Genomic DNA, 262950 nt, shown 5'->3' with positions numbered 1-262950 from the left:
GGTTAGCTCTTTGTTCTCCCTGGTTAACTATGGAAGTAAGAGATATTTTGTACCATAATTGTACAGTGTTGATTGGTCCTCCTCGTTAGACCCAGTAACACATTTTAAGGGCGAGTTACCACCATCTTTCGTTTTCTTTACCTTTTCCCTCCCCACCCTTCTCCCCTTTTCTTTCGCCCTCACCTATTTAGGTACACTCTGATCACTTGTGTCCCTGAATGTCCTAGGGGAATTGGGTTACTCCCGGTTGCCAGACTTCTGCATGAAAGATGTTAGTGTTGCTCCATAAATCTGCCACCATGTGGCACCGAGTCTCCCCTTCCTAGAGACAGAGAGTCTCCTGGGTGTAAGAGCCCTTGTGGCAGCCAGTAACTGCACAGGGATATGAGGCAGCATAGAGATTAGGTTTTCAAGGAGAATGTGGATATATTTACTCTCTCAAGTCATCACATTGGTTGGTATAAGTCTATTGCAAAGAGGACATTAACATTTGAATGTCAACTTTTATGTATTCTCTGTGCTTCAGACCAGTGCATGGCATGTTGATTATATAATACACAAGCAGTCAGGTGTGCAGTGATACCAAGTCCTGCTTTAGCCTCATAAGTTAAGTCTGAAATTTTTCCTTCATTAAAGATGATAGTTATAAAGACTGGTAACATAGAAGTACATATAGTTGAGAAAGAGAGAAAAACAAACAGTAGAAAGTTCAATTTGACGGACATGGGTGTGAGACCAGATCATTTGGAACCAAGGTCACAGAAGCAGTTAATGTGTAACATAGTAAAAGGGTCATGCCACTTCTAAGGCAGAAGCCTTTGCTAGGAGAGGTTTTTCAAACAGGAATCTATCATACGCCCTCAGAATTAGAAATGATGACTGCAAAGGTTTGCTTCAGCTTTGTCTATGCAGCTATTTTTTTCTCCTGATATTCTAAATCTCAAGTTACTTTGTTTATTTCCAGAACCACTAGAGGGGGACCTTGACGCATGTCAACCCCTCCATTTTTCCAGTCTAGTTTTCAAACTAGTTTCCTCTTTAGTTCCTCATTAGTAGAGTTCCAGGAGCAATGAGAAGGTCAAGGTGTGATATTCTTGAGATTGCCCTGTTGCTGGAGTTTATGAGCTAAGTGCTCATAAAGCGGATGCTTTCAGCCAAGGTACCTAGTGCTCGCAACAGGTTGTATTGCTATTTAGAAAGATACACGGCAGCTGTTTAATAGGATCTTGTTAACAAAATGGCAACACTTTCTTCCAACAGCCCTACTTGTTTCTCAGAGCAGCATTTTTTTCTGCTGGTGCCTTCTGAATCCTTCTGTAGACCCAGAAGAGATTGTCTTCGTTTTCCCTGCTTCCTATTTCTGACTCACACCTTGCATCCCTTAATGGAAACACCTTCACCTATTACGTTGCTTTTCAGTTTACCATTTCAGCATCATCTCCCCAACACTACTGAGTCAGAATTAGGATCTCTTACATTCTCTCACAGAGTGATGACAATACTTAATGATTTGTTTTCTTGTTAGAAACCTAGTTAGCACCCCTGTAGCCTTGGAGAAAGCACTATTATCCTCTTTAGGATTTTCCCAGAAGTCCAGTTTCTGTACTGCTGGAGAATAAAGTGTTCATCCTCTCGGTGAGCAGGTGTGAAGGAGCATGTGTGCCTGCCTGTGCACATGCACGGCCCTGCCTCTGTGCCTCAGCTGGTGTCACACAGTGGCCTAGATCTTGTCCTCCCTAACACTCCATCCATCCATGCCCCTGATGCAAATACTGGCACCAAGTGTGGCCTTGTGATGCGCTGGAGTTTAAGGTACAAGTAGAGAAATAAGCAACATGGTGTTTCTCTTCTGAGGTGAGCGTGTCTGTCTTTCATCTCAGTTGTGAGATGAAAGCTCTGGAACCTTCAAGAAAGAGAAATTACTGAAGCTGCATGCCAAAGAGGTCTTTCCAGTGACTCTTTGCTTTCTTTTTCTTGTGGACACGCTCCTGGGGTGTCTGTCTGTCTCACCTCTGCCCTTGGCTGGGTATTAAAAAGAAACGTTGGGGACTTTCCTGGCAGTCCAGTGGTTAGGACTCTGCTCTCCCAGTGCCCAGGCACTGGGTTCGATCTCTGGTCAGGGAACTAAGATCCTGCAAAACACGCAGTGCGGCCAAAAAAAAAAAAATTTCAATTTCAGGTGGTCGACTTGTAAGTGGTCCCCGAGAAGGAACTGCAAATCCAAAACCAGGAGCCCCTCCCCCGCCTCGTGTCACACAAGCATCTTTGCAGAGGAGGTTGCTGGCTGAGTGCTTCTGATTCTGGAATTCTCTAGCAGTTAACCGTCAACTCCTCTTAAGTCCCCCAACCCTATTCTCTGCTCCCAGTTTGAAAAAGGCAAAGGTTGCACATTGAGCACTGCCACCACTGCCACTCCTCTTCCCTAGCCTCTTAGAGCTCAGTTTTCCCTGAGGCGAGCCTGGGTTCAGTCCTCATTCATCTTATCTTCCAGTTCTGAAGAGCAGGACTGTGATTCTGTGCCCCTTCCCATACCATCCCTTTTCTCTTTTGGTTCTCAAATCCATCTAATTAGTCTTCACTTTGTAGTTTGCAGGTATAGGAAGGTTTTAAAGCAGTAACTTGAGGCATTTGAGATAGAGGCAGACTTGGAAGTTGATAGAACTAAGAATAGTTCCAGGTGACCAAGACTTTAGACACACTAGTGCAGGGGCAGGGCATGGGGGGGTAATAATTTTATTTGTTCTTCAAGGCTGAAAAGGTTCTCCGGTCTCAGGAAGTCAGGCCCCCTTTCTGGGACCTCCACAATCTATTCTTGCTCCAACAGATTGAATCTGAAAGCAGGAGCGAGGGCAGAACTCTCATTTGAATCAAACCTGTGCTTTTCCCCAAAGTTCTTTTCCTCTGTCACTTTAAAAACAAAAACCTTTTATTTGCCTTACTTTAGAGTAAAATCCCTTTAAAACCCTGTACCCTGTAAGCACTGTGAGGACTGGAGCCATGTCTAAGTTTTTGTTTTGCTGTTTGATTTTGCCGTTTTTACGTAGAGAGTGTTTGTAGAACGAACGATTGCTAATAGCAGCTGGCTGGCACTTACTCAACGCTTAGTATGTGCCAGGCTCTGTGCTCAGTGACTTATGTTCTTTATGGCAGACGAACCTCACAACAGCCCTGAGAGAGGAACTGCTGTCCTCGTTTTCCAAAGAAGAGGCTATTTCCCCACCCCGAACCCCAGTCACGCAGCTCTACGTGGGGGCAGCTGGACCCCAGCCCAGGTCTGTCCTCCTCTGTGGTCCACAGGCACGTGGTGCCTCCCCATCAGTGAGACTTCCTCCTGCCTGCGGGCCGTGTCCTGGGACACCCCAGGCTGCTTCTCCCCTCCGACTTCTCCCTCAGACTATTTCTATCATCGCCCTGGTTCCCTTTGACAGGGTTCTCTCCATGCGGAAGGAGGCGTGGATGCTCTGCAAAGCTATGCTCTGTGGGGTCCACTCTGCCCCACCCTAGGGGTGAACCTGGTGGCTGGGGAAGAAGCTGGAATAATTTAGTAGATGTTTGACGAGAAGTGTATGAATACCCCATATCCTGGTGGAGTGCTAACAGAAACCTATGTTACCCAGGCCTTGCCTCATCATCAAATTCACCTGGAGTGGTTTGATTTTTTTATTCCCGCCCCCCCCTTTCTCTTTTTCTTTTTCTTTTTCTTTTTCTTTTTCTTTTTCTTTTTTGGCTATGCCGCATGGCTTGCAGGATCTCAGTTCCCCAACTGAGGATTGAACCTGGGTCACGGCAGTGAAAGCCCCAAATCCTAACCACTAGACCACCAGGGAACTCCCCACCTGGAGTGGTTTTGGAAGATGCAGTTTCTCCCACCTTCTCCCCTGGAGATTCTAAATCAGCAGGTCTGGGGCAGGGCGCAGGAAGGCCTCAGGTTCTGCCTGTTAACTGGGGAGATCTGCAGGCCTCAAAGAGTGGGCTCCAGCCTGTTGAAATCCTTGACCTCTGGAACAAAGAATGGCCAGTGACCTGGGAGAAATCCTTTTGAAGACGTCTATGCGAAGGAAAGCAGCAGACTTTTTTGGTTATGCTTCATCCAAAGAGGAAAATGAAACTTTCATCTGAACCGAGGTAAAGAATAGGTGGCAGCTGGTTGCAGGGGGGCAGGTGGGAGGGAGGCCCCTGCAACTGGCAGACCAGAGCTGCCGCTGTCCCAACCCGCCTCAGGACTGTTCCACCTCCCCATTGTACTGGGCGCTTTAAACGAATTCCCATCCTGAGGGGAGAGTAGTTTTAAACTTACCAGCTTGACTCACGGGCTCCCTCAATAGAAGGGGCCTGGAGGCTCCCAGCTGAGGGTCCGTTCCTGCTGCCAGCAGTTCTAAGGGTGACACTCGGGGGATAATCACTGCCCTGGTGCTGTAGTGGACACAGCTAGAGGGCCTGACGGCTGCTCCCTGCTGCCCTGATACCTTCCTTGCACACCTGAGGTTTCTGGGGAGCTTTTGTTGAAAGCCAAGAGCCAGGACCCAAGATGAGTGTGACCAACTCAGAGTGTCCTCTTGCCCAGCTAGGGAGGCAAACCCCCTTTTCTTAATCCCGTTTTTTTTTTTTTTTTTTTTTTTTGGACACACCGCATGGCTTGCAGGATCTCAGTTCCCCAGTCAAGGACTGAACCCGGGTCACGGCAGTGAAAGCCCCAAATCCTAACCACTAGACCACCAGGAAAACCTCCAGTGCCTCTTGCCCAGAGTCCCCACTAGGAGCAGTTCTGACCTCTGATGTGCACCAGGCCCTGCTCTGGTAGAAGCCCCAGACCTGCCCAGGCTGTCACAGGCCTCACTAGGGCTCCGGTTCCTTCCAGACGGCTTCCCGCCCTCCTGGCTGCCTTCACCCCTGGGCCTGAGGCGAGGTCCTTGCAGCCAGCCATCCTCCATACCTGCCCCACCTCCTCCGAAACCTCTTATATCGCAAAAGCTTCTGGAACCTTCAGCCTCAATCTCAACACCTGAAACCTTCCTTCTACCCCCTGATGATTTCCTCTGAGGTCTCTCATTGTTGAAGCCCTTTTGATGGAGACCACATTTTCTCACCTGTCTCTTCTCGCAGGCTTAGGGAGAGGGACCCGTGAGCTCCGGGCTCTCTGTTGCCGCTTTGCGTCTTCACTATGTTCAGCAGTCGCCCCTCTGTAGTTCCATCCACCCCCTCTCCTCCGCACCCCCCGCCCCCCCCACACACATCACCACCAGCATCCTAGGCATCACCGCTCTCAGGACACAGGTGCACTTGGCCTTAAGCTCAGCCTTCCTCTCCATCCACAGCTCGTCATCCTCCACAGGGGCTGCATTCTTTCCAATTTCCACCCTGGGGGATCCTCCCACCCCAACCCTGGCCTCTTCCTAGAAACATGAGATCCGTGTTGAAGCATCATTTTGGAAAAGTTGAAAATACGATTCTCATACACAGTATAGTGAGCGTGTGTTAAGCGATTTATCTCATTAATGAGGGAACTAGCAGCATGACAGAAGCTCTATAGGTCAATAAAACTATAATCTTTGGGGTTATTTTTCTAGCCTACAAGGATCATTTCCAACTTCCCAATCCTCTATTTCTTCTAAGTTAACATCTAACTTTGCAGAGTCTACACCCTAATCAGTGGAAGACAGTGTGTCAAACGAAATGGCCTTCCCTTAGAGAGTCAGAAGGCCCCTAGGGGGCCTGTTGGACACTGCTCTAGTGTGACCTTGAAAGAGCATTCAGTAGGCTTGCGCCTTATTTCCAAGAACTGGGTACATTTTCTAAACATCCGAAGCCTCTTGGACCCCCCACTCTAGCCCTCAGAAGTGTGACCACGAGGAAAGTAGCTCACGGACTTGCAAGGTTGGAAGGGGGAGGCTTAGGAAAGAACACCTCGGGTCAAGCCCAGCTGAGTAGGTGTAGGGATGCTAGGAAGGAAAGAAGTGCAGAGGAGAGAGGGGTCCGGGGCCTGTACCACAGGGAATGGATGGGTCGATGTGGCGGGGACTGGTTTTACTCAACAAGCATTTGGTGAGGACCTGGGATGTAAAAACCTACGAGTTAGGTGCTATGATGAACCCAGTTTACACGTGAGGAAGCAAGCTTAGATTAGGAGCAGGCCCAGAGTCGCCAAATTCATAACTGGTGAAGCCCAGCGTTAGTCCAGGCCTGGGCCTCCTGTGCGAGGCCACTGGGTGGGAGGTGGAGGGGGCTTCCTCTGTGTGTGCGCACGTGTCCGCACTCTGGTGCAAGGGAGGAGGCGCCCCTACCACCCGTCTAAACAAAGCCAACTGCGGGATTCCTCACATCCTCACCGCGGGGCCCTTGTTCCTGCCCCTCTTCAGCAGCCGCCGCCTAAGACCCCAGAGAATGAGCTCGGAGGGCGGGGCCCCCAGCGATGACGGCAGCTGGCAGGGCCTCTGATAGCTTCGTCCTCCGCTTGCTTCTCCGTTGTTCACAGGCAGGATGGGCCTCTGCTTTCCTGTTCACTAGCAGCAGCGGCAGCGGCAGGAAGAGACCAGCGGCTCTGGGGTCTGTAATCGGATCACAGGCTGGGATGGCGACAGCTGTGCCAGGGGCCTGAGGAAGGGGCTTGGGCAGGTGGAGGAAGGCTGGGCCTGGGGTTTGTGCTCGTTCATTATCCTAGAGGCAGCTCTCCTGGGGCCCCGGGACCCTCACTCCAGCGTCTGCCCAGAGCTCCTAGTGCCACCAACACAGCCTGTCCAGGTGTGTTGTCTCATACGTGGAAGCACCCGCCATCGAGGGAGGTTCTGGAAAAAAGCAGGGGTTTGAATCCCAGCCCTGGCATTTGCTAGTTGTATGGTCTTAGGCCAGCTTGTTAACCTCTGTTTCCATTTCCTCTCTAGGAAAATGGAGATACCACATGAAACTATCTTAAAAGGTGGTTCCAGAATTAAATGAGAAGAGTGCTTTGCACGCCTTGGTTGCTCATAAGAATTAGGTTTAATTCTTTTTTATGCCAGTTGGCATCCAAGTTACATTTGTAATATTTGGGGCCAAAATGAGCTTCCCCGGGGAGGGGGCTATCTGTTTAGAAATAAAGTTACAGCAGGAGTCCTTTAGATGGCCAGCTCTCCCAAAGCTCCAGAACAGGAAGGGGATCCCTGAGCCCTCAGAAACGCTGAGGCTAAAGAGCTCCACCTGCTCTGCCAGCTCCTGTGTGGGAGGGACTAAGGATCCACACCCCTGGCTGAGCCACATGTAAGGTGAGAGGCCCAGGCTGTGCATCCCTCCACTCGCTGGTTCCAGATGGATCTCCTTAACCTGGAGAGGTCCCCGGAGCAGGCCAGCAGTGCAGAGTCTCCAAAAAGCCCTGCAGACAACCGGGGTCCTAGCCTCTGCCCCGGACCCCCTCCCTGGACCCTTCAGGACCACTCTGGGGCCCCTGATGCTCTGTGGCTTCCCAGGGCCCTGGGTAGGCATGGACCAGGCCATCTGGGGAGAGAGGAGGGCAGCAGGGCTCTGGCCACCAGCAGAGGAGGTGGGGTAGGGTTGGCAAGTGTTCTGGCCTGGACCCAGGGCTGTGGGATTTACAATCATCCTGGGGCCTATACATGCTTGGAGCAGCTTTTTTATTTTGAGGCCATGAGTAATTGGGCCAACTGTGTGCTGTATCCCACAGCCGGCCCTGCCTTTTCTCACTCACGAACACACACGTGTATTTACACCTTTACACACACACACACCGGCACGCACATCATTTGGAGAGAGAGAAGTACCTTGTATAGAGGGTTTGTCCTCTGCGCTAGGCGGGTGCCAGGCGCCTTTCCTACGCTCTCTTACTTACCTCTGAAAACGCTTTAAGCCAGGCCTCATTTATCCCCATTTTGCAGAGAAGTGAACTGGCTGAGCCAAGGTGAGCTAAGGTAGCTTGCCCAAGAATCCACAGCTAAGTGGCAGAGAAAGGATTTGAGCCCCTGTCGCCTCCCCACCAGCTCAGGCCCTTCCCAGGCTCAGTCCAAGGCTGCTATATCCATTCATCTATTGATGGGCACCTAGGTTGCTTCCATATCTTGGCCATTGTAAATAATGCTGCAATGAACACAAGGGTGCATATATCTTTTCTAATTAGTGTTTTTGTTTTCTTTGGAAAAAGACTCAAGAGTGGAAGTGCTAGATCATATGGTAGCTCTATTTTCAATTTTTTTGAGGAATCCTCATATTGTCTTCTATAATGGCTGCACCGATTTACATTCCCACCAACCCTACACAAGAGTTCCCTTTTCTTCACATCCTTACCAACACTTGATATTTGTTCTTTTTGATAGCAGCCATTCTGACACGTGTGGGATGATATCTCATTGTAATTTTGATTTGCATTTCCTTTTTTTTTTTTTGCGGTACGCGGGCCTCTCAATGTTGTGGCCTCTCCCGTTGCGGAGCACAGGCTCCGGACGTGCAGGCCCAGCAGCCATGGCTCACGAGCCCAGCCGCTCCACAGCATGTGGGATCTTCCCGGACCGGGGCACGAACCCTTGTCCCCTGCATCGGCAGGCGGACTCTCAACCACTGCGCCACCAGCGAAGCCCTGCATTTCCTTTGATTAGTGATTTTGAGCATCTTTTTTTGTGTCTGTTGGTCATCTGTAGGTCTTCTATAGAAAAATGTCTCTTAAGGTCCCCTACCTATTTTTAATCAGGTTGTTTGTTTTTTTGATGTTGAGTTGTATGAGTTCTTTGTATATTTTGGATATTAACCCCTTATCAGATATATCATTAGCAAATATCTTCTCCCATTCAGTAGGTGGCCCTTTTGTTTTGTTGATAGTTTCCTTCGTTGTGCAAAAAACTTTTTAGTTTGATACAGTCCCGTTTGTTTATTTTTCCTTTTTATTCTTTTTGATGTGATTGTAAATGGGATTGTTTTCTTATTTTCTCTTTCTGATAGTTCATTGTTAGTGTATAGAAATGTAACAGATTTCTGTACGCTAATTTTGTATCCTGCAACTTTACCAAATTCATTGATGAGTTCTAGTAGTTTTTTTGGTGACATCTTTAGGATTTTCTTTGTATGGTATCGTGTCATCTGCAAACAGTGATAGTTTTACTTCTTCCTTTCCAACTTGGATTCCTTTTATTTCTTTTTCTTGCCTGACTTCTGTGTCTAGGACTTCCAAAACTATGTTGAATAGAAGTGGCAAGACTGGGCATCCTTATTCCTGCTATTAGAGGAAATGCTTTCAGGTTTTCACCATTGAGTATTACATTAGCTGTAGGCTTCTCATATGTGGCCTTTATTATGTTGAGGTATGTTCCCTCTACACCCACTTTGTGGTGAGTTTTTACCATAAATGAATGTTGAATTTAGCCAGAAGCTTTTTCTGCATCTATTGAGATGGCTGTATAATTTTTATTCTTGTTAAAGATGACTTATCAGATTGTTTGACTTATGGATACTGAACCATCCTTGCATCCCTGGGATAAATTTTATTGATTCTTTCAAAGTAGTAGCTTTTGGTTTAATTGATTTTTATCCATTTGTCCATTTCTTATTTCTTTGGTTTCTGCCCTTGTCTTTATTATTTTCTTCCTTCTATTTATTTACCCTGAATTTAATTTGATCTTCTTTTGGTAGGTTCTTAAGATGGAAGCTTAGATAATTTATTTTAGAGCTTTCCTTTTTTTTTTTCTCTAATATGAGCATTTAAAGCTATAAATATCCCTCTATGCACCACTTTAACTGCACCCCACAAAATTTGATATGTGGTACTTTTTTGTCTTCTCTTTTTTAAAAAATTTATTTATTTATTTATTTTTGGTTGCGTTGAGTCTTTGTTGCTGCGCGTGGGCTTTCTCTAGTTGTGGCGAGCGGGGGCTACTCTTCGTTGTGGTGCGTGGGCTTCTCGTTGCAGTGGCTTCTCTTGTTGCAGAGCACGGGCTCTAGGCATGTGGGCTTCAGTAGTTGTGGCACGCGGGCTTCAGTAGTTGCGGCTCGCAGGCTCTAGAGCACAGGCTCAGTAGTGTGGCGCACAGGCTTAGTTGCTCCACGGCATGTGGGATCTTCCCTGACCAGGGCTCGAACTCATGTGCCTTGTGTTGGCAGGCAGAATCTTAACCACTGTGCCACCAGGGAAGCCCTGATATGTGGTACTTTTATTTTCATTCATTTCCAAATATATTCTAATTTCCCTTTTGATTTCTACTTTGGCCCATGGATTATTTAGTAGTTTGCTGTTTAATTTCCAAATATTCTGTATTCTTTAATATTTTCATATGATATGAATATATTATTCAAAAATTAAATTTGAAATAATTTTAAAATAAGAATAGTGACTCACAAGTTAGGAGAATCTACCCACGCACTGAACTTTCCATCTTCCCCTGACTACTCTCTCTCTTGTGTGCCATAGTTCATCTCCATCCACCCACCTGCCTAGGCCAGAATACTTTTACACTGTCCTTAGCTTCTCCCTCTCTCATTCCTCATATCCAAATAACTACCACGGCTTGTGGCTTTTATTTCCTGAGGTTTATGAAATATGCCTACCTCCTTTGCTGTTATCTCAGTAGAAGACATCGCTGACTCTAGTTTGCACACATGCAGCAGCATCCTCATGGCTTCCCCACAAAATTCTTATTAGTTACAAAGGGGAAAAGAGTGACTGTACAGTATAGAAGCCTGGAAGATGTCATCTTAATCAGGTGGTCAAAATGAACATCACTGTTAATGGGACAAATTGAAACCATGCACCTTGTTAAGATGCAATGAGAAAAACGCATCCTGAATATACCATTTGAAATGTTATTCAGAAAATCCTATTATTTTAATTTAATCTGTATTAAAAATTTCCTTTCTATTATTTGATTTTATTAGCTTGCTTTCTTAGGCTTAGATTTCTTGATGTGCTCAAGGTTTTTGGTTTTCAGGTTCATCTTCAGTGGTCCACAGAGGCGTTTATTGTGCTCTGGAGCAAGGATTAATTTTTTTGATATTATCTATTATTCTTTTGTACTTGAAGCAGCAGTAGTGCCTTAAAATATGAACTTATAGAGCGAATCTTTAAAGTCCAACATTCTGTCTATACTCTGGTGTAGTAGAAAGAGCCAGGCCCTCAGCAGGCCAGAGCCCTACTTTTGAATCCTAGCTCTGCTGTATGATGTTGTTCATGCTTCTGAATTTGGAGACCCAGTTCTCTCATCCAACAAATGGGCATAATAACACCTGCCTTGCAGAGTTTTTTGTGAGGATTAAGTGAAAACTGCCTGGCCCGGCTTCCCAAATGTTGACTTTGTAGCTGAAACTGTGATTGACTCTCCCATACAGCATGAATGAAACAGAGCAATCTGATATTCTGCCAACAGAATATTGGCATTGGCCGCGGCATGCAGGATCTTCCTGGACCGGGTCATGAACCCGTGTCCCCTGCGTCGGCAGGCGGACTCTCAACCACTGCGCCACCAGGGAAGCCCTCACCTTTGGCATTTTTAAAATTAAATTCTTGAGTCTTGATAGCATTTTTCTGGAGCACTTCCAAACCCAGGACCCAGCATGGGGGATTTGTCTCCACTTCCCAGATATTCCAAGATTCTTTTTGTGGGCTCCCTGTCCCTTGGAGGTGCCCACCAGATCCCTTCCAGCCTGGCACCTGACTCCTAAAGTCATGGCCAACCCCACACGGATTTTCACTTGAATTACTGACTCTCACTTCTTTTTCAGGGTCTGCCTCATGGCCAGTACATCCTTCACAAGGACACCAGAGGGGGAAATTAAGGCAAGAGAGAAAGAACTGAAAAAGGTATGTGACTACATTTAAGGCACTTTCACATTTGGAAATTCACTTAATTCACTGAAACCTTATAAGGCAAGGAGGACATAATACTTATTTTTACTTTTTGAATGAGTTTCAGGGAGCTGGTAATAAACCCTGGTCACTTTTACTTTAATCACAACATTTTTGAAATTATAGAAAAAATAACCTTATTTTTTATATATATAAATATATATATATTATATATAAAATATATATATAATTTATATATATATAATATATATATATTTTATATATATATAAATTATATATATAAATATATGTATATATATTATATATATATATTTTATATATATATATTTTTTATATATAACATTTAATGTTATTTAATAAATAACATTAAAAGAAATGGTTAAAATTTGTTGTTTTATTAGTCAAAATCAGCCTAAAAGAATTATTTTTGTTCTGTTTCTTCTTTCATTTACTACTGAATATCACTGTAAATGACAACAACAAAATAAATATCATTTATCAAACACATGGTCATAGTAAGTAGACGCTATGATAAACCTTTTTGGCTCATTTAATCATCACAGCAAACCAGTACAGTAGGTGTTAACAGCCCCATTTTCCAGGTGAGGCCAGAAGAAATTTAACTTGCGTATTGCTTAACATTCTCACGTAATTATTTTCCTAAGTTCCCGTTTAGTGCTCATGATTGGGGCTGTTAATTGCTACATGCTAGTAATGTTTCCTAACTCACCCACTTCCTTTTCCCATGTTAGGTATGACGATTAAAAGAGATGGGGGGGGAGCATTATTCATTTATTTGTTGCACAAATATTTAGTTAGCTCCTCTGATGCTGTCAGGTGCTGTGTTAGATCCAGGGGATACAATAGCAAGACAAAAACATTCACTTTCACAGAGCAGCCCACAGCTTCCAGGGGATGTAGCCTGCAAGAGGCAAATACAAGGGGGGGTGGGACGGGGAAGCCCTGGATGCTGTGGGAGCACAGACCAGGGAGCCTCACCCATGCCAGCAAGGGCAGAAGAACAGCTGCCAATTAAGGTTAAGTCACTCCAGGAAGACCGGAATGGGTTGAATGGTCAAAAGTTACCATATGCAAAACCATTACGGCCACCAGACATGAGCCATCCATGACCCTTTGATAGAACTTGGAAATTTAGGGGTCTCAGGGGTTCAGGTACTTTAGGATTTGGAGCCCCAAACTATTTTCATTCCATGGTAATTTCATCAGAGTCTTGTTTGCCATTCCCTAGGCCAAAGGGGCCTAAAACAGCAATGGGCATGCCTCTATTGTCCTTGTGGTGATGACATTGGTGATGACAATGATGGTGGTGCTGGTGCTGGTTTTGACAGCTTTCAATAACTGAGCAGCTACATGCTCACTTTGTGAATGTTATTTCATTGATCTTCACAGCAGTCCTATAGATAGTATTGTTACCCTCATTTCTTTAGGTCAGAAACTAAACCAGAGAGGTTAGGTAACTTGCTCGAGCTCAACTTACTAATAAACAGAAGGAACCAATTCTCGAACCACAAGAGTTATACCATTCAGACGGTTAAGAGTAGTGAGAGTGTGCTGGTTTTCCCCTAAGGGTGCTAGTGGTTGGTTATTGTGTTTAAATTATATATACCCTGCTGCTCTTAATAAAGTACTTGAGGTAGCTTACAATAAAAGCATTAAAATATGGCTTAAAAATAAGTACTACTGGGCTTCCCTGGTGGCGCAGTGGTTGGGAGTCCGCCTGCCGATGCAGGGGACACGGGTTCGTGCCCCGGTCCAGGAAGATCCCGCGTGCCGCGGAGCGGCTGGGCCCGTGGGCCATGGCCACTGAGCCTGCGCGTCCGGAGCCAACGGGAGAGGCCACAACAGTGGGAGGCCCGCATACTGCAAAAAAAAAAAAAAAAAAAAAAAAATAGGTACTACTGAGTGGGAATTAAAGCCAATGTGCTAACTGTTGCTGTGATTGCTCAGATAGGCTCTGAGCTTCGTGGCAGCCATGGTAAAAATGGAGGTATTGTAAGTTGCAAAGCTGTCATTATGGAGAATACAATGCATGTATTTCCTGGCACTAACTTAGAAAAGCAATTTTTTATGATGGCACTAAATTATGTAAAGCATAATATCCTCAACAATTTTTTTGGAAAAGCAGAAGGTGATTCCCCATGGCTATATTCTTCTATGTAGCGTCTATAGAAACCAAAGGCAGATATTTTCAGTTGGGTTTCCCCAAAAAAAGACTCTAAGACTGATATCTGTGTACAAGAGAAGTGCTCTCAGTAACAAAATCTGTGAGGGATGTGAGAAGCAGGACCGTGCAGAGCGGAAGTTAAACTGCTGTGCAATTGCCACAGGGGTGTCATCCTTCTGAGCCTATAGGAAGCAACTATTTCAGTCCACCCCTCGTATCTCTCAGTTGCACCTGCTTTGTATAACAACCTTATCGCAGCATGCAACAGCTCCTCCAAGACTCTAGTGGTTTCTTTGAGGGGAAAACTTACAAGGGAAATGTTAGTGAGACAAAGTACAGACCCCACTGCTAGAAATGGTCTTAAAGCTGCAACTGACACACTTCATCCATGGTACGCAGAATAACGACCCCACAAAAGATGACTTGCCTGCAAGTTTTTGTTCTCTTTTCAGGGATGGTGCTATAGCTGGGACTCAGCTTTGGTCTCAGTTTTGGGCAGGTTGGATATTCAGCAATGCATTAGCTAGATCATCCTTAATGAATGGGAGCCCGTGCAGTTGAGTTGATAAATGACCTCCATTCCTGGTACTCTAGATATTTCGTTGATGTACTCATTGTGACAGTACCAGGGTGGCTGATGACAGAGGCTGACTGATATTAACTGGCCAAGTCTTTCTGGATACTTGGATGTTCCCTGCCTTTTCTATGGTGAATGCTTTCTGGTGAGCACTTAACATGTGATACAATGATCTCCACACTTTATGCCCACTTCCACAGCTCCACCCATCTGCCTCTACCCTAGACTTCCATGTGCCTAATATTCCAGTCCTTCTCTTTCCAGGACCCTGTCAAATGAGCCAGGTCACTCACCACTGCCCATGAGTCTATGCATATTTTTGTCTTGGGCTACTTCTGTGTGCACAGAAAGTGAATGACCAGGTGTACCATTTGAAGCTCTTCCCACTGGGATGACTTCCTCTCAGTGCTCTTACAGTGCCACACCAGAGCGGAGCTACATGGGCAGCAGTTCATTTTTGGCTCCATGTACCAAACAACCCATTTATGAGGACTTTTCCTTCTCTGTCAGCTGGTCATAAAGGACTTTCCCTTGCGAACATAGATATGAGCTGAGGGAGAGGTACTGGTGCAACAGTGATGGATGACAAGGGGTCTCAGCCACCTGCTGGCGCAGCTTACTTGTGTGCTCAGGTGTTGGTCATGCCCAGACCTGCCATACTGCTTCCATCTTTCAATGGATTGCTGGTGGACCTACCTGAGCTTTTGACTTAGTTGGTTTAAGATAATCCAGTTCATGACAGGCAGCTGTGGTAAGGACCATTTTTAAAATGGCCCCCAAATGTCCTATCTTAATCCTCAGAATCCTTAATCCTGTGAATATGAAGAGCTATGCCTCCTGTAATTCTGTTTTGCTATCCAGCACTTTTAACCTTAAGATAAGATTATCCAGGTGGGCCTGATCTAATCACATGAGCCTTTCAAAGTGGAGAGCTTTCTTTGGCTGGTAGCAAAAGAGGAAGTCAGAGAGATTTGAAGTGGGAGGAGAATTAGATGTACTCTTGCTGGCTTTAGGATGATGGGGCCACATTAGAAGGAATGCAGGGGCCTTAAGGAGCTGAGAAAAGCCCTCAGTTGGCAACCAACAAGAACAGTCCTACAGCCGCAAGGAACTGAATTTGGCCAACAACCTGGTTGAAAGCAGATTCCTACCTAGAGCCTCCAGATAAGTACTTAGCCTGGTCAACACCTTGATTTTGGCCTTGTGATATGCTAAGCAGAGAACCCATCTGAGCCGTTCTGGACTTCTGACGTATACAACTGTAAGCAAATAAATGTGTGTTCCTTTAAGTCATTACATCTGTGGTGATTTGTCACACATCAATAAAAATAGATTACAGCATCTCTGGCCACATAGGCGCTTGTTACTCCATGGTCAGCAAGGTCAGAGATTCTGTCTCTACCAGGGCCCAGCTACTTTTCTTACATATATAATTCTCTGCACATGTCATGGCTTATTCCAGAACTCAGATGTATACATTATGATTCTCCTATTGGGGTTTGTAATGAATTCTACACAGCATCTCCTCCTTATAGAAACCCCTCCAGCACCATAGGGTCTTCTGTGTCATGTGACCCAAGCAGCAGCCTGGACATAACTGCAGAATCCATTCTTAGTCGGTGCCTTGGTCAAAGCTGGCAGCCTTCTGTATCACTTGACAGATGATGGGTCAGAGCAGTATCCCGAGTGTGAAATAAATATGCTGCCTCTAGAACAGAAAGAGGTCAAGCAAGTGTTGTGTTTCCTTTTTGGTGGTGGGTGATGCAAGATGCAGTAATTTGTCTGTTACTTTGGAGGGGATGTCTGGCAGGCCTCAGACCACTGGATCCTTAACAGTTCACTAACGTGGCAGGCCCCTGAATCTTTATAAGGTTCACTATCTCACCATTTGGACTCCAACATATTTCTTGCTCATCTGCTATTATTAATATGATATTATCAAAATAGAGAACTCTTGTGAAATCCTGCAGAATTTCCAGCTTGTCCAAGATCCTTTGGGCTATTTTATGACAGATGACAGGAGAGTTAAAGTTCTGGAGCGAGACCATTGATGTATACTGCTGACTGCCCCATGTGAATGAAAACTACTTTTAATAGTCTACGTAGGCTACAGTGGGCTTAGCCCACCAGGCCAAAAGCGGAACTATTAAAGCAAAAATTAATGAGTTTAAAAAGTAGAAAGACAGCAGAAATAGTAAACATTCCCAAATGCTTGTTCTTTGAAAAATCAACAAAATACTTAAACCTCTAGTTAACCTAATATGAAAAAGGAGCAAGGCAAAATACACAAAAGCAATGACAGGAACACAAATCCCTGTTCCTGGAAACAGGGAACAGGCTATATTTTTCTATGTAGCGTCTATAGAAACCAAAGGCAGATGTTTTCCTTGTAGTCACCTATGTAAGTAATTTTGAATCCCTTGTTTATCACAAGCGCAGGTATCAAGAGGGCGGCGTCTAGTCTCAGGAGAGGTGCTATAGCTGTACTTTCTGCCTTGGCTGGTTATATCCATCTGGCTCCAGGTCTCTTGCGCCTCTGCGCTATGAGACTGGCAGCTGGTGTCAATGTGGTGATTTTCTTGGCTCTGGCCTCTCTTCTGGTATCACTTTTTCTGTAATAAAACTTTTGCTTTGATCTGCTGGAGTGTCAAGTGTTTTATTTGCTACCACTAAAATAATCAAAACCTCTCTGAGGAAAATGTTAAAATGCTCCCAAAAGGCATAATAGGAGACTTGAACAAAGCAAGAGACATCCCTTGTTCTCTGACAGGACCATTCAACATCATAAAGCTCTAATTCTCCTGAAGTTAATATATAATTTTAACATGATCCTAATAAAAATACCATATTCTTTTCTAGAAGAGTCAACTCCAGAAATCATGTAGAAAAATAAACATGTAAGAATAGCTATAAAACCCCTCAAAAGGGACTTCCCTGGTGGCACAGTGGTTAAGAATCTGCCTGCCAATGCAGGGGACACGGGTTCGAGCCCTGGTCAGGGAAGATCCCACATGCCGCAGAGCAACTAAGCCTGTGCGCCACAACTACTGAGCCCGTGTGCCACAACTACTGAAGCCCGTGTGCCCTAGAGCCCATGCGCCACAAGAAGAGAAGCCCCTGCTTGCTGCAACTAGAGAAAGCCCACGTGCAGCAACAAAGACCCAATGCAGCCAAAAACAAAACAAAACAACAACAAAAAAACACCGTCAAAAGAAGAGTTGTGAGAAGAGACTAGGCTTCTCAAATAGTAAATGATATTATAAAAGATCTATGATTAAAACTGGTAAATAAATAGACAGACTATTAGAATAAAATAGCAAGTCCGGGAATAGACCTTAGTGCACATGGGAATTTAGCATATGATAAAGATATTATCTCTAATCACTGAGGAAAAGCTGGTTCTTTCAATAAGTGGTGTTGGAGCAACTGGATGGCTATTTGGAGACAGATAAAGTTGGATCCACGCCTTACACTGTACACCAGAGTAAACTGCAAATGAATCAGAGGTCTAAGCATAAAAAATAAAATCATACAGGTACTAGAAGAAAACAGAATCAACTAACAAGCATAGAAGGATTGATTCAATTAGAAAAGGCTCCATTTATAACAGCTTCTGGCAAGGGTCATTAGTGGATGCTAAAACCATTGGGTGAATGACTACTGGTGACCAAGACACTTACATAGTCTCAAAGTGTCAGCGCACAGATGATTTCTTTTTCTTTTTTTTTTTTTTACGGTACACGGGCCTCTCACTGTTGTGGCCTCTCCCGTTGCAGAGCACAGGCTCCGGACGCGCAGGCTCAGCGGCCATGGCTCACGGGCCCAGCTGCTCTGCGGCATGTGGGATCCTCCCGGACCTGGGGCACGAACCCATGTCCCCTGCGTCGGCAGGCGGGGTCTCAACCACTGCACCACCAGGGAAGCCCAGATGATTTCTAATTACAAAGGGAAAGAGATGAGACCTGCTTTAACCAAGCAAAACCACTTAGTATCACTAATAATGGTACAATCTGAAAAAATTGGGCCTCTCATGTGAGGAATGGAAAACATACAACATCACATATGTAGTCTTGCTAAAAAATCTTAACCTGAATCTAGTAATGAGAAAATGATAAGACAAATTCAGAATATAGAATATGAACTCTACAAATCAATTCACCTGGACTCTTTAAAAATGTCAATGTCATGAATGATGGGAAAAAAATGGGGTGGAAACTGTTCTAGGATAAAGCAGACTAAAGAGAATAACAAATACAATGCAAAAATCTGGTTGAATCATAGACTGAAACAAAAAGCAAATATAGAGGACATTATTTAGACGACTGGGAAAATTTGCATATGAAATGAAAATTATATATTATTGTATCAACGTTATATTTCTTGGGTGTCTTAATGATATTGTGGTTGTAGAGGAGAACATCCTTGTTCTTTGGGAATACTTGGTATTTAGGAATGAACTGTCATCGTGTCTACCACTTATTTTTAACTAGTTCAGGAACAACAAAAATATTAGATAATTATCTGAATCCTTGAAGCTTAATATGAAACACACATTTAAAAAAATGTTGCTTGGTGTTCCCTGGTGGCCTAGGGGTTAGGATTCCGGGCTTTCCCTGCCATGGCCCAGGTTCAATCCCTGGTCAGGGAACTGAGATCCTGTAGGCCGCGCAGTGCAGCCAAGAAAAGAAAAAATCCAAAAAACCTGTTGCTTTAGTAATGATCTTCATCTTCATGACACACCCTTAGAAATCTGAATTCTAGCTGTTGGAGGTCTGGGGTGAAGGTTGTAGAGACACTCAATTATCATAAAATCATTCTGGATGAAATAGTTCTTCAGGCAGTGAACACCTAGGAATGGAGTGGTTGTAACTGTCAAAGATTATGGACAGAAAGAAAAGACTAGAATATGAAGAAAGAATGCAGTCTTATCATGTAGCCTTAGACTATGTGAGATTTCTTTTTTTTTCTTTTACTTTTTAAGGAACATTTTCACTAAAGTATAACGTATGTGTAGAAAGAGACACAAACCATAAATGTATAGCTTGTTGAATTTCTACAAAGTGAATACATCTATGAAACCATCCAGATCCAGACACAGAACATCCAACAGCTCAGAAGCCTCTCTAGGGCTCAGATTGAAAACTCAGCTTGAGGATCCCTCAGGGGATGCTTTTTTTCCCCATTTACTTGGAATATTTATTTAATTTTTTTCAGCAAACATTTTTTAATACCTTGCTCTGAGTCAGACACCCTGCCATGCATGTTGCACCACACATCATCATGTCCTTCATTCTCAGTACACACCTGCCCTACCAGAGGCTGTTCCTATGCTAATATCCTTTTCAGTTAAAGAATAGATGTTAGGCTTTCACAGTCCAGCATCCACCTATTCCTGGCACCCTCAGATTTTCCACTAGGGGAATCACAGGCTCTCCAATATGCCTGCTTCAGGTGGAGTGGATGTGGCATCTGGCACCAGGGGTGAGCCTGAGTCTCTGGCTCAGCCAGTGAGATTATCACATGTTTTGGCTGTAGATTGGTTCACAAATAGGCACAGGACTCAATCAGAGCCAAAGAAGTGCAACAGGGATTTTGTTAGATGATAGGGAGAGGCACACCCACTTGAACCAAGGGGGAGTATAGATGTGGAAACGCTGAGAGCCATTTGCCTCTTCTGATGGGTCACCCCAGTCTCAGAATTTCCATGGGGTTGGCTGAGGTCTCCCATGAGACTTTCTTATAGCCTGACTTCTCTTTCTGCCCAATCCTGCTTCCTTCTCTTCTCTTCCACATATTCCATGAGCAGGCCCTAACAAACCTGCCGTAGCCCATTTCCGTCTCAGAGTCTGCTTCCCAGGGAATTTTGGCAGGTGTGGTGCCAAGCACTTACATATATTATTCATCTGCAGATGAACTCTGAAGGCATACTACGTGCCAGACACACGGCGCTATGACACTCACAACCTATGAACCTCATTTTAGAGGTGAGGAAACTGAAGCACGCAAAGGTTAGGTAACTTACCGAAGGTCACACAGCTATAAAGTGACAGAGTCAGGATTCAAGCCCAGGTCTGTCTGATTCTAAAGGCCATGCCCTTAATGATACTGCTACAAACAAACCAATGGCAGAACTAAAAACCACTCCAGATTTCCAAGTCTTCATAGCCAACGTTCTTGTGCTGAATCAAAGAAACAAATATACATTCTATTGTGGGCAAATCTCCACGTTTGAGGATGAAAGGGCTACTCGGAGAGGCATGCCCAGTCCCTGCAGCCCAGGCATTGCTGATAAAGTCAGGAGAACAAGGCATGACACATGAAAACTTAAACCACAGAACAGTAAAGAAGGATCACATTACCAAATAAAAAGTATACACACTTACTGGGAGTACATGATTGATTGCCAAGTGAGATGTGCAGACCAGCAGTGCGATATGCTCTCCAAGAAGGGAGACATTCCTGGGCTAGAAGGCACTCCTGGGATGGAAATGGGCTCAGGCAGGCAGGGCACAGAGGGAGAAGGGCACAGAAGAAGAGGTGCAGGGGGGCAAAACGCATAAGGTGTTTTCCAGGGAAAGGATTAGACCAGCCTGGCCAGACTCAAGTGTGAAAGGAGCTGAGCCTGGAGGCTGGACCAGGGGGGAGGCTGTGAAGGTTTCTGGATGTCAGAGTCCTTCCTTTTTGGACCACGGATCCTTGTTTCCTGGCTCCTCCCCACTTCCTATTCTCACGGGGTGCAAACAGCTTGCCTTCCCTGGTGGCCCTGGGATTGGAGTTGAGCTCAAGCCCTCAGGGACTGGGGGATAAGGTGGGGAGCCCCTGAGTCCCCTCTGGTTGTGCGTCCCTTCACCTGGCTTACTGGGCTGTCAGACCAAGGGAACAAAATCCCTCAGCCCCTCCCTCTCCACCAGTCCCTTTCCTCCCTGTGTTACTTTCCTCAGTCTGTTGTAACAAAGCACCACAAACTAGGTGGTTTACCACAAAAGAAATGCATCCTCTCACAGTTCTGGAGGCCAGAAGTCAGAAATCCAGGTGTCAGGAGGGCCATCTGAGCCTCTGGGGGAATCCTTCCTTGCCTCTCCCTAGCTTCTGGTGGTGGCTGCCAGTCTTTGGTGTTCCCAGCCTTGCAGCTGTGTCATGCCAGCCTCTGCCTCTGTCATCACACAGCATTCACCCTGTGTAATCTATTTCTCAATTGCCCTCTTTTTGTAAGACACCAGTCATATTGGATCAGGGCCCACTTATGATGGGGGCACTATTATTCCCATTTTTCAGATGGGAGCACTGAGGCTCAGAGAGGTAAGGTAGCCTAAAGTCATGCAGCTAACAGGTCATGGGGTTGGGTTTCTAATCCAGCTATTCTGACTCCAGGATCTATGCTGAGAGGTGGCTGGGCAGGGCATCCTGCTTCGGGTGACCCTGGGATGACCATAGGTGCCACCTCAGGGAGTAGCACCAGTCTCCCCACTCCAGGCCAGCTGCATGGGTGCCCACTCAGTGAGGTCAGCATATCACAGGTTCTCACTGTTCCTGGCATCACACTGGCATGCAAAGGCCTCCGGTGTTGCCTTCCATAATGGTCACCTGATCCCCAAGCCAGTGGGCAAACAGCCTGAGATGTTTATTCCCTGCTGACCAACTGGCCAGATAGACAGACAGCCCTGGTGATAAGGGAAGACGGAGGAGGCACCTGGAGGGAGGGGCTGGATAAAGGAATCCCCTGCCTCTGAGAAGTGCTGTTTTGCTTGGCTGGGGCCCCAGTCACACTACCAGCTTCTGAATGACAGTGACATTCCCCAGGGATTAAGCTTGCAGTGTAGAAGCTGGGTCTCCACAGGGGGTGCAGGGCCCCATGGAAGTTAAATCATGCAACTAGCCACCAGCTAACATTTCTGCCACATTCATTTCATACCTCCATCACTTCCCATCCCCCCTCCAAGAAAATTCAGCTGCAACTTGTTTTATAACACCCCTTATTGTACCCTGCTGCTTTGCTTTCTCTTGGTAATAGCAAAAGAGATAAAGCCATTCTCTGGATCCTTCAAAGCACAGCTCGAAATTCTTCTTTTCCTGGAAGCCAGATGCAGGTAACCCTGCCCTGCCTAGGATTCTAACTCAATCCACTGTTGGTTCATGGCCAGGTACTGAGCAAGCTGTGGAAAGACAGAGGTCAAGCTACCTAGGCTTGGGGCAGTGATGCTTTTAGGGAAGGCAAAGATGTTGATGTCACTCCTGGTTTGGGATGACTGCTTTTCTGTTCAGGAACACTGGATACACCTAGAGGTCCAGAACCCAGATTTTCTGACTCCCAGCCAACTGTTACTTTGATTATAGTACAACACCTGTGCGGCTCATCAGAGGGCAAGGGGCCTGGCTGATAAATCCACCACCAGAGAGATGGAGGCTAAGCCTGTCCCTACAGCCAATGAGGGATGCTCTCCATGAGTTGTTAGGCAGAAAAGAACCTCTTGGGTCATGTCCTCACTTTTGCTCAGCTAAAGTTCCCTGACTGTCTCCTTCAAATTCAAACGTGCATCCAGATCCATGAGTAACCATATTATTTTTAAACAGCATCCTTCAGCCACTGCCTCTCCTGCGTTTTCAGAGAGGCAATCCTTTGTGAAGCTAGCACAGGATTTTATTTTATGATTGTTTTGAGACATCTGCGGGGATTCCATGGAGTTTAAGTAAAAGATTAGGGTGTAGCTCTGAGAGAGAAGCCAGCAAACAGGTAAAGCTCACCTCAGGGGGATAGAAAAGAGAAGCCAGGTCTTGTGGAGAGATAGGAAAATAAAGGATGAGGTACTGGAGACAGCAGAGCGTGTCAAACCAGCCAGCATTTAGCAGAGGAAATGTCTGGTCTCAGAAGCCCCATTATACCAAGAAACATGCCACTATGTGGAGCAGTTAAAAGCTCTATCCTAGGGGGAATAGAGACTGGGGTTAGATTTGCACTTCCTCCACTTAGTAGCTGTTGAGTGGCTTAACTTCTTTGAGCCTTAGTTTTCCTATCCTTAAAATGGGCATAAACACAGCCACCTAATAAGGTAATTGTGAGGATTAAATGAGAAATATTATGTGATCAAGACAGTCTGGCGTAGAGTAATACCCAAGAAATGATAACTGTTGTTATTAATACCCAGATAACAGTTAATATGTTATGGCTAATGTTGATAGGTTGCTTAATATTTATCCACAATTATCAAACTAGTAGGTTGTAACTGTATCAAGATGACTGATGGCAACTTAATGAGTTAATTATTCAATTGTCTCTACTTGGGTTGTTAGAATAACAAAAGGCTACTCTGGAAAATACATTGTCCAGTGTGTTTCTCCTTCATTCTTCCAGACAAAGTTTTACCTTAAAAATAAAATCCTATTCATGTCCTAAGTGCTATTAAGAATTACTAGTTGAAGAAAGAAAGGTTTTGTTGTTAGTTAATTAAAAAAACCACGTTTATAGTAAAAAAATTTCCAACAGTATATATATTGTACTTCGATTAAATTTTATTTCAAATAAAAATGATATAAAAGGTCATAAAAGAAAAAGGTTCCTGCCCCATCCCAATTTCCAGAGGTAATTACTGTTAATAATTAATTACTTGTATAATTTTCCTGGAATGTTTTATACTCTTTGGTTTTATACAAATTTAATCATACTGCAATACTGCTGAGGAACTTGTATTTTCTCCTTAGTAACAGGTCTTGGCAACTTCTTCTTAGCAGTGCATACAGACCTGCCCCCTTCTTTTTGAGGGCTACATTGTAATCCCTTCCATGTAGGGACCATCCTTTATGTAACCAGTCCCTTTGCTTAGCATTCTGGTTGTTTCTGGTTTTTGCTATTATGAACAATGCCACAATAAACTTCCTTGAACATGGAACTTTGGTTGTTGCTACAAATAAACCTATAGGATAAATTCCTAAAAAGGTAACTACGGAATCAGTTTCCTTTGTTGTAACTGTAATAGACAGTGCCAACTCACTTCCAGAGAGGTTGCAGCAACTGATAATTTCACCCACAGTATATGAGAATGTTTGTGTCCTGCATTTTCACCAGTTCTGAGTATTATCAAACTTTATAATCTACTAAGTAAATTGTCATTAAAAAATAGTAATATACATATATGGAATAGCAGTACATATTAAATGATTCCATCTGCAGAGATGAATGCTCACATCACCTTGAACAGAGGGCAGGGAGTTGCAGGGAGTCAGACCAGGGTCTGAACTTCAGCTCCACTATTTATTATCCCTGTGACCTCGGACAGGTTCATCAAGCTTCTATGTCTGCAAACTGGTGATATTAAATGAAATAAGGCATAAGAAAGCTCCTAGAACCACTGTCTGGAACCCAGTAAACAGGTATTAATATTACAAAACAAACCAGAGTCCCTGGCAAGTTTGAGAGTGACAGAGACCTGTTTCGATTTCCTGCTCCTTTCTACTACCCACTGCTAGGCTGCTTTATTTCTTTAAATTTTCTTGTTTATAAGGCGTCAATTTGGATCCTGCCTATTAATTTACTGATTCGGATAAATATGAGTGGCAGAGTTGAATCACAATGCAGGGGGCATTTTACATTCACTGGAAGATGCAGGCAACATCACAGCAAAAGAGGACAGGTGGCATGTTAGGTCTAGGTGTGCCACTGAGGCAGTGGGAGAGGTTTGGGGTCAGACTGACCTAACTGCAGTCCTGCTTCTGCCTCTTAAAAGCCAGGTGACCTGGGGCAAGTTCTTATAGCCCTCTAGCCTCAGTTTCCTCAATTCTAAAACAAGGTAACAGTAGCTACGTCATGGGATTATTGTGAGTATGAAGTAAATAATAATCTATGAAAGCACTTAGCAGCTGACTCCTGTGAAATGTTCAATATATTCATAGACAGCAAAAGCCTCACTTCCTGATCACAGTTTACTGGTATGTCAGCAGGGACAGAATGCTTCTGCAGAGTGGAACAGAGATGTTACCAGCCCTCCCCTCCCCATTTGTCAAGTCGGCTGACCACACAACCCCTCCCCCCAGCCTTTCCCTCACTTCAGTAACTGTAAAGCACATCCTAGTGTGATGGGGGTGGTGATGACACAGGACAGACCCACAAAAGCAAGACTGCTAAAGATTCTTACATGGCTGCAACCCCAGCCAGGGGTCTTTCTCATTTTTCCTGGAAAGGAGTGAAATGACATTAAGTTAATAAATAGTTTTCATTGGAATTGCTTAATACACTTAATGTTTGACTTGCAAAATGGAAAGTCTTGTTCATTATTATCCTGGACAACATTTTGGGGGATCTGAGATAAGACAGGAACTAGCTTTAGGTTTTTGCTGCAGTGTTTCCCTCACCCTTCACATCTGCTTCAATTCAAATTTCAGTTCTTACATAATACATAAACTGCAAACATTAAGCTATACTCATGGAAATGGGGCTTCTTAAAAATACCTTGTGAATTATTATTTTTTTCCTTTTTTGTTTTGAAAATTTCAACTTACAGAAAGGATGAAAGAAAAGTCTAATGAATACCCAAGATTTACCCACTGTTATTATTTTGTCACAAAACTAATACATCATTTTTGAGATGTAGAGAGGTGCATTTGTATAATACGAATTTCCTTTCCTCTCTCCCTCCCTTCCATCTTTTTTTTTCTCCCTCCCTCCCTTCTTTCCTTCCTTTTTTCCTTTGTTTTTTTGTGCCAGTAAAAATGTTATGAGAATGGATTAAGTTATATTAATATTGTGACTTCCAGGCATTCAGCTTCCTGGAGTTTGAGGTCTGTTGTTCTATTTGGCTACAAGTTTGGAATATAAGGAATCATGTTTGTGATACCTGCCAGATTGAATATCTCTTGCACCAAATGTGCAAGATACATTATCTCTAATCCTAACAGTGACTGTGCAAGTCCGGGTCTCATCCCTGCCAGTTTACATATTTGGTAACTGACACTCAGAGACTGAGTCACTCAACCTCTCTGGTAAAAACTGCTGATCTGTCTTTTCTTGACTACAAAGCTTTTTTCACAAAGGTTTTGGGGGATTCTCAGAGTGATATTTTAATGTAAGCATATGGAAAGTTTTAGTTTCTGGGACAGTTGCAATGTTAATTTCAGATAATTTCCCTCAACCAAGGAGGTAGGGGAGCAGTGGAAGGTGGAGTTTTATGGAAACCATAGTCAGGACTTCAGTGATAGAAACTAAAGATGATGAACTAACCACTCCCAGAGCCTGAGAAGACTCTTTTTGGGATGGCCTCTTACTAGCCATATATAGTTGGAAAAATCACCCTGACTTGCCTCATTTGTGAAATGAATAAACAATCAGTACCTCTTTACCTGGGTTTTCTGGTGAGATTCAATTTTGCGAATTGTGATTACTTTTATGAATACAAGGAACTGATGTACCATTTTATCTGTAGGTGAAGGAGGGAGAGAGAGAGAGAGACAGAAGAAGGGTGAGAGTGGACAGGGCATTTTATGTATAGGAGAGAGAGAGGGAGGGAGCGGGAAAGATCTAAGTAGGATGACAGCAATCAAGGGAGGCTTACCTTCCTGAAACTGGCAGGGAAGTTGACAGAAACTCACAGTCTAGGGAGAGAAGAAAGCATCTTTCAGGGAATTCAATTAGTTGCCGGTCCCAGAGAACCCATCTCCAGAATTTTCCTTCACGTGGCTGCGGGAGGAGGATGGGTTGGCTTGGGACCTTCAGCAAACTTCTTTCCAGGCCGTGGGGCACCCTGACGCGCGCTCTGGCTTCCAACGCACCCAAGGGACGCTTTTCGGTGCTGCCCGTGTCAGGATTTAAAAAGCCGTGTGCCCGACAGAGGGTAAGGATCTCCAGAGTAACCACTCTCCGAGGTCTTTGCCCAGCTTCTAGACGTTTCTGCGGCATCAGGTGCCTCCCCAGACCTCTCCCCGTGCTCCAGGACATCACATTGCACTTTGCGGGGTGACTCCTCCGCGCAGGATGCCTGTGTCCACAACTGTGAACTGGTGTGTGCAGGTGAAGTGGCGCACACTGGCTCCCCAGCAACCAACAGAGCTTCAGAAGCGGTGATCTTGGGGGTGCGATGTCACCGAACTCCTTTTCATCCTTTACATTCCTACTGAGATCTGGGCAATAAATAACAAGAATAAAACATATATGTGGTTTTGTCTTTGTGCTCGCGGGATCGTGGCAGGTCCTTTAGAGAAGTGAGGAAATAAATGAGAAATCACGGCGGCCTCGCCGGCTGCTTCTGGGGACCCCTGAAATCAGCAGCTGGAATGGCCAGTTTGGAGAGCCCTCGGGTCCGGTCATCTAAGACCTGGGGTTACCAGTCCCACCGACCTGCGGGAATTCCGGGCTTTTCCCCCGCGGGGTCGGGCCCCTCAGCCACCAGTGGCGCTGGCCCGGCTCCAGTCGCGGGAAGGTGCCAAGCCCCGCGCACTTTGCGCTGGCGAAGAGCGCAGACGCCCGGGGCGCGCTCGGTCCGCCCCGCTTGGCAGGAGCGCGCAAAGCCGCGCGCGCAGTCCCGGGGGATAGCCCAGAGGCCGCCCCGCTAGCGGGAAAGGCGAGAACTCGGCGTCCGGCGGCGGACTGGCGTGCGTCTCGCCGCCTCACGCGGTTGCACTGAGCTGCGGGGTGCCGGACCGGGGACCCAGAGGGCGCGCGGCGGCGGGCGGCTGGCGGCGGGCAGAGCTCCCCCGACCACCCGGGCGCCCAGGGGCTCCTGCTGGCTGGGAGACGCCCCCTGGCCCCTACCTCTGTTTGGCCCTGCCGGGCGAGCGGGACCGGCGGGAGGAGGAAGAGGAGGAGGTGGGGCCGCCGGGACTGCCTCCTCCCCGCCCCTCGCGTCTCCTCCCCGCGCCACCGGGAAGGACAAGGGGACGGGGCACGGGGACCCCGGCCAGTGAGCGCCCGTGCCCTGGGGCCGCCCCTCGCGCGCGCTCTCCCGCCGCGAGCTCGGGCCGGTCTCGTTTCGCAAGGTGCTGGCCGCAGCCATGAGCCAGGACGCCGAGCCCAGCGGCCCCGAGCAACCGGACAGAGATGCCCGCAGCGTGCCCGGTGCCCCGGCGCCCCCGGCGCCCCCAGGCCCGAGAGGGATGCAGCCGCCGCCACCGCCTCCGCCCCAGGCCGGCCTAACCCAGATCATCCAAAAGTAAGAGGAGGAAAGGGGGAGTGGGGACCCGGGTGCGCTTGGAGGACAAGCCCCGGGCGCCCCCTTTTGTGGCTTCCTCTCTCCCGTTCCCGCTAAACTTCTCTCGGCCGCCTTGCGTTTGAAGTTTTCTTGCCCGCCCTCTCGGCAGAGTCGATGTCATTCTGGCTGTTTGTGAGTTTGGGGAGAGGGAAGCCAAGCTATTTGGGGAAAATAATTTTGTTCTTCCTCATCCCCTGTCTCTTCTCTTCCGGGACGTTACCGGCTATTTTGAACTAAATTAACTCAAACTGGGGGGAAATGGCCCAGGGACTATATTTCATCTTTCTAGTCCCAAGAGGCCGCTGGAACGTATGGAGAGCTGTGCGTGTGTGTGCGCGCGTGCTGGAGGGCGTGTAAGTAAAACGCCGCGCGAAGAAACCACCCTTAATGGTGCCCATGAAGTCAAACAGTGATGTTGGGTGAAAAGGGTGGTGAGGGTTTGTAGACAACGTATTTTTGCTTTGTCCTGCAAGAAGTGTTTACACTTTTCAAGAAGGCCCTTGCGAAGAGTTTCTAGCCGCGGAACCGTTTTCCATTAACGTTACCATCTTGTGAATCGGAGGAAACTGTGCGACTTGGGTCGCGAGTTTTCCGGGCCGGCCGTCCCAATGTGTCGAGTAGATTGGGGGTGGTCAGTAGGCTCTGAGAAGCTCTTTCAGCCCATTTGGGAGACATAAAAAGTGAAATGGTGAGGCTTCGTTCATTCTTTCGAGTTTGACAGTTTAAGGCCTAGAATGTTGGTTTGTTTGAAGGATCTTTATTCTCCGAAAAGTTTCCCTCAGCTTGTAATGAAGTCCTCAAAACTAGTGTGGTTAGTGTTGGAAAGTCTGAATGATGAGTGTTTGGGTGAAACTGGGGAAAATTAAAGAAATACACACAAGCACAGCAAAATCAATCCTATGGAACCGAGCAGGGGTTTTTCGGCACTGCTTTGAGTTACGTAAACTTATTAAAATGTAATAAGAGAAATAACCAGTGAGGGGGCATAAATGGAAGTACATATTGTTTTTTAAGACTGACTTATGTAATAGAAGAGTGAAAATTTAAGTTTGACATCAAAGAACGCTGGTATCGTATTTCAGAACAAAATGGTTCCCCTTTTTTTGACTGGTAGAATATTAAAAGCTCATTTATGACATCTTTTTGCTTTAATTTGATTTTATATAACTTTCAACTACTAACAAGTAGCTATTTGAAACAAAATATTTTATATTGTTATTCTGTTCCCTTTGTTTTGCAAATTTCAGCTAAGATTTACTAAATATGATGGACAGTTTAAGTACATCATTGCTTAAAATTTCTCTTTAGTCCTTAACATAAACTAACAGAGAAAAAAATGTTTAAAACCTGAGGTTTATTTAGTAAAAGAGAAAAAAAAAATCGAATTGACTGATTATTAACTGGGAAACATCTCATGTACTTCTTACTGGCCAGTGTCTTGTGGCTTGAAGCTAGGGTGCACATTGAGTTTGCTTTGGTATTGTAGTCACCCTGCATTTTCCTATCATTTACTTTTAATTAGGAAAAAAACTAAGAATTTTATGTTCATAGAAAAATCTCTGTAGAGCGGTGACTGATTTTGAAATGTTGCCAGGTTGAAAATAAAGGCCGTTTTTGTGGGAGATGGATCATTTCAAGTGTATTTCAGTTACCTCATGTAATAAATAATTTACCCTGTAAATTCACCCCCATTTTGAAAATTCCACCCCTGGAATATTTTACTTTAGTAGATAAGCCTGAGCTCTTCAAAGATGGCCCCTTCGGCTAGCAGTCCAGGATAGAGACCTCAAAGAGGTGCCTGATGGCTCTGGCTTGTTTTGCGTTGGTGACAGATCAGTGTTCAGGCACGAGGTCCAAGGCTGGTGAATGTGCTCATGGGATTTGATGTTTGTGCACTTATGTTTATTTCTTTTTTTTTTAACATCTTTATTGCAGTATAATTGCTTTACATTGTTGTGTTAGTTTCTGCTGTATAACAAAGTGAATCAGCTATACATATACTTGTATCCCCATATCCCCCCCTCTTGTGTCTCCCTCCCACCCTCCCTATCCCACCCTTTTAGGTGGTCACAAAGCACTGTGCTGATCTCTCTGTGCTATGCAGCTGTTTCTTACTAGCTATCTATTTTACATTTGGTAGTGTATATATGTCAGTGCCACTCTCTCACTTTGTACCAGTTTACCCTTCCCCCTCCCTGTGTCCTTGCGCTTATGTATCAAAGTCTTTATTTATAAGGATGATTTGGGGTTTGCACTCCCCTCAGTATCCACTGAAATTCCATGGGAAGCAGACATAACATGGCAAACGCCTTGCAAGTCCATCTTTAATGGGCTGAAACTTGAGCAGGTTATTTTGAAACTGCATAATTTAATCTGAGCAACCATTTTTATGTAGTTATGAAGTGCTGTTTGTATCAGCCATCTTTGAGAAAATGTAGCCGGGAGATTGCCCTCAGTTGCAAAATGAGTTGTCCTCCTCTTGATTTCAGAATTGTGTGAGCTAGAGCTTTGGGTGAAATTCTCCTCTAGTGGATGGCATGTTAAATACATTGTATTGGGGAACCTGCACTTTTTCTAGTTATTTGAGTAAGGTTATAATGTAATTCATAAGAGGAGAAGTTTTGTGTTTCTTAAATTAATTAATTATTTTTGACTGCGTTGGGTCTTTGTTGCTGCGCGTGGCTTTCTCTAGTTGTGGCGACTGGGGGCTACCCTTCGTTACTGGGGGCTTCTCTCGTTGTGGAGCACGGGCTCTAGGCCCACAGGCTTCAGTAGTTGTGGCTCGTGGGCTCTAGAGAGCAGGCTCAGTAGTTGTGGTGCACAGACTTAGTTGCTCTGTGACATGTGGGATCTTCCTGGACCAGTGCTCACACCTGTGTCCCCTGAATTGGCAGGCAATTCTTTTTTTTTTTTTTTAAATTAATTAATTTATTTTTGGCTGCATTAGGTTTTCATTGCTGCAGGCGGGCTTTCTTTAGTTGCGTCCAGCAGGGGCTACTCTTCGTTGCACTGCGTGGGCTTCTTATTGCGGTGGCTTCTCTTATTGCGGAGCAGGGCTCTAGGCACATGGACTCAGTAGTTGTGGCCTGCAGGCTCTAGAGAACAGACTCAGTAGTTGTGGCACACGGGCTTAGTTGCTCCACGGCATGTGGGATCTTCCCGGACCAAGGCTCAAGCCCGTGTCCCCTGCATTGGCAGGCGGATTCTTAAACCACTGCGCCACCAGGGAAGCCCTGGCAGGCAATTTTTAACCACTGTGCCACCAGGGAAGCCCAAGCGGAGAAGTTTTGAACGCTTTCAAAATGATGAAGATATCAATATTCTTCATGTTACATAGCGTTTAAGGATTACAAGAATTTTTTCACTTTTTTAAAAAATAAATTTATTTATTTATGGCTGCGTTGGGTCTTCATTGCTGCACGTGGGCTTTCTCTATTTGTGGCGAGCAGGGGCTACCCTTTCTTGTGGTGCGCGGGCTTCTTATTGCAGTGGCTTCTCCTGTTGCAGAGCACAGTCTCTAGGCGGGTGGGCTTCAGTAGTTGTGGCATGTGGGCTTCAGTAGTTGTGGCTTGCGGGCTCTAGAGCGCAGGCTCAGCGGCCATGGCTCACGGGCTCAGTTGCTCCGCGGCATGTGGGATCTTCCCAGACCAGGGCTCGAACCCGTGTCCCCTGCATCGGCAGGCGGATTCTTAACCACTGTGCCACCAGGGAAGTCCCTTTTTCACTTCTTAATGTCTCTATTTACTGATCTTCATTAATCACAGTTTTCATTTTGGGTAAAGTCATGATCATAATAAAAACAGAATCCTATTCACCTATGTTATATTTGGTCTTAAGAGAATGAGGTGTGACAGTGAACAATGTGACTGACTTTGGTGTTTGTCTTATGGAACCCAGTCTCAGTATTTACGAAGCTCGTGCCAAAAGTTAACTACTGTGGAGTTCCTTTGGCCTGTTCAGGTATATTTAGTTTTCTCATTGTTGCTAGCTTCAGTCAAGCATGGTCCATGACCTCTCTGCTCTTGTTAACCTCTGACTCCGGGCCAATATTCGCATTACCTGTGAAGATTATCAGCCATGTTAGACACATATAACTAATATCTTGTAACATCTTTGTTTTAAACGTGCATTCTCTAAGACGGCCAATGTGGAGACATTATTGGATAAAATGTGAAGCATTATGTAAGCCATTTGGGCAACAACTAATATAAATAACACCTTACGAAGAGATCTGGGATGAGTTTAGGAAATCAGAATAACTTGAAAGCTTAAAGAAATCTTCATATAAGCAGAAGTAAGACATTGATGTTGGTGAACATTTTACAAGGATTTATCTCCTCAAATATTCACAATATTTTATTTCCAAAAGTATTTTAATTTTAATCAAACCTAATTCTTGATTTATAACAAGTTATTTATTAACCATGATGAACATCAGAAATTACAGTTTTAGGTTGTAAGTTCTAAAACTCTCTTCAGAATGAAAACAGAGCCATTAGTTCTGTGTGCTGTGTTGAATTCATTTGTCGGATGCAGTTAGAAAGTGTGGTACTAATCATGGTGAAAATTAACCAAACAAGCACACACATCTGTGAGGTGAGCACACAGGTGATTTTCCTAAATTATTTGATTTGCCGTGAAATACTCCTGGCTAATGCTTGATATCAGGTTGCATATTTAATTTGCATATAGATGACTTAATTTTTCCTTTACAGATTATTTTGGTATGAAATGAATAAAAATCAATTATGAAAATAGAAAAAGTTTTGGTTTAGCATTTGATAGTTAGTGTCACCTGCATGTGTTTGTGACTTATGAAGATATAAATCCACCTTTGATTGCTGAAGTTTATAGCCTTCTGCATCGCGTTAGGACACTGGCCAGCTGTGTTTTCAGAGCAAAGTGCTCCATAATTCAGTCTCGAAAATGTTACAAGTAGTCACTCTGATCGCAGATAATTCTACAGACATTTAGCATTTGGAAGGATCTCCATGTAACTCTTAGAGAGTGATACACAGGCAAGTTGTGTGTGATGTACACCCACTGTGATGGGCATGCTGACAATTACATCCAGAATCGGAGAGGAAATAAGAATTTGCCAAAAAGGGACATTATCTCAACTCATAGTTGGTCCTTTTCTGGAAGAAGGATGGAATTTCTAACATCAGTGCCACTTTCTAACATTAGTTTGAGCCCGTTTTTAGGGGAAACAGGGATACACTTTTAGAAGGAATTTTGAACATTTTAAACACCATCTTAAACTGCACTAAGACAAGCATTCAGCAGGAGAAAACATCTGAGAAGATTAAGCGTTTACCCAAAACAGGGAAGGAGAGAGGGTGGGTTCTTTTCTTAGCATTCTGAAAAGTTTCTTTGCTTCATTAGAAAGCCTATTAAGGGTTTTTGGTTTTTTTTAAAGAAATTTTGCTTGAGGGTTTGTTGTGATAAGTATTTTTAGATAGTAAGTGTAGCCATCCAGTTATGAGTTTTTCTCAAATTGCCAAAGAGATCAGTATTATGAAATGTAGTACATTATTCCCGTTAGTCACAGTAAATGACTGTACCTGTGGTATATGAAGAGCAGTTCTAATGCCACTGCTGCAGGAGAAAAAAAAGAAGTCAAATTTTGTTACCCATTTTATTCTTCTATCCACTTATTCTTTTGTTACCGGTTTAGCAGTTTATCAAATTAATAATTTAAAAAGCCCATATCTGTCAGTTGGAATGTGGACTCTGATCTGTTAAGATCTCTTTGCCTATGCATGTAAGTCACCTGGGGGGAAAAATAACCCCACCAGGATTGACTCACAGTGAAATGATCCCCCATCATCCAGTTTCTCTCTCTCTCTCTCTGATTTATCTTTCTTGCGGCGGTGGGTTCTTTCTTTTTTTTTTTTGGCTGCGTTGGGCTTTCGTTGCTGTACACAGGCTTTCTCTAGTTGCGGCGAGCGGGAGCTACCCTTCAATGCATTGCGCCGGCTTCTCATTGTGTTGGCTTCTCTTTGTTGCAGAGCACGGGCTCTAGGCATGCGGGCTTCAGTAGTTCTGGCATGCAGGCTCAGTAGTTGTAGCTCACAGGCTCTAGAGCGCAGGCTCAGTAGTTGTGGCGCACGAGCTTAGTTGCTCCGCGGCATGTGGGATCTTCGCGGACCAGGGCTTGAACCCGTGTCCCCTGCATTGGCAGGTGGATTTTTTTTTTTTTTTTTTTTTTTTTAGAATTAAGAATTTGAAGATGTGTGGATTTTTTTTTAGAAGATGTTGGGGGTAGGAGTTTATTAATTTATTTTTGCTGTGTTGCGTCTTCGTTTCTGTGCGAGGGCTTTCTCTAGTTGTGGCAAGTGGGGGCCACTCTTCATCGCGGTGTGCGGGCCTCTCACTATCGTGGCCTCTCGTTGCGGAGCACAGGCTCCAGACGCGCAGGCTCAGTAGTTGTGGCTCACGGGCCTAGTTGCTCCGCGGCATGTGGGATCCTCCCAGACCAGGGCTCGAACCCATGTCCCCTGCATTAGCAGGCAGATTCTCAACCACTGCGCCACCAGGGAAGCCCACCAGGTAGATTCTTAACCACTGTGCCACCAGGGAAGTCCCGGCTGTAGGTTCTTGACTCCAACTAAACTAATATTTCTTCCCTGCCCACAACAGCTAGTCCTCAAGTAAACAAACCAGTATAGCTCAATTCAAAGCTTTGATAAACAAGAGTCTACAAAATGTTAGGAACTGAGATCTAACCAAGGGATAGAATTAAAACAGACTGAACTAAACTTGGAAAGCAAGAATGGAAGAAGCTTGAGATAGTGGAGTTAAAACCCCAAAGACAAATTCAGAGGTAGGGCTCCACCTCCCTTCATCCTCCTTGGTCCCCCTGTTAGGCAAAAGCTTGAAGGGGTCTCCTGTGCCACAAAAATCCCACTTAATCTGATTTTTTATTTCCTGCCACAGTAATTATTTTGCTTGGGATGGTCTAGCTGATACAATTTCGTGTATTTTAACAGGGGAGGTTGCTGTATATCCACAGCTGCTGTGAGTGACATGGTAGCTGTGTTTAGAATAGTGCGTTGAAAAGTTTTGCAGAAAGTAAAGTGGTCCTTATTCCAGAATCGGGGCAAAAGACCGTACTTAGTGGCTTGTAGAAAGGAGCACATGGCAATTCCCTTTCTGGTTAATGAACCTGGCTGGGTCTTGGTGATGTGTGTGTTGTTATGGAAGCTCTTATTTCTTGTTCCCACCGGTGAGAAGATTGGGAAATCCTGACTTTAATTTAGAAGGCACATTTTTCCATCAGGAATGTGAATTTGGTTTCCAGCCGCCACCAAGGGGGTGTTGGCGGTGGGCTGGTATTTTGCCTGGCTCAACGGTGGTCACTGTTTAAATTCCACCCAACTAAGGTTTCAGTCTTCGACATTTACAAGACAGCAAGTTTGGGGTATTTTGGATTTAATGTGTATGTCTATCTAATAGGATAAAGTCTTTACAGTGGCAGAAGTTACAGCCAAGTTAATTCATCCTCCCCTTTCCTACAATTCCTACTGGATTTTATAAGATAAATAAGTCCCCTGATGGTTTACAAGGCAACTTTTCCAACTCGCTGACAGCAGCTCTGTCAGGGGGATGGTACATATTGATGTGAATGTACTTTATGAGCAAAAAGGGAGCTGTTAAGCAAGTTGTATGAGGATGTGGTAATAACGTGTAGCTCAGTTTGCCAAATAAATCTTTCCATGTGTTCAGAAACAAAAGGCCTGGGGTCGTGCCTGTGTTTGGGGGTGGTTTTCACCTCATGAAGGTAGTTTTCACACCACTTTTCCCTTCTTTTGTGTGGGTATTTGCTGCAGGGATGCACCAGGGCCATTTGCTACTGCCCTTTCTTTGCACCTGCTTTCTCTCCATCACAGTAATGACCCACCAGTTCTCAGTTGCCGCTTCCACTCTGGTCCGAACCTAGAAACCTCCATTCACAGCTGTCTGAACATCTTAAATGCTTTTCAGTTGTGCAGCTTGTCTATAGACGGTCTTCCAGATATGTTTTTGGTTCTTATTGGACCCGCCCTTAAACCTGACCTCCAGTGTCATGATGCTGAAAGAGCAGACAAGGTAATATATATTTTAAAGATGTATTCGTTTCACGAAGTTACTTCTTTTGCTTTATTTTGACTTCATTATTGAATAGAATGATAGGTAGGATCTTCCCAGTGTTGTCAAGTGTGAAATGAGCGTCTTTGTAAATTAATTATTGGGTTTCTGACAAAGAGGGTCAGAGAGGAAAAGGAAACCCTGGGTGGGGAGTAGGTGATCTGGACAAGCCAATTAACCTTCCTAATCCTGCTTCTCCAGGGATTGGAAATGATCGGTGTCAGTACCTTCCAAGAATAAAATTATGGGAATCCCCAGGAATATTGCTGAGTGATTATCACTGTAGAATGCCTCCCGTCGCCTCCTAGACATCTGATGGAGAATGAATTACATTTTAATCAAGGGTAGAGGCACATGTCTGCGAGACTGATCACTCACAGAAACAACAAAAACCACAAAAAGAGAATTAAAAGCTTCCTCCAACACTTGCAAAGTATATTTGGAAAGCTTCCTCCAACACTTGCAAAGTATATTTGGATCAGTGACATAATTTTAAGACGGAAAAGTAGCCACTAATGTCAGTGAAAAGGAGGGCGTTTCATACTGTTTTCTAATTATTACAAACTTTAAAAAATAAAAACAATTATTTTAGAATGTTAATTATTCTGGAATCTTAAAGTGAATAGTTGAGTTTGCAAAAAGAGTACTGTTCTCAATTCGGAGACAGATCCAGTAATTTTCACGTGTCTAAATTTGATTGTATTAAACACAGGCAGGTAGGAGTCTGTTTGGTGACGTTATTATTTTTAGAGACAGAAAACATAAGCATAGGCTGACAGATGTTTCTAAGAGCCTACCAGCTGCCCCAAGTAGGACTCGGTAAACGATGCTGTGTGTTCAGTTACCACAGCATGGGCTGCACCCAGAGCTCACGGCCAAAAAACACTTTGCAAAGAGATCACGGTTATCCAAAAGCTGGACCTCAGGTTTCCGTGTGGCCTCCTTGAATCGAAGAGACCAAATATTGTTTCCAGAGCCTTCTAAAGACCGGGTCTCCTCGGGCCCCTACGTCCTCCTGGGCTGGCAGGGGTGTTGATAGTCTGGAGTTATGGAGAACCTTTATTTGATACTTGAAAAGAGATTTTTTTTACTTTCTGTATGAAAAGGGAGAGGGGTTGTGTGATTAAATCTTGATTTAGAGACTTTACATAATGAGGATGAACGTAAGATATTTATTGCAGCATTGTCTAGAAGAGCAGAAAATTAGAAACTACCCAGATGTTTCTCACTGAGAAAATAAATCATGTGCATGTATATTATCATGTACCATTCAGCCATTAGAATGGTGCCATTATTCTATATTTATTAATATGGAACATAAACCATAGAATATTGTTAACTGAAAAAAATTACAAGCAGCATGTATACAGGGATCTCATGTTTTTAAAAAGCGTGTATGAGCATGTGCCAGTGCCTGCAAGCCTGGAAAAGCATCTAAAGAATAAATGTAACGACAGTAACAGCGGTGCTAACTCTAGGTGGCGTAATTATAGTGGTTTGTCTTTTTTTTCCGTTTTTAAAAATAATTAATTAATTAACTTAATTTTTTGGCTGTGTTGGGTCTTCGTTGCTGCACGTGGGCTATTTCTAGTTGGGGTGAGCGGGGGCTACTCTTCGTCGAGGTACGCAGGCTTCTCATTGTGGTAGCTTCTCTTGTTGCAGAGCACGGGCTCCAGGCACGCAGGCTTCAGTAGTTGTGGCTTGCGGGCTCAATAGTTGTGGCTCGTGGGCTCTAGAGCGCAGGCTTAGTAGTCGTGGCTCACAGGCCCAGTTGCTCTGCGGCATGTGGGATCTTCCCAGACCCGGGCTCGAACCCATGTCCCGCGCATTGGCAGGCGGATTCTTAACCACTGCGCCAACAGGGAAGCCCACTGCCTGCATTATTAAAAACAAAAATAGGAATAGACTTTTCACGTTGGCATTGCACATTGTCTTTAAGACTGAATGAGCCATTAGCATCTTAGATTTTAGGCCTGGGAGGCATCTGAAAGCTGCTTTAGCCCAGCCCTCCTGTTTTTCTAGGTAAGGCGAGTGAGCATGGGAGAAGTCAAGAGAATTGTTTGAGGTCACACAGCAAGGTAATGGGCAGGCTGGGATAAGCATCCTCATATTTCCGTCTATTGCGTTTTCTGCTATTTGCCCTTTTTTCTGCCTGGAAATGGGAGAGAGAGAAATGGAGAACATTCATAAACTGACCTTTTATCTGCCGGCTCTAGTCTGCTCAGCCTCCAAAAGAGAATTTTGAAAAGCATCTTTGGGTATGTTATCTCCTCCCATATCTCCCCCCAAAGGTCTTTCTGCACGTGGGGGTAGACTGGGTCTCTCTGGGGCATCTCATGCTCTGTTCCATCCTTCCAAACAGAAGCAGAGCATCACATATTTTTCTCCTGAGCATTTGAAAGTAAATTGCATCACCATAAGTCTGTTAACATATCTAAGAAAATTAGTCTTACTTAAATGAGTTTTCTAATAAACACTTGATTTTTAACTTTGTCTCATATAGCGATTTTTAAACCCCCCTGGTTCAAGTTCAAGTGCATTTGTTTGTTTATGATGTCTCTTTTAATGTAGCAAGTGTACCTGCTCTTTTCTACTCTTCGTGACCAAAGATTCCATGCTAGTTGTCTTGTAGAATGAACCATGATCTGGATGTGTCTGTTGTTTCCTCATGACCAGATTCAGGTGAAGCACTTTGGCAAGGATCCACATACAACGGGTAACGTGTGTTCCGCTAAGTTTGATCCCTTGGTTAACATGATCATCGCCAGATCTCTCTATCACTACGGGACATTTTTCTCTTTGTGATTAGTAAGTTATCTTTGGGAGTGATACCGTGAGACCCTCTGAATATCCTGTTTCCGAACTAACTTTCAGCTAGTGGTGTTATCTTTTATTTTTTTTTAATAATTAATTAATTAATTTATTTTTGGCTGTGTTGGGTCTTCGTTTCTGTGCAAGGGCTTTCTCTAGTTGCGGCAAGCGGGGGCCACTCTTCATCGCGGTGCATGGGCTTCTCACTATCGCGGCCTCTCTTGTTGCGGAGCACGGGCTCCAGACGCGCAGGCTCAGTAGTTGTGGCTCACGGGCCTAGTTGCTCCGTGGCATGTGGGATCTTCCCAGACCAGGGCTCGAACCTGTGTCCCCTGCATCGGCAGGCGGATTCTCAACCACTGCGCCGCCAGGGAAGCCCGGTGTTATCTTTTAATTTGACCACATTTAAAAAAAAACTCCTCAATGAAATATGTGGAACTGGAGCAATAACTACATATCACTTTAGAATGGATTAGTTTGTATATGTAGGTTAAATCAGACAGCCTTGCAAATATGTTTGCATTGTACCAGCCCGTAGATATGATTTGCATCCTCTGGTTTTTTTTCTCGTCTTGACTTGATAGGAACTTAATTGATGGGCCTGCCACTTTCCATTTAACCCTTCCAGCAGACATTCTATCCCGGGCTGCAGTACTTTTTAATGTCCATACAAAGTGAATATATAAATCTGTTTTAATGCTGAAGGCAGTGAATGGGCAGTATGTAATTTTTGCTAGCTTGCACAATTTTGGGGGCATCCTCAAAGCTCTGTTGACTCAGGTAGATAGCTAGGGGGAAGCAGCCGCAAGGCACAGGGATATTAGCTCGGTGCTTTGTGACAGCCTGGAGGGGTGGGCTGGGGAGAGTGGGAGGGAGGGAGACGCAAGAGGGAAGACATATGGGAACATATGTATATGTATAGCTGATTCACTTTGTTATAAAGCAGAAACTAACACACCATTGTAAAGCAATTATACCCCAATAAAGATGTTTAAAAAAAAAAAAAAAAGCTCTGTTGACTCTTTGCAGAAACCTTTTATCCCTTTTCGAAATCACTGCGTGAAGGTGATTTTAAAAATGACTGATGACTTGCCCTGGAACCTAAACTGGATGAGTCCTTGAGCTGCTCTGTGACTACCAGTTTATTCATGTTTTTCAGATTTAAATTACAGAGCTATTTTTGCCTTTTCCAGATTGGTACTCTTATTTTCATGCACAAAATATGTATGGGTGGGGAAAGTGGTGTGGAGTAATGAAAAGAATCAGGAGCAGGCATGCTGTATGTTCTACATTCAGCTTTGCCACCACTAACCCTGGTAATAATAACATGAATAACAACTAACATTCACTGAGTGATTCCTGTGTGTCAGCTACTAGTCTAAACACTTTATATATGTATAATCCATTTAATCATTTAATCCAACAATAATCCTGTGAGGCTAGTGCTGTTATTCTCCCCATTTTACAGATGAAGAAATCAAGTCACAAGCTTAAAAGGACTCAACAAAGCTAAGAAAAATAGTATTTATGAAAGAACTGGTGGGGTGGGGCTTGGATGGGAGGATGTTATATAATACAGGTGATCATGTCATCTCTGTGTAAATATCTACATCCTCAAAATAATTTATAGAAAACATTATTTGCAAAGAAAATATTATGGAAAAAACTGCTGAAATAAATGTGAAACTAGGCCAAATTTGAGACAAACTAAGCAGTCCAATTAAAAAACCCCTTTTTCCATTTTTTGTAGCTTTAAGTATTCCTTTTTGGTTTTGAAATCCACATCCCAGTTTAAATTCCATGAGCAAATCTGACTCTGGCGTTTGATTCACTGTCTTATTCTGCTTGTTATACATGTCAGGCAAGATCTGAATTTGATGCTTACGGAGAAACACTAATCACTCAGCGTGTGCTAAAATGATAACATATGATCGTTTGATTTGCAAAGTGAGCCTCTGCCAGACCATTTTTGAACCAATTCAAAAAACCAGGATTCAGCAATGATTAAAGGGTCCTAGGCTCCTATTAATAGCAAAAAGAATTTCTGACTTGAAACATGGCCACATTAAGCTCGCTTAGTCTCCACCAGACATACTCTTGAATAGTTTTAGCAGACATTGTTACAGGTGTTCTTTTGCTTTAAGAAACTGTTGAATGTAAAAAGCAGACTTAATAGAATCAATAAATCAGGGAAAGACTGTTTGCTTTTGACCTTCAAAAGGGGTTATAGCAAAGATCCTTTAAACAGTGAGTTCCGCAGTATATTTAGAAATTTAATAAGTCTAAGAATTTAGATGTCCAGTGATAATTTTTAAAACATTTTTTGGTCTTTTTTTTTCAGTTTTACAGAGGTATAATGGAAGTACACTAAGCTGTACATGTTTAAAGCATCAATCAAACAATAGAGATAGTAAGAGTTTCTTCATGCCTTTTATAATTTATCCTTCTCTCTTTCCCTTAAGCCCCTTCCTCTCAAGCTACTAGTGACCTGCTTTCTAGCGCTATAGATGAGTTTGCATTTTCTAGAATTTCATACAAATGGAATCACAGTATGTACTCCTTTTGTTGCCTGGCTCTTTCACTCAGCATAATGATTTCTGGGGAAATAGTATTTTTAAAAACTGTGATAAAATACGTGTAACATTAACCATTTTAACTATTTTAAAGTGTAATTTAGTGGTTTTAAGTACATTCACAATGTTGTTTAACAGCTACTACTATTTAGTTCCAGAACATTTGCATCACCCCGAAGGGAAGCCCTGTCTCCATTAAGCAATTATTCCCCATTCCCTCCTCTCCCAGGCCTTTGGTAACCACTAATCTGCTTTTTACTGTCTCTATGGACTTGCCTATTCTAGACAGTTCATATAAATGGAATCATACAATATGTGGCCTTTTGTATCAGGCTTTCTTTCACTTAGCATAATGTTTTCAAGGTTCATCCGTGTTGTAACATGTATCAGTACTTCATTCCTTTTTATTGTTGAGTAAAATTCCATTTTATGGATAGACAGTGTTTTGTTTTTCCATCCATCAGTTGATGGATTTCAGCTGTTTCCACCTTTTGACTATTGTGAGTAATGCTGCTATGAATTTTGTGTGCAAGTGTTTGCTTGAACATCTGTTTCCAATTCTTTTGGGTATGTATCTTGAAGTGGAGTTGCTGAGTCATATGGTAATTCTGTGTTTAATTTATTGAGGAACTTCCAAACTGTTTTCCAAGTGGCTGCACAATTTTACATTCCCACCAGCAGTGAATGAGGGTTCCAGTTTCTCCACAACCTTGCCAACACTTGTTATTTTCCGTTTTTTTTTTTTTTTAAATCATGGCCATCCTAGTGGGTATGAAGTAGTATCTCATGATGGTTTTGATTTGCATTTCCCTAATGACTAATGATGTTGAGCATCTTTTCATGTGCTTGTTGTGTTTATATCTTCTTTAGAGAAATGTCGATTCAAGTCCTTTGTCTCTTTTTAAATTGAGATGTTTATCTTTTTGATGTGAAATTGTGTGTCCTTTATAAATTCTGGATACAAGACCCTTATCAGATAGATGATTTGCAAGTACTTTCTCCCATTCTTTGGGTTTTCTTTCTGCATACGATTTTAAGGTTCATCTGTTCTTTTGCGCATATCAGAAGTTTGGTCCTTTTTATTGCTGAGTGGTATTCTATTTTACGGATATGTCATAAATTATTTATCCACTCACCTGTTGATGGACATTTAGGATGTTTCTAATTTTTTGGCTATTACAAATAAAGCGATATGAATATTCTTTTGCAAGTTTTAAAGTGGACATGTCTTTTAGTTTTCTTGGGTAAATATCTAGGCCAATGATAATTTAACCTTTTGGGAGCACAGATGTTATACATAAGAATCATTTTTTTTTTTTGGTTGAAAACACCTTTGAATTTTTATGACTGTGTCTTTGAATGGAACTTATTAATATGAGCCTTCAAGGCTTTTAAAGAACACACACTTTATCATCTAAGTTTTCAGTGTCAGTTACTCATTAGCTTATTTTCCTTCTATTCGTGACTCTTCCTTCAATAATTTTTCATTTGACAAATAATTATTACCCTGGAAATTGGGATACAAGATGAATAAGAAAACAAAACTTCAAGCTGAAAGGCACCCTAGAGATCCTCTAATTCAGTGATCTTATTTTGTAGAAAAGGAAGCCAGGTTCAGAAGGAGGACCAGATTTACCAAAGACCACTCAGCTGCCAGAGAAGTTAAGTGAGCAGAGAAAACATACATGCCTGTGAGGGTAACTTAAAGTCTCCTAGCGACGAGGGGTCTACAGATGCAACAGTGCAGGGGGTGAGTGGACAGCACTGCTTTCCTGCCATGCTGTACGGTTCACAAGGCACTGTTAATCCTCCAACAACCCTGTGAAGTAGGTAGGGATTAAATAAGTACTAGTAGCTCAGGGTCCTCAAGCCAGCGACTGGAGAGCCCAGGCTCAGAGCCAGGCCCTCTGACCCATTCCAGCTTGCGCTGTCCCCTTCCTTCAGAACACCCTACCCACATTTCGTGCCCACTGCCGCCGCCTCGGGCCTCTCAGCTTCTCCCCTGCCTCCAATGGAGCCTGTCCTCAGACTGTTCTTTTCTCCATACCGGCACAGCCTCCGCCTTGTCATCTGCTTACTTAAAGCCCTGCGGTGCCTTCTCATTGCCTAGCTCGAGAGTCAGATGCTGAGGAGACCCTTCTGGTCCTGCCCCCACTAGCTCTCCAGTCTGGACTTGCTGTTCTGTCTTGGCTGCCCTCCTGCTTCGTCCACCTGAACCACCTTCCCTGTCCTCAACTGGAACATGCCTTTTGTCTTCATGGATTCTGCTGACTCCCCTCTTCTAGGGAGATTTCCCTGGCCCCAGGCGGGAAGGGGGCGTTGGGTGCCGTTTCCTATCATGCTCCATGGCCTCCCCATGCTCACCTCTTGTGGATCTCCTCTAAAGGCCCTGTCACGTCCTTGCAGGCAGAGCCACTGTTGTTCATCTTGGTGTCCTCAGCATCTGGCAGGGTCCCTGGCACATAGTTTGTTGAACACCTGAGAGAAGGAGCAAGTTACCTGCAACCTAACTTTTGATCTCAGTGACTTTGTGATGAGAAAATCCACTCATCACAGGAGGGTCTCATGGCTGAGAATTGATGTGAGACCAAAGCTTGGTTTTCTCCAACTTACACTTTCTTTGGGTTGCCAGTCTGAAAGGGCTAGAGAGACACAAGTAGTCTGCCTTTGTGTTTGGAGAGGTGGGATAAGTGGTGGTGGTGGTGTGTGTGGGAGCCACAAACTCAGGCAGCAAGAAGCCCAAGCTCTGGTCTGGGCTCCACCTTCAAGGCACACGTGAGCCGAGGTGCAGGGTTTCTGAGAGAGTGTGGGCTTCTTACAGGACGTGGGGTTGAGTGTAACAGTCAGTGACATGACACAGGGACAGGAATATAGGAAGGACACGCTGAATACATGTTTGTCATTAGCGTAACCTGGCTTTCTGTCTCACTTGGCCATCTCCAGCCAGGGGCGTAATTGTGCCTTTAAAGGTACAGGCAGTTTCCAGGCTGAATTTCTTCTGTGAGATTCAGTTCAAATAGGGGAGATGGTGAACATGACCACCTGGAACACCCCTTAAGCCCCATGGCATCAAAGTTTTCAACAACAGAAATTCTTATGACAAAAAAGGTTTTTAAGCCCTAAGTGAACACTCTACTTATTTCAAGCAATTTCTAGAACAACACAACTCAAGACAACGGCAACACAACTCAAGACAACTTGACATTGTGATAACAACAGTTTAATTGTGGCAATGGTAATGACAGTTGACCTGTGGCAGCTGCAAAAAGGAGTTGCGCAGAAAATAAGTTATGTGCCACGATTTGCCACTGAGATCCACTCTGACCAACCTATTTAAATTGCATCCTGCATCTTCCAGTCCAAACTCCCTTACTTTGTTCTGTTTTTTCCATAGCACTTGCTATCTTCAAACAAACTATCATTTACTTATTTTACTTATTTATTATGTTTTTATTGTCTATTACATTTCCTCCCATCCTGCCTATGCTGGGGAGTTTTATCCAGTGATTTACACCCCCAGCCCCCAAGAACAACACCTGGTTGCTAGAAGCAGTTCACCAAGTACTTGTTGAATGACTAGATGAAATGCCAAGCTTAGTCGTTGACACATGGTGGCATCTGTTTCCTGTCTGAGCCCACCTAAGATGTGAACTCTGTGGGCTGCAGGATCTGAGTTCTGTGATTCAGGAAACTGAAATGAAGGTGCAAGAAGTGAGAAGATCCTAACCTCTGCTCCTGTGTGGTTCTTGGAAGTAAAAGAAGGTGCAGAACGTGGGCTGCTCCCCCTGCACCTGCATCATGACTTGGTGCTCTTATCATGGCTTGGCTCCAGCAGTGGCCAGTCCCATTGGACTCCCTTTGGCAGAGATCAGAGCTGTGCGCTTGGTGGAATCTTGATGTTGGACGAAACGCAGCAGGACTGGGTCTCACTCAGTCCCTTGAAACAGGGGATGTACTTGTTGTCTGGATGTACTGGATGTACTTGTTGTCTCCCATACTGGGAGGATCATCTCTGTGTGCTGTAACGGAGAAATTCCGAAGATATATCAAGAGAAAAAAGCAGGGTGCAGGAAGTGTGCATAGTTGGCTAGCTTTTGTGTAAGAAAAGGGGAGAATAGGAACATATATAATATTATTATGTAAAACATATGTATATATTATGTATAACATTTATATATTCTTAAATATATAAATATATATTCACATCTTCCATTGTTGCATAAAAATTACTGGAAGAATAAACAAAAAGAAGACCTGATAAAATGATTACCTCTGAGTGCAGGTGGAGAAGAGGGTTGAGTGGGTAGAGGGTGTGAGAGTGAGACTCTGTCGTAGCAGGTGCTGTAGGGAGGTGGAGGAGGAGGGTCCAGGAAGGACCCGCCCAGATGTCTGAGGAGGTCATCCTGAGCTGATTCTGAATCTGTGCCTAAGGGCTTGTCAAGTGGATGGGGGAGGGTGGGGTCTAGATGGAGGTGGGAGAAGAGATGCATTTTCAGAGATGAGAAAAAACGTGGTGAACTGGGAGCTTCAGAGTAATTCCACTTGACTGGAGGTCAGAGTATGTTTTTAACTAATGCGCACGGATATGGGATGGAGTGGCTGGGAATGGTGAGAGCTGAGGATGTAAAAGAAAGGCAGGATGCTGGTGATACAGAACTGTGTTTCTCAAGGTAAGGAGTTTGGATGTTATCTTTTGAGTAGTCATTTGTAAGCAGGGGTCTGATGTAATGCGATTGGTGTTCTGGAAAGATTACATGGGTATTGGAGAAGGGAGGGTAATTGGCAGAGTTGTGTGCATGTGTGCACGTGTGTGTGTGTGTGTGTGTGTGTGTGTAGGCGTGCCCCTAGAGATGGGGAATGTCAGTTGGGAGGCCCCTGCCCTAGTTGGGCGACAGGTGATGAGGGTCTGAAACATAGAAGCACTGCAGCACAACCGTTAAAGGTAGGTATTGGAGTTGGAATGCCTGGTGTGCATCCTGGCTCCCTACTTGCTTGCTAGCTGTGTGACCTTGAACAAATTACTTGACCTCTCTGCTCTTTCATTTCTTCAGGTGTGAAATGGGGCTGATAGGGCATCCACCTCATAGTGTTATTGTGAGGAGTGAATGAGATAAGCGCCTAATCTCAGACGCTGGGAGGGTACTGTAGGGAAAGGGGCACTCAGGGGAGATGCTCTTCAGTGGTGTGGGTGTGGATAGGAGCCAGCACCCGCCTGTGGTACCATCGCATTCCTCATCAAATCTGATTTGTTAAAAGGAGGAAAGGGGACTAGGAAAGGAGAGAGCACTGAGAAGCCCCCTGCTCGCCACCCACGAACTTCGAGTTTTCATTTCAGGGAACTACTTGTAGTTCACAAAGACCTAAACTAACCTATGATATTTTCAGTCCAAATATTTAATACTGTGCCTAACTTCTCTGACATAGAAAGAATTATGTGTAAACTGCGTATTTAAGTCAGAAAGGCAAGGGGTGAAGGCAGTTCCTTGAGCATGTCATTGCCCTTTCTCAAAAGAAATTTCCTTTGTCCAGAAGGTGGAGAATTGAATTAGATGGGCTTCATTAAAACCCCTTTCAGTGATTTTTAATTAAGGCCCCTGAGATTTCAGAGATTTTTAAATATTAACATCAGCATGTAAAAGTTATCAACTCATGGTGGGTATATAAAAATGGTACCACTTCTAAGGAGGGGAATTTGGCAATATTTAGCAAAATTACACGTGCATTTTCTTTTGACCAGACAATCCTGTTTATAAGATCTATCCCCAAAATACACAGGCAAAAATAGGAAAAGACGTATGCAGAAGGCTTTCTGTGGTGGCATTATTTGTAATAGCAGAAGACTGGAAACAACCCAAATGTCCATCAATAGGGAATGGGTTAAGTCAGCTATGGGACATCCATACAGTGGGTTTCTATAGAGCTATAGAAAGGAAGGAGAATGATCTCTGTATCCAGCTACAGCTGTGGGATGATCTCCTGGGTATATTGTTAAGTGTAAAAAGCAGTGTGCAGAAATAATAGATAGCCTGTTACCTTTCATGTGAGAAATACATATATATTTGCTTGTAATTAAAAGAAATGAAAAAGTAAACCAATAAAATAGAGGGAGGGAGGAAATGGATGGATGGGTCAGGGATAGAATCTAGACCTTTTAAAATGTATTTTGTTTTATAGATTTGACTTTGCAACCCTATAGATGTTTTCCTTAACTACAAACAAAATTTAATTAAAATAGAAAAAATAACCCCCCCCAAATCAAGATTAAAATGAAATAAATTTATGTGTCAAGTTGGTAGCTTAATCACACAAAGAATTATTCCACACAACTTTAAAACGCAGTAATTTGATTATACATCTCAAGTGGAATATATCTTAGGGGCAAAACAAATTCAAAAGAATCTTAAGCTGTTGTCAGTAATACTGTTAGTAATAATATTGGTATAATTACTATTCGGAATCGATCACTTATATGTGCGTGTGTGTATGTATATAAATATATAGTAATTATGTTAAAATCATCAGAAAGCAATATTTTTAGCATAATAGAAAAGAGATAGCAATTTTATAATCAAAGATGTTGGGCTTCCCTGGTGGCGCAGTGGTTGAGAGTCCACCTGCCGATGCAGGGGACACGGGTTTGGGCCCCGGTCTGGGAAGATCCCACATGCTGTGGAGCGGCTGGGCCCGTGAGCCATGGCCACTGAGCCTGTGCGTCCGGAGCCTGTGCTCCGCAACGGGAGAGGCCACAACAGTGAGAGGCCCGTGTACTGCAAAAAAAAAAAAGTTAAGTAAAAACCCTGTAATCTTAAATTTGAATTGAAAATTTTGGTATGAACTCGTGATGTATTTTTCTCTTTAACAAATGAAAAAGTGTTTCCTAACTTTGTCCAATGAAAAGCCTAGAAATAAGAGCCAATTCAGTAACAATGAGCACTTGTAACATCTGGATTGTGGCCTCTAAATACAATTCCCCACTAAAAGGGACTAAGAATCCTGAGAAAAATGGCTGATTCCAGGTCTGGAACAGGAAATGTACAAAATGAGTTGGCATATCTTGCATCAGAAAGCAAAGAAGCCATCAAAGACCACTTGTGTCATGTCAAAAGGACTTTGGAGACGAGTTGAAGGGCCTCCTGGTGCCCAAATATGGAATAATTTGAGCATTAAAAAGAATAACTATAGTGGATTCACATATATCAAACATGTTCCAAAGTGTAAAATTCATGAGTTAAAAATTCAATGATTTTTCACTGGAGAAGGTTGGGAAACCAACTCATTCTGAACACTGGCCAAGAAAGGGAAAGAATCAAACATTCATTCTGTCCTTTCTTATTAGTTACCTTAGGGTATCCAAACTGTAAATGAGGAAAAGTTCTTTTTTGTAGAAGAATTCTATCTAATAAATGCAGAAGGAATTATAGAATTGGAACATCACTATTTTGTAACCCCTAGTGAAATAATGAATTTAGAGAACATGGTTATTAAATGGCTGCTAAAACATTAGGTGAAGCTGATGGGAAACTTTGTAACGGATGGATCAGGCTGATGACATTTAAACCTACTGATTGATCTTAATGTCACAAAAAAGAAAGACTTCCAGGCATCATGTGCCTACTGATGCAGCAGGAAGTACACAGCACCGTCAAAATAGAACCTGAATCTACGCCAGGCTTGAGATCTAACTATCTGTTTATAGGAAATACGGGGGACAGAGGAACATATTAAAACAACACCATGAAAAAAAAAAAAAAAAAAAAAAAAAAACAACACCATGGGGCTTCCCTGGTGGCGCGGTGGTTGAGAGTCCGCCTGCCAGTGCAGGGGACACAGGTTCATGCCCCAGTCCGGGAAGATCCCACATGCCGCGGAGCGGCTGGGCCCGTGAGCCATGGCCGCTGAGCCTGCTCCGCAACGGGAGAGGCCACAACAGTGAGAGGCCCGTGTACAGCAAGAAAAAAAAAAACACCATGGAGGTAAAAATCCACCAATTGGAATTTGGACATTCTTTAGGCCAGGAGACCCGTTTTCTTCAACAAATAAATTACAAGAGTGAGAACTGCAGGTGGTTTTATCTATGGGGCCTATAATCTTTGGATCTTAGCTGTAACAAACCAACTATTAAAAAACAAACTATGCCCCAGGTCTAGAATACCTAACAATTAGTAGGTGTTAATAAATATTTTAAAAATTGCTATACCAGAGAAATACAAGATCTAAAGGTAAAAATTCTAAAGTATCAAAAGCTCTCATGAAAGCTACTGGTTAGGTTTGATTAAATAAAGGCCTTTATTTCTACAGTTTTTCATTCTGGCTGGTGCTTGCTATGGGGTGGAAATTAAGTGTAGTATGCACATATGAATAAAGTAGTCTCCAAAACAAAAATCACTTTGGACGTTTGAACAGACTGGATATTGATGCTAAAGAATTATTTATTTATTTATAGTTGTGATAAATATACTGAAATTATGTTAAAATTGAAATGATATTATATTTTAGAGCTAGATACCAAAGTATTTATAGATGAAATGATGTATCTGGAATTGGCTTCAAAATAATAGTGTGGAGGGTGGGAATGGGTAGGGGTACAGAGTAATAAACAAGGCAGACCTAAAGTTAGTAATTGTTGAAGCTGGGTGATGGGTACATGGGACTTCATTATACTGTTTTCTCTACCTTTGTATAGTTAGAAAATTTCCATAGTAAAAGTTAAAAAAAAAAAAAAAGCTACCAGCTCAGTCATTTGGCCAATTCTGATTTCAGCTGCTCCTGGATTTAATTTGGGGCTGTGGAGTATACCCTTGTTGAAGTCACTTGGCTAGCAAGGAGAAGGGCTGCGATGCAAACTCACATCTGTCTGGCCACAAAGCTCAAATCAAGGTCTCTCCATTTTTCCCTGTATGTTATGACCGTCTATGGCTCAGGCTCTTGTGGCATTGTTTAGATTGAGGGTTTATAGGATTTTACAAGTGGCCAAAATATATACGTGGAAAACAGGGGGCGAAAGAAAAATAAGAACAAAAATCAGAACCAAAACATTAGAGCTGTCTTCCTTTGAGGGAGGGAAATTTACCCAAGTGAAAGGCAAGAAGTTGGAAAAAGACTGCATACCTTCCACCTTGACTTTGTTGGGCCTTTCCTGTTGCACTCCCCTGGGTTTTGGATTGAGAGAGACCTGGTTAAAGCATGGCCCATCCCTTACTAACTGTGTGACCTTACTGTTCTGTGCCTCGGTTTCTTCAACCAATCTCATCTGGTTGTTGGGAGGATTATGTGAGTTTATAAGCCCTCAAATGTTTACTCAGACAAGAAAGCAGAAGAGCAATTCACTGAGATCCTAAGAATCCCTAAGCTGGGCTGGGGATTGTGTGTTTGGAAGTGCCTTGTGACCTGAACGCACACACACACCCTAGCCCTAGCACTTTCTCCAGGACCTGGGGCAGCCTTGCCCAAGTTTGGAATTACCAGTTAGCCTGGGTGAGGAGGCTCAGTGTTCTAGGGGTGGTAATTTTCCCACGTGGCCACATTTTATTTTGTCACGCGGCTTGATAGCCAATGCAGCTGGAGAGGATCCTTCTTCTGTGGGTCTATGGAAAGGTCCAGCTGGATAGCCAGAGGCCAGTTTTAACTTCGCCATCTTTGAGATTGGAAGGAAAAGGTGAAATTGCTTGTCCTTTCTGAAGGAAGCATCACATTTTCTCTGCCTTCTACCCTGTGCATTTCCTACCATCACAACCTGTCCCCCTTGCCTCACTAAATCTCATAACACACTGGGCTCCATCCTGGCAATGAGGATCTTTTCAGGAGCCCTTTAAAAGAGTTCCTGGCGAATACTCTTGGTTGAGGCACTTGGTCCCCTGTGAAGTGTCCAGAAACCATACCTTGTGGTCTTTGATGGAGTGTGGCTCTGATCCCTGGGTGTCAGGCTCACTTTCCCCGGCTGCATGTGACCTGCCCCCTTGCTGGGGGCTTGGGTGTGAGGGAGCTGCTGGCCTGGGGAAGCTCAGCCAGAGGGAGCCCTGATTTACGAACTGTCCAGATTTAACTGAGGCTACAGCACTTTTATTAATAGAACATGCTGCATTTCCTTTTTATAAAAACATGAAGATCGCTGCCCTCAGGAAAATGCCTGGTGACTTTCTGTCTTTAGGGCATGTTCATCACCAGGCTAAAATTAAAAGTGAAGTCAGGTCCTCCTTGAGCCTATTTTTAACCAAGTTTAGCATATGAATGTGAACGTGAAGTCTTTCTTTAGATCTCCCTTAACTCAATTACTTACTTATGCCAAGCATCCCGCCTGGAATTTCTGAGCTGTGGCTGGGTCTACCTACAGGAGGGAGGCCCAAAGGGAAATTAGGGGCACCTTGCTGATCCCCAGCTATCTGAGTTTGCCTGTCTTTGCCCATCCCAACTCCACAGAAAGTTATTAGGGAAGGTCAAGGTGGAGCTAGTCATTATACTGAAAAAAATAAAACAAAGGGAAAACCCCACCAGCCAACCTATGGCTATTCTGTGATGTTTAGCTATCACGCAGCCCCTGATTGGTACCTATTTTTCTAGGGGCCCCAATTTAGAAGCAGCCACTTGGGTGGAAGGGGAGACATGGGATTTCAGGGGAGACTTTGTCATTCAAGCAGAAAGTGTGATGGGCCCCAGCATACCAACAGAGACTTGGGACGACAGGTGGAGGGAGGGAGAGGGAAAAAAACTTAACAAGTGTCATTCCTGTCCAGAGAATTCATGATGAGTGATGAGAGTGCTAGGGAAAACTTTCAGAAACCCTCTTAAATTCTCTCTTTGAAATCTTTTTAATGTCTGCTCTTTGAGGACTGTGAAGGGAGGGGAGGGCAGAGGGCAGAGTTGATCTTAACTCTTTTCTTTGGCCTAAAGTTTCACTGGAAGGCAGGGACTGACAAAGGCTCTTTTTTGAACTTCCTGCTAGGGCAGTTCTCTGTGGACATGTTTTGGAAGAGAAGCCTGTTTATCATTATAAATCCTGGCCCTTGTTTGTTTGGGTTTTTTTTTTTTTGAAAAGTGATTTTTTTTTTTCTTTTTTTTGGCCGTGCCGCGAGGTTTGCGGGATCTTAGATCTGGACCAGGGATTGAACCCGTGCCCTCGACAGTGAAAGTGCAGAGTCCTAACCACTGGACCGCCAGGGAATTCACAAAAAGCAATTTTTTAAATGGTGATTTTATGTGAAAAAACACTGACAGTTTGTACAGGTTGTGTCATTTCTCTTTGCACTTTTACACGAATTCAGCTCCTGTTGTCCTGAACCCCTTTTAAGGTGTTGTCATTTTTAAGCAGAGGGAAAACTTTCTTCTCTTTTTTTGGTATGGCAGCAAAGCCATCGTTGAGGATAAGCAGAAGATTAATTTAAAATACCAGTTACTTTTGCTAATCCGCTGATGGTGAGGTTGTTTATGGCTAGAGAACTTTGAAAATGTTTCCAGGTAGAGTCTGAGAGGGGAGCATGGGGAAGAGGTGTGTGGCGGGTGTGTGTGTGTGTGTGTGTGGTCATTTTACTTTGGGGAATAGGAAAGATATTTGACCAATGAGCTCCTTCCGTATATTATTTGCATTTTCTGTTAAAAGCAACCAAAATGAAGTATGATGTGTTTATAGACCACTACCATCTGTCAGAGAAAATCTCTTATGGGTTTTTGCCTGCAGTTCAACAAGCCATTTGCATGCTTCACTGATCTTTGCAATAAAATTTTGGATTAAATTATAACACTTTTAGGCTCAGAAGGTTGCTTTCAATTCTGAAAACTTTGTACCTTCACTTGGTTGCAGTAAATTTTAAGGGACAGGCTCTCCCAGCCAGACTGATACTTTTGGGTCTCTCCATTTAGTGAAAGAAGGTAGGGGCAGGGGTGGGAAGAGGTACATTGCCTCAGTCTTTAAGTACAGTGACTGAAAGATGCTCTTCTGGTCTGAATAAGGCAGTTGCTTGGGATTTGGTGAACGGACAAACCCCTCATAAACAGACTTCCTGAATTCAGAATAACATGCCATTTCTTTTCTTTCTTTCTTTTCTTTTTTTGGCCACACTGTGCAGCTTGTTGGATCTTAGTTCCCAGACCAGGGATTGAACCCGGGTCCTGGAAGAGAAAGCTTGGAGTCCTAACCACTGGACTTCCAGGGAACTCCCTGCCATTTCTTTGAAGCCATTCAGTTTTACCCTATTCGATTGTTCCAGATATTTCTGTCTCACTTCTGTCCTTGACCCAACATTATTCTTCAGTGAATTTAATGATTCATCCTATGAAACCTTTCAGTGTCACTTTGGTTGTTTTTGTTAAGAAGAGCATTTTTGTCTTGTTTTTAATTTGCCTCAGCCTGACCCCGTAGAGAAGCTAAGGATTTCACATCTTGGAGTTTCAGGGTGGATCCAGAAATGGTCAGGATCACTCTTATCTCTTTCCCAGGGACTGTTGGGTGGTGCCTGGCAGATAGATCACAGATAGATCAGGAAGTGAAGAATGTGGCACATTCTGAAATTGTCCGAAATTTCTCACTTTAGATCCTGTGCTTGTATGTGAAAAGCCTCTGGCATTAGCCTTTGCTTATTTCACTGTTATCATGTTTTGTGGGATTGAGGCTAGGCCTGGAATCCCCACAGTGTTGTCTCAGCTGGAGTTCCCTAGCACAGCTGCTGAGAGGGGTGCTAATTCCAGCTGCCAGCAGGATCCTCCTCCTTCCCTAGCTAGGGGGAGCCAGGCTCAGGGACCATTTACATACAATAGAACCATCCCTTTGAAGCTTCTGAGGATTCAGTAGTTTCCTTCTGAATGCTGGAGGCTTGTGCAAATCTGGCTTATTCTCATAAATACTTTAAGACATACTTCCCTTTCTCCAGATTTTATTTATAACAGCTCTACTGTAACAATATAAAGGGAAATTTTTGAAAGAAGACAATTACCAGTGATCTCTTTGTCAGTCTCATTTATTTGCCTGTTTTGTCTTCATTCCTTTAATGTTCGGTCATGTGCGTATATTTTGAAATAGTACATGCAACTTTAGTTTTTTCCACTTAACAATATATTGTAAAAGTTTTTTTTTTTTTGCAGCTGCGTCATCTTCATAATTTAATTTTCCGTGACTGCTTGATATCCCACTGAGCTGATCTACCAAAATTGCATCTAATTATTCACCAACTGATAGAAAATTATGGTTTCACTTTTTCACTCTTAATACTATAGTAATGGATATCTTCATACATGGAGCCTTGGAATATTTCCCAGGAATGGGATTACTAGGTCAGAGGGTATGAGTATTTTCCTTGCTCTTGATATATTTGCCATGTTGCTTTACAATAAAGTTTTACCAGTTTACAAAGTCAGCAGTAACTTATGAGGGTATGAATTGCATATGAAACTCAAGATTTTCATGAGGGGGTAGGAGAACCACTTTGCCTGGGGTTGAATCCCAGCTTTTCCACTTGCCACTTACCAGCTGTGTGTCCTTGGGCAAGTTATTTAACCTCTCTGTGCCTCAGTTACATCTTCTGTATAACCATGTGTGGGGATAACCATAGTACCTACCTCATGGGGCTATTATTAGGAATGAGTTAATATTTGTATAGTGCCTAGAAGAGAGTATTCAAAGTATTATGCACTGCTTGTTTGTAAAACACATCTCTCTAGTTCAAGATTTTAAAAATTAATAGAAATAATGTTAACACTTTGTTTTTATATTTAAACGTGTTTATTGACAGTATTTCTAAGTAACATCGCCTTTAAAATCTCTTTTTTGGAAAAGGTAGATTTTATAATGTTAATTTACAGAACAGACCCATTCTGGTGGGATTATTCACATTATTTAGGAGTTCTTAAATTTTTTTAAAAATAAATTTATTTATTTTTGGCTGTGTTGGGTCTTCATTGCTGCTGGCGGGCTTTCTCTAGTTGTGGCGAGCAGGGGCTACTCTTTGCTGTGGTGTGCAGGCTTTCTCATTGCGGTGGCTTCTCTTTGTTGCAGAGCACGGGCTCTAGGCGCATGGTCTTCAGTAGTTTTGGCTGGTGGGCTCTAGAGCACAGGCTCAGTAGTTGTGGCACGTGGGCTCAGTAGTTGTGGCACGCGGCCCCTAGAGCGCAGGCTCAGTAGTTGCTGAGCATGGACTTAGTTGCTCCAGGGCATGTGGGATCTTCCTGGACCAGAGCTCAAACCCATATCCCCTGAATTGGCAGGCAGATTCTTAACCTCTGCGTCACCAGGGGAGTCCCAGGAGTCCTTAAACTTTTAAAACAGAGATCCTGTATCCCTTTAGGTTCCGGTCTGAAGGTCAGATGTCAGCTGGGTGGGAAAGGTGCCGAGGCTGAAGGTCAGCCACCCATCTCTGAGGAATTGGAATGCTTAAATGGGACTTCCCCCTCTCCTTCCACCACGCTGGGAGTGGAGTGGAGTGGGCAAACACATGGGTATTTTAGGGCCTGTATTAGGGAATCTTCCTCTCTTGTTGGACGGATGGCTGTTAATGTAGAATCCGGGTTTGGGTGTCCAAGATTGCTTTTACCTGGGAAAATGCAGGGGACCCTCCTTGCTGCTCCCGCGTTTCTTGGCGCACGTGGAGCGGGTTCTTCCGCGCCAGGTGGCGACGCCCTGGACCCTGCAGGTGCCGGCGGTGGTGGGGTTTCAGCTCGAACTGGGCGGCCAGGGTTGGAGGGTGGGAGAAGTGGCAGCACTTGTCACTTTATGGCTCCATCAGCTTTCCTCTCCTTAATCCTGATTGTTTCTGCTGAGCTCTCCGAATAATTCAATCCTTGTGTGTGTTTAAAAGCTCTAGAAGCCTGAGAAATGTCCGCGAGCCGGTGGAAGGCGAGACTTCCCATGCGCCGTGTGTCATTTGTGCCGGGACTCTGCTTCCTCTCTCCGCCGAGACTGCCTCTACCGGCTGGCGGCCGCCCTCTCTCGGACCCGCGGAGCTTTCGGCGGTCGTCGGTCGAAAGCCCCGGATGGTGGTCTGGGCCCCTGACATTTTCCTGGGAGGGCGCCGGGAGGTGTGCGCGCACGCCCGCACTGTTCGCCATCGCCCCGAAGCTGCTGCATCCGCAGCTTCTGCCCCCTGCTTGGAGACCTTTCCAGGCCTGGACGGGCATAGTGGCCCCAGAGAGATGGTCTTTCCTCCTGGATTGGGAAAACAGCTTCTTGCTTTTGGGGCGCCAATGCCCCCAGCCTGCTGGGACATACCATGGACCTGTACCTTACCAGTTTTGCAAATAGGGCTTAACAGGTGCTTAATATAGGACAGTAGAAAAGAAGGCAAAAAAACTCTTACCGGTCCACTCTCCAAAATCAGCTGCTGTTTGGGATGGTCCCTTTGCCTGCCTTTTCCATCCGTAGATTAGTTTTTCCTTTTTTCCTGGTTTTAATTGTACTATAATGTTGAATTTTGAAGTCTGCTTTTTTTCACTTAACATTCTCTTACAAACATGCGTATTGGCTGTGTAACTGTCATTCCTGTGTTGGATATTTAGATGGTTGGGGTTTTCTTGTTATTTAAAAAAGAATAATTCTGTGGTAAACATCTTTTTGCCTAAAGCCTTCTCTGTATTAGGTTGTAGTCTCATTACTGTAATTTTTTGGAGCAAAGTGTGGGGATATTTTTAAGCCTTTCTGTGTGTGTGTGTGTGTGTGTGTGTGTATTTCAAGTGGCTTTCCAAAAAGTTGGTACCAACTTTCACTTCTGCTAGCTATGCCTGAATGTATGTTCTGTGCCAGCCTCACCAGCCCTGAGTATTATGAGAATCCTCATCAGGCCACAGGCAAAGAGTATTAGGAAGTGCCGACAGTGGAAGCCTGCATTCTGTAATCCACTTATTTCCAACCCCCTGCCTTTTGAGGACATCAGCCTATTCTGAACCTGAGTAAATGAGGTTTGGTTGTGTGTCAGGGATTGAAGTGGTTCTAGAGGTTTTCTTGGATTGATGTGTCTAAAATAGGGCACCATCTGAAATTGTCATGGCTCGGTAAGGCAGGAGCTTGAGTCACATATAAAGGGAATACCGTTTTCTGTGTGTGACACGCCTCTGGGGGCTTGGCGTTCCCTCGGCAGTTTGAGGATGTGTCTTCTTGGGGCAGGGGCTGGATCTGACACCGTTATGTGCGCTCTCCCAACCCTGACCAGCCCCAGAGGTTTATGACTGTTGCCTGGAGAGAGAGGGTCTCTCTTCAAGGGTGCACGTCAGTCCTTTTGTGTGTCAGGTCGATGGGAAGAAATGCAGAAATCACTTAGAGCCATCAGTCTGCAAATATCTTGTAAGTGTTACCAACCAGGGTGTTTAGCCTTCCTTCACCAGTAGAAGTTGATAAGAGGCCAGATGAGAAATTCAGGCAAGGCTTTACTGGGGCTCCTGCTGCAGCAGTGTGGAGCAAAAACAAGTAACAGGTTCCCTTGCTTGTTCTCTGAGTGGGGGGCAAGTTGGTTCTTTATGTGGGGTGAGGGTAGGGGCGGGTCCAGGGGTCCTGCTGGAAGGGTGGCTTAGGTAGTTTGCCCACCCCTCTGGTGGTGGTGTGTGCAGGGGGCATGCGCAGTACCCTGCTTTTGCTCCCAGTACCTCAGAAGTGGCAGTCGGGTTTTTGGGGTTTTTTGTATCTTGTTCATAATTTTCCCCAACTGCCCATGCACACAGTACTTTTTGGTCCCTTATAGTTTCTTTGTATTTTATTGCTGGAGGAGATGTTTGTCCAGGTGCAAGCCCTGCAGCAAAGGGTCCCAGGTCCCAGGTCCCAGCCTGTCTCAGAAGGGCTGAGTTTAGTAACAAGAGAACTGTGTAGGATGGTATTCTTGTTTGAATTGTTCGTGGTCAATTCTTATTTTCTGTAAAATCCACTAGAAAACCTATAACTCTATCAGCAGTTCACATATTCTGTGCCTGGCTCTCATGTTCCTGGGACTTTGCTTGCAACTGTGAGCTCTTAACTCCAAGGCTGCTGTATTTGCCCTACCGCTTTTGAGTTAGAGCTGGGGTTCAATGTTCTGCATTTTAAACAAGTTGCGAGTATCTTCTTAGAGTTATTCTCAATTCCCAGCCCATGTCCAGATGATGGGCAGACTTGAATTATGTAACCTGTAGCTGAATGTTTGTGTCATGACTACACAAGCTCAACAGTGTCTCCCAAGTCTTTGTGGAACACTTAGAAACTCACTGGATTAATGAAGCTTTTTAATCCACATAATTTCAATTGCATAAAGGAAGCCAGCATATTAACAAGATGATAGTAAGAGCAGGCATTAAGATTGATACTGCTGAAGGCTTCAAGATCAAACATAGGGTCTGGTATTTTTGAGGCTGTCAATGAACGATATTCTTTAGACTCTTTCTTGAGTTCATTCTCCACTCTTGGAGATAATTTAATTATCTCAAATAAGTATGTTAAGTATCTGAAAATAATTTAAGCCAGTAGTTTTAGGATTCCCCCACCAGGGGATATGCCCATTTTATATTGCTGTGTGTGTGTGTGTGTGTGTGTGTGTGTGTGTGTGTGTACACTAGCTCTCTGTGTCATTGCTTGTAGAAGATACAGAAGTATCTCACGTACTGTCCTCAAGGAGCTTGCAACCAGGTTGTGGGAATAAGGCAAATAAAGCTAAAATATTAAATGAATGCTTCAAGACAGGATATAATTTTGTATTCATGGGGCATTGCTGATTGATGATGATATCTAAGTGCCAGTGTTAACGGGGTGCAAATGGTCTGGAAGGAGAAGACCAGTGGGGCCTCAGTGTTTGGGGAAGACTTCCTGGAGGGGGAGGGATTTTGAGGGGCCTTGAAGGAATGGGCAGATTTTGGATAGTGGAAGTGAAGTTACTGAAGTTACACTCAGAGGAGACTGTTGTGGAATAAAGGAGATGAGAGCCTGGTTAGGAGAGTAAGATTTTTGTTAATTTTTGTGGGTGAGAGGTTCGATAGGATGGTGGGTCTAGGTTTGGGAGGAGCCCAAGGTCAGGAAGAGAGGCTGATCCTTGAAGCTCCCGTCGCCATCAACAGCGTAGTGTTAGCAGCTAGCCTTTATTGTGTGCTTACTACATAGTTCTAAGGACTTCACATATGTTATCTTATTTAACTCTCAGACAACCTTATGAAACAATTACTAATATGTCCACTTTACAACAGAGGAACGGAGATGTAAAGAAGTTAAGTAACTTCCAGCTGGTATGTGATAGAGTTGGGATTCCAATGGACTGAATCAGGCAGCCTGATTTTAGAGTCTGTGTTTTCACCACAGTGTGTTACTACCTCTTAGTAATAGTTAAGAGCTCTTGATGAGATTAACATTGTCCCTGCTCCCCCTCGGGTTCTGGAGGACCCCAGCCTTTCAAGTTAGACAGACCTGGGCTCATCACATTCTAGCTCTACTGCTTAGTAGCTATAACCTTGCAAGTCATTTCTCTGAACCTGGATTTCATCATTTATGAAGGAGGGATAATAATATTTACTTCAGGGTTGTTGGGAAGATTAAATGAGATAATAAATATATATATTACCTAGCAGAATACCCAGCAGGGAGTAAGCAGGCGGGAAATGATAGATACTATGGGCTTATATTTCTCAGATACCTTGGGCTATAAAGAGGCCTCCGAGAAGAAGGAATGAGGGTAAGACATGATTCAGGTAGAATTTATTTGGTGTCACTTGCAATCATAATTAGCCAACGCAGATACCAGATGCTGGATTCCTTCTGGAGCATTCCAGGAATGCACTATAAATTCCAAAGGTGGTTCTGCATTGCTCCGTGAACAGACTACATTTCTCTTTGTCCTCCAAAACTTGGAGGGTAAAACCAGGACATTGCCATTGTACTGAAATTTGGCACAGGGAAGGTGCCAGTTGTACATTCCAGGGGCTGACATTGGGATCTGCTGAAATTATGGGAGACCTTGCTCTGCTGCTTCCTGCTTCTTGATGGTGCTGACCGCAGATAACTGGGTTGCATCTTAGAAAGAACCATAAATATGTGAAAGTTGCATATTTGTCTATAAAGTTAAATGATGCATGGAATAATTATAACTAAGACACATTTGAGCAAAATGTTTAAAAGGAACAGTAGAAGAAAAACCGTGCACTAAGATGACATGCTGTTTAGAAATATGACTCTCAGAACTGATGAAAAACAGCACTTCGTGCTTCTCATGCTTGAATCCCTGCACATTTCAGACTGTTCACATGGTAGTTTTTCACTGTGATATTCTGTGGCTGTAGTTTTTCTTAACATTACTTCTTCGAAGAATTGCAAAAGCCTCAATGCAAGGGGCTACAAAAAAAGAAGACTTTCTAGTTTTTTTCTGATTTTCAGTCTCCTTGGTTGTGATAAGTCTATTTGTTCTTGCCTGTATCCTTGGTATAATCCAATTTGGTTTCTTTGGAACTATCAAATGTTCTTCGTTGCTCTTAATCCACTATTGGTTTTGAAATTTGGGAATGCAAGAAGGTATAAAGGGAAATAAGTGTTAAAAAATATGTAGTGTTTCTGAAAATGTGAAAAGTTATTAAAATTCCAGGGTCGCTGTAGAATTTTTAAGTTTTCGAATACAGCTAGAGTCAGATTGCTACTTGCTAAATCTATTTGGTGCTAAGGGCTATTTTGGAAAAACCGGAGTGTTGCCCACTGTTTCATTTTCCAAATTTCCTGATAGGTACATTTTAAAACAGGGGGTCTTAAATAGTTGGTTATTTTGATGGGCATGTATCTCACATTGCTTGTCTTCATGTAGTGGATGACTGTCCAAAGGTAATAATGTCAACCTGGTTGGTAAAATAATGGCTTTCTGAATTGCTTTGCTTTAAGAAAAGGGGGTTCACATCCTCCAGAGCCTGCTGCTTCCCCATCTAACACATGGCACACTTCATTCAACTAAGAGAAATATTTATTGAACACTTACTAGTGCTAGGTGCTGAGTGATGAACAGAACAGGTGTGGTCTTTGTGGGTGGAAACTACAGTCTAATGGAGAAAACAAATATAAACCAAACAAAATAAATACAGATAACTATAAAAGCATTAATTGAGATAAGTAATAGGAAGGAAAAGAAAGCTCTTTCTTCCCAACGTGGGAAAATAGAGCTATGCGAACTAAAACTAAAAAGTTTATTTGTATAAAAGAAATTTCCTATGAAAGTCTAAACAAAGAACAAAGATTAAGAATGATTATGCAAAAAATGTGAGCTTCAAGGTGTTTAAATACATCAAGTTGTCATTAATTGGCCATGAAGGTGTCACTAAATGAATTCAAGACGCATTTGAGTCCATGGTCATGCTGAGACCGTTTAGCAGTGAATCTTCATAGTTTGGTTCATTTTAGTTAAAGCAGCATTGTACCTACCGCAGTGTCATTGGAGAATGTCCCCCACTGGAGTCAGGGCCATCATGGAAAACATCTGATTGAGTGACTCCCCCTCATGGTTTATTTCTGGTAAAGTGCAGTTTGGTTCTGGAAAGCACCCTTGAGCATGCAAGGCCGGCGGGGTGTGGGGGTCTCCTCTCCATTCTGCTGCATCTCCTTTATTCAAGGAGCTTGGTTTCCCTGAGACTAGGGGAGTTGGAATATGAAGGGGTTGAACTTGATGTCCTTAAAGGATCTTTCTAGGTCCAAATTTTATTTTAGAAGAAATGGGCGGTAGGAGAATGTTTGGGTAGAATCACTTCATACTTAAGACGTTTTCATGGTGCGATGCAGTAGAGGGAGCCCTGGACCAGAAGTGTGAAAGTTCCAGGCTCAACAATACCACGGACTCCTGGAATGACTTCGTTTGTGCTCATTCATGCCCAGAGCACAGATGAGCTTGTGGTCAGCTGCAGCCCACGTTCCTGCTTGCAGGCTCTGGGTTCAAATCCAGAACACTGCACTAAGTAGCCGTGTGGACTTGGGTGGGAAACTTGGCCTTCTTGAGCCTTGGCTTTTGCATCAGTGAAATGGAGCCTCCATTTTTCATCTATAAATCCACTTCTCTTCCTCATAATGTTCCTCCTGATAAATGTCCATTACTGCTGTCATTTTTCTTATTAATAATTATTATGGCTTCACTTATTGTAGTTCTCCAGTTGGGCACGTCACATAACCCCCTTTGTCTTGGTGTCCTGCCTGTGATGCCTGTCTCTCGGGATTGTTTGGAAAGTCAGAATGTGATCATGTGAACGTGCTTTGTGAATGCTGAGATCCTCTCTGAGGGCCAGTTGGTAGGACTGGGCAGGTAAAAGCAGGAGGCTGGAGGTCTGTGTATCTGCAGGGTGGCTGTTTTCTGAGGGAGGGTTTGGCCGAGACTGGAAAGCAGGTCTGTCTTCCCCCTGCCCTGATGGACTGGGGCACATGCAGACACACTTCCCATCCAGACAGACAGGCCCAGCCCACAGATGGCCACCGAGTCATTCACTTGGTGATTGTCATTCACAGCTCCTGCCGTCTCAGGCCAGAGGCAGTCGGAGGACACCTCCATCTCAATTTCATCTCCAGACTGACCCTGCCCCCTCTAGCCTCTTTGTCTGAAGCTTCCAGAGAAGGACATAGTAGGACAGTGCTGTTTTTAAATGACTTTCAAAACAATTATATAGGCTAGTTAACAACAATAAAATCCAGAAACTGTGAGTGGTGGCCCTAGAGCTGGGCACCTGTTGTCACGCAGCCTGGCCCGGGGCAGACAGCAATTAGTTTGTTTGGCAGAACCACTGGAATGTTCCTGGTGGGGGCGGAAGCTGGGGAGTGGGTGGTGGGTTTGCTCCCTGGGTGTGTTGCCTCCTTCGGAGCAGATGGGACTCAAAGAATTTCCAGAGGGAGGAGGGATGGCCCCACCCGGGGAGGGCCCGAAGGGCTGTTTTCCTGTCCAGATGGCCCATTCATAAAACGCCTCCTCTTCCTTTCCACATGGCCCTGGCCACGGCCCGGTTTTCCCCACCTCAAGGCTTCATTTCTCTCCGGGGGGGAGGAGGAATACTGTCAGCTGAAAAGGCGCTTAGAGCCTGGTTCTCCAGGCTCTACCGGGTCGCTCCCAGCAGACTCGTGGTGATAGATGGCCTGGCCTTGCGGGCTGCGGGGTCAGCTGGGAGCCAGCATCTGCCCTGGGTGCCTGGCCAGCTCCAGGACTGACACACACGGTGCCCCAGCCCAGGCTCCGGGACTCTGTCCCGTGGTGCTTGTCACAGAGGCAGCTCACATGGGGGCCCGGGGCAGTGGGCCCCTGGGGGAGGCCAGACCCGCCTGGCCCGGTTTGTCTGGACCTTCCCCTCCGCCCAGTTTTGTCCACTTGCTCAGGGGCTGATCCTAAGGCTGGGGGCAGACAGGTGGTCCTTGAGGGTCCATTTGTCCATCTGCTTCTTGCAGGGAAGAGCTGCACCCACACTTCTCCTTCCTGCTCCACACGTGTGCTCCCCCTGACCTCACACCTGCTCCCCTTTGCTTCTTTTTGCTTCTCTTTCTTGTAATCTCTGTCTCTGATTCTCTCTCTCTGTCGTGGCATAATTTGTGGCAAATCATAAGATGTGATTTGTTAAAATTCATGGGAAATCCTGACTCTTTGGCTTGTTTCTGTCGGGGGCAGTTGCTTGATGGGCGAGAAGCAGGGGTCCCTACCCTCAACGCTCCTCGCTGACCCTGCAGGGATAAGCCCTTGAGTAAATGAAGAGGGACATCTCTGCTGGAGGCATTTCCCTCCCTCATCAGGGCTGCATGAGGAGCTGGTGACAGAACTGGCCCTGCATCCTTGGAACATACCATCTCCCCCTGCTGTCAGACCCGTGTCCTCTGCGGTGGGGTCCGCTCCGAACCTTTCCCTGTGACTCTTCCAAGACGATCTTCCTGCCTACCTACCTCTTAGAGTTGCTTTTTAGCCTTTGACAGACCTCATGGGAGAGATGTAGATGTCTAAGTTCATCCTTTTATTAAGTACTTTGTATTTAAGTACAGGAATATCCAAGCTATAATATACTTTTAAGGCAGTATTGATAATACTCTGCTAATCCCGTCTGCCTTCAGGTCGCTGGCATGAAGTGTCAGTGACAGTGGAATTATTTTCACAGTTGCCTTTAAGCCCCAAAAGGACAAACTTTGGAATGTGCTGCTGGCCTCGAGACGGCCGCTGCTGCTCCCTCAGCCTCAGACCAAGGCTGAGGAGTTCATCACAATTCTTTAACTTTTTATTTTGAAATGATTTTAGACTTACAGAAAATTTGCAAAAATAGCAAGTAGCTATACAGAGAATTCCTGTATACTTTTCACCCAGCTTCCCCTAGTGTTAATATCTTACATAAGCACAATCCATTTATTAAAACTGAGAAAGGAATATTGGTACAATATTTGAAATCAAGTTATAGAGTTTCTTTCAGATTTTAGCAGCTTTCTCACGCATGTTATTTCTATTCCAGGAGACCATCCAGGGTCTCACATGGCATTTAGTTGTGATGTCTCTGTAGTCTACTGCAGTGTGTGACAAATCCTCACTCTTGCCTTGCCTTTCATGGCCTCGACACTTTTGAAGTGTCAGTTATTTTTTAAAAACAAGGATCAGGGGTTTCTCTGGTGGCACAGTGGTTGAGAGTCCACCTGCCAATGCAGGGGACACGGGTTTGTGCCCCGGTCCGGGAAGATCCCACATGCCGCGGAGCGGCTGGGCCCGTGAGCCATGGCCGCTGAGCCTGCGCGTCCGGAGCCTGTGCTCCGCAACGGGAGAGGCCACAACAGTGAGAGGCCCGTGTACCGCAAAAAAAAAACCAACAAAAAACAAAAAAAACAAGGATCAGCCAAGGTTTTCTGTCAAGGGTCAGATAGTAACTATTTTTGGCTTTGCAGGCTGTATGGTCTCTGTTGCAAATCTTCAGCTTTACGGTTGTAACCCCAAAGCAGCTTTAGACACTATTAAATGAATGAGCTTGGCTGTGGTCCAATATAACTTTATTTATGAAAACAGGCAGAGTGTTTTCCCCCCACTATGTAATTAAGACTGTCTCAAGCCAGATACTCTACGATTATGCAGATGTCCTGTTTCTTCTCAAAGTTTCACCTGTTCATTTTAGCTTCTGTTAGTGGATCTTGCCTGTGACAATTATCACTGGTATTCTAATGATGAGTTTCTATTTCACTCATTTCTTTTACCTCTATTAATTGGAATTCTTCTGTAAGGAAGAGCCGTTCCTTTACATCAGTATGGACTCATAGATATTTCTTTTATATTTTGGATTACAGTGATCATGATTTTTGAGGTGGCTGCAAAATCTCCTCTTTTGGACTTCTTTGGTCTCATCTAACTCTTGACCACCCTCTTGATTTCATAGCTGGCTTTATTCTATCTAATTTCCACTTTGTGGGCATCTGGTGTACTCAGACCTAATAGGTTTGCATTTCAGTAACTTTTTTTTTTTTTTTTTTTTTTTGCGGTACGTGGGCCTCTCACTGTTGTGGCCTCTCCCGTTGCGGAGCACAGGCTCCGGGCGCGCAGGCCCAGTGGCCATGGCTCACGGGCCCAGCCGCTACGTGGCATGTGGGATCTTCCCGGACCGGGGCACGAACCCGTGTCCCCTGCATCGGCAGGCGGACTGTCAACCACTGCGCCACCAGGGAAGCCCTCATTAACTTTTTAATGTCAGAGGCAATTTTACTTTTCAGCCCAAAGCACGGGCCAAGTTTACACTCTGAGTCTACCCCACAGCTGGCTGAGCTGCAGTGGGAGTGTCAGTCTTAGGGCGATTGGAGCTGGTTGGGAGTTGGCAGTTGGTTTTCATTCATCTTGTTGGCTGGAGGAGGAGTTTGTAGTATTTTCTGGTACATTCTAGATCAGGTTTGAATTGTGGGTGTGGTCCAAGTTACTAGCTCCTCCTCCCTTCTTGTTCGCTAAGAGCTTTCTTTTTATTCTACTTGTTGGGAAACTTTAAGGGTGAAAAAGCTGGCTTAGGAACAGAGTTGAAAGTAAACAGAGTTTCATTGCTTTCGCATGCACGTTACTAGATTAAAGTAAAATGTCATTTTAAATGATTTTGCCTCAGTTAGAAAGTTAAACAGGCTCCCAAAATGTAAGCAGTCTGATCTGCTTTTAAACGCGAAATGAGCATGTCGAGTCAGCTTTCTAAACTAGGAGAAACTTCGTTTTTCCCTGTAAAACTTATTTCTTTAGCACCGCACGAAAGATTAAATGAACAATGGTGAGTGTGGCTCTTCCATTTTTGTTAGTCCTTTAGCTGATTTCAGAAAATGTTCTTTACTTAGGGCTCTTCAGTCAATGATGATGGAAAGAAGAGAGAAAAATCAAGGTACGTCCTGTAACAAGGAACGGAGTTGTATTCCTCACTTTGAAAGATTTTTTAACTAACTAATTTTGGGGGAAAGAATTAAGTTAACTCAGATTTTAAAGAAATTCATAGAAAGAATTCTTCTACAGTATTACTTAAAAAAAAAACAAAACAGAAAGAAAAGAATTTTCATTTGCCCAAGACATTGTTAGAGTCAAGAAATATGGGAGCTTCTGATCTTGTCCTGGACAGAATTCACTAAGAGACAGAGCCTCAAAAACTGCAGCTTAATTCCTACCTTCTTTAGGGTAGAAACATGTGTGCTCCAAGTCTTGGGGAAGCTTAGGCAGGTTCCCACCAGTACTGAGAAAATGCATCCAAAACGCTGGCATGCCATTTCTCCATAAGTTGTTCATCTTGCCTGATTGTAGGATTGAATGAAAAGCCAGATATTAATACTTTAAAAAATTTACAAAAGGGAATCATAACTTTGTCACCAGGTATCCTTATCAACGTCTGTGAAGCAGCCTAATAAAGTCACACACGTGAGTCAGATGTAGATCTTTTGAAACTTAGAGCCCCCCAAACAATTACTCCCAAAAAATACTGTGAAGGAGACAAGTAAAGAGAACTGCTGGTGACATCTGTGGATGATCGTGGTAGCTCCTACCATCTTGGGACGTGAGTTGATTCACAAAAGCTCTAGCACGGGTTCCTGGATCTGCTTCTTTGTCTGAAATGAGGTGCAGACTGGGGATGCTGTTTGTAAAATGAGGTGATTGGACCAGCTGTGGATTTGGGGAAGATGTTGTGTGGGCCACTCCTGGCCTTTCTGGGGTTTGTGATCACAGTGGAAGCTCAGTGCTTTTACTTGCAACATTATGGATTCATTGTCCTCTTGTCCTTGGCAGGTCTGTCAAAGAGAAGTTATTTTGAAAGCATATCGCTGATTGTACATTTCATTCCATCAGGCGCTCAGCGCATTTCACCTAACTGCTGGAGGCCACTGAGATAAGAGTGGAAAAGTGCCTTGTGCCCTTCTGAGCGGTGGGTGATCTATTTTTGACTTAGAGACTGGTGACAAACCTGTCTTCTGTCAGGTCAAACTCACACGGACTTTCTTGTTTTCTGTTCTTCTGTTGACAGCTGTGTCCGTGTGCAGGATGGTCATAGGGTAGTTGGAAGATAGCTCTGGCATTTAAACACCTAGATAGGAAGGAGCGATGGAATGTATTTTTCTTTTCTATTTTGGTTAACAAGTCCCTAGTCATCCATAATGAGAGGTAAAAAGGTGAGGGGGAGACCTCCAGGAGGGTGGGCAGAAAAAGACATCCTATTTCTGGTTTGGAAAGCACAGAGAGAGAGAGACATTTCTACCATTGGTGGATTTAGCGCCTGGAAAGGGGGTGACTGGAAGGAAAATGGAAAATAAAGGTTGGATTTGAGGTAGCCTTGGGTAGTGGAAGGGGATGGAGAGGGGATAGAGGGGATGAGAAAGCAGGGCTTTTTTTTTTTTTTGCATGCTGTATAAGACAAAATTAAAACTCATGCACTGAAAATTGCATTTCTGTAATTCTTTTACATAATGTAAGATTTTGTTTCAAGACTGGTGTTGTGGGTTGATGTGATGGGAACACTTTTAACTCCTCAGCTGTACTTTAACATAAATGTGCATATAGCTCTGATGGGGATCGGTTTAAATGCTGTATGAATTCCCATCATCTTGCATCCACAATTACTAGCCATGGAGCCAATCAAAGTTCTTTGCTTTCCTCATCTGTGAAACAGAGCCAGGTCTTCCTGACTGCCTCACAGAGCTGCTAGAGGGTCCACAGTACAGCGCTATACTACGTTGTCAGGGCTCTTTAGATATTTCGTAAAACCTGCAATAGAACCTAGGGGTCTCATGCCCAGAACCTCATTTTCTGCTATTTATAGTAACTAGTGAGTCTTCCCTCACCCCTCCTTTATTTAAGGTCATGGCTCCCTTTGAGATTCTGACGTATGGGCCTCCTTTCCAGAAACACACACACACACACACACACACACACACACACACACACACACACACACACACAATTTAGCATTGATGTCAAGGGTTCATAGTTTGAAGCCCAGTTGAGAACCTCTGATGTGACTGTGCTTTTTCTTTTATGGAAATTATAATTCCATCTGAGAGAACTAGGTTTTTACAGATGCCTGGCATTTGGAATTTTCTGTATCTTTCTAGATCGTTTATTTCTCTCGGGGAAGAAATCATTAAATTGTGTCCTTACAAGCTCAGTGCTTTTTCCAGGACTGCCCCGGTTCAGCTGCATACTATTATAAACTATCAAGAGCAAGATTGTAAATGCAACGAAAGGAAAAGCTGAGTCATATGGTGCTGACCAGGAAAGTAGTATGAAATTAAAAGTACATAAATCAAAGGCCTCCAAATCATGTTTCCCTCTCCATCCTTAAAATGTCATAGTTGGGCTTCCCTGGTGGTGCAGTGGTTGAGAGTACGCCTGCCAATGCGGGGGACACGGGTTCATGCCCCCGTCCGGAAGGATCCCACATGCCGTGGAGCGGCTGGGCCTGTGAGCCATGGCCGCTGAGCCTGCACATCCGGAGCCTGTGCTCCGCGGCGGGAGAGGCCACAACGGTGAGAGGCCCACGTACAAAAAAAAAATATATATATATCATAGTTAACCAGAGTGTTTTTTATTTTTTTTTAGTGACGAGCCCAATCAATGTGATTTAAGTCATCCATGATATATTTATAGCCGAATGATTAAGTTGGATGACATGACAAAACACTTAAATTGTATTTATGGTAATTGAGGGTTTTACACATTATTAGAGAGAAGCATAGTTACACCGAATTAGACAGGGACATCTGATCCAGACATCAGTTCAGTAATTCCAAGGGAAAAAATAAATCTAAATGAGCAAAAAGTGTTTTGGTATTAACTCCAATGTGATGATATTACCAGTTTTCCCAGTTAATTAGTAACAAATATTGTAGAACAAATGTTTGAAACAGAAATCTCATGTTTTTGCAAAATGGAAAGAACTCTGCACTAGGAGTCAAGCTGGGAGTCTTAGCTCTCTCACTGCAGTGCTTTGTGACCTTGGGCAGCTCACTTCACCACTCCAGAGCTGTGGAATGCAGGAAATGGGACTACATATTTTAAATGAGAGAAGATTTCTTGCGGTGTTAACATTTTGTGACTTTGAATTTAATTCTGTGATTGCTGCTTTTGAAAAAAAAATGTTGTCAACATTTAACGTACACACAGAAAAGTGGCCAAATCATACGTGCATAGCTCGTTGAATTTTCACACTTCTCACCAGCCATGGATTATGAGATAAAATGTTGATATTATCAGCATTCTAGAAGCCACCCTGGGGCTTGAGTGCGACTCCTAAATGTAGGATAAAAGAGAGAGAGAGAGAGGGAGAAAAAAGAATTGAGGTGGTAATAATTTTTAGAAATTTGGAAGTCTAACATTAAAAGTCAAAACTTTTTTCATTTGGAATCCTAGTAATGCAATCCATAATCCCCTATCTGCTATTTTGAAATCCAAATAGCTCTGAAAACTGAAAGTTTTTCGCAAAATTTTTTGGCAACAAAATCTTACCTGAAGAACGGTGGCTGTTTGTGGTGTTCATTGACCCTGCATGGTGTGACTGTTCGTGCATCTTGCTGAAGAACTCTTCATGTGTTTGATAATAAACTGCTGTCTGGACTCTGCTGGGGGTTTCATGTACAGCACATGTGTCATGTTCTTTGAAATCAGATAGATTCTAAATTCCAAAACAAATCTGGCCCCAAGGATTTGGGGTGAAGGATTGTGGATTCAAACCACAGCATAATTGTTTATAAGAGCGGACACCTCGACTTTTTTATTGCTTAAATTTACATGATTTTATCTGAAAAGTAAGCAGGTGCATTTCTAGTTAACGACCTGGTGCATTATCAGATGTTTCTCCTCCAACACTACATTTTTTTTTTATCACACTACATTTAAAAAAAATAAACTTTTCTTTTGGAATGGTTTTAGATTTAATAAAAAGTTGCAAAGATACTACAGAGAGTTGTCATATGGCCTTCACCCAGCTTCCCTAATGTTACCAGCTTACATTTGTCAAAACTAAGAAGATAACGTTGGGTACGATCCTATTGACTAGATTATAGACATTATTCAAATTTCCCCAGTTTTTGCACTAATGTCCTTTTTCTGTTCCAGGATCCAGTCCAGGATCCCACATGACATTTAGTCATCATGTCTCTGGTCTCCTCCAGTGACGGTTTCTCAGTCTTTCCTTATTTTTCATACCCTTGATATCTTTGAAGAATACTGGCCAGGTATTTCGTAGGATGTCATTTAGGCATTTGTGTTATTTGCTTAAATTTTGGTAAGCTTCTTAAAATTAAACTTTTTATTTTGAAATCGTTGTAGATTCACATGCAGTTGTATGACATAATACAGAGAGACCCTTTACCCAGTTTTCCTCAATGGCAACACCTTGAAAACCACAGTCTGATAACACAACCAGGATGTGGATACAGTCAAGTTATAGAACATTCCCACCCGCACAAGTATCTGTCATCCAGCCCAACTCTTGGACCCTCTTGGTTCAGTGCATGTTGACTGAGGTCTCCTGTGGGTCAGGCCCTGCTGGAGTCCTGGGGCGACAGGGCTGAAAAGAGAGACAAACCCACCCTCTTGGGGCTTAGCTTCCAGGACACAGACATGAACAAGGAAACACATGCAGAGATAATAGGATGGCAGCTAATCAGTGCCATGAAGGAAAATCAAGAGACTGTGGACTGAGAAAGAGGAGGAAATCCAGAATTCCAGCTTCCTGTGAGAATCCAGAGCCCTGGTCACATGGGGCGGGAGCCTCAGAGCAGCTGCTTGCTTTTGACAGGGTAACTGTTTAATCTGTGTTTCTCATTAAAATCATATATAACTATTTTACACCCCATTTGTTGGAAATCCTTGTGTTCTGTGGGGATAGTGGGTCTTTAAAAATCTTTAAGTGAAACTCCAGGGAGAGCCTTGCTTCCATTGCTTCTCGTCCCACAGTGTAGGGTCTGGCCTCACAGTGATGGCGTTTTGTGTATTTAGTGACAACAGACAAAGTGTAAAAAGCCTGTTACTGTGTTTTTACTTCTTAGTATTCTTGGTACCTAAGGAGGTTGTGGCACGATCAGAGGGAGGCGGAAGGTTTTGGATTGCAAATATTTAGAATGGGCTTTTCATCTGACTGTCAAATTGTGTCACTCTCTAAAAGTGATTTCATCATTTTAAGCGCTTCCACATCATGGGTATTAAAAAATACTGAAAAGGGGTTTTCAGCTCAGTAAACTGGATGGTGTCAGTCATTTTACAGCCCTGGAAATGAGTGATTTCAAATGCACTCAAGCCATTTTTTTAATTGTAGTAAGATATGCATAACATAAGCATTTTTTTACATAACCATTTTTAAGTGTACAATTCAGTGGCATTATATACGTTTGTAATGTTGTATAACTATCCACACTATCTATTTCCTGGACTTTTTCATCATCCCTAATAGAAACTTTGAATCCATTAGACAATAACTCTCTATTCCTTCCTTCCCCCAACCCTTGGTAAGCTCTAGTCTACTTTCTGTCTCTATGAATTTGCCAATAAAGTTATTTTGTCCTGGGATTTTCTTTGTTGGGAGGTTTTAGATTAATGATTCAATCTCCTACTTTTTATAGGTCTTCTCAGATTTTCTGTTTCTTCCTGGGTCAGTTTTGGCAAATTGTATGTTGCTAGGTATTTGTCCATCTCAGTTATGACCATTTAAAAATTGAACTTTTGGCAGATTATTTCTGTCTGTTTGATTTTATTACTTTCTTGCCTGAGTGAAACTCTCATTTTAAATGACACGCTGTTTCTTTACAAAGTACAGTACCAAAGGAATATGAGAGTTTTGGTTGTATATATTATTGTTGATGTGTATTCTATTTTTGTCAGATACTTAATAGAATACTTTACTCTGTGTTTTGTGATTCATTAAAGGTGAAAAAGTATACATAAGATTATCGGGGTATATGAAACTATTTCCAACATACTAATTACTTATAGTTTAGATTACAGGGTTTCTGTGGAGTTTTTGGTACAATATCAGAATAGACTAAAAATTATTCTTACTCTTATAAACTGACTGTTTTCGTGTAGTTTGTTTTAGCCCATTTAATTGGTACAACAGAATGAACCAGTTATATATTTGGCTCAAGTTTCAATTTCTTAAGTTTCTCTTCAGTAACTGGGTCTGACAGAGCCAAGAGAAGCAGCCCCCATCTGTGTGGCATGAGAGCTTGTGACTTTCCCCTGTGCTTCCATCTGGTCCTCAGGCTGGGTGTTTTCTGGTAGAAAGTCATTCGTTCAGAGTTAATTACTGAGCACCTGCTGTGTGCCACACACTTTTGTAACCATAGTTCTCCTGATGATGCAAAACACAGAAGCACACAAAAAGAGCAACTTCCTGTGTCTTGGGAGAACCAAGGGATAAAACTAAAACCAAAAGGCAGGGTTGGTCCTCAAAAAGAAGATGATTCTGCCATGCAAACAGTAAAGTCTAGAACCTTTTCGTCCTGTTCCTATTAATGAACTGACTCCATCCCCAGGTGCTGTCATCTTGGCTGTCATCTTGGCTGGTGCTGGGTTGGCCCTTGTGTTGGAAGCTTGAGTGGCCCCTTGAAGGGGAAGAAGACTGTGATGAAGTAGTAGGTAAATTTGTGCAGGGCCTTGGAAGCCTTCCAGAATTATATGTGAAAAATGATATTGTCACCACAGAGCGAACGAAATATGGCAAAATGGGAATCTAACCATTTCACCGAAACAGAAGACTGGATTCAAGCTACAAATTCAGGGACAGACCGATGGAGAAGAGTTGAGGTTTGAATTCTGAGTTGCTCTGCTTGAAATGAAGAGCTGGGGATGGTTTGGGTTAAAAAGTAATTTCCAAGCCATAGACCTTTCAACAACGGTGAATTGGATCTTACCCTAAGAGAACTCGTTCTGTTAGAACAGACCTTAGTTTTGCATTTTAATCACAGTCCATGAGAAGGTGACTGGCGTTTAATTGGAGAATTCCTACAATTTTGAAATACCTTCTACCCAAGGAATCAGAGTACGTCTGGCCAGTGGCCTCCTACCACGAGTCAGGAGAGCGTCAGGAAAGACATTTCAGCAAGAGTACCGCGTCCGTGGTTGAAACATTGTGCTTTACCTCCTGAGTCACATTGTCACTGAGAGAACAGAATGGAATTTTTCAGGGTTGTCACTTCAAAGCACTCTTAAAACTCTTCTACACATGATCGAATTTCGTGAGGACATCCTTAGAGAGTGAGATGATATCCCAGGGTGCTGAAATTGCTAAGTTTCCTGGCCCCTGCCGAGTGGTGACCCAGAGTCCCCCTGCAGTTTAACTGAGGTGCTTTATTCGTCTGCAGACTGGAAGCCCAGGATTGGAAATCTAACACGAGATAAATAATTAAATCTCGGCTTCCACAAGTGCAGAGGGCATAAATAATCCAACCGCGTGCTGCCCGGGCATTCCATACCGTGGGCCATTTCGATTTAATGCCCAGGCACTCACTTGTCACTGAATATGTCAGAATGTGGCTCCTGCCTGAGACAGGGAGAGGGTGCTATTTCAGAGAAGTGTGCTTGCCTGTCTGCTGGAAGACCGCCTCTACCCTCTGACTCTTCCGGAGACCCTTTGCTGGCTTGGTCTCCAGGGAAATTCATCTTCCCTGCGTCTAGCCCTGAGTCCAAAAAACTATAACCATCTCCTCTTCTGATTAAATGAAGGAGGTGATATATTGAAGGGAGACCCAGGAAAATCGCTCATTTAATTGGAGACATTTGGAGAAGCAGATGAGTTCACTGATGGGAGTGGACCTTGAAAACTTTATTCTCAGAGTCAGGAGTTTGAACCTGAGACCATTTGAGCATTGGGGAGTGGCTGAAAAAAAAAAAGTTGGTGTCATTTTCTGCTTCAACAGCAAATCTTGTGAAGGGCACAGAGGAGTAGCAATCCATTTTCTGGTGACCAAAGGTGAGAAGACAGCTACTCGTTCTAATTGTGTCTGCATCTTTTATATGGCTTTGCTCCTGGTAGAGACTTAATGAAAGTTTGTTAAATGTGCAAAGGAAAGAATACCGATTAATGAAAGTTTGTTAAATGTGCAAAGGAAAGAATACCGATGCATCGTGATGTTTCACGCTTCCCAGCTGTGGTCTTGTCTGGTGCCACTCCCAGGGAGGTCCCCGGGCCACAGCACTAGCACATCACCTGGGAGCTAGTTAGGAATCAAAATTCTCAGACCCTGTTCCAGACCTACTGATCTGCATCTCTGGGGTGAGCCCAGTAATCTATTGTTAACAGACCCTCCAGAGATTCTGTTGCCCGCTAAAGTTTGAGCACCCCTGGCCTAGAGGTGCTTCAGCCAGAGAGGTGACTTAATAATCTTACACATACCCACTTCCTCTCTCAATAGGAAGTCACCACAGCTGTTTGCAAGAGAATCACGTTTAAAATCCTTACGTGCATGTGTTTCTTCACCCCCACAGCTTCCCATCCAGGATGCAGCTAGTCTCCTGGCTTTTCTCTGCAGATCTCACGTTTCCAGATTCTATGTTGTCTCTTTAGGAAAATAGAGATGGGGTGAGCTGGGAGGCATCCTTCTATTTGCTGATTGCCAGATGGAGGATGAGCTATAATGTCAGACACTTGCTGAACGCCCACTGTGTGCTAGGCCTGGACCCCAGTGCACAGTACACAGCCTCTGTCGCCACGACCTCGGGAGCTCCCAAGGAGGCAGACAAGGAGGTGACAGGTGCTGGGGGTGGGGTGTGAAGATGACAGTCACTGGGCTGTACCTGGGAGTAGCCCGATGAGCCCAGCTCAGACCTGGGCTAGCCTGGGATAGGAGAGCCTTCCTGGAAGAAGTTCTGCCTGGGCCACCTCTTATTGGATAGGCAGGGTGGCAGCAGGGTGCAAAGAGGGAGGGGCAGAAGGGAATTTTGGATGGAAGGAGCAGCACCGCCGTAATCGCACTCTAGACAGTGCTTTAGTCGGGTTTGGGGACTCTATATTTAAATCGAGTTAAAAAGTACATATAGTAAAGGGTACGGCTCTTTGATTTGCAGCTTGATGAATTTTTAAATGTGTCCTCACTCTTATAACCCACCACCCAGATCAAAATATGGGACATTTCTAGCCTCCCTGTACTCATTCTAGTGCATAGGCCCCTGCTCCCAAAGGAAACCCCATTCTCGCCTCTGTCACCATAGCTTAATTTCTATGGGGGACTTTTTTTGTTTTTTAATTGGGGACCTTTTTAGATTATAAACTTCTTGAACAGAAAATTTATCCTGGATAGTCAGAGGTCACTAACAGGCTGGATATGGCTCCAAATTATGTTTTGTTTGGACTACACAGTTTTTTAAAAAAAAATTTACTGCCCAAAAAATGGGGGATTTCTCATAACAATCAAAAGCTCTGATAACACAGGACTCACGTACCTTGGCAGTGATGCTGGGCTGCAGTTGGGTGGGGACTGTCCCCCCAGAAGATGGGTGTCCCCTCTTTAGTAACTCTCACTGCCCCCGTTGCTCACTCCTAGCTGGCTACGCTTGTTGCCTGCCTGGTCCTGTGGGCATTTGACTTTGCAGTCCCTGCCATTAGTTATTGTTTGGTTTGGGGCCTCTAGCATGGCTGAGGGTACTTAATAATTTTTATTCGTTGATTCATCAGCACTTATTAAGCACAGACTGTGAGTCAGGCACATGCCAGGTGTTGGGAATACAGAGGCGTTCATGGGCAGAAAGATGATGCGTTGTTCATTAGCTTGCGGTGAAGCTCACCAGATGTGTGGCATGTCCCATCTTTGTGAGTTCACTTCTCACTGCCTCCTTGGGTGCCACCCATGCTGGCTGTGTCCTGGTCCCTGAGCCCAGGGACTTATTAACCGTCCCACTTCTGTCATCACCATCCCCCTCTCTCTTTCCTCCCTGTCTGGCCCTCACCCATCCTTCAAGCATTTGCTCAAGTCCTGTCTCTTCCAAGAAGTCTTCGCTGACCATCCCTTTCTCCTGGGACATCTTCCTCCTCTGAATTCCTTATCCATGTGTTTCTTACACCACCAAACAATGGACTGTGTCATTGATTCCCTCACATTAAAAAAGAAAGGCCTTTTTTCTTAAACTATAGGTGGCATGGCCTGTGGGCAAAGGCTTTGCCTCATAATTTCTGACATGGCTGCATAGTGCCCTGCATGGTTCTGAGCATACAGAAGGTGCCCAGTAAATACAGGAGATGGTCTGGGAAAGTAAGTGGAGCCCCAAAAGAAGAGGCTGCAGATGGCGGCACCTGGGGTGAGGGGGCAGAGAGGAAAGCACTAGGAGATGCCCTCACTGGCAGTCGCCTGGTAGGAATCCAGCCTGTGAGGACCGCTTGTCCTTGTGAGAGCATTGACACACACATGGAGAGACACACACTCCAGCTGGCCATCAGGCTGCAGGCATTCCGAGCAGTGTCATGTGAGGTGGCCTTTGAGGTTCTCCCCTTACAGCCTGACAGAGTGTCCCTGGGGGTGGCAGGACAAGGTTCACCGAAGACAGCCAGTGGCTAGAAAGGGAAAGTAGCATTTTGATGGCTGTACCCCCAGCTGTGCTCCATCAAGAGCCTGGGTGCCTCACTCTGTCCCACTTTTAGTTCCTAACTTGGTGATACTGATTGCTAACGGCAACCTAATGGCAAATAGGTTACACCTTGTAACATTGCCTCCTTGAAAAGCACCTTAGATGTTGGCAAAGGATGATGACCTTTCTTTAGTGGACTTCTGTGCCCAGCTCAGCCAGCCAGACCACTGCAGTGGAGGTGGGAGAGGTAAGAGGAGCCTTTAATTTAAGGACGCTTGGCAAATAGCCATCTCATTTGCTAGGGTTCTGTTATATGTCACTTGGTGTGCAAGGTTCCAAGAACTACTTGGTCTCTTGACAGGGAACATGATAGAATGTCAGGACCTAAGCTAATGTAAAATATGCTTTGCCCCGCCAAGTCATGCACAGGCAGTGCAAGAAGCCCATCGGTCATTCACATGTCTGCACCATGTGGCCAAGGGGCTCCACTGATGGGATCTGGCCTTTCCAGAGCTCTGTGATGATGGAGATCAGGCACACGGTGGTTTTTGACTTAGAGTGTGCTGATTTTGAAAGTGTGAGGGCATCCCTCAGAAACAATAATGCACATCCTTAAAGGGCACTTGTTTCCTGTCTCTCTTTCTTCCCTTATACTTGGGCCTTCCTGTTTTTCCCCACTGTCCACTCTCCTTTTCCCCCTCCTTTCCATGTCTTTGTGTTTATTTGTTGCGCCTTTGGCACTAACTCCCGATGTCCAGGTGACAATGCTGACTAGGTTTATAGGTGTGACATTCTGTTACTTGGGAGCTTCAGATTTAGATACAAGGATCAAGAGATCTACAGGTTTCATCCAAGTTTCAGCCATGGGCCAGTTAGGGAATGTGACCTTGGAAGCTATAATACAGTTGTTGAGCAAAGTCATTATGGGAGCTTTATGCCAATTAACAAATGTTTGACTGACAACAGAAAACCCAACAAACGCTGGGTTAAACCAGAGGGACATTTATCATCTTCTTAACAAGAAGCCTGGAGGCAGGTGGCCCAGGGTTGCTTTAGTGGTTCAACAGGGTCTTCAGGGACCCCAGGGTCTCTCCATCCCTCCACTCTCCGTGTGCAATGGTGTGTTTGTTCTCATGTCCGTGGCCTCCTCTTCCCAGGGTGGCTGACACAGATTCCAAGTATCAGGTACAGTACTTTTATGCCAGCAACCAAAGCAGGAAGTGGGGATGGAGGGTGGGCAACAGAATGATCTCTCTGTTTACCTCTCTCTTAATTGGGAGCAGAAAATTTTGGATCCTTATTGCAAAGGAGATGCTGTTTAAATGTGAAAACTGACGTGGATCTGAGTCATTTGGGGCTATCTGTGACAGAGTGAGCTGAGACTCTGTTTTCCTGTGCCCCTTTCCAACTCCATTCCCAATTGTTCTTTCTCAAAATCACAGATTGAGGAGAACTTTATTTTCTCCTAGTTTCTTCCAGCCCAGAATTCATAGTTGGGCTTAATTTTCATCAACTGATGAGCCAAGGCTCACCCGAGAATGTCTATGAGCCCTTGCCTTAGAAACCAATAAAGTCTGGCCCCTAAGGTCTGGTACCCATTCCCCCTTTTCTGAATGGTGCATCGTATCAGCCTGGACCACGGGTAACATACTGTTCACATCATTTACCCAGTGGGAACTCTGAGCCAGAGCTCTCACGATTAGTGTTAAGTTACAGTGTCCTCTGGTTGGGAGTCTGTCTTTTGAAAAGTTTGGGTCTAGCCTTCCCTTTGCCCTTTCTAGCATTGAATCTTGGGAAATGATTCCTCTGCTAAAATAACTGGTTTGTATGCACGCGTGCATGTCCACACCCACATGCACATTCACATACCCCAGCTCTGAGCCGCTCCAGTGGGAAAGGGAGACTGCGGTTTCATGGTAGCTGTCTTTTTGATGGATGTCCCCATGTCCACCCACAGAGGCCGTGACATTCCTGCTTTCCCCACTTGATAATCTGAAAATCTTCCAAGACAGATTGCCTTGCTATAGACCTGCAACTCTGGAATGCTACATAGGTTCTGGGTTTCAATCGCCAGGGTCCTCATTGGCTCGCATTTGTAAGAGCTGGTGGGCTTGAAGCTGATACGGTGGGGAGCTCACGGAGGGCCATTCCCAGAGCGCCAGGAAAGACACGGTGCCAGAGATAGGGCAGCAGGGCTGCGAGAGCTGGGGCCAGGGTGTGTGGAGCTTGACTCAGTCCCATGGTCTTGTTTCAGCTTTCCCCTTTCATCTACTCCCAGGTACATGTTGCTATTTATAGCTCCTCACTGTTTCCCTGAAATGTGCTCCCAAATGTGCCCAACACTTCTCTCCATTTTCCAACCTCTGCTGGCAAAAGTGACAAAGGCAAGAGTAGATTTTACTCTGTGGCAAGTTGTTCTTGTGTTAAAAGTTTTCATCCTCTCACCCGGTGGAAGATTTTTACACTAGAATCTGATAATTGTGTTTACTGCCTTTAAAGTTGACAGCATGTGAAATTTATGATTGGCTTTATGGTCAGAAGGATTTGTCAAACCTTCGGCCTGGATTTGGGAAATCTGCCAGAAGAGCCACTGTCAGCATTCAGGATCTAGTTTGCTTGGTGGTCCCCAGACTTCTAGGGTGAAATGCAGATATCTCTGAGGGGAGAGTTCTGGATCTGGATCTTTTTTTTTTTTTTTTTAACATTTTATTTTTTATTTATTTTTGGCTGCGTTGGGTCTTCGTTGCTGCGCACAGGCTTTCTCCAGTTGCTGCGAGCGGGGACTACTCTTCGTGCGGTGTGCGGGCTTCTCATTGCGGTGTCTTCTCTTGTTGCGGAGCTCGGGCCCTAGGCAGGCAGGCTTCAGTAGTTGTGCGCACGGGCTTAGTCGCTCTGCGGTATGTGAGATCTTCCCGGACCAGGGATCAAACCCGTGTCCCCTGCATTGGCAGGCAGATTCTTAACCACTGCACCACCAGGGAAGTCCCAGAGTTCTGGATCTTAATTGCCTGGCTTGGCATCAATTCAATCGGTTAACCTACTTGCTATGTGTCCTTTGGGCAAGTTATTTAACTCCTCTGTACTTTAGTTTTTCTGTCTGTAAAATGGGAACAGTAATAGTCATGACACCCTATGGTGGTTAGGAGGAGTCAAGGAGTTAACATTTAAGCGCTTATAATGTTACCTGGCAATTAGTAAGCTCCTTATAAGTGTTAAATAAATAAATCTTATTAGTTTGAGATATTTTTGTTGGCTTACAACTTTTCTGAGATGATTGTAAATTCAGATGCAGTTGTAAGAAATAATACAGAGTTCTCATGTTACATGTTCCATTAATCGTGTTTCCCCCAATGGTAACATTTTGCAAAACTGTAATACAGTATCACAACCAGAAAATTAATATTGATGCAATCCACTTCTCTTATTCAGATTTCCCCACTGTTATGTGTACTCATTTGTATGTGTGTATGCATTTAGTTCTGTACAGTTTTATCACATGTGTAGGTTCATGTTTGCACCACCACAGTCAAGATACTGAACAGCTCCATCATCAAAAGGATTCTTCATGTTGCCCTTTTGTAACTACACCCACATCCCTCCTTTTCCAGCAACCCCTGGCAAAGACTAATCTGTTCTCCATTTCTAAAATTTTGTCATTTTAAGAATGTTAGAGACTTCCCTTGTGGTCCAGTGATTAAGACTCCAGGCTTCCACTGAAGGGGGTATGGGTTCGATTCCTGATCGGGGAACTGAGATCCTGTAAGATGTGTGGTGCAGCCTTAAAAAAAAAAAAAAAAAAAGAATGTTATATAAATGGAATCATACAGTTTGCAACCTTTTGGGATTAGCTTTATTCACTCAGCATTAGTTTCCTGGAGACTGACCCAAGTTCTTGCGTATATCAATAGTTCATTCCTTCTTCTTGCTGAATAGAATTCCATGGCATAGATGTTTAACCATTCACCCAATGAAGGACATCTAGGCTCTTCTCAATTTTTGGCTATTACAAGTAGAGCTGCTGTGAACATTTGTGTACAGGTTGTTGTGTGAACGTAAGTTTTCATTTCTCTGGGAGGAATGCCCAAGAGTGCAGTTGTTGGATTGTATGGTATATGTTAGGTTTGCTACTGTAATAGGTATAACACTTTGTTATTTAAATTTGTACCTCCAACGATAGATTTATGTTCAGTTCTCTGACTTATAGTAGGCACTGTATTAGTATGTGTTAAATAAGTAAAAATGGGCCACTGACGTTTACAGTGTATCCAAGACGTGTAAGAGACAGGCAAGGATATGGTGACTGGTTCTTGTCTTTAGGAAATGTTTCATCTTGGGTGTGGGAATTGAGTAGTTGCAAATAAGAGCCCAAATATAAAAATTGTGTGCTGCCTGACTATAGGCAGTTTGGAAAAGCCCAGTGGACAGTGCAGAGGTGGGAGGTGCAGGATGGGGAGAGAGTGGAGGTTTGGGAAAGGGTTGTCAATGTCAGTGCCACCAGTGCTTGAAATCAGGAATTTCATGGTCTTTTGTATTTGAGAAAAATTTGGAAATATTTGAATTTGAGGAAAAGCATCAATTTTGCATGAAGTATTTGTTTTGGTCAAAGATAGGATCATTATAGAATCATAACTTCCTTCATAAGGGCATTCTTTACTTACAAGAGAGAATAGAAGCATGGCATTGCTGGAAAACCAGCTGGATTTCACATTTCACCGTTATGGACAAAGAGGCTGGACTTCTGGCCAGGTCACTCGCTGGTTTTCCCAGGCCCTAGAAGGATGCTGGTTCTTCCTGTGGAGGGGGGTCGGTTCAACGGAGTGCAGGGAAAGCTCACCTAGCATGTCTGACATCTGGAGCAGATAATTTTTCACATTTCTATCCTCTGAATGACAAAATTATTTCCAGTAAAAGCCATGTAATCAGTAGTCATTATTTTCTTGATTGTTTTCTTTAGTTTGTAAACAATGAAAGATTGAAAAAGAATACATTTAAGGCTTAAAGATACTACTCAAATTTAATAAGATATTTCACATCTGAATTAAAGTTTATGCGTCCAAGCAAAATTATCACATTTTGCAGTTTGCTGTTTTACTGTTTTGAATTTTAAACACGAACAAAAGCTCCAAGTGGTCCCGTAGTGTGACTGAATTGAAGTAACTCAAGTTCTGTTTCTTCGTTTTTACAAGCACTGCTATCGCTGTTTATTTTAAATCGGCTTAAACACAGGAATATATAGTACTGCAGGGATTGGAGACATGGACTGTGTCTGAATTGGAATCAAAAGATTCTGACCTATTATGAATTTATTTTTGAAATGAGTAGGAGTCTGGTTTGCATGGATGGGGGCCAACTGCAAAGCTAGGGATGCTCCAAATTACCTTTCATGTAGATACAATGTTTATCAAAGGATAAATAATACAAATAAGCTCATTTGAAGCTTACAAATATATATTACTCAAACTCAGCAGTAACTGCGGGGGTATTTTAGAACTTAAGCCAGCAAAATATGCTTTCCAGGAGGAATAGCTTCTCACTGACATTGTTTAGAATTGCTGATGCTTGGTGATAAGGAAAAGCAGGTGACTTTTCATGGTTTTTGTTTTAAATTCTCTAGAGACAAAAAGTCCTGCCTTATGGCCTGCACTGGGCAAGCCCCACATTGGGTTTCAGCACTGATGAAAAGCGGGGGCTTTTCGAGTTTGGTTGAACAGGTCTTGAAGCCCGGCATTGCCTGTTTGTAGCCCTGTGACTTAGAGCAAGTTACTTTACTAGCCATAGTCAGCTTGCTTATCTGCAAAACGGTAAGGTTTTGTGCAGGTGACTATTGATACTGTAATCTGCATAGAGCACCTGGGGTAGGCTCTGGGGCACAGTACGTTTTTAAGAAATGTGAGTTGTCTTCCCTCCTCCATCTGGAATGGGCAACATCTGTGTGTCTCTGGGACTAGCCCTGGACCCTGAGAAGGGAGCTGAGGCCGGCCAGTCACAGACCTGCCTCCCTTCTCGTCCTGTTTCTGACGTTCCCCCAGGAAAAGCCGCTGTTCTGGTTAAGCAGTGTTCATTGAGCCACTCTATTGAAGCCCAGGAGAAGCCTGAACACACTCCCTGGGATTCCCAGATGAGTCCATCAGAATGCGGGTTTGGGTGTGGACAGCTATTCTGGTCTCTCCTGGGCTGAAAGGTGGGGAATCTCAGGACAGTGTGTCCAGCTTGTCTGTCTGAAGGGTAACCCTCAGGAACACAAGTGATTCTCCTTTGCTGGGGAGAGAAGAGGTTCTGCAGCTGTTTCTCTTAAATGAAGAGGCTTGGGTATAGTTGAGGCCTTTTACAAACTACTTTCCCCCTCCTTCTCTGCCACCTCCTCATGCTGATAATTGCCAAGGAATATGGTCCAGGCCTTTGGGTGGCTTTTGTGAGCCTTTTATAGAAGTTTAGAAAGAATTTTTGGTATTCTTATCATGTATTAAAAGATCAAGCTATTTTTATTCAGGACGCAGCTCATGCTAAACATGGAAATACCTTTAAATGACCCAGGGAGGGGCTAGGATGACTATTTTATGTAGCAATTTTTTTTCGTTGTAAAATGAACCTGTTGCACTTTAAAGGGACTAAAGAGAATTCTTAATTTTATACAGTTTAATCTGCCAAGTGATAAGGTTTTCTTTTCCTTTGCTTTTAGGGGAAGTCTGTTTAGTGATGTCTTATTGGAGTATAGGAAAGGAAGTACATATCTTGTTGTACTGAAAGCATATTACAAAATTTATCCTAGAAAATTATCTCATGTTGTAAATAATCTCAAATGTAGATTTTTGAATGTGAAATGGAGCTTAAGATTTTATTTTTGCTAACTTGATATTCCAGAATGTTTTGTGTTTCTCCAATATTAGCTGCATGGCAGTGCCTTTTGACTGGAAAATACGTCAGAAAACATATAACTTAATCAAGGTCAAGCTAAAACTATACTGTTTTTTTTTTTTTCAACATTCTTCCTGGCCTTATTCTCATCTTATTCTTATTCATTCTTTAAAGAATGGTAAACATTTTTTGAAAACAGAATGAATGGTCTTAAAGGCAAACATGATAGATCTGAAGCCTTAAAAATACAGAGAAAAGTAAACATTTGGTAATCATATGGTTAAATTAACGTGCGTATTCAGGGCCGGCTTCACTGGCATGTGACATGTGCAGTCACACAGGGCCCCACGCCTAGAAGGGTCCTATGCTTCTTTATGCTCCTTTGTCACTGTTTGGAAATTCTTAATCATTTTTGAACAAGGGACCCCACGTTTTTATTTTGCACTGAACTCTGCAAATTAGGTAGCTGGTCCCATGAATCAGCCACCTGGTAACTCACCTTAAACTAGTTTGGGGCTTTCGAATTTCCACCTTAATCCTAACCAGATGTTTACCAGCTCTTTTTCCCTAAATATGAATTTGTGAGGACCAGGACCATAAAGGACTAATGACCTTTCATTTAGATATATTTCTTTTCAACTATTTTCAAAGTTCTAAGTAATGGATAAGGCTGTGTTTTTGAACATTTTAATTTTGTTGCATATGATATAAAACCGAAATCCCATTTCTTGACTAATATCTATTAAAATGTGTAGGTTCCATATATTTTTGCTAGATTAAAAAAAGTGAAGTGACACTCTTGTTTCTCGAATTATTAATAGTGGCTGTTTCTGGAGGCTGAGATTTCAGAGGATTTTCACTTTTTCTGTTTTATGGCTCGAATTCGAGTTTCTACGACCAGCAGGAATTATTTTTGTAATGTGGGAAGGGGGGAGAAACGATAAAGCTAAAAAAAAACCAACCGGATTCATTCGTTGTAGCTTTAAAAAGAAGAACAGCTCCTTTTGATTCTGGCAGGCAGCCTTGCAGAGTTGGGGTGCTGGGGTTCCCATTCCTGCAGGGCAGTCCCAGAAGTCACAGAAATGTTAGCGGGGGTCAAGAGGTGGCTTGGATTGAGTGTGGCTGAGAGTGGGTGGTACTGTTTTGGCAGAAATGTTCAGTGCGTGTTAGTAAACTTGGGGATAATCTGGACCTGGTATCCAATTTTATATGAGGCACTGATGGAATCTTATTTCATTTTAAGTCCTTGGCTATCAACTCTTGTGTTTCTTGGTTTTTCTTGTGTGTGTGTGTGTGTGTGTGTGTGTGTGTGTGTGTATCAACTATAGTCTTGTGTATGTTTTTCTTGTTTTAAATGCTCCTCTCACAGTTTAATAGCTGGTCAGAAATGCATTGCTTTTGGTCAGAGCTGCAGCTGGCCTTTGTACCAGGGCAGGGCTGTCCTTCTTCTGATGTGTGGTCAGATTCAGTGTGAGATAAACAGCTTTGGCTTCAAAATTCTTGTTGACATCTCACCCCACTGCTATGCATAGTGACACCCCTAAAGCCCTCCTGCTGCATGTGAAATGGCCAGGAATTAAATGCCGGGTTGAGAGTAAAAGAACAAGGGGGTAACCGGGGGTCGTTCTTCTGCTGGACGCCTGCCTGCGAGAGGGCAGCCCTGCGGGCGTGCTGGGAACACTGGACCAGACACCAGGCCAGTCTGGGATAACCCCCACTCCAGCAGCCAGCCTCTGTCCAGTCCCTTTGCTAAAGGGAAGTTCTGCCCCGGGGTCATCTTTTTTTTTCGTCTGTGGGCAGAAATGCTTTGGTCTATGCTGTGATTTTTTTTTAATACATTTATTTTATTCATTTATTTATTTTTGGCTGCGTTGGGTCTTCATTGCTGCGCGGGCTTTCTCTAGTTGCAGCGAGTGGGGGCTACTCTTCGTTGTGGTGCGCGGGCTTCTCACTGCTGTGGCTTCTCTTGTTGCAGAGCACGGGCTCTAGGCACGCGGGCTTCAGTAGTTGTGGCACGTGGGCTCAGGAGTTGTGGCTCATGGGCTCTAGAGCGCAGGCTCAGTAGCTGTGGCACACAGGCTTAGTTGCTCCGCAGCCTGTGGAATCTTCCCGGACCAGAGCTCGAACCCATGTCCCCTGAACTGGCAGGCGGGTTGAGAGTAAAAGCACTAGGGGGTAACCGGGGTCGTTCTTCTGCTGGACGCCTGCCTGCGAGAGGGCAACCCTGCGGGCGTGCTGGGAACACTGGACCAGACACCAGGCCAGTCTGGGATAACCCCCACTCCAGCCAGCCTCTGTCCAGTCCCTTTGCTAAAGGGAAGTTCTGCCCTGGGGTCATCTTTTATTTTTTGTCTGTGGGCAGAAATGCTTTGGTCCATGCTGTGCTTTTTTACTGTGTGCTCGGCACTGGCCTAAGCACTTGCCATTTCACTCACTTAATCCTCACAACAACCCCACGAGGTAAATAGTGTTTTTATCCCCATTTCATAGCACCTCTGGTTCTGAGTTTAGAGAATAACTGAATATGGGGGCTCCTGAGAGCTGCTTTCCACTTTCGGTTCTCTGCCTCCCAGCCAAGTCCCCAGCCCCATTGGAGCCTACTTCACCAATAGGGAGAGGGCTGAGGAGGGAGAGAGAAGCTCACATTTGGGGCAGTGCAGGTTTTCTTCAAGAGAGGCTGGCCCCTCCCTCCCTCTCTGGGTTTGGGGGAGAAGGGGCAGGGCTTCCTTTTCCCAAAGTCTCTCATGGAGACCAGGCACCCAAGAGGCTGGCTTCGCAGTTGGATATCTGCTTCCTCAGGAACTGCTACCTGCCCTGGGCTCCTGGCCCAGGGGGAGAAGCAGGGATAGGACAGGTCCCCCACCTCCAGGACAGGTCCCACATGAGCCCCAGACCCTAGAATGTGGAGGCGGGCAGGTGACGTTGGGGCCACAGTCTGTGGGACTGAGATTGCTTGAGAAACAAGGAGGCGCCCACATGCTGTCGTGAGATGTCACCCCTGGAAGGGGGCATCCAGATTTCCCAAGGTTCCTCTAGAGGAGTGGCTTGGGAGGGAGGCTTTTGTCAGTGTCCCTGAGGCCAGAGACCACAGATGAGGTCGGGGTGTGTGTGTGTGTGTGTGTGTGTGTGTGTGTGTAGTAGTAGTAGTCGTAGTAATTGTGAACAGAGCTGAGTCCTTTTAAACTAAAGGCTACTGCACTTGAGAAGCTACTATAATAGTCCAGTCATGGCATGAGAAGACTTTTTAGAATTTTTCAGCCTTTATTGATTGAGGCTAATAAATTGTTCTGGAGGCCCCAATAAATTACTCTTCTGTTATGTCATAGGTGTATACTTTATCACCTGGACTCAAATATATGTTTCTCTTTGGCAGAAACAGTTTTTTGGCTTTTCTGTAATTCCCCAGCACATCTATTAGTACATCTATTATACTCTCTGTAGAGTATCTTAAAATGATTTCCAGTCATTTTGGTCATCTGCACTTCGGCTTCCCTATTTTGAGTGTTTCTTTTGTCCTCTTTGAGTGCCTCAGTTCCTCTGGGCTACCTCCTGTGATCTTCTTTTGTTCTGCCCGCTATCTCAGTTCTTGCTTTTTTCTTCTCTGTTCTTTGGGACTTTCAATATGAGAATCACAAAAGGTAAATAGTGGACATAGAGGCTGGACTAACAGGGCGGAGGCACAGAAGTGGATTTATAGGTACATGGGAGTAGTCCCGGCCAAGCAGTCTGGACACTCGGGCTCCAGGCTGTGTCTCAGTCCTGCTGCGCCATCCTAAGCAAGTCTCCGACACAGAGTAACATGCAGTGTTAGCATTATAGCTGCTGTTGGTTATTAGTTAACCATTCTGGGCCTCAGTTTCCCTCTCTGTTAAGCGAGGGACATGGCTGGGATGATATCCTGAGTCTTCTGCACTCATATTTTAAATTAGATTATAACCCTGATGAGGATAAGTCACTAAAGAACAAGGACCAGGCCTTCAACCTCTCTGGGTCTCTTGTGATACTTTGCATACTTAAGGGCCGGAATAGTTCTTTAATAATTTAGTACCTTAATCTGAGTAATTATGACATTGATAAGGGATTTTAAAAATTAAATATATTTAATATATTGCTAAATATATTAAATTAAATATATTATTATATTTAAAATATAATATATTTAATATATTGTACAATTTGCAAAAGGGTAAGTAAGTAAGAAGAAGTAAGAAGAATGAAGTATACATTGCTAATTGCCCAGTTTGGAAAAGACTAGTAACAAGTAGTATAGGCATCCTCTGTGTTATGGTATCTTTCCTACTAACAGAGAGGAGGGTGGTTAGAGCAGGCCCAGATCCCTTGATCCAAGGCAAGGTTTGACCTCATTTCCTACCATGGAACAAGGGCAGGCACTGCAGCATCACCACATGCCTGGACACCAGAGTGCTGGCTTCTCTTGCTCTCCAGGCCTGGGTGAAACCAATCTTAATTACGTGGCAGCCAACGTAATTAAAAAATGCATTGTTTACCTTTATGCATTCAACCACCACTGAAAGAGTGTGGTTTGGGTTTGGGGTAATCTGGTTGGTTCAGTAATACAAGAAGTAGATTATGTCCTAATGTAGAATGAAGCATAAAAGGGGTCAGGATTTCAGAAGGCAGTGAGTATTTGAGTAAGCAAATATCTGTTAAATAAATGTCTGGAGTATGGGAGTAAAAGGATTAAACAATATGGAAAACTTGAATTTGCAACTGTGCCTGTTATCCTTCCTGTAAGTGTATTTGAAATTGTCTGTTGGCTGGGCTTTCTTCCTTTTGCATTTGGATTCTGTATAAAGAAAAGCTGGTTGGCTATATTGATGTCATGCTTATCTTGTCTGGGTATCCCGTGATGGTCACGTGCATCCGTGTGACCATCTTCAGTGCAAGCTTCTGGAGACAGAGCAGTGATATACCTGCTCCATTCTCTTTACACAGCTACTTTTGCAATGCAAAACGCAGTGTTTAATAAATGATGAAGTTGGTGAGGTGGTCTTGAGGAATGGTCTTTATGTTTAATTCACTACACCCTCATACTTTACTATTCTTTCAAAGAATTTTGGGACCCATCTCATCTTTTTCCCTCATAGCTCATAAATATTCTACTGCCCTCTGTCGCCCTTCACTTCTCTTTTTCCAGCAAATTCTATCTGTGCAAATTTCATTTTGTTCTAAGGGTAATAATCTTGAGGGAACTTTAAGGAATGTGATGGGTTTGCTTGAGTTCTTGGATGACAGGCTCCCAGCATCCCCTTCACACACACAGGGCTTTCCGAGAGTGGCGTCCCTTGGCCATTGACTAGCTGTGCAACATTGGGCAGTAATTTCAGATCTTGTTCATTTCTAGTCTGTCGTGGATCGTGTTGTCTGTTGCTTGGTCTGCCTGTCACACTTTCCCAACCCTCTTCCTCTGGTTGGGGTTCCTTTGAGGACATGCCTCACCCATTCATTCCACATGGTCCTGGGGGCTGTCAATCATGGAATCTGGAAGAGGGGCTTCCTCACTCACTGGAGTGGGCCGGTGACCCAAAGTACTCCATTGTCAAGTTTCCCCTGGGACTTATCGATGGAGAGAAACAGTTCCTTTTGCACTAGGGATGCTCTGCAGAGAGGATGTGTGTCTGGGGCTTAGGCAGCCCACTTGTGTGTCACGTGGTGTTATCCTCTGAGGATGATGAGGAGCTGAGAGGAGGAGATTGAGAGCTGGGGCAGGAGATGGAGGCTTGGCCACGCTGTCTCAGCCCCTGCACGAAGCGGGCCTGGGGTCGGTGCTACCCCAGCTTCCCAAGTTCCATCACCTCCTCTTTTTATTTCAGTGACTTTGTGCTGGGTTTCTGTTATGTGCAGTTAAAAGAGTTTGAGCAAGTGTCCTCTAGTTTTTAAACAAATGTATAAGCAGTATGAATTCCTAATTAGAAACATTCAAACAACTTAGTTCCTTAGAGGCATTGAGTAATAAGTGGGGGGCTCCGTTCTTCCCCACCCCTGCCTGATATGAGCCCCCTCTCCCAAAGTCCAACTGCTGGGAACAGTTTGGGGTATATACTTCTAGCCTTTTCTCTTTGCATTTACATCTGTATACATGTATGCACACGTATATACTTTGTGTTTTATTTTTTAACATGTAGAGTAACACACTATGTATATTGTTCTGTAACTTTTTTCAGCTTTTTTAGGAAGTCTTTAATGCTACTATGCATAGTTCTACTTCATTCTTTTTAAAAGGTTTCATTGTACTTGATAGCATGGATAATTTGCTTAAATAATCCCATGTGGATGGACATTTAATTGTTACTGTCATGCCTTTTTCTTTCTGTTACAGCACTGCTGCAGTGAATAATTTGGTGTGTTTTCTTGCATACACACGGAGATATATCTGTAGGTAGAGCCTTCTAGTAAAATGGCTGAGTCATAGGACATACACGTGAAATGTTTGGACAGATTCTGCCAAATCATGTTCCTAAAAGGGAAGACTGATTACTCAGAGTAGAGTGTTTCCCACCCCCTTCCCAACACTGAAGCTGAGAACCCTTCCGTTTTCCTAATCTCCAAAGTGAAAACATGAGGTCCTTGCTCTCATGAATTCCTCTGAATGCTGGCAAGGTGAGCATCCTTTCACAGAGTTCTGAATTTCTCCTTTGTGTTAGTTGATATTCATAGTTTTTGCTTGTTCAAAATGTGGTTCTTTGTCTTTTTCTTATTGATTTGAATAAATTCTTTGCATATTATAGATAACCAACCCTACGTTATTGACGTTGTAAATATTTTCTCATAGGTATTGCTTTTAGTTTTGTTTACAAATGGGTTTGAGTTTGTGTTTGTTTTTGTCTATTGGGTATGTGTATGTAGCCTTAAGTTTTGTCTTTTTTTTTTTTTTAACCTTTGATCAGGCAGACCTGTTACATTTTTATGAATTCAAATTTGTCAGTCTTTTTCTTTATGGCTTCAGAGTTTTGCATCTTGCTTGGGAAGGCCTTTCCTATCCCGGATCACAAACAGTTTCTCCTATGGGTATTTTTTTAAACTTCAGATATTTCATCCAGCACTGTCATCGTCATCTATAGATGAAGACATATGTACCTCCTGAGGGTTGGATGAGATAATGTGCAAAGGCTCCTGTCTCCCCCTCCAACCTCCTACTTTTCCAAGCACTGCATTGAAGCCTCCTTTCTTCTTAATGGTGTTGTCAGAGTTGTTTCTCTGATGCCACGGAGTTTGGGCACAATGTTTGGGAATCCTGTGTCCATCCTGCCACTAGTGGGTGACTAGCTGCTTCCAGGGAGTACCCAAGACTTCACTTGCTATCCTCAGAAAGCAAAACTCTTCTCATGTCCTCTCTCTTAGTGCACAGATTGCACCCTAACTTTGAGACTCAAACATATTCTCAGACCCCAGACCTTAAAGTCATCTGGGACTTTCATCTTTCTCCCCCACATCCAATCCATCAGCGGATCCCATTAGCTTTACCTTAAAACACACCACCTCCTCTGCCACCTCCTCTGCCACCTCCTCTGCCACCACCGGGGCCAGGCCACCATGGCCTCTTACCCAGACACGGCGGTGTCCTTCCCATCCTCTCCCCCTGCAGTCTGCTCTCCAGTAGCAGCCAGAGGGACCATTTAAAATGCAAGTCCAGTCACTTCCTTCCTCTGCTGAAAACCCTCCAGCCCCTCCCCAGGTGACTCAGAATAGAATCCAGAGGTCTTGCCTGGAGGCCCTCCATGGTTTTTACCTACGGTCCTCTTCTTTCATTCCTGTCTTCTCTCTGACACTCTCCACTGGGTGTCTTGCTCTTCCTCCGGTGCCCCAGGGCCTTTGTGCCTGCTGTCAGGAGCCCTCTCCTTCCGGATGCCTGCTGCGCTCACTCCCTTGTTTCATGCGGGCATCTGCTCAACTGTCACCTTATCCAGAGGCCCTTTTTCCATTTTCGGTTTTCCTCTTATCATTTACCAATGCCTGACACATTATGCATTTATCAGTTTTTCTGTACTGCAATGTAATTTCCATGAGAAGAGAGATTTTGTTTCCTGTCGAATGAATCTCCAGCACACAGAGCAATGCCTGGCATATCCAAGTCCCTCACTTATTTGCTGAATGAACATGTCCAACCTGGGCTCTTCCTGATGAGGGCCAAGGCTGCTGTTAGAAGCTTGGCTGCCTTCTCATCGGTCAGCTGGGGGATGCAGGCTATGGGAACGCTTGCTCTTGGTAACGCCATTTCCCGCGGGCTCTGGGCTCAGGTAGGCTCGGTCGGGACAGGAGGGGTTGGTGTTTGCGTGTGTCTGCCCATGTTTGGGTCTGTGCAGGCAGAGTCCTCCCAGCAGTAAATCATCGCTGCCCAGACCATGCCCGCCCACATGACCAAAGGGCAAATCAGCAAGCTCTTCAGCAGCCTCCCTAATTGGTGTCATCTTCAAAAACACCCTGTGGCATCTGACTCTGGTTTTGCTTGTGAAAGCGTCTCCCTGCTTCTCATGAGACATCTTAATGTAGCCAGGTATTTGGATCTCCCACACCTTCTCAGTTCATGCATCCCAAGACCTCAGATGTCAGAATGAGTCATGTGGCGGGCAGAGTCTCGTCTACCCTCCCATTTGGGGAGGGGAGGGCTTCCCATTGGGCACCTGTTCCTGCCTCTACCTCTGACCACTTCCTCTTCTCTGCCTTTGGTTAGTTTTGGTGGCTGGGGAGGACTGCTGTCAGTAGTTCGGAGCAATGAATTTTGTTGTATTTCTTTCGGTGGCAGTGTTTCCTCCATAGAGCCTTCCTGGCTCTTAGTGCTTAAATGACTGTTAGGACAGACGATTTGAAATGATTAATAGAAAAAGGTATTTTAAGTATAGTAGCGGGCATTTTAAAATTTAATTTTGGGCTTCCCTGGTGGTGCAGTGGTTGAGAGTCCGCCTGCCGATGCAGGGGACGCGGGTTCGTGCCCCGGTCCCGGAGGATCCCACATGCTGCGGAGCGGCTGGGCCCGTGAGCCATGGCCGCTGAGCCTGCGCGTCCGGAGCCTGTGCTCCGCAATGGGAGAGGCCACAACAGTGAGAGGACCGCGTACCGCAAAAAAAAAAAAAAAATTAATTAATTTTAATTACTCAAGTAGTATGTGAATATTTTCTGCTTTAAAATATAAAACATTACATGTAAAGCTAAGGTGTCGTTTTTTCACCACCACCCACAATCTCAGAACCTGTCCCAGTACCAATCCTCTTACCCCTGTGTATCCTTCGCTTTGCTCCGCAGGGAGCCTGGAGCACAGGGTGATAGTACTAATTCCACCTTGAGTACTGTTGACAAAGGAGCCCCTGGACCTGGGTTCCAGGGGTGATGCAGCAACAGGCTCGGTAATTCTCCCAGCAACCCTGGGAGGTAGGAGGTGGGTACCCTACAGTTGGTAACAGCTCTACTGGAATACATGTCACGCGGTATACTATAAAATTCGCCCTTTTAAAGTTTGCCGTTCAGTGTTTTTTGGTGTTTTTTTTTTTTGTATATTCACCAAGTTCTACATCCATCACTGCTGTCTCATTCCCAGACATTTTCATACCCAGAAGGAAACTGTGGCGTGTAAGTTGTTCCCATGGGTTGCAGGCTGCTCCAGCTGGAATAGCTCAAAGCTGGGAGCTGTAGCACGAGGTGGCTTTACAGCCCGTCGCCACTTCTCTGTTGAAGGGGAGGGAGTGTGAAGGTGTTTCCTTGCTGCTCTGCAGGGCTGCTTTGTCAGGATGTCCTCAGTTCTGTTTCTAGGGCAGAAGACAGATCGTTGGGTCATCCGATCACTGACTCACTTTACCCTTTACCGTTGTGAGTGGACAGAGTGGTCAGTATTCAGGCTGTGCAGCATCCTTCCATTGACTCTTGGGCTCTTCCTCCCAAATATTTGCCCTGCAGTGAATGCCTGGTGACTTCCCTGCTGCCACTGGTATGCTGGGTCATATTGTCGCCCTGCGGGCAGCAATATGGAGACTAAGAGAGGGTACATTGTTTTTCTGTAGCCAAAGCAGATATTTTTGCTGTGTGTGAGGAGTCAGAAGAGCAGGCAAGGAAGACAGGATCACCATGATCACAGAGAAGCATTTATCCAGCACCCTGTGTGCGTGCGCCTGGTTTAGTATGGCTGTGCCCGGCTTCTCCCCCCCACCAGGAGCCTGACCTGTCGGCCCTTGATCGCACACTTAGCATGCGCTGGGTGTTTGGTGACTGAGGCCCAGTCTCTGTTTCCAAGAAGTGTTAACTCTTTGGTTTGGAGAAACGTCTGTGGACCACCACTGTGATAAAGAGGTCCTGAGCTGCTGATAAAGTGACAGACATAACCTTGTGAACTTGGACGCTCACTGCCCTTTCCCTCCTGCCCATTCTTTCCCTGTTTAATTCACAGGGATGTCTTGAGAGCAAATGAGACCAAGGATGTGCAAGCCCTGAATGTGCTAGTAGCGCTCACATCCTGGGGTCAGAGATCCCTTTAAAGAGATGGTGAAAACTTTGGACTTTCACCTCAGAAAAATTAGTCTGGGGCACACCCCCATGTGATTTTGCAGACAATTTCAATTGCATGGCTTTTATGCATATCTTGAAACCCATCCACGGACCCCCAAGAGGTTAACACCTGTTTCAGAGCTTATTTCCTGAAGGGTGTTTTTAAGATCCCAGATGGTAATTCATATTACTGTTAATTAGAATACTGATGCCCAGTTATTTCTTTGTCAAAAAGCTTTCTTCTTCAAAATACCATTTTCTAAATGTTCCTTATGACGAGATATTACTTATTGTAGATTCTTGAACCCCAAGGATAAAGCAAAAGCAGGGAAATCTGATTGACCAGATTTTTCTTCTGTCCTTGTATACATGTATAAAATAAAGTAGAAGACAATGGCATAGGAGCAGACTTTTAAAAAGAATATATACAAAGCGCATAAATCTGGATTTTAGGTATGACCTCCTGCTTGGTTGTGTATTTTGGGGGCTGCAGAGCCCACAGAACTGTTTTTGGAGGGGACAGTGTTAAATCTACTGCTCTCGTCAACCTGATTGTATGGCACAGAGCTGGGGTGGCGTGTATGTAGGAGGCCAAGGGCATTGGCCATGCCAGGCTTCCTGAGACGCGGGGGCAGGATTGACAGGCACAGCTTGGTCTCGGTGCTGGGGGGGAATCTGCTGTGTGTGCAGCCTCCTTCCTGCCCCTCCCCATGCTGGCAGGCGTTGGTGCCACCGTTGGCCACCCTATCTGCCCCCCTCCTGCCGGAGTCCTCCCTCCGCACTCCCTCCTCTCTGCTCCCCTGACACAGCCCCTCGACCGGCCTCTTGGTGGAATGTCCTGTCCTGGGAGGCATTGCATCACTCTGTCCAGGCTCCTGCTTCCCAGGGCTGGTGTGACTCTGACCATGAAAGGGCTGAGGTTTGGGTTTCAGGGCTGCTGTTGTGTCTCTATCCTAGGTGGCATGTCTCAAGGTTGCAATGGTAAGGTCACAATACCACCCAGCATCTATAAACAGCATAGTATTTTATTTTTCCTACTAAAACACTTTCTAAGTTCTCCCCTTATCCTCCCACGGTGTGGCCTGCTGTTCAAAGAGAGGCCCTCTATTCACTGGGCTGCAGCTCTCGCGGTAGCCTGAGATGTGGTCTGGCAGGTGGCAGCAGGACCACTCGTGCCCAGGTGAGAGTTTCACTAATGCTGCAGCTTAATTAATCCCAGGTCCCCCACCTGCTGGATATGGGATTGTGGGCAAGTGATGGCCTCTCTCAGCTACTCAGTTTCCTTGTCTGTGAGGTGGGAATGATAACACCTATTTCTTTGGGTTTATGTGCGAATGAAATGACAATGCAGAGGGACTCGAAAGTTCGGAGGTCGCCAAGACCCTACCCTCACCTCTGACACCAGCTGCAAATTCAGCGGAGCCCAAGACTACCCTCAGGTGCAATAATTCATTAGAGAGACTTACAGAGCTTACTGGAAGCTGTGATAATTACAGTTATGTTGAAAGTTTACAGATTAAAATAAGCCAAGGGAAGAGAAACACAGGGCAGAGTCCAGGAAAATTCCATGCGCAGAGCTTCTGATCGTCGTCTCCCGCTGTAGACGCAGTCGTCCGCCCGCGAGGCTGACCTCGAGTCTCCAGCCTCTTGAAGGTCAAGCTGATACCATATGGGCCAGAGCCCCCACCATAAGTCACGTTGTTAGACTGGCTGGTGAGGCTCCGGACGCGCAGGCTCAGCGGCCATGGCTCACAGGTCCAGTCGCTCCGCGGCATGTGGGATCTTCCCGGACCGGGGCACGAACCCGTGTCCCCTGCATCGGCAGGCGGACTCTCAAACACTGTGCCACCAGGGAAGCCCGAAGCTTGATTCTTTACTACACAGAGACAGCGCCTGCTATGGGGTAGACTTCAGCGAATTGCTGTTGGCTCTCATTTTTATGCCTCAGGGTCAAGGTGAGGGGGAGTGGCCTCAATTCTCCTTCTTTCTCCCTTCTCTTTGATTGTGTCTGTGGTCTTGCGAGGGTGTCACTTACCTTGCCTATTTGAAGTTAATATGGGGTATGTTTTTGCCAAATAATCAGGCCTCTTGTTCATGTGGTGCTTTGAACCTGTGAGGTTCACCTGTGCTTGTTTGAGCCTCACAATAACCCGATGAGGTGGGTAGATAGGTGTTATTATCCTAATTTTACAGGTGACGCAGTGAGGTCATAGGAGGCTTGTGGAGTTTCCAGGACTCGGGACAGACCGTAGGGACAAGGGTAGCAGGCCGGGGTATCTGTCAGCTTCTCCTGCCAATCCCCAGAGCAGTGCCTCTCTGGTTCATGTGCACGGCCGCAAACCAGATGGGCCTGGGTTCAGATCTGGTCCCTGCCACACCCAGGCCGCGTGATCTTGGGCAGGTTCCTTCATTGCTCCCCTGCCCAGTCGGATTGTTGTCAGAATCACGCGAGGGCAAGCAGGTAAAGGCTAGACTCGTAATAGTGGTAGCTGAGGTGGAACATGGGTACTCACAGTAACTCTTGGCACTATTATTGCTACTGTCACAATGACAGGAATAACTTAAGTGTTTTGCTAGGTGCGTAAGGAATTCAGTATGAGAAGGTACCTTGAATACAAAGAAGGCAGCTCATGGCACAATCATTCCTCCTTTTTAGATAATTACCAGGTAATTAGCTAAATAGTCTATGAAACCATATTTGTTGCTCCCAAACCTCCGTCCTGCTACCAGGTGTGTCTACCTTCAGCTCCAGGCACCTGGCCTCTCCTCTCTCCTGGGAAACCCCACCGCCTCCTCCTTGCCCAACTCTGACCCCAGTGGAGGCTCACTCCCCGATATTTTACACTTTCCTTTGAAGCATTTATCCAGTCACAGTTTCACATTTCTTTGACAGTTTGATTAATATCTATCTTTTCTGCTAGGCCCTGAGCCCCTCGCGGGAGGAAGCTGGGATGTGATCTCCCAGATCCATCGTGATGTGCTGCAGTCATAACGGCCGGGGTAGGGGGCTTCTCTTCCAGGCTCCAGGGCTTGATTCCCACTTGGGAGACACTGGCCTTGGCGCCCTGGCTGCAGTGCCCACAGCCCTAGGGGGACTGCGCCCCATGTAGGAGGTTGGAATGCTCTGCTGACCTCCTCTCTCTGGGGAATGTTATCATCATTTCCTTTCCTTTTCGAGGAGCCCCAAGTGCCAGGTGCTCGCCTGTGCTGGCTCTTAGCTCTGCATGCTGCCCGGGAGGAGCAGCTTCCTGGATGGGAGACAGCAGCTAGGTGGTTGCTTGTACCGCATTTGACATGGTTTCCTACCACTGGTGTCCTCCCCGTTGTGCATTCACATAGCAGCGCTCAGGCAAAGCCTCTACGCAAAGATTTAAGAACATCCAAATTGAAGGCTCCCAATTTTAACCTCGTGAATCCTGACTTGTCCACCCCACTCCCTACCCTGGGTGTCTTAACTCCGTTAACACCTCCACCCCTTCTGCAAGTCCTCTGGCAGAATGAACACAGCTTGGTCCTGAGCGCTCCCTCTCCAGCCTCGGAAGGGGCGGCAGTGCTGTGCAGACTTTGGATTCAGACAAGCTGGGGTTCCCTTCTGGCTGTGCTGGTATATCTGCGCTTTGAATAAGCTCTAAGCTGCTCAGAGCTTCATCTGTAAAATGGACAGAGCGTCCGGCCTGTGGCTGGCCCTCGGGCCATGTCACCATGTCCTCCCCTCCAAAGCTCGTCACAGTGGGATGGAGATCCCCCCCCTCCAGTCTTTCTCAGTTTCCTGAGCCAGGATAAAGAGCCCTGGGACCCTGTGCTCAGTGCCTGCTTCCCCTTTCTTCTCTCTTCTTCCTATTTAACAACAATGCAAGGGCAAAATCATGTGTCAGAGGCCGGCAGGCAGGGAAAACAGGAGGAAAGAAGGGAGACATCGTTTTTGGTTTCTTCCTCCCTCCCCACACTTGTACTTGAAGTGCCACCTGCCTTCCCCCTGCACCCCCCTCCTGCTTAGGGTGGGCATGTAGGCTTAGTCACCCCGTACTGTCCTAGTAAACCAGCGTGCTAGATCTGTTCTTCAACGTGTAGCGTACGTGCTTTGTGTTGAGTGGTCTCTTAAGTCTCCTAGTATTTCATTCAATGACTAAGGTAAGTTTTAGGCATGCAATTGTTTTGTTTTATCCTTTCTTGGTATGAAAGGTCATCATCCTCTCAGTTACTCTGAGTGCGGCCAGTTCTCAATATTCGGGAGCTGGTTATTAACCCTGTTGGAAAATAGCCAGGCTCCTTCCTGCTTTCCTCTCGCCTTCCCCATGCCTGTCCTCAAACTCAGACACGACACAGGCAAGCAAGCCAAGGAGCTTCTAGTCTCCCTGCTTTATTCCTTTCCTTGAGAGAATGAAAGAAGGAAGAGGAGGCATCTCATTTGATTTCTCAGCTAACAATGAAAGGATGGGATGGATGATGGATGAGGGGAAAAGTTGAAAGCGTGTTTGGAATTTCAGTTAGAGCAGTGATGTCCCCTCCATATTATCTTACACTTGTTCACGAGGCCACAGATTTCCTTTGTTATATCCCATACCTTTCTGAAAAATCCAGGAATCCTGGCTTTTTAGCTGAATTTATTAGTTACAGTTCTTTCATTTTTATATGTGCTACCATCCTGATCCTTAAAATAATGTTTCAGCAGCCCTGTATCTTACACATTTGTAGGTAATATCTTTTTTTTTATAGACCTTTTTTTGATGTGGACCATTTTTTTCAAGTCTTTATTGAATTTGTTACAATATCGCTTCTGTTTTATGTTTTGTTTTTTTGGCCCCAAGGCATGTGGGATCTTAGCTCCCCAACCAGGGATTGAACCCATACCCCCTGCATTGGCAGGCAAAGTCTTAACCACTGGACCGCCAGGGAAGTCCCTGTAGATAGTACCTTTTTCCCCCTTTGTTTTGTTGTCTCGGCTGACTCAACTTAGGCTTTTCAGAGAATGTGCTAAAGAAGATAGAAATCTTTATGGTCGAGTGGCTTCCAAAGGCAAAAGCTACCTTTCCTTGTCCACCTCAAATTGCTTTCCTTAGGGTTTGGGCTTCTGCAGGAATTTTCCTTAGTTTCATACTGAGTATAGTGTTCTCTTCCGCTGAATTTGCAAAATGTAGGATTTGAGGTATAAATCTGGTCTTCTTTCATCCAGTGAATGCTCACTCATTGCACTTGGCATTAGATGCCTTTTAATCTCACAGGAAGATGGATCTCACCCCATGGGTTTACCTTCATCACCTCGAGAGCCATTTCTTGTCTTCTTAAGCTTCCCACCTAGTTTTTTCTAAAAGGACAATGTATTTCAAATAACTGCCACTTTTGATGAGTTCATAATCATGCTTTATTTCTGATTCTGACGGTCTTTTCCTCCCCTTTCTGTCTTTTCTCCAGGGTATTTCTTTTACGCAGCAGCCTCCAGCATTTCTATATTGCAGTTTTGTTTGCTTATCTTTTTAATGGTTGTTATGTCTGCCTTTTCCTATTCTTCCCTGCATTTGCTTTTTGGGAAGTTAGCACCGACTTTCTTTCCCTGACCCACTGTTAGTCTGTACTTGCTTCTGCAAGAAGCATTTCTTGTGTTGACAGGCATCTCTGCCCTTAGGCTCCTCTCTCAGATCTCTGTTAAGAATTTGGGGGAAGCTTTCATTTCTTCACCAGGTATAAGCAATGTCACTTGGCCACCGACTTCTGACAAAGGTAACACTGGGTTTTCAACGGCACATTCAGTTCACTGTTTGTCCCTGAGAGTTGGGGTTCATTCTTTGGTAGGTTCTGAAATCATTCTCTAAATTTCTTTTATTTCCCAAATGCCAGTTTTCCCATCCTGGGGCCCAGGGACCTTCTGGGCTGAATGTGAATCCCTGACACTGAGGTCTGTCCTTGCTGGTTGCTGACACCTCATTGTTGGATCCTGGAGCAGAAATTCTGTGGGAGTGGCTTGCTCTTTTTCTTGCCCCGAGAAGACTGAGCTGGTGGTAAGGGTGGGAACCTGGCCTTCTGAGCCTAGGAGACTTGAGGACCTTGCTGGAAATCTCTCACCCTTGGAACCATCAGCAGTCCTTTCCCCCTCAGTACCTAGTTCCCTATAACAGACCCCAGGAAGTCCTAGTAAACCTTCCCAGGCAGCAGGATCTGGCCTGAAATCAGTGATGACCAATCTCAGTTCCCTGTATTATCAGGTCTATTCACCAGCTCAGAAGACGTCCTTTAAGTCAGTACTTCCTTTATGGAATCAATTTCTGTGTGTACCAGAATCCCTGCTGGATATCCTACCTCAGTCAAGATTCTTTGCTCCCTTCCTGTCTCTGTCTTAGCATCATCACCACTTAAAAATACAGCAATAGGGAAGCTGGTAAGGCTCTAAAGCGATGCAGCCTTGACAAACAATGCCCTTTTGGAAAATGGAGGTTTTTTTTGTTTTTTGAAACAACATAAATAAAGGGCCAATTTATTATAGTAAGATATTATGTTATTGTCTTCACTGTTTTAAGTCTTTAAAATGTCAGTACCCGATAATGTCTCAGTAAAATAATGCAAATTTACTTTTCTCACAAAGCAATTACGAGCATAACGATGATGGTAATGGTTAAGGGATGATGATGTTGATAGAGGAATTGTAGTGTCATCCATACTAGTTTGGGGAATAAACAATGTCACTCTACAATAACAACTCCAGAGTGCATTTCTATCCAAAGTGGCAGGGAAGCCTGAGGGTTCCCTGGGGTTCTCAATCACCTGCAAAATCCAGCAGTATCAGGAGGTACTCACTCACGTGCAGAGATTTGGTTTTTGTGACTTCTAATACTTTATTACTAATAAAGGTTGAATCAGATGTACTTTCTTAAGATCAGAGGATTCCACAACTATTCACCCAAATGTTATTTGCTCCGAAACTTGCCACCGCTGTTACTGCTACTACTGCTACCATCAAAGACCGAAGTTTGATCCCCCTTTGTGCTGACTGCCTGTCCATGAGATGTGCCTTGACCAGGCCATTTGCTCGCAGCAAATGGAGTTCTTTTTGAAGCCATTCTTGGGGCCTCTTTCCAGCCTTTTATCTCCACAGCTGGGTCATGGTGTCTCAATTCTATCCATCCCTGTCCCACCCTGACCTTTCTTCTAGGGCCGAATCGGTGACCCCCTCACATCCTTCACCTCTTGCTGGGGATGCTTCTTGTGTAGGGATGAGCAGAACTATGAAATGAAACCACAAAGCACAGAGCCAGGTGCACGGCCGAGAAGATTGTCCATGTGGCTTCCAAATGTCTACCCAGGTGGGTGTCTTTTGGAGGAAGCGGCCTCTGGGCAAAAGATCTCCAGATACACTGAGGAGGCAAACACTGTGATCTGTGGTTACTATGAGTAGAGGTACCCATGCATGGCAGGCTCTTTGGTGTGTGCACCTTGATTAAGGTCATGGCAAATCAGGGGTGCAGCCCCTTGTATGATCCCTGGGGATCTTGTCTGGGGTTTCTGTTTAGCCCTAGAAATATTGGCTTTGCTCTGGCTACACTTTGCCCACAATTTTGAGACTCAGCACTTTCTGGCCACCTGATGCCCAAGAATGACCAAGAACTGCTCGCTCACCTACCTTCACTCTTACCTTAAAGATTATTGCCTCTAAAGCAAGGTAATGGACATATTTTATTCTCAGTAATTTGGTTTTCCCTTCTGGAGTGCTTTCTCAAAAAAGCGGTCTCACACGTGACTTTAGGTAAGCAGCTTGTGCGGGTGTGATGTTTAGCCATACCTGTCTTCCTTGTCTTTTCAGTGTACCTGGGACTGTCTGTTAAACCACATTCACTAGATTCATTCCTTCCCTTTTTTCATAAAACTGAAACCAACCCCTTCGTTCTGTTGGATGAAGAGATCATTTTCATGGTTTACTGAAAGTCTTCGTTCTGTCTTGAATTATTGGTCTTTGGGCAAGAACTTGAAAGAGGCATGCTAACTCAAAAATCTCTTCTTGATGGATTTAGGTTTTATAATGTCATAGAGTGTGACAAGAAGGTCTCATCTGTGTCCTTGAAGAAATTGATTTGTGTTTCCTTTGATGCTGACCTACTCTTGAGATATTGAGCAAAAAGGATGGTGAGATTGTGGGAGAAGAAAGAGGAAGGGAGAAGAGACTGAAACAGGGAAAATTAGGTCCAGAGATACTGCCTTATCGTTTTAGAAATGAACTCAAGACTTGGCTCAAGGAGCTCATACATATTTGTAAATTTTTTTAACATCTTTATTAGAGTATAATTGCTTTACAATGGTGTGTTAGTTTCTGCTTTACAACAAAATGAATCAGTTATATATATATACCATATTTGTAATTTTTAAGTAATTTACTTTCAGGTATGGTTTTGAGTATTTTTTGAACTTCAGGTGTCATTGGGAATGATTCCCTCTGTTTAATCTTTCCCCCCATTAAAACTGGATTTGCATCTGCACCAAATTTTACATTTTAACTACCCAGCAAACCCACTACTGGGCATATACCCTGAGAAAACCATAATTCAAGAAGAGTCATGTACCACAATGTTCATTGCAGCTCTATTTACAATAGCCAGGACATGGAAGCAACCTAAGTGTCCATCAACAGATGAATGGATAAAGAAGATGTGGCACATATATACAATGGAATATTACTCAGCCATAAAAAGAAAGGAAATTGAGTTATTTGTAATGAGGTGGATGGACCTAGAGACTGTGATACAGTGTGAAGTAAGTCAGAAAAAGAAAAACAAGTACCATATGCTAACACATATATATGGAATCTAAAAGAAAAAAAAAGGTTCTGAAGAACCTAGGGGCAGGACAGGAATAAAGAGGCAGACATAGAGAATGGACTTGAGGACACGGGGAGGGGGAGGGGTAAGCTGGGACGAAGTGAGAAAGTGACATTGACATATATACACTACCAAATGTAAAATAGCTAGTGGGAAGCAGCCGCATAGCACAGGGAGATGAGCTCGGTGCTTTGTGACCACCTAGAGGGGTGGGATAGGGAGGGTGGGAGGGAGACGCAAGAGGGAGGAGATATGGGGGTATATGTATATGTATAGCTGATTCACTTTGTTATAAAGCAGAAACTAACACACCATTGTAAAGCAATTATACTCCAATAAAGATGTTAAAAAAACCCAAAAACATAATTAAATACTTAGGAATAAATTTAACCAAGTAAGCAAAAGATCTGTACACTGAAAACTATGAGGCACTGATGAAAAAAACTGAGGAAGACACAAATAAATGGGAAAAGATTCTGTGCTCATGGATCAGAATAATTAATATTGTTAAAATATCCATACTAACCAAAGTGATCTACACATTCAAGGTAATCCCTATCGAAATTCCAATGGCACTTTTCACAGAAATGGGAAAACAATCCGAAAATGTGTGTGGTACCACAAAAGACCCCAAATAGCCAAAGCTATCTGGAGAAAGAAGAGCAAAGCCGGAGGCATCATACTTTCTGGTTTCCAACTATGTTACAGAACTGTAGCAATCAGAACAATATAATGCCAGCACAAAAGCAGAGACGTAGACCAATGGAACAGAATCTAGAGCCCAGAAATAAATCCGCACACACAGTCAACTAATATTTGGCAAGGAAGCCAAGGATACTCAATGGGGAAAGGATAGGCTCTTCAATAAATAGTGCTGGGAAAACTGGATACTCACATGCAAAAAAATGAAATTGGACACCTATCTTACACCTCTCACAAAAGATAATTTGTAATGGATTAAGGACAAATGTAAGACCTCGAACCATAAAACTCCTAGAAGAAAACATAGGGAAAAATCTCCTTGACATTGGTCTTGGCAATGATTTTTGGATATGACACCAAAAGCACAAGCAGCAAAAGCAAAAATCAACAATTGGAACTACATCAAACTAAAACTTCTGCACAGCAAGAGAAACAATCAACAAAATGAAAAGGCAGCCTGTGAAATGGGAGAAAATATTTGCGAATTATGTATCTGATAAGGGGTTGATATCCAAGATACATAAAGAACTCATACAACTCAATAGCAAAAAAAATAAAAACAAAAACAAACAAACAAAACCCAAATAATACGATCTAAAAATGGGCAGAGGACCTGAATAGACATTTTTCCAAACAAAGCATACAGATGGCCAACAGGTACATGAAAAGATGCTGAACATCACTGGTCAGTGAAATGCAAATCAAAACCACAATGAGATATCACCTCACACCTGTTAGAATGGCTGTCATCAAAAAGACAAGAGAGGGGCTTCCCTGGTGGCGCAGTGGTTGGGAGTCCGCCTGCCGAGGCGGGCGGCGCAGATTCGTGCCCCGGTCCAGGAGGATTCCGCATGCCGCGGGGCGGCTGGGCCTGTGGGCCATGGCTGCTGGGCCTGCGCGTCCGGAGCCTGTGCTCCGCAATGGGAGGGGCTGCGGCGGTGAGAGGCCCGCGTACCACAAAAAAAAAAAAAGGACAAGAGAGTGCTTCCGTGGTGGTGCAGTGGTTGAGAGTCCGCCTGCCGATGCAGGGAACACGGGTTCGTGCCCCGGTCCGGGAAGATCCCACATGCCGTGGAGCGGCTGGGCCCGTGAGCCATGGCCGCTGAGCCTGCGTGTCCTGAGCCTGTGCTCCGCAACGGGAGAGGCCACAACAGTGAGAGGCCCGCATAGCACAAAAAAAAAAAAAAAAAAAAGACAAGAGACAAGTGTTGGCTAGGATGCAGGGAATAGGGAACCCTTGTGCACTGTTGGCGGGAAGACAGTTGTTGGGGCAAAAAGTATGGGAAGAAATTGAAAGCTAAAGGGAGAGAAATAAACCCCAAATTGACAACTCCTCAAATAGGAGGGAATGCACCTCAATAGAGGACATTTTCAGCAGATACTACATTCCGTTAATTCCCTAAACTTTGTATTAATCTCGATTCTTTAAAATATTTACCAGTGTAATCTTCTTCCTTAAAGCTAGTTTACATACATGTAAGAAAACTGTTTTCTAAAATAAACCAAAGTATGGAGATTAAAAATTTTTTTTTTACATTCTAGCTTACTTTATTCAATCCTGTGGGTGAATTCATTTTATCCTATAGGCCAAGATGTTAAAACTTTGGCATGGATCCTATATAAAAATTCCCTCATATTCCTATTTCAAGCAGGTCCTAAATATACCTAGACCCCAACCCACTGAGATGAGTGAGTAGTGCTCTTAATCTTAATGGTGGACATTTTCCCATTTGTAAAAGAGGGTTACTGAGAGGATGGGGTGAGGTTATGTGTGTGCCCACACACCTCTCTGGTAGCTCTGTCATCATCTTTCCCACAGCCGCCCCTGCTCAGCCCAGCTCAGCCATTATAGCGAGGGAAGTCCAGGCAGGCCAGGCTGTCTGCCCTGTGGGCATCGGGCTGGCCTCAGGTGGCCCTTGAGACACATCCATGGCAGGGCACAGTTGTCCCTTCCTGCCTCTCTGAAGCTTGAGTATCCAAACTGGGTGCCCAACTGCCTCCGGGGCTCCTTGGTGGGGTTGGGGCAGTGATGTTCCTTACCTCTTACGAGGCCCCTGGGACAGCGCTCAGACTCCACTTGCCTACCTCACTGGAAAGCCAAATGGAAAAGCGTTGGAAGCCAGGCATGCTTCCATTTTAACCGCCACTGTCCTCACGAGTGGCTGGTTCAGTGAGAGGCAAAATGGGGAAAGTTGACGGTGATCACTCCCTACCATTTACTAAGCGCTCACTTTGCCCCGGTGATCAGGGCACTGGGCTAACCAAGTTTACCTCCGAGACCTCATTTAACCTTTCACAGAGGACCCTACAAAGAAGTGTTACTGTCTGCACTTTACAGATGAGCAAGCAGAAAGGGTCATCTGCCTGATGACACATGGCGAGTAAGGGGCCAAGCCAGGATTTCAACCCGAGCCCATCTGGCTTTAAACGTGTGATCTTAACTAGTCCCTAGAGAAATGTATATTTAATGAATATAATAATAACACCAAGATACCTGAGACCAGGAGGGAAAGTGGGTTGAGCTCTTTCACAGGCAGACCAAAGGTATAAAACATTCCAGAGATGTATTATATATTTTGGGGAGGGAGGGGCATCTCATTTTGTTGTATCCTTCTGGCCTCTGCTCAGAGCTGACTTACTTCTGGAGTCATCCCCAAATACCCCAGATAACTCCACTTACTTTTACGTCTCCTCGCAAGCTGTGTATCTAAGTTATTATCTCGCTCATATTGATTTGGGCAAAAGTCAAGTTTCTGTCTTCTGTTATGTATATTTTTCCAGTGAATAAAACTCAACTAAATGTATTATTTGAAAAACTTGCATACGTATGATAAAAATGCAAATGGTGCAAAGTTATAAATAATAATCAGTAAATCTTCCTTCTTTCTGAGACATTGTTCATTTCTCTGGTTTCTTGGGTCTCTTTCTAGAGATATTCTTCTCTACTTATAAAAACATGTATCTGCATGCATATCTTTTTTATGCAAAAAGTAACATGCACACTGTTTAGCCACCGTATTTCACTTTGCTTTAACAATATGTCTCTGAAGAGTTTGCCTGTGGGCACATTGTGCTTTTGTCTTGATTGAATGTGTTCCACTGTAGGAGTTACCGTAATTTATTTGCAGAGTCCCTGTTGATTTAGGTTTCTAATATTTTGCTGTTACTGACAGGGCTGCAGTGAGCATGCTAGCACATGCAGTTTTGTATGAGTCTACTTGGAGGATACATTTCTATAAGTAGGATTGCTGGGTGGAAGGGATATGCTTCTCTAGTTTGATAAAAATAACTATCCAAGGTATGAGAGTGCCTGTCTGCCCCCCAGTCTGCCGTTGTCTCTAGATTTGATGCCTTCTAAACACCTGCTACCACATATAGAACCCAGGACACTGACCCACATACAAAAGGTATATAAGCAAAGTTGCTAATTAACATGCATCTTAGTAGGAGTTTGGCATGATTGCCTAGGATTGCCAATTTCATGGCTTGAGCATTCAGCCCAGGGAGTGAAAGACTTAGGAATTTAACCACAAGCTTAGGCTGTTAAAGGTTCAGCACAATAGGGGTGTGTGTGTGTGTGTGTGTGTGTGTGTGTGTGTGTGTGTGTATGGTTCTCTGGTACCAGCTGGGTGCCTTACAATTTCAACTCAATTCTGACACTTTGTACTTGGAGATAGTGTCAGATCCCACAGGTGAAGGGCTTAGTCCCACAAGACTGTCCCCTCACAATGTCACCCACCTTTAGATGCCATGTTGTCACCTGTGCTTCTGACCAACTGGCTATAGATTGGAGGTTCCAGCGACCCCCTCCTTGGGTTTGATTAATTAGCTCCAGCAGCTCACAGACCTGATGGAAGAGATGCATAGAGCAAGGTACAGGGAAAGATTGTGGAGCTTCCATGCCCTTTCCAGGCCGCCACTTTTTCACTGAATCTCTGTGTGTTCACCGGCCTGGAAGCTCTCCAAACCCTATCCTTTTTGGATCAAGTCTTCATTACATAGGCTTCTTCATTACAAGGCTTCTTCAGGGAATTCCAAGAGTTTTAGGAGCTCTGTGCCAGAAACTGGGTAAAGACCCAATATATATTTCTTATTATAAATCACAGTATCACAGCTATGAGGAAACACTGTTTCCTCCCCTTTGTCCTAACTGCTGATTAACTGGGCGGTGGGCAGACCTGTCCCTTCCCCGTGCCAGCTGGTCTGCGTTAGAGCACAAATGCATTTGCACAAAACATTCACACTTTCAGACCCAGAGAGGATGAAACTCAATCTTTTGGCAGCAAATACTAAATAACATGCGTTTAGGATCACAAAGTCACAACTTCTTTGTAGCCATAGGATTTGGGAAGAAGTTTACCAAGAAGATCATAATGCAGTTTTTACAAAAATTAAAGAGATTGAAGTCCACTTGCCCAGATTACAGTCTGTCACTTGCTTCTCTACCATGCGGTTTGCACAAAATATACCCAGTTCACACTGAATTCCATTACTTGCTCCTTTCCCAATCACACACAATTTGTGTTTGTCAACGCATTTGTAGCTGTATAGGAGAAAGTGTTGTGTTTTATTTTTTGCATTAAATTTCATACATTTTTGGATTAGGTCATTCAAGAATAATCCTGTTTCTATTTTGTCTTTCTTGGGAAAGCAAGTTTAAACATTTTCCCCCCATCTTAAAAAAAAAAAAAAAAAAAAAGGAAGGGCCAACCTAGATGACAGAAACAGAGAGGAGCATGGTGGCTGCAAGTGCCCACATGTGCTGGGAGCATAGAAACACACCAGCAGCCCTGGAGGCTGTGCTCCGAAACGGCTCAAACACCCTCTTGGCTTGTTGAGATCCAGCCCCAACTAATGAAGGAGTTGTCCTTCCATTTTCTTCGGTAAGCTTTTTACTGCAAGTATAACATACGTACAGAAATAGTAAATTCGATGGATTTCATGCAATGAACACATCCTGAAAAACCCACACCCAGATCAAGAAACAGAACATTGCCAGCACCCCAGAAGCCCCTTTGCCCCTTTCCCTCCAAATGTCATTACAATGTTGACCATTCTGACCATAGTTTAGTTTGCCTGATTTTGAATTTCACATAATTGGAATTATATTGTATGTCCTCTTTCGTGTCTGACTTTCTTTTGCTCAGTGTTACGTTTGTGCCATGTTGTAAGCAGTTATTTTGTGAATTTTCACTGTGGTATAGTATCCCATTGAATGAGCATACCCGCAATCTATTTATATATTTTATTGTTCATGGACATTTAGGCTGTTCTGATTTCTGGCTGTTACAAATCATGTGGTCATGAACATTTTTTGTACATGCCTTTTGGAGAACATAGGTACACATTTCTGCCAGGTTGTAGAATTGCTGGGTCTTTGGGTGTCTTACTAGGTGACCAGGTCTTGCCCATCGCTAGACTCTCTGTGGTCATCCATTCGTTCGTTCGTGTGGCGGGCCCTGTGCAGGACACTGGCATGTGGTAATGAGCAGAAACTGATGTGGCTTCTGCTCTTGCGCAGACATTAATCAAATACACCAAGACGAGGTGGTGTCATCCCAACAGAGATGAGTGTTAAAGGGGAAGGAAGCAGGATTCCAAGAGAACGTACAACATGGGAAATAGATCTGGACTCAGACAAGGAGTGGTATGTAAGGGAAGCCTTCCCTAAAGAATTGACACCAGCTGGGATTTGAAAATTGAAGAGGAGTAAGCTGGGGATGAGAGAAGCTTTCCAAGCATTTGGGAGAGCGTGTGGGCCACATTCCTGAAGCTGAAGGAGTGCCGGGATGGCCGGAGCACAGAGCTGGGATTAGGTGGTAGAGAGAGAGTGAGGCTGAGATTGGGGCGGGCATGGGGGTTGCAGGCCTTTGTGTTTTTCTGAGAGCAACGTGAAGCCATTGAGGTGTTTGAGTAGGCAGTCACGTGATCCTGTAGGAGCCATGAGGACCTCTCCCCTTATTCTTCTGTTTGTTTGTCCTCCTCTGAAACAAGATGAGGCTGGGCTGGCAGCTCTGAGTATAAGAATGGCAGCTCTCAGAAGGGACCATCAGCCAACTGGATGACCTCTCTTGGGCCCGACTTATCTGGACCGGGTGTTGGCTAATGACCCTTTTAGGTCTGTGTGGGTTTTATGTGTCACCGTGTGGACATAATCGAGGCATTTTTCGTCTTTCTTCTGTTTCTTACCTCTCCCACTGGATTTTGTTTGTGTGTTTTGTTCTGGCACGTTCCCCATAAAAAAGGCAACTGACTCCCATCCTAAAACCTAGCTGCACCTGCAACATGAAAATGTCTTTACAGATCTCACATTAATAAACCCCTTCCACTTTACCTGGTCCCACACCCCATCTGCAGCATTCCTGCCGAAGCGAGGCTCCTTCCTGGCCCCAGCATTCCCAGAGTCCACTTTCTGCCTTCCTTCACAATGTTCCCTTGCATAGAATGTGTCCCTGTTTATTCATTTAACCTGTTCTTCAAGTCCCAGGTGAGGTTACTTCCACCGGAAGCCTTCCCTGATTACTCCCACTCATGCTTATTTGCCCCTTTCCTATTGCTAACAACTACTATTGTAACTGGGGACAGAAGCAGCGTTGGAACATTTCTCTGGATGGGTGATTAGCTGAATTTCCTAAGGGAGGTTTTGAAAACAATCTGTTTGTATTTTAACATAAATTCTGATTAATGAAACAACCCCCCACTTTTATAGTAGAGCCTGTAGGGATTAAAACCAGGCAGATATTCTTGTCTAGTGATTCTCAGTGGGGTGGATGGATATTAGCTCCTCTGTGTAGGGCATAAGGGGAGCTGGAAAGTATAGAATATGAAAAGGTGCTTATCAGAAAATGCAAATTACAGTCGTATATAAGATATTACTAAACACCCACCAGAATGACTAAAGTTTAGAAAGACTGACAATACCAACCGTTGGTGAGGATGTGGAGAAATTGGAACCATCATTCATTGGTGGTGAGATGGTAAAAAATGGTGCAGCCACTTTGGAAAACAGTCTGGCAGTTCCTCACAGATTTACCATATGGCCCAGCAAAGTCCACTCCTAGGTATATCCCAAGCAAAATGAAAACATATGTCCACATAAAGACTTGTACATGATTGTTCATAGCAGCATTATTCATGGTAATAGCAGAAACAACTCAAATAAATATCAGTTGATGAATGCATAAACGATGCAATCTGTCCACACAGTGAAATATTATTTGGCCAGAAAAAAGGAATGAAATACTCAAGCATGCAGCTGGAACTCTCATACACTGCTGTGGGAAGGTAAAATGATACAACCACTTAGGGACACAGGCAATGTCTACTGAAGTTAAATATATAGCTACCCTATAACCATGTCAGTCTATTGCTAGTTATATATTGAGAGCACTGAGTACATACATCCACAAAAAGGCTTCTGCAAGAATGTTTATGGCAACTTTATTCATAATGGTTCCATTTGGGAAGCAACTTAGTTGTTTCCATCAACTGGCAAATGGATAAAGAAATTGTAGTATATTTATATGATGGAATATCACTCAGAAATGTAAAAGAACAGACTACTGGCACACACTTAATATGAATGAATCTCACAGATATGTTCAATGAAAGAAGCCAGACTCAATATGTATGACATAAGCCTAGTGATATGAAGTTCACAATCAGGCAAAACTAATACCTGACATTAGAAAAATGGTTACCTTGTTGGGGAGGTTTAAAGCAGGAGGGAGATATGTGAGAGAATCTTTTGAGGTACTGGAACTATTTTATATATCCTGATCTGCATGGTGGTTAGATGTATACACATGTATGTTAACAAAATTAGTGCCTTTTATGTAGTTTATTGTACATTTATTATTTCACAATAAAAAATTAAACATTATTTTATTTTATTAAAAATTTAAAACTATTTTAAAATATATTTTTTAAAGTTTTCATTAAATTTAAAACATTTGTAAACCAATTTAAAAATTGTCTTGGTCTTCACACTAGTTGCAAGCTGCCTGAGACCAGGACCTTGGTTTATTCCTATCTGGGGGCCGTTCCCAAGCTGACGGGTGGCCCAGCCCCTTAGGTGTGGTTTTCCTGCAGGTCAGCAGAAATAATGTGGGGGCCAGGGCAGCTTGCTCAGTTTCAGGGGCTTCAGAGCAATCAGGCTGCTCTTTTGCTAAAGGAAATAAGTGGTATTGCAGGGTCTTCAACCACAGCAGCCCTACAGGGAATCTGGCTCAGGGGCTTTGTGAGATGTGAGGGGCCCATCTATCTGTCATTTCCCCGGGGGACTCAGGAGACCTGTGTTGGGAGCCCAGCACTGACTGGGTGGGCAGAGCCCCTTTGCTGCAGAATTAGTGGGAAGTGTTTGAAGTTTTCCACAACTGCTCAGAATCCTTCAGGAGCTGACACATAACTGAAAGGGGGTGGAGCTTGTCAGTTTCCTCCCAGGATCCCACTGTTGCGGGGGGCATTTCTGGCTGGACAAGGGAAGTCAGATAGGGCAAGTCAGATAGACGTCTTTCTGTTTGTTGAGTGTAGGCTGGCCTCATGAGGACTGGTATCTGCACACATCTGAGTTAGGCTGGCGTGTGGCTGCTTTAGCCCAGCTGAGGGTGCTTGAAACCTTGCCTTGTTTTCAGGAAGGAGATTGACCGGGAACCATGATATCTTTGCAGGAATCTGCAATCTAGGAGGGTGTTTGTTCAGCAAACGTTGACTGGGTGCCTTTTTGCCTTCTCCATGTCGGTATGTGCTGGGCGCTGTCTTGGACACTAGACATTCCGAAGTGGAGAAAACACAAAATTCCCATCCTTGTGATGCTGCATTCATCCACAGTCTTCTCTCAGAATAGGGGTGTTTTGTTGAACTGCCTGATTTCTTAACATCTCAGACAACTTTACATTAGGAAAAAGTGCTTATGTATATGCATAAGGAAGAAAGAAAGTAGGGAAGAAATTAGAAAGCTTTCCAGATAGAACTCAGAGGACCCATCTGTTTGGGAAGGCAGAGTAGAGGAAAGAACACTGGCGTCAGTTTAAACTTCAGGCGGTGACTTCGTGGAGGTATGGTTCAGGGCACCTTTGGTCTGTAAAAGGCAAAGTAATCCCCACTGGCAGGATTGTTATGAAGATGAACCGAGATTGCGGAGGTAGGTCAAGACTCTGGCCTGAGGACTGGTGGGCGGCTGTCTTGGCCATCAGGGTACGGGGCTTTGCAAATGCACCCCTCACAGCAATAAGGAAAGCTCACCCAGTGGCCCCACCTGTTCTTGCTGTTCTCAGCCGAGGCTGGGCTGTCCTCCACTGCTCTCTGCTCCAGTGCCCAGGCCTGCTCCAGCCTCCCCTGATCCTCAGCAATGCAGGCTTGTCTGGGAACTTGGGCGCTAAAGCAGCTTGGCATTTCCGGCCAACTGCTGAGCTGAGACATGGTTTGCAGTCAATGCTGGGGCCAAGGAAGGAAGTCTGGTCGGCGGCCCCAGGGCTGCTCGCCTCAGAGTTCTGGAAAGATTGCTGTTCAGGATTTTGTAAAAATCTGTTGCTTGGGTGTGTGTTTGATGGTCTTGGCGTGGAATAGTGTTGACCTTGGAAGGTGAGGATGCTTTTGTCTCTGATGGAATTGCCCAGTGTACGTCACCAGGCTTGTGTGCTGGAGAGAAAACGAATGTTTTTTCTGAGCTTGGGTGTTTTTGAGCCAGCCAAACCCGAATGGGCCGGGCAGACCCGGGCCCCTGACTTGGTACCAGTCGGTGTGAGTGTTTCATGGGTGAGGGTGGGATCTGGGGAGAGGAGGTCGGCCAAAGTCCAGCTGGAGAGGAAGGCTGCAGGGGGGCTGGTGGGAACCCAGGGTGGAGGCTGCCTTCTGCAGAGCCAGGATAAGCATCTGCCAGAGAGATGGAGCCCACCCTCCCTCCTCTCCCCTCCACAGCTTCCCCTCCCATGGGACTCGGTGGGGAGTGTTGGAGGGCAATTTGTGGCCAACCTGACCTCCACTGGGAATGGACGGGGGAGCTCCTTCCTGGGCTAAGATGACTTGGTTTCTTCACTTTACTCAGGAGAACAGCAGCAGGTATGATATCCTTATTTGTGTGAAAACCTGTAACACAATGAACCCAGCAGATGGTGCTCAGCAGATGCATAGGACATGCACGATAGCTCTTGTGAGTTCAGAGAGAGGACTCAGAAGCCAGCTGGATCCTCTGTGGTCCCCGTGTTGGGAGCTTCTGTCTCGGGTAATGTGGCTCTCATATCTGAAGTCCAGGTCCTTCTCTCCCTTACTATCTGCACCTGTCTTTTCCTTTGATTCTGTGGTACTCTCCTTAACTTCCTCCTCTGGGTAGGCTGTGCTTCCCTCAGCAGCTGCCCGGCCCGTCCCCCGGCTCGTCTTGCTTCTCCAGTGTCTCCCATCCCCCTCAGTGCATTCTTTGTCTTTGCCTTCCACACCATTTTTCATCTGGGGCCTCTTCCACCCCTCCCCATGCCAGAGGCTCCTGTGAATAAGCTGAAAAGCACACACATTAAAATAATTTTTAATTGAAATATATTGGACATATAACATTGTGTAAATCTAAGGTGTACAACTTGTTAATTTGTTGCATTTATATATTGTAATATGATGACCATTGTAGTGATAATTAGCACCTCTATCAAGTTACATAATTATCCTTTCTTTTTAGTGATTAGAATCATCAAGCTCTAGTCTCTTAGCACGTTTGATGCTTACAATACAGTATCGTTGTCCGTATTCACCATACTGCTTATTAGATCTCTAGAGCGTATTTACTACTCATTGTAAGTTTGTACCTTTAAACAGCATCTGTCCTAACCCTCAACCCTGACCACCATTTTACTCTCTGTTTTTATGTTGGGCTTCTTTAGATTCACATATAAGTGATATCACACCGTACTCGCTTTTCTCTGCCTGACTTAACATAATGTGCTCAAGGTCCATCCATGTTGTCACAAAGGGCATATCGTTTTTCTTATTATGGCTGAATAATATTTCATTATATATATATATATACACACACACACACACACACACACATATAATATATGTATATATATATACACACACCACATCTGTAACCATTCATCCGTTGATAGATACTTAGGTTGTTTCCTTATCTTGGCTATTTATGAATAATGGTGCAATCAACATTGGAGTGCAGCTATCTCTTCACTGTCCTGTTTTCATTTCCTTTGGGTATATACCCAGAAGTGGATTTGCTAGATTGTATAGCACAGGTATTTAAGTTACCTTAGAGTGGATACAAATGAGAAGAAACTGTCTACAGAGGTACCACGGAAAGCACAAATATTAAGGAAACATGGGTCTCTGGCTCTGTGATCTTCCTGAGCTTGTGATTTGGGCATCCAGGGGCCTGCAGCCATTTCCATCTTATGTCCCCTGGCACCAAAAACTTCACATGTCTGAACTTGAGCTCATCATGCTCTTGGCCCCTGTCCTCCTATTCTACACGATACCACCACCAACTCAGAAGGCCAGAGCTCTACAAGTCATCCTGGACTCCTTCCTTTATCTCTTTACCTCTTTCCCTCTACCCCACTCCTCCACGTGCAAGTTCTGCCAGCTTTTTGTCCTAAATATTTCATGAATCCATCTCTTCAGCAGGACTGCCCACCCCCCCACCCCCACCCCCTGGTATTCGCGGACTCACAGCTCTGCAGCAGGCTGAAATTGTTTTCAATTCCCTGCAGCTGTGCAGGTGCTGCACCCCGTGCCTGCACTGTCCACCTGCTCCCCGCTTACTTCCCTTCCTTTCCCCAGATGCCCAAACCCTGCTTCTTGCCTGTCTTTGTCCTACTCTTTCACCAAGCCTCAGCTCAGACCTTACCTCCTCTAGGGAGCCCTCCTGGACTAAAAGCCCATGTTCCCTGCTCTCTCCCCAGGAGCATCCAGTGGGGACCCTCTTCCAGGCTCCTCCTCCTCTAGATGCCCACTGCTGTGGGAATGGTCAGTTTACAGACCTGCCTCCCCCCAGATCAGCCACTCCTCCAGGGCAGAGCCCAGAAGTGGCTAAAGTTGTCTTTGCCTGATTCAAGGGAGGCAGGGGAATGTAGAGGAAAAACCAGTGGATGGAAAGTTGGGACACCAGGTGCTGCCTGGACCCTGGAGCCACCCAGAGAACGCCTGTCCATTTTGGTTGACCATATAGACCAAGGAGCAGCTCCAAAGTCCCTTCCTGTCCTCATGTTCTGAGATTCTGCCAGCGGGTGTCCACTGCTGCCAGTTGGACTCTTCCATCTGCTCTTCCTCGTCAGAGAAGCCTTCTGCACCACCCTCGCCCAGATCAGGGGCTGGGGAGAGGGGAGACGTTGGCCTTTCATTAGCTTCCTGAGCCGTTCCTTCCTTAGCTCCCAGCCTGGAGACCCTTCCCCAGGTCCCCCATATACAAGCCTCCAAGACAGAGGACATGGATAGCGTTGCTGCTTGAGCAACTGAAGTCTGGAACCTTAGCAAGGTGAACCCCTGGACCTTTGTCTAGTGGGTGTGGCCTGGGCCAGTTCCTTTGCAGTACGCTCATCTGGACTTTTTCTGGATCTGTTAAGGCAAAAAAAAAGAAAAGAAAAGAAAAAAGCTGAACTAGCGTTTTTCCTTCATCCACAAACTTCCTTGTATAAAAGTTCTAGTTTCTCATAACACTATTTCTTTCTTTCACAAAGGACATATTGAAAGAAAATGAACCCCAACTTTAGACCGAAATCCAAGTACTGTAGTCTTCCACTGCTCAGCTTCCACAGCTGGTCCAGTAACTATATTTTAGTAACTCTTCTTAGCATTTTCTGTTTTAAAAGCACCTGGTGGTAGCTGGGAGGCTCTGTTAATGTGTTACCACCCCCTGCCCCAAGCTGCATGTGCAGAAAGCAGAGACTCCTCTGATTATTGAGCGCAGGGCTGATACCAGAAACACAAAAACATTCATTTCCATCTTCTTCAACCACATTCTTTGCCTCCATCTCCCCCCATGGAAGATCTGCTTTCTGGGGGGCTTGGATCCCCCAGGTCCAAGGAAAGACCTGTTAGCTGGGAACAGGTCTGGGCTGTCACATGAGGTTCTGGACACTTCCTTGCTGACCCAAGCCATCCCTCTCAGAGCAGCTCAGGCCTGCGAGAGGTTCTGAGAACCTCATGATTTAATCACTGCTCTGCTTGGGGAGCTGAGACAAACTGAATTTTAAAACCTATTTTTGAAAGGTTTATGATAACATGGTAAATTTTATGTTATGTGTATTTTACCAGAAAAAGATTTTTAATGGCTTATGAGCTAAATAGAAACTTTCACATACATTATCTCACTTCATTCTCTTAACCTCCAATGGGGAAAAAGAATCCCATTTTATAGATCATTATACCAAGGCACAGAGAGGTTAAGTGGCTTGCCCAAGGGTGTGAGAGTATTCATGAACTAACTGGGTTTCGAACTCTGGTCAGCTTTCTTACAGCCCACTTCCCACTTTCTTACAGCCTGCTGACCCAGAGTTTACACACACACGCACAGACACACACAGACACACACACACACACACTCAGTGCCTGCATTGTCCCTTTGTTATATTTTTCTTATGTGTTCCTTGTTGGAAGAAATCAACTTCTCGTCCCCAGAGAGATTTGTCAGTCATCCAAATCTCTGCCACTGGGGGCTCCAGACCCCCCTTTTTTTATACACACATTTATTTATTTATGCATATATGTAGATATACAAGTTTGGAGGTTGATATCTACATAAGGATGTTACAAGGTTATTGTGGCTCTAATCTGGGATTTCTTTCTTTTTAACATCTTTATTGAAGTATAATTGCTTTACATTGTTGTGTTAGTTTCTGCTGTACAACAAAGTGAATCAGCTACATGGATACGTGTGTCCTCCTATCCCCTGCCTCTTGCATCTCCCTCCCACCCTCCCTATCCCACCCCACTAGGTGGTTACAAAGCACTGAGCTATACATAGCTATCCCACTAGCTATCTATTTTACATTTGGTAGTATATATAATTCCATGCCACTCTCTCACTTCATCCCAGCTTACCCTTCCCCCTCCCCGTGTCCTCAAGTCCATTCTCTATGTCTGCTTCTTTATTCCTGTCCTGCCCCTAGGTTCTTCAGAACCTTTTTTTTTTTAAGATTCTCTATATATCTGTTAGCATACGGTATTTGTTTTTCTCTTTCTGACTTACTTCACTCTGTATGATAGACTCTAGGTCCACCTCACTACAAATAACTCAATTTCATTTCTTTTTTTTTTTTTTTTTCTGCCGTACGCGGGCGTCTCACTGTTGTGGCCTCTCCCATTGTGGAGCACAGGCTCTGGACGCACAGGCTCAGCGGCCACGGCTCACAGGCCTAGCCGCTCTGCGGCATGTGGGATCTTCCCGGACCGGGGCACGAGCCCATTTCCCCTGCATCGGCAGACGGAACCTCAACCACTGCGCCACCAGGGAAGCCCCAATTTCAATTCTTTTTATGGCAGAGTAATATTCCATTGTATATATGAGCCACATCTTCTTTATCCATTCATCTGTCGATGGACACTTAGGTTGCTCCCATGTCCTGGCTATTGTAAATAGAGCTGAAATGAATACTGTGGTACATGACTCTTTTTGAATTATGGTTTTCTCAGGGTATATGCCCAATAGTGGGATTGCTGGGTCATATGGTAGTTCTATTTTTAGTTTTTTAAGGACCCTCCATACTGTTTTCCATAGTGACTGTATCAATTTACATTCCCACCAACAGTGCAAGAGGGTTCCCTTTTCTCCACACCCTCTCCAGCATTTATTGTTTGTAGATTTTTTGGTGATGGCCATTCTGACTGGTGTGAGATGGTATCTCATTGTAGTTTTGATTTGCATTTCTCTAACGATTAATGACGTTGAGCATTCTATCATGTGTTTGTTGGCAATCTGTATATCTTTTTTGGAGAAATGTCTATTTAGGTCTTCTGCCCATTTTTGGATTGGGTTGTTTGTTTTTTTGATATTGAGCTGCATGAGCTGCTTTTAAATTTTGGAGATTAATCCTTTGTCAGTTGCTTCATTTGCAAATATTTTCTCCCATTCTGAGGGTTGTCTTTTGGTCTTGTTTATGGTTTCCTTTGCTATGCAAAATCTTTAAGTTTAATTAGGTCCCATTTGTTTATTTTTGTTTTTATTTCCATTTCTCTAGGAGGTGGGTCAAAAAGGATCTTGCTGTTATTTATGTCATAGAGTGTTCTGCCTATGTTTTCCTCTAAGAGTTTGATAGTGTCTGGCCTTACATTTAGGTCTTTAATCCATTTTGAGTTTATTTTTGTGTATGGTGTTAGGGAGTGTTGTAATTTCATTCTTTTATATGTAGCTGTCCAGTTTTCCCAGCACCACTTATTGAAGAGGCTGTCTTTTCTCCATTGTATATTCTTGCCTGCTTTATCAAAAATAAGGTGACCATAGGTGCGTGGGTTTATCTTTGGGCTTTCTGTCCTGTTCCATTGATCTATATTTCTGTTTTTGTGCCAGTCCCATACTGTCTTGATTACTGTAGCTTTGTAGTATAGTCTGAAGTCAGGCAGCCTGATTCCTCCAGCTCCGTTTTTCTGTCTCAAGATTGCTTTGGCTATTCGGGGTCTTTTGTGTTTCCATACAAATTGTGAAATTTTTTGTTCTAGTTCTGTGAAAAATGCCATTGGTAGTTTGATAGGGATTGCATTGAATTTGTAGATTGCTTTGGTAGTATAGTCATTTTCACAATGTTGATTCTTCCAATCCAAGAACATGGTATATCTCTCCATCTGTTTGTATCGTCTTTAATTTCTTTCATCAGTGTCTTATAGTTTTCTGCATACAGATCTTTTGTCTCCTTAGGTAGGTTTATTCCTAGGTATTTTATTCTTTTTGTTGCAGTGGTAAATGGGAGTGTTTCCTTAATTTGTCTTTCAGAATTTTCATCATTAGTGTATAGGAATGCAAGAGACTTCTGTGCATTGATTTTGTGTTCTGCTACTTTACCAAATTCACTGATTAGCTCTAGAACTTTTCTGGTAGCATCTTTAGGATTCTCTGTGTATAGTATCATGTCATCTGCAAACAGTGACAGTTTTACTTCTTCTTTTCTGATTCGGATTCTTTTTATTTCTTTTTCTTCTCTGATTGCTGTGGCTAAAACTTCCAAAACTATGTTGAATAAGAGTGGTGAGAGTGGGCAACCTTGTCTTGTGCCTGATCTTAGTAGAAATGGTTTCAGTTTTTCACCATTGAGAATGGTGTTGGCTGTGGGTTTGTCATATATGGCCTTTATTATGTTGAGGTAAGTTGCCTCTATGCCTACTTTCTGTAGAGTTTTTATCATAAATGGGTGTTGGATTTTTTCCAAAGCTTTTTCTGCATCTATTGAGATTATCATATGGTTTTTATCCTTCAGTTTGTTAATATGGTGTATCACATTGATTGGTTTGCGTATATTGAAGAATCCTTGCATTCCTGAGATAAACTGCACTTGATCATGGTGGATGATTCTTTTAATGTGCTGTTGGATTCTGTTTGCTAGTATTTTGTTGAGGTTTTGCATCTATGTACATCAGTGATATTGGCCTGTAGTTTTATTTTTTTGTGACTTATTTGTCTGGTTTTGGTATCAGGGTGGTGGTGGCCTCGTAGAATGAGTTTTGGAAAGTTCCTCCCTCTGCTATATTTTGGAAGAGTTTGAGAAGGATAGGTGTTAGCTCTTCTCTAAATGTTTGATAGAATTCGCCTGTGAAGCTACCTGGTCCTGGGCTTTCGTTTGTTGGAAGATTTTTAATCACAGTTTCAATTTCAGTGCTTATTACTGGTCTGTTTATATTTTCTATTTCTTCCTGGTTCAGTTTCGGGAGGTTGTGCTTTTCTAAGAATTTGTCCATTTCTTCCAGGTTGTCCATTTTATTGGCATATAGTTGCTTGTAGTAATCTCTCATGAGCATTTGTATTTCTGCAGCATCAGTTGTTACTTCTTTTTCATTTCTAATTCTGTTGATTTGAGTCTTCTCCCTTTTTTTCTTGCTGAGTCTGGCTAATGGTTTATCAATTTTGTTTATCTTCTCAAAGAACCAGCTTTTAGGGGGCTTCCCTGATAGCACAGTGGTTAAGAATCTGCCTGCCAATGCAGGGGACACAGGTTCGAGCCAGCTCCAGGAAGATCCTACATGCCGTGGAGCAACTAAGCCCGTGGGCCACAACTACTGAGCCTGCAGTCTAGAGCCTGTGAGCCACAACTACTGAGCCCACGTGCCACAGCTACTGAAGCCCGCGCGCCTAGACCCCATGCTCCGCAACAAGAGAAGCCACCGCAATGAGAAGCCTGCGCACTGCAACGAAGAGTAGCCCCCGCTCGCCGCAACTAGAGAAAGCCCGCTCACAGCAACGAAGACCCAACGCAGCCAAAAATAAATAAATAGATATATAAATAAAATTAAAAAAAAAAAGAACCAGCTTTTAGTTTTATGGATCTTTGTGATTTCTTTCCTTCTGCTAACTTTGGGTTTTGTTTGTTCTTGTTTCTCTATTTCCTTTAGGTGTAAGGTTAGATTGCAATAGAAACAAAGATTGTTTATTTGAGATGTTTGTTGTTTCTTGAGGTAGAATTGTATTGCTATAAACTTCCCTCTTAGACCTGCTTTTGCTGCATCCCATAGGTTTTGGATCGTCGTGTTTTCTTTGTCATTTGTCTCTAGGTATTTTTTGATTTCTTCTTTGATTTCTTCACTGATCTCTTGGTTATTTAGTAAAGTATTGTTTAGCCTCCATGTGTTTGTGTTTTTTACGTTTTTTTCCCTGTAATTGATTTCTAATCTCATAGCGTTGTGTTCAGAAAAGATACTTGATATGATTTCAATTTTCTTAAATTTACTGAGGCTTGATTTGTGACCCAAGATGTGATCTATCCTGGAGAATGTTCCACGCACACTTAAGAAGAAAGTGTAATCCGCTGTTTTTGGATGGAATGTCCTATAAATATCAATTAAATCTGTCTGGTCTGTTGTGTCATTTAAAGCTTGTGTTTCCTTATTAATTTTCTGTTTGGATGATCTGTCCATTGGTGTTAGTGAGGTGTTAAAGTCCCCCACTATTACTGTGTTACTGTTGATTTCCTCTTCTTTAGCTGTTACCAGTTGCCTTATGTATTGATGTGCTCCTATGTTGGGTGCATATATATTTATAATTGTTATATCTTCTTTTTGTTTGTTTTTTGTTTTGCGGTACACGGGCCTCTCACTGTTGTGGCCTCTCCCATTGCGGAGCAACAGGCTCTGGATGCGCAGGCTCAGCGGCCATGGCCCACAGGCGCAGCTGCTCCATGACATGTGGGATCCTCCTGGACCGGGGCACGAACCTGTGTCCCCTGCATCAGCAGGCGGACTCTCAACCACTGTGCTACCAGGGAAGCCCTTGTTATATCTTCTTCTTGGATTGATCCCTTGATCATTATATAGTGTCCTTCCTTGTCTCTTGTAACATTCTTTAATTTAATCTATTTTATCTGACATGAGTATTGCTACTCCAGCTTTCTTTTGATTTCCATTTGCATGGAATATCTTTTTCCATCCCCTCACTTTCAGTCTGTATGTGCCCCTAGGTCTGAAGTGGGTCTCTTTTAGACAGCATATATATGGGTCTTGTTTTTGTATCTATTCAGCAAGCCTGTATCTTTTGGTTGGAGCATTTAATCCATTCATGTTTAAGGTAATTATCAATATGTATGTTCCTATTACCATTTTCTTAATTGTTTTGTTTTTGTTTTTGTAGGTCCTTTTCTTCTCTTATGTTTCCCACTTAGAGAAGTTCCTTTAGCATTTGTTGTAGAGCTGGTTTGGTGGTGCTGAATTCTCTTAGCTTTTGCTTGTCTGTAAAGCTTTTGATTTCTCCATCAAATCTGAATGAGATCCTTGCCAGGTAGAGTAATGTTGGTTGTGGGTTCTTCCCTTTCATCACTTTAAATGTGTCATTCCAGTCCCTTCTGGCTTGTAGAGTTTCTGCCAAGAAATCAGCTGTTAACCTCATGGGAGTTCCCTTGTATGTTATATGTCATTTTTCCTTTGCTGCTTTCAATAATTTTTCTTTGTTTTTAATTTTTTCCAGTTTGGTTACTATTTGTCTCAGCATGTTTCTACTTGGGTTTATCCTGTATGGGACTCGCTGTGCTTCCTGGACTTGGGTGGCTATTTCCTTTCCCATGTTAGGGAAGTTTTCGACTATAATCTCTTCAAATATTTTCTTGGGTCCTTTCTCTCTCTCTTCTTCTTCTGGGATCCCTATGATGTGAATGTTGTTGCGTTTAATGTTTTCCCAGAGGTCTCTTAGGCTGTCTTCATTTCTTTTCATTCTTTCTTCTTTCTTCTGTTCTGCAGCAGTGAATTCCACCATTCTGTCTTCCAGGTCACTTATCCATTCTTCTGCCTCAGTTATTCTGCTATTGATTCCTTCTAGTGTAGTTTTCATTTCAGTTATTGTATTGTTCATCTCTGTTTGTTTGTTCTTTAATTCTTCTAGGTCTTTGTTAAACATTTCTTGTATCTTCTCGGTCTTTGCCTCCATTCTTTTTCTGAGGTCCTGGATCATCTTCACTATCATTATTCTGAATTCTTTTTCTGGAAGGTTTCCTATCTCCACTTCATTTCATTGATTTTCTGGGGTTTTATCTTGTTCCTTCATCTGGTCCATAGCCCTCTGCCTTTTCGTCTTGTCTGTCTTCCTGTGAATGTGGTTTTAGTTCCACAGGCTGCAGGATTGTAGTTCTTGCTTCTGCTGTCTGCCCTCTGGTGGATGAGGCTATCTGTCCCTTGTATGTTATTTGTTGCTTTTCCCTTGCTGCTTTTAATATTTTTTCTTTGTATTTATTTATTTATTTGCGGTACATGGGCCTCTTACTGTTGTGGCCTCTCCTGTTGTGGAGCACAGTCTCTGGACACGCAGGCTCAGCGGCCACGGCTCACGGGCCTAGCCGCTATGCGGCATGTGGGATCTTCCCGGACCGGGGCACGAACCTGCATCCCCTGCATCGGCAGGTGGACTCTCAACCACTGCACTACCAGGGAAGCCCTGTATTTAATTTTTGATAGGTTGATTAATATGTGTCTTGGCATGTTTCTCCTTGGATTTATGCTGTATGGAACTCTCTGTGCTTCCTGGACTTGACTATTTCCTTTCCCATATTAGGGAAGTTTTCAACTATAATCTCTTGAAATATTTTCTCAGTCCCTTTCTTTTTCTGTTCGTCTTCTGGGACCCCTATAATTGGAATGTTGGTGTGTTTAATGTTGTCCCAGAGGTCTGAGACTGTCCTCAATTCTTTTCGTTCTTTTTTCTTTAGTCTGCTCTGCAGTAGTTATTTCCACTATTTTATCTTCCAGGTCACTTATCCATTCGTTCTGCCTCAGTTATTCTGCTATTGATTCCTTCTAGAGAATTTTAAATTTCATTTATTGTGCTGTTCATCTTTGTTTGTTTGTTCTTTAGTTCTTCTAGGTCCTTGTTAAATGTTTCTTGTATTTTCTCCATTCTATTCCCAAGATTTTGGATCATCTTTACTATCATTACTGTGAATTCTTTTTCAGGTAGACTGCCTATTTCCTCTTCATTTGTTTGGTCTGGTGGGTTTTTACCTTGCTCCTTTATGTGCTGCATATTTCTCTGTCTTCTCATTTTGCTTAACTTACTGTGTTTGGGGTCTCCTTTTCGCAGGCTGCATGTTCGTAGTTCCCATTGTTTTCGGTGTCTGCCCCAAGTGGGTAAGGTTGGTTCAGTGGGTTGCGTAGGTTGCCTGGTAGAGGGAACTGGTGCCTGTGTTCTGGTGGATGAGGCTGGATCTTTTCTTTCTGGTGGGCAGGAGTGCGTCTGGTGGTGTGTTTTGGCATGTCTGTGAACTTATTATGATTATAGGCAGCCTCTCTGCCAATGGGTGAGGTTCTGTTCCTGTCTTGCTAGTTGTTTGGCATGGGGTGTCCAGCACTGGAGCTTGCTGGTTGTTGAGTGGAGCTGGGTCTTAGTGTTGAGATGGAGATCTCTGGGAGATCTCTTGCTGATTGATATTACGTGGCGCTGGGAGGTCTCTGGTGGTCCAATGTCCTGAACTTGGCTGTCCCACCTCAGAGGCTCAGGCCTGACACCTGGCTAGAGCACCAAGACCCTGTCAGACACACGGCCAGGTACGTGGGGGGTTTCTTGCCTTTTGGGAAGTCTGAGGTCTTCTGCCAGCATTCAGTTGGTGTTCTGTAGGAGTTGTTCCACAGGTAGATGTATTTTTGATGTATTTGTGGGGAGGAAGGTGATCTCCATGTCTTACTCCCCTGCCATCTTGAAGATCCTCCTCTAATCTGGGATTTTCATGAAAAGGAACGAACTGCTGAAGCATGCAACAACATGCATGAACCTAGCAGACACTGTGATGCCTTCTCTCTCGAATTCAAACATGTGAAGTCAGCTGGAAGAAGACAAGGTGGCTCCGTGCAGGAGGAGAACCAGACCCCTTTTAATGTGGAGGAAATAGAACAGAATTATCAAGATCTTGGGACTTTGGTGCCGTGGTGCCAACATATCCTGAGTTTGAACCCCAGCTTCTCTACTTGCCAGCTGTGTGACTTTGGGCAAGTTACTTCACCTCTGTGAGTCTCAGATACCTCATCCATTAAGAGGAAATGCAAGTAGGAGTCCGAGGAGGATTAAATGAAGTAGCGCCTGTCAGTCCCTTAGCAAATGCCTGGCACACAGTAGGCTTGCAGGACGCCCGTGGTCCTGATGCAGCTAACCAGGAGCCCATGAGGAGGGCATTCCAGACTCTCACGTCCTGTTGTGGGGAGAACGTGGCAGGAAAGTGTTGTTTCACAAGCAGCTGGCTGATGCTTATTTATTATCTGGATGATGGGGGTGGCTACCAATGGGATGAGAATATGAAGGCGACTTGATATACAAAGTAAAAGAACTTGGAGGAAAGCTATTACCTTAGAACATTCTTTTTCAAAGTGTGGTCCTGGGGCAGCAGCATCGTCACCTGGGAACTTGATAGAATTCAAATTCTTGGACCTTATTCCAGACTTACTGACTCACAAACTCTTGGGGTGGATGCTAGCAATACTGTGCTTTGACGTACCCTCCAGGTGATTCTGATGCCTGCTGAAATTTGTCAGCCATGCGTTAGAATTGAGCCAATCCTTTATTTCATTTCAAATAAGTTTAGATGTACATGTAGGAGTTGAGGAAGAAATCTAAAGATACGTTCACTTGTACCAAGACGAGAAAAGAAAGGAATCTGTGCGTAGGGGGCTCAGCTCTGTTTCTAGCAAAGGCAGTGAGTCCATCCTTTGCTTGTCTTGTGGTGAAGCACAGTGGCCAGCGTGTGGACCAGAGAAGCCGCAGTTGGGACACTGAACAGTGGCCTCAAACTCGCCTGTTCCCAGCGCCAACGAGAGCCCGGGGTGAGAGGTTCTTTCTGCTTCTTTGGTGTGCCAGCATCTTCCTTCTGCACCTTCTCTCTCACTGTTGTTCTTGGGGTCAGTGTTGTAAGCAGTTGCTCAATTACAGACCTTCTGCCTTGTCATCTTTGTTCTTCCTGGGCAAGTCCAAATGATGACTGCAGAACATCTCAAAATAGTTACATTTATCTCAGTGTCTCCCACCTAGTTCAGCAAAATACCCCCATCTAGTGGCAGTGGAGTCGTCTGAGCACCCATGAGTGTAGATTGCAGAATAATTGGTGGAATCAGGCTGTACCTGTGACAGAACAAATATCACAATGCTCTCCACAGAAGATAAGACCCTCCTAATACAAGATCTGCAAGGAACGGGCAATTAAGGAATGGAACATTATTTTCTTTAACTCCTTGTATGTTGTCTCTGTTGCTTCCTGCTCCTCTGAAGCCATCACATCACCCTCTTATACTTCCTTTGGGTGTCATGAATCTTTTAGGCTACTTGTTCCCTTTTTCTTCTTCCTCTTCTATCAACGTTCTTACCCCCCAAATCTCTGGGTTGAGATCTTTCTCTGCTCAGATTTTCTTCTACTTTATTAAGGCTGAATATTTCTTTTTTTTTTCTTTCATATCTTCTCCCTCCCTCAGAAAGCCTCTCTGTCCCTTTCCCCCTCCCTGATTTGAGATATTCCCAGACTCCTCCGGGATGTGAAAGAACATCTCATCTTGAGCAGGTAGGATCAGTAACAGCCCTGGGCAGGCCTGTTACAGCTGGGACCTGGGAAGGGTGGCTCTGAGGTTATCGGGGCAGTGGGGCCTGTCTGTAGGGGTGGCAGGGGGATTCCCCATCCCACTCACAGTTGGTGTTGGAGCTTAAAGGTTTGGGTGTCCACATGATGTTCCAGCTCCTCCCAGATGACTCCAGCACTTGCTGATACATCCGGATGTTCCTTTTCCAAAATCATTCCTTAAAGCTGTAACAGTACAGCTACCATTTATTGAGGGTCCATTATGTTCTATCTAGATCATTTGTTCTCAAACTTTAGCAGGCATCAGAATCCCTAGAGGGTAGAATCAGACACAGATCGCTGGGCTCACCCCAGAGTTTCTGATTCAGTATGTCTGGGCTGGAGCCCCAGAAGTTTCAGTTCTAACAAGTTCCCAGGTGATGCTGATGCTTTTGGTCCAGGGACCCCACTCTGAAAGCCACAGATCTAGATCATCTGACAGGTGCTCAGGGGATTAACTTCATCCTCACAACACCCTGTAAGTCAGGAATTATTGCCCCATTTTACAGACAAGAAAACAAAGGCTATGGGAGAGAACAACTTGCTGCAGGACATGGATAGTGTGCACCAGAGCTGGGATTTGAACCCACAGCCCCGGTAGCCGCTGTCCACCATCAAGCCACAGTGTCTCCCAGATCTCATGAGTTGCACAGGCTGTGGAGGTGCTCGGGGTCCTCTTCCAGGTTTGTCTAAGAATGTGAGACCCAAAAGAGCCCTTAACCCTTCTTGGCCCAGACTGCCATCGTTCAGGGAGCTGCCCATGTTTCCCCAAGGTTTCTCTTCTGGCTGAGATCTTGACTCAGCCAAGTACTCTGTCCTTTATCCCACATAGTTTAATGCTTCTTATTCAAGTGTTCATTGAGATTCTCCTTTGAAAAGGGCCCGTGTAGACACAGAAGGAATCACGTCATCTCTACTGTGGTGGCCTTTGACCATCTTTCATGGCAGAGCTAGAATTGCACCAGGATGAAAGATCATCAGAGACCCTGGTGCTGCTCTGAGGGTGAGGGAGAGGCAGGTAGAGAAATGGATGGATGGCATGAAATAATCTGATCATCTCCTCAGTTGCAAAGCCCTTCTAGCCCACAGCACCTCATGTGGCAAATCCTAAGCCTGTTTGCTGGCATTCTTTCCTTGTTCTTCCAGTGCTGTGTTCCACATCCCAGGACGCTGATCCCTGCAGGTAGCATCTCCTTGGCTCCTGCTGTGTTTGACCAGTGACAGGCACTGGTGGGAGATTGGAGGGTGGAGAAAGAGAGATACCCAGGCATTTCTGCCTTTCCTTCACTATGGCTGGTGGCATCTTTGGCAGTAACTGACTATCTTCCAGGGCTCTACCCACCTCTTCCTGTCCCACCATCTTTTGTTTGCCTTCTCACCTGTATAACAAATTCCCTGGATTAAATCCTCTTTGTTCTAAATACTTGGAGTGGTTTCTCTTTTCCTAATTGGGTTTTGACTAATATATCCATCCAACCACCCCTCTCCCTACCCTGTCCGGGTAGTTGCTCCTCTGTTCGAACCTAACACATACCACTATGTTATGATGCATTCGTATATGTGTATTCTCCAATAGCCGTGACCTTAAGGGTAGGCATCATATCTAATTCAATGCCAAGTCTTTCATGCCTCCCCTGTAGCTATTACTTGCGACATGCTCAGTTAATATTTGATGAATGAATGAATGATAACACATGGGCAGGGTCCGAAAAATGCATAAGACAATCAAAGTATATACAACATTCACAGTTTGTGTGAGTCAAGATTCATGATGTGAAAATATTGATGTATGCTCCCCCCACCCAGTTTAAAATAGTAATAAGAAACCTTAAGCTTATAGTTCAGAATACATATTTTTAAAACATAAATTTGAGAGTGTGTGTTAGTCATCTACTGCTCTCTTACAAGCCACGCCAGAATTTAGTGGCTTAGAACAATTTACTATTTCTCATGATTGCGTTGGCTTCAGCTGGTCTTGCCTGCACTTATTCATCACTACACTTGGTAGTGGTTCGGCTGGAACTGCCTGGTCTTGGATGGCCTCATTCACACGTCTGGGACCTTAGAAGAAATGACTGAGACAGCCGTTCCTCTCTCTCTCTCCCCCCCGCCGCGTGGAGTCCCATACTTAAGGAAGCTAACCTGGGCTTGTTCAAAAAGTGGCAGTGTTCCAAGAGAAGGAGGTGGCTCTGAAGCCTCTTGAAGCAGCGGCTTGGAAGTCAAGCAGCATCACTTCCTGTGCATCGTCACCAGCCCAGCCCAGAGTCAAGAGACAGATGCCACCTCTTCATGGAAAGGGCTTCAAAGAATTTGTGGCCATATTTAATCTACAGCAGAGTAATTTCTCATTACAAAACATTCCTTATTAGAATATTCAGTGCCTTAAGTAGAGCCTCCTGGAGTAGATTTAAAAAGTGAGTAGGTAGGGCTTCCCTGGTGGTGCAGTGGTTGAGAGTCCGCCTGCCGATGCAGGGGACATGGGTTCATGCCCCGGTCCGGGAAGATCCCACATGCCGCGGAGCGGCTAGGCCCGTGAGCCATGGCCTCTGAGCCTGCGCGTCCGGAGCCTGTGCTCCGCAGCGGGAGAGGCCACAACAGTGAGAGGCCCGCGTACCGCAAAAAAAAAAAAAAAAAAAAAAAAAAAAAAAGTGAGTAGGTAACTCAAGGTCTACAAAGAGCTACCCATTATCACCGATTTTTTTAGCTCTTTGACCACCAGATGGCGGCATTGCTAAATCAACCTGGAGTTTTCAAGGTCGGCACCAAATTCCACCTGGACATGCCCTTAAAGCTGAGGACTCCTGTAATTGGGCTGGGTGGTGCTGATCGCAGAGGGGGCCTGGAATGAGGACTTGGATGGGTGTTGGCTACCCCTTTGGAAAAGGAAACACCACCTCTTCCTTATTCTTACAGAACTGTTGTGGGAACAAAGATCAGTGAAGCCTCTTTACCTCCTAGGATGGGAGATTCTGTAAATATAAGCAAATAAGATGCTTCAAATATCATCCCATCACAATGGGCACAGCACGAAGAAATACTGTTTGTAATATTGTTTGTAATTGTGTACTCATGAGCTACCTATCAAAATTACATTGTATTGATTTCATTACAGTGTTGCAAATTACTCTACAGCAGTGTTTTCTCCATCCTCTACCATTATAGCTGTTTGTAAACTTATTTGTAGTGAGGTGGATGGACCTAGATAGAGTCTGTCATACAGAGTGAAGTAAGTCAGAAAGAGAAAAACAAATACCGTATGCGAGCACATATATATGGAATCTAAAAAAAAAAAAAAATGGTACTGATGAACCTAGTTGCAGGGCAGGAATAAATGAGGTAGACATAAAGAATGGATTTGAGGACTTGGGGTGGGAGGGCAAAGCTGGGGCGAAGTAAGGGTAGCATCAACATATATACACTACCGAATGTAAAGTAGTTGGCTGGTGGGAAGCAGCAGCATAGCACAGGGAGATCAGCTCTGTGCTTTGCGATGACCTAGAGGGGTGGGATAGGGAGGGTGGGAAGGAGGCTCAAGAGGGAGGGGATATGGGGACGTGTGTGTGCGCATGGCTGATTCGCTTTGTTGTGCAACAGAAACTAACACAGTATTGTGAAGCAATTATACTCCAATAAAGATCTATTAAAAAAAAAGCGACAGTGTGAGCAAAAACTGATGACATCTGATTGAGATCTGTAGTCTAGTTCATCGTATTGAGCCAAGGTCACGTCCTGGTTTTGATAATGTAATACAGTTACATAAGATGTTACCACTGGGGGAAGCTGAGTAATGGGGACAGAGACCTCTCTGTGCTATTTTTGCAACTTCTTGTAAGCCTATAATTATTTCAGAATAGAAAGTGAGAAAAAAACCCTCTCTATAAATAACCCCCACCTGCTTGTGTTTTACTCGTATTTGCATTATTGTTTGAGAGAAGAGAGTTGAGCCTCGATTTAAAAAATTATTTTTTGCTTGTTCTGTCAGAGTAGCATCCTCTCCTCCTCCCTCAGATCCACTGGCCATTTCCGCAGAGCACCTGCTAGACCAGCTGACCAGCTGTGCACAGGGGCTAGAGCCAAGGACGTGGAGGTGCTTTCACCTTCCTTATTCCCCTCTGGACTGAGGTCCTGTTCTGGGTGCCTCCTACATTCAGGGCTCTGCCTTTTATTAAGCACTTTCCCATTTGGAGTATTAGTAGTGTCTCACAACACTCCTCTAAGGCTCATAGGAGGGCACTTTTAGTCCCATTTTGTGGTTAGGAAAACTAACTCTGATGGGTGAGGGACTTGCCCTAGGTCATAAGAGACAGATCCAAGGCTAACATGTGAGCCTTAACTTTTAACCTAGGTTTTCCTTGCCAATTCCTAAATAGAGTAAAATGAGAAAAAACTTTTTCAAGTGAAGTAATAAAACTTGTTTTGAAGTTTCCATGTTTAAACTCTAAGCCATTATTTCTCATGTTTTTATTTATTGGCTTGCTCTACAAAAATGCAGCCTATGATGGTCACCTAGTGTTTGAAGTAGAGAAATGAAACTTTCTTTTATGAATAAGTGGAGAAAGTGGTGTTAACTTTTGTTTTTCCCACCAATGAGAAAACAATAGGTAGCAGTTGGCTTAGTAGATCTGTGGCAAAAAGTATTTCCTGAGATTGACTCACTGGCAAAAGGAGACTGTGAGGTTTTGCTGACCAAAGAGCATGGGAACTTTTCCGTTAAAATGCAAGTCAAAACCTTGAAAACATAACAGTGCCCAGCATGCTTGTCAGTATCCGCCACACCAGTGAGGTCAGTAAGCTGAGTGGGAAGGCTGTGCCATGGGTCCTGCCCTCAAAGACCTCAAGGTTTAGCTGTGGAGATCCAGACCAGTGTGCATGAAGCCGCCAGAGAGTAACACGGAGCAGTGATGCCTTTGTGCTGAGCTGTGTACCATGGGCGATTCTGGAAACAGGCTCCTGAGGCCTGGATCACTCAGAGGGGGCGTCAGAGAGAATGCCCTGGACTTGGGCAGGATGTGGAGATGTAGGGGGATAGCTGTCTGTTGACTCTTAAAATTGCAGTGAAAAACTAGACTCTTAAAAATCACCTCTTACAGTCATATTTACTGGCCCTGTGCCCTCAGAATAATTTATATCTTTTCAGTCTCAGTTTTTAAGAATTGAAGTATAGTCGAATTACAGTATTGTGTTAGTTTCAGGTGTATAGCAAAGTGATTCAGTTATGTGTGTATATATATATTTCTTTTTCCAATTCTTTTCCATCGTAGGTTATTACAAGATACTGAATATTGTTCCTTGTGTTATACCGTAAATCCTTGTTGTTTATCTGTTTTATATATTATAGTGTGTATCTGTTAATTCCATACTCCTAATTTACTACCCCTCTCCACTGGCTTTCCCCTTTGGTAACCATATGTTTGTTTTCTTTATCTGTGAGTCTGTTTCTATTTTGTAAATAAATTCATTAGTATTATTTTTTAGATTCCACATATAAGTGATATCATATTTGTCTTTGTCTGACTTACTTCACTTAGTATGATAATCTCTAGGTCCATCCATGTTGCTGCAAATGGCAAAATTTCATTCTTTTTTATGGCTGAGTAATATTCCATTGTGTACATATACCACATCTTCCTTATCCATTCATCTGTTGTTTGGCACTTAGGTTGCTTCCATATCTTGGCTATTGTCAATTGTGTTGCTATGAACATCGGGGTGCATGTATCCTTAGAGTTTTCATCTTTCAGACTCAGTTTTGTGGGTGTGGTAAAATACCCATAGCATACATTTACTATTTTAACCATTTTAAGGCATACATTTCAGTGTTATAATGTTGTGTAACATCACCACTGTCTAGTTCCAGAACCTTTTCATCACCCACAAAGGCGACCCTGCACCCATTTAACAATCACTCCCTCCTGCCTCAGCCCCTAGTATCGACTGATCTGATTTCTGTCCCTATGGATTTGCCTACTGTGGCTGTTTCCTATATGGAATCATACTGTATGTGGCCTTTTGTGTCTGGCTTCTTTCACTCTGCATAGTGTGTTCAAAGGCCATCCATGTTGTTTAACCTTAGTTTTACTTCCTGAAAGATCACCGTGTAAAGGGCACTGTGAGGTATGACTAGAAGAATGAAACATAGTTCCTGCCCTTAAGGGTGCTTGTCTGCTGGAGAAGAGAGGCGTGTGTCTGGTTCATTCTGTCACAAAGTGGTGACACTGGTGATACAGGAAAGAGCACTCAAGTTCAGGGGTGAAAGGTGTGTTTGGGTAACTGCCGACGGCCCGGGTGGCTGACGCATGAGGCCTGTAGGGAAACAAGGTGGGAGATGAGCCCAGCTCAGAGCTGAATGCCTTTCTGGAATGTCTGGATTCATTCAGTGTCAAGTAGGAGCCATTGAAGGTTTTGAGCAGAGGAGTGACGTGCTCCACCCTGCTCTTTAGGAGGACAGCATGGCGGCATTATGGAGCTCCATCTGGGAGTGGGAGTGATGGGAAGGGGTATTAGAATCATTCAGGCAAGAATACCGAGCAGTGAATTGGCAGTGGGAACAGCGAGGAGCAGATGACTTTGCCGTTCGTAGTGGAGGTGGACTCAAAAGGATTTGGCCTCTGCGTGGCTCTGGGGTCTGAGGGAGGTAAGGAAGTGAAGGTGGGCCCAAGGGGATCCTGTAGGAGGCTCTGCCCAGCCATGCTGTTCAGGTTCTCTCATTTCTGCTTTGTTCCACATTGAGCTGGACGTATCCTGAGACAGGTTGCTAAGTAATAAAGGAGTTTTCATGACACTGTGAAGGAAGGCTTTATGGGTCTTTCTGGTGGAGCCCAGCTAATAACCTATCCCCGGTCTTCTCAGCTTGCCCTGGTCCTTCAAGCCAACCATTAAGGGATTTTCAATCTCTAGCCTCAGTGCAAACTTCCTTCAGGGGCTTCGGACGTTTCAGGGACTAAGCAGACTGTCCTTTGACCCTGGCCCATGCTGCAGTTGAACTTGGGACCATAGTGCCTGTCCCCGTTTTACAGATGAGGTACTTAGAGACTGAAAGTTTGCCTATGGTGATATGACAAGGAAGTGGTCAGGTCAAGACCTGAACCCAGGCTCCCTGCCTGCAGAGGGGCACGATCCTCTGTTCACCACCTGTGCCTGCTCCTGCCTTTGCACTCTGCTGCCAAGGAGTGGGTCACTGCCTTCAGTCTTTCTCATTTTACCCCGGATGTGCAGCATCACTCCCGTTTTCCCTTTCCAGCTGTTTGCTTGGACAAGGCTAAGGAGAGTTTGGGGTGGCGGTGAAAGTCATCCCATCTCCCGACATTCACGTTCTTCCATGTATGTCAGGCAAGTGAGCTTATCGCTGGGGAAATGACTCGGGGTTGCAGCCAATGGCTCTGCCAGGGGCAAAGGGAGCAGGAACTTGAGCGTGAGAAGGAAGCACAGACTGCAGTTCTGTTTCTCTCTTCCTCACCATAGGCATTTTCTCATCAGGACTGAATGGAGTTCCTGGTGGTTTTGTGTGCATAGCCTCGGGGGGACTATGCTGGCCACATTCCCAGGAATTGCATTTTTGCTGAGAAGCCAGAGGTGTGTGGCATCACTCCAACTGAACTGTGAGGGCAGCTCCCTCCTGCCTGTGGAGTTGCTGCTCTACACAAAGGAGTAGGTCCTTGTGTATCCGAAAAAGTCAGTGACCCATTTAGGGGACAGTTAGTCTCTTCAATTAATCCTCTCTTATATGGGATGAACAAGGAACGAGCAGATAAACAGTCTCCAGGGGGTAATCAAATCCCAAATCCTTGAAAGAATTCACTTTTTAAAAACCAGAATCCTTTGTTTTCTTCGTGAACCCTCAGAGCCTCACTACTAAAGCTATCATCTTAGTAAAGTTAAGTACACACACACACGAAGAACACTCATCTTAAAACCATCTAGCCAAATGTTGCTGCAGTGTCTACCACATTCACTAGGGTTAGAGAAGCAGGAAGTGTCAAAATAAACACCAGTTAGTAGAGTTTAAGTGCATATAGACAGCAGCAAACATTTACTGTGCACTTACTCTGTGACAAGCACTGTGCTATAATGGGTGGAAAGATGTATGCAATTTAGGCCTTGCTCTGAAGGACTTACTAGTTGAGAAGATGCCATCTGAGAACAAAAAAGGCAACTGCCATCCTGTGGCCAACATCATGCTTACTAGGGTAACCTTAGTTACCTTCCCAACTAAAGTCAAAGATAAGGATACTAGCTATCACCACTGTTCAGCATTGTGCTGGAGGACCTAGCCAATGCAACAAGACAAGAAAAGTAAGTGAAGCATAAGGATGGAAAATAAGAGACAAAGTTTTTGTTATGTGAAGATTATATGATTTCTTACCTTCAAAATTCAAGAATTTTGAAAACATTATATATAACAAAAGAGGTAAACATAGTTTCAAAGTACAGTATCAACACAGAAACAGCAATAGCATTTCAGTATAGCAATAACCTATAGGAAATGCTGTAGGAAAAAAGATATTATTCATAATAACAACTAAACTGTATGGTGCCTAGGAATCAATTAAATAAGACATATATAAGGCTTTAGTGGAGAAATTGTAAAACATTATTAGAGTATAAAATAAATGAACAATGATATGTTCATAGACAGGACAACTTATTAGCATAAAAGCATCTCATTTAAGACAATTCTAATAAAAATCCCAACAGAATTTCTCTTAGAACTACAAAAACCAATTCTAAAATTCTTTTGGAAAAGTAAGGTACATAAATAGGTCTGAGTTTTTTGGGAAAAAAAAGGAACAAGGAGATCAATAAAACAGATTAGAGAGCAAAAAACCAGACCTAAGGATCCCTGTAACTTGGCATGGGGTAGCAGTGCATTATAAATCAGTGGGAAAGTCTGTGTCCTTCAGTGACTCATGCTGAGATAACTGGCTTTCTATAGAAAAATATTAGATCCTTATCACACAACATATACAAAGATAAATTTTGGCCACACCTAAATGTGAAAATCAAAACTTTAAAAGTCATTGTTAGAAGATAACCCCAGGGGAATTTCTTTATGACCTCAGGGGTTAAAAAGAATTTCTTAGAAAAGACCCAAAACACACAACTCAGAAGTAAAAAGGTTGATAAATTTGACTATGTTAAAGTATTATTTACTGATGTGTAGTACAAGGATATGGCTTAGAAGTATACACATAGATGTTGTCTCTGGTCAGTGAGGGAGGGGGGAAGATGAGACAGGGAACTCAACTTTATCCATAATGTTAAAAGCAAGGGGCTTCCCTGGTGGTGCAGTGGTTGAGAATCTACCTGCCAATGCAGGGGACACGGGTTTGAGCCCTGGTCTGGGAGGATCCCACATGCCGCGGAGCAACTGGGCCCATGAGCCCCAACTACTGAGCCTGCGCGTCTGGAGCCTGTGCTCCGCAACAAGACAGGCCGCGACAGTGAGAGGCCCGCGCACCGCGATGAAGAGTGGCCCCCACTCGCCGCAACTAGAGAAAGCCCTCGCACAGAAATGAAGACCCAACACAGCCAAAAATAAATAAATTTATTTTAAAAAAGCGAGGGAATGTTAACACTGGTTGATTTTGGATGGTGGGAACATAAAACTTATTATATTTATAAATATTTTTTATAAAGTTTTAAAATTTTATTTTTTCTTCCAGTTTTATTGAGATAAGTTGACATACTGCACTGTGTAAGTTTAAGGTGTACAGCCTAATGATCTGACTTACGTACATGATGAAATGATTGTCACAGTAAGTTTAGTAAACATCTATCGTCTCAAATAGGTGCAAAATAAAAGAAACAGAAAAAAAGCTTCTGCTTGTGATTTACTCTAACAACTTTCATATATAACATACAACAGAGTTGTACGTTACATCCCTAGTACTTATTTACCGTATAACTGGAAGTTTGTACCTTTTGACTGCCGTCTTCCAGTTCACCCTCCCTATGCACCTATTTATAAGTATTTTTGTATTTAAAATTGTTTTCAAGAAAACACATAGCAACTCCCAACCCAAATCGGCAAGCAACGTGGAAGGTACAGTTGTATTATGGAAGTCGCCTGGACCCAAAAGTCTGACTCTGCTCCTGGCACTGCCATCAGCAAGCTGTGTCCATGGGTAAGACCTTCTGTCTCCAGGGCTTTTCCCTCTGGAAAACAAAAGTCTGCTAATGTCCTCTCCCTTACCAGCTCTTACATTTTTTCTTCTTTTCTTGGGAGAGGTTACAACGGCTGGAGGAGCAGGAAAGGAAGAATGCACAGGGAAGAGCATTTTCACAAGCATAAGTTCTGTATGAGCTCAGGGAGGTGATCATCACTGCATTCAGTTCCTGTTTGCCTGACCTCTTAATTCATGGGCCCTGCCTGATTTCTGATAAACCCTTGACCTTGCTGTTTTCCTCCACAGGGTGGATCTGGGTGCCCTGTAATGATAAGGGTGTTCCCTGTCAAGTGGCAGAGATTCTTAATTAGCTGGGACTGAATAGGAGCGGCATGTTGCTGACATGGATGTCTCAGCTTAATTGGTCTCCATTATTGCTCTGGAGTCAGAGCCTGAAAAAGAGACAAGAAATTCACCCGGGTATGGTGGGGTGGAGCAAGGAAGAATGTCAGGGGTCTCCAAGGAGAGATTGCTTTGATCAAGGTGGTTGTCTATGGGCTGGTCATTTAGAAACAGGAGTCTTGGAATCCTACCTCTCACCTATGGATCTGCTGGCCTGTCAGCCTCAGTTTTCTCACCTGTGAAATGGAGCTGACCAAATGAGACCAGAGTGATGTAGGGGATCCTTTCCTTTTTACCTGCAAAGAGAGAGAGGGATTTGCAAACAAGAAGAAGATAGGGGGCGGGGGACAGGATGGGGAACAGTTTTCCACTGGCTGAGTATTTATAATTACAGTTATCACTGCTCTCAATCCCAGTAGGGAGTGTAACCAAGATCTCAGTCATCTTAAATAATTTCTGTGTGTGGACACATTCTTCAGACTTTACATGATGTCCTTGTAAAACCCGTCTGGGTGCTTAATGACAAGAAAATCAGAATGCAACGGCAGGGCATGCTCTAATGGCCCCTCTTTGCCACAGGAATGAATTTTAAGAGACTCAGTTGATCTAAATGGAGAGCTGGTTGTAGCAGGATCAGATTGGGAGTGTAGGCACACAGTCTCCCTACATTCATCTTGATCTTTCCGCTGCAAGTACTAAACAAATTCATTTTCTACCACAGACTAACTCCTATCTTTTCCTCTCTCCTCTGTTTCTTACACTCTTTACTTCATTTAGCCATCTCCTCTTTGCATCTTCTGGGTTCTTTCCTTGCGAGGTGGTTTGAGAAATCCTTCAGAGGCTTCATTCTGTCGTCACAACAGTGTTTTGTAGGGTAGGCTCTAGAGATGCCCTAAAACAAATCCACTGTGTCTTTCTGTGACCTGAACGATTGGAGTGAAAACGGCCACGCGTTTTGAAACCCGTGGTTCCCAAAGTACTGGCTGTGATTTGACTTTGTAGCTTTTAAGCTTCATCACTAGCTTGTTGACATCAATGAGGAGAGCGTCCTTATTTGAGCGAGTTCAGTGAAGGGATAGCACTTGCATAGCAGAGGCTGAGAGTGAGAGGGACCTGGGGAAAGTGGACATTGCCCAGAGGCAAATGTGAAGTTCCTGTTTTCAGTGACCAGTGTTGAAAATCTTGTGTTTTATGGCAGTTGTTTTGATCTGTTAGGAGATTATAATTAAAAATTAGCAATAAATGAAGTTGCTCCCTAAGTATTAGTATTAAGATGAAATTGATTTCTTTAAAAGAGTACGGATTTCTTTCTTTCTTTTTTTTTTTAAATAAATTTATTATTTAGGCTGTGTTGGGTCTTCTTCGTTGCTGCGTGTGGGCTTTCTCTAGTTGCGGCGAGCGGGGGCTACTCTTTGTTACGGTGCGCAGGCTTCTCATGGCGGTGGCTTCTCTTGTTGCAGAGCACGGGCTCTAGGCGCGCAGGATTCAGTAGTTGTGGCACACGGGCTCAGTAGTTGTGGCTCACAGGTTTAGTTGCTCTGCGGCATGTGGGATCTTCCTGGACCAGGGCTCGAACCCATGTCCCCTGCATTGGCAGGCGGAATCCTAACCACTGCGCTACCAGGGCAAGCCCCGGATTTATTTCTTAAGCCACTGCTACTATTTGTGCTTCTCCTTCTCCACCACCCTCCCTGCCCACCTCTCCCCACCGCCCTCCCAGGGCTGTGTGATACTTCCTCCCTGAGCGAATGCCTTGGTCTGGGACAGTGGCAGCTTCCACCTACTATGGTGCTGTTTTCCTTCGGTTTGATGCATGACTTGCGGTTTTAGCAGTGCTGTTTTTGGCGAGCATCTCACTGGGAATCCACCTCAAGTCCAGGCTTGATTATGTGTCCTGTTTTTTTAATCCCTGGTCTTGCACTGTTGCTTCAATATTAAGGGAGAGTCTTGCAAAAGCACTGTTAATTACAGGTGCTCTCACGTTTTTGGCCACTAGCATGTCTCTCTTAAATATGCAGAATAGTTAGAGGCAAGAGGATGCAGACGCAGTTCTGGGGCTCTCTCAGTGCAACAGATACAACCCTGGGAAATTTTCAGATGTGTTTGTGACAAATGGAGTACGTGTCTGGGGGGAGGCAAGTGAAAAATAGAACCTGCTTGCTTTTTTTTTGTTTGTTTTTTGCAGTACGCGGGCCTCTCACTGTTGTGGCCTCTTCCGTTGTGGAGCACAGGCTCCGGATGCGCAGGCTCAGCGGCCATGGCTCACGGGCCCAGCCGCTCCACGGCATGTGGGATCCTCCTGGACCGGGGCACGAACCCGTGTCCCCTGCATCGACAGGCGGACTCTCAACCACTGCGCCACTAGGAAAGCCCCTAGAATCTGCTTGTTTTTGAAAAGCAGAAGTAAAAGTTATTCTCGGTTAACTGTCTGGGTAAAATCACTATGGCCTTGGACAAATCGTTCAACTTCATTAGACTTCAGTTGCTCACCTGTAACCTAGGTAAAATAAGAATATACTTGTCTGTAGACAGGAGGGTGGATGAGATGGTCCCTGGAGAACTCACCTATGGATTTTTGATTTGCTGAACACTGAGCTGGGATAGAAGAGTCTGGACATAGAGTATACTTGAAAGGGATACATCTGTGATTGTTGTTTGCAGTTATTTTCCATTGTAAAATATTGTGTATATACCCAAAAAATAATTAAAACATATATGCAGAGGTTGACAAATAAACACCTGTGTAACTATCACCAGGTCGATGAATGGGATGCTACTGGCTCCCAGGGTCTCTGAGGGGCCCTGACCCATCCCAGCCTCCTCCCTCACTTACACTTTTATGGTGAATTCCTACTTTTCTCTATAGTTTTACCACCCGTGTTTCCCTCTACTGCTTTGAAAGTTATATGCTCTTTGTATTCTAAAAATTACAATATTTGTACTTGGAGTTTAAAGTTGAGCAAAACTTTCATTTCCCATTGGGTAATACCAGGTCCTTGGAACAATCTAAAACATTTACCCCCTTCTCACTTATTTTCTCTCATTGCTGTGTGTTTTAATTCTGTACATTTTTAAGAACATTGCAAAAAATATTGTTCTACACAGTCAGCGTTCAATTAGATTTATTCATGCATTTGTTACTGTCTTTGCTTTTCATTCTTTTTTGTGTTTCCAGTCTTCCATCTGCCTGATGTACAACCTTTAGAATTTCCTTTGCTGGTAATGAACTCTCTCAGGTCTTACATGCCTGAAAACTCCTGAATTTCACCTTCATTGTGGAAGGGTAGTCTTGGCAGTTATATTAGTTTCCTGTGGCTGCTGTACAAACCTGGTGACTTAAAACAATATGAATTTATTCTTGTATAGTTCTGTAGGCCAGACACCCGAACCCCACGTCACTGGGCTAAAGTCTAGGTGTTAGCAGAGCTGTGCTCCTTCCAGAGGCTCTAGGGGAGAATCTGTTTCCTTGCCTTTTCCAGCTTCTAGAGCTGCATTCCTTGTATACTTTGGTTCATGACTCCTTCCCGAATCTTTAGGGCCAGCATTGTAGCATCTTCAAATCTTCACCTTCTTTCACATCACCTTCTCCTCTGTGTTGAGTCTCCCTCTGCCTCTCTCTTGTAGTGACACCTGTGATTGCATTGAGGGCCTACCCAGATAATCCAGGATAATCCACCCATCTGGAGATGCTTAATTTAATCATATCTGCAGTCTTTTTTGCCATATAAGGCAACAGGTTCCAGGGACTATGTGGGACCTCACCATCTTTGGAGGCCATTATTCATCTTTGCACAGGACTGTATAAAACTATAGGTTGATAATTATTTTCTACATTAAAGATATGATTCAACTGTCTTCTGGCTTCCACTTTTTTTAACCATTAAAAAAAATTTGAAGGATAGTTAGTTTACAATGTTGTGTTAGTTTCAGGTGTACAGCAAAGTGATTCAGTTCTTTCTCAGGTTCTTTTCCATTATAGGTTATTACAAGAGATTGAATATAGTCCCCTGTGCTATACACTAGGCCCTTGTTGTTTACCTGTTTTTTATATAGTAATGTATATATGTTAATCCCAAACTCCTAATTTACTTCCCCCTTTCCCCTTTGGTAACCATAAGTTTGTTTTCTATGTCTGTGAGTCTATTTCTATTTTGCAAATAAGTTCATTTATGTCATTTTTTAAGATTCCACATATAAGCGATATCATATGATTTTTGTCTTTCTCTGGCTGACTTACTTCACTTAATATGATAATTTCTAGGTCCATCCATATCTCTGCAAATGGCATTATTTCATTCTTTTTTATGACTGAGTAGTATTCCTTTGCATATATGTACCACATCTTTATCCATGCATCTGTTGATGGACACTTAGGTTGCTTCCATGTCTTGGCTACTTTAAATAGTGATGATATGAACATTGGGATGCATATATCTTTTTGAATTAGAGTTTTCTCCAGATATATGCACAGGAGTGGGATTGCAGGATCATATGGTAGCTCTATTTTTAGTTTTTTAAGGAACCTCCATACTGTTTTCCATAGTGACTACACCAATTTACATTCCCACCACAGTGTAGGAGGGTTCCTTTTTTTCCATACCCTCTCCAGCATTTATTATTTGTAGACTTTTTGATGATGGCCATTCTGACCAGTGTGAGGTGAGACCTCATTGTACTTTTGATTTGCATTTCTCTAAAAGTTAGTGATGTTGAGCATCTTTTCTAGTGTCCATTGGCCATGTGTTTGTCTTCTTTGGAGAAATGTCTGTCTAGGTCTTTTGCCCGTTTTTTGATTGGGTTTATTTTTTATATTAAGCTGTATGAGCTGTGTGTATATTTTGGAAATTAAGTCCTTGTTGGTAGCATCATTTGAAAATATTTTCTCCCATTCTGTAAGTTGTCTTTTCATTTCATTTATCATTTCCTTTGCTGTGCAAAAGCTTTTAAGTTTAATTAGGTTCCATTTGTTTATTTTTGTTTTTATTTCCATTATTCTAGGAGACAGATCCAAAAAAATATTGCTTCAATTTATGTTAAAGACTCTTCTGCCTACGTTTTCCTCTAGGAGTTTTATAGTATCCATCTTACATTTAGGCCTTTAATCCATCTTGAGTTTATTTTTGTATATGGTGTTAGAGAATGTTCTAATTTCGTTCTTTTACATGTAGCTGTCCTGTTTTCCTAGCACCACTTATTGAAGAGACTGTCTTTTCTCCATTGTATATTCTTGCTGGCTTCCATTTTTGATGTTGAGACATCATCTCAGTCTAACCATCATTTGTTTTAAGGTAATCTATATTTTAATCTTGGTTTTGATAGCTGTGACTACTGATCACCATGTTGCGTCTAGGTGTACATTTCTTTATATTTATTCTGTTTGGGAGTCTGTGGGTCTTTTGAATCTGTGGTGTCCTTCAATAGTTCAGGAAAATCCTTAGCTATTATCTCCTCAGAATTATCTCAGCCCGACCTCACTCTCTTCCTCTTTTGGGACTCCAGTGAAATGTATGTTGGACCTTTTTACTGTATCCTTCACGTTGTAAACTCACTCTTCTCTGTCTTCCATACTTTTACTCTTCTCTGCTATATTCTGGACATTTTCCTCTGATCTAACCTCTGGTTTATAATTCTCTCTTCTGTTGTTTTCAGTTTGCTGCCAAACACTTCTATAGAAATTTTAATTTGTTATTTTATTTTTCCTTTCCAGAAGTTTTGTTTGATCCTCTTCCAGATCTGCTAAGTCATGTTCTACTGCTTTTTTCCCTGCAGATATTTGCGAACTTGTTGTTTCCTTTTCTTCATGTGGTAAGCATGTTTAAACTTAATAAGTCTATATCTGAAGGCTGTCCAGGTGTGTTTCTGTTCTCAGCTGTTTATACTGGTTCTCACTAATGTTGCCTTATTTCCCTATGCATCCAATTATCATTAACTGTTTTGCTAGTCATTGCCCTTAGAACATTATTTGTGGGGATTTTCTGAGGCTTGGAATAAGTGTACTTTCCTCCTTATGGCTGGCTTTTAGGGGAGCTACAAGTTGGGGACCACATCAAACCAAATTCATTGCCCATCTGTGCTGTATATTCCTGGGGTGAAATGTGCGTGAGGACAGGTCTATGGCCACATCTTCTCAAGATTGTTTTATCCCCCTTCCTTTTCCTTCTCCTGCTCTACTTAAGTACAGAGCAACCTTCTCTTGGCCTGTGAGGTTGGGGAGGAATAGGAAGTAGCAGATTAGTTCAGGTTTACCCTAATTCTGAGAGTGTACTCTGGGACCCTGCTTCATGCAGGAAAAAGTATCCTATAAGTCTTTACACTGAATGTACTCCTTGCCTGGCTGCCTGTCACCCTTACCCCTCCAGTGTCTTCAAGGTGAAAGCAACTTGGGCACTCAAATAATTTTCTAGTTTGTTTGAGTTCAAGCTTCCCCTGCAAATTGGCCTGGCAGGGCTGCACTACCTTTTCCACTCCTGAGTGCTTAAAGGTGATTATCCAGAGTTTTTTTCAGCCAGCAGATTTAGCTGAATAATCTCCTACCTAATCTGCCCTGTGGGAAACAGCTGTTCCATGTTTATATGTTTATTGTGTACAATTATGCACTATATTTACCTTTAGGAAATTTATAGTGCCAAAAGATCAAGGGAAGGTGGGCCCACAAGTTTTATGTGTGTGTGTGTTAAGAGATTAGTAGTCATCCTGTGGAAGACTGGTCTGGTGTAGATTTGGGGGGAAAAGAGGTGTGAGACTTTGATGGATTGTTCCAGTGACATTATGAAATTGAAGAGCTCATCTTGCTTGACACCACTTGTTCTTTCCTCAAGGGGTAACTTTAGTTGGTTGGCTAATAAGTTGCATCCTTGCCTTGAAAAAATAACCACCAAAGGAAAACCACTCTTAGCTGGTTTCCCTGACATCTCAGCCTGGTCCTGAGCTGCCCTGTAATGGCCAAGGTCCAGCTTTTTCAAATCCGGGGCAGCTGTGAGGGCAGCTGGCTTTGATTCAGATGGTAGAGACAGCATTAGTCAGCGGCCTCCTCTCTCACGGCCTGATGCCTTAGCACTGCAACGTGTGTCTGTGACAGTGAAGGTGGACTCCTGCCTCTGGCCGTGGATAAGTAGATAGATATGCCTGGGCCAGGTTTGTGAGTCCAGTCTTTGGCCAACCCTCAGCATCACGCTTTGGCCAGTTGGTCTTGGATCAAGCTTTCAAAACTTTAAATCCCAAATGTCAAGAATGAATTTTTGACCCCTTGGTCCTCCAATCCCAGATTTGGATGGAAGCCTCTGAAATGACAGTCAACATGAGGAAAAGCTTGTAAATCATTTGTTGATTCATAAAACATTTAATGGACTTCTACTGTCTGGAAAGCAGCATGCTGGGTATTGTGGTATCCTTGCCCCCAGGATGCTTAAAATCTTGCAAAGAATTAAGTAAGAATGGTCACCTAAGAAAGAAACTGAGATTTATGGGGGGCCCCTGAGGCTGACTGTGAGAGCCATCTGTGATGTTTGTCATCCCATTGCTCATGAGGCTTGATTTGGCTGGCCGGGCTGGCTGGGGTTCTTTTCCTTCCCCACACTTCAGTGAGCACCCCTCCCCAATCTGGGTTCATATCTTTGAGTGTGACCTTTCCACCTGGAGGAGGCCCATCCTTTGGTCAAGTATAAAGGTGGCCGTGCTTCTCTTTTTAAGACTTAGTAAAAGGCAAAGTGGAGAAAGGTGGAAACCAATCTTGCTACCTATCACCAAGCTTCACGCAAAGAAACAAAAATTAATTCATGATTTATGCATCAGAATAGACTCAATTTCCTGGAAATCATCTTAGAATGGATACTGGAATTTGATTAATAAAACATGGCTGGAGTGAAAGATGTGTTCTCTTCACCAGCTCGCTCAAGAGTCACTGCTCTGCATTGTTCCACACAGATGAGCTTGATGCACTTTTTTTTTTTTTTTTGGGCCTCTCACTGTTGTGGCCTCTCCCGTTGCGGAGCACAGGCTCCAGACGTGCAGGCTTAGCGGCCACGGCTCATGGGCCCAGCCGCTCCGCGGCATGTGGGATCTTCCCGGACCGGGGCACGAACCTGTGTCCCCTGCATCAGCAGTCGGACTCTCAACCACTGCGCCACCAGGGAAGCCCATGATGCACTTTTTAATTAATGCCACTAAGAGAGCAGGTAGAACTTCACTAGACAAACGCCACATGTGCCTTTAAGGAGAAACTAGCTTAAAATCAGATTTGTTTCTTCAGCAAGAATTAGAGGATATACTCGAAAGCTTCACCAAGCTGCCCCTCTCTTTCTTGGCAAGCACTCATCAGGCTGTTAGTTTCCAGCCCCCAACTTCCTTGACAATGGGAATTCCTTCCTAGTTTGATTCTGAGCACAGATTCCGCTTGCTTTTATTTTTGTTTTCTGTTTGCTCGTTAACTCTTCTTTCATTGCACATGCTCTTTTTCCATGTCCTGCTCCTCTGATTGTCCTGCTGAGTCTTTTGATCCCAAACAAGGGCGACTTCTGTACTCAGCTTGTTGTGGAAGTTCAGTAACATGTGACACGTGGTATGTTGTCCAACTTTTATATCTTTATACTCCTCTGGCGTTTGGCCATGGGGATCATGTTTTGCTGAATGTAATACTCTTGCCATTTAAATTTTAATTGATGTAAATAGTAAAACACAATTGTAGTAGACTGGACCCTCTACCTCCCCCTCCTCCTCTCCCCCTTCCTCCCTCTACCTCCCCCTCCTCCTCTCCCCCATCCCTCTCCCTCCCCCTCCTCCTCTCCCCCCTCCTCCCTCTACCTCCCCCTCCTCCTCTCCCCACCTCCTCCCTCTCCCTCCCCCTCCTCCTTTCCCCACCTCCTCCTTCTACCTCCCCCTCCTCCTCTCCCCCCTCCTCCCTCTACCTTCCCTCCTCCTCTCCCCCCTCCTCCATCTCCCTCCCCCTCCTCCTCTCCCCCTCTTCCCTCTACCTCTACCTCCTCCTCTCCCCCTCCTCCCTCTACCTTCCCTCCTCCTCTCCCCCCCTCCATCTCCCTCCCCCTCCTCTCCCCCTCCTCCTTCTACCTCCACCTCCTCCTCTCCCCCCCTCCTCCCTCTACCTCCCCCTCCTCCTCCTCCCTTTCCTTCTTCTCTTCTCCCAGAGGAGGCATCAGAAAGCACTCATAGAGTATGCAGAGTCTTAAAATATCAACTCCTTAAACAGGATAAATCTCGTTGTATTACTTGCTTTTGTATGTACACGTGGAAGAAAAGTGATCACGTGTTGGAGAGTATCTAATACTATGTTAGAGGTTATTTTGATCTTTTACAAAAGCAGAGAAAGAAGACAAGTGCAAGTGTGTTGGGCACAGCGCTGTTGATGGGTTGATAGCAGTGACACAAGGTAACCAGTGTTCTTGGAGGAGAATCAGGACAAGGTTGGGTTTGGGCTGCTCTGCTACTACCTGGGCACCCCTGCAACACTCAGTCTCCCCAGGTGCTCTTATGGGCCCATGCTTGGACGTTATCTTGGCCCATTGGAAGATAAGCTGCAGCTCTGTTGGGTGGCTGGTGCTCTCTGATCCCTCAGTGTTGGGGTAAACCCTACTGTGAGTCATTTATACAACAGTATTTACTGAGCTTCTGCTTGTGCCAGGTACGGGCGTTGGGCAGGCAGCGCTAGAAGAGGCAGATAAGCTCCCTGTTCTCATGGAGTTTATATTCCAGGGGAAGGATAGGCAATAAAGCACAAAACAAACAAGATAATTTCAGATACTGACAAAGGTAGGATAAGGGGACAGAGTGACCATATGTCCTTTAGGTTCCCAGGTCTGAGGTGGCCTTTTTGGGAAGGGGACAGTAGCACAGGAGCCTGAGGTTGAGAAAGGACCAGTCACATGAAGATCTGAAGCAGTGCCGTCCTGTAGAACTTTCTGAGTGCTGGCGATGTTACATACCATCCAGTGTGGTAGCTGCTCGTCCCATGTGGCTATTGAATGCTTGAAATGTGGCTAGTACAACTGAGGAACTGAGTTTTAAGTTGTATTTAATATTAATAACTTAAACAGCTTCGTGTGTTAATAGCTATCCTCTTGAACAGTGCAGATCTAGAGGAAGGACTTTCAAGGACAGGGAACAGATTGTGCAAAGGTCCTGAGGACATGGTCCCCCTGAGAACCCAGCATGGGATCTATGTCTGGAAGCTGGGCTCAGTTTTCAAAGAGCAAATCTGGAAAACTTAAAATTGCTTCCTGGGCTTCCCTGGTGGCGCAGTGGTTGAGAGTCCGCCTGCCGATGCAGGGGACACGGGTTCGTGCCCCGGTCCGGGAAGATCCCACGTGCTGCGGAGCAGCTGGGCCTGTGAGCCATGGCCGCTGAGCCTGCGCGTCCGGAGCCTGTGCTCCGCAACGGGAGAGGCCACAACAGTGAGAGGCCCGCGTACTGCAAAAAAAAAAAAATTGCTTCCTGCCTGTATTTTGTGGGTCCCTGGAGAACCCACAGAGGAACAACAGTTAACCAGATGGGAATTAAAAACCCCGGCCCAACAAAGAACCTGTTTCCTTTAAGAAGGGCTCATTCCCACATTGTCTGACTCACAACTCTTAACTGGTTTCCTCGACTCACGGGCTGGGGCTGGCCTTTGTCTGTGCAGGATGTAGCTGTTACATAGGCCTTGCTTGTTCACTCTGGGAATGAATCCTGTCTTTGTTCTTTCCCTGCATCTTTTTGTAACCAGAGGCTGGAACCTCTGCTATTGCTCTTCTAAGGGGTCCCTCTGCATTCTTCTTACAGCCTTCCATTCATCCCAGGGGCCTGAGGCCCCATCTTTTCTGGCTTAGCTCCCCCCTCCCCCAACCCTGTTGCTAAAGATGGCACAGTCAGCCCTGCTTATAAAGAGAAACTGGCCTTTCGAGAGAGTTTCACCGTGATTTTCCACTTCTGTTGAAAGGGTTAAGAAAGAGGAGAGGAGAGGAGAGGAGTGACAAAGAAGGCTCCGGGAATGTTTGCAGTGGTTTTCTCCCGTGCCGCACATGCACTGGGATCTCCTAGGCCATGGACTCTGTACCGATTGGCCAAGCATTGGGCTATTCCAAGCAGCTCTTGGCTTATCCCGGGGCTGGGGCGGGGGAGGGGGGCGGGGAGTGGCAGGGACCAGCTCTGCCCCTCCAGTGCAGGTGGAGATTCGTCTCCAGCAAGATTCTCAGCTGAAAACAGAGATGAGGTGGCCGCTCCAGGGTCAGTGTGCTGAAGATTAGAGGAGGCCCAGCTACAGTCTCTAGTCCAGGTCCAGCCTGGACTAGTCATTGGTTACCACTCTTGCACACCCCAAAGGAGGTACAGTTACTTAGTACCACCCTGACAGGTACACAGAACTGAGGCCATGGGCCCAAGCCAGCTTCCGGGGGTTGAGCTGTGACCCTGCCTTTTCCCCTCGGTTCTGCCTGACCGTCTGCCGTGAACTCAGAGCTCCCCCTCCCCACCCCCAAGCCAGCAGTGGGAAAGGGATGGAGGCTGCGGACTTTGAACTGCGGCATGTGCCATGAAGCTGTCTTGATGCTGGCGACTTTGATCTCTCTAGTGAGGAGTCTGAGGTCATAAAATGCGCTGTTGTTGACCCCTGAGCAACGTGCTGCTTGCTCTGCCTGCTTTGTACAAGTGCCTTCCCGGTACAAGTGTGAAAACGCACCTGGATTGTGCGCTTGGGCCTTCATGAGAGGACAAACGCGGATGCCTTGCTTCTCCAGGTGTCTTGCCCTTACTTTTTGGCATATGGTTCTCCAGGAGAGAGGTGTGTGCTCTGACAAAGAGGCTGTGATAGACAACTTAATATATAGGAACTCATTAGAAGGTCCTTATAAGCTAGATGGGGCAGTATCTGCCCAACTGAATTCATTTGTCTCTAAAAAATTACTTTTTTGCCCTGAAAAATAAACATGTTTATTAGAGAAAAATTGGAACATTTACAAAAGGAGAAAGGAGGAAACAGTTACCTGAGATTCTACCATCTAAACACAGCCACTCCTGTTAACATTTTGGTGTGTTCTTTAATATTTTTTCTTCCTACCTAAGGGTTATTTTGCCTTTTACATGTCTGGAACCATAGCATATATGCAATTTTGTGCACTGGCTTTTAATTTTTTTAATTTAAAAAATTTTTTTATTTATTTATTTTTATTGAAGTACAGTTGATTTATAATGTGTTCGTTTCTGATGTACAACGGAGTGATTCAGTTATACATATACAGACATATTCTTTTTCATATTCTTTTCCATTATAGGTTGTTACAAGATATTTAATATAGTTCCCTGTGCTATACAGTAGGACCTTGCTGTTTATCTATTTTACATATAGTAGTTTGTACTACTAATCCCAAACTGCTAATTTATCTAGATCTCTCCTCTGCCCTTTCCGCTTTGGTAACCATAAGTTTGTTTTCTATGTCTGTGAGTCTGTTTGTTTTGTAAATAAGTTCATTTGTATCACATTTTGATTCCACATATAAGTGATATCATGATTCTTGTCTTTCTCTGGCTGACTTCACTTAATATGATAATTTCTAGGTCCATCCATATCTCTGCATATGGCATTATTTCATTCTTTTTTTATGACTGAGTAGTATTCCATTGCATATATGTACCACATCTTTATCCATGCATCTGTTGATGGACACTTAGGTTGCTTCCATGTCTTGACTTTTGTAAATAGTGCTACTGTGAACATTGGGGTGCATGTATCTTTTCGAATAGAGTTTTCTCCAGATACATGCCCAGGAGTGGGACTGCAGGATCATATGGTAGCTCTATTTTTAGTTTTTTAAGGAACCTCCATACTGTTTTCCATAGTGGTTACACCGATTTACATTCCCACCAACAGTGTAGGAGGGTTCCTTTTTTCCCATACTCTCTCCAGCATTTACTATTTGTAGACTTTCTGATGATGGCCATTCTGATCGGTGTCAGGTGATACCTCATTGTAGTTTTTATTTGTATTTCTCTGATAATTAGTGATGTTGAGCGTCTTTTCATGTGCCTGTTGGCCATTTGTATGTCTTCTTTGGAGAAATGTCTATTTAGGTCTTCTGCCCATTTTTGATTGGGTTGTTTGGGTTTTTTTTGTCATTGAGTTGTATGAGCTGTTTGTATATTATGGAAATTAAGCCCTTGTTAGTGGCATCATTTGCAAATATTTTCTCCCAGTCCATAGGTCGTCATTTCATTGTGTATATGGTTTCCTTTGCTGTGCAAAAGCTTATAAGTTTGTTAGGTCCCATTTGTTTATTTTTGCTTTCATTTCTATATCCTTGGGAGACTGACCTAAAGAAACATTGCTGTGATTTATGTCAGAGAACGTTTTGCCTAGGCTCTCTTCTAGGAGTTTTATGGTGTCCTGTCTTATATTTAAGTCATTCAGCCATTTTGAGTTTATTTTTGTATATGCTGTGAGGGAGTGTTCTAACTTCACTGAGTTACATGCATCTGTCTAGCTTTCCCAACAGCACTGGTTTTTAATTTAACATTAAATAGCAAGTGGACCGCAGACTTCACGTTTCATGGCCACATGGTATGCCCTAAAGTTCCTGTGTGCTTGGCACTTTGGGTGTTTTGAGCCACAAGGACTCTGTAATGGGGTGGAGGTCACACACTGAAGCCAGGTGCAGACCCCACGTTTCCCTCCTCCCAGGTGAGAGTTCCTTACACTCGGTTCTCAACCTTCCACGGCCTTCATCCCTCACCCATGGGTTGTATACCCCTGTCAGGTGTGTCTCTTGTTATGTTACTGTGTGTAACCCCTCGCCCACCTTCCACTGAGGGTCACTACACCACCCCCTTTGGCACGTCGCCCCAGGAGTGGGGGCCAAATCATCCCCTTCCATCATGTCACCTCAAGGAACTCACAGTCTCATAATAAATAACAGCATTCATCTGGGCCAGATTTGCCTTCTGCTTCTCCCAGCCCAAGGTCCACCACTGAACCCTTCCCATCCGCTGTGTTAATGCTGGCTCTGTAGCAGGAGAAAGGATTAGCCGAGAAAACAAGGACAGGCTTGGATGTCCAGCCAGCGGCCTTGGGCTGTGGTGCTCCGGGAATAGCTGCCGTCCAGGTGGGTGGGTGATGAGTCTCCCACCCCTCCTCTTCCCTCTCTGAGCTCTTTCCTCCCTTTCAGGACAGGCTTCGTGGGTATGGGTTCACATAGGGCCCTTTGCTTAGAAGGTTTAATGCTCCTCTGCTGCCATCTTGAAATTCTTAACAATTTTTGAACAGTGATCCTGTATTTTCATTTTTCACTGGGCCCCACAAATTATGAGCCCGTCCTGCTCTTATGACACTTGGAACACACCTTACCTGCAGCATTCATCTTATTTTACTCTATTATTCACACTTACAACTCACCTTGCACACCGGAAGGTGTTTTAGTGGAAGGACAAGGCCTTTGGGATCAAGCAGACCTTTTTCAAAGCACCACGTACTGACTTTGGGACTTCGGGTAAGTTACCCAGTCGTTTGGAGCCTCAGTGTTCTCACCTATAAAGTGGGGATAGTGATCTTAATTTTTTAAGACTTGTGACGATCAAGAGAATGTGTGGGTAGTGTAATGCCTTGCATATCCACCCTCAGTATTACCTCTTGTTCCTCCTTCCCTCCTTGCCTGGCCCAGTGCTGGTATACAGTAGGTGCTCAGCATACGCTTACTACATTTCAGTTTGTGATGGTCAGTTTGTGCCTCTTCATTTCCAAGTGGGGCCAGGGTTTGTGTCCTAATCTCTGGGTAAGAGCTAGGACTGCACAATCACAGGGGCTCATTCTAAGGACTGACTTTTCTTCTGGGAATTGCATTCCAGGCCATGTATCGGGCACTTTTTCCCTTAATAATTAAGTTCACCATCAGTGTATCAGGCCGTGGAGCTCACGATTGCACATCCTCAGCCGGCGCCGCTTGCCCCAGGCCCTGGGCTGTTGGACACACACCTTCCTCCATAACCCTGGAGGTAGGCACAGTCCTCCTCCCATTTCCTGTGGCCGCCTGCGCTGTCTGGCTCCAGGGCCTGCATTCTTAACCACACACCACTGCTTCTCCTTCGGGACAAGCGAGGGCAGAGGCTTAGATATGGGTTTCGGGAGATGTGTGTGGTGGAGTGCCTTTTAGTAAACTCTTATTCTAAGAAAGTCCCAAGTATAATGAAATGAGACAGAGACAGAGGTAGGGCAAAATGTTCAATGGTTGGTTGGAGCCTAGCCTTGTGCCTTGGGGAGACCTAGCAGATCATGGGAGGGGCCCAAGGCCTGAGCAGAAGTACGGCTGTGGCCAGGTTGGCTGGATCCCGTGGGTCAGGATCTGGGACTGGTGCTTTTAGGTGTCTGTGACTGAGTGAGCGGCAGAGAGCCAGGGTGCCTGGGGCAGCCTGTGGGCTGTGACTAAATTAGGAAGAAAGAGCCCTCAGGCTCTCCAGGAGCTCAGTGGGCAAGTGGGCGGTGGACTGGCTTTTGGTGGGCAGTTGGGAGCCGTCTGTTCAGACAGGCTTCTCAGTGGCTGCAGGAACGTCACATGCTGAGTCCTAACAGGAGGGGAGCCTCCCTGACTCTGGTGACCATCCCCCACCCCCGCCAAGGAGTCTCAGTCAAAAGGAGAACGCTGTGAGCTTTAATCTCTAGTCCTTTGTAAGCTCTTTTGGGGAGGTTTTACCCTGAATAGTTTTGAGAGGGTGTTATACTGGATTGTGGCCATCACAGATGAACATCAGATGGTCCAGACAGGGCACAAAGGGGCGATGGCTGCTCTATGTAACCTGGCAATTAGGTACCTGCAAACAGCAGCTTTTGACTTAGAAAATCACGTGAAGGTTTAGTTGGTTTGATTAAGTATGACAGTGTGAGATTTGGAAAGAGAAGAGGAAGAAAAGTGGCAGGAGAATGATGGCTCCGGAAGAGAAAAGTGAGCAAGTTCCTAAGTAATTAAACTGTAAGTCAGGCCAAGCCCATCACGGGACCCATGACCTTCAGTCAGTGCCTCACAGAGAGGGGCTTCTTGGCTTTGATTTCTTCTCTTCCTTTCTTTCCTTCTTCCTTCCTTTTTTTTTTTTTTCTTGGTGTCATATTTTTTGCAAGACTTTTAGAAGTACTTATAGCTGTAGGATATTTTCTCAGCTGCAGCACTATTGACATCTTGGGCTGGTAATCCTTGCTTATGGGTCTGTCCTGAGCGTTTAGGATTTTAGCAGCACCACTGGCCTCTGCCCAGTAGACACCAGTAGCGCCCCCAATTCTGAAACAAAGCGTCTGCAGCATACACTGGGGGAAATTCTCCCCCAGTTAAGGCCCCCTGCTTAGAGCAGAAGGCAGCCGGTTTTTCCTGCGGCAAAGTGTTGCAGTTACTACTTGGGAAGGTGAAACGGTGGGTCACCTCACCCCATCTCTTCCTGCTCCAGAAAAATATAAAAAAGAGGGGCCGGCTGTTCAGGAGTTTTGCAGGTTGGAAGTCAGTGTGACTTTGCTGTCTGAGGTGGCTACATCGCTAAGGGTCCGTATGGGGTCCTTTTGGGGACCTTCAGGACTAAATCGTCACACGTGAAAACCCAGAGTCAAAAACAAGCAAGTAAACAAACAAACAGACAAACCACCGTCACCACCACCACCCACAAAAAATAGGAAAGTAAACCAGGACTGAAGGCTTTGGAGTTTTATTAAAGATGGACTCATGGTTAGCAACAGACTCCCTACTTCCGAAGCGGTCTCAGGAGTCCTGTCTGCATAGAGCTGGCCTGGGTGTTGATATGTGAAGAGGCTGAGAACATGTGGCATAAACATCGACTGATATTGTTTGCCATTTACACTCAGCATGTGTAATGCAGCAGGAATGGCTCCTGGCGGCATGTGACTGCCCTTCCAGCCGGGTGCGCGGTGCCTGGGACCTCTCTTTCTCTTTCGCCAGCTCCCTCGTTCATATTTCCCCTCCTCTGCCCCTTCCCAGACTCGGGAGGGAGAGTCTAAGTGGATGCTTGTCATGACTGGCATGCGGAAAGCTGGTAGAATGTTATTGGAATTTTCTAGGGAGGCACATGCGCGACACCCAAAATGATTCCCGGCTTCAGTGGCCTCAGGTGAGCGCTCCATGCCAGGAGCCCTGCTCTTTTTTCCAAAAGGTAAGGTTGCATGACGTCATCCTACCTTTCCCCAGCCCAAGCAGGAAATCAAGGGTTTGGTGGGGTTTTTTGTTTTTTGTTTTGTTTTGTTTAATTCTTTAGTCCGGGCAGCACTTCTGACCATGTGCTTGGCGCTAAGCATTTGTGCATGAGTATGCTATTTGTCTGTATCCCCACCCCTTCCTGTCTAAAAAAGTTGTAATAAATGATTCACAACAGCAGGGTAAATGTGACCTACAACAGCTCCTCATGACCCCAGTGAAATCAGCGATCCCAGTATGAAGGAAGTGTAGATGCTTTTTTTATGCTGGTTACTAAACTCTTTATAAAGAAAAGTCGTATGGCTACGGGAAAACATTGCATTAACACCAGATCGCATTATCACCAGATCGGAGGGAATGTAAGGGGACATTTTCGAAATCCTGAAATCTTATGGAATAATGGGGGTTTCCTAAGGTTGAGGTGTTTTGTGTTAATTGCTGGAATTTGTCTATGTTGGAAAATGAACCTTAAGGCATTTGAAATGTCTCATATCTGTTGAGTATAGAGTCAGACTCATGAACCGGAGGGGAGTGCTGTGTTAGGATTCACGAGCAGGAATATTTTGCCAGAAAAGAATGCATGAAAGTTGCTTCTGAGCACCTCTGAAGGAGCCGTGATATGCATTTCAGCAACTTTAGGGATCTTTAAGTAAATTACATTTCAAAACACAACTATTTTAATAGTCCCCAAGCAAGCAAACAAACAAGTATATAAGCTTCTGTCATGAGGTTCAGGGGACATATTTGGACATGGATGTGATGATCTGTTAGCAGGCTCAAGCACAACCAAACGTGACTCACCTCGTTTCTTTATCTGATGCAATTAAAAGTCGCTTTGACATATTCGGGAGAGGAATGCTGGTTCTCTGCTTGCAAGCGTGTCAAAGTAAATCCACACTCTCGTAAAATGGTGTGTATGATGTATCTTACATCATGGGAATGTTTTTAACCTTAAAAAAATCCATGTGTAGCTTTGCCATTGGTTTCTGCCTTACATGTGTTGGAATCTTTTTTTTTTTTCCTTTCTTTCTTTTTTGCACGTTTTTGCCAAGATGTCAGAAAACTGAAGGGGAGAGGTTAATACTTTCACACACTCACCCCTCCCCCACATGCGTACACTAACAGCTGCCACGTATGATTTTGTGGAATTTGATATTTTGAACGAAATGACTTCCTTATTTTCCATAGTAATATAATAATTTTACTATAGAGAACTGTGTACATGTCAAGCCTCGGCTGCCCCTAATTAGCAATGCGGGTAGCAGGGGAAAGGGCTGGAGAGCAGTTTTGAGTGAAAAGCCAGCCATCAGGTTTTAACCATTCTTTTTTGCCTCAGCCAAAGCAGTTCTCAATCTGCTTGGATCCGAACCACAGGTTTAATTTGTGGCGATTTGAGAAAATATCTACAAGGGCATGTGCACGTGAAACCGAGATGGGCCTGTCCCTCTGTTGCTGCTTTCTGTTTCCTCTCCACGGTAACTTTCATACGACCACCGCTTTGCAAAACAGAGGCAAAAGTCAGAAGTCACCTACATAGAATATTCTCTGCCTTGGGTGGCACCTGTGTTTAGTTGGCTGTAGTCATAAAGGTATGTTTCTTAAGGCACCAGAAACTTCCATCTGCTTTCTCGAATAAATAGTTATATGGTGTTTTAAAAAGTCCCAACCATAATATTCTCATTTACTCTGAGGAATTTACTCTAAGGAACTAAAAAGGGCACATTCCCAGCACATGCACTGAAACATATACCTCATATTCCACAATGAATCACTTAGCATATTCTGCTAAGGTCTCTGTTCCCATAGGCCTAGAGACAGTCGTAAATTCAAGTGAGTTGAATAAGTATTTGTTCAGTGCCTCTAATTTGCCCGGCCCTGAGCCAGACAGACACTCAGGAATTTGAAAGATTTTAGGATGTGGATGTCTTCAAGGTGCTTATAACTTAGAAGGCAACAGTCATCCCCCAGCAAACCTCACCGGGCTTTCTACAGCAGAAACTCTATATGTACTCTGGGGCAGTCTTGCCACAAAAAATATTTTTTGAACTGTGTGAAAGACACTTCAGTATAGCTAAGAAATATTGACTGATCACCCACCGTGTTTGTGACCTTTTGTGGGCATATAAAAACTTCAGTGTTTATTCTTAAGTATAATTTAAGACAAATGGTCTTGCTGTTTGTAGTGACAAAAATGGCTTGTGGGGATCAGAGTAATGAAGAACAGATTGATTCTATTCCTTTAGAAATTGGTGAATCTCAAACTTTGTTTCACAATGTTTCCCGGGTAGCTATTAAAAATTCCAATGCCTAGGGTGAAAAGGAGTCTCCGGAAATGGGACCCAGTACATTAAATGGGCATCAGTACATTAAAAAACACCTCAAGTAATTGCAGTGCCATTGAAATCTAGTGATCTAGATGATTTTATCAAAGACTTTTTTTTTTTTTTAAGCCTAGGGTGAGTTGGAAGGTGGACTTTCTCATGATGATGTTGCTTTTGACTAAAGAACTTTTGACATTCTGCAGTCTGATTCTTCTGTTCTCTGTGTTAGTGAACTCAGTGTAAATGGAAGTATGTTTTCTTCCTATTCAACAAAGATAACATGACACTGAGCCAATCAATCTACCAACTAAATTACCTGAGGTTTGTGAACCTTGAGTGTTTTGATTCCAGGAGGCCAAATGTTGTTGAGCATGTGGGCTGAGTCTCTTAAAGGAAGGTAGGTATAAGAGTAATCGCATTTTTCCTTTGCATGGAAAAGGAAGCCCCTTCCTGGGGTACTGCACAACTAGTAGATAGAGGCGGCTCCTAAAATATACAGCTGTTACTAAATTCCTTATAACTCACCATAGATTCTTAGAGTTGGAAGACTGGTTCAAGATCGTCTAGTTCAGTGGTTCTCAAAGTGCAGCATCAGAATCACCTGGACTTGTTAGAAATGCAAATTCTCAGGTCCCAACCCAGACCTCCTGAGATAGAGACTGGGGTGAGCTCAGCATCTGTGTTTTGAAACTTTCCTGATGCCCCTGATTTTCCTGATGTTCTGATTTTCAACACTCGAAAATCACTGTTCTGGTTTCACCTTGTTATTTCACAGACAGATCGAAGTGGAGATTAAGTGCCTCTGAAGTCACCCAGGACTAGAGGAGCAACAGAGACTAGAAACTCAGATCTCTCGGGCTGAAACCTGTCTCTACACTGTGGCCAGATCATCCTTGCTTTTCCATGTGTCCATAAATAACAGCTTTAGGAAAACACCCGCCATCCTGAAATCACAAGGCATAAAGGAACCTTAAATGTTATCTCATCTGACCCTCCCATTTCACAGATGAGAAAACTAAGGTCTGCAGGATAAACTGACTGCAATAAGATGTACGATTATTGGTGACAGAGCCTGTCTAAGAAGGGGGTCTACTTAACAGCCAAAGTAGTGTCTCTCCTGGCCTCCTCCCCAAATACCCCACACTGCCTCTTCAGTTTCATGTGGACTCCTAGTATTTGGCTTAAATCACATTGATTAATATGTCCAGGTAATAATCAGGCAACTCTAGGAAAAGACCAGCTTTACTGAGTGAGAACTTAAATTCTTTAAAATTAATCTAAATTTTTATTTTGATTTAAAATTGGCTTGAGTTTTATAATCATCCTTGTACATTTACCAGAAAAATCTCAGTGGTATAAACTACTGAAAATAAAGTTTAGAAAACATAGGGACCATTCCTGGAACATGTGTTTCATTTCAGAATCATGTAGATTAGGCACATATCTCCTCAGATCATACACTGAAATTGCATTTTCTTCAGACTTAGTTAAAAGGAAAAATGTGGCAACAAGTCTGTTTGTTGAATATTTTAGAATTTTATCCTTGATGTGGTGGTGGTATTTACATAATTTTGACAGTGTTCAAAGACGGAGTCTAATCTACATTCTCCACGGAGCTTCATCTTCAAAGCCTTTTAGCAGCGTACACATGGCACATTTAGCTAGGAAAACAAATTGAGAATGTGATACACAGCTATTATCTCCGCACACACACACACACGGAGCAGGTGTGTACATGTATAGATGTGTTTATTGGCTCCACACACGTACTGTGTGCCAGGCACTGTGACGTGAAATGGCCATGTAGTTTCTGCCTTCAAAATGACCGTTGGGTGTGAGGACATCAGATGCGTGATGGAGTAGACAATTAGTAGCAAGGGTGGTAGGGGTTAGAGTGTAACTGAGGCTTAGCAGAACAGCGGGACATTATGGGGGCTCACCGAAGGGGCACGAGCACACACTGGATGGGGGCAGGAGTCAGAGGAGGCTGCCTGGAGGAGGTGCCATCTAAGCTGCATGTTGAAGGATGGTAGTTACCCAGGTGAGGGAGAGTAGTGGGGAGGTTGTCCAGCTGGAGGGAGCAGTATATTGCAAAGGTGTTCATGTGCCCATTGTTCTTCTCTGGGGCTGGAGTGGCCTATAAACCCCGAATTATTTCATTTGCTTGTATAAACATTAACATTTGGCTTCATAGAGAACTTATATAGTAGTTTTAAAATATACATTTCAACTTTTTTTTTTGGCCATGCCCACGGCTTGCAGGGTCTTAGTTCCCAATCAGGGATTGCACTTGAACCACAGCAGTGAAAGTGCTGCAGTGAAAGCACCAAGTCCTATACACTGGACCGCCAGGGAATCCCCTTAAATATACATTTCAAACAGCTTCTTAAAAAAAAACAAAAAAAAAAACAGCTTCTTTTTCCATCCCAAAAGACCCTGATGTTCCCTGGAAAAGTTTGTGGGTTGAGAGGTCACCGTATCTTATGTCACTGAGAAAACAGATCTCTCCTAACCCCTGGAAGTGAAATCACCCGCCTTGATTTCAGCCTGCACAAAATGAGTGAAATTCTGCGTGAATTTCCTGAAGAATTGTGTCTCAGGCAAACCAACTCCAGTCCCGAATGGCTCTGAGCTGCATTTTACTGTGAAAGCTGGTTCTGTCTGTGGCATGCTTCGTAGAGGAGAGCGTCTTATGGCGAGGCACTTTTAGTATTTCATTCACTTAGTCTTCATGGACAGAGTTGAGAGCCTCTCCTTGTGTAGAACTGCCTGCCCAAGAAAGGAGGGTTAGAAGAAATTAAATTATCTCATGCTGGCTGGACTGCAGCACATCTATCTGAACCAAGATATATATAACAATTATAGTATAACAATAGTTTCTTTAAAAGCATTCCCAGGAGCTTAAAAATAGCTCGATTTGTGAGTAATAATAATAATTCAGTATAATTCAGCTGCTATTATTATCATCACTGTGCTTTGCAGAACACCTGTACATCATGTTTGATCTTTGTAACAGCTAGCAGGGTGGACATTATTATCTCCGTTTGACAGACGAGGAAGTTAAACTTTAGAGTCATCAGATTTCAAAGGTGGAAGAGGCCTTGGAGATCCTTTCATCCAGCTTTCTCATGTTACACAAAAAGGGAAGTTGACTGACATGTAATCCCACTGGGAGTGAATGGTGGCTGTGGGACATGGCCTGGGTCTTCTGAGTTCTAGCTCGCCAATTTCTTCACTCCACCACACTGCTTTCAGTCTCCAGTGTGTGAAAAGAAACTTGGAAGAATATGCATTTGTTTCTTTAAGGGAAATGTTGAAACCAGTCTTACATGCTGTTTTATGAGCTCATGCAGGTACAGAAAAAGTTTCTTACTTTTATAATTTTTCTATATATAGATGGGTAAACTGACAGATATATAGATAAATAGATATACACACATATGTAGATGTTATTGGTGAGATGAAGGTGGAATTAGGCAGTGTCTCAAAGGGGATGTCAGCTTTATCTGTATAATTTTATTTTTTTGATAAAAAACATCTGGGCCCAAAATGCCCATAATGGTAACATTTGTTAATTTGGAGTGATGAGCAATTAATTAGTAAATATTGGTTATATTCTTTAGATTTTTGTAGTTTTATAATTCAAAACAAAACAAATATGAATATGAAAAATAAATTACCACCTACAATACCATCGTTTATAAAATAAAGGATATTTTAAAGAAAGAAAATTGGTACAGAGGGAAGGAAAAGAAAAAACAAAGCTAATATCTGGCTCTTGGTGGTTAAGTTGACGTTAATTCTCTCTGCTTTAAGTCTTTTCCTGTTATGACACTAGCAGGATGTGTATTCTTTTCTCTGCAGTTGCTGCATTATCAGGTCCCTTTTGCACATTTTGAGCACTTCTAATAACTCCGGCAGGAAAGGCAGGCCCTCTCTTGTCAGTTATAAAATCACTAGCTGAAGAAAAGGGGACACTCTTGCACTGCTGGTGGGAATGTGAAATGGTTCAGCCACTATGAAGAACAGTATGGAGGTTCCTTAAAAAACTACAAATAGAATTACCATATGACCCAGCAATCCCACTACTGGGCATATACCCTGAGAAAACCAAAATTCAAAAAGAGTCATGTACCAAAATGTTCATTGCAGCTCTATTTACAATAGCCCGGAGATGGAAACAACCTAAGTGTCCATCATCGGATGAATGGATAAAGAAGATGTGGCACATATACACAATGGAATATTACTCAGCCTTAAAAAGAAATGAAATTGAGCTATTTGTAATGAGATGGATAGACCTAGAGTCTGTCATACAGAGTGAAGTAAGTCAGAAAGAAAAGGACAAATACCGTATGCTAACACATATATATGGAATTTAAGGGAAAAAAATGTCATGAAGAACCTAGGGGTAAGACAGGAATAAAGACGCAGACCTACTGGAGAACGGACTTGAGGATATGGGGAGGGGGAAGGGTGAGTTTTGACAGGGCGAGAGAGAGTCATGGACATATACACACTAACAAACGTAGTAAGGTAGATAGCTGGGGGGAAGCAGCCGCAAGGCACAGGGATATTAGCTCGGTGCTTTGTGACAGCCTGGAAGGGTGGGATGGGGAGAGTGGGAGGGAGGGAGACACAAGAGGGAAGACATATGGGAACATATGTATATGTATAGCTGATTCACTTTGTTATAAAGCAGAAACTAACACACCATTGTAAAGCAATTATACCCCAATAAAGATGTTTAAAAAAAAAAAAAATCACTAGCTGAACAACAACAACAAAAAAAATCACTAGCTGCCCCTTTGTGACTGCACGTCCCCCAGGTTCCTAGAATCTTATTCTGACTGATTGAAGTGGTACAGAGTGCAATGCACCAAAAGGCTGGTGATCTGGTATCAAATGTGTTATTAAACATCACATCCTAGATGTGTTAACTAAACTTACTGTGGTGATCATTTTGCAGTATATACATGTATCAAATCATTACATGTGTACCTTAAACTTATACAATGTTATATGTTAATTATATACTCATAAAGCTGGAAAATGATAAATTGGGAGAAAAAACACACAAAATAAAGGAAATAGCTTTATATTTAGTACCTTTAAACAAACAACTCCCCCCCAAACAAAAAAACTACACCCAAGGAAGTAGGTACAGGAATGTGGTTTTAGAAGCTCCCTTTCATGAATGTGGAAACCGAGGATAGAAAACTGGCCTTACAGTAAAGAGACCCTCATTCAAGTCCCAGCCTAGTCCCTGGATGCCCTTTGGTGATTCTTCTGACCTTTCTTGGTCTCACTCAGTCGTCTTAATATAAAGTGGAAATGGTCATATTTGATTTACCTACCCATATGGTTGTCCTAGAGGTCAGATAGCTAATGAGGTGAAAACACTAAGACTCCAACTAAAAGATATGAAACAAAAGAGAGATGATAGGATTATCATTGCTGTTATGAATCATTCCAAGAGGTGTCATGGTGATATGAATCATCATATGATAATGTCAGGCTAAAACCCAAACATGGGATAATGCCAGCATGAACCCAGTCATCTCAAAATTAGTCACAGAGGCCTCTCAAGGGATAATCCAGGAGCTCTCTTGTTACCAGGAAGACAGCACTGTCAAAAAAGTGTGTGATCTCACTCTTCTCCCAGAAAGAAGACTCACCTGTTGCATGCTGATGGGGATGGTACACCCTAGTGCCTGCATGAGCCCCGAGGAACGAGGATGAGTGCTGGCTTCCAGTCCCAGCTCTCCTCTATCTCGCTGTGTGATTGGGTTGATTCACATATTATGGCAAGTCCTTTGGTTGATTCACATGTTATGGCAAGTCCTTTGGGCTTCCCTTTTTTCCTCTGTAGAATGAGTGTGTCAAACTAGTCTCTGAGATCTCTTCTTGCTCTTAACACTTGTGATAATTAGCTACAGGGTAAACTTCAGCCCCAATATTACTGTGGTATCATCATTGTCATCTTTGTAACCTGACACTTAGGGCTGTTCCCTGTGGTTCATATCCTGACCTAGCTTCTAAGAGTGTTACAGTGAGTTGAGAATTTATGATTTGAGGTTCGGCTCCCAGGAGGCAATGGAAGGGCAGGACCCAGCAAAGGCCTGACCCTGACCCTGACCCTGACCCTGACCCTGACCAGTGCACTTGATTTGATTTGGTTGCTCCGTAAAGTGTGAACAAACCTGGAAAACCTTCTCTTGCCTGGTCATGAGCTCTCTCATCCAAATGGTATTTTGTATCTTACCATGTGAGAAGAAATGGCATATTCATTGGGACTGTGTTGAACTGGAAGTGAATTTAAATTCCTGATTGTGTATCTTGGAAGTTATGGTGCTTACTGAAAATGTGACCGGTCCCGTTGGGGTAGGTGCCACCGTGCTCTGAGCTGCGGTTCTTGGCTTCTGCTTCTGGATGGCCAAACGTTGCCAGGGAAGAGCTTGCTGTGAGTCCACACACATTCATACCACTGAACTTCAGCTGCATCCTTCTGTTATTGCATGGCCTTCAGATCTACTGTTGACTCCTTATCCAGTTCACCAAGCAGTTGTGGTAACGCTCTGTGTCCCCCCAAGTGCCAGTCCGCACTCCTGCTCTCTCCTCTCCCAGCACATGTCCACTCTTACTTTTTTTTTACTCCCCTTCTGTGTTTACATCTCTTTGTGTTCTCTGTCATCCATCTCTATCTGTCTCTGAGGAAGGTTCGTTTCTCTGCCTTGGCAGAGCTCACCTGCCCTTTGCCCTGATGATGACTACGATGACGGTGATGGTAGGAATAGTAATGGTAATGATAGTGGTAAGAAGTCTGGTAGTTGTGCCGCTCGCTGCTTCATTGGTTTAGCGACTGCTTACCGTGTGTAGGAGTTGTGTGGAACAGTTTATGCCCACCCTGTCATTTAACTCTTAGAACAAACCTATAGCTTAGGTTACAGCTCAGATATAACCATCTTTGCTTTAATAATGAGGACTGAGGCTGAGAGAGAATAAGTATTTGCCCACAGTCACCAGCTGATACGTGGCAAACTAGAATTCATACCCAGGTTGATACAAACTCTGAAACCTGTGCCCTTAGCCTCTGGGCAATGCCCCTTCCCATCCCCGCCCCCCATGTGTGATGCAGAGCTCAATCACATTGGTATGCTTGGTATTCCATTAATATGGCTGAATCGATTTTACCTCTTTCTACTCTGAATCCTAGTGGCAATGAGATTATCTCCCAGGATGTGAGCGACAAATATCACTTCCTCTGTAGAGGAATGTTTTCTGAAAGGGAAGAGTGTGCTGTGATCACACAGAAGATGTTCTCTTTCCGGTAATCTTCGGCCAATGCCACATCCTTATGTCTGTATGGCACACTTTCCAGAGCGTTCTGACAACTCCTTAGTGAATCCCGCATCAACCCTCATTAATGTAAATGAGGAAAGACTGTGATTTCTCTTTTCATAGTTGAGGACGCCGAGGCTCAGGGAGGTAAGGTCTGTTGTCCACTGTGACTCAGTTGACAAGCGCTGAGTTACGACTGGAACCCAGGATGCCTGATTTCCCACCCTGGTTCGTACAGGGCAGCCCACAGCCCAATATGTACACTTACCTCTCCTCCAAGTGAAAGAAGACCAGAGAACCATCATATCTGTAATAAAGAACTTTTCCTCCTTGGGGATAGATGAATGCCTTGCATAATAAAGCCAGTTCTTAGTACAACAAAAAATGGCTTGTTAGGTGCTGAGGAATGAAAGGCGTGGCTTAGAAGCTGCTCCCAGGTGAGGGCCGAGGCATTATGTCCCCACGCACGGGAGCCCCTGTGTGGCCAGAGCCGGCTCTCCAAACCTGTAGAAAGTCGTGCAGCCCACACCCTCGCGGGGCCTCTCCCCTGGCACCCTGTTCATACATGGCCTCGTGACCACGGTGCGGGGCCCTTAGTCCACTGAGGATGGAGGAGCGTTCTGTTTCCCGAACCTCCAGGAAGCAGGTCTCTCTGGTCAGCAGATACACCAAAGTGCCTGCCCGGGCGTCCCCTGAGTAGCCCCTCGCCTCCAGCCGCTGGGTCCGTATGGTCATTCTCCTCTGCAGAAGGAGCTGGGGCGTGACAGGGGGCTCTTGAGTCAACGTGAGGCCGTGGAGGGAACCCTCTGAATTCCATGCAGGTGGTTCAAGTAGGTTGGCTTTCTTTTTACATTGTTATTTTTATTAAGCACATAAAGGAAATGCATTGGTTCATGGAAAGAGAAGTCCAAGCAGATCCAGGGGAAGCCGGCATGAGGCATCCCTATGCAGACATTCAGGAGTGGCCTGTGCCCCTGTCTCCAGGCCAGTGTCTTTGGGTGGGCTTTATTCTCAGGCATCCTTAAGTGGTGGCTTAAATTCTGCCAGTTTAGCAACCTGGCCGTGGCCTGACAGGAAGACAAGTGTCCCTCTCTTGACAGCTCCAGCAGTATCCGGGAGTGTCCATTCCTGAGCCCGTCACTGTGGCCAGGGGCTCTGACTGTCCAGGACTGGGTCACATTGGGTGGACATTACTGTTCTTCTTGCATAGATGGGAAAATTCTGAGGGTTGGAAAAATTAAGCGACTTTCCCTCATCATACAACCAGTAACAGGCAGACGGAAGCCGGGTCTCTGACCACGGCTCACCCTATAGCTGCCTTTCACCAACAGCTGATGCATCTTTGCATCTGTAGGTTGATGAATAAACCCAGAATGTTTGCAGGTTTTTGTTCAGAGTTCAGGGAAGGCCCTTGAGTTGGCCTTTTCTTTCACTTGTTACATTTCTGTGAAATGTCTGAGGCTTGAACCACTTCCTGGTGTACCTTACTGTTTTGTGCTTACCTCGGAACATTCATCCTCTCTGTGTTGACCTGTCTCCCCTGTGGTTTCAGGAAGATTTCTCTTTTTCCATCTCTAGCACCTTTGCCTGGCACAGAATAGATGCTCAGTCCCTGTGGGCTGAATCAAACTCGTGAAGCCCCGTTGGCCCCTTTGCTGGAGTCTGTTTCAGAGCAGAGGCCCTGCGGCCCCTGTCTGTGTCATGGGTACCCTCCCTTCCTTTCAGAACAGGATGGATTATGTCACAAAAATCTTGCTGAATTTCCAGCACCCCGACTCAAACTGAAGAAGGACAGTGCCTCACTTCTTGTGCCCAAATACTAATCCATCATGACATCCTGCTGGGGACTCAGAATAAAATGTGAAAGAGCTTTGGGACAAAGAGTGAGGGTTAGAGACAGATGTTGGCTGTCCCAGGGGGTGCAATATGTCACACATCCATTTGACACTATGGGATTAAACCATTAGAAACAGTGTTCATCTGGAGCTCCTAAATCTCCCAGTATTATAAAGGCAACTCATTCTCCTTTATGTTGTGTTTCATTTCTAAAACTCTTGAGAGAAATTCTGCTTTAACTGAAAAACAAACCCAAAAAACAAACAAAAAAACCAACTTTCTAAGTGAGCAGGGAACCAAAGTTTTTAATGTAATTACTCGCTGTGAATTCTTTTTTTTTTTTGCACTGTGAATTCTTTGTTACAATTAACGGCTCAGGAAAGGAAAAGAAACCTCAGCCCTGGGGGAAGTGAGCCTCGTGGAGGCCTGGATGAATCAGAGCGGCTGTGCTGTTTCTTCTGCGAATGTGGACCAGCCCTCTGTGGGGTTGTGTGGTAGGTATTCTAGCTCTGTGCCGGATGCCCAGGTCATGTGCCTGACTGGGCTGTACTCCCTCCTGCCCAGAGATGAGGTTTGACCAGATGACTGCAAACAGAGCTGCTGCTCAAGACCTAGAAGAAGAGAGGATGTGGCAGGTGCATAGAACCCTGCCCCGCACCTGTTCCCCAGACAAGGGGGCATCCCTGCTCTCACTTCTGGAGCTGACAGGGGTTCCAGAAAGGGCCTGTATCTCTGCACCTCCCCAGTGCTCAGCAAGTGCCTTGCATATGGAAGGGAGTCAGCATCTCACTGAACAGAGGGGAGGACCACAGGGAAATATGGGTGGAGATGATAATTTGGTGATGAAATAGATAGTTCTGGAACTTAAGGCTTTTGGAGGCAAGGCTATTCTGTCAGGCACTAGAAGCTGGTTTGAAAGCTCTGGGTTTTCATTGAGGTTTTACTGCCACCCAACTGTGTGCCTTTGGGCAAATCACTTTCTTTGTTAGTGAGAGGGGTGGATGACTTGATCGCTAAGGGTCTGTAATTCTCCCAGGGTGCCATTGCTCCAGCTGCTTAGAGAAATGTGACTCGGAAAAGGAAGAGACTTCTGGGTTTTTCTGGCTCTTGGCTAAGTTCCCAGAGGGTGTTCAGATCCTGGGTCAGATGGTCTGTGTTCCCCAGGATCTCTGGGGGCAAGACTTCATACCAGAAAGATCCAGCCAATGTCCCCACACCCACTGCTGCCTCTCTGAGTGGAAGCCTCTTTTGCATCTAATTTTCTTGGTGGGTTTTATAAGTTTCCTATTGCTTCTGTAACATGTTACCACAAATTTAGTAATTTACAGTTAAATTTAAATTTCTTACAGTTCTGGGGATCAGAAGTCCAAAATCAGTCTCACGGGGCCAAAGTCAGGGTGTCAGCAAGGCTGGTTCCTTCTGGAGGCATGAGGGGAAATTTCGTTTCCTTGTCTTTTCCAGTTTCTAGAGACCACTTGCATTTCCGTGGCTCACGGCCCCTCCCCCTGTCTTCCAAGCCAGCAGCATAGCATCTTTTCTCCTCTCTGACTCTGCTTCCATCCTTATATCTTCTCTCTCTGACTCTGATCCCCCTGCCTCTATTTTATAAGGACTCTTGTGATTACATTGGGTCAACTCAGATAATCCAGGATAATCTCTCCATCTCAAGATCCTTAATTTAATCACATCTGTACAGTCCCCTTTACCATTTTAGGTAAGATTCACAGGTTCTGGGGATTAGGATGTAGAGATTTTTTTTGGGGGGGGGTGTTCATTATTTAGCCTACCACAGGGATTATCCATTTGATTTCAAAACCTAGATTTGGACAGGGAGTGAGAGTATTGGAACTCTTGCTTTGGAATGGGGAATTGTAGACAGCTCCCTAGGCCGGTGGCTCTGTACCTGAGTGAAGTGTAAGCTGTATACAACAGCAAAATCCATTTGTTTTCTGCATATATTTAGGTTCTCCTTCCTATAATGCATGCATTATCTTCCTTCTTCATTCTGTTCGTGGCGGTTACCAAGTACCCACCAAGTGCGAGGCAGTGTGCCTGGAAAATGCGAGAATCTCTGAGACGTGCTCCCTGCCCTGGTGGAGCTTACATTTAGTGGAGGGAGAGAGGCACATAAGCAGTTATTTTCAATATAAGGCAGTGATGTGACAGTGGAAAACCGAGGAAGACAGGAGGGTGACCTCTGTTCTATCCTTTAGGGTGTCAGATGACATGCCCCAATTTTTGCCTCAGAAGTGTAATTGTTATATGCACCTGAATTTTAAGTTATTAATGCTGATAAGCTAAGAATTTTAAGGCTTTTTATAAGTAGGATAAAGTGCCTTTTATTTTTTATCGAAGGGTCTTTGGTTCATAAAGTTATCTAGCTCTGATGATTCATGTGAAATCACTTCCATTCAAAGTTGATTCAAGTTAAGGACAATAGGAATTTGCTAGGCAAAGCAGAAGTTGGGAAGAAAATCTAGCCAGTCTTCTTAATTCATGCTGCATGTGAATGAGTAAACTTCTGTAACCTGGACTGTCCTCAGAAAAGCACTCGTTTCCCGTGGCTGACCTACAAATACCCAGCGAGGTTGGCTCTCCTAGTTGGAAAGGCAGCTCTTCCTTGCGTGTCCTTTCAGAGGCAAAGGGGAATCTCCAGCAAGAGCTCCCTCCAGCCCAGAACACAGTCTTAGAAAATACAGTTGACTTCTCTGGGAAAAACAGAACCAACCTTGTCTTACTCTCTCATGGAAACCAAGTTGGCACCTCATCATTGCCTTGTTATCAAGGACAGGCTGCGTTGCAGGACAGCCCTGGTAGGAAGGGTTGGCACTGTGTGGGCAGGGTTTTGAGTTAAGCTTAATTGCTCCTCCAAAGCTCAGCTACTTAATACTACACAAGTAGAAATCTATCACCAGACTCTAGAGCATCCTCCTTTTCCTTTCATATTCTTGCCTACGTGGACAGTTAGCACTTCTGCAACTCTGCTGCTGCCATGATCTGTGCCCGGGCCACACTGGGGCCACCAAGGCTTGGCTGCAACCAGCACAACTACCCAGAGGAGAAAAGGTTTGTCATGACCTTTAACCAGCCCCCCAGTATCTTAAAAGCAGCCAGCCTGTGTTGTCCTTGGAGCACAGCAGGGCTGCTGGCTGGGTGAAGGTCCTGTCTCTTTAATGACTTACAGCAAATTCTTGATCTCACATAGAATGAGAAAGAGTAAGACAAAGTCATTTTTGTCTGGCTTCGAAGTGTGTTTTGTACTTGAACTTGAATGTGGGTGTGCCTAATGTTCTGAGAACTCACTTCAGGCAAAACAGTGAAGCAGCCCATGAAGAAGTCCTCGGAGAGGGCTGAGGAGCTGTGTACTTAACCACTTGCGCCCCTTCTCTTCTTTGCAGAGCCTGGCTGGGGTTTGACTCCCTGGTCTGTACTCACCAACGATGGGTATTCGTTAAGTAGATCGCCTAATCTCTCTGAGCTTTAGGTTCTTGCCCTGCAAAACTGGGGTGAGGTTACCCATAGCCCATAGGACTAATGGCGAGATCCCATGAAATAACATAGGCAAAGCACTGGCCACACAGTGTCGCAGTAAATGTGAGAATCTCTCCCACTCACCTGCCTCCCCCACCTGCCTCCCCTCATTCTCTCGGACCAATGTAATGCGCCAACCCAAAGTGGGAGAGGAGTGACATGCCACACACCTCCCTTCTTTCCCTCGCCTGTCCCTACCTCTGGCCCTTCTCCTTTGTTTCATTGTCATCAGACTTGTACGGGACAGAGCATGTGACAGTGGACACCTTGTCTAAAGTGTCCCAGCTTTGCAGTTTCTATCCCACACTGCCGTAGACATGCTGAACGTGCAGTCTGGGCTGTCCATGGCAATCCCAATCTCAATTGCACGGTCCCATTCTTCCCATTAAAATGTCCTGAGAATTCCAGTTTATCAACATCCCAAACACATTTCCTGATTGCACCCACTCCTCGGAAGGGGACTTTAAGACCAGGAAATATAGGGTCTTACAAAAGAGCCCTGACAATGGTAACCACGTGTCCCAGATTTTCTGGGAAAGTCTGTTCCCTTTCTAGTCCACGGGTCCTGGTTTTTGGTCTAGAAAACACCGTAACCAACCAACAGGGGTCACGTGAAAGGCACGTGTCAGACAGAACACCCCCGAAAGAAGATTCTGTGAGAGCCCACCACTGCCTATGATCTCAAATTCAGATTCTTCACTTGTAATTTTTTGATTGTTTCCTGTGCTAGTTGGGTTTGAGAGTGAACTGAGGGGCACATGATTCTTGTTGCTTTTGGTTGTGAAATGAGGACAAGGATGAAAATGTGTTCGCACAAATATACACACACAATTCACTCTGTGTGCAATTTTGAAGACTACTTTTTTCATTTAACATTAGAGTCTATGGATTTTTCTCGTGTCACTAATTTTTGTTTTCTTTGTAAACGATGAACTTACCAAATTCAAAATGGAGCCTATGACCGGCAAGGATGAGTGTGGGATGAGGATGGAAGAGCAGATACCCAAGGAGGACTTAGTGTGGTGGCATGTTTTCTGTCTTAAGCTTGATGATGGGAACACTTTTTTGTTTGTTTTGGGGTTTTTTGCGTTACGCAGGCCTCTCACTGCCGTGGCCCCTCCCGTTGCGGAGCACAGGCTCTGGACGCGCAGGCCCAGCGGCCATGGCCCACGGGCCCAGCTGCTCCGCGGCATGTGGGATCTTCCCGGACCGGGGCACGAACCCGTGTCCCCCACATCGGCAGGAGGACTCCCAACCACTGCGCCACCAGGGAAGCCCGGGAACACTTTTTTGAATGTCTTAAATATTACATAATACAATAGAAATGTACGCACCAGTAGTGAATGGTTACTGAACATTTCATTCTATAAATATGTTATAATTTGCTCACTTTAAAACTCCCCTCCCTACTATTATCAGTTATTTGTAACTTTCAACGTTGGACTCTTAAATAATGTAGTATCATTAAACATCTTCGGGTATCAAGTTTTGTCTGCATTTTAGCTCATTTTCTTAGGCTAGATTTATAGAATTGAATTATTGGGTCAAAGAGTATGGCTGTAATGAATGCATGTCGCCAGACTACCTTCGGACAAAGTCGCACGAGTTTAGACTATCATTGATATCGTATCCATTCTGCTTTATCTCACCAGCACTGAGTGCTGTGAGATATATATGTGGCTATATAGTTATATATACGTGTGTGTATATATATATATATATATATATATATATATATATATATAATTTGCTACTTTGCTAGGCAAATATTTGTTTCTAATGGTTTAACTTGTATCTCTTTGATTACCAGTGAGATTGAACATTATACCATACAAGAATTTTTCTGTTGGAGTTTTAAAATAATTGTTTAATTGATGTGTATAAGCATAGGTTTTTGCAGACTCGATTACATGTGGGGCCTGTGTGGGAGGGTCTTGTTTGTATGGGAGGGGCCACGGATGAGCAAACAAACAGCCTGTTGCCCCCCTGGGTGGAAAACAGCTGTGCATCTAGACCTTTGTCTCCCTGCAGTGCCGCCAAGCTCCTGGACAAGACCCCGTTCTCGGTCAGTAACCCAAACCCGCTGCTTCCTTCGCCCGCGAGCCTCCAGCTGGCTCAGCTGCAAGCTCAGCTCACCCTCCACCGGCTAAAGCTGGCACAGACGGCCGTCACCAACAACACCGCGGCCGCCACCGTCCTGAACCAAGTCCTCTCCAAAGTGGCCATGTCCCAGCCTCTCTTCAACCAGTTGAGGCATCCGTCCATGATCAGCTCCCCCCATGGCCACACCGGGGTGCCCCAACACGCAGCAACCATGCCCAGTGCCCGGTTTCCCTCTAATGCGATTGCCTTCTCGCCCCAGGGCCAGACACGAGGCCCAGGGCCCTCTGTGAGCCTCCCCAGCCAGCCCCCCAATGCCATTGTGATGCACCCTTTCAGCGGGGTCATGCCTCAGACCCCTGCCCAGCCAGCAGTCATCTTGGACATTGGCAAGACTGGGCCCGCCCCTGCTGCTGCGGGATTCTACGAGTATGGCAAAGCCAACTCGGGCCAGGCATATGGCTCTGAAACTGATGGTCAGCCCAGTTTCCTGCCAGCCTCAGCCTCTACCTCGGGCGGCGTGACCTATGAAGGGCACTACAGCCACTCAGGGCAAGATGGCCAAGCCGCCTTTCCCACGGACTTCTACGGACCCAACGCCCAAGGGTCACAGGTGGCAGGTGGATTTGCGGCTGAGCCGGCCGGGGGCTTGAAAGGCGAGGTAGGTCCGCTGCTGCAGGGTCCGAACAGCCAGTGGGAGAGCCCCCATGGATTCTCTGGCCAAAGCAAGCCCGATCTTAGAACAGTCCCCAACCTGTGGCCTCCAGCCCCCAGCCAGCCCTATGAGCTGTATGACCCCGAGGAGCCCACCCCAGACAGGACCCCTCCTTCCTTTGGGGGTCGGCTCAACAACAGCAAACAGGGTTTCAGCGGAGCCTGGCGGCGGGCCACGGAGGAGCAGGCGATGCTGTCTGTGCAGCCCTTGCAGGCGCATGAGCTGAATGACTTTCACGGTGTGACCCCCCTCCACCTGCCCCACGTCTGTAGCATCTGCGACAAGAAGGTGTTTGATTTGAAGGTGAGTCATCCAGGACCGGCTGGGAGCCACAGCTGGAGCCTCGTGGGCTCGCCACCACAGCCCAACTCCTGCTGCTCACAGGCCAGGAACTATGACATTTGGGAACTGGGTAACAGAATTTTGCCATCAGTACCCTTGACGAAAAGCCTAGGTATTAGAACCAGAAGGAATTTCAGAAATGTATCAGGGCCAGTCCCTTGCTTTAAGGCAAATAAGAGATTCTTACCCATGGTTACAGGTGAGAGATGAGGGTGAGTGGAGGACCAAGTGACCCCACTTGGGTTATGGAAAAGGGACTCAGGAATTAGCCTCTGCCTCCTTGTCTACATGCCTTGAGAAGGTATACTGTACTGAGTACAAAAGGGGGAAAGTGTTAGCAGAATTTTGAGTTGGGCAAGGGAGTAATTCTCAGGTGGGACCTAGACAAATTGTTATAGAGGGGCCTCAGCTTCTGCATCTGCAAAATGGAGGTAGAGCCTTATTACACCTTTTCAGTGGTTGTAAAGTGCTTTGGGCCCCTGCAAACAAAAGTCCGTGGTAGTATAAATTTTCCCCCAAGATGTACTGATGATGCAGTGAAATATTCCAAAGCAATAATAATTGCAGTTAGCATATATTAAACCCTTTCTCTGTGTCAGTGGTAACTCTCCAAGGTAGATACTATTATTATACTCATTTTACAGATGCAAAAACTGAGGCCCAGAGAGATGAAATAACTTGTCCAGGGCCCCATAGCCAGAAAGTGGTAGAGTGGAGATTCAAACGTGGGTCTGACCCTCCCAGAGCCTGTGCCTCTTATCACTGAGCTGTACGGCCTCTTGTCTCTCATCTTGTCTGCAGAGCACAGTAATCCTTGTTTAGCGGGCAACACACCACAGTGTGTCATTCACCCCTGCTTGGGTTATGTCATGCAAACGCATCCCTGTCACTTGGGTGGACCATACCCTCTCACCTCCTGTCTCAGGAGGGGGCCGGCTAACGTGGGAGGTGATGGAGGATTTTGTCTCTCAGAAGTCTTTTCTGAGGCTTTGCAACTCCCTGGGAGTCCACCTGCCAGATTCTCATATGGAAGTACATCAGAGGTGTGGTGGGACCAGGGGCCCCCGGAGAGGGGAAGAGGAAATCGAACTTGTGAATCTGGGCTCCTGTCCAAGATAGGCATGGGATGTGCAGGTGGAGGCCCATGATGACGATGATGATGATGATGACGACGGCTGGTTAGGGAGGCAGGAACGGGGGAGGAGCCTGGATGGGAGGGGAGCAGGGGAGGGAGAGGCATCAGCAGGGCTGGTCCAGCATCTGGGCACTCTGCCCTCCCTTCCCTTAGGAGGAAGCCTGTGCTCGTCCACTGCCTTCCTGGGGGCTCAGTTCTCCTTCGGTCATTTTTCTTTCCTTCTGGCCTAGGACTGGGAGCTGCATGTAAAAGGGAAACTCCATGCTCAGAAATGCCTGCTCTTCTCTGAAAAGTAAGTGCTGTCCAGGAGGACAGGTTCATGCATGCACTCAGCGCACATTCACTGAGCACTTACTGTGTGCCTTGCTTTGTTCTTGCTGGGGAAAGAGCAGAGGACAAAACAAGCAAATCCCTGTTCTCAAGGAGCTTTACACTTAATGGCAGGGGGGTGGGGCAGCGTCAGATGATAAACTGGTGAACTCTATAGCATCTCTGGTGGTAAACGCTAAGCAGAAAACGGCATCAGGGCAGAGGCACGAAGTGTGTGTGTGTGTGTGTGTGTGTGTGTGTGTGTGCACGCACTCAGAGGGGCTGGTGGTGGGAAGGCCTCACTGAGGACATCCCAGGAGGGCATGGAATGAACCGTGGCCGTCTGGGGGACATGCACTCCCAGCAGAAGGAACAGCGAGTTTGAGGGCCCTGGCGTGGTCCAAGGATGCTCAGGCAGCATCAGTGTGAGCAGTGTAGAATACCTGGGGGGAGGAGCCAGGGAAGTAGTGGGGCCCCATCCTGAGGACTCGGGCTTGTGTAGAGGACTTTCACTTTTGATTTGAATGGGACTGGAGCGCTGGAGGGCTGAGAAGAGAAGGGATGTGCTCTGGCTTCACTGACTGGGACCCTGGCTGCCATGCTGAGAATAGGTGGTGGGGGCAAAGGCAGACTCGGGGAGACCAGTGAGGAAGGGGTTCCAGATACCCACACAGAAGAGAGGAGCCTGGGCCCAGGGATGTAGAACAGAGGATGGGGTTAAGTGTTTTGAAATGAGCTCATCCAAAAGGCCTCCCTTCCTTATTTGCAGTAACCAACAGGTAGAAGCAACCCAAATGTCCAGGCCAGGTAAATAGATAAACACATGTGGTCTGTGTTTACAGTGGAATATTATTCAGCCTTCAAAAGGAAGGAATTTCTGACACAGGCAACAACATGGGTGAACCTTGAGGACGTTACTCTAAGTGAGATACGCCAGTCACAAAAGGACAAATGCTGTGTGATTCCACTTCCAGGAAGTACTGAGAGTCGTCAGGTTCATAGAGACAGAAAGTAGAAGGGTGGCTGGCTGCCAGGGGCGGGGAGAAGGGGCTGGGGAGGTAGTACAGAGTTTCCGTTTTACAAGATGGGAAAGAGTTCTTCGGAAGATGGAGGGTAGCAATGGTTGCCAAACAGTGTGAATGTACTCAATGCCACTGATCCGTACACTTAAAAATGGTTAAGATGGTAAGTTTTATGTTATGTGTATTTTGCCATAATTTAAAAAAGTGATTTTAAAAAGGCATTTCTTTTCTGGCTCCCCATTTTTTTATTGTGATAAAACTCACATAAGACTCACCATTTTAACCATTTTAAGGTGTACAATTCAATGGTATTTAGCACATTCACAAGGTTTTGCAAATACTACCAGTCTCTAGTTCCAGAACATTTTCATCACCCCCAGAGGAAACTTATACCCATTAGACAGTCACTCCCATTCCCCCTCCCTACCCCCAGCCCCTGGCAACCACTACTCTGCTTTCTGTCTTCATGGATTTGCTTCTTCTGAACATTGAATATGAATAGAATCATATAACACGTGACCTTTTGTGACTGGCTTTTTCACTTAGCATAATATTTTCAAGGTTCACCCACATTGTAGCGTATGTAGCCTTTTTATGGCTGAATAATATTATATATATATATATATATATATATATATATATATATATATAAACATTTTGTTTATCCATTCATCTTTTGATCTGTATTTGGGGTGTTTCTACCTTTTGGTTATTATGAATAGGGCTGCTGTGAACATCTCTGTTTGAACATTTATTTTCTGCTATTTGGGGTCTAAGCCTTGGAGTGGAATTTCTGGGTCACATGGCAATTCTTTGTTTAACTTATTGAGTCACTGGTTCCCCTTTTTCACCCCTCTCCAGCGCCGCTGTCCGGTGTGTACTCGGTTCTGCAGAGGGAACACTGTGTGCCTCTCCCAACAGCACAGCCGTTTATAACCCTGCTGGGAACGAAGGTGAGAAAGGGCCCCACAGATCAGCAGCTTGAAGCAGAAATCAGTTTTCCAAAGGCTTCTTACTCCCCACCTTTATTTATTTATTTATTTAACATCTTTATTGGAGTGTAATTGCTTTACAATGGTGTGTTAGTTTCTGCTGTATAACAAAGTGAATCAGCTCTACATATACATATATCCCCATATCTCCTGCCTCTTGCGTCTCCCTCCCACCCTCCCTATCCCACCCCTCTAGGTGGACACACAGCACCGAGCTGATCTCCCTGTGCTATGCGGCTGCTTCCCACTAGCTATCTATTTGACATTTACTCCCCATCTTTAATAACCAAATGTCCCCGATGTGCCTTTGTGGACACATCTATAAAGGAAACAGATCCCAAGATGCTAAAATGCATTGGGCCTGCTCTCTGGCCTCCTCAGTGTTTTCTGCATGTTTTGGATGTGAAGCTTTGCTGGTTGTCAACATGCCCAGAAGTATAATCATGCCAATCACTAATCACTGTGTTAAAATGGAATTTTCACTTTTCTCTTCCCACTTCTGTCCTAATAATGACTTTTTTTGGGGGGCTTAAACCAGTTATTTTATCATGTTCGCCTTACGACTTTTAAACATTTATGAAAAAGAATGATTTATTTCAAGAAAGAAAAGCTAAATTTAATATTTTTTTTAAAAGAACATTTGGTAAAAAAGTCATTTTTAGTTTTAAGTAGGAGGAACATTACTCTTGCACATATCCATAAATAATGACTTTTGAAGGTCAAGGAAATGACTAGGTTTTCACCCAGTTTTGTGTAATTTACCGTTTAGATTACTCCTCAAATCTTGGAACATCATATGCGGCCATTCCTGCAAGGTCATTTACTCAGTCAAATCCCGCATTCCCTTCAGCTTCCCCAGGGACAAATGTGAGTACAGAAGCATTTTCTCCGCTGTCATTTGTCATCATCAACGCATTTGTATCACCTGCTCTGCCTGGGTGTAGAGGTACAGAAGGGGCTGGGTTGAAGCTGGCACAGATGCGGCTTAGTGCAGAGTAGGAAAGCAGAGGTCATCAAGAGTTGTTTAATTCAGGGTTTTCCCTGGTGGTCCACAGGCAGGGGGCCTGGGTTCGGTCCCTGGTCAGGGAACTGGATCCTGTGTGCCACAGCTGGGAGTTTGCATGCCGCAACTGGAGATCCCACATGCCACGACTGGGACCCGGCACAGCCAAATAAATAAATAAATGGATGAATATTTTTTTAAAAAAAGAGTTGTTTAATTCAGTCCAGCTGGTGTTGAAACACATAGATTAAAAAGCTGACATAATTTCTTAAAATTGAATGCACTCAAAGGTTTTCTAGCATTCAGCACTGGTTTAGAAAAAAATAAGTATGAGGGTTTTGTGTGTGTGTGTGTATGTGTGTGTGTGTGTGTGTGTGTGTGCTGTGTGTTTTCTAAGACTTGGACATTTTATTGAAGTGGACCATTTCCTGTGAGTGGGTAATTCTGAAACTTGAACAGAAAGAGAAAATGTGTTTGAAAAGTACGGACCGTGCACTAACGGTATTTTTGACCCCTTGGGGAAATGGTGACGTCTGCATAATATCAATACTTCGTTTTTAGTTGTGTTTTGTGTTCCTTCCTCTCTACAACGGGCACTTTCGTCCCCCAAAGCTCTAAAGATTCATTCCTCCTTTTTCCAGCAATTGTGACAACTCGCTCTCCCCGCTCAGTTTTCCCCCTCCGTGTAGCCTGGTCCTCCAGGAGCTGCCCAGCTTCTCTTCCTCCCTGGCAAATGTGGGGAAGGGGGTGGGAGCCGCAGAGCCACCTGTAAAGCAAACTGTGTTCGGCTGAACCCTGCTCGAGGGCGTGTGTCTGTGTGGTTTTGCCTGTGCCCGTATTTTTCCAATTCGTGATGTGAGCAGCTGCGGGCTCTTTCTTCTTGCGCTCAACAGAGCGGGCCTCCACGTGCCGTCCCTTCCACGTGTCTGTCGGGGCATTTGAGCAAAACTTAGGAAGAGCAAGCAGAGAAGTGTAGGTTTTAGACCCTGGGGGCTGAGTGAGTAGGGAGGCGAAGAGGTTCATGATGAGAAGTGAGGCCTGTCTGGGCCGAGATTTCCATTTGTTTGTGTCTGTTTATTTGTGTTTCGGGGAGACGTGCTTCAAGAGGGAGCCCCTGTCTGCAAGCCCGTGTGTGAAGGAATGTTGTGGTTTCCCTCTTCAGTCTTCAGGCTGAGAGCCACGGCCCGTCAGTGACAGCTTGGGGTTAGTCCCAGGAGAGCAGAATGGCTGGGTTCAGTGAACCTGGCATTTGTCTTGGAGTCAGACGCCCGATGACTTGACCTCGTGTCCCATGGGGGCGCTGGCCGCTCCAGCACCACCTACCCCAGGGCCTGTTTCCCACGCTGTGGACCACGGAGCCAGTTCTGAGACCTCAGCACTAAGCGGAAAGGCGCTGTGACCCAGACAGGGGAGGCAGGGCTGGGTGCCAGATGGGCCAGGGGTCTGGGCACAGGAAAGAGAGCCCGTGTCAACTGAGTCCCTTTATGAAGGGGCAGGGGCTGAGGGGGCGAGGAGAGGCAAGGGCAGGGTGACTCTGTGTCTGTCTGTGCCTCAACTGCGTCCTCCGGCGCTGACCAGTGAACCAGAGGCCCTTTGCTGTGGATATGGAGGCAAGAGGTCCTAAGTTCAAGTCCCAGTTCCGGATCCTGAAGCTGAGAGGCCTTGGGCAAATGGCTTTACTTCTCTGAGGCTCTATTTCCTTAAATCGGGAAAATACTCCCCTAATAATGACTTTTGAAGTTAGGTTTTCACTTGGCTTGTGATCCTTCTGATTATGCCTCTAATCTTGGAACATCTTATGTGGCCATTTGAGCACAGTCTCCTGATTCGATGGTCTGAGGGTAGACCAGCATTGTCCTGCCCTTGTGAGGGTCAAATGAGGCCGTGTAGTTGACAATGCTTTGTGAACCGTGCAGTGTGTAAGAAGTAATAATGGCTATTATTGAGTAACGAGTCTGTTTAGCCTGCTGTGGGGAAACCTATGCTAAGGCCAGCTCTGTCTGCTGGTCATGTGATTTGGGGCCGGTCTCAGTGTCAGCGTACCTCCTGTGCGAATCTGTCTGGGAATCTCTGTAGTCATATCTGCCCTCCCCACCCCGAGAGATGCTGAGAGGCTCCCGCGGAAGGGCTTTACTTAGGTGAGGGGCAGGCACGAGCGATCTGCTGACTTGTGACCATTCATGAGTACAGTTTCCTCCAGACGCCTAGAGATGGGCATTCCTCTGGCTTGAGCCTGAGAAGCAACACAAGGAACATTTTGCTTTCAGCACTGGCAGCAGCAGGAAGGTGATGGAGAGCCCAGACGTTGTCGGATATGATCATAATAGCACATTTACATAGTGTCCAACACATTCTTAGCATGTTTATGTATGTATGAGCTCATTTAATCCTCCAGACAACTCTGTGAGGGGAGGAAACTGAGGCACAGAGACACTAAGTAACCTGCCTAAGGTCACACAGCTGGTAAATGGCAGCACTGGGATTTGAACCCAGGGAACCCGGCTCTATCTAGAAGCCTCAGTGCTGCGGACTTCTCGGGCTTTGGCCAGCAGCCGTGGAGCAAAAGGTGAAAAGGCCATCAGACCCAGCATCCGAATTCTCCTGTACCGTGACAGCGTCACCCAAGATGAACCCGACATTTGGAGGCATTTCTATACACCCATTGGAGGTGAAGAGCTCTCACCTGACTGGTTTTATCGTTACAAGTTCTGCGAAGCCTTGCTGGTCACGTGAGCTTCCCAAGGATAATCTGGGGGATGAGGACACAGTTTGCCCCAGCCACTCCCTGCATCATCAGTGCCTAGATGTTCACATCCTTCTGTCGGCTTCTGGCCCTCTTGTTGCCATTTCTGGCAAATGCTATCGAATGTGGGTATGTCACTTTGGAAAAACCTGAAATCCAAAAATATTGACCTCTGGAGAAAAGCCGAGAAATGAAGAGCTGATGAATCTGCTACGATGCTCTGCGAAGCTCCTTTAAGTAGTAGGAGAGTTCCTCAGAAAAATTATTGGGTTTTTTTCTGCCTACAAATGCTGACCTCCCAAGATAAGTAGATACATCAAGGGGTGGTTACTGTGTTACCAGGGCATGCTTTTCTGGGCTCCATGAGTGGCCAGCGAGCTCCTTTTGCATTCTATTGGTTTTTTCTGTTTACATATTTATGCTTTTTGTGAAAATTCAAACAGAAAATAAAATTTTAAGGAGGACAGTGAAATTCCTCCCACTTCCCCGCTTCCAGCTACCATAGAGAACCCGTAAAGGCTTTGATGCCTTTTCCTCCAGAAGTGTGTTCCAGTCCAGTGTCAGGACTTTTTCTGCCTGATTCCAATTACATGAGTCTTTTCAGAAACACATTTTGTTGAGTAAAAGCCGGAACAGCCAGGACTCAGCCATTGTCATACCACTATTGTTTGTGGAGCAAAGAGCAGTTCTTCCTTCTAAAGCCCTCTGTTTTTAAGCAGGGGAACACAGTGACAGGGGGCTCCGTGTCATGACTGAGGCTTCAGAGGGTATCTGAACTGCCACGAAATCTATAATGACCACATGACGCATCTACCGCCTCCCCCAAGCCCAGGCTTGGCTGAATTTACGTTTGTCTCAGCTCGGTGGGAATGCAAGCCCTTCGTTTCCATGTTTATTTCTGACAGAGATGGGGCACTGAAGTGACAGTCGTGTGCTGCGTTTGCCGAGGGTGGGTGCTTTGTGTCTGTCCCCTCCAGCCCCAGGGTCCTCCAGCCCCAGGGTCCTGGGAGAGGAGCATTCACTTTCACTTAAGCTTCTGCCATTTGACAGAGCAGACGCACTTTTTCCTTTGCTGCCTGAGTTGTCATAAACAGAGTAATCAGGTTTCTAGAAGGGGCCATAGGGGCCTTCTCAGGCTGTAAATCGTTTTCTTGCCCTGCCTGAGATACACTTTGCCTGCTGGCTGTCCCCGTAAAACCGCCTTGTAGTTTTCACAGCCACCTTGGAGTTTATTTAGTGCTGGTGCCTCAGACGGGGCCTCCCTGGCCTGGGACGATACACATTGTTTTTATAGTTTCTTTCTCACCAGGACCCTGCACACCAGAGAACGTGTATAAATAAGGAAACTGAGGCACAGGAAAATAGAAATGTTTGTGAAAGACCAGAGGTTTAAATCATAGGTTGTCCCTCAGATTGCTGGCTGTTTCTTGAACATCTGTCTGTCCAGCTTGGCCTTCTGGGTCCGTGGCTCAGAGCACTCTGGTCTCCTGACCGCCAAAGAGCGTGGAGAGTTTTTAACTGACGTGGCACCCTCCCTCACCATTCCAGCTCTGTCCTCGCTCTTGTCCCCTGGGCAGGGGTCACCTTGTACATTTTCGAAGAGAGCAAAGAGTGGGGAAACAGGAGACCTGGGTGGGTTTTGTTTTCTGGGTTTTTTCCTTTTCTTTTTACAAATCTGAATTATTTTTTCTTGTTGCAAAACCAGTAAAATGATGTAAAAAATTTTAAACGGTAACAGAGATATAAAAAATAGAAAATCTAACCCTGCAGAGAAAGCCAAAGGTAAATGTCTTTGCCTATAGCTATCTATCTCTAGCTAGTGTACTAAAAGTATATATTTTGGGGAAAGTCAGATTACCCCATATCATCTGTTGTGCAACTTGGTTTTTTTTCACTTAACATAAACTCTCAAGACATATTTTAATTGATTTATAGACATCTTTTCACAACTGAACATAAAACACTATCAGATGTTGTAATACCGTCTGTTGTATACGTTTACCGTAATTTATCAAGTCTGCGATTGATTGGTTTTTCAGTGAGAGCTGTTATCACACATCTACCCCTACTTCATTGCCCGCAGATTAAGTTCCTTACCTTCTCCCAGGCATCAGTGTCTGCATACACATTGATGAGTGTGGACCAGATGACCTCCTGGTTTTAAGGTTCCATGACTCTAAAGTTTACAGTAATGTTGAAGTTGCTCATCACATGAGCCACCCAAGACCCATAGGCAATCCGGCACCAATAAAAGTAGATTTTCTCTAAGTCAAAGCTAATATGCTTTATAAAATATTTGAAAGTATCAATAAAGACATCTTTCTATCCTCCAAGTTACACCAAGGTCCATAGCTTTGGAACTCATGCCCATCCACTCTCTGCATAGTATGTTCGAAATCAACACCATGAGAAATAAACATTTGCCCCGTGTCTGTCCTCAGGTTTGTTTAGCACAAACCCAGCAGAGGCCCACAGACTGTGTGCCAGAGGAAATTAGGTCACATCTAACGGAGATCAGGCTGGAGCAGAGAAAATTGTTTATTGAAGATCGAATCTACATTTCGTAGCTCTAAGAAGCACTTTGAGAGATTTCTCTCACCCCGCAGGCCTCTTGCCCTGAGCCACATTTTTATTGCAGCTCTGTGAGTTATGTGAACTGGGGCTGTCCTTTGAACTCATCTGCGAAGCCTGTTCCCACCTGCATTGGAGGGCATTGAAAGGTCTCAGAATCTTCCTACACAAGTCTGCTCTTTTCACATTTCCACCCATCTATAAAAGATTTGTGGGTGACTTGAGAGGTCTTGGACTCGGCTGCATGAACCATTAGAAGCAGCATCTGGTTTTAAATGAGTGACCCCAGCCTGTGAAAATGTACAGCCCAGGCGCCTGATTGCACGTAGGGGCATTCGGGTCATGCTGGTCTACGAGCTGACTGAAGTGTCCTCCGGGCTGGTGAAGGATGATTGTCCCCTTAGGTTAGTAATGAGGGCTTCAGTTACAGCCCAGATGCCTTAGCTCTCTTAGAGATTTGACCTTGGACTGGAAAGTTCCAAATGCACTGTCGCATGTGTGCCTCCTGGGAGCTCAGCAGGCAGACCATCAGGTGGGATGTTAGCGGAGCCCATCAACACCAGGTCTCACAATTCTCTCTAAACCCAGCTGCTCTTCTGCCCCAGAGCACATCTTTTAAAATTTATTTTAGTAACTTATAATTTTAATATAATTCAGACTTACAGAAAAGTTGCAAGAAAGGTATAAGGAACACTCCCCCCACATATACCTTTTGCCTAGATTTACTACTTTTTTTACATTTTGGCCCATTTACTTCATCATTCTCTCTCTGTGTCTCTTCTGTCTTTGTCTCTTTATCATCTGTCTATCCAACCATCTCTGTCTTTATCTGTTCATCCATCCATCCATCCATCCATCTAATGATCTATGCATATTTCTCCGGAACCATTGGAGACATGGTACCTCTTCACTCCTAACTACATCAGCATGAATTTCCTAAGAACACAGACTTTCTCTTACATAATCACAGTACAGTTACTTTTTTTTCCCAGTCCAGGAGCATCATAGCACATCCTTTAACCGTTGGAGGAAAGAAGGAGACAAATATTTATTTATAGAAGCCTGCTGATGCCAGGCCTTGCACAAAGGCACTTTACATACATTGTGGCATTTTTGTCTTCTAAACGGTCCTGTGGAATCAATGTTTATTTTCCCTGGTTTATAGACAAACAAACTCAGGCTTGGAGAAATTCAGTAACTTGCCCACGGTAGTCACTGGGGAGCAGGGACACAGACCCAGGTCTGTCTGATATTCCCACTGGCCTGGCACTGGTGCCTGAAGACCGTGAGGCGTCACACACCTGATGTGTGTCTGTCCTCAGAGAGGCAGCGTTCCCACGTGTCTTTAGTTTATCTCAGTATATGATCTCAACTCCTGTCGTTCTTTCAGGGAGCAGAGTCTTTCTCAGGGCAGAGCACATTGGCAAGGTGTTCACTGCTTGGAGCTTATCTTGAACCCTGTAAAGATGAAACCAGCACCAACACATACAGGCCTGTCTGAACAATGGCCGTGCTTGTGCTCATATGCATGCATGCTGAAATGGCTGAGCACACAGAGTGGGAGGACAAACATTACATTCATTGGGACAGGGAGTGGGAAAAACACAGACTTCCTGTTTTTGCCCAACACAGTTGGGGAAACTTATCATTAACCTGGATCTTAGGGTTTAGCTTGGCAAGGCTTCTGAGAGGAGTGGGATTTTAGAACTCTGAGCCACATAAGCATGGATATTTTACATCTGGAGAGGACTTAAGACGTATAGACTAACTTCCTCATTCCAGACACTGGGGAGCTAAGGCCCAGAAAGGAAAACTAGTTTGTCCTTGTCATGTACCTAATTGGTCGCTGAGCTGGGACTGAAACCCAGCCCTCTGTCTTCCAAGATCAGGTTCTTTCGCTACATCAGGAAGTCGTGTGCTTTTTACAGCCCAAACTGTTTTCAGTTATTACTCCTACCTCGAGCAGCACCTGTCCTGCATTTCATGTTTGGCAAAAGTACTGTATCTGCCAAAGTACTTACATTAGTGAGTAATTAACTAGCTCCCCATTTTTATGAATCGAAAAACACAGACACACCAAACAGACTTTCTCATCAGGGTAAGGATCTAACCAAGATGAGCATCTCAGTAAAGAAACTCAAAGTATGATCTCAACTCAGGTTCTTTTGTTTGTTTGTTTTTACATTTTTTAAAGTCTTTATTGAATTTGTTACAATATTGCTTCTGTTTTATGCTTTGGTGTTTTGGCCGCCGGGCATGTGGGATCTTAGCTCCCTGACCAGGGATCAAACCCACACCCCCTGCATTGGAAGGCGAAGTCTGAACCACTGGACCGCCAGGGAAGTCCCTCAACTCCGGTTTTTTAAATGTCAAAAATAACAATCCTTCCTTGATATATTACCTTCAAAGACCCTTCAGGACTTGGACTTCTTAGAGAACCGAGGTTGGGAATTAGCATAAGGCATCAGGCTGTCTGATCCAAGGCACTCAGGATTGTCTGTGACCCCGGTGGACAGATTTTACTCTAGAAGAGTACCACCTAGACCGTATTCTGCCTTCCTCTCACCCCTTCTCCCCCATCGTCCAGAGTTCCCATGGGACGTAAGGCAAATAATAGCCATGTTTATATGAACTGTTCAAGGATAGAGTAGAGTGATTATACAAATAACCCCACACCCTTTATGAATCAAATATGATTTTGAACCTAGTTGAGTTTAACAAAAAGATACTTTAGTTCAGTGACAGAAAGGAAAGTAGACTGAACTACCCTAACTCAAATATTTGCAAAAGAATACCACACATAAAAAATGTTTCTAACTGGTTAAGATTTCTCACATGCCCTGACACCAGACACAGCACAGATTTTTGATGGGCAAGATTTTCATTTCATGGGTCCCTTAGAAATATAATAAATTAACTGCAATAAATGTCCTTGTACATAAGTATTTACATATCGGTGTATTTATTTCTGTAGGCTAGATTTCCAAAAATGGGATGGCAGGATCCTGTGCTATATATATTTTAAGTTTTATTCAATATGCTGAAGTATCTTCTCAGAAGATTGTAGATACACAACCTCCCACCAGCAACATATGTTATGCCCATTTCCTTATCTCTTCGACAGCCCTGGATGTGATTTCTCGTTAAAATTGTTACGAATCTTTTTTGTAAAGAGATGGCATAAAATCAATGTTTTATATATCTCTGCAAATGGATTATTTTTCTGCATTCATTTTGTAAATTATAGTTTTTTGATCATTATTTGGGGGAAGATAGCCAATAGGAGCATCTAGAATAGACAGAGGGCAAGGAGGAAATGTCTTTTGAAGACCACACCACTGCTCTTTGTCCCCGTTTGCGCAGTGGAAAACGGGTGCTGGCCGCGTGGTACACATCTGCAATCTGCCGGAGGGAAGCTGCACCGAGAATGATGTCATTAACCTGGGGCTGCCCTTTGGAAAGGTCACTAATTACATCCTCATGAAGTCTACTAATCAGGTAGGTCTGGGCACTTTCACACTGGTATGTACCAGATAGACCACACATTGGTGGAGGGGAACTACATAATTTTTTTAAAAAGCAGCTGTTCATAACATAAAGGGGTAATACACAGCTGGCCTCCTGCTGGTACAGCACAGAGGTTTTCATTGATGGTGGTGGTTTGTTTCCTCTTGTTTCACCTGACCCTTCTTGTGATGGATCCAGGCCTTTGTGAGTTACCTAGAAGTGAGGATGTGCTTTGGAATGAGGTGCTCATTATCACAGAAAAGCTAGCAGGTCCCTAAAACAGAAATCCATGCACTTGTGTCTTTTCACTGTGTTACCCACCCCCTGAGCTAATGCCACTGTCCTTACCTTCTAAGTTTCTCATCTCTGAGGGTATGGATTTTTGAGCCAGCCAACAACTGACGGGGAACAGGTTATTTTCACTGATCCTTGGTGTTAGCAACTGAGGTTCTTGGTTCTCAGAGCAGAAGAGTAGGTGGGAATTAATGGACGCCTGGTAAATCTACAGAACTAAGAACCCTTAACCTATGAGGAGTGACTGAGCCTTTGGGGGTTAATATGTTTGTCTTCATTTCTAAAGTCGAAGGGGGTAGTTTATACAGTGACTGGTCAGAAGTAACAATATTTAGTCTTTTATTTTTAATAAATATTTTAACTTCAGGAATCAAGAACAGGCATAGGAGAAATTCTTTTCTTAATTAAGGCCTGAACTTTGGAGACTCAAAGCCACCTTGGATCATCAGTGGTCTTCCTCTGTCGACCTGGGCTTAGACTACTCATTTAGTCTCTTCATTCCTCCTTCTCAGAATTCTATTTTGGGCAAATTTCCAAAATTCATCATGCAACATGAATGCAGTGAGATTCACTGAATTTGTTTCATTCCCATGTGACCAGCGAGAGCTTGAGGTGCTAAAATGTTTGCATGAAGAAACAGGCACTTAGGGTCAGACAGAGAAAGATAAATACTGTATGATATCACTTATACTGTGGAATCTAAAATATACAAGAAACTAATGAATATAACATAAAAGAAGCAGACTCACAGATATAGAGAAAAAACTAGTGGTTACAAGTGGGACAGGGGAAGGGGCAATATAGGGGTGGGCAAGTGGGAGGTACAAACTATTGGGTGTACGATAGGCTCAAGGATGTATTGTACAACACGGGAAATACAGCCAATATTTTGTAGTAACTAAATGGAAAGTAACCTTTAAAACTTGTATAAAAATAAAAAATTTAAGAATTTTTAAAAAAGAAAGAGGCACCTAGAAAGCCGAGTGGCGGAATTTGAAAGAACCCTGACTTTTTATTTTTTAAACATCTTTATTGGAGTATAATTGCTTTACAATGTTGTGTTAGTTTCTGCTGTATAACAAAGTGAATCAGCTATACATATACATATATCCCCATATCCCCTCCTTCTTGAGCCTCCCTCCCACCCTCCCTATCCCACCTCTCTAGGTGGTCACAAAGCACCAAGCTGATCTCCCTGTGCTATGTGGCTGCTTCCCACTAGCTATCTTTTTTATATTTGGTATATTTGTCAATGCTACTCTCTCACTTTGTCCCAGCTTACCCTTCCCCCTCCCCATGTCCTCAAGTCCATTCTCTACATCTGCGTCTTTATTCCTGTCTGGCCCCTAGGTTCATCAGAACCATTTTTTTTTTCTAGATTCCATATATATGTGTTAGCATATGGTATTTGTTTTTCTCTTTTTGACTGACTTCTCTCTGTATGACAGACTCTAGGTCCATCCAGCTCACTACAAATAACTCAATTTCGTTTCTTTTTATGGCTGAGTAATATTCCATTGTATATATGTGCCACATCTTTATCCATTCATCTGTCGATGGGCACTTAGGTTGCTTCCATGTCCTGGCTATTGTAAATAGTGCTGCAGTGAACACTGTGGTACATGACTCTTTTTGAATTATGGTTTTCTCAGGGTATATGCCCAGTAGTGGGATTGCTGGGTCCTATGGTAGTTCTATTTTGAGTTTTTTAAGGAACCTCCATACTGTTCTCCATAGTGGCTGTATCAATTTACATTCCCACCAACAGTGCAGGAGGGTTCCCTTTTCTCCACACCCTCTCCAGCATTTATTGTTTGTAGACTTTTTGATGATGGCCATTCTGACAGGTGTGAGGTGAGACCTCATTGTAGTTTTGATTTGCATTTCTCTAATGATTAATGATGTTGAGCATTCTTTAGTGTGTTTGTTGGCAGCCTGTATATCTTCTTCGGAGAAATCTCTATTTAGGTCTTCTGCCCAGTTTTGTATTGGGTTGTTTGTTTTTTTGATATTGAGCTGCATGAGCTGCTTGTACATTTGGGAGATAAATCCTTTGTCAGTTGCTTCACTTGCAAATATTTTCTCCCATTCTGAGGGTTATCTTTTCGTCTTGTTTATGGTCTCCTTTGCTGTGCAAAAGCTTTTAAGTTTAATTAGGTCCCATTTGTTTATTTTTGTTTTTATTTCCATTTCTCTAGGAGGTGAGTCAAAAAGGATCTTGCTGTGATTTATGTCATAGAGTGTTCTGCCTATGTTTGCCTCTAAGAGTTTGATAGTGTCTGGCCTTACATTTTGGTCTTTAATCTATTTTGAGTTTATTTTTGTGGATGGTGTTAGGGAGTGTTCTAATTTCATTCTTTTACATGTAGCTGTCCAGTTTTCCCAGCACCACTTATTGAAGAGGCTGTCTTTTCCCCATTGTATATTCTTGCCTCCTTTATCAAAGATAAGGTGACCATATGCGTGTGGGTTTATCTCTGGGCTTTCTATCCTGTTCCATTGATCTATATTTCTATTTTTGTGCCAGTACCATACTATCTTGATTACTGTAGGTTTGTAGTATAGTTGAAGTCCAGGAGCCTGATTTCTCCCACTCCGTTTTTCTTTCTCTTTCTCTTTTCTTTTTCTTTGGCTATTCAGGGTCTTTTGTGTTTCCATACAAATTGTGAAATTTTTTGTTCTAGTTCTGTGAAAAATGCCATTGGTAGTTTGATGGGGATTGCATTGAGTCTGTAGATTGCTTTGGGTAGTATAGTCATTTTCACAATGTTGATTCTTTCAATCCAAGAACATGGTATATATCTCTCCATCTGTTTGTATGGCCTTTAATTGCTTTATTTTAATTTCATTTAATTGCATTTCATTTAATTGCTTATAATTTTCTGCATACAGGTCTTTTTTCTCCTTAGGTAGGTTTACTCCTAGGTATTTTATTCTTTTTGTTGCAATGGTAAATGGGAGTGTTTCCTTAATTTGTCTTTCAGATTTTTCATCATTAGTGTATAGGAATGCAAGAGACTTCTGTGCATTAATTTTGTATCCTGCTACTTTACCAAATTCATTGATTAGCTCTAGTAGTTTTCTGGTAGCATCTTTAGGATTCTCTATGTATAGTATCATGTTATCTGCAAACAATGACAGTTTTACTTCTTCTTTTCTGATTTGGATTCCTTTTATTTCTTTTTCTTCTCTGATTGCTGTGGCTAAAACTTCCAAAACTATGTTGAATAATAGCAGTGAGGGTGGGCAACCTTGTCTTGTTCCTGATCTTAGAGTAAAAGAACCCTCACTTTTTGGTTTCCCAGGCTTCTGCCATAGACTGTGACAGCATGGAGAAAGGCATGTCTGAAATTCAAAAGCAAATGTGAGGGAAGGAGGGAGGATGAGCTTGTTAAGCCCATGCAGTTCAAGGAAATGGGAGATGAGGGCCCACAGCAAGGGCTCCCTTGCCACAAACCATGTTTCCTTTTCAACACTGAGGGACCAGATCATTGCAGCATCAGTATAGTACAAATCCAACAAATCTAAGACAATAACAGTGATGAATCTGCCACAGCGGCTCCTGGGGTCAACTGACAGGTCAGTCAAAACAGGCTATTTAGAAACTCCCTGTAGGCACCGACTGAGTGGAAAACCCGTTTCTTTGTAAGGGTTTTTATCAGAAAAGTTAAAGAGGAGAGATGCTGTGGAAACGTAACTGAGGGTCTCCTCTCTCTCCATCTTACAAAGACATGGCCTTCCTTCAAGCCTAGGGAGCCCCCGAGTTTTTTAGTGTATTTCTTTCTTTGCAAAGAAATTGAGAGCTCGGATACCCACAGACCCTTGTGTCTGTCTCCTGTCACCACCACTACCGAATAGCAAGTTTTTCAGGGATGAGCCCGAGGCCACTTGTGCAGCAGACTCACTCCCCCACACCCCCTTCCCTCGGGGGAGCTGTGGGTTAATGGACCCTCCCAGCCAGAGGGACTCCTGTGGCATGACGTAGCCCAGGATGGACATATGTAATTAAAAATCATGTTTGGTGACCAGGGGAATCAGGAGAGGGTCTATCTTAAAATGAGCTCTTTTGCTGAAGTTAATAAATAAGTCTCTTTGAACAGATGGGATCAAAGAAAGCTCTTCCTTGTACTGAATTGTTTCCTTTTTATGGAGGTATAAAACACATACTCTAAAATGCACTCGTCTTAAATGTACTCCATTAATTTTTTACATGTGTACACCTATGTATTTGCTCTGCGGGTCAAGATATAGAACATTTCCAGAACCCCAGAAGGTGTCCTCATTTCCCTTCCCAGTCAGTATCCCACCCCCAAGCCTGAGGGAAGCTCAGCTCTAACTTTTACCACCATCAGTTTGTTTTGCCTAATTCTTGAACTTCATATACATGGAGTTATACCTTGAACAGAATTTTCTTTAAGACCATTCAAGTCAAGTCCAATGTCTGTCCTTCCTTTCTTTCCTAGGCCTTTTTAGAGATGGCTTACACAGAGGCTGCCCAGGCCATGGTCCAGTATTACCAAGAAAAATCTGCCATGATCAATGGTGAGAAGTTGCTCATTCGGATGTCCAAGAGATACAAGGAATTGCAGCTGAAGGTAAAGCATTCTCTTCTTCATTCAGTCATTCAACAAGCAACAGCTAAGTGTCTCCTCCTTGTCAGCCACTGGCCTAAGTGCTGGTGGGAAGGAGAGCACAGGAAAAGATCCAAAAATTACCCACTGCCTTTGAGGATATCACATGGAAAAGCAAACCCATTATAACATGGCAAGAAAAGTGCTCATTGAGGTAAGTACAAGATGCAAAGGGGTGCTTGGGGCAAGATGACTACCTACCTAGGATCCAAGGAGGATTTTAAGAGAAGTCTTGAAAGATGAAGAAAGAAGGGAAAGATGGTTGCTTTTCAGAGGTGAGAGTTCCAAGCGTAAACCCCTGAGTGAAACCCAGACACGTCTTCAGTAACTTTTTCTTCATCTGTCACCCCTTTGATCTTTTATTCTCTCCTCCATCCTCTCTATGTTTATTGTCTTAAGCCTCATAGAAAGCCTTCTAAGCAGCACATGACTGAGTTGGCCATTGTGCGAACTAAGGATTGAACTGAGGTAATTCCAAACAGGGCTTTTGTTTTCGTTTTAGCTTGCTCTACCATTCTCTTCTTTTTTGTCTTATCGTGAAGTATAACATACAGACAAGAAAAGTGACTAATTTTGTATTGCACAGTCGAAAAAGTAATAATGGGTGAACTCCCATAAATCGCACAAAACCACCACCAAAGTCAAGAAATAGGACACGGACAGCACCAAGATTTGTAAGCCCCTTCTTGTGCTCAGCCCCTCCCTCTCCACTCTCCTGACCCTGAGATAACCATTTCCTTGCTTTTCCTTATTATTCTACCTCCTCTCTATGCCCTTTTTTTTAACATTATAGTTTAGTTTTACCTATTTTTGAACTTTATGTGAATGGAATCATACTGTGTTCTTTCATTCAACGTTATGCCATCTATGTTGGGTGCATCTTTATTTTCATTGTTAAATAAATTTCCATTGTGTGACTATAAATTTGTTTAGCCATTCCACTGTTGATGGACATTTGGGTTGTTCCAGTTTTAGGGTATTAGAGACACTACTACTATGAACATTTTCAAACATGTTATCCCAGTACCCATGTACATGTGCGTATAACCAGGGAATGTACATAACTAGAAGTAGAATTGCTGGATCACAAGGCATGCTTACCCTCAACTGTACTAGATGATAGCATTCCTACTAGTAGTGTCTGAGAGTTTTCAATAGCTCACCTTCTTGCTAACACTTTGTCTTGTCCAACTTTAAAATTTTTGCCTCTCTGGAGAGAGTGTAATGGTTTATCACGATTTTATTTTTTATTTTCTATATTAATTGAGGTTGAGAAGTTTTTCATGTGTTTGTTGGTTATTCCATCTAGGTCTTCTCCAGTGGGAAATTTCTTTTTAAGCCATTTGCCCATGCTTTTCTTTTGGATTGTATCTTCCTATTGGTTTGCAGGAGTTCTCTTGGCTGGAGCCATTAGTCCGTTTGGATTTATTGTATTTCGTGCCACATTTGTGGTTAAATCTAACTTCTTATTTTGTGCTTTCTACTGTCCTATTTAATGGGATTTTCCAGTTGACTTCAGCTCATTCCATATTTAGTTAGGGTCCATTTTGTTCAAGGCTCACAGCCCTTAATCTGCCTTCAAGGTTCAAGTCAGAAGACAAAGGCTCAGTGGTTGTTTCTAGCTAGGACTAGCATTCTGACAAGTCTACATATGTAGATCAGTAATATGTCAACCAGTTGTCGAAGTCCTGATTCTGCTCTGCTTGCATTATTGCTTCTGAAGTTCATTTGTCAACAGTTCTGCTTCAGACAGAACCTGGCACTTTTTTTTCCAACTCACGAAAGCCTGTTGCTTTTCTCAGACAAGTCAGTGATCCCGCCCCATTCTATACCCAAAGTTCTTGTCCTCCTGGATTCTGCCCTGGGGCTTAGAATTGAATTACTGCACTGAATTCCCAGGGGAGCTTTGGTCTCCAAATGAGATGTTGTCATAAGGTTCTAATTAGGATTAACTGCAGTACTCTCCTTCTTAAAGTACCAAGGTGTTTGTAGTCCCTTATCCAGAGAGAGGTCCTTTGGGGTGGTGCCAAAACTGTGGGCTAAAGAGGTCAGATGGTCCGAGTTTGCATTCAGCAGATGTTCAGTGAGTGCTCACTGTGGGTGGGAACTGGGCCAGGCCCCACGGATTGGGAGGTCGCAAGTCTGGGGAGACAGAACACATAACATGGAACCATCAACAGCTATGCGACCTACACTAGACTGCATGGTAGGGCCAGCCTCGCCTCTGCGCCTTCCCTCTGCGCCTTCCCTCTGCGCCTTCCCTCTGCGCCTTCCCTCTGCGCCTTCCCTCTTTGATGACCTTGGGCAAATTGCTTGACCTCTGTGAACCTCAGTTTCCAGATCAGTAAAGGACTATACCTCGTGTTCTTTGATTCTATGCTTTTTTTTCTCATACATGGTCTCTTTGAGGCTCACAATCACCCTCCCCTATGAGGTGTGTAGGGTGGATAATAACAGTAATTAAAATAGTACCACAACAATAACAAGAATATATACCTTTAATTGAGTCCTGGGTCAAGTAATGTGCCAAGCGCTTTAATACATTATCTACTGCAGTCCTGGCGCCAGTACCGTCAGACAGGTATTATTATCTCAGTTTTACAGATGAGGAAACTGAGCCTCATAGAAGTTCAGTAACTTGCCCAAGATCATAGTTACTGGAAGAGCCATGATTAAAACCTAGGACTGCTTTGGTTTTGCACTGTATTTGCATCTCTGTATTGTGTTTTTATAATCTCTATTGTCCACGTGAAAAACAGAGAAATCAGGTAATTTGCTCACAGTCATCCAGTCGGTGAGCAGCAGAGATGGTATTCTAATAGAGCTTTTATCAAACTTCAGTGTGCATACAGATCACTTATAGATCTCATTAAAATTTCTGATTCAGTAGGTCTGAGGCAGGGTGGTGATTCTACGTTTCTCACAAGCTCCCAGGAGATGCTGTTGTTTTTGGTCCTCAGAGCACACTTTGAGTGGCTAGAAAACATTTTTCCTGACCTTTGGTAAGGATTTTCTGCTTCCCAAGCAGTCACACTGCCTCTATGCGCAGGCATCTCAAGGCATGTTTCCACTGCATAGAAATATGTGTCTTGTGGTCCCTATGTTGACCTGAATCAGCTAGAACTTTAGCATAATGGCTAAAGTAAAAAAAGGAATGTTTTCACTCATGTAACTAAAAAGACCAGGAGTAGCCCTGGCTGCAGGCATGGCTGCATTCAGGGCCCAACTGCTATCATGAGGACTTGGTTTCTCTCCACTCTGCTTTCGGTTCGCTTGGCTTTGTCATTGGGGTCTCCCTGCGGTGGCCCCTGACAGCCCCCGGCTCTCTCCTCTAGGCGGCGCGATGGCTTCAGTGATTCCAGCAGCTCTGGCGCCTCAGCCTCCCATTTCCTTCACCAAGAGAAAGATGGAGTTTTTCCTAGTAGCTCCCACAGAAGTCCCGAAAGTCATTCCAGTCAAGCTAGCTTTGGACACGTGCTGTTCCCTGAGCCAGTCTCTGTGGCCGTGCTGTGACTGGCCAGGCCTGTGTCACTTGCTATGTCCTGGGAGCAGGCTGCAGAAGAGAGGATGGTTCCTGGGGAGGCAGACAGCAAAGCGCTGTATCCACATGTGTCACTGTATCCACATGTGTCTCTGGGCCAAAGGGCTACCACATGGGATCCCGCCAGGGCTTGTAGAGGTGGGGGAAATTCTGATGGGTCTCTGTCCTGGAACTTTACCTTTTGCTCACCAGGCAAAGTGGAGGGAGAAGAAGGAGAGATTTTAAGGCACTTTCTCCTCTCCTCTCTTGAATATTTCCTCATGCCAGTAATCTTGTCTCACTCTTTGTGGCAGAGATTTTATTCCTCAGGGCGTTTGGGGCAGAAACTTCCATGTAATAGGTGTCCAACAAATGTGTGAAATGAATGAGAAAGAGAAAATCTGAAGGAACAGTAAAAAGTGAGTGTTTTCCTGCCTGCAGACCTGCGTGTCAAGATTGGTTATTCTATAGAGACTTCCCCAGAGTCACAGTGTCTTACCGGCAGAAGGGAGCTTGGAATAGTTTAAATCTGTGTGTTCCAGTCACTCCATCAGAGAACTGTCAGGGGAGTTTTCTAGTCCTCTTGCCCAGATGTTCTCATTTAGTGGATTGGGGTGGGACTGAAGCTCCCAGGTGGTTTGGGGACAGCGGGCCTGGTTTCAGTGTCACTGGTAAGTTGCCAGCCTCCTGGCCACAGAGATGGTCCGTGGCCCTGGGAAGCAGTCTTGTGAGTGGTCCATGATGCTCTTGGTTAGGAAGAATAAATCAGCAAATGATGATTGAGGGTCTTTTCCATATAACATGTGGTGCCGAGAGCTACAATGAATACGAGAACGGTCCTCACTTGGGGAAAGTTTGCTGTCTCACTTGTGATTATTTTCCCAATCACAGAACAGCCTCCTGAGGCCACTGTCAGCCCAGCACCCCCTGAAGTTCCTTCTGTTCAGGTTGCACGGCCCCGGTGAGTCAAGGAATGGGGTTATTGATCGCAGCCATTAGTGGCACAGGGCCCCGCATGGAAGGAGCGCTTCACGATGACTGGCTGGAGAGATGGAGGGATGGGCTGACGAGAAAGATCATGACAGCCTACAAATACTATACGCTGGGGTTGGCGGAGATAAACTGGGGAGATAAACAATTCTCGTGATTTCAACCTGAGTGCATACGTATGGAGCTCCTAGAAGTTCAGTGGCAAAAGGCAGTGTGACTTGCTTGTGTAAAGAAGGGAGAGATTCCTGAGTAGGGCCTTGAAGGATGAGACAACTTAACGAAACAGAGAGGGGGTTTCTGGGCAGCAGTTGGGTGAGAAGAGATGTAGAGCCTGGAAAGCACACTCATGTCAGAAACAGTCAGGGCTGCTGGGACAGGATCTGGCTTTGACAAGTTCAGGGCTCATCTGGAAGGTTTCAGCATCTTCCTGGGACTCTGGAGACATGTAAAACAGCCGCGGAGGGGTCCGGAGGCACAAAACTCTCTGGCAGCTTCTTTTATGCTGGCCCAGCATCTGCCTCCCTCTGAGGGCACACTTCCCTGGGACTGTATGGGGCTTGGAAGCTCACCCTTGTCCTAAAGTAGCAAGATGTGTTGACCAAGAGCACTGTGGATGGTCCCCTGGGGGCTTGTTGACAGTGGAAATGGATTCACCGTGGGGGGGCTGGGGTTCAATATACAATTCTGTCTACTTTTGTGTGTGTTTGAAATGTTCTTCAATAAAAAGGTACCCCCAAACATCATCGCAGACCTACTCCGTTCTCTTCCGTTTCCACTCCCCTGCGGCGATTACAGCTTTATTGTACCTGCCTCCTTTATACCTTTAACCACAGGATAACGAGGCCAGGCCTGAAGAGGAAGATGGAGAGGATTTTCTTAGAGTGAAAAATTGATTCTGTTATTTGAAAATCTTTGGCCACTTCTGACTCCTTCTCAGATGGCAGCTGGCAGGGTGTTTGGGCCAGAGAGTGCCAACAATTTGGAATTATCACTTAAAAGAGAGAAACTGACCTCTGGTCCTCAGAGGGGGGTCACAGTGCCTGTGACCGCCAGCCCAGCGTATAGTATTTGCAGATTGTCATGCCTTTCTTGTCAGCCCATCCCTCCATCTCTCCAGCCAGTCATCGTGGAGCGCTCATTCCATGCGGGGCCCTGTGCCACTAACGGCTGCGATCAATAACCCCATTCCCTGCCTCACCGGGGCCGTGCAACCTGAACAGAAGGAACTTCAGGGGGTGCTGGGCTGACAGTGGCCCCAGGAGGCTGTTCTGTGATTGGGAAAATAAGGGGCAAGGAAATAGTTAAGCCCAGAAGAGGCTCTTCTAGCCCCCAAAGAACTCTGGATGCATCTCTTTGACCCCCGGGGGACCACATTGGGCCACTAGAGGGTGTTTCCATCTGTGGTGCTTGATTGGCTGCTCTGCCCTCATCAGGCGGCACCCAGAGGGGAAGGGCCCGAGGGGCTGCTGTCTGTGGTGGTGGAGATGCAAAAGGCACCATGAGCTCCTAGAACACCTCTGGCTCTGACATTGGCCTGACCTGCCCGTCCCTGCAGGTCTCAATCCCACCACCCATGCTACCGCTGGGTAACCGGCAGAACCTCAGCTGCTCCCTGACCAGGCCCCCTCCTCTCACCCCAGGTTCTCCTGGATCTGGACTGGAAGGAACAATCACGAGGATATGAGATTCCAGAGAGCAGAAGAAAAGTGTTGGGGACTTTGGGGACTCTTTTTTGCCACAGAAAGTCCCTGATCCAACCCCCTCAGGGAATTTGTGTGTTCTGAAAATTCGCCATGGTACATTGTACCCAGTTTGGGGGCACATTCTTTAGCCTTCGCCTATTCCAGCTTGGCAGGATGAGGACAGATTTGGAACTTGGGATGTGGCCTCCCCGGTGCCAGGAGATCTTATCACACGTCCCTGCACTGGATCCTGATGGCTCCCTCCGGCTTTCCCAGGCTGGCCCGCATGGAGGCAGTGCTGCAGTGGGTCTCCTGGGGACCAGCCATCCCAGACGGGCCTCTCCCATGATGGTGCAGTAGGCAACTTCCACCTTGCCCAAGGTGGGGAGGCAGAAGGAAGACCCACTCAGTGGAAGCACCTCCACGTGAACCGTCTTGTTCTACCCACAGGTGGTGACCAACAACGCTGGCGGGAGGACAGATGGTCTCGGGTGGGGTGGAAGGAAGCATCCTGGGCAGTAGCCTTCTTCTCCGCCCAGGCCCACAGCCCCAGCTCTGTTGTTGCTTGGCCTTCGGTCTCTGCTTCTGGTCCAGTTTAAGCAGCTCAGGTGCTAGTTGACAGTGCAGGGCTTGGGTGATCTGGTTACTTTTGGTGACACTTCCATATGCTTACAGAGGGTCAACCTTTATAGCTACAGTCAGATGAAAGGGACCATTTCCCAAAAGTGTGAGGCTCCTTTCGGGTGGGTATCCTGACCAGTGCTCAGTTCCTGGGCCTTTTCTTGAACGGGGATTGACTACCTTCTTGACCTCCTCCTTCTTCACGACCACAGGGCTAGCGGTCACTTCCTTCTCTTTTTTTTTTTTTTTACTTCCTTCTCTTTGACGTTCTCTCCTCTTGCATTTCAAGTTGACAAGAGATCCCTCCCTGGCTTGAACATTTTACATCCTTTCCCTAAGTCCGAGCTCTGACTTCTCCCCTGAACCCACAGGCAGCTCCTCCTTTATTCTCTCCTGAACTGTTTTCCCAGCCCAAGCTTCAATCTTAACAATAACACAGATAAGCAGCTGTGCACTCAGAGGACTCAAGAATTCTAGTCCCAGCTAATCACAGAGCTCAATTCATATCTCTGGTCCTGGGTTTCACACCTATAAAATGAGATATTTGATGGTACCTAACATTTGTATAGCTCTAAGATTTCATGATCCTTTGTTAATTACGTAGGAAAAAAAATTGAGGATAAAAAGAGCAGTTGATTAAGTTTCTTAATAAAATTCTTTGTCAAAAGTTGACATCACCAGGCTTCCCTGGTGGCGCAGTGGTCGAGAGTCTGCCTGTCGATGCAGGGGACGCGGGTTCGTGCCCCGGTCCGGGAGGATCCCACATGCCGCGGAGCGGCTGGGCCTGTGAGCCATGGCCGCTGAGCCTGTGCGTCCAGAGCCTGTGCTTCGCAAAGGGAGAGGCCACAAAAGTGAGAGGCCCGCATACCGCAAAAAAAAAAAAAAAAGTTGACATCATAGACTGAGGGTTTTTAGGTCTTTTTTTAACCTCAGTATTACTGAGATATAATTCACATACCATAAATTCAGCCTGTTCCATACATTTTAATTGGATGAATTTTGTGTAGTCTTTTGGAAAATGCTTCCATCCTTCTGTGCTCGTGAATTTCTTTTTTTAATCATTTATTGTTTATTGTTTTGTTAATGTTTGGCCAATCTGGGTTTAGGAAAAGGCTTTGGCTGGGATTTGGGAGCTGGCGTGGTCCTGTCCTGGCGCAGTCATCCCGTAGTAACTTCTGGGAAGGGCAGAGCCTTTGGGTGCCTGGCCTCCTCAGCTGGGAAGCCTGGCTCACAGCCTGCGCTGCCCACCTTGCAGATTTACGTTGAGCACAAAATGACCCCTGTGGATCCCCGCACTGAAGTCAGGAGTTGCAGGAAGCATGGGGCATAGAAAGGACCTTGGAGTTAAAATGCCTGTTGTCAGGTCCTGATTTTCTAATGATCTCTGTGACCTTGAGTGTGTTCCTTAACACAGCACAAGCCCAGGAGTCACCCTAGAACACCGTGTGGCTGGTGGCTGGAGCTGTGCCAGGCAGAACTCTGCCTCAGTGACCTCTCTGGGTCTCAGTTTCCTCAGGTGTAAGATGTGGAGGCTGCATGTTAGTGATCTTCAAGTCTCTTTCCAAGTTATAATGCCTTCCTCCCTCCCGCCCTCTTTCCCTTCCTTCCTTTCACATTTTAGATATTTGCTTTTATCTGGAAGGAGGTGGGAGGTGGGTATTAACAAATGCTGCTTTTTCCCAGCATGTGGATGGTGAGCCTCAGGCTCCTTCCTTCCCAGCTCAAGGGATGCCACGTGCCCTGGACCACGCAGCCGCGCCGCCGTTCAGCATTATGTTCATACTCTTCATCCTCTGGATTAAACTTTTTCTTCCCCTAAAAAGGCACTTTTCCCCCTTTGGTGGACAGGGCAATGAACCCAAGTCCTAGCTGCTTCCTTCTGGTGTTTGCAAGGCCATCTCTGGTCTGATGGTGACCCCTCTGACTTTGCCTAGAAACCTGGGAAAACCGTGGCTGCCATCATCCAGGACATCCATTCCCAGAGGGAGAGGGACATGTTCCGGGAAGCAGACAGGTGAGGCCCGGTCTTAGGTCTCAGGGCAGATTCTGCGTCATTGGAACATTCTCCCCTTTCTCTTTCTTAGGGGTATTTGAGTCACTCTGTGCTCTGCCCTTGCCTCTGCCCTGTCCATCAGCTTCTCTGGGCCCTATATTTCCATGTGCCTGATGGAACGCATCAGTCCAGTCCAGTGCTCAGGTTAAACCTCAGAAAAGTTCAAGATGCTAAGCTTCCCCTCAGCTGTGCCTCCTTTGTTGTCAAGGAGTATAGGAGGGGATCTGCTGATATATGGCTCTCAAGGGCAAATGTACACTCTGCTAAAACAGCCTGAAAGTGTGTCTGTGTGTTGTGTGTGTTGTGCGTGTGTGTTTGGTGTGTGTTGTGGTTGTACTGTGTTTGTGGTGTGTTGTATGTGTGTGTGTTTGGTGTGTGGTTGTACTGTGTGTGTGTTGTGTTTGGTGTGTCTGTTTGTATTGTGTGTTGTGTGGTTGTATTGTGTGTGTGGTGTGTGTTCTGTGTGTGTTTAGTGTGTGTAGTGTGGCTGTATTGTGTGTGTGTTGTGTTTTGTGTGTGTATGTTTGGTGTGTGTTGTGTGGTTGTAGTGTGCGTGTGGTGTGTGTAGTGTGTTGTGTTTGGTGTGTGTGGTTGTATTGTGTGGTGTGTGTGTTTGGTGTGTGTTGTGTTGTAGTGTGTGTGTGGTGTGTGTATGTGGTACATATGTGGGTGTATGTGTGGTGTGTGTGTCTTCTGTTTAGAGCCAGCCCTTGATTTTTCTTGAGCTGAATGTAGGTGTAGAAACATCCATGACCTGACCAGTCATTTACTCTGAACATCGAGTGCAGTCACATTTCCAACTCATTTCTCCCAGCTGAAGTTGTGACCCTGCCAAGCCTGGGCTACAAGTTCACCACTGTCACTGCCCTATGGAGACAGTCCCTGCAGAGGCCACTGTGGAAAAAGCCGGAGCAGCACCTGGCCGGCACATTCTGTGGTTCTTACCCAGGGCTGCCGCAGATGGCACTCTAACCTCGCTGCAGAGGGCCCGGCCCAGGCTGCTTCCCCAGTGGAGGTCAAGGCTGGTCCCAGTGAGCCACGTCTCTTGTCCCCTGGTCAGTGAGGACTGCGTGGTTTTCCTGTATTTGGGAACCAAATGAAAGTTGCCTGTCCTTTTAGAATGTCAGGTGGATGACTCAGTTGACCAGCTTAATAACAGCCTTTGTGTGTGTGTGTGTGTGTGTGTGTGTGTGTGTGTGTGTGTGTGTGTGAATCTTTGTATGTAGCTGTTCAGGTTTGGGATTTTTGTTCGTGTGTTTGTTTTTAATATTATAGTTGTTTGGGTTTTTAAAAGACGTGTGAAGCCACACCGTGACCCTGCAGTTCTGTGGTAGAGTCGGGGTGCAGGTGACCAAGAGGTCTTGCTCTGAACCCTATACGGGCTGGGGTCTTTTTCTGTGTTTCTGTTTCTTCATCTGATACATGAGCAGGTCAGGGCTCTAAGGATTCTTCCAACCCCAAAATGCCTTCCTAGAAAAATGGAGCCCAATATTTGGCCTTTATTTCGGTAGAGGCCAGGTGGAGGGGTGACTTCAGTCTCATAGTCAAGAGATCGGCTGATTGAACCCCGGGGTTAGGCAGTCTTGCCTACCAGGCTGGACCAGGGCAACTCGGCACACCCCGCCCCCGCCCACCAGGAGAGTCTCCTCCTCCCTGAGCGTAGCTCATTTCCAAGAGGAAGAGAGCTGGGGTGAGCCAGAACAGCCCAATTTTTCATCCCAGTTCCCAGGAGCAGAATGAGTAAAGGGGCAGAAAGCCCCCAGGACTGTGCTCAGGGAAAATCCCTCCCAGAAGCCTGGAGGGAGGAAGAGCCTGTTCCTGGACCTCTCTGTGCGCTCTGCGCAGTTGTGGTGAAGCGTGTTATGGCCAGGTGGGGTCACGCGCGCAGTATGTCTGTTGCAGAGATGGGGTGTATCTGGGGATGGAGGCTGAGGAAGGTGCAGATTCTAAAACGGCTCCTTTGCTCCCTCACAGATACGGCCCAGAAAGGCCGAGATCTCGAAGTCCGGTGAGCCGGTCATTGTCCCCGAGGTCCCACACTCCGAGCTTCACCTCCTGCAGCTCTTCTCACAGCCCCCCGGGCCCCTCTCGGGCTGACTGGGGCAGCGGCCGGGACTCGTGGGAGCACTCGCCCTACGCCAGGAGGGAGGAAGAGCGAGGCCCGGTCCCCTGGAGGGAGAACGGGGAGGACAAGAGGGACAGGATGGACACGTGGGCGCATGACCGCAAACAGTACCCCCGGCAACTGGACAAGGCCGAGTTAGACGAGCGGCTGGAAGGAGGGAGGGGCTACCGAGAAAGGCACCCGAGGTCTGGGTCCCCCAACCCGCTCCACTCCGCGTCGGGATACAAAAGCCGAGAAGACGGCTACTACCGCAAAGAGTCCAAGGGCAAATCGGAGAAGTATCTGAAGCAGCAGCAGGATGTCCCTGGGAGGTCCAGGAGGAAAGATGAGGCCAGGCTGCGGGAAGGCAGACACGCCCCCCCTGACGGCTCGGGCAGGGAAGACGGGCTGGAACCGAAGGGCACCAAGTCGAAGCAGAGTGAGAAAACCAGAACCAAGAGACCTGATAGAGACCAAGACGGGGCTGATAGTAAAGAAAGCAAAATGGCAGAGAATGAGGTAATAATGTAATCCCTTCCGCCAGGTAAGGAGAGGCAGGTCCCACGGGAGAATACTATTAATAGAATGGTGATGAACGTTTACTGAGTGAATGAAACATTTACTGAATGTTTACTCTGTACCAGGCACTGTGCTAAACACTTTATCTCAATTTAATCCTCATGTCAAGCCTATGAAATAATACTAGTAATGATACTATCATTGCTATAGATGAGGAAACCGAGGCACAGAGAGTTTAAGTTAGTTGCCCAAGGACACACAGTCAGGAAATGGTGGAGCTGGAATGGTGATCTGGCTCCAAATCCCACAGCACCCTGCTGCCTTTACTAGAAATTAGGCAGGGACGTGATGCAAAGTCCTTCTATTTTGTCTGTTTGTCTAGAGTGGAACGGCCCTGAGGTGTTTGCACCCACAGACCGTGCCAGGGGAGATTAGACCTTTGGTTCGCTCCATCCTCCTGCCAAAAACGTCTACCAGTGTTGGGGCTTTGATGAGAGGTGGTAAAGGAGAAGCAGCCACCACCCATTCAGTGATACTGGGCACCCAGGGCTTGATGTGTTTCTCTAGACCCAGTCCACAGTGTTCTCCTTCCACTGGAATAAAAATGCTCAGTAGCTGGCTGGCACCTTCATCCAAGTGCTTCAGCCAGGGCTCACAACGTGCTGCATGCCTTCAGTTCACACGGTGGGTCACAAGGAGGACTCTGGGTACCAGGTTTATACTCTAGTTTGGCTTGCGCTTCTTTCTTGCCAGAGCCGCCTGCATTTAAGTAGGAGTGGGCTGGTGGAGGTTGGCGAGGAGGTGGGGGTGGTCTGCATAAAGAATCCACTTAAAAAACCCTACGTGCGGGCTTCTCTGGTGGCGCAGTGGTTGAGAGTTTGCCTGCCGATGCAGGGGACACGGGTTCGTGCCCCGGTCCAGGAAGATCCCACATGCCGTGGAGCGGCTGGGCCCGTGAGCTGTGTGTCTGGAACCTGTGCTCCGTAACGGGAGAGGCCACAACAGTGAGAGGCCCGCGTACCGCAAAAAGAAAAAAAAAAAAATCCTACATGCATATCTTCTAGTCTGACCCAGGAGCTGTTGACAATGACTAAGTCTGAATAAGAATCCCAGGCCTCAACTCCATGAACACTGAAGGGCCGAGCTTTGGCCACGACTTTATTCCTACATGCTTTGCCGGGGGGGTGTGCTAGGCACAGGGGTTCAAAGATGAGTAGGAAGTAATCTTGTTATGGCAGAGATTAAGTTCTAGTGGTGGAAGCCAACCTACAAAACTAATTTACATGCAGCGGGGCCCCTGCTGGAGTCGAGTGGATAGTCAGCTCTGCACAGGAGAGAAGGAAAGCTGCACAGAGGAGGTGGCATTTGAGCTGGACATCGAAAGTGGGGAAAAAGGCAGTTTGGGAAGCAGCAAGGGCAAAAGTGAGAAAGGAAGACTTCTTTTATTGCTGATTTATAATATATTAGTTTCAGGTTTACAAAGTAGTGATTTGCTATTTTATAGATTACACTTCATTTAAAGTTATTATAAAATATTGGCTATATTCCCTGTGCTTTACAATATATCCTTGTTGCTTACTGATTTTATACATAGCAGTTTATACCCCTTAATCCCCTACCCCTATCTTGACCCTCCCACCTTCCCAGTCCCCCCTGGTAACTACTCTTTTGTTCTCTGTATCTGTGAGTTCTTTTCTGTTTTGTTATATTCATTCGTTTGTTTTATTTTTTAGATTCCACATATAAGTGATAACATACAGTACTTGTCTTTCTCTGTCTGACTTATTTCACTAAATATAATTCCCCCCATGTCTATCTGTGTTGTTGCAAATGGCGTTATTTCATTCTTTTTTACGGCCGAGTAATACTCCAGGTTCTTCATAACAGGGAAGACTGTTTTGAAGAACCTGGAGCTACTCAACGTGGCTGTATCTTTAGGGCATATTAAAGGGTAATGTTTTTAAGAAGTAAAATCATGGCTCTCATACAAACATAAAATGAATACATGTCAAAGGTATTGTTTAACTCATTAATTAATGAGGGAACCAGTAAGATGTGAAAGGCTGTTCAGAGGAGAATCCAAAGAGCAGGCATACAGAGGCACTCAGTAATGCTGAGGTGGATTTGCTAATAGATGTGAAACTGGCCTCTTCTGTGGGAATCAGTGGCATCTCCAGCAGATAAAGTCCCTTCGCGTCTCTATGAACAAGAATCATTTGTCCTATTATCACATTTCTGCAATTTACCAAGTTGTGAAATAGCTCAGTTCAAGCTAATGAATGGTGCAGACTCCGATAGAATCAGGTACCCTGGAAGGGTACTAGACAAATGCCCAGTCTTCCATTGGAAGGACTCCCAGCAATCTTTTTTGCCCATCTCAAAGTCTTCCACAACTTCCCCTGGCAGAGCAGGGGAAGCACAGGAGATGAGATTAGGGAAGTGGGTGGGGTGGGCCCATGAAGGACCTCTTGTGTGTACTTGAACTGGATCCAGAGAACCTGTGAACTAGTGGATGTTTTTAAGAAGAGTGTCTATGCTCGGAGGTGTCCAAGGGGCTGGTGATGGGTCAGTACCTTGAGAAAAGAAGGAAAGAGAGTGAGAGTTAGCAGGGCCTCAAGGCCTCATACACATACCACCAGTCTGGAACCCTCTGTCCCCCATGGCAAAGGGGCGGAGCTGCCCCTTTGCCCTCCTACCCACACTTCTGAGACTCTTCTTTGGTAACTTCTCCTATTGTACCCACCCTACTTTCACTGGTTTGCACAACATTGCTCATTCATGGTGACGCACGCTGTGGATCATCCTAAGAGCCCCTGATGCAAAAAAAGCTTCCCAGAAAGGCCCCGTGGGTTTCCCCACAATTCTGTCCTTCTAGTAGGTTCTGCCTCTAATAGCCCTAGAGTGGGGTCAGTAGGGACTTGTTGGGGTCCGCAACAGATTGTTTCTGTGGGTTTGGAGCCAGGCAGCCAATACCATTTGATGGAATAACAGCAGAACAAAGAGTTTGCCTCACTGATCTCAAACTTCTCATCACAATCTTGAGAACAACCTAGAACCCACAGGGTTGCTCCAGGAGTCCGAGAACAGGCAGTGACTAAACTTGGGGAATGAAGGCAGCAGGGCTGAGGACAGGGTCCCTGCCTTTCTTATGATATACCAGGCACCTCCCACCACAGGGCCTTTTCACATGTTCCCCTGCCTGGGAGCCCCTCCCCCACCAAAGTCCATGTGGCTCCCTACTCACCGTCACAGTCTCCAAAGTTTATTCCTGGCCACCACATAAAATCACAACATCCCAACCCACTTCTTTTCCTTCCCTGCTTTCTTTTTCTCAGTGGCATCTGTCTCCTTCTGACCTATCCCCTAATGTCTTTATTTTATTTACAGTCTGCTCTCCCTCCCAACCCTCCCCTACCCCCATCCCCCATGTAACCTCCATGAGGGCAGGAATTTTTGTCTGCTGTGCTCACTGCCCTGCCCCCAGCTCCTAGATTAGGGCTTGGCCCAGAGTGGGCATTCAGTAAGTATTTGTTGAAGGGATGAATGACTGAACCCAGACTCTGGAGGTAGAGGCCTGGCATCTGAGAACCAAGTCACACCCTGTTCTTCTTAGCCTCAGTTTTCTTGTTTGTGAAATGGGTGTGATCACAAGGCTGCTGTAGGACTTTAACAAGCTTGTGCTCACGGGAAACCCTGGGAGATTCTGGAGAGAGTGCCCAGTGCTGGGGAAGCCAGTGTGTGCACTGCTCAGTGTTTCTGGGTGGCCACAGCCAGACATGAGGCCCAGCCCTGACCATGAGACCAGAGGTAAAAGAAAGAAGTCAAGTCACTGAATAGGGAGACTTGGAAAAGAAGCGCTCCCCCACTTTCCTGGAAGGGGCATCAGGGTTTACAGAGCCAGGTGCCTAGAGAAGGGAAGCCAGGCAGCTGACACAGACCAGACAGCATGATTGAAGCCAAGGTGGAGAGCTGGGACCGTGGTGGACCAAGCAGGAGGTACCTGTCTGCTGGGGCAGCTACTGCTCAGCTCCATTCTGTGGCTGCCATTCAGGCACAGCTGCCCTGTGTTGTCAGATTTCCCATCTCTTAGAGCAAGACCAAAGTCCAGATGCAGGTATCTGTATGAAATTTCCCATGTTTTAGAAACTGTATAGAACAAAACATGTCTGTGGGCCAGATGGAGCCCCAGGTGTCCCCAGAATGCAGCCCCCAGTATAAACAATCCCTAGGAGACAGAAATAGCAAACCCACTTATGTTCAGTTCAAAGCCCAGACAGAGACCCAAGCATGCTGGGAGGCAGGTGTGTACTTGTTGTTCACTCCACCTTCTCCTACCTGTCTCCATTCTCGTACTGCCCAGTGTTCGTGGAGCACCTAGCACTGGGGCTGCAGTTGTGAGCCAAAGCTAAAATGACTCTTGATCTCATGGAGCTCATGGTCTAATGAAAAACAGCTAATCAAATAATTCCTTAAATGAGTACACGAGTGTGAGTGTGAAGTGCTAAGGAGATGGAGGATACAGTGCTGTTAGTGCCAGTAAGCAGGGGTCCCCTAACCTCCGGTTACGAACCCGGCTGCACAGCAGGAGGTGAGTGGCGGCAGGCGAGCAAAGCTTCACCTGCGGCTCCCGTCACTGGCGTTACCGCCTGAGCCATCCCCCGCCCCCCCCATCCCTCCCCGTCCATGGAAAAACTGTCTTCCACAAAACCAGTCCCTGGTGCCAAAAAGGTTAGGGACCACTGCCTGTAACGAATCAGAGGCTCTCCTTGGTTAGGATGTGTGGCTGCTGGGATTGAAAGGAAAGGTGGGTATTTACTGGGCGAAGCAAAGGAGAAGAGAACGAAATGTTCAAGCAAGAAGGTGCAGTGAGGATATGATAGATTTTGCATTTTGGAGTCATCATTCCTCATCACCTCGGGGAGAATACACTTGGGAGGGGGCTACAGAGCAGAAGTGGAAGACCACCTAGGAGGTGGTTTAGCAGTAACCCCGGCCCTGTGGTGGCAGCCCTGCTTGCAGCAGTTGGGACCTAACACATTGCTCCCTGAGCTGCTTGGTGGCGGGATGGGATGAGTGCCTTGGTTGCATTTGTCTGTTCCCTGTAAGCTGCTGTCACCTGGAAATGCTCCCAGGGCCAGGGGTGCACTGAAAGGCACTGCTCTATCTCCTTTGCCTGCAGGGAGGGAGAGCAGGTCCGCCTGGCGGGGGGCTTTTGGCGGCCAGGCTGTCCCTGCCTCTCCCAGCTTGAACTGGAGGGAGTCTCTTCACTGTGTTGACATGGGCGTGTGCTGCAGGAACTGCCTGGGAAGGGTAAGGGCTATTTATTTTGACAAGGGAGGGCCATGGATAATTTATTCAGGAAGACAAAAATAAAGAAAAGTGGTCCCCTGTTGGTAGAAGCTCTGGATTCTGAGGGCTAAAAAGGCATTCGGAGCTGCTTTGAGCTCAGGTTGGCTCAGAAGGCTGGAGCAGAACTTCCGCTCTGAACACCGGAAGGAGCAAAGACTCGAGGATTTAAACCGTCTTCTCCTGTCCCATAACAACTGGTTAAACCCGTCAGCCCTGAGCTCCTGCCCCGGCTGCCTCCTTGTCGGCAAAGACGGGTGTGTCTTCTCTTAAGAAATCAGAGCGAGAGTGGTTTACTTTGAGCCAACCTCGGCCAAAATTGTCGAGAAAATGCAACTTGCTCCCAAGAATGCCCAGGAACAGTGATTGATTTGGTGGCCAAAGTTTGTCATGGGAGAATGTCCTCCTCAACCTTCTGAAATGGGGATTGGCAAACTTTTTCTACAAAACACCAGAGAGTAACTATTTTAGGCATATGGGCCACAAGGCAAAATTGAGGATATTATGTAGCTAATATAATATAAGCATTTAACATACAGCCATTTAGAGACATGAGAAGCATTGTTAATTCGCAGACTGTACAAAAAAGAGGAACTGAATCAGATTTGGCTTGAGGACTGTAGTTGGCTGACCCCTGTTTTCAAGGCTGGTCAGAGACCCTAATTCTCAAAGCAAACATCTGCTTTCAGTTGTTCAATTTCCCAGACATGAGCACTAGTGTGAGGGACTTAATCTGAGGGAGGGAATAGGAGGAAGGAAGACGGGGCGGGATTGCTAGTTGGGGCTATAGCTCTACGACAGAGATAAGGCAAAAGAGAGGTGAGAGGGGCCCTGATTGGGTGACAACACCCTTCCTACCCATAAGTGGCCTGGAGGTGATTTTTTTTATGGCTAAGACTGATCTGTTGGTGAGATGTCACCATGATGGTTGTGAACCCCAGGGTCAGTTCCCCCTTGGCCCCTTTACTCACCCTCACTGTCTACAGATTATACAGCTGCAAAAAGTACCCAGTTTGCCAGGGACGTCTGTCTCCCTAAAGCCCTCAGGCCAGCCATGAAGACATTTCTGTGCCTCCGTTTGTGTGACCTTGAACAAGTTACTTAACCTCTCTGAGCCTCAGTTTCCCCATCTGTATAATGAAGATGATAATAGCACCTGCCTCTGAGGGGTTCTGTGAGGATAAAGGAAGTGATGTGTGTGAAACACATCCGACAGCATTAGCTGTGCTCAATAGTGTTTTCCTCTTGGCGTGCCCTCTGCCACTTCTCACTGTTGATTTGTTCTGCTCTTCCTTTGGTAAGGCTGAAAAAGAGGAACAGGACAGCATGGAAGAGAGCCCCCTGCATCTGGGCAGGCAGGAGAAAGAAACAGAGTCCTCTGATGCAGAGAACACAAAGTCAAGGAAGGTAAAGTTTGTCCCAGATGCTGGCAGTGTAGCCACTTCAACACAACAGCCACTGGGCTCCAAGTCACAGGCATCCCCATCCTGCCGGGTGATGACCTGCTTGCTGCATGGGATGTGCCTGAGACCCCACCAGCGGGTCTGTGAATGAAGCCAGCACTTCTTGGAGGAATGGCTTTGCCTGGGATCCTTGCACAGTCTTTATTGAGGAAATCTTTACCACATGCCTGGGCTCTGCCTCAGTCTTCAGTAACTTGGCTGCGCTTATAAGAGAAAACATGTGCCCAAAAAAGACTCAGGCTTCAGAGCCAGGCTCCCAAAATAGGCAGCTGCCTTGGGAGGGGCTGGAGGAGGAAGGGGGCTTTGGGTACTCAAGCTGGGGTCCTGAACCTCAGCAGGCCCTGACCCTGGGATTAACAAAACATCTACCGTGCTTGTAAACATTATTTTACTTAATTAAAATGAAAAACCCAGTTACAGGGCTGGGGCTGCCACAGCAAAAAGAAGCGTCCTTGGAACGTGGCCAGCTTCGTGCCTTTCCGGCCAGGAGAGGCAGAGAGATGAGTATCGCTGGCAGGGAAACTGATCTCCTAAAGCTGGCTGCTGGGTCCATGGGCTGCTGGGGAAGCAAGGAGAAAGTTTCGGGAGGGGCCAAGTTTGAGCCATGGCTACGGAGGGTTGCACCCTTGCTGGGAGAGGTTGTTTGGGAGGATTTTGTAGGGACCTTTGCTGCAGTTAACATTTAGTGATGCCCTACTTGCAAGGAAATAGCTCCAGCAAGTTGATGCCTGTAGCGCTTACAACTCAATCATTCATTTGTTCAAAAACTATTTATTTTTCGGAATTAAAAAAAATAAAATTTCCAGAAATTGATCAGAAAAAGATGAGCAGAGATTGATATCTGTTATTAGGAAGCAGGCTAAGTAACTTTCATTGGAATCCTACATGGGCATTAACAGTTAAGGTGTAGATGTAGATCCGATGATATAGAAACACCTCTAAGCCACATTACTGAATAAAAAGTGTGTTGCCCACAACTAAAAAAACAACTAAACAAAACAAAAGAAAAAACTATTTATTGAGCACCTACTATATACCAGGAGTTGAAATTCTTTGTCCACTTGGTGGGTTAAACATTAAGGGCTTATTCCAATTCCTGTGCTGTTTGGAGCCTCATCCTAGGGATAAATCAATGATAAGAGACTTCTCATCACTCGTCACAGTGATTTACAGCTCCTAATTACCCAGTAAATGTTCCCAGGTAGGAGTAAGATTGCTTAGCATCTTTCTGGTTTGAGGGGTCCTGTGGTCAAGGTTTGCACCCTCTTCTGGTTAAATACCAAGACCCATTCCTCAGCCACCCTCTGACCTCCATTCCTCATTTGTATTCAGGAGCAAGATTCGGAAAGTGGAAGTGAGGCAGAGGGGGAGAGCTGGTGCCCCACGAACATGGAGGAGCTGGTTACAGTGGACGAGGTGGGGGAGGAAGAAGATTTTATCATGGAACCGGACATCCCAGAACTGGAGGAAACTGTGCCCATCGAACAGAAGGACACAATCTGTCCAGAGATATGTCCCTGTGTGACAACCACCTTAGACCTGGACTTAACCAAAGAGTTCACCAAGGAGGGAGTCAAGACCGTAGGTAAGGAGGCTGCGGAAATCAGCCTCGAGTCGCCCAAAGAACTGCCGTCTGCTTCCATGAGCTGCCCCAGTGACGTGGACGTGGAAACGCCTGGCCTAAATCTGGATGTTGAGCGGAAGCCAGCTGAATGCGAGACGGGCCTCGCACTGGAGGGCTCAGATTGCTACGAGAAGCAGGCAAAGGGAGCAGAGAGCTCAGATGTTCGTCTGGCCCCTACACTCCAGCAAATGTCTTCCCCCAGGCCAGCAGAGGAGAGGGCCTGGCAGCCTGGCCCCTTTCTTGATGACTGTAAGGCCAGGGGGACCCTGGAAGATGGGGCTGGTGAAGGCAGCCCCTTGGAGGAGAAAGCCAGCCCCCTCACCGAAACAGACCTCCAAAGCCACGCTTGCCACGGAGTGTCGACCCAGGGTAACTACCTCCTTTTTCTCCTGTGCGGTTGGGTTGATCGGACCACTGCTTCCCTAGAGCAGCGTATGGGCATGTGCAGGCTGGAACGAACAGAAGTAAGGTTTCAGCCAGCCTGAAAGCTGGTGCAGAAGGCAAGCTTAACAGCCTGGCTAAATTGTTAGAGCTTTTAGGCAATTGGTGTAAAGGAAGTCGGATGGGTGGCCACACGTTTCTGAGAAGCAAGCTCAGATAGGACGGACTTCTCTGAATTTACGGGATCCCAGATGGACTGTGCCAACTAAATTAGCAAATGTTTGGAGTTATCAAAGGAGCTTTAGTTCCTAAGGATCAGCAAGCAGCCTCTCTTGCCTGCACCACCGAGGACCACCCAGGCCGTTGTTTCTGTGAGGCCTGAGTGAGGGGGCGGGAGCGTGGGAGGCTGAGAAAGGAACAGGCAGAGGGAAGAATGAGGGGCTCATGAAGGGGCATGGGTGGTTCCCATTCTCACCACCTCAGACCCACTTTTCTCCAGCATCTGACAGTGAAGCAAGACTTGTCCCGGGAGCTCCTCCACCTCCAGTGGAGGTGATGTGTGTCTGTGCCTGGCACTGTGACATCATGAAAGACAGAGTTTAAAATAGGCTAAGCCCTGTCTTCTGTGCCAAGTGGAAACTAAAGATCCATCAAGGACTGTGGGGGAGGGGAGAGTAGTCCTCAATTTTCTCTCAGTGAAAATAGCTAGAAATTCATTTTGCAGAAAGCCTGCAGCATTCCAGAGTTTGAAGTCAGGGGGATAAGAGTCGAGGGCAGAAAATATAGAGGAAGGGCTTAAAAATAAACATGTCAACCCAGTGCTCTGTGGTTGGCACGAGCTGGTAAGTGGACTTGGACTTCCCTCCATGTCAAGCTGACCTGAGCTGTTTTTCACCTGTGTGGATCTGAGTCTCCATGGAAACTCTGCTGTGAGCTGCCTTGTTGCTAGAGAAACACTGAGGCCTGGGCTGTGTCTACGGAAGGCAAGAATAAAGGAGCGAAGTGTTGTCACCTTGCTCTGATTGAACCCCTTGTATTTTGCGGTATAGGTCTCGACATGCACTGGTGTTAATGGCTTATTAGCTTAGCCAGTGTTTGGAGTTCATATTTAATAACACTGCTCGACAGGCTTGGGGTGAGAATGGCATTGCCTTTTCTGCCCGCCTCAGTGCTTCTGTGGACATCAGCACAATTTTTGCACTTCAATAATTCTTCTGCCTGCAGAGATGGAGTTGTTACTGAACCGGGAACATGGGGATAGATCATCCCAACCGAAGGCATCAGCAGCCCATCCCCCCACAGACCTGATGCAGCTGCTTGCCAAGTTTTCTTGCGTGTGGCATTCTTTTGGCAGCGGAAAAAGCTCTTTGTTATAGCACTTTGGTTCTAATTAGCAGCCCTGGCCTAGTCTCACGTTATTAAGCGGCACAAGGGACTGTTTCCCATCACACAGTGCAAGGAGTACAGTTGCAGGGATCCTTTGAGGCATGTTGTGTTTCATTACCGCTTTGCCCTGGCTCATGTTTTGCAGATAACTCCAGGTACATGGAAATGAAATCTCTGGACGTGAGGTCACTGGAATACGCTGAAGTGGAGCTGAAACAGCCCCTTTCTTTGCCTTCCTGGGAACCTGAGGATGTGTTCAGTGAACTTAGCATTCCTCTAGGTGGGTGAAATACACAGTCCTTCCTGAGAATTTGGCTCCAGGAAAGGGTAGTCCTGTAATAACATCTAAGAGCTTGAGAGGGCTTTTTGTCATTTTGTTGTCTTTCGTGTCTGCCTTAAAGTTTCTTGAAATTTCAGTCTCCCACAGTAGACTAGATACCTCATGGGGCCAGACTTTGAATGGCACTGCCCTGGGAGCCAGAGCAGAGACTTGTTTTCCCTGTCAGGAAATGCTTTATTCCTGACCATACAGCCCTTATTCAGCCAGGGAAGCAGAGGCCGGCAGCTGCCGTAAAGCCAATAGCTGACTCACTTTGTTATACAGCAGAAACCAACACAACATTGTAAAGCAATTATACTCCAATAAAGATGTTTAAAAAAAGAAACGCACCTCTTCTGCTAAGGTCTTCCCTGCCCTCCTGGCCCCAGCCCTTCTCAAAACAACGCTGCCTTGTTTTCTCTTTGAGAGACCAGCTTCTCTCAGCCATAGATGCTAAATAGACTGTGTCTTGGGCAGACCCTATATAGTTGATAGAAGAGCACTGAACAGAGACGTGGGCCCCTGTCCTTCCCATGCTGGGTAACTGCATGTCCTCAAACAAGTCATACCCAGGAATGTTTTTGGGTTTTTTTTTCCAGTCACTGCAAGTCCTTTATTAGCAAGTCAGTTAGCCCCTGAGGGGCTAGTCAACATGGAGGCTCACCCTTTCCATCAAGTTTCCTTTTTTCCTTTTCATCTGCTTTTAAAAATTTCGTTCTGTTTCCAGTCCTCCAAGTATGCCATTTAGTCAGATTCAAAGAGCAATCTTTCTTTTTTTTTTAAAGGATGCGTTTGCTGCATAGCGTCCAGTATGCTCCAGGACAAAAACTAAAAAAAGCAAATACACACTGACCTTAGAATGAACTAAGATGATTGCCAGAAGGCCCTGGGTTTTTTAATGTTGGAAAATAGTTGCAAAGACTGCCTTTCAGGAAAAAGGTGCTAGACAGTTCATTTATGCATTCACTTAGTCAGCAACCCCTCCTGGATAACGGGGCGCTCCGTGAGACACTCAGGGGGAACTGAAAAATGGAACACAAGTCTCTTGGTATCTAGGAACTTAGAAATCTGTATGACACACACAGGCAAAAATTAAAAATAAATTCTGCTACCGTATAATTCATGTTTTATTTTATTTTTTATTATAAAAAGTGTGAAAGATTACTATAACCAATTTAAAAAACCATATGAAGTAAATATTAAATGTTGTATCTCTTCCCTCCAGTCTCTCCCCCTCGCCAGAGGTAGCCACTGTCATACCCACAGATAGTTCTTCTCCCACAAAAATAGGATCAAACTATACACATGATGTTGTGCAGTTTGCTTTTATAACGTAACAGTGTGTCTTAGAGATCTCTTCACATCAGTACATAGAGAATGCATTCTTCTTAACCACTGCAAATATTCCATCTTAAAAGCTGTACCACACATTCTCGATCCATTCCTCTACTGATGAACGTTATGTTTTCTGTTTTTTTTCCATTATTAAAATGCTATAATAGTTAGGCTTTTATCATTTACCATGTAGGCACGACTTCTAGTATTTTTCTCATTGAACTCTCAAAACACCTGTGAGGTAAGTAATATTTTTATCCCTAGATCACAGATAAAAAATGAGATGCAGGGTTGCAAAGCTAACGAACAGCCCAGACTGGAGTCAGGATTCAAACCCCAGCACTTAGAGTCCCTGTGCCATGCTGCCTCTGAGCTTTGTTGTCTTCCAAACGCACTGTCACCTTTGTGTGTGAACCAGGGTTTCTGGAGGATGACATCCTGGCCCGGGGGAGGGGGGATGTCCATATATATTTGTATTTCATATTCTCATAATTGCCACTAAATTGCTCCCAGAAAAGATGATACCAGTTTTCAGTGCCACCTCAGGTGAGAGTACTCATTCCCCACATCCTCGCCAACTTTGGATCTTATCAGTTTTTAATCTTTACCAACATGTTAGGAGGAAAATGGTAGCTCATTTTAGTTTTTAAAACACAGCTCTATTGAGGTATAATTGATGTTAATGAAGTGCACATAAGGTGCACAATTTGATGAATTTTGACACACGTATACACCTGTGAGACCATCACCACAACCAACGTAGTGAACATATTCCTCACCCCCCATATTTCCTGATACTCCTTTGTAATCCTTCGCTCCCACCCTCAGTCCCCAAGTAACCACTGCCCTCCTTCCTGTCACTAAATATTAGTTTGCATTCTAGAATTTTATGTAAAGGGAATTATACTGTATGTACTCTTGTTGCCTGGCTTTTTTCACTCAATAATTATTCTGAGATTCATCCAAATTGTTGGGTGTATGGATAGTTGGTTTCTATTTCTTGTTGAGTATTGCATTGTGGTTATGGGTAGATCACATTTTGTTTATTCATTCAGCTGTTGATGGGCATTTGGGTTGTTTCTGGCTTGGGGCTATTACATATTGTACTTTTATTCTTGATTATAGTCTCCGATTAGATTTTTTTTAACATATTTATCGGAGTGTAATTGCTTTACAATGTCGTGGTAGTTTCTGCTGTATAACAAAGTGAATCAGCTATATGTATACATATATCCCCATAACCCCTCCCTTTTACATCTCCCTCCAACCCTCCTTATCCCACCTCTCTAGGTGGTCACAAAGCACCAAGCTGATCTCCCAGTGCTATGCAGCTGCTTCCCACTAGCTATCTATTTTACATTTGGGAGTGTATATATCTCAATGCTACTGTTACTTCATCCCAGCTTCCCCTTCCCCTTCCCCAAGTCCTCTAGTCCATTCTCTACATCTGCGTCTTTATTCCTGTCCTACCGCTAGGTTCATCAGAACCATTTTTTTTAGATTCCATATATATGTGTTAGCATACAGTATTTGTTTTTCTCTTTCTGACTTCTCTCTGTATGACAGACTCTAGGTCCATCCAGCTCACTACAAATAACTCAATTTCATTTCTTTTTATGGCTAATATTCCATTGTATATATGTGCCACATCTTCTTTATCCATTCATCTGTCGATGGACACTTAGGTTGCTTCCATGTCCTGGCTATTGTAAATAGTGCTGCAGTGAACACTGTGGTACATGACTCTTTTTGAATTATGGTTTTCTCAGGGTATATGCCCAGTAGTGGGATTGCTGGGTCCTATGGTAGTTCTATTTTGAGTTTTTTAAGGAACCTCCATACTGTTCTCCGTAGTGGCTGTATCAATTTACATTCCCACCAACAGTGCAAGAGGGTTCCCTTTTCTCCACACCCTCTCCAGCATTTATTTTTTATAGATTTTTTGGTGATGGCCATTCTGACTGGTGTGAGGTGATACCTCATTGTAGTTTTGATTTACATTTCTCTAATGATGGGTGATGTTGAGCATCTTTTCATTTGTTTGTTGGCAATCTGTATATCTTCTTTGGAGAAATGTCTATTTAGGTCTTCTGCCCATTTTTGGATTGGGTTGTTTGTTTTTTTGATATTGAGCTTGTATATTTGGGAGATTAATCCTTTGTCAGTTGCTTCGTTTGCAAATATTTTCACCCATTCTGAGGGTTGTCTTTTTGTCTCGTTTATGGTTTCCTTTGCTATGCAAAAGCTTTTACGTTTCATTAGTTCCCATTCATTAATTTTTGCTTTTATTTCCATTTCTCTAGGAGGTGGGTCGAAAGGGTCTTGCTGTGATTTATGTCATAGAGTGTTCTGCCTATGTTATCCTCTAAGAGTTTTATGCTGTCTGGCATTACATTTAGATCTTTAATCCATTTTGAGTTTATTTTTGTGGATGGTGTTAGGGAGTGTTCTAATTTTATTCTTTTACATGTAGCTGTCCAGTTTCCCAGCACCACTTATTGAAGAGGCTGTCTTTTCTCCATTGTATATTCTTGCCTCCTTTATCAAAGATAAGGTGACCATATGTGCATGGGTTTATCTCTGGGCTTTCTATCCTGTTCCATTATCTATATTTCTGTTTTTGTGCCTGTACCATACTGTCTTGATTATTGTAGCTTTGTAGTATAATCTGAAGTCAGGGAGTCTGATTCCTCCAGCTCTTTTTTTCTTTCTCAGGATTGCTTTGGCTATTCAGGGTCTTTTGTGTTTCCATACAAATTATAAAGTGTTTTGTTCTAGTTCTGTGAAAAATGCCATTGGTAGTTTGATAGGGATTGCATTGAGTCTGTAGATTGCTTTGGGTAGTATAGTCATTTTCTCAATGTGGATTCTTCCAATCCAAGAACATGGTATATCTCTCCATCTGTTTGTATCGTCTTTAATTTCTTTCATCAGTGTCTTATAGTTTTCTGCATGCAGGACTTTTGTCTCCTTGGGTAGGTTTATTCCTAGGTATTTTATTCTTTTTGTTGCAGTGGTAAATGGGAGCGTTCCCTTAATTTCTCTTTCAGATATTTCATCCATTAGTGTATACGAATGTAAGAGATTTCTGTGCATTAATTTTGTATCTTGTTACTTTACCAAATTCATTGATTAGCTCTAGTAATTTTCTGGTAGCATCTTTAGAATCCTCTATGTATAGTATCATGTCATCTGCAAACAGTGACAGTTTTACTTCTTCTTTTCCGATTTGTATTCCTTTTATTTCTTTTTCTTCTCTGATTGCCATGGCTAAAGCTTCCAAAACTATGTTGAATAATAGCAATGAGAGTGGGCAACGTTGTCTTGTGCCTGATCTTAGTGGAAATGGTTTCAATTTTTCACCATTGAGAATGCTGTTGGCTGTGGGTTTATCATATATGGCCTTTATTATGTTCAGGTAGGTTCCCTCTATGCCTACTTTCTGTAGATTTTTTTATCATAAATGTGTGTTGAATTTTTTCCAAAGCTTTTTCTGCATCTATTGAGATTATCATATGGTTTTTATCGTTCAATTTGTTAATATGGTGTATCACATTGACTGAATTGTGTATATTGAAGAATCCTTGCATTCCTGGTATAAACCCCACTTGATCATGGTATATGATCCTTTTAATGTGCTGTTGGATTCTGTTTGCTAGTATTTTGTTGAGGATTTTTGCATCTATGTTCATCAGTGATATTGGCCTGTAGTTTTCTTTTTTTGTGACATATTTGTCTGGTTTTGGTATCAGGGTGATGGTGACCTCGTAGAATGAGTTTCAGAATGTTCCTCCCTCTGCTATATTTTGGAAGAGTTTGAGAAGGATAGGTGTTAGCGCTTCTCTAAATGTTTGATAGAATCCGCCTGTGAAGCTACCTGGTTCTGGGCTTTCGTTTGTTGGAAGATTTTTTTTTGTTGTTGGAAGATTTTTAATCACAGTTTCAATTTCAGTGCTTATGATTGGCCTGTTCATATTTTCTATTTCTTCATGGTTCAGCCTTGGAAGGTTGTACTTTTCTAAGAATTTGTCCATTTCTTCCAGGTTGTCCATTTTATTGGCATATAGTTGCTTGTAGTAATCTCTCATGATCCTTTGTATTTTTGCAGTGTCAGTTATTTCTTTTTCATTTCTAATTCTGTTGATTAGAGTCTTCTCCCTTTTTTTCTTAATGAGTCTGGCTAATGGTTTATCAATTTTGTTTTTCTTCTCAAAGAACCAGGTTTTAGTTTTATTGATCTTTGCTATCATTTCCTTCATTTCTTTTTCATTTATTTCTGATCTTATCTTTATGATTTCCTTCCTTCTGCTAACTTTGGCATGGTTTTTGTTCTTTCTCTAATTGCTTTAGGTGTGAGTTTAGGTTGTTTATTTGAGATTTTTCTTGTTTCTTGAGGTCGGGTTTTATTGCTATAAACTTCCCTCTTAGAACTACTTTTGCTGTATCCCACAGATTTTGGGTCGTTGTGTTTTCATTGTCATTTGTTTCTAGGTATTTTTTGATTTCCTCTTTGATTTCTTCAGTGATCTCTTGGTTATTTAGTAGCGTATTGTTCAGCCTCCATATGTTCGTATTTTTTACAGTTTTTTTCCTGTAATTGATATCTAGTTTCATAGTGTAGTGGTCAGAAAAGATACTTGATACAATTTCAGTTTTCTTAAGTTTATGAAGGCTTGATTTGTGACCCAAGATATGATCTATCCTGGAGAATGTTCCATGTGCACTTGAGAAGAAAGTGTATTCTGTTGTTTTTGGATGGAATATCCTATAAATATCAGTTAAGTCCATCAGGTCTAATGTGTCATTTAAAGCTGTGTTTCCTTATTTATTTTCATTCTGTATCATCTGTCCATCGGTGAAAGTGAAGTGTTAAAGTCCCCTACTCTTACTGTGTTACTGTCGATTTCTCCTTTTATGGCTGTTAGCATTTGCCTTATGTATTGAGGTGCTCCTATGTTGGGTGCATAAATATTTACAATTGTTATATCTTCTTCTTGGATTGATCCCTTGATCATTATGTAGTGTCCTTCTTTGTCTCTTCTAATAGTCTTTATTTTAATGTCTGTTTTGTCTGATATATGAGTATTGCTACTCCAGCTTTCTTTTGATTTCTATTTGCATGGAATATCTTTTTCCATCCCCTCACTTTCAGTCTGTACATGTCCCTAGGTCTGAAGTGAGTCTCTTGTAGACAGCATATATATGGGTCTTGTTTTTGTATCCATTCAACCAGTCTGTGTCTTTTGGTTGGAGCATTTAATCCATTTACATTTAAGGTAATTATCAATATGTATGTTCTTATTAACATTTTCTTAATTGTTTTGGGTTTGTTTTTGTAGGTCTTTTCCTTCTCTTGTGTTTCCTGCCTGGAGATGTTCCTTTAGCATTTGTTGTAAATCAGGTTTGGTGGTGCTGAATTCTCTTAACTTTTGCTTGTCTGTAAAGGTTTTAATTTCTCTGTTGAATCTGAATGAGATGCTTGCTGGGTGGAGTAATCTTGGTTGTAGGTTTTTCCCTTTCATCACTTTAAATGTGTCCTGCCACTCCCTTTTGGCTTGCAGAGTTTCTGCTGAAAGATCAGCTGTTAATCTTATGGGGATTCCCTTGTATGTTATTTTTTGCTTTTCCCTTGCTACTTTTAATATTTTTCTTTGTATGTAATTTTTGATAGATTGATTAATATGTGTCTTGGTGTGTTTCTCCTTGGATTTATCCTCCATGGGACTCTGTGCTTCCTGGACTTGACTATTTCCTTTCCCACGTTAGGGAAGCTTTCAGCTATAATCTCTTTCAATATTTTCTCAGACCCTTTCTCTTCTCTTCTTCTTCTGGGACCCCTATTATTCGAACATTGGTACATTTAGTGTTGTCCCAGAGTCTCTGAGACTGTCCTCAATTCTTTTCATTCTTTTTTCTTTATTTTGCTCTGTGGCAGTTATTTCCACTACTTTGTCTTTCAGGTCACTTATCCATCCTTCTGCCTCAGTTATTCTGCTATTAATTCCTTCTCGAGAATTTTTAATTTCATTTATTGTGTTGTTCATCATTGTTTGTTTGCTCTTTAGTTCTTCTAGGTTCTTGTTAAACGTTTCTTGTTTTTTCTCCATTCTATTCCCAAGATTTTGGATCATCTTTACTATCATTACTCTGAATTCTTTTTCAGGTAGACTGCCTATTTCCTCCTCATTTGTTTGGTCTGGTGGGTTTTTACATTGCTCCTTCATGTGCTGCATATTTCTCTGTCTTCTCTTTTTGTTTAACTTACTGTGTTTGGGGTCTTCTTTTTGCAGGCTGCAGGTTCATAGTTCCCATTGTTTTTGGTGTCTGCCCCCAGTGGGTAAGGTTGGTTCAGTGGCTTGTGTAGGCTTCCTGATGGAGGGGACGGGTGCCTGTGTTCTGGTGGGTGGGGCTGGATCTTGTCTTTCTGGTGGGCAGGGCCACGTCCAGTGGTGTGTTTTGGGGTGTCTGTGTACTTAGTATGACTTCAGGCAGCCTCTCTGCTAATGGATGGTGTTGTGTTCCTGTCTTGCTAGTTGTTTGGCATGGGGTGTCCAGCATGGGAGCTTGCTGGCCGTTGGGTGGAGCTGGGTCTTAGTGTTGAGACAGAGATCTCTGGGAGAGCTCTCGCTGATTGATATTACATGGGGCTGGGAGGTCTCTGGTGGTCCAATCTTCTGGGCTCGGCTCTCCCACCTCTGAGGCTCAGGCCTGACACCCAGCTGGAGCACCAAGACCCTGCCAGCCACACAGCTCGGAATAAAAGGAAGAAAACTAGGAGAAAAAAAAATGAACAGATAGAACCCCAAACAAAATGGTAAAAGCAAAACTAAACAGACAAAATCACACAAAGAATCGTATACACACACACTCATAAAAAGAAAACAAACAAACAACAACAAGAAGCCCAAACAGAATCCTAGGACAAATGGTAAGAGCAAATCTAAACAGACAAAATAACACAAAGAAACATATACATACACCCTCACAAAAAGAGAAAAAATGGAAAAAATAATAATTTTTTAAAAAAGAAGAGAGCAACCAAACCGATAAACAAATCCACCAATGATGACAAGCACTAAAAACTAAACTAATATCAACATACAAACCAGGAACAAATCAGACACAGAAAGCAAACCCCAAGTCTACAGTTGCTCCCAAAGTCCACTGCCTCAATTCTGGGAACATTTGTTGTCCATTCAGGTATTCTGCAGATGCGGGTTTCATCAAGTTGATTGTGGGGATTTAAACCGCTGCTCCTGAGGCTGCACCAAAAAATTTCCCTTTGTCTTCTTTGTTCGCACAGAACCTGGGGTTCAGCTTTGGTTTGGCCCTGCCTCTGCATGTAGGCCGCCCTCAGGTGTCTGTTCCCTTTTGGGAAGTCTGAGGTCTTCTGCCAGCGTTCAGTAGGTGTTCTATAGGAGTTGTTCCACATGTAGATGTATTTGTGGGGAGGAAGGTGATCTCCAGGTCTTACTCCTCCCGCATCTTGAAGGTCTCCCCTCTGATTAGCTTTGAGACCTATTGTCTCATCCCTCTCAGGAGCAGGCATACGGTACTATTTTCTGCATTTGACAGGTGAGGAAACTGAAGCCCAGAGACTTTCTTACCTAAGATCACACAGCAAGCTCATGTCAGAACTGAGGATTCCTAATTGGAGACCCTCTTGTTCCTCCAGTTCAGGCAGCACAGTGGAGGAAAGACAATTGGGTGCAGTGGTTAAGAGCACAGACTGTGGAATCTGACTCCCTAGGTTCAAATCCCAGCTGGCTGCGGGACAAAAAGCTGCTTATTTAACCTCTCTCCTTGGCTTTCTTCATCTCTAAGTAAGGGCTGGTAGTAGATGCCTACCATGTAGGGTTATTTTGAGGATTAGCTGAATGAGTACTGGTAAGGTCTCAGTGTCTTCCAGTAGAAGGTACTTAATACACATTGTCTATTGTTACTCATTTATGAAATAGTTATTGAGACCTACTATGCTTCCTCTCACTGGGGCTACATAACTCTTCACCCTCCATGGTCTGTTCCTAGCAGAGAGACTTCTGGGCGTGGGGGAACAACTTAGGCTTGGTCCCTGTGGAGAGCAGAGGGGCAGAATGAGGAGGAGAGAGGGGCAGAGTCCTGCTGCTTAGGGGCTGGCCTGGGCATGGGGGTGGGGAAGGGCACCCTATGTGTTTCAGGCCAGCTCTGGGTGACCCCAGCCAGTGTGAGCCTGCCAAGGCCTGCTCTTCCCAGAACCAAAGGGCATTGCCTGCAAAATGCAAGCTCCCCCGCCACCCATCCCAGGCTTTGCTGGGATGACAGAGTTGTAATTACCAGTGCCAGGAACTATTACTAGAAGGCAGACGTAGCTTTAGTTATTGTACTTAGTAGAGGCTGAAAAATGGGAGGACCAGGTCGCTCCAGAACTCACTGGGACCGTGGCAGTTTTTTCTTGACGCTGCTGCTTCCCCTGGCCCTCACATTCCAGAGGCACCCCGAGGCAGTGTTGGTAACCTAGTGCCCGTGCAACCGCCGGTTACTCAAGGGTGAGTTCCCAGGCGTTTGGGGATCCTGCCCCAGCTTCTCCTTCTTCAGAGCTGTCTCTGACCACCTGCCAAAGAGCCCCAGAGGCCAGTGGAGGCAGGGAGGAGAGTTGCTGGCAGCCGTGGAGTCTGGGTTCTCCAGGCGGCTCTGGTGAAAGGCTGGAGGGCCTTCTGGCCTCTGTGCAGAAAGATTTAACATGTGTCTGGAAACTAATATTCTTTTAATGCCTTTTTTTTAATTTAATTTTATTTATTTATTTTTGGCCACATTGGGTCTTCGTTACTGCACGTGGGTTTTCCCTAGTGGCGACGAGCGGGGGCTACCCTTTGTTGCGGCACATGGGCTTCTCACTACAGTGGCTTCTCTTGTTGCAGAGCATGGGCTCTAGGCACGCAGACTTCAGTAGTTGCAGCACGTGGGTTCAGTAGTTGTGGCTCACAGGCTCTAGAGCGCAGGCTCAGTAGTTGTGGCTCACAGGCCTAGTTGCTCCGTGGCATGTGGGATCTTCCCAGACCAGGGCTCGAACCCGTGTCCCCTGCATTGGCAGGCAGATTCTCTACCACTGCCCCACCAGGGAAGCCCCTGATAAATGGCTCTTTTGAAATGGAAAAAAAAAGTTATAATTACAAGTCTAAGCTGCTCCTCTATGACAGGGTCTCCTGTGCACTTAGCTCTGTCTGTCAGGAGGCAGGAGAAGGAAAGTGAAGCAAGGCCCAGGCTTGTGGTCACACGCAGTGCCTTCGCTTGTCCCCCTCTCTGCAAGAAGCCTCTCTGGCCCTGGTGTGCCACTCCCAGCCCCGCTCTCCCTGCCACCCCTTGGGGCCAGATCTCCAACCTTCCCCCACCCCCAGCAGAACCAACCAGATGGGCAGCAGCAAAGCCCAGCTGAAGTGTGTCAGCACAGGGAGCGGCCCAGTCTGAAGGCGGGATCTGGGTGTCCTGAGTGGCCACAGCCCCTTTCCTTTAGTGCCGCAGTGGGTCCTGCTCATCATGGCCCTCACACTCTGTTCTTTAGCTGGTGCTTCACGATCAGGTGCCTGAGGAAACTGAGACCCAGGAGGGGTTCAGCCAGCTCTCCCCAGGCCACACAGATGCTTAGCCTCTGGTCTGTGCCTTCTCAGACCTGGGCTCTTTCCAGTGTGCTGTCTGTGTCTTCAAGAGGAGAACTGTGACACTCAAACACCTTGGTGGAGGCTGGAGCGGCCGCCGTCCCACTTCAAAGACGAATCCTCTGGGCTGTGACACTGTCACTTGTCTGGCTGTTGGGCCACCATTTCCCTTCCTCAGAATCAAAACGCCTCCCAGAATCCTGGGACTTTTATTTAACGCATCATAAATAAAATGCTACCAATTAATGGTTCAGATGTAGAGACTAGAGAAAGACGGAAAAATGTTTATGATAGATCATCACATGAAAAAAGGAGGAGATAGGATTACACTTAGGGTGTGATTAAAAATGTCCCCCTCCCCCCAGAAAAGGCTCTCTATGTAGATAGTGTGGAAGAAAGTATTTTGATCGGAATGACTCTGGGTGATTTTTCCTCACTTTTATCTTTAAATTGTTTCTTTAATGAACATAATTCTAAAATAAGCAAACAAAAATGAGAGCATCTTTGGGCTTCCCTGGTGGCACCGTGGTTGAGAATCTGCCTGCCAATGCAGGGGACACGGGTTCAAGCCCTGGTCTGGAAAGATCCCACATGCCACAGAGCAGCTAAGCTCGTGTGCCACAACTACTGAGCCCGCGCTCTAGAGCCCACAAGCTACAGCTACTGAGCCCACGTGCCGCAACTACTGAAGCCCACGCGCCTAGAGCCCGTGCTCTGCAACAAGAGAAGCCACCGCAATGAGAAGCCCGTGCACCGCAACGAAGAGTAGCCACCGCTCGCTGCAACTAGAGAAAGCCCGCACACAGCAACGAAGACACAACACAACCAAAAATAAATTAATTAAATAAATTAAAAAAAAAAACACCATTCACTTTATTAAAAAAAAGAGAGAGAGAGAGCATTCTTCCAGAGTCCTGGCCACAACAGCTGCAGAGAGGGGTACAGTGTGGAGAAACAAAATCCACCCACGAAATGTAAGAAACCTCCTTCCTTCTCCTTTCCCTGGAAACAGGCTGATTGTAGTAGAGCCTGGACCTACTTCCCAAAGGCAGGTGCAGAGCATATTATTGCTAAGCCCTCCATCACACTTCAGGGAGTACATCCCTCACATTCACAGCTGCTTGTGAATGAAGTTGATGCTATTTTCTTCCTGCCTGTTTTGCAAATGAGGAAACTGAGGCCTGAAGAAACTGGGTAACCAGCCAAAGTCCACAGTAATCAAGGGCTGGAGTGCACTGCTCCTGTTACCACCTGACTGCTGTCTGGACGTCGGGGGCCTCCCTCCACCTTCCTAATTGCCTACCTGTCCACCTCCAATCCTTCTGCAGGGGTGGAGTTCGTGGTGCCCAGGACCGGCTTTTATTGCAAACTGTGTGGGCTGTTCTACACGAGCGAGGAGATGGCAAAGATGAGCCACTGTCGCAGTGCTGTCCACTACCGGAACTTACAGGTAACCGTCGGCCTTCCTTGCCTAGTGCCCGGGGAGGGTGTGGGGAGTACTCCCTGGTCTCAGTTTCTGTGCGTTGCTGTGTCCTTCCATTTCATGGAAAACTCCTCCTGTTGTCTCAGTCCTGACTCCACCAGGTGGCTCCGTATGGTAGCTGCTTCCCACGTGCTCTCAGAGCATCTGTCTCCACCTTGGTACAAAGCATTCTGTTTGGCTTGGGTTTTTTTGTAACTGCCTCTCCCTCTAGACCGAATGACTTGTTAGTGTTCACCTGGCCCCTGGTTGGGTCTGGTCCCTTTTCACCTGGATGTTCCAGATGCAGATGTTTCTCTATGTTTCTCTTCCCCTGTGCACTATCCTTGTTTGCTAGAATAAAACCCACTATTATGTTCTATTGAAATGTCCGTCCATACTGCAGCTATTATCACAGGCATACCATGGACCAGACACTATTCTAGGCACTGGGTAGACAACAATAAAAAAAGCAGACAGCAATCCCTGCCCTCATGGACCTTCCATCTAGCGTAGGAGATAAGCAAAAAATAAAATAAGTACGTTTCATAGTATATTAACCGTGGCATGTAAAGTATACCCTATATACCATATTTTATCTAATCTAAGGTGCCATCAGTGGTAAGACACACCACTATTTTTTGATATCAACAAGGAAAAACATGTTACAAATTAAACGGTGAGACTCCATCAACTGTAAAATGCATCTCAATTTCAGAACTGTTAATGTGTGGAAAAAACACTTCTTAAAATCACAAGAGATAGCAATATATCCTATAATATTTACCTATACAATATATAGCATATTAGAATGTGATTTTCATATAACTTCTGGTATAAGCTGGGGATTAGTAATGTAATACAAATCATGGAAGATCAGACACTCAGGGGTAAGTATATCAAGGCACCTCCTGTTTTTACTACAAGGAATCAAACTACATTTTTGAGGCACAAGGCCTTGACATTAGAACACCCTTGTGGTAGCAGCATGCCATAATTCCAGAGCAGGCATTACTGTCAGTTTAATTGTTAAAGAATGGCTGCTCTGGTGGTTCTTGGGATGTGAACCAAAATCCCTAGACAGTGGTTCAAAAGTATTTATACTACTTAGGCCAGGTGTTCAGTAGAAGTTGAGAACTTTCTCAAATATGTAATTTGAGAAAGTTCTCCAAATGATTTGAATGTGTACCCCAGTTAAGAAAACTCGGATATGGGCCAGTTCTCTTGTTTTATAATTGAGGAAACTGGGGCCCAGAGAAGCCAGGGATTCGTCCAAGCCTTGGATTTGTCCAAGGCCATGTAGATGGTGAGTTACTAGGCCTGGGGCCAGATTGCCTAATTCTTAATCCCTTTCCTCTTCTCACTCTACTAAGCAAGACCCATGTCATGGCCTGGGTCACCATCTGCAAGTCTGCAAGGGACTGTCCTTGGCTGTGCCCAAACTCAGGTCATTTAAGCCTCTTGATTTCCCCCTGGAAAGCAGCTGTTCTATGACCAAGGAAGCCTCGAGGTCTGGGGCCCAGGTCCCAGCCTCTTCTGGGGGCAGGCAGTGACTTGGCCAGGCCAAGGGTTCAGATTGGGCTACCCGGCGCCAGCCGAGGGCAGCTGTCTACCCTGAAGACATCATCATCCCTCACCCCCAAGAAGATTAAACCTCTAGAACGGCATGGCTGGATGGGGTCTTGAAGATCATCAGGTCCTGATTTTCCCAAACCTTGGTCTTCACACCAGCTGGACTCTTTTAAAATGTAGCTTCTTGGACCTACCCCATACTTGCTTATTCATTCTCTCTCTAGCGTGGGGCCTGAGAATCTGCATTTTAAAAGTCTTTCCAGCAGATTATGATACTTCAACATGAGAACCTGTGATCTCATCCGGCATTCTCGGCTGGATTGTGTAGCCCCCAAGGAGACACACAGCCCAAGGTCAACCAGGAAGGTAGGAAGAGTGAGTGCAGACTTGCCAGGGCCTTGAATTCTAAACCCTGTGTTTTTTGCAGGGCAGCTGACTGCACTATGTTCAGGGCCTCCGGGCCAAACCCCCAGGCAGACTCGCCTCCCCACAGCAGACCATTCCTGTGGTCCCAGGCATGTCAGGTCCAGATGCTGGCTAAGCCCCTTACGCCCGCCAACTGCAGTTCAGGTTGCCCTGGCGCACCTGTCCTGAAGATGGGAGCCTCCATCGCAGGCTACCCAGATAGGGTTTCTTCCTATCTGGGAAGTGGCCTTGACAGAATGTCTCTGTCCACACAGTCACACCTACTGCACCACACTCCGTGTTACACGTGTGAAAAGGGAGGAATTCAGCCCCAAGTAGCAGGTGCTGGCTGACACCTAAGTCAGGCAACTTGTAAACCTAGCATCCCCAGGAGGCCTTGAGGTAGGAGTTGGGTTGTTCTTTGAGGCAGGGTAGAAGTATCCTTCATTTTCTCTCTGCAATCCCGGCTGTGCCCACTGCTGGTCAATGCTCTGAGAGAACCCACCAGAGTGATCGGAATAGCAGGTGGAGTCAGTGCTAGATGGGAAAACTAGACGCCTTCTTGGTCCATTGGTGGTACACCCACCCACATGCCTTTCCTGAGACGAGGTAGAGGAGAAACCCGGCCCTCCATCAGCAGCCTGGCCCAGAGAGATCCACGGTCTGCCCTTCTCCCCGTCAGTCTCACCCACCACTCAAAGCCAACCACAGTCTCTCCTAAAGAGAGCAGGTCGACCCCGTCACCTCAAGCACATCATCTTGTCTGACCCTCAGAATCAACCCTGGAGGAGGAAGGAGGAAGATATCATTTCTCCCATTTAACGGTTTCGGGTCTGAAGCTGGGAAAAGATGAGTGACTTTCCCCAAATCAGACAGCTGGTGCCACTAATGATAAAGGGCAACATTGCTGAGTGTTTATTCCATGCCAGGCAGTGTGCTCAATCCTTTATGGTACTTCTCTTGGACTTCACAGCAACCTTATGCAGTAGTTACTATGTTACTCACACTTTACAGTCAAAGATATTGGAGAACTTGCCTGCTGAGAGGTAGCATTTGAACTGGGGTCATCTGATGGCAAAGCCCACACACCTGACCACTGCAGGGGACTTAACCCTGCTGACTCTTAATCCAGTGCTCTTTGCCCCGCCCTTGGCTGCCCCAGCCATCAGAGGATATGCAGCTGGGGCGCCAGGCATTTTCCGGTTCCACCTCACTGCGTTGAATCCAGACTCCCAGGAGCAGCCCGACAGGCTCGCCGAGTTGGGCTGGGGTCCAGCGGGAGCAGTGAGTGCTCTGGGGCGGGGCGGAGGTAAGCCCCCACCATGGAACCTCCGAGACACTGAGCCTGCCAGCCTGTCTGCTGGAGTCTCCAACGTCAGGCTGCGGTTTTGTCTTTCACAGTCGCTATAGGACAGAGCTGCTGCCGTCCCCACACTTCCAGCCTCCCTCTCATCACTCTGCCTTTTACACGTGATGTGCTGCCTGGAACCCAAACCTTGGTCTTCACACCAGCTGGACTCTTTAAAAATGTAGCTTCTTGGACCTACCCCATACTTGCTTATTCACTCTCTCTCTAGCGTGGGGCCTGAGAATCTGGAACTAGAACTAGAAATCTTTCTGGAAAACAAGTAGAGTTGTTGTGAGCATTAAATGAGTTTATGGAAGAAAAGCAGTTAGAATAGCACTTGGTCTGGGATAAGGCCTATGGATGTGTTTGCTGTGGTTGGGATCTGTACTTTCTACCTTCTCTATGGGTCATTTGTAAACTAACATAGAAGGGGCGGAGCTCACCACTTAGCATGGATCCTGGAGCCCTGGAAGGATCTGGGGAGGAAGAAGAGGGGTCCCACCCACTGGGCAAGGTGATAGGAGAGGGGGCCGAGGCACACCCCCCTTCCTCTCCCGCCAGCTCACCACTCTCTCTGCCCCCCGTCTTTGTCCCACAGAAGTACTTGTCCCAGCTGGCCGAGGAGGGCCTGATGGAGACCGAGGGGGCAGGCAGCCCTCGGCCCGAGGACAGCGGAATCGTGCCGCACTTTGAAAGGAAAAAGCTCTGACATCCCTGCCACTGCTGCAAGCGGGGAGAGGAGGGTCTGAGAGGTGGGGCCTTCCCACCCTCCGGGACAGGAACTAAGGCCAGAGAGGAAGGAAGACCAGGCAGGCCACGTGGCCTGGGTCCGTCCTCAGAGACTCATGAGATGCCCCTGAAGTGCCTGCCGGAGGCCTCACCGCGGTGTGTCCAGTCTGCTGAGGGGCACCCACTCTCTCCCTGTCGACTCCTGTTTCCTTCAAACAGTCTTTCAGTTTGCTTCTCTCTTCCTCCCCATCCCACCCCCTCCTTCTGTGCCTAGTGTCATTTCCTTTTCATAAAATCCAACTTCTCAGGGATTTTTACAGTGTTCCAATTCTTGATGGGATAGGACAGGTCAAGCCAGGCTGAGTCTTCCAAAAAAAAAAAAAAGATTTCACGGAGACTCCTGGGTTGAGAACCACGCCAGTGAACCTGGAGCCGTTTCTCTGCCTGGCGTCCTGTGTGTGTGGGGAGCTGATTCGGGTCCTGCAGTCCTGGAAGGGGGGACCCTAGACAGTCAGTGGGGCAGAAGCTGGGAGTTCCTCCAGCTTGGACCACCTTTCTGAAAAGCCCTGATTTTCATAACTTTCATCCTCTCTGTCGTTCTAGAAGCCCACCAGATTCATGCCTTAGAATAAAATTTGAGGAGGAAAAGAGCCCTTCATTTTGGAAGCTCTGATAAGTTCCCCCCAAATGTATTTCCTTCCTCTTGATTTCAGGAGATGCCAGGGTTAGTTCTACTCTGGACATTGAATTTGGTCTAGACTCACTTTAAGTAAAAATGAAAACAGAAGCATCTTCCCCCTCCGGTTAAAACAGCAGAAGGTCAGGGCTTCCGTTGAAGGTTGGCCTCCCAGCCGTAAATGGTTGGCTTGGGAGACACCAAAACGAGGAAGTGGCATCCGCCCTTGCCTCGCCCTTTGGAGCCTACACTCTGGGCTCCAGCAGCCTCATAGCGGGATGGTTTTTAAATGGTCTCTTGGAGGCAGGGGACACAAATGAGAGAGAAGACTGCAGGACTGCGGAGCATTTGAGGGTTGCCAGGTGTTTGTAGGTGGACCCTTTCCAACTGGGCAGAAGGTTAAGGGCATCTGAGAGTTGACCCCGTGTGCAGACTTTGATATTAAATGTTACGTAGCACAGGGCTCCTTCCCACCAGGCTCTGCGATACTGAAAGGTCAGTGGCCTCAGGCCCCAGACAGAAAAAGCTGCAGGGTCTGCCATCCATTGGAAGGGTCTGGGGAAGGGTGCTGGGGGAAAATGAGGCTCAGCTGCAGCCCTGGAGAAACCCTTGAGAAGGTCGGAGGGGAGCCTGGTGCTACTTCCTCAAGCTGAGACACTCGCCCGGAGGCGGCCGCCCCAGCTCTGCCCCTGGAAGACCGTTCCTGTTCTATTCCTGACCACAGGCAGGTAGACTAGGTCGAGATCGTGTGTTTTATTTTAATTTTTTGCCTTTTTCTTTCAATGGTAGGTAAGACTATACGGCGCATTCTGTCCTCCGCACTAAAGGCAGAAGGGTAGAGAGATTATCTGAGTTGGACACTGACGTTTTATCAGTGAGGGAACTGAGGCGCAGAAAGTAAGGAAAAACAGAACATAAGAGGATCACGTGTAAACCTTGGGGCAAGTGGTCGCTGGCAAGGAGACAACTGTTGGGGACCTGTGAGAGGGAAGAGTTCAGGAGAGCACCAGAGGCAAACAGACCAGCTTGGACAGGTATAGGGAGAGGCTGGAGGCAGCAGGGAACCTGAACTTGGCATCAAGCAGCTGGGGGCCTCAGCAAGGTGAGTGTCTCAAAGAGAGTAGAGTTTGAAAGTGGTGACTCAGACCAGACCTGGTCCCCGGGCTGACTCCTCTGTTTTTTTTTTACCTGGTGCTCTGGAAACCCACCTCCTCCATTTTTCGGAAACCTCTGACCCTGTGTGTCTTCCTTCCCACTGGTGGGAAGTCAGGAGACAGCTCTCTGGCCTCCTTTACTGAACCTTGCTGGGAAAAACCTAAAGGCTAAAACTGCATTTTCAGAGATGCTGGCAGTCTTTTCTCCTAGCAAAGTGGAAGCTGACCCTGCCAGCTCATCCCCCCCAAGCAGCGTTTCCATGGAAGTGTGGATGGCTGTTCCAACAGCTGAATTCCCTAGTAATGTAACTTCTCCCTTGCTGATAGACTGACCTTCCCCATATTTTAAAGCTGGAGAGTGGCCCTGTGAAGGAGAGAGAAGAGGCTCTTTGCAGTCAATCAGAACCTTTAGTTTAAAAAATCATCTAAGATCCTTTTTTTGTGTGTATATATATTTATTTATTTTTATACAATTCCATTGGCATAGTTTCACCCACTCTATAATTTGCACTTTTTATTCCTACGTGTGTCATACACAGCGCAGTATTAAAAGCAACCAGGAAAATACTGATTTTTTTTTTAAAGCTTTTCTTCAGTGTTTGTTAACCATTTCAAAATGTCTCCCCGAAAAGGTCGTTCCAGAGCAACTGCTGCCTTGAGCAACAAAAGTATTCCTACCGGGTTAACATAACAAAAGGCCTGTCTACTTTCTCTTTACCGTAAACACCTGAAATAAAGTGTATCCACAGAGTATTCCCAAAGAATTTGATGTTGTGAGCAGCAGCTGTTAGTATCAGGGTTTCCCTTGACACTGAGGCTGTGATCTGTTAGACTATACTTGAACTGGACCAGAGTTTGACTTTTGAGCTTATGAAAAAAAGAAAAACATTAGTTCATTTAAGTTTGAATTTGTAAAGTATTGGAATTTGCTGAGTGTCCCATAAATCGTCACCACTTTTCCCGATCTATATAACTGACAGCAAGTGTTCGTTTTTACAAAAGGAAAAAAAAAAAGATTTTTAATAAAGGGAATTTGAAAGCTCTTGAGTGAGTAGCCCTCTGTCACACAGGGATCCCTCGATCTTTGGCTGGGGGATGCTCAGCGAGCACGGAAGTTGGGATTTGGTCCCTCTCTGAATCTAGAATGTTTCTGAAGAGTTGAAAAAAGAGGACACAAGAGGTTCCACTCAGGCCTCGAGGGACCAGAGCTTCTCAGGGGTGAACCTCCAGGAGGGTTGAGTGCGGGAAAGTGGGGAGCTGCTGTTCCCCACCCCAGAAGGGTCAGATAGAAAAACCTCTTGGCCTCTTATACCCCCCGGCCCTTCTACCCAGTACTCTCGGATCTTCTAGTGGCCAAACTTTGTTGTCCTACACCAGCGTCAGGCTGTTTCTGGAGGTTCCATCAATGTGAGGTGGTCAGCGCCTAGCTTGGGCACTTGTTAGTTCTGTGGCTTCCGAAGTCCCGCTTGCTTGGGTGTAAGGGCAGGTAATGGTATTAATCACCTCTCTGGTTGTTTCAGGGTTAAGATGATTGCTGGTGAAAGCACTTGCTATGCCTCACGGCCCTGAATCTTTTTTGTTTCGGGAGTCTGTGCTCAGGGCAACAGCCCTCCAATTTTCAGTGGTTCTTAAGTTCTTTCTCAACCATTTCTTCTAGCAAAACAATGCCAATCTCCTGGGACCAGTTAGCAAGTCCTTTGAATGGCCTGGAACCTTCTCTGGGCCTTCCCCTCCTGTTGGCAGTGCTCCTGAGTCAACGGGGAGGGGCTGGGCAGTCTGGTCCCAGAGGGCAGAGTGACTGGGGCTCTCTGTAATTAGTGGGAGCAGATTGGTCCATCTGAGGTAAGTTCCCGTCAAGCCTGCTGCTGCCACCCCTCCCCACCCCACCCCCCACACACCTATTGTGGCCATGGGAGGGCTGAGCTCAGGCCTCCAGTTCCCAACCAGGAGGGGTGGAGAAACATCCTTCCCCGCAAGTGCTGGCTGCGCCCTAGCAGGCCAAGGCAGTGGGTGGACCTGGAGCTCGTACTGCTGCCCTAAGTTCAGGATCCAGAATGGCTGGCGGTACCCTTAGTGCCAAGTCCCAGCGCGTCCCTCCACGTGGCCCAACTCTTGGGGGCACCACGCACGTTGTATTCTGTGAGATGACCCGCCCCCCGGAGCTGTGTAATAGAGCCATCCTGCCAGGGGGCTCCCTGAATTGCAGTTCCTTGCCATGCCTGGGGGCTCCCGTTTGCTCTCTCGGGTTCCTAAGGGCCTGAGAGCCAGGTTCTGATCCAGTCTACCAGGCCGGAGCCCTGACGTTCAGACCCATTCTCCAGGCTCCCTCCTTTCCCCAAGGATCAGCCCCAGACCGCCCCAGCCTGACTCTGCCACGGCCCTCGCAGGCCAGGCCGCTTAGGGACTGACCTTGGCCCTCATCTGGCCTGAGATCTCTGTGCCCCTCTGAACAGCAACAGCAACTGTTGACTGTCCCCCAAGGCAGTCATGGGACATCAGGGCTCACCCTCAACAGCTCCCCATTCTCCTTTCCCACCACACCGACCCCACAAAGCAGCCTAACCCAAGTGGATTTCCAAACATGTTAGAGCAGGATGGCCCCAGAAACCCCCAAGTCCTGGCCCTTCCTTTTACAGATGAGAAAACAGGCCCAGAGAGGGGAAGTGACTTGTTTAAGGTAACACCACTTATTGGTATAAGGTAAGAATGGAATCCAGATGTCCTGGGAGGTCCTACTGGGAACACATGGGGAGCTTGGATTTTTTCAGCCAAATTATTTCATAATTTTCTAGGTCTAGCCCTAGCTGGACTCCAGCAATCAGCAAGGACTCAAAACAAACCCTTGATTTTTGTGCTTTGCCTGGATCTGAATCACCTGGGGAACCTTGTTAGAACTAGAGATTCCGGCCTCCTGCGTGGAGATTCTGCCTCACTCTAGGTCATGGGGGCTGGGGGTGAGGTATTTGCATCTTAGCAAGCCTCCTGGGTGAGTCAGTGCAGGTGGAGTCCACTGCTGGCGCTTTTTTTTTTTTTTTTTTTTTTTTTGCGGTACGTGGGCCTCTCACTGTTGTGGCCTCTCCTGTTGCGGAGCACAGGCTCTGGACGCGCAGGCTCAGCGGCCATGGCTCACAGGCCTAGCCGCCCTGCGGCATGTGGGATCCTCCTGGACTGGGGCATGAACCCGTGTCCCCTGCATCGGCAGGCGGACTCTCAACCACTGCGCCACCAGGGAAGCCCCACTGCTGGCGCTTTTAAAAAACGCTGCCCTAGATGTCAACCGGGGACTTCCCCAGCAGCTCCTGGAATAGAAGGGACATTTATTTTGCTGGGGGGAAGGGCAGAACAGAAGTGAATGGAAAGCATTCAAGGTAGGGAAGACTCCAGTGTGGAAAAGGCTTCAAGATGGGAGACAGAGCGGGGAGGAGCTACGGTCTCGCCATGGCAGATGGAGATGGTGGGAGCTGGTGGTGGGAGGGGGCTGGGTTTGGAGCATGTGTCAGGATTTTTTTCAGTTGAATTCATACTTACTGTGGTCAGGCAAAAGTCTCCCAGTGGTCTCTTTGCCCTCGTTAATGGCCGAACGCACTGTGATTATTAAGAAGACTCCTGGTGATAGGCTGGCCCCTCAGGGCAGTGCGTTGTGTAGTCAGCAGGCCTTTTGAGGAGACTGGAGTCACAGGCAGCAGGGGAGTTCCCCAGGGCCTTGTCACTGCCGGCGGGGAACCCTGGGGTCACACACTGTCCCACGCTCCATGAGCCACCACGAATACCAGTATTAGCCCTGCAGATTATTAAGCCTGTCTGCACGCCACACGCAGTGTGCACTCTGTAGGGACACTGTCTCTCAGCTTCTTTACAACGTTGAGAGACAGGCACCGTTATTCTCCCATCTCACAGATGGGGAAAATGAGGCTCAGAGACACAAAGCGGTTTGCCCAGGGACAGGCAGCCAGTAAGTGGCAGAGTTGGGATTCAAACCCAGGTCCACGTGACTCTTAAACAATGCTTTTAACCAGTATTCTCTACCGCCCTTCTCAGGGCTGGGGTCTTCTCTTGTTCTTGCTTCTTGCTGAAACCTCTAGACCCTGGGTGGGCCAGGAATAGCCGGCTTGGGAGGATTGCAGAGCCAAATTTAGCTAGACTCAGGTGCTTATGACTGACCTCCTGATTGTTAAATTTCTGAAACTGATCTCCTCAACACTTCCCCTCCTTAGAATGTAGCTAAAGAAAGGCCTCCACCCACGCACTGCAGGAAAACAGGCAGGAAGGCTGAAGGTGCCAGAGAAACACTGCTTCTTCCTTCTCCCTACTCAGGAGTTCCCCCCGGGGAGCTGGATCCAGGGGGTGAGGGATGGGGGAGGGCCGGGTGCTGGGGGTGCTGCTTCTGCCTCGGGGCGGGGAGGAAAGTGCCTTGTTTTGTGTTCCTGGGGAATTTCGGGGTATAAGGGCTGTGATCAGAAGGGGATTTCCCACTGCCCCAAAATGCCGGCAGGCTTTGCACTTTTAACCCTTCTTTCCTGAGGGGAACCTCCTAACAGCAAGGAGCTGAGATAATATACAACACAGGCCATGTGTGACCACGTTAAGCGGAGAGAAGATATTTTAAGTGAGGATTGAGGAAACCTGGAGGCAGCAGGTGTGTGAGCACTAAGGGCTGATGTGGTGGTGGTGAAGAAGCATGAAATGTGACTGGGAGCCTCCTGGGAGCCAAGGCAAAAAGAGCAAGCATGCTCCCTTACTTGGCTCTCCTTCTTAGAATAGAGAGAGCATGCCAGTTAATCTGGGGAAATTGTTCTACTCGATTCCATACTCCAGAAGAATTCTCCTTTGAGACTGTACATGGTATGGGCAGAGGCACTAAGAGGCTTGGAGATTATCCTTAGGTAGCTGGCAGCCTGAAGTTGGAAAAGAACACAGTGGCGGCCCCTCTGGAGGGGACATTAGGATGGTCCCTGGTCTGTGTGAAGTGGTTCCTGATGTGACAGTTAGGCCTCCCTAAGTGTCCAAATGCCTGACCTTTGCTCATGCCTGCCTCGCCCACGTAAGCCAGTGTGCTGGTTTGAGTTGGTATGTTCCAGCTTTATTTCCAAACTTTTTCAAATTTCTCTTGTTATTTGGCTGAGCTTCCAGGAGCCGTGTCCATAGGACAAGGAGGCCACCGTCATCTCTACCATCTGACTGCTCAGCACACCCACCTGAGAACAGAACACTCTGGGTGGGGACCCTGCCAGTCTGGGTTCTGGGAAAATCTCGAGGGCATTTACTCTTTGCGGCTCCTCCATGGGCTGACCTCAGCCAGGAGGGAACCCAGCCATACTGGGAAGCACTGATTCCCTCAGGCTGAGCCTGGAAGCCACCTCAAACCTGCCTGACAAGGACCAGCCCTGGGGAGGAGGGGCGCAGACAACCCGCCTGTGAGAGCTCTCATGCTGCCGTCTGCAAGGCCAGGAGGGAGGGAACTTTCTGGTTCAGGAGCCGCTCCCTGTGCCAGGCCTCAGGGCCTTGAGCCCCTGTGTCAGATCCACAGCGAACTCACTCAAGCTTGGGCGAATGCGGACGTCCCGCCACCTCAGTCTTCCGGTCTGCGCTTGATGGCTGTCTTGAGCTTGCCCGAGGTTGTTGAAGGGAAAGTGGGACTTGAGCGGGACTCGAGGTCAGTCACGAGGGGCGGTGGTCGCCTCTGTCCCTGCACTTCCCCCAGCCCCAGTGCTGCGTGCCACAGGCTTGCCGGGAGATGTGGTCCTGTTACTGTCTTCCCATCCCCGCTGGGGCGGTCCACTGTCTGCGGGGGACAGGTCCCTCTCAGGAGCAAACACGGGTGTGTCTGCGGGGCAGGCTGACTCCTGTGCCATCCTGGCCTCTGGGCTCTGGATCCTCGTGTGCCTCCGCTGGCATCGCTGAAGCTACTCACTGCCTGCCTCGTCTCCACCCGCTTTCTCACCGCCACAGCCTCTACTTGTGGTCCGGCCATGCTCAGTGCCGCATCGGTCCCCAAATAGGCCCCTTCTCAGCTCCTCGGTTTTGTGCCTGGTCCACTGCGTGGATGCCCTTCTCCCTTCTATTTGGAAACTGTGACCTTCTTTAGCATTCATTCTAAGTAAGCGTTAGCTCCTTTACGAAGCCTTCTTTGACCCTCTTTTTTCTCCCCACAGGTGTTACTTCTCCTGCACTGTGTCCCAGGACACAGTCCTGCATCTCACACACACACACACACACACACACACACACACACACACACACACGCCTCGCTTTTATAGCCCTTATCAGGTTGCCCTGTGATCTGTTTATAGGTTTGTCTCTGCATGAGCCATTGAGTCTACAAGGGCAGGGAGTGTGTCCTGCACAACAGGCACCAGCAACTGTTAGTTGAAGGGCTAAGCAGCCCCCTTGCCCATCCTTGGGACTGGCTGCAGTAACAGATGCCTGAGCCCCGGATCTCTGCCCAGCCATCAGCTGCGCTGTAGGAACACGGTGTGTCCTTGGAGTGGTGCCAGGGAGCACCCACCTCCCACTTCCCCGCCCTGGCCCTGTCCAGCTTTTCCTTCCGGGTTCCCACTTACCGAGGACTTGGGTCTCTGACAGTTGGTGACACAAACCCTGCTTGTGTTGCCCAAAGCTTGTCCTTTTAACAGATTCTTCTACAGCCACAGGGCTGGGCTTCCTGTGCCAGCTTCATTTCTCTGTGCCCCCAGGGGCATCCCCTCTCCAAACCCATCTGTCCTCACTCTGCATCCCCACCTAGTCAGGCCCACCCAGTTCTCAGGGACCTTCCCGGGTAGAGCTGGGAACAAAGCACAGTTTATGACAGTTGTGTCAACACTGGGTAGATGGCCTCAGTTCATCCCGCATCTTGGAAACCATGCCTGCCTGCTGCTTGGTGCCCACACCTAATCAATGCCTCCTAAAGACCCAGGGGCTGCAGGGAGGCGCCTCACACCCTCCTCTCCTAGCATCTGGAAAGCTAGGAGAGCTGGTGAGTGGGGATGTCACAGCTCTGGAAGAGAGAGACCTTGGTCTAGGCTGAATAGGCTGGTCAGATGATTAATAACAGGTCAGATGACCTGTTCCCAGAGCCAGGAATCAGCAGAGATGAGGGGCAGAGAAGGAGGCCTGGAAGCTCAGCATGGGCCCAGCTCCAACCACCCGGGGGGTTTGGGAGAGTCTTAGGGCTTCTCCTCACCTACCTAAGGTCCTACAAGTCCACCTCCCAAATAAATATTTCCTGACTTTTCCCACAGGCTCTGAGCTCTGGGCAGGCCTTGGGCAATTCCTAGACTGCAGCCAGCCTGGGTGGCCCTCTCCGGAGGGAGGGGGGGGATGGTGGAATTTGCAGATCAGATTGGACTTGGGCTCCACGTTTGTTGACACTTGATTTCCTCAACTCCATCTTGACTTCTGCAGCCTCTCCCCTCTCTTATTTATACTCCCGCTGCGCAGAGCTCTACAAAGGGCAGGGTACACTGGGCACCTTGTCTGATCCTGGCACGGGAAAAGCATTCAGCTCAGGGAGGTGGGAGCCAGTCAGCCGGGTTGCATTCTGCCCTCGTCACTGGGGGCCTCCTAAGTTCTCCCAACAGTCCTTTTCTGGCCACAAGAACCCCGAGACTCTGGGTGCCTGCTGGGCAACTTGGAAGCTGAGGACCCACATACCAGGGCTCAGCTAGGTGGCCAAAGCGGGGCCCACTCATTCCCTCCCCTGTTGCAGCTCATCCTTATAGTTTGTCCCCTATTTTTTCCAAGGTCCTAAGGAAGCATGATCTCCTCCCCAGAGGCCACCTTCCCCCCGCCATCCTTCCTCCTTCCTGCTCTGTATCTCCCCAGAGCTAAGAGGCCTTTCCCGCCCAGTGGAGGCCACTCTTTTAGTACATTGTCCAGCCTTGTGTGGTTAGTTTCTATTTGGACTGGGTGGGGAGGAGTGGGCTTTCCAGCCGCTGTGGTGCTCTGGCCTTAAGCCAGCCAGCCTAACCTCTGTCCCTGGGCCTCCTCAACCCCGGGAGGGCAAGCAGTCATCCTCACCCCACCTTCCTCCCTCCTGGTGCTTTGTGAGGTGGGACAGAAAGGCCTCAGTCTGTTATTTAAGCACACGTGCATATGTGCTTCCCTGCACGCATGTGTGATACATGTACGTGAAGCTTCTGAAGAACAGTGCTCACAGTTGGAGGTCTTAAAACCTGAGCCTTCCCAGGTTGCCCCATCTTAGGGATCACTCCAAGCCTGCCCCTTGCTGCGGCCCAGTGCACCCACCTCTGTTTTAACCGACACTGAGATCTGCCTGTTCTCTCACTCCTGGCCCAAGAATTATTTCTGTGGGATTAGTTAAAGCCTCTTTGCCTTTCCCCTTCCTTGCTAAAGAAAATTTTAACTGCCAAGCATTTGCCCCTCCCTCTCTTTCTTAGTAGCTAAAACAGGTCAATCTGCCAGGCTGGGGAAGAAACAGAGGAGTGCGCCTGGGGTGATATCCTTTGAAGATGGCTGAGGCTGACTCTCAGAAGAGGGGAGGGAGGGAGGGAGAGAGAGCAGGAGGGAAAGGAAGAAAGAAGATGCACTCTCTGGGGAAGATGTCAAGGAGGTTTCATCATGTTTTGGTGGAGAGCAAAGAGTTTGGGATGGAAAGAGAGGCTTCTGGGCAGCTGTAGGTATTTGAGAGTTGGAAACCAAAAGAAAGCAGGGATTTCAGGACACGTTGCTGTGGATTACAAATTTGATCTTAAAGTTCTTTGAGAGACCCAAATAATATTTTTCGTCTTATCTAAGACAGCATCAATTATCAATTTTATCTTTATTTTTTGTACAACTAGGAAAGAAAAAACACTGCCAATTAAATTCTAGCACATGTATTCTTATCAAATCGTTTGTTAGATGCAACCTGACTTTAAGGAATGTTAAAATGTGAAAAATTGTGTGTATTCAAATATATGAATACAGTACTTTCACTTTAGATTCTTTAAAATGCAACAACATGCTGGGGCTAGGCAGTGCCAGGCTCTTAAATTTATTCTGACTACAGTCCTGCATTTGTTAGTCTCCCCAATGCTAACCCATCCCTTGGAGGGACACTGACTCTTTCACCCTGTAACCTTCACAACATTTACTCCGTGAGCCTGGCACATCGTAGGAACCCATTTACTCAATTAAATTTTATGGAGCAATCATATATTCCCAGGGGGCTGCAGTTCCTCTCCTATACATTTTTTTCACTTAAGTGACAGTCTGAGAGATGGACAGACAGACACATACACACACACACACCACAGTCTGAACAGCTGGGTGATCCGGTGACCTGATTTCAGTCCTCCTTTGTATGTGTGGGTTTATGATGGCCTTGGTGCCAGCAGCGTACCAATTGCTCTGATTATCCCAGGCCCTTGAGGAAAGTATAGATAGGGGCTTCGCACACAAAGAATGTGTTTGTGCCTGCTGAAGGGACGAGGGGGTGGTCTTAAGAAAGAAATTGGCGGTAATTGAGAGCACAGGGACAGATCACGTTGCCTACAGAGAAGAAACGAGGTTTTATGGCAGAGCCCCCAAAGACTACCATCATTGAAGGGATGTGCAAAGGAGTCTGAGAGAAAGCAGCCGTAGAATTAGGAGGAAACCTGGGAGAATATGACATCAAGGAGACCCAAGTAAGAAAGTCTTTCAAAAGGGAAGTACTGGTCACCAGAGCTGAATGTTTGAATTGATAGTCTATAACCCTGTTAGATTATATTAGATGAGTGCCTCTGAGCATAAACAAGTAGAAGAGGCAGAGTATGAAATGGTAAATGTGAAACAGCCTAGACAGGTAGAATTGCATTTGAGCAAATGCCATTTTAGAACTGCGATGTCTGACATGATATGACTTCCATTGACTTAAAACTTTCTTCCTTTCTTCGGCCCAGTTGAGTTGGGGTTCTGTCACTTGCGAACAAGCGTTCTGGCAATAGCCCCATCTGCCTGATGAGCTGGCCCAGGGTTCTCTGTCCTTGGCTCATGCCTAAACTGGACACCCTCTGTACATTGTACTTTTTGTTGATTTTAATTGATAAATGTTTAATTTTTAAATGCCTACAAAATGTGACATATGTCAACCAGTCTCCTATAATTCAACCCATCTTGTATGTAGATATAGACATTTTGTTTCAATGTGGAATTGTTAGAATGTGGATTAGGACCTCTAAAGCCAGGGAGCCCTTAAAACATCCACCAAAATGATCCTCTTGATCTGTCACCATTGACTTTCTCAAGGGCCTGTATACTTGCCTTCCACTCCATTTGCCCTGACACCATCTTCATCCCAGTACAAACTTTAATGTGCATATGAATCACTTAGGGATCTTTTAAAATGCGGTAGGTCTGGGATGGTACCTGAGATTGTTCATTTTGAACAAGTTCCTAGGTGATACCCATACTTCTGGTCCGTGGGTAGCACTTGAAGTACTGAGGCAATAAACGCTTATTATTCTCAGGTTTGACATCCAGAGTTTGTACTCTTCCCTGGAAGTCCCAAAGGTCCAGAATGTGCAGTGATTTGTCATTTAATTAATCCATGAACTTTAATTAGGCAAGCCTTGAAACTGACAAATAGTATAAGCTACTTAGCCAGTGACAACTGCATTTTTAAAAACCAAAGTAATGTATACACTTAACACAAAAAAATCAAATTGCACTAAAAGGCTTATTAAAGAAATGGCAGTTCCCTGTGTTGCCTGGTTAGCCATCCACAACCTACAACCAGCTTCTAACCACTCCCCACTGTTCCAGCTATTTCTTCTATTTTCCTCCTTCTTTCTCTTTCTTTCTTCCTTCCTTCTTTCTTGCTGCGTTGGGTCTCTGTTGCTGCACACGGGCTTTCTCTAGTTGCGGCGAGTGGGGGCTACTCTTCGTTACGGGTGCACAGGCATCTCCTTGTGGTGGCTTCTCTTGTTGCGGAGCACGGGCTCTAGGTGTGCGGGCTTCGGTAGTTTTCTGCATGGGGGCTCAGTAGTTGTGGCGCACGGGCTTAGTTGCTCCACGGAATGTGGGATCTTCCCAGACCAGGACTTGAACCTGTGTCCCCTGCATTGGCAGTCAGATTCTTAACCGCTGCACCACTAGGGAAGTCCTCCATGTTTCTAAATAATATGCATACAATGCATTCGCTCTTGCTGAATGAGTTTTAGACATTCTTTACTGACTTCTTGGTATGGTAGAGGAGAATTTTAGCTTGCTTACACTATCCCTTCCCAACCTCCCTCCCTCCCATTCTAAATTGATATTTGTTTTTTTATTATTATAGCTAAATAGATATGAATCACTCCTGAGCCAAGTAGAAAGCTGTGATCACACTGTCTTTCTTACACTTTTTTTTTTTTTGGTTAATAATTACCTCTTTTTGTTGTTGTTGTCGTCGTTAGTGTCCTTTGAACCCAGTTCTGTAAATAGAATTATCCACAGGGTCAGTAATCTTTTGATTCCTTTCTTTTCTTTTCTTTTCTTTTCTTCTTTTTTTTTTTTGCCTGGATCTTCTCTGTAGGACTCTTTCCCCACTTCGGTCTGTCACCCAGTTTCAGTAGGAGCCAGTTACCCTCCAGACTTACCATGAAGCTGTTGTCCTTAGACTGTCACTGCCATCATCCTAGATGCCCTTTGCATCTCTCCTGTGTTGTATCTCTTACTTCCTGGAGCCCATACCTTTCTCTTTCTTTATTTACTTTTGTTTTCAGTAGAGCATATTTTCAAATAATTCCTGAAGAGCATGGGAAGTAATAGCTTTGTGGCTTTTCAGCTCTTGAAATGTCTCTATTCTACTCTCAAAATTGATTTGGAGCCTGGCCAGGTAGAGATTTCTGGGTGGAAAATCATTTTCATTTGGAATACTAAAAACATTGCTGCATTGTCTTCTAGTTTCCAGTGTTGCTTTTGAGAACTCCCATACCATTCTTATAATTGTTTCTTTGTGACCTGATTTTTCTTTCCCCTCTGGAAGTTTTTGGGGTCTTCTTTATATCCTCAGAGTTTTACACATCACCGTATTGTACCTTGGTGTGGTCCTTTTTTTTAAAACAATTCGTTCTGCTGGTTGCTTTCTACCCAGAGACTCACATGAATGGTGTGCTTCGACCTTCCCTAAGGCTATCTCTGCAGCTAGGTCAGTTTTCCCAGCTCCTGAGTACTGTGCTTGGCCTGTTTTGTGAGAAAGAACCAAGTGGCAGGTAGCTGAGTGATAGCCATATGAACCCTGTGTTACCCATGCTTTGCCCTGTGGTTACAGAGATCAGGTCCACTGTCATAAAACTCCAGGGCACCATGGATTGGTAGTCTATGTGAGTGGTCCCACTGAAGCTGTTCAGTGCACACCCTACATGGTCATAGCCAGAGGTCCTAAGAGCCATAGCTTTTCAAACTATGTTCCATTTGACTCTGATGCCGCAATATGCAACTCACAAAAAGGACGCCATAGTTAAATAAGATTGGGAAGGCTGCATTTTATATATCCCTCTCTTGGAGATTCTCAGTGGAAATCTGCATACTAAAGGTGCTGAGGTCTTACGGTAAGGTCACCTGCTTGACTTGACTTAATCCCTTCTTTCCCCAACTATTTTACCGTGCAATCACCGTGATTCAGAGGATACTTATGCCATGCAATACTGGACTTTAGCAAATGCCATTGAACAATACTGTAAACTCCATGAGAGCAGAAACTATGGGAAGTCTTATTTTCTGCAGTATGCCAGGGCCTAATACAGTGCTGGGCACATAGTAGACCCTAGAAAATTATTTGTTGAATAAATCAATGAGTCAATGAATGATTGATGCTTTCACAAGCCCCTGATCTCCTTGGTACTCTCTATATGGACAAAAAGTGAGGTCCTTTGAGTGCATTATTTATGTTGTTTTGCTAGCATTGAATTCTGTTCTGTGGTCAGTTGTCTTTTCCAAATGATACGTTTTTCAGGATGCAGTGAGATTTTAGGCATTTAGATTTGTTCCCTCTGTGCACGGGGCTGGGCAAGCACAACTGTTTCCCATTAACCCAGCCACTCTGAGGCCTCCCTTCTCTCTGTGGTTTGGGCTGGAGAGGAAGCACAGCAGGCCCTTCCCAGTGGTTTTTTGAGTGGTTGGCAACAAGCTAACGCCAGCCTTGGAAAAGGAAGGGCATGCAGCCTCTCTGACTTCACTCTGTGATTCTGGGGCCCTTGGGCAATAACGAAACTCCCAGAACCCCTTCTGGGGAGTTGCCAGGCTCAGCCTGTGTGTTCCTTGAGAAGGAAAGATGTGAAAGTGTCTCAGAAACCCCGAGGTCTAGGAAATGTAGGATTTGGGGGCTGAGGCAAGAGCGAGAATGAAAATATTCTCCTCAGTTTTACCCTCAAGTGCAAGAGTTAATAAACTACAGCCTGAAGCCGAACCCACCCCACTGCCTCTTTTTGTACTGCCTGTGAGCTGAGCTTCATTGAAAACAAAGCGAAAAGAGTAATATTTTATGACACGTGAAAGTTATATGAAATTCAGCTTTCAAAGATGAAATACGTAAAATCTCATTACACATCAGCATTAACAGATGAATATTTGAAATAGCTTTTGAAGACAGAGGCACTGACTTTGAACTCCAGTTAAGTGAAATGTTACTCCTCAAAAAAGAATGTTATTCTTCTCATCGGGAGACCTGTATTATTTAAAAAAATACTGTACTCTATTATCATTATTATATTTTGAACTCCATCATTAAAAATATCATAGAAATTTGTTTTCTCTTTTGCTTTTTAAGAGATACATAATAGTCCTGATTTTGCCTCTTGCCTACAAAGCCTAAACTATTTACTCTCCGACCCTTTGCAGAAAATGTTTTCTGACCCCTGCTTAAGCGGATTATCTGCTGTGTCGGGCTGACTTAAACTGTCACACGTGGCGTGGCGGGGAGAAGGGAGTTTAAGTTGATTCATCCAGTTTTCATTCAATCAGCAAGTTCTCATGGGGACCTTGTAGCTACTAGGTCCTGAGTGTATAGAATTGGTGTTCAAAGTCGTCTTGGTTCCTGCCATCAGGGAACTGACAGTCCAGAGTCAGGTCATTGGAAACTCACCAGCCTGTGTGTGCCGGTCTATAGGATAAGTCAAAATGACAACGAACAACTCTGGAGTTTTAAATGTGTCAGCTTGTCAGTGGGTCACCTTGGCCAGGGCATGGCTGCCCACAAGCGCTCTGAGAAGTTCCAGAAGGGTGTGTGAGGAAGGTAGGATCAGGTGAGTACCATGAGGCCAGCAGGAGAGAAGCCAAGTCCAGGAAAGTCAACCAGGATAGGGTTGCTCTGTCCTATTGGTTCAGGCAAGAGGCCAGAGAGTTTAGCCAAAAGCAGCACCAGAGGATGAAAAGGAGGTGAGCAGCGTCTGGAGCACGGCTGCCTGTGCTGAGGGCTCTTTTATGTTCTCCGCAGAGCGTGGCTAGGAGGGTGGCAAGCCTTAGACTCCATGGGCTCAGGGCTCCTGAGCACAGTGAGGACACAGGCGTTGTCCTCTTGGGAGGCTGAGCAATTCACAGACTCACTCCTTCCTTTAGGTCCAGAATTTCTCTTTTCTTCCGGCTGCGGGGTCCTTGCTGGGTCCACAAGTACACACATTGAAAGTGCTCGCCTTAGATGCTGCCGAATCACCTTCCTCCCAAGGTTGTGCCAATTTACACTTGCACTCGTGGTGGACGAGAGTACTCACTTCTACGTCCCTTGCAAGCACTGGGTTCTAATAATTGGAAAAATTTCGCATTTTTTCCACAGCAGTGAGGTTGAACCTCATTTAATGTTTATTGGCCACCTGCCTTTCTTCTGTGAATTCTTTGTTTATATTCCTTGCCCATTTTTCTGTTTGAATGTTTGAGTTGTTCTTACTTGTAGGCAGTCTTTGTACATTAACCATGGACATCTGTTGTTAGGAAGAAAAAACACTATATTTTGTGTTTTAAAAATTTTTTAATTTTTTAAAAAATTTTATTTATTTTTTATACAGCAGGTTCTTATTAGTTATCCATTTTATACATATTAGTGTATACATGTCAATCACAATCTCCCGATCCATCACACCACCACTCCCCCACCACACTTTCCCCCCTTGGTGTCCATACGTTCGTTCTCTACATCTAAAACAACTATATTTTGAAGCACCTATGGGTGGCGGTGGGCCACCTGGAGCAGGTACTGAGGTGCCAGAAGTCTTTGTTTGACATTAGGGATATTAATCCTCTGTCTGTTAAACGCTGCAAATATTTTACCCAAGTCTGCTATTTGCTTTTAAACTTTATCTATGCTGCCTCCCATGTAGGAGTTTTAAATGTTTAAATGTTTCAGTATTCAAACCTGTCTTTTTTTTCTTTCTGGCTTCTGGGTTTCCTGTCTTGCTTAAGAAGTCTTCTCCATCCTCATATTAGATAATTAGTCTACTCTCTTTTCTTGTAATGCTTTTATGGCTTCACTTATTTATATTCTTTTTTTTTTTTGCGGTACGCGGGCCTCTCGCTGCCGTGGCCTCTCCCGTTGCGGAGCACAGGCTCCAGACGTGCAGGCTCAGTGGCCATGGCTCACGGGCCCAGCCGCTCCACGGCACATGGGATCTTCCCGGACCGGGGCACGAACCCGTGTCCCCTGCATCGGCAGGCAGACTCTCAACCACTGTGCCACCAGGGAAGCCCCTACATTCATATCTTTAATATTACAGGAATTTCTATCTGGAGTAGATGAGGAATTTATGTTCCCAGCATAGATGCTATGTTTCTGAGATTTTCTTCTCTCAACTCTCTGAATGCATTAAGGGACCCATAATTTTTTAAGTAAAAAAGACCCGTGTGCAGTGTGATCCTATTCATGCACTCATTCATATGAACAATTCTACAGCTTGTTAATGCTGGTTATTAATACAACTGTTAATATTGGTTATTTCTGTGTGATGGGATTGAAGATGCTTTTAATTTTTCCCTCTTCTCATCTGTATTTTCTTGTTCTGCTACATAAACAACTATTATCTGTGCACTGAAGTGTATTTAAAGAAAAGTATCAGGAAGAGTGCAGTTAACCTAATATCTCCCATTGACCTAGGCCCCATCCTTGAAAAGCAACAAGTCTATAAGCTTCTTGAGGGCAGCCCCACGTTTCTTGGGTGCCCCTCCCACACACCTAGCCCAGGGCCTGACCAGCAGCAGCAGGTTCAGCTCAATGGGTTAAATGTCTGTACAAGCCCACAGTGTCCACACAGATGTGAAGACAGTGGCTTGGCTCGTTGAAAAAGATGTTTCTTCTGGACAGAAACTGTATTTCCTGGTTCCTCCCACCCTCCTCCCACAGTGGGCTTGCCACATACCCTGGGAAGAGTCCACACTCTAAACAATAGCCAAGGCAAAACAAATTGACATCCCAGGCCAACTCTTCAACAAGCATGCTTGTTAGGATCATTCCTAGACAGTCTTCAAGAACAATTCAAAACCAAGGGATTGCCCCTCACTATCCCAATGGTTACTCTGGTTAGTGTTTGATACCTTTTCAATAGTTTCTCCATTCCCATTATTTGATTTTTGATCCTTGGGCCAAACACTAGTGTGCAGAGAACATGTATGACTGTGCCCTCCAGAGCACTCGTGGAATATGTATGTCTTTCCCGGTGTCTGATGGTTCAGGATATTGGAGAATTTCCCCTTTAAGCACCCAAACATTATTTATTTGAAACACTTGCAAGGAAATCCTTCTAAAATAATATTCTGTAAAGCCTGCCTTGCTAAACAGTAGGAATAGAGTGCAGTCATTTGAAATGTCCTTGGAAAGTCCTTGAAGGGTCAATTATCACACTAGGCTCCTAGGTGTGATGGCGTTTGGAGCTATTGACATGTGTAACCGTATTCACTCGAGTACTACATGGCTTGTGTTGCTTTCAAAGATCTTGTTTCTGCCCAACAATTTGTTTTTTCTCTTTCCTTTTGGTTGCCTTTCTCTTGCTCTTTTGGTTGCCTTTTATGTCTGTCAGTCACCCGTATGCCTATCTCTAGCAGACCAGCTCCCTGCTAATCAATTGTCCGTCAACTGTGGTCAGCCAGGAAGCAAGAAAACCAAGCATATTCTCATCATATGTGAACTAAAAAAACATAGGCTCCGAGAGAGGGGCAAAGGCAAGTTTTCTCTGAGCAAAGAACGAGACAGACTGACAGGTGGATTCATTTCTTAATTTCTTTTGATTACTCAGGAGCCTTTGGGGTGTTCTTCCTGGTTTTCACATTGATGAAAGCATTAGTCCCACTTTACAGATGAGGAAACAAAATGCCACTGAGACAAGGTGACTTGGTCATGGTCACAGTGGTAGCTGAGAGGCAGAACAAGCACTAAAGCCTGGGGGTCTTCCTCAGCCCCATGGGTGTCAGGCCCAGCCCTGGACGTGCTTTCTTTGATGAAGCAAGTGGCAGGATTCATCACTGCAGAATTCAGCATCGCCTCTTCTGTGTTTCCCACCAGAAGAGTGGGCCAGCTGTAGACCCTTGGGAGGCTTCACCAAACCTGTGTTCCATCTGGATCCCTTTTGCTAACAAAGCGGGCCCCTTCATCATTAGAAATGAGAGCCTGGCGAACAGCTGTGTTTACATCTTAAGGGCTAGTTGATCACTGCTCGGTCCTAGAGGGTATCGTTCCAGCTTATCGTCTCTAGATAGCAAAGTGCTGAGGGCTGCACAGTTCTGACCCAGATCGATATCAACTGCAAAACACGTAGTTCTGAACACACGTACATGCACACACACTTCTCAGGCAACGTAAGCCAATTGCAGCTCAGTGACACATCCTTTCTTCAACAGGCTAACTCCTCCCCAGAAGGCTGTAAGCTGAGCCCAGGCAAGCCGGCAGGGCAACAGAGGTCCCAGGACACTTTGTCTGTTGAGCCAGGACCGTTTTCCTAAGCCGGGTGCCGGCCTCCTGCCCCATATGCCTCATTCTCACGTCTTTCATGCAGGGAGGTGGCTGGGTAAGAGGGCATAGAGGAGAGAGTGGGCATCGGGCTGTGGAACATTCAAGACCAGGAACAAAGGGCAGCTTTTAACCCCTGCACATTTAATGCAAATCCTGAACTATTGTATTCAGGAAATAAAGCCCTTGTAAAAATGGTGGAACCTGAGCCTTTCTCTTTTAGAAATTCCACAGTCTGGTCGTTCCAGGTGGTAGAGGACTAATAAAACTCTCTGGTCACCGTGGCTCTGATCTGCCCCCTGCCCTGGTCAACAGCCTCTAACAGCTTCCAACAGTCTGGCCCCCTAAAGTGCAAACTACCATTCAAGACCCTTCTTGGACTAGCCACAGCTTTATCTCCCTCCCAGCCTAGAATCACCTTCTTTCTGCTCTCAGCCTTCATAGTCTTTTATCTGTACCCCTCCTAGTACACTTATCACTTTGCACTGCATATTATACTTATTTTTATGGGTCTTATCACTCCTACTGGTCTAGTCTATGAGCTCCTGAAGGGTAGGGCCTACGCTTATCTTTGTACCCTGAGTCCTTAAAACGGTACAGATTGCTGTGGGGTGCTCAGTAAGAACTGTTGAATTTAACTGAAAACTCTCCCCCAGGGCTGAGTTCACCTTGAGAGACACAACAAGACATCAAATTCTCCACTGTCCCACAAGCAGAAAGGACACGTTCAACCCAGCCTGATGGAGCGCATTTTACACAGAAACCTCAAGGTCGTGTGGCCCAACCCTCCCTTGCATTTTAGAGACAGGGAGACTGAGACCCAAGCATAGGGCTAGGGGCCGTGGATATTATTTGTTTCATTTATAGCTGAGAGAGCTGAGGTTCAGCCAGCAGAAGCCACTTTCCCAAAGTCAGACAGGTAGAAGTTGGTAGAGCTGGGATTGACACCTGGGTCTGCCTGAGCCCAAAACCTATTTTCTGTTGTGAAGGGGCCCCCTGCCTCAGCCCCTGTACACCCAGCCGTCCTGCTGGTTTCCCAGAAGGGGGCTCTGGCTGACCAAGGCCAGGGAGGGTTTAGGCACTGAGGCAGGCAGCACCTGGCTCGTCTAGTCTGAGCTTTGTGGCTGGAGGAGCTGTTTATGAGCTCTGCCTGTCCCAGACCTGGCAGCCCAGCCACCCCAGATGAGTCTTTTCACAGAAAACCCATCAGGCAGGTATTAGAACATCACACAGAACCTTTGGCCGGAGGGCGCAGTGTTTTCCAATGAGAAGTTTGCCTTGGCCATGATGAAGGGGGCAAGGGAAGTAAAGGCCTCCAGCCTTATGCCTTCAGGGCACTGCGCCAAGAAGGCAAAGCCTGCTGCTCCTAGAGGGAGGAGGACAGAGAGGAGAAGAGAGAGCTTGGGCCAAGAGGGACCCAAGTTAGAAACTTGGGAGGGAAACAGCCTGGGTGGTATCAGGGCCGTGGAGTAGGAACTCCTCAAGGGCTCCAACTGGGTTTTGTGTTGCCAGGCTGCAGTGGGCAGTGGAAGCAGCTCAGGCTTATAGGTCCTCAGGTTCAAATCCTGCCCCTTACTGCTTGGAAGGACTTGGGCAATTTAAAAAATCTTTCTGAGCCTCAGTTTTCTTATCTGCTGTGTAAGGGGATAACAGAAGTGTTTCGCTGGCTGTGTTGAGGATCAGATGCCATGAATACACCCACGCACACAGTAGTCACTCAATAAATGGTGGGGTCTAGGAATTTTTGGAAGCATTCCCTCAGTTCCCAGGTTTATAAACTAATAAAAAGACAGAGCTATGGAGAACACCTGGGTTAGTGGTGTCGCATGACTGTTGACCGAGAAAAGGAAACAAAATCACCATGAGTAGACAGACCCACATTTAGAGGAACTCTGCCCCAGAAACAGCTGGGGGGAAAGACGACCTGTTTCCATTTAGGGAGCAGCCAATGGAAGAGCTGTGAAATTTGGAGTCGTTGATTCATGAATGTTTTAAACTTAGCAGGAGTATGTGTGTGGTGTATGATGTATATGTTTGTTGTATGTGTGCACGGTTTGTATAGGTGTGTGTGGTGTGTGTGTGTATGGTGTGTATGTGTATAGTATATGCACACGGTGTGTATATGTGTGTGTGGTGTGTATGTGTATAGTATATGCACACGGTGTGTATAGGTGTGTGTGGTGTGTATGTGTATAGTATATGTACACGGTGTGTATAGGTGTGTGTGTGGTGTGTATGTGTATAGTATATGTACATGGTGTGTATAGGTGTGTGTGGTGTGTATGTGTATAGTATATGTACACGGTGTGTATAGGTGTGTGTGTGGTGTGTATGTGTATAGTATATGTACATGGTGTGTATAGGTGTGTGTGGTGTGTATGTGTATAGTATATGTACACGGTGTGTATAGGTGTGTGTGGTGTGTATGTGTATAGTATATGTACATGGTGTGTATAGGTGTGTGTGGTGTATGTGTGTGTGTGTGGTGTGTATGTGTACAGTATATGTACATGGTGTGTATAGGTGTGTGTGGTGTATGTGTGTGCGTGTGGTGTGTATAGTATATGTACATTGTGTGCATAGGTGTGTGTGGTGTATATGTGTGTGCGTGTGGTGTGTATGTATGTGGTGTATGTGTATGTTGTGCGTAGTGTGTGTGTTATCTCTAGAATAAGATTTCATCTTCTTACTGGAGACCTTGTCTTTCACCTTCAATAGTGCTCAATAGTGAAGGAAGGAAACATATTTATTATGTAAATGCTTAATCCTTTAGTATATGTTTTTGGCTTAAGTCTCCCAAAGGCTCTGGAAAATGAGGCTCAGAGAGGCCACTTGTCTAAGCTCAGCCATCTGGTAGGTGGCAGAGGCCAGCCCTAGACCCCGATCTGCCTGACAACAGTAGGTGTTGTTGACTTGACTCTTGAAAAGAAGAAACACCCAGATGCACATCAAGTGAAGGTGCTATACGCTCTGACCTTCAGGCAGCTTTCTTGTGGTGTGTCACCCGAGTACCTGTGCTCTGCTCTGGCTCCCAGACCTGCAACTTCCTGAGCAGCACTTCAGCACTCTGGTTTTAGTTTTGTCAGCTGTTCCTCTGAATTGTGCTCTCCCCAGTGAAGCAGGCTCAGTGAGAGCAGGAATAGCTCAGGGGCTGCTGGGCCCGGCCCCTGCGCTGAGACAGAAACATCAACCCTGCCCCAGCCCATCAGGTCAGCGTGTTCCTGGGACAGCTGGAGTGTTCTTCTGCACGTTCTGCCCAGATCCAGCGTGCCTGGCCTCCCAGGAGAGCTCTGGCTTCCTGCCGTTCCTGGAGGCCCCTACACATTGCCACAGTTCCCCTCCTTGGAATGTTCTCAGCAAAGCCAGGCTTTAGCTACGAGCATTGAAGGCGGCTTCTTGCAGTTTATTCTCCTGGCAACTCCCTGCAGACCCAGCGAGTGACAGGCAGGCATCTGCTGGGCCAAACCAGGAAGTGAAACTCCCACTGACAGCCTCAGACAGGCTCTTGTACAGAAAATCAAAATTGTATTAGTTCCTTTATTCTTTCGCCAGACATTTATTGACGATCCCCTACTCTGTGCCTGATGGAGGAGCAGGGTTTTAGCCCCTCAGGAGCCCGTAGTCTAATAGGAAGCCAGTGTGAAAACAAAAAGCTGAGCCTGGGAGAACAGCATAAGACCAGACAGGCCTATTGTGGGCGGGATGGAGAAAGAAACGCTTCACTAGGCCCTGACCTGGGCAAAACTTCTCACATTTTACCCGAGTCTGAAGGATCAGTCAGGATTCAATAAGTTAAAAGTAATATCAACATCAATCAAAGTATTATTATTAATTAGGTACTTACAATATGTCAGGCACCCTGCTGAGTACTTTACAAATATTATTTTTGAACAACAGCCCTAACGCAATAGGTAATGTATGATCCAGGTGATTTTACAGGTGAGGAAACTGAGGGTCAGAGAAGATGAGATAACTTGCTCAAAACTAGGAAACACAAGAGCCAGGATCGAACCCAGTTCTGCTGATTCCAGAACCTAGGCTGTTATACTTTTTTTTTTTTTTTTTTGTGGTACGCAGGCCTCTCACTGTTGTGGTCTCTCCAGTTGCGGAGCACAGGCTCCGGACGCGCAGGCTCAGCAGCCATGGCTTACGGGCCTAGCCGCTCTGCGGCATGTGGGATCTTCCCGGACCGGGGCACGAACCCGCTTCCCCTGCATCGGCAGGCGGACTCTCAACCACTGCGCCACCAGGGAAGCCCTGTTATACTTTTTAATATGTCCAGAAATGATAGGAATATAAGCAGGTATATGCTGAGAAATCTTGCCTCCATCCTGGACCCTGTATACCTCATCTCCCCTTAGCCCTTATAGATGTAAACAGTTATATTCTTTTCTTGTATATCCTTTCTTTATGTAAATATAAAGAAGTCAAATATTCATATTTCTCCCTCTTTCTTGTAACAGAAATTGTCATATATTAACACTAATATTTACCTAATGCAGTCTTAGAGAATCTTCCATTGAAGTGTATAGAGATCTTCCTTGTTCTTTTTTTTTTTTTAATTTATTTTATTTCTTTGGCTGTGTTGGGTCATTGTTGCTGCATGCGGGCTTTTCTCTAGTTGTGGTGGGCAGGGGCTACTCTTCATTGTGGTGCACGGGCTTCTCATTGTGGTGGCTTCTCTTGTCGCAGAGCACGGGCTCTAGGCACGGGGGCTTCAGTAGTTGTGGTGAGTGGGCTCAGTAGTTGTGACTTGTGGGCTCTAGAGAAAGATTTATTTTTGAAAGATTCCCTATATGTAGCAAGAAGCTGCCACACAGCATAGCCTGTGTGGACATGTGGCCCCTACTGGATACAAGGACACATACACTGCCACAGTGGTGGCTGGGGAAAGCCCTTCTGTGGAACACGTCCCAACTTATCTCTGGCCCTGTTCCCTGCAGCCCAGGGCCCCTGCTTTTTATGACATCTTCCCTATGTTATGCTTGCAAAATTTTTATAGAGCTTCCTTTGCCTCGGATGCAGAAAGCGTATGTAGTCTTAGTGCGTCACCCTGGGCTAATTCACTGATTGTGCAAGAGCCCAGGACCTTCACAGGTGGTACTTAGTGTTCCCAGGCCTCTAGTAGTCCCTGGGAAAACTTGCCATCAGGCTGTTACAGACTCAAACACGTTTGAAAGTGAGCTAGAGTCGGCACTCCTTTTCTCTGAGATAGGGGATTCTCCCAGAGGATAATAACGCCAGTGGGAATACATTTAGCCCTTTGAAAAGAGGCATTCGCTTTTAAGGTCATGCTTGGTAAAACCTTGCTGGCTCTAAAGAGGTTGTGCAGTTTCAAAAAAAACAGCCCCATCAAATGTACATGGCCTCCTGTCAGTAGCCTTTTTGTTTACTAAGGTCTATGGCTTTGAGCTTCTCACATGCACTCATCACAGTGATAAAGCCTCCCCCACTTTGCAGTGTGGTTCCATCCTGTCTAGTGCTTAGATATTTACTTTCTCTCTTTGAAGGATTCTTAAGCGACAGTGGCTTATCAGGATAGCAGGTACTACTATACAGTCTCCTGGATGAAAATATGCATAATCATAGAAAATGGCTATAAGCAGAATCCAAGACATCATATTGTACAGATCACAGCCCCAGAAAGAATCTGGGAGATGTTTTAAGTTCTACACCTTTAGGGCAGTCAAATGGCCTAAAGTCACACATCCAATTAGTAGCAGAACTAGGATTGTAATCCAGGCCTCTTGCCTTCTAACTCAGGTCACATTCTACTGTATCATTGCTTTCCAGTGTGTATTTCATAAGATTTGAATAGACATTATGTAAAAAAGAGTGCCATGGTCAAGCAAGGTCAGCAAACATTGGGTTAAAGAAAACTGAATGAGTTTACTTATGCTAGGATTTCTCAGAACCTTTAAAACACCATTGTTTATTGTGATCCCACAACAGGGGAGACACTCAGGAGTTTTCTCCAAGTTACTTCATCCTAGCTTTTGTGCTGGAACATCTGTGGAGCATATTTTGAGAGACAACATATATTGTCTTCTCTCTTAAGTAAGTTCAAGAGTTTTTAAAAGATAAATTTGTGGATATCGGAGCTATATCCTTTGTTTAAGATACATGGTAGGTTCAGTTTATATAACTGACCCATGGAAGTCAACAAAATAGAAGGTAGCTGTCATACCTGACTGGAGTGAGTATTAGGATGTCCCAAAATGTCATTCCAGCTCTTTTTAGGACCACTGCTATCTCAACAACCAATTTGATTTTGATTTGTTTCCTTGTTGTGGTTACTTTGAAGGTATTTTGATTCTGCACCTGGTTTGACGTACCAAGGAGAAGCCAGTGGCATTTCTTGGTGGAACATTCACTCTGAAGATGAGCCTCAACATAATAGCATGCTGTATTCCAGAAGTTCTTGATCTTTTCTGGGCTATGACTCTTTTGGGGGTCTTATTAAAAGAAGTTACAGACTCCTTGGACCAGAATATACATATTCCTAATAAAATTTGCATAAAATTTTAGAAGGTTCTTGTACCCTTTGAAGCTCATCAATAAATCACTGACCTAGATTCACTGACCTCAAAGAGAGCTTTCTAAAAATAAAACACGCACACACGTGCACATACACATACACAACACAAGAAATGGTGGTAAGATTTTAAGTGGCCCCCTCAGAAGTTATTTTTTTTTCTTTCTTTTGAATTCTTGGTTCTTGTACTTTGTCGCCTGCTAGTTCCTACTGAGATGCTGGCTTTGTCAGTTGTGCTGGAGAGCTGCCAATCACACTGTGTTAAATGTAGAGTTCGGGGATTTCCTGAGGCTGCTTTAAAATGTCAGTCCTGGTTTTTCTTTGTGGAAGCTGCCCTTTATGGAGAGGAAAGGAGAGGAAAGGAAAAGAAAGGAAAGCAAGGAAAGAAAGAAAGAAAAAGAAAGAAAAAGAGGGAGGGAGGAAGGAAGGGGGAAAGAAAGGCGGAGGGAAGGAGGAAGAAAGAAAGGAAGAAGGAAAGAGAGAGAAGAGAAAAGAAGGAATGGAGAAAGGAAAGAAGGAAGGGAGGAAAGAAGGAGGGAGGAAGGGAGGAAGGGAAGAAAGGAGGAAGAGTGAGGACTGAAGGCCAAGACGCTGCAGAGAACCATACTGAGAGAGGAAAGCTGCACATAGCAAGGAGGGGTGCTGTGGCTGTCTGTACCTTGCCTGGAGCCAGACCTCTTCCGCTTTCTGGGCCTCAGTGTTTTCATCTGTATTCTGAGCAAGTTGGTCTCACTAGGCCATCTCCCAGGATCTTCTTCTGTCTCTGACCTTACATGGGGCTAACTTCATTTTATTATAAACACTTAATAATAAAAAGAAATATATGTCTTGGCTTAGCCCTTTTCTTTTCTTACTTTACACTACTTTCTTTTTTTTCCCAAAATAAAAAGAGGTTTGATTCGTTCCCTTCCTTTTCTTTGTGTGTCTCCCTCTGTCCAGCATTGACCTCTTAAGCCCACTCTCCACCCCCTCCAGCCTTCCCTGGTTGTGTTTCTTTGTAGATCAGCCTCTCTTAATCACCACCCATGACCACTCACTCTTATTTCCCAGGGTAAAAAGTCCACATCAGGGCTTCCCTGGTGGCGCAGTGGTTGAGAGTCCGCCTGCCGAGGCAGGGGACGCGGGTTCGTGCCCCAGTCCGGGAAGATCCCACATAACGCGGAGTGGCTAGGCCCATGAGCCATGGCCGCTGAGCCTGTGCGTCTGGAGCCTGTGCTCCGCAGCGGGAGAGGCCACAACGGTGAGAGGCCTGTGTACCGCAAAAAAAAAAAAAAAAAAGTCCACATCATTTCACACCAGGCTCCTTGGGCTCTACTGCCTCGTTTGGGAGGCAAGCGGGCACTGTTCGGATGCAGACTGGACGAGGGCATAATGGCAGTTTATGTGCACTCAGGGCTCACTGGAGAAGAGGGAATGAACTCTGAGAAGTGTGAAGCCTAGCTGAGGACCCAGAAGAATGCAAAAGAGAAAAAGAAAAAGCCCCAGAGACACAACTGGAGGAGTTCTTCTCTACTCAGACCCAACACAATGAATTCAATGCAGGATGTGGCAGTTTTAGCAAGCGCTGGAAGCACTGGGCTGAATGGTCCCCTGATTGCACAGTTCTGAGGAGCTGGAGTTTTCACAGGCTTACAACTCAGGCCAGGTGCAGGAGATGTGTCATAATTTATGGACTTCGGGAAAAGATGATCTGGTGGAGCTTCTCAACCCTAATTTTGCTTGTTTCTAAACCCTCAGGTAGCAGGAGTGATTTGGTGGGGGGAAGAACACAAAGACGAATGCACCAAGAAAAGCCCTCAAAACTTGAATTGGGGAAGTAAAACCTCATTCGCCTTTCTTGGTACACACTATTTTTAAACATTGCATCAACTTCTTTGTGCTGTGCTTCACATTACTCTATGCTCTTTACTCTAGGAAAGAGATACTTGAAAATGCCCCCATCAACAGCTTCTGAACATCATACAAAGCCTCCCAGGCCCTACGGCCCCTCCTTCCTCACTTCCAGTAAGCCCACTTCCTTAAAATGGGCTCATCTGATAGCAGGAGGCTCTGGGGACCAGAAATGGGTTCATATATTTAACTTTTATCCAAGAGACTCAAAGTTGAGTGGCAGAGATAGTCCAGGCCAGGCCTGAGTGCCAGAAGGTCTGGACTCTTCCTGTCAACATGCTCCCTAGCCTGTGCAAGGCTGAGACACTGGGAACTCATTTGCACTCTGGCTCTGCTACTAACTAGCTGTATCGCTTTGGACAACTCATTTAACTTCTCCGGGTCTCTGTTTCTCCATTTGTAAAACGAAGGGTTTGGACTAGAGATCCCCAAATTTCCTTTTAGTATAAAAGTCCCATGGTTACCAGTGATCTACTCAAGTCTCATTTTCCTCACCTGTAAAGCAGAGAGGGTGCTATCTGCTCGTCCACTTCACAGGGAGGGCGTGAAAGTATATGTGAAAGTGCTCAGTAAGTGTTAAAACAACACAAACGTCAGCTACTGTCATCATTATTAGAATTCTTTATGCAGCTCTCTCTTTCTTCAGAGCATGCTTCATGTCTTTTACCATTTGTGCTAAAGAAGAATTCAGTGCCTTAAAATTCAGTCCTTGGTTTGACTGAATAGGAGGCGAGATATCAGTTCAAGCAATAAAGTTGTTGTGACGGTAGCATCTGAAAGTTCTTCGGAAGCAAGTGGGCTAAGGCATCCCTCAGTCCCCAGGGAGAGGTGGCCTCTTTTTTTTTTTTTTGCCTCTTCTTGATCTCATTCACGGGCATAAACAGTGGTTGCTAAGAAACTCATGTTCTCAAATGGGGTTTTGCCCAACAAATGAAAAGGGCTTAGAGAGTTCCACAGGCAATAGCAGTAATTTGAGGTGTTTATCTTTTGCCTAGCATCTGTGCATTTCTAAGTAACTTACCCACATTAACTCATTAGTACTCCCAACCCTACACCGGGCTTTGGGATGGAGGGACGTGATATTATCTGAGTTTTGCATTCAGAGAAAGCCCCTGGGTTGAGAGTGACAGTCCCTCTGTTCACACCTGGTAGAATTCTCCCCTGCCACCAGCAGCAAACCCTCTCATCTCTTGTCCCCCACTACCAGGACCCCAGAGGTGCCGTCTCAGTGCCTTGCCCAGCATCATGGGGTGTCAGAAGTGAAATGGCTCTTTAGAGACTCCCTGCAGGGCCAACTCCACAGTGCAAGAAATCAGAGACATCTGATCAACCCAGATGGGAAGTGAAACACCCAAAGCAACACAGCTAGCTAGGGACACAGTCAATAACTTGTCTCAAGAAGCAGACTGGAAACCACCCTCTACCCTCACCTTGCCTCCATACACCCTAACAAATTAAACACTCTTTGTGCACCTCTAGGTATCAACAGTGCTTAAACCTGAGGGGTCTGGGGAAGACGAGGTACATAATGTCTATCTGAACACACAGCACAGAGCTTCTGTTGCCACCTCTGAATAGTTATCTCATCCTGGGCCACAGCGGTGGCCCTTCATGGCCTAAGCTCCTGGAATAGGTCATTCTTAAGGGAAATGGAAGTAGTAATTCCATCATTCTGGAGAGGGGGAAGGGCTCTCTCCTTTTCTCTCATCCGACAGCTAAATTAACATAACCCATAGGCACAGGGTTTTAGGAAATGGAAAAGTCAGTTTGTGAGCAATTATAATGTGAAATGAAAAGGTACGTTGTGGCCCAGAAGCCTGGGCAGCTCTGTGCTTCAGGCATCACCTACCCTAAGGTAGAACACAATGCCTTTTGCCAAGAACACACATGGATCAGCTCCGTGCTTTTCACAGAATTGGCACACAACAAATATTTGTGGATTGATTTGGTGGGCAAAAATTCTTGGCGCTTGGATACTTTTCCATTTTTCAGCTTATTCTTTTGATTTTTTTATTCTTTTAAAATGTTTAGAGCAGGTGGCCAGTGTTCAAAACAGCTGGCAGGAATGTTGGTGATAGAGGCTGTCATCTGTATTTTCCAAAGTGGTTTCTGAGTAACACTGATTCTGTTACTTAGGTTCTGTGTTTAAGTCAGTTGGGGAAACACTACTGAGCTTCCTACTCTGGTCCCTCAAGATTCTCAAGGCACATCAGCTTATTAAAGATACTGAGAAGATTTGGGGCAACAAAACAAAACAAAAAACTGAAAACCAGTTTTAACTTTGTTTAAACAATTTATTTTCAAGTCAATTTAATTATGGAACAATCTCTCCCCCTTTTTAAAAAATGATATCCATTCAAGTTCCACAAAATTCAGGTTCTTTGGAAAACATCCTGGGAACTGCTAACAGAGGCCAATTTCTGAATTTTACTAGTGAAAAAACAGAGGTCCTGAGAGGGGCTGAAGTTCTTTCTGGTAGCTAGTGAGGGGAGCTAGGACTAGAACCTCATTTCCTGACTGCCTGGTCCAAACTGGTCAACCACATCCAACTAGAGGGGCATTCCCTAAGGTGGGTCCTGGGATGCCAGGCATCATGGGTGGTCTTTGAGATAATAGGTAAAAAGAATGTGAACATTTTACTTTATAATAGGTCCTTTTGGGGGTAATTTGCTTAAAGATAGCGGTTGTTTTAGATGCTTTTAAAAATGGGTAATTTTATCCCACTCTTGTTATCTCATCGTTCTTGGGGTGCCTGCCCATTGCAGCCTGTGTGTGCCATAGGTTATGTGTTAAATGAGTAAATGAAAGATTCTAGCAGGAGTCAGAAAGGGAAAACGGGGAGAAAGAACGGGATGGATAAAAAAGGAGCCAGAAGTCAGTGATCAGTGGAGGATAGTGGCGCTCTGACAGAGAAGGGAAAGGAGACAGTTGTAGGTGATGGAAAGAAACAACAAAACAAAATTGAATTTGACCAGGAAGCTTTGCTTTTAAAAAGTGACTCATGAAGCTAATTCAGAACCTGGCCATGCCAGGAGGCACCTGGCCAGGAGATGAGGATAAGCATCAACTGCTGAGAACCTTTGTGAACCTGGATCAAGTTGTATTTATTGCACTGGTACAATAAATGTGCAAGACATCTTCCTAAGCACTACAACAATAACAGATGAGTAAGACACAGGTCTTGCTGTCAACAAGGTGACAGTCTAATGGGGGAGAAGAGACATGGACTCAGATAAAATGTCAGGTAGAATGTGATCAGCGCCTCTAGAGGTGCAACAAGCCAATAGAGGAATCAGGAGACTGGCAGATCATATCAAGTAAGAGGCTTAAGGAGGACTGTGTGGGAGACCCATGAGGCATGGATAGGACTGCATCAAGCAGAGCTAAGAGGAGAGGCGTTTAAGTGGTGGGGAAGCATTTGGAACAGTGAGTAGTCCAAGTGGGTTGCAGTCACGGGGTGTGTGTGGACTGGGAGGGGTGTGTGTAGACTGGGAGGGGTGTGGAGAGATATGGCTAGAAAGTCTTCAAGTCACACCATGGGGCTTTTTTTTTCTTTTTGTGGTATGCGGGCCTCTCACTGTTGTGGCCTCTCCCGTTGTGGAGCACAGGCTCCGGACGCACAGCCTCAGCGGCCATGGCTCACAGTCCCAGCCGCTCCGCGGCATGTGGGATCTTCCCGGACCGGGTCACAAACCCGTGGCCCCTGCATCGGCAGGCGGACTCTCAACTACTGCGCCACCAGGGAAGCCCATCCATGGGGCTTTGAATGCCTGGCTGAGGTAATGCTCCAAGCAGGCAGTGGGAAGCTAGCAACAGATTTTTGTTGTGTGTGTGTGTGTGTGTGTGTGTGTTGCATGTGTGTAGGGAAATAATAGCATTAGAGATGATTCCCAGGCAGGATGACTGGCAGAAAGGGGTAAGCCAGGGGAAGGAACTCACTTTGGTTCCAGAAAGACTAATTGACCATTCAGGTGTTGCACATCAGACAATCAGAAAATCTGGCCAGAGATACTGGCTAAGTCCTCTCCTGAAACGACAGAGAGAATAGGGAAACTAGGGAGAATGTGAGGAAAAGACTAGCCAAAGAGAA

The 262950-nt window shown here is 45.2% G+C and overlaps 1 protein-coding gene across 1 annotated transcript; it reads left to right on the top strand.

Annotated features, from left to right (window-relative positions):
* Positions 1-27792: 27792 nt before the first annotated feature.
* Positions 27793-230698, top strand: RBM20 (RNA binding motif protein 20). The gene is made up of 16 exons (XM_065893886.1): positions 27793-27938; positions 28072-28324; positions 28495-28667; positions 172898-173984; positions 175389-175450; positions 177351-177442; positions 178251-178348; positions 187153-187296; positions 192063-192194; positions 200978-201057; positions 203071-203719; positions 210368-210472; positions 211861-212521; positions 214065-214199; positions 226534-226655; positions 230588-230698. The coding sequence occupies exons 1-16, from the start codon at positions 27793-27795 to the stop codon at positions 230696-230698; spliced, it is 4050 nt and encodes a 1349-aa protein (XP_065749958.1).
* The last annotated feature ends 32252 nt before the right edge of the window (positions 230699-262950 follow it).

This window comes from Phocoena phocoena, chromosome 16 (assembly GCF_963924675.1).
Source record: "Phocoena phocoena chromosome 16, mPhoPho1.1, whole genome shotgun sequence".
Taxonomy (NCBI): Eukaryota; Metazoa; Chordata; class Mammalia; order Artiodactyla; family Phocoenidae; genus Phocoena; species Phocoena phocoena.
The sequence above is the reverse complement of the archived record's forward strand: the minus strand, read 5'-3'. Positions and strand labels throughout refer to the sequence as shown.

Excerpts from the sequence above, each read along its gene's own strand:
- RBM20 (XM_065893886.1), top strand. The coding sequence starts at position 27,793 with ATGGCCAGTTTGGAGAGCCCTCGGGTCCGGTCATCTAAGACCTGGGGT. Across the intron at positions 173,985-175,388 it reads AGAAGGTGTTTGATTTGAAG|GACTGGGAGCTGCATGTAAA; the intron begins GTGAGTCATCCA and ends CTTCTGGCCTAG. Across the intron at positions 177,443-178,250 it reads TAACCCTGCTGGGAACGAAG|ATTACTCCTCAAATCTTGGA; the intron begins GTGAGAAAGGGC and ends TTTACCGTTTAG.